Genomic DNA, 276,156 nt, shown 5'->3' with positions numbered 1-276,156 from the left:
AGATGAAGCCAATTAGAGCTTTGGGGGCACATGTAGATATTATTTATAATGACCGTGCCGGAGACATATATAAGCTTCTATCTCTCCAAAGAAACTGAGTTGAGGTTAGCATAATCCACTTGGGAGGCGTTAACATTATTATTTTGGCCAGGACTGGAAGTGGCAGACGACATAGGAACTGTCACCAGCTTTCAAAAACAAACTCTGTGAGCTTTCAAATACTGTCCGCTTTGGAGCCTTCTTCGGCTCTCACAGATGATGCTTCTGATGAAGTTGCTAAAATGCTTCTCCCAACTGTTCCTTTTATTAAATGAACGACAGGGAATCATAACAAGCTAAGGCTCTCAGCCCAAACATTAGCCTACATGCCAAGAAAAGGAAGAGAAAGACAGCATTTACTATTAATCTCTGAGTCAATATATTAAGTTGAGGCAGAGCCAATCCATGCATGATTATGGATTTCAAAAGCATTTGCTGGGTACTTCCCTGATTGCTTTGTAACTGGCCTGTCACTCCTTTAATAAAACGGCAAGCTCCTTAAATGGCAGCTAGACGCTTAGACTATGAAAGACATGATTATGTTTTTTTTCTTACATTGTTCGTTATTCTTAAGTGAAAACACTTGTCAGACATGCCATAAATGTTTTGACAGTTATCTCAGAACTATGGTTCTATGCTAAGACTAGAGACAGAGAAGAAAAGCAGAGAAATAAGAACAATTCCCAGGATTCTAGAGGAATGTGTGCTCTCCACAGCAATACTTTAAGTATGGACTAGCTCAAGAGAAAAAGGTAATGAACATTCCAATGAATGTTGTCGGGATACAATGTGGTGGTTCCCGCCTGTAATCTTAGCCCTTAATAGTGCAGGCAAGAGGATCATGCTTTCAAGGCCAGCCTTGGCTACCTGCAAGTATGAGGCTAGCCAGATCTCGGTAAGACCTTGCCTTTTAAAAAAAAGTGCTTATCCAGTATACGTTGTTACAGATTATATTTTCAGTTTGAAGAAAGGACCCAAGAGAGTTGACCAACATAAAGGAAATGTGCTCAGGGGTGAGGACAATGTTCATTGTGACTTCGTGTCATGAAAATTTTAAGAACTGATTCGGAACTTTTAAAGTATCATGGATTATATGGAGAGCTGGATAAATCGTAGAATTTCAATGGCAGGTTTCCCAAAGTCACAAATTGACAAATTTAATGTAGAACATTCCTGACAACTTGGAAGGGTTTTAAAAGGACATCTAATATCTACAGTGAAAGGCAAAAAGATCCACACACCAAAGACTTTATTCACAAGCGCCTCTGGGCCATATTTAAGTTTCTCCTCCAACCTCAGTGTGTCTATGCGGGGTGCTTTTCTGGGGCTCAGTGTATGAGAAGAACAAGGCCAAACGAAACATGATTCTATTCAGAAGGGAGAAACTGAGGCAGCCTAGAAGCAAGAGGATGGTGAAACAGCGGGTGTAAAGACAAAAACATTAGCACCACCCTCCTTAAAATAAAAATCCCCCAGCAGTCTAAGGCCTGTTAGCACAGACACAAAGCACTACACAGTTATGAGGAGATCACTCTATAAAAACCCAGTGCAAAACCTAATGACAGAAGGAGATTCAGGACCAGATGGGACCCTGGGCCCAACTCTCACCCTATCAGGAGCCCTGTTTTCACTGTAAAATCTCTGCCTATTGGCCACACGGTTTTTCTTCTAAGCATCCCAATAAATGAATCAAAAGCATCCTTCTATTGCAGCACTGGTTTCATTTAACTGTGACATTTATCTTCTTTATAGGCATTTGCAACTACACAGAGTATATATGAGTTCTCTCTTTTAATGTGTGTGTGTGTGTGTGTGTGTGTGTGTGAGAGAGAGAGAGAGAGAGAGAGAGAGAGAGAGAGAGAGAGAGAGAAAGTGAGTGTGTACGCAAGTGGGCGTGCACAAGCATTGAGACAAAGTCTCATTAAATAGCCCAGGTTGGCCTGGCCTGGAACCTGATGTATCCCAGGCTGACCCCAAACTCTTAGTGTTCTTGCCTTAGTCTTCCGAATGCTGGGATGAAAGCAGGGATTGCCTGTTAGGTATCTGAGACTTTGAAACCAGGTTTGATTGCTCCACTGAAACACCTTCTCCAAGTGTTCTTCATCCCTTTTCAGATAGATATACTCCAATTATAATACACCTACATGTCAACTCTAAGTGTGATCAATTAGAATAAAACAAAACTTTCAGTATCCTTTGAGTCTAGGGCTTCTACTTATGTAGCCTAAGAATACACCTGCAGCTTTGTAACACTGACTAATAAAGCTTGGCGTTGAGGCAAACTTTTGTTTTGTTTTGTTTTGTTTTGTTTTGTTTTGTTTTGTTTTGTTTTGTTGAGACAGGGTTTCTCTGTGTCTTCCTGGCTGTCCTGGAACTCACTCTGTAGACCAGGCTAGCCTCGAACTCAGCAATCCACCTGCCTCTGCCTCCCAAGTGCTGGGATTAAAGGCATGCGCCACCACTGCCTGGCCTGAGGCAAAATTTTTGTATGTATTGATTTCTTACAGGTCATTAATATGTAGTGCGTGAATAGATATAGTAAAAATTCAAACAGTATTAATTTTTTTTAAAAAAAGATTCTCAAAGTCACATTTCTAAGTTAAAAAATAATTGGGAGAGATGATTCTGTCAAAAAAAGTGCTAGCTTTGGAAGCGATGCGGTCCTGGGCTTCACCCCAGAACCCATGTTTTAAAAAGAAAATGCTAAGCACAGAGCCCATGCTTGTCACCCCAACACTGAAGAGATGGAGAGGATGATCTGGGGTTCCCTGGGCAGTTCCAGATCACTGAGACAATCTGTCTTTTTAAAAAAGGGGATGGGAGGTTGTGCCTGAAACTGCACCCAAGATTGTCTTGTGATCTGCACAGGCAAATCATACATGTGTACACCACATACACACACCACACACCACACAAACACACACAAAAGATAACAGCTAAAAAATTGTCAGATATTTAAAACAAACTTCTTCTCCTAAATAGAATATATATATATGCTTCCTGAATAAGGGTAGTATATTTATGTGACTTATTCTACATCGCCAACAGAAGGGGTGACTTTGGAAGGAGTCCTATTGTGATACCTGGTATTCTTTCTTCAAGGAACAAGAAATGTCATCATCTCTCTTGCCCTCCTCAAATGAATGTGTGCGTGTTGTACAAAGAGACCATGTCGGGGGTGAGGTGTCATCACCAAACTTAGACATAAATATATGTACACCTAGTACAACCTCACGTGAAGAAGATCAGATGACGTGTTCCCATTCCGTTTTCTACCTGGCCTCTGCCATCTGGCTGCCCCTTAGGAGCATCAGGAACATCACCTTGGGAAGGAATTTCCTCAAGCTTTACTCTAAGCCTCTTTCCAATGGTGCTGTTTCTTATTTCAAGGGCTTCCTGACTACAGCTGCTCAATCCCTGGGGGTGCGGGTGGGGGGCGGAGGGAGGCCTTTGAAAGCACACTAGCTCTTCCAGTACTCCAGGCAGAATAGGTGGGAAGGGGGTTCAGAATAGAGGGGAGGGTTGTCCTAACCCAGACTGGGACTTGGGACTCACAGAAAAAGGTGCTGTGGAGTATGGCACCTTTCCTTTCTCTTTTCTTTTCTTTCCTTTTCTTTCTAAGATTATGAGTACACTATAGCTGCCTTCAGACATACCAGAAGAGGGCAAGAAGGCATCAGATCCCATTACAGATGGTTGTGAGCCACCATGTGGTTGCTGGGAACTGAACTCAGGACCTTTGGAAGAGCAGTCAGTGCTCTTAACCGCTGAGCCATTTCTCCAGCCCCCCACCCCTCCCCACTTTGTACCTTTCTTTACAAAGGATGCTCAGACTCACTTGTGTTCTAATTGATGAGATGGAGCTGAGAAAATGTCTACCAGCAGGATCTGTGTTGTCACTGCAGATACAGCTACCGCCAACTGTGAACTATTTTCCTCTCAGACTGTTAGCTCCAATCACGTGTTAGGCAGGGGATCTGCCACTGAGATACATCCTTATCACCCAACACCTTCCACCTTCCACCTTCCTTCCTTCCTTCCTTCCTTCCTTCCTTCCTTCCTTCCTTCCTTTTTTACTTCCTTTTTTCCCCATTTTGAGACAAGAGTTCACTATGTTATCCAGGATGGTCCTGAGTCCAACATTTCAACAGTAATCCTCCTTCCTCGGGGTCTCTGAGTAACTTGGAGTTACAGGTGTGTGCTATCAGCTACTGCTTTATATTTTAATGTAGGGAAAGAAAGAGAAAAAAAACAACCACCAAAGGTCTCATAAGGATGACAGACTAATGAATATGGGGGAATTCTTTTTGCTTCTATCTTTGATATAGCAGTGTAGCAGTAACGAGTGTGGAATATGGAGTCCGAGGCCCTAAAATCTGCAGCTTACTGTTTGACAATGGGGAAGTTAAGTGATCTTTCTGTGCATCCTTCCTACGTTTCTATATGGGGATGATAACAGTGTCTAATCCATGAGGAGGTTATGAATGTCGTGTGAATTAATATTTATGGAGCACGTAGAAAAGCAAGGACACTAAATATCAAGTATAGTAAAAAATACAAGTTCACCGAGTACTCTTGACCCAGCTTGAAACTTCATTGTTGAGCTATACAGATATTCCACAGGAGGAGGTCAAGTGTGGCCATGGCTGAATTTTAAAAACTGCCTTCTTTCTGTGAGAAGCTCTCCCACAGATGATGAAAGCCGGAAGAAGCCAACCCCCAGCTGGAAGGCTGAAGGAATTGGCATTAAGTGATCATCACGATAATAAGGACCATCTGTGTGACTGTTGGATTAGTGCTAGCCACTGGATCCTGGTGGGGTTACCAGTAGATACACCCGAGGTAATGACTCCTTCTTTCCCTGAATCCATTCTTAGGAAATAGTTCAGTTGTGACGAGTCCTTCTCTAGCCTTGCCTTGTTGATGTCCTGTTGTCTCGCAGACCCGGTAAGGTTTTTAATAATTGCTGAGAATTGGTGATTTTAGTGACTATGGTTTTCCCAGAAGGTGACATTTTATAACCCTTATCTTCTGGTGTTCATGATCTCGCCACCCCTTCCTCCACAGTGTTGTCTGAGTATTGGAGAGGATGATAGAAATGTCTCATTTGGGGCAGAACCTCAAGCATCCTATATTCTCAGCCCGTTGTTAGCAGAATTACTTTTTAAGGTCAGCTGCCACTGCCATGGTGAGGACATTTAGAAGCGCTGAGTAACTGAGCCAAGTTCAGACAGTTGAGGAAACAAACAAGTCGGGATTTTTGTGTATGGGTATATAGGTGTATGTTCATGTGTGTGCATGGACACATGTATGCTTTGTGCATGGGTGTGTGTGCACATGCAGAGGCCGGAGATCAAACTTAGATGTCATTCCTCAGCAGTCATTCATGGTTTTTTTTTTTTTTTTTTTTTTTTTTTTTTTTTTTTTTTTTTAAGGCAGGGTCTCTAATTTGGACCTGGGGCTTGCTGATTAGGGTAGGCTGTCAGGCCGGCAAGCTCTAACGTGCTTCCCTCTCTGTGTCCCCAGCCTGAGAATTTAAATGTACAGCACCATGGTACTTTTTATGTGGGTACTGGACACTGAAGTTGGCCCTTATGTTTAGTCACAGTGGGCATTTCACGAAATCTTCCCAGTTGGAAGTCGGGGTTTGAACTCTTGTGTATGTGGCCAAGCTTTTCTTTCTTTCTTTTCTTTTCTTTTCTTTTTTTTTTTTTTTTTTTTTTTTTTGTTTTTTAGAGACAGGGTTTCTCTGTGTAGTCCTGGCTGTCCTGGAACTCACTCTGTAGACCAGGCTGGCCTGCCTCTGCCTCTGCCTGCCTCTGCCTGCCTCTGCCTCCCAAGTGCTGGGATTAAAGGCGTGCGCCACCACTGCCCAGCCAAGCTTTTCTTATATGGTGGTTAAGGGGCTTGGTCTGTCTCCAGATGCCAGTTTCCCCATTGGTAAGCACATTCAGAGAAGGTTTTATACCTTAACAATTACAGCCCATGGGTTTAACCACCATCTTGCTCACCCCCAAATCTGACTTCAGCTTCGAGGCTGTATTACCAGATGTTTAGGGGCAAGTCTCCCTAGACACCTCAAGTTCAACAGTGGACTAAGTTCACTTTGAGTTCAAAACGAAGCATGCCCTCTTTCCCCCACAATGTGTCTGTCCTTCAGGGTTAGTAGACTGTTCTGTTAAGCTTCATGTGTCTACAGTCTCATCTGTTATCTCCCAGAGAAGCGAATGCTAATTAACAGTTACCATTATTATTATCACTTTATGAAATTAATAATGTCATGATGAAGTACCAGCATTGAGGCTGGGGAGATGGTTCAGCAGGTGAAGTGCCTTCATGTGCATATGTGCACCATGCATGTGTTGCCTTCATGTATGTGTGTGCACCATGCATATACCTGGTCCCCTCAGAGGCCAGAAGATATTGGATCTCCTGGAATTGGAGTTAGAGATGGTTGTGAGCCACCATGGGGGTGCTGGGAATCAAATCCAGGTCCTCTACAAAAGCAGCTCGTGCTCTTAACCTCTAGGGCAGTGGTTCTTTTTTCAAACTGTGACTCCCTTGGGGTCACATATAGGATATCCTGAATATGAGATATTTACATTACAATTCATAACAGTAGCAAAAAAAAAAGCACAGTTATGAAGTAGCAATAAAAACAATTGTATGGTGGGGGTCACCACAACATGAGGAACTGTATTAAAGGGTGGCGGCACTAGGAAGGTTAAAAACCACTGCCCAATGGCAGTCTCTACAGTCTCAATCTGTTTTCTAAATATAGTTGTACTTACTTACATGTGTTTGCTCATGGAGGTTAGAGCACAACTCTTGGTAGTTGGTTCTCTCCTTCTGTTGTTTCCTTCCATTCAGTGGGATTAGAGTATCAAACCCACGCCATCAGGCTTGGTAGCAAGTCCCTTTGCTCCCTGAACCATCTCTCAGGCCTAACTGACTTTTAAAAAAATTTCCTCCCAGCCTTGTCCACTTGCTTATCTCTTCCTATCCAGACCTGGGTCAATCAACTTCTCCAGACCAAAAGAAAGTTTGGAAAACTAAGAGGCACTAAAACTTCATCTGGGTACACCGGGACCCTTAACCAAGTCAGGATTCCATTAAAAAAGATGTATGGGGGGGTGGGAGATGCATGTCAGGGGAACATGGGTCTGTGCATGTCATCCACAGTTAGCAGTTTCTCCCATGTATTTTGCCCAAATTGGCATATTCCATGGCTCCCTGCCCCTCGGCAGATGGATTCATGCTGCCTGGCTTGGCACTCAAGCTTTTCTGTGCTGAGTCCGTTTGTGATGCGGGCTCCTTGCCACCCCTAGTGAGCTTCCTGCAGTCTCGAAGATGAGCAGTCTCCTCTCCTTCTGGCTGACTCTGGCAGGTGCCTGGAAATCCAGTCTTGACAATAACTGTGGTGACACCTTCCTTTCAGAAGGGCTGTCTGCCCCTCTGCTCGCTGGTGGCACACATTATGTCAGTATTCTCAGACATGCTTTCCCTGTCTATATTGAATAAAAACAGGGAGCAAAATTGAATATTTGCTTTGATTATAGTGATGGGAAGCACTCCTAGGAACTAGGCAAAGGACTGAAATGTATGATAGAGTCTCGTCTAGCATGTGTGAAGCCCTAGGCTTAACCTCTAATACTGAAAAGAAAGGAAGAAAGAAAGAGAGAAACTAAAAGCAATGAAATAAAGATAGCAATATAATGCATATTCTGCTTGAAATTACACTTCATTTAAGACTCAGAAGTTTAAGGCAGGCTTAAATTTCAAAAAGCATAAGGTGGGGGCTAGAGAGATGGCTCTGTGGTTAGGAGCTTTAGATGTATTTGTGGAGAAACAGGGTTCAGTTCCAAGCAACAGTGTGGTGGCTCACAACCATCTAATCCTCAGGTTCTCCCTCCCCACACACAGTGGTACCTAAAGAGTGTCATAATGGTGGGATAATAGCATCAAGCGGAACTCTGTGGCCTTGGGCGAAGAGAAGAGGTCCATGAGAGTAAAAACTTCAGCTGGACCCAACAGTTGGGTGTGTATGGGGATGGTTATGTAGAGGGTGTGGGTGAACATTTGCTGGGATAAATCGTAAAAATCAGGGCTCACATAAAGTCAGAGCTGCAGGGGCTCATACTTGTAATTTCAGTACTCAGGAGGCTGAGGCAGAAGAATTACCTTGAGTTCAAGGCTAGCCTGGGCTACAGAGTGAGACCCTGTCTCAAAAGGAAAAAAGATAAAGTAGACTGGCTGCCGGAGTTACTGGTAAGTTACATTGTCCTACATGTTGTTGCTTAGAAACCGTGGGTATTATAATAGAAAAGAGAGGATCTGGAAGAAGAGTTACAGGAAGAAGAATTTCAGGTAGATGATATAACACTATATCCAAACTTTTGGCCAAGCTAGATTTACTCCCAGATGGCTTTTACCTTTAGATCTCAATAACCCTAAATATGCCAGGCATGGTGGTACACACCTTTAGTCCCAGCATTCAGGAGGCAGATCTATGTGAATTCAAGGTCAGTCTGGTCTACAGAGTGAGACAAATGTCTCAAAACAAACAAATCTAGCTATTCTCCAACTTAACTTGTACTAAAATTTTAAATAAACATCTACCTGAAAATTTCAAATGTGAAATTTCAAAATACTACAATACAATTTCGAAGGCAAATTATTACACAGTATGGTAGTTTGAATAAAAAGGTACTGTAGGCCCTTAGGGAGTGGCCTTGTTAGGGGAAGCATGTCACTAGGGGCAGGCTTCGAGGTCTCAGATGCACAAGCCAGGCCCAGTGTGGCATTCTTTTCCTGCTGTCTGCTGATCCAGATGTAGATACTCTGAGCTACTTCTCCAGCACCATGTCTGCCTGCACACCTTCATGCTTCTCACCATGATGATAAGGGACTAAACCTCTGAAACTACAAGCCAGCCCCAATTAAATGTTTTCTTTCATAAGAGCTGCCGTGGTTATGGTGTCTCTTCCTAGCAATAAAACGGTAACTGAAGCACGCAGTTTTCTTTAACCCCAAGTTTTCCACAACAGACCTAACGTAGAGAGAAATTCAGTTCCCAGAAACATCTAAAGAATCTCACTAAATAATGTCAAACCCTAACGCTATCTTCAAAGTTCACTGGAATGGCTGCTAATGCTGTTATACTTTGAAAAGTCTGTGTATAAGGTGTAAGAGAAACTGAGACCATAGTCTCTCCAGATTGTATAACAATCTGTTCTCATCTATTTCTCCCTGCTTCCAATGATACCTCACATGGTCTGCTGTGATCACTCCTCACAAATTCTGCTTAGCCACACAGGAAATTTCTCATTGGATTTGTGGAACTGAACCCCTAAATCCAAAGTTAACATAATGTTTACTGCTCTCGAACACCACACATTCTCCTGTATGTGGTTGGTCCCTCTAATGTAAAAGTTTTCATCTTAAAGGAAAAACTTGTCACTTATTTACTTCCTATTGTTCTTCAGGGATGTTTGAATGAATCCTGGTTTTTACTGCAAATGGGGGGAAAGTAATCTTATTCTCTTCCTCCTCCTCTTCCTCTTCTGTTTCTCCTTCTCTTCTTCCTCTTCCTCCTCCTCCTCCCCTCCTCGTGTTTTTCTCCTCCTCCTTCCTCCTTCTCTTCTTCTTGTTTTGAGTCTTGCTCCTCCTCATCCTTCTAGTCCTTCTCATCCTCCCCTCCTCTTCTTCTTCCATTTATTATTATTTTATGCATATGGGTATTTTGACAACATGTCATGTACCTGTAAAGGCCAGAAGAGGATGTTGGATTCTTTGGAGTAGTAGATGGTTGTGAGTTACTGTGTGGTGCTGGGAACCAAACCCAGGTTATCTGGAAGAGAAGCCAATGCTCTTAATTGTTGAGCCATCCCTCCAGTCCCAGAAATCTTCTTTAAAAATAATTACAGTGAGCATACATGGCATACTTATGAGTGGCAGAGTCTGGTTTGGGTCACAAAATTATATGGAGGTACTTTTAACACTTTTTAAATGATATTAAATTCAGTTTTATATTGATAAAAGTTCTGATTCACTGGGGGATTTCCTAGTCTACTAATGACCTTGTAAAGCGTTTATTCTATAGAAAGCTGTGTTTTATGGTCTCTCACCCACCCACAGGATAAAGAAGACACCCACTGTTATCTTTTACTCTGAAAAAAAAAAAATCAGGACCTGCAGTCTTGAGGTAATAAGTAGCCACAGTCAGTAGCTTCGAGTTCCCCCGGTGTCCCTGGGGTTTGGGGCACAGCACTTTTAAGTACACAAAGAGAGTCAAAGATACTTATGTTTTTCCAGTGTGTACTTTATATGCATATAAAAGTTAATTGCCCCTTTATGGACCCAAAACACCCTGCAATCACTATTTAAAGCCTTGCCTTTGCAAATCAGTTAGAGGAGCTCTGGGGAGAACCAAGCCTATGCAAATCTGGATGAACATATCGTCAGGTGCCTACTGTGGATGGAACTTTCTCCTTCATTCTAACCAATAATAATAACTAGCATCTAGTGTTCTTTGTGCCCTGCAGGCCCTGTGCTGAAAGTAACCTGCAGGCATAACCTTCAGACCTGACAGTCACCAGGGAAGAACAGACATACAAAGCATGTCCATACAAAGAGAGAGAAGCCTCCTCCATATGCCAGAGATCATAAGCGAACCTACTGTGCTCACCATGAGTTTTCAGGAAAATACAGAAACACAGTAAGAAGGGAAACCCCATTAAACACAGAAACGAACTCTTCAGTTGGTATATCCCCGCAGTGGTTAAATTACTGTCTTAGTTAGGGTTTTACTGCTGTGAGCAGACACCATGGCCAAGGCAACTCTTGTAAGGACAAGATTTAACTGGGGCTGGCTTACAAGTTCAGAGGTTCAGTCCATAGTCATCAAGGCAGGAACATGGCAGCATCCAGGCAGGCATGGTGCAGGCCGAGCCAAGAGTTCTACACCTTCATCTGAAGGCTGCTAGCAGAATACTGACTTCCAGGCAGCTAGGATGAAGGTCTTATAGCCCATACCCACAGTGACACACCTACTCCAACAAGGCCACACCTACTCCAACAGAGCCACACCTTCTAATAGTGCCACTCTCTGGGCCAAGCATATACAAACCATCACAGTTGATAGTAATACTCTTAAGACAGTGGTTCTCAACCTTCCTAATGCTGTGACCCTTTAATACAGTTCCTCATGTCACAGGGACCCCTCCAACCATAAAATGATTTCATTGCAACTTCAACTGTAATTTTGCTACTGTTATGAATTATAATGTAAATATCTGCTCTGCAGGATACTTGATATGTGCCCTTTGTGAAAGGGTCATTTTACCCCCACAGGGGTCACGGCCCACAGCTTGAGAACCACTGTCCTAAGACATCAGTTTTCATGACTATCTACTATTTCAACATGTTCCTAGATCTCGTTCTCCTTAACACTGGAAATTATTTGGACCGGGCCTATTTTCAGTTTATTAATAGTACTTTCATATCTTGGTCTGTGAATTAAATATTTCTCAGTGTGGGATTGTTTTCTGATGATCCATTAAATTTGGAAATAAAAGGAAAATTACATTTAGGCTGCATTCCAAAGTTTCTAAGGTTATATATTCCTCTTATAACTTTGTAAATTTACAGTTACCATTACAGTTTCACAATTATCAAAATGTATTTGTACAGTCACCACTGGTGTATGGTGTCTGTTTCCACCTTACGCACACCAGCATAATTATTATACTTTAAAATATGTTTCCTAACTCAATGACATTTTTATGCACACATGATTTAATTATGCTTGAAAGCAGATTTTTTTTTTCCTGTGCTTTCTAACTGGTTAGTCTTATTCCGTCCTTTCATTAGCCTCTGAAGGCAGAATTTCCTGACTTGCTGGGGAGGCTGGGTGCTTATAGTCTAAATCAGGGATTCTCACTCTGTGAGTCACGACTCTCCTGGGGGGGTCACATATAAGATATCCTGCATATTAGATATTTATATTATGATTCATAACAGTAGCAAAATTACAGTTATGAAGTAGCAACAAAGTAATTTTATGGTTGGGGTCACCACAACATGATGAACTGTATTAAATGGTTGAAGTGTTAGGAAGGTTGAGAACCACTGCTCTAATGTTTCTCAACAGGAGGGTGAGCAAGTGAGGGGTGTGAGCATGTGAGGGGTTGTGAGCATGTGAGGGGGTGTGAGCATGTGAGGGAGTGTGAGCATGTGAGGGGTGTGAGCATGTGAGGGAGTGTGAGCATGTGAGGGGGTGTGAGCATGTGAGGGGGTGTGAGCATGTGAGGGGGTGTGAGCATGTGAGTGGGTATGAGCATGTGAGGGGGTGTGAGCATGTGAGGGAGTGTGATCATGTGAGGGAGTGTGATCATGGAAGGGGGTGAGAGCATGTGAGGGGGTATGAGCATGTGAGGGGTGTGAGCATGTGAGGGGGTGTGAGCATGTGAGGGGTGTGAGCATGTGAGGGGGTGTGAGCATGTGAGGGGGTGTGAGAATTGAGGGGTGTGAGCATGTGAGGGATGTGAGCATGTGAGGGGGTGTGAGCATGTGAGGGGGTGTGAGCATGTGAGGGGGTGTGAGCATGTGAGGGGGTGTGAGCATGTGAGGGGGTGTGAGCATTGAGGGGTGTGAGCATGTGAGGGGTGTGAGCATGTGAGGGGGTGTGAGCATGTGAGGGGTGTGAGCATGTGAGGGGGTGTGAGCATGTGAGGGGGTGTGAGCATTGAGGGGTGTGAGCATGTGAGGGATGTGAGCATGTGAGGGGGTGTGAGCATGTGAGGGGGTGTGAGCATGTGAGGGGGTGTGAGCATGTGAGGGGGTGTGAGCATGTGAGGGGGTGTGAGCATTGAGGGGTGTGAGCATGTGAGGGGTGTGAGCATGTGAGGGGGTGTGAGCATGTGAGGGGTGTGAGCATGTGAGGGGGTGTGAGCATGTGAGGGGTGTGAGCATGTGAGGGGGTGTGAGCATGTGAGGGGTGTGAGCATGTGAGGGGTGTGAGCATGTGAGGGAGTGTGAGCAACCAACACTCCCAGTTTCCTTATGATTGCTACGTTTCTTACAGTCCACAAACTTTAAGTTATACTTGTATTTGCATTTAACTTAAAGAATTTATTGTTGAGGCAGGATCTCATTCTGTTTCCCAGGCTGGCCCAGAACTCACAGAGATCTTGCTTCACCTCCTGAGGACTGGCATTACAGGTATGAACCATTATGTCCAGCTATCTCAAAATATTTTTAATGTTCTTGAGACTTTTACCCAAGGGCTACTCAGTACCATGCTGTGTTTCATGTAAGTTTCCAGATATTTGGGGATTCTCTAGCTATTTTTACATTTTATTTCTGGTTTAATTCTACTTAATCTCAGAAGAGATTCTGTTCGTTCCCGTTCCCTGTCCTTTCAAACGGTCTGTATATTCCGTGTGAGTTTGAGAAACATCGGCATTACTACACTGTCGTGGGATGGGGTGTTCTAGAAGGCTCAAGTGGGCCAAACTGATCGAACTGCTCAGGTCACGTACAGCTTTATTGTGGTCACTATTTTCTAACAAATACTTTTAGTAGCCAGTGAACAAAGCACGAGAAAGCAAATAAAACTGACTTTGCCCTGAAAACACAAAGCGGATTGCCAAACACATTATACATCGAATTTTCAGTTTGCGTCTGGCATCTCTTTCCAACCACAAGGACATGGACGTGCGCGAGGAAGAGCGGGTAAAAGGGCAGGTCTCTGCACCAGTTGGGGTTTTTCCATATTCTACACCACGCTTTTACGACAACCTCAGGAGCCGAAGATTTTTATCTGTGTTCTTGATAACGCATAATAGGAAACCAGTAATGAGGCTCTTAGGAAGAGCATTCGTAGCCTTTGATTTTGGATCCTTTTGGGGCTCGAAAATCCCAGAACCTCAGGGTTGTTGGCGCTACAGAAGTTTGTCTGCATGTACAGTGTTACGGTTTCTAGAGCGGCTTCAAAAGCAATCAGACTGTTTGGGAAACCTTTTTCATAGCAAATGAGTTCTTCCATCAAAATGTAAACAGTGGTCTGATCTCGGGAGCAAACACGGACTGCACACTCCCATGGAGTCCGTTGCCACAAGCCCTTCAGCTATAACAATGCAGGAACGTGAAGCTTGAGTTTACTCTTTAACTCCGATCGTGTTCAAAGATCACTTATTGGCCTCTGAGGGGACAGGTGGCATGCCTGTTACACTTTAACAAGGAGCCTTTGGGCGAGGTTCTGTCAGTCAAATACCCCTGGATGCTTTCATGTGTGGCAGAGTGAACCCCTACAGCACTCTCCTCTAGACCTGGAAGCTGAAGGTTCAAATCCATACTGGGTATTGGGCAGGGATTTCAGACATTTCCTTTTGAGTCATGGTTGGAAAGTGCCGTCTTATACCTGAGAGAATGATTGCTTTGCCAAGAAATCACATTAATTTCCCAATGTTGGTATAAATATTCCAAAATATATATCTTGATAAATAAGATATATTTATATCATATCATAAGATATATTTATATCATATATATACATATATGATATATATATATATTTCAGATGTTAATCCACACAATTGCTTGAGCCAGTTCTTTCTTAAATATATATGTGATATATATATATATATGCATTTCATTTTACAAAGTCCTTTGCATCCCTTTTGCCTTCGTCTGCTTTGTAATGGAATTTACAGGGAATAACTTTCTACAAGAGCTGCCATAAATTCTACTAGACTCTCCAAAGAAGTAAAGATTCACTTCCCGTATCAGCAGCGGTTGAGTTGGAATTGTTCTGGTATTTTCCTTAGCACATAAAGGAATGAATTTATATGCTAAGAGAAATGAATGTACACGTTTATGAGTGTGCAATTCGCTCCTCTCTAAAACATCTCAATGCTGTTATATAATTTTCTTCATAAAAGTAGAACCAACTGTTGTGTGTCGCTTTCGCTACTCTACCTGAGCTCAGGGAATGGACCACGCTATCAGGCCCCGCCCAGAGAATATTGAATCCATGGATGAAAACCACAGACACACATCGTTCTTCTATTTCAATGTGCCTTTTTGTCACAATTGCTGGGTGCTACTTACCTCCGGCCTGGAGAAGCTTGCCCTTATCAACCCTCTTAGCTCCACCCCTCTCTACCTGTCCTCAACTTTGATTGCTCAGTTACATTTAGCCTCCCAACTGCCCACCTGTGGGAGCAGCCTATGGCCACTCTGTCCAAGATCCTACGTGGCTGGTCATCTTTTCTCCCTCAGAAGCATGGGATCTTTCTCTCTCTTTCTCTTCCCTTTGTGTCTGTCTCTCTTGCCGGAGGAACCCGGAAGTCCTGACTATTCCTTCCACCCAGTAATTGGCCCATGGCTTCCTTACTGATAGATCAAGAACCAATTAGAGAACAGGACCTTAGCATTAGACCCACCCCTATACCAATGACTTATTAGATTGATTCTAGATCTTTGAGTTGTTTTCATAGATGATATATGTTTAATTTTATAGTTGTTTATTTTGTGTTGGGGAGGGGTATGCCACAATGGACCCGTGGAGGTTACAGGAGTCCGTCTTCTCCTTCCACCGTGTGGGTTCCAGGGATCAAACTTAGCTTGCCAGGCTTGGCTGCAAGCACCTTTACCCACTGAGCATCTCACCAGCCCTGAATAGCGTCTTTTTAAAAACAGTATTGTTTAACTCTTCGTTCTTGGTGCGTGGAAATAATCAGATTTTGTACATTCATCTTACATCTAGCAAGTGTCTACATTTTTAGTTGTAATCATCTGCACTTTTTTGATATATTTTCTGTACAAACAATACACAGTGTAATTAAGTAGTTTGCTTTTTCCAGTCTGTAACAACTTAAAAAAAAAAAAAAATGAAAGTCTTAAAACGCGTTTGTTTTTCTTTCCTAATTACATTGGTTAGAACATTTAATGTGTTTTGAAAAGTCACAGCATTGGGGGACTCACGGGTTCTCATATTGTCTTGTGAGGTAAACAGAGTGAGTAAGGTCATGTTGTTTCTACCTAGCTGAGTATTTTGTGCTGACAGAATTCAGGTGTCAGTCCACACAATTGCTTGAGTGGGTTCTTTCTCACATATCCTGCATCTTCCGTGCTGTTAGAGTCCATGTCTTTCCTCACGTCCAGAGGTGTGTCTTGGAGGAAAGGAATACTCCCCAGGTTTCTCTGTCGTGCAACATGAGGAAGACTGTTGTGTTTATGCCTCTGTGAGTGGGTGTGACCTGGAATGTTACAGGACACAGTCCATGGATTTGAAAGCTGGACCTTGCCTGTACAGCTCACATCTCTAGTTAAGATTGTGGTGCCACTTGCAAGCAAGTGATGACAATCCATTAAGGCCTGACCCCAAAAGCATCCCTAAATGTGTGCCAAGAAGGTTTATATTGCCAGCTGCGAGAGGGAACTATCTGGAACATATTATGTAATTAAGAGAATTGCCACTTCTGTTTATAGAAGCACAATCAGGTTGGGGGAAAAAGTAAAAATATTCTTTGGAGAAAAAAAGTATAAAACAATACAATTAACAATTTTTTAATGGTGTGGAAAATATTTTTGATGAAGTGATGGCAAATGGAGATGAAGGTGATGATGATGATGACAGTGGTGATGGTGGTGGTTATGATGGTGATGATTATGATGATGGTGATGATGGTTATGATGATGGTGATAATAATATAACCACCAATACTAATTGTTTGGCCTAGTTCCAAGTTTAAATAAGCCTAGCGGTGGCTTCTTTTTCCTTTTTTCTAGAAATACATTATAGGAATTACATAGTGACACTACTGCTTTCTTGATAAGAAATGTCACTCTTAATGACACAGTGTCACTCTATATACAGAATAATCACTGCAGTTATAACACGTATCATATATATAACACGTAGAGCTTTTCTTCTGTGCTGCTAAAATGACTCACTGGGTAAATCTGCTTGCTGCTAAGCCCAAAGGTCTGAGGTCAATACCCAGGACCCGTGTAGTGATTACATAGAATACTGCCTCTCTGTTCTCTCTCATGATGACCTCTGCCCCTCCCTCCTCAGGAGCTCAAACAAGGCTGGGGTGTTTCCCTAGCCACTCAAAGACATTATCTTTGGATGTCCAAACCAACTCCCCCAAATTGACCTCTAACCTCCATGTGTGCAACCCCCAAATAAATGAATGTAAAATAAATAAAACTTTCATTCTATGCCCACTTCGTGTCAAAATTAACTTCTTATTTTTGTTTCAAACTAAAACCATTAGTCTCTCTTCGGGAAGGTATTCCATAAGTCATAACTGAGATTGGCAAAGAGACCAGCAATCTAATCTTGTCTTTGTAGTCACACATCTAAAACTTCACACACAGAGACATTTAAATCTCACACACACACACACACACACACACACACACACACACACACACACACACACTCACACACACTCTGACAGATACGTATGGTGCTTCATTCACTCATTAATTCAGAACTGGGTAGCACAGACCTAGTCCTCACAGAGGATAACACCACAAAGGGACTACTGGTATGGTGCTCAAAGTGCAACTGTGTTATTGAATGGAGTCAGAGTACAACTCATGGCTGGTCTGGGTAGAGAGGGATGGAGTTTGGATGCTCTGAAATACTTGCAAGTGATAACATTAGCACATGAGCCAAACAGAGGTCAAGGGTCATAGAACAAAGAAAGGCTTGGAAGGATGTTTTAAAACACTCTTCCCAAGCACAAGGCTTTACTGCTACTATGACCAAGGATACCTCTGGAATTAGTTCATCTTTCTATTCCGGGTACCAGGCACCAGTAAAGAAGTTATTGAGGAGAATTCTCAGTAAATATCTGTTGAAAATAGAGGAAGAATGATCAAACAGATAGCTATGTGACCTAGTTAAAAATATCGACATCCACCAATGCCATCCGTGGTTAAGGGAAAAATCTGTCTGTGAGTTGTTTTTGTGGGTGTGGCTCACAGACGGCTTTGGTGACGCATCAGGAAAGATGGCAAACAGACCCAGAGCGAGGGCTACAAGTGATCTCACCATAACAGCTTGGGTGGGCCCGGAGGTCAGTTCTCATGCAAGCACATCAGTTCTAGAATGTTCCCATGTGCTTGGGAAGAAGCCGACAAAAGTCTGTTTTCACCACTATAGAAATAGAAACATTAAATAGGTAATGGGGACATAAGAATACTGCCTCTCTATTCCCTCTCACGATGACCTCCACCCCTCCCTCCTCGGGAGCACAAACAAGGCTGGGGTGTTTCCCTACCCACTCAAAGACATTATCTTTGGATGTGAATCTGTACAAGAGCACCCCAGAAGAAACCATTATTATTATAGGGGGTGTCTGGGTTTCTCAAAAGCTCATGGCTGAAACCTAATGCCCAGGGCCATATAACCACGAGGCAAGCCTTCGTATGAAATCACCTTCTGAATGGCATTCGTGCCCTTACAGACGGACCCGGGGAAAGCCTGTTTTCGTCTTTTGTCCCCTCCCTGAAAAGGTGCCATCTTTGAAGCCAAGAGCAAGCCCTTCACTGGACAGTGACTCAACGGGCGCCTGCATCGTTGACTCCCCAAAGCTCCGGCAACTAGATTCCTGATGTGTATAAATCACCTAGTCTGAGGTTTGGTTGGTTCTTTTGTTTTGGTGTTTGTTTGTTTGTTTGTTTGTTTTTTGGTTTTTTTTTTTTGTTTTGTTTTTTGGGGTTTTTTGGTTTGGTTTGGTTTGGTTCTTTTGGTCACCGCAGTACTAACCGGTTAAGCCCGAGGAGGAGCGAAGGTGAGGAGATAGAGCCGGCCTTAGCCTTCCATTGAACTCTACTGTGTGCTAGCTAGCAGTGACTGGCACAAACGCCTCAGCCTTCAGAGCTTCGTTTTGTTTCTTATTCTGTTTTGAAGAAGTATCGGCTTTCAAACGGGGTCTAAGTCAAAGACCTCAACCTTCTTTACAAAAAAAAAAAAAAGTCAAGTTGAAGTTCCTAAATCACTCACCAATCTAAAGCAAGAAATAGTAATGGTTGGGAAATGACCATGGATAAAAAAAAATACAGGGAAATGGGAGATGGGGGGGGGGGGCTGGGAGGGTGGGGGATGGGGAACGAGGAGGGGAAAGGGGGGAGGGGGAGGGGCATGAATATGTTACCTACCATTTAACCTCACTCATAAAATGAGGATAATAATACATGTTGTTATCAGATTGTGGTAAGATTAAATAATATTAATTAAAGAATTGAGAATAATACTTGGCACCTAGCAAGTATTTAATAAAAGTTAATGACTATTTACTTTTTTCTACCAAGTACAGTGCTCTCTCTCTCTCTCTCTCTCTCTCTCTCCTCCCCTTTCTCTCTTCAGTTTTAAAATTTTATTAGGTCCTTAGTTCTTGTACTGAGGATATAATAACTTCAGGTATTAACCTTATTTGGTATATTCTCTAGAAAATGCATTTGTATGCTGTAGTAGAATACCAACCTACCATAACTTGCCGTTCTGACCAGACATTCTAATTGCTGAAAGAAAAACGAAAGGTTATTGATCATGTCTCGGAACAGGATGGAGAAAACCCACACACTCTGACTTTCTATTATAATCTGTGTTAGTCAGCTTGCCTCCGCTGTGAAATACTATTGGAGAAAATCAACTCAGCAGGAATGGTTTCTGTGGACACAAGTTTTCAGAGACTTTGCTCCAGGGACACTTAGCTTCAAGCTTTGGGCCTGTGGAGAGACAGAACATGACAGCAGGGAACATGTGGTGGAACAAAGCAGCTCCTGTCATGATGGCCAGGAAGGAGAGAGAGGGAGGGAGGAGGGAGGGAAGGAGAGAAGGAGAAAGAAGGAGAGAGAGAGAGAGAGAGAGAGAGAGAGAGAGAGAGAGAGAGAGAGAGAGACTTAGTTGCTGGGGACAAAGTACACCCTTCATTACTGTCTTACTTAGGGTTTTACTACTATGAACAGATACCATGACCAAAGCAACTCTTATAAGGACAACATTTAATCGGGGCTGGCTACAGGTTCAGAGGTTCAGTCCATTATCATCAAGGTGGGAGCACAACAGCATCCAGGCAGGCATGGTGCAGGAGGAGCTATGAGTTCTACATCTTCATCTGAAGGCAGCTAGCAGAATACTGGCTTCCAGGCAGCTAGGATCAGGGTATTAAAGCCCACACCCAGTGACACACATACTCCAACAGGGCCACACCTTCTAATAGTGCCACTCCCTGGGCACATATACAAATCATCACAATAACCATTTCCTCAATGAGCCACTTTCTCCTAAGACCCACCTCCTGAAGTTTTCAGCATTTTCAAATACCCATTAAGTTATGAATTTATAGTGGATTAGTCTATTCATAAGGTCAGTGACCTCATGACATAATCTCAACATTCCATGTCAAAACGCTGCACTGGGAACTGAATATTCAGCAGATGAGCTCTGCAAGGCATCTCAGGTCCAAACCATCTACTCACTACCACAGTGACTTTGGGAAGACCCATGGACCTTCTGTATGCCTGAGTTTCCTCATCTTCAAAGGCTCTTGTGAGGTTATGTGTAGCAAACATGTACAAGAGTCCCCAGAGTCCAGAAGAGAGCAGTGGATTCCCTGGAACAGTAGTTACAGGTGTTTGTGAACCATAATGTGGGTGCTGGGAACTGAACCTGGTCCTCTGCAAGAGCAGTGAGTGCTCTTAACCACAGAACCATCTCCAAAGTCCCGACAGATTGTATTCTTCAACTCTGTTTTAATCCTCATTTATTTAGGATCATCCCCTCTCATTGTTCCCGTCTATTACCTTTCTCAAAATCCAGACATGGGCTTCAATGTCAATGTTTGTACAATTTAGAAGCAAAAATCCCTGAGTGACACAAAGCCAACTGTTAGACTATAGCAAAGTGGTATACATTTAGAATAGCTTTATCTTCTTCTACAGACATGGCTGAACATCATAAATCATAGGGCTTACGTATCTTAAAGAGTACATGTATGTGTTTTTAGTCTCGCTATGTAACTACTGTTTATGAAGTCCCAGAATTAACAACGGGCTGAAACTAAGTTGTGAAGGCCGCTCATGATTCACCACATTCTAATGCTGCTTAATTTGTAGGCTTCCTGTGTGAATTAGCTAAGAGATACAGCATTTTTTTTTTTTTTTTTTAAAAAAGGGGACTAAAAGCTTCTCTATTTCCTGCCCAAATGTCTTTTTAAATGTCCTTCTAAGGAAAGATGCTTCGACAGGGCGCACATACAGAAGAGCAGGGAGTCAGAATTACCTTAATACACATATCTTTTAGAGTTCAGATGACAAATAAAGAAAGGAGGCCAGCAGAAAACCACTTTTATAAGTTCAGAATGAGTGGCATGGCTTCCTTTTAGCTCGAAATACCACCACCTTGCTGTAATTAACCAGAACAACATATACAATGGGAAAAAGGAGAGGTACCCACTGGATGTCCCAGAAGTCTGTAAGAAAAACGTGATGTCATGCACTAATCCACAGGAAGTGATACTGTGATGTAATGTTGAGGGATTGCTGTTATTTGAAAAGGGAACACCACCAATGTCATGATGGCAAGGTCAGAAGTTCGAGTGTTACCCAGAATGCTGTTGGCTCTGTCATAAAGAAACAAGGACAAGAGTCTCACCTACAGAATTAGACATGGTTTGAGCAGAGTAAGCAGAAATAGCTTCCTAAAAAAAATACACGAAGGAAAGTGATTAGAGAAAGAAGGAAAGCCAAAGAGAAAGGTAAGTGAGTAGTGAGTTCCTGTAAGGGATCGGAGCGCTCTCTCTGCCCAGGAAATCATGGCTTGTGGGAACCAGTGGAGGGGAGCTGGAGCTGACAGCTGACATACAGACTCACTTGGAGTTCAGAGCATAACAGGTAGACATGACTAATTAAAATGTCATTGGACTGCAACACATTTATAGGTATTAAAACCTCAACAGGAAAGAACACCCGTGTGTGTTGGCATACAGCTGTAATCCCAGCACTGAGGAGACTGAGGACAGAAGGATCACAAGTCCAAGGCCAGCCTGGGCTACATAACAAGACTTAGTCTCAAAACAAAAAGAAAAGGATAGGTCTACATAGGAAGAAAAAAAATCAAGTATCACCTTTGTTGAACTATAACAGTAATAGCTTGCTGGATCCAATATCTAATGTCACCTGTAGGCCTGGGATGCCAGGTGTAGGTGGCCTCAGGACCACATACCAATGATAACAGCCCCTTAGAAAATACAATGAAGAACATTTGCCATTTGGTTCACTTCCTGGAAAATTTCAGACGGATAATAGAAAAACAGGATAGCAACTGTAAAAGTATTCTTTTAAAAGAATTAAAACTTAGAAGCAGAAATACCCAGCATTAGGGGGGTGAGATGGGGGTGGGATGGGGATGGGGAGAACTCCTGTAACCCCAGGACCTGGAAGGCTGAGGCAGGAAGAGGGTGAGTTGTAAGGACAGCTGAGGCTTCACAGTAAGACCCTTGCTCATAAAACAAAAAGGTCCACAAAAAGCGAGGTCAGCATCCCTGTTTATAATTATGGAAAACATCAAGCTTAGATCGCCAAGGATGCCATTTTTAAATCCCAACTCTGTTCTCTCAGCAGACTGAATGTTTTCTTTTTTCTTTTTTTCTTTTTTTTTTTTTTTTTTTTTTTTTTTGCCAAATTTTAAAGCCCCACTCATTGAGAACTCAAGCTACTATCCAAAAATGTGTCTTGCCCTGCTTCCCCGCTGTGATTCATAAGGAATTAGCTCCACACTGTTGGTGAGAACATCGGTTGGGAGAGGCAATTGACTCTCTGCCTCCCAGTGATTTTTAAACCACATCAGTTCTTTTTCACGTGCAGCTGTTTTATTTTTTAAATCTACAAATGATTGCTTGGGACTCTTTGCTTTACCACACGTTTCAGAAGAGAAGGAATGAAGGGGAACCAGGTAATCTACAAACAGTTTGCCTACAGTAGTAGATTAGACCAACAGTGGCGGGGGTCAGGGGTAGAACCCTCGAGCTGCTTAGTAACAGTGTGGATGTCAAATATATTTCTAATTAACTTGCATTCAAGTACTAAAGAATGACTTTCATTTTAGTTTCACCGTTTGTTTGTTTGTTTGTTTGTTTGGTTTGGTTTTGGTTTTGGTTTTTCGAGACAGGGTTTCTCTGTGTAGCCCTGGCTGTCCTGGACTCACTCTGTAGACCAGGCTGGCCTTGAACTCAGAAATCTGCTTGCCTCTGCCTCCCAAGTGCTGGGATTAAAGGCGTGCGCCACCACTGCCCAGCAATTTCTCCTGTTTTCAGTCAGTGAGAATTTACCCACATGCTGGGAAGTATGCAGGAAGCATAGGAAAGTTCCTTAGAGGCCTGTGTGACTCGGTGTATAATACTTTGTGTATAATAAGCCTGGCATGGTGACACAGGCCTGTCTAACACTGCACTCTAGGAGACTGAAGTAGGAAAATTGTCCGTTTGAGGCCAGTCTAGACTCTAGAATAAGACGTCATCTCTACAAAACAAAATACAACCACCTCTCAAACGAAGGCAGATAAACCTTGCACATTAAACCAAACAGGCCAAAGACTGGGGTGCCTAGGAGAAGGGGGTGTAAATAAGATGGTGACTTTTGAGTAGGCTAAAAAGTGGCAAGGAAGACCTTTCACGAAGGTATGTGTGAAGGTGGGAACGTTTGGGGGACATTTGGTAGTTCTGTCTTGTAGAATTCAGTAGAATGATAAAAATTTGGTGATATAAGCCTAAAGGCCTCTTAGGTTAATATTTCTGAGCTTGCAAACATATTTATAGCTAGAAAATAGTCATTTACTATCTACTGTCAAATGCCATCTTCCAGGTACTGAGGTAAAGACTAACTGGGTAAGGAGGGTCAGTTCCATGACAACCTATGACAGAAATACTGTCATTTTTCCCACATTATAGACAAAGAGCCCTGAGGTTGCCGTGAGCTGCCTCAGGCCATGGAGTTCCTACATGGCAGACTCTGGGTCTCTCAGAGATGCTCTTTGTGGCCCACAGTGCTCTCTGTGGCCCACAATGCTCTTCCTTACCCACAATGCTCTTCGAGGCCCACAATGCTCTTGTGGCTCCCAGTGTGTCCAGGTACTCAACATTTCACAGCGTCGATGGCTCATCTACTGTTAGCCAGCTAGACACTAGATAGAAGTTGAAAAGCTGTCCTGGCTTCTCCTGCTCTTCAGTCGTGTGTTATATATCTGTGTTGTGAAAATTGGTTTCAAGCAAATACTGCTGTATAACCTGAAGAAGTTGGATCTCAGTGAGTTAAACCTGTCACAACGTACTGTCACCTGGTTCTTGATTAATACTAAAAACAGTGGTGTCCAGACCTTAAAAAATTCTCTTACAGTCATGTGTGGTGGTGGCTACACAGTGAAACCTCGACTTAAACAAAAGAAACAAGTGAAAATAGAAACAGAATTTATATGTTTAAAATTCTCTTTCAACATATAAAGTGAATCTAAGTTATCAAATTTAGTAATCCAGTATGTAAACGCAAATATGTTTCTTCTGTTTATTTGTTTGTTTGTTTTCTTTTGTTTTTCTTTTTGTTGTTTTGTTGTTGTTGTTGTTTTTCGAGACAGGGTTTCTCTGTGTAGCCCTGGCTGTCCTGGAACTCACTCTGTAGACCAGGCTGGCCTCGAACTCAGAAATCCACCTGCCTCTGCCTCCCAAGTGCTGGGATTAAAGGCGTGTGCCACCACCGCCTGGCTCACTTCTGTTTATTTGTAAAAGTTCTTGACACTCCAGTGTCTCAGATTATTGTAAAATACTTGCAGACCAATGGGTCACTTTTGAGACAGAATTTTTCTGCACAAATGTTAAAATGTTTGCATTAAGAATTCCTCTTGGTATTTAAAAACTACAAAGCAAACAACAACAGCAACAAAACCCCACAGTGCTTCTTGGCAAGTGAAAACTAACACGGTGCAATAAGTTTCTTATCCCAAAGCCAAAATGGTATATTCCTAAATATTGGGTTTTCTAATTCATCCATCCATTCATTCACTCACTCATTCATTCATTCACTCACTCACTTGGTACTGCCTGCTCAAGGCCCCTCTAAGACACTGTTTCAGACACGGATGATTTCCCACAGAATGGAGCCACCTAGGTGCCTGCTAACTCAACACTGACGCTCTTTGAGGATCGGGGTGGAATAGGAGTGGAACTGAATTATGACTATCAGATATTTTATGTTTTTGCTAAAAATTATACTATACTGAACCCGGTTGTTTTTTATTGTGTTTCTAAGGAGAAAGTAACTGGCATGGTGAAGTCATGGCATCCCAGAATTTAGGACACTGCAGCAGGAGGATTGCGGTGACTTTGAGGCCACTCTGGGCTATGTAAGGGATTTTGAGATAGCTTGGACAATAAAAAAGACTCTTTTTTTTTTTTTTAAGGGTTAGTAAAGAGCCACATAATCTCCATATATTTATAATCAGTACTGAAAAGATAAAAGAAAGAAAATCCATCGATTCAGGGAGTGGCTTCAAGAGAGGCTTCAGGAGGGCGCCTTCAGTGTTCCTGAATTAACTTCAGCCTGGCAGGCTGCACCGAACTCCTCCCTGAGACAGTAATTATAAATGGCAACGGTTTTCAAACTGTCAGGAGTAATGGCAAGATGAACTGTTAAATACAGCGTCTGGAATTAAGATACACAGATAAAACATTCTATCACAGAAGCAGAAAAAAAAAAAAAAAAAGAACAGTGATTCGGTGTGAGACTATGGCCACATAGGTAGACAGAGAAACACAAGCGTGCTTCCTGAGCCTGTGTGACCTGTTTGTGTGAGTGGCTTCTTTCAGAGAGAGAATCATTTCCAATCAGGCTCCAGAGAAAGGAATCACCTTTCAATCCAGACCCAGAGCCAGAGAGAAGACTCAACTTTCAAGCAAGCTCTTGCCGATTTGGTTTCCGTATAGAGAAACTGGAGAGGCCAGAGAGACCTGGATAAGCTGGAGCATTTAAGATGGGCTTGCCTAATTATCAAGTACTTCATTGTGAAAATATAACTGTCCCCATGGGTTAAACATTCATACTGATAATTTTCCTTAATATGCTTTCCTTAAAATGCTCTACAGAAGTTGCCGGTTGCAATGTGGGGTTTCAGTGTTCAGACTCTTGTTTCTGTTTTTCAAGACGGAGGGGTGGGGGGTGGGGGGACACTATGTAGGTTCTGGTACCCACACTTTTCCTTGAGGAAGGCAACTGACTTTTCTTTCAATTGGCTAAAGAAAATGGTGACACAAAGCCCTTTGTGCCTCTGACATGGGCCTTAAAGGCTTGTGTTTCTGTTAGAAAGGGCAACGGTTGAATACCTAGAAACCAAGTTGGAGTCTCCTATTTTAGAGCAACACCCATTCTCCACACATCATGTCATTTCACAGTGGTGCAGTATATACTAAGTAGGACAATACTTACTATAACAATTGGGACCTGGGCGTGGCCACACAGGTCTTTCCCAGTACTCATGAGACTAAGGCAGAGAGTATCAAGATAGGGGCCAAGCTGGGCTACCAAGTAAGTAGTGTCAAAACATAAAACAAGATGTCCAGCCTATCTATCTGTTGTAACTATGTCCTTAACAACATAAATAAAGAGAATGAACAGGAATGGGATAACCCAGCCAGTAAAAGTGACACACTCTCTCTTTCTATTAAAGAACCAGGAACAAAGACACCGAGTAAGCTGTAAGCCTCCTAGTGATGCCTAGTGTCTTTACTACCTAGTGAAACTTGAAAATTCATTTTCTGCACCAATCGCAGAAACTGATTTAAAAAAAAAAAAAAACAAACATTTCAACCAGAGAGGGTCACACTAAATTCAGTGCACGAAGTAGATCGCCATCTAGTGTTGATTAGGTGTCAGTGACCTCCCTTGGCACAGTGAGCAATTGGAATTGTTGTTGTTGTTGTTGTTGTTGTGGCTGTTGTTTTTAAAATAATTATTGTTTGGCTTTGTTACATGGGCAGTTCTTAAAAACATAATTGTTGTTGTTTTGTTTTATCTTGTATGTTTGAAGTGATTTTTGAAGTAACCTGAATTTAAACGTTAATGACACTGTTTTGAATATTTTTACCCAAGTGAAATACCCAAAGCACATTGATAACATGGAAGATGTAATAATAAAATATTGCTGTGTATCTATCCCCTATGTTATGTATCTGACTCTCTATTTACCTGTTTCCCATGTACCTGTCCCTCATATACCATCTCCCTGTCTAACTGTCCCCCTATGTAACAGTCCTCCCTATGTAACTGTCTCCCTTTGTATCTGTCACCTGTGTACCTGTCTCCCTGTGCACCTGTCCCTCTGTGTCTGTCTCCATGTGTATCTGTCTCCATGTGTAACTGTCCCCCTGTGTATCTGTCCCTGTGTATGATGGCCAAGAGGCTCCTGGAATCCTCCTGTCTCTACCCCTCAACACTGGGGTTACAGGCATGTTTGACGGAGCTCAGCTTTTAAGTGGGTGCTAGAGATTTGAACTCAGGTCCTCGTGCTTGCACAGAAAACACTCCTACCCAGTGAACCATCTCTCCAGCCTCTTCTGTTGAACAGTTACAGCTCTTTGGGGAGGGGAGATGTTTATTTAATTGGCTAGAGCTGTGAAATTGCTGATACAAAAGAATTAAAACCACGCCTCTTGACCACACTCTTTGAGCATTTCTACTGAGGTGAAGATTACTGTTATTGCATATACAGAACTTACACTCTGAACTAACTGAGCTTCTAGCAGAGACCATTATGTCTGGCCTCTCACTGACCTTCAAACAGTTTTTAGGTTGATATGATGTATGGTTCTCTGGTGGTTTGATAGGTATGGCCCCCATAGACTCATGTGTTTAAATGCTTGGCCCATAGGGAGTGGCACTCTTAGTAGGTGTGGCCTTGTTGGAGGAAGTGCGTCACTGGGGGCGGGCTTTGAGGTCTCAGATGCTCAAGCTCCGCCCAGTGTGGATCACAGTCTCCTGCTGCTGCCAGCAGATCCAGTCTCAGCTCCTTTTCCAGTACCATGTCTGCCTGTGTGCCGCCATGTTTCTGCTACGACAATAATGGACTAAAACTCTGAACTGTAAGCCAGCCCCAAATGAATGTTTTTCTTTATTAAGAGTTGCCGTGGTCAGGGCGTCTCTTCACAGCAGTAGAAGCCTTAACTAAGACAGGGACATACGACAGGCATGCTGTGGAGTTTGTGTTATAAAGCTTGGGTCGCAGTTCCATTTGTTTGTAACAGTGTGAGCTATCGAATGTCTCATTTGAACAAGACCTAGGTGAGACAAATTAGAACATGCAGCCTGGCTGAACGCTCCACATCTGGCGGCACCAGCTAGAAGCTTGTAGCTGACTGCAGCCCATGTAGAATTCTGCCACACCGCAGGGTGGGTGGATTTTCATCTCCGTCCGATTAAGCCTTTCTTTAGCTTTGTAAAGAAATCCTCAGTTTTCTCTTATTTTTGCTGTGTTTCCAAGTGTTATTTGTAGGTGATGGGCATAGAATATTCTTTGTTGGATGAGAGTTTCACAAATATGGACAGAAATTAAATGAGGCGCAGGAGAGTGAACATGTCAGTCTGGGGCATAAATTAGACTTTCTCAGTTTCCATCTGATCCATTAACATCCTTTGACTACCATGCGGTTTCCTAGACTGTGATCGTCTCATGCGCACAATATCCTCTAGAGGGCAGCAGACTCCCTTGGCTTGAGTCCAAGCACGTGTCCCATTGATGGAGAGTGCTCGGAACGCGGTCTATTAAGTTAGAGAGATAACGTTTCTTGTTCTTATAGAAGAAATAGGCATTAAAAATTAGTTCAATAATGACAATGAAATAACTCTGTGGTGACGAAATACAATACTAAAAACAAGCCAATCAATGTTCTGACTACAATTGCAGGAGACTATCTATCTATCTATCTATCTATCTATCTATCTATGTATGTATCTATCTCTGTTACTGACAGGCCTTCATCATAGGCTAGGCACTTCTTTAAATCTTTATTTAAATAAACTAAGATGTTGGCAGCCAAGCGAGATGGCCAATAAGTCAAGGCAGGATTAGAAGGTGAGACTGATGAGACTTCCAGTTGGGAAAGAGTCAGGTGAGAGAGAGGGTTCCCCCGCCCCCCACCAGGATGACATGAGAAGCTGAGGAGAGGAAACCACATAGCTGAACTCAGTTTAGAATTAATGAGTTATTAAGTTAAGAGTTAAACGGAGAACCAGCCTAGCAGATGGCCGAGGCATTTATTAATAATATTAAAGCTCTGAGTTGTTACTGGGGGACAGGGGCACAGGTGGAAAAACCCGCGGTTTTAGGGCCCACTGAAGTTTTTTCTATAATGGTCTCATTTTTTTTTTTTTTTCTTTTTAAAATGGGGTCTCACTCTGTAGCCCAGGTTGGCCAGCAATTTACTAAGTAGCTCAGGGTAGTTTTAGACTAAGCGATTCTGCTACCTCACTTCCCCAAGTGCTGGGATTACTGGCCCGAGCCCTCACATGCGGCTAGGTTTTCCCCCTTTGGTGAGCTTTATTATTAGATAAGGCTGAGCCCGTGGCACCCAGAGGGAAGTGTGGAGGCAAATCCTAGTGTGACTGGGGGAAGACAGCGTGGTAGCATGGAAGTGGCGACCTGTAGGCGACGGGGCGGGGCGCCGAGGAACTCCGGAGCTGAGCAGCAGGTAGAGACTGAAGGCAACTGCTTGTTCTGTAGAGTTCTAGAGCTTTGAGCCGGCAGCAGCCGCTGAGGATGGAGTCAATATAGAAGTGGCAAGAGAGAACAGAGAGTCGAGAATGAAGGATGATAGAGCCATGAAAAGCCAGAGATGAGAAACTTTGAGCAGCATCTCTGGAAGAATTCGGGTGAACTGCCGAAACCTAGGGACAAGGATCTTGGCACCTAGCCCCGAGAACTGTACACTAGCTGATGTAGGAGCAGAGAGGGTCCCCGCCTCCGACGCCTAAGACCTGCCTAGGAGCAGTAACACCCTCAGGGGCTCCTGCTCCTAGAAGCCCAATATTACTATCATTGCCAAGAGTGAGGGCGCCTCTGGGAGTAAAGCACTAAGTACCTACAGCTGTAAGTCTCTGGATTTGAAAGCCTGGAGCATCAGGCCAAAAGGTGTCAGGGCTTGACAGACACTTAAAACACCTACGTCTATTGTCAGTAATCTCCTAGGTCCAGGCTCTCCAAGACCTGGGACAGCCAGCGTTAAAAGGACCATTGTCCTTTCCTATTCATGATATCTACCCAGACAGAAGAAAAGGACCCAGTCAGGGGACTGGAGAGACAGCCCCGTGGTTAAGAGCACTGGCTGCTCTTCCATGGGACATGAATCCAGTTCCTAGCACCCACATGGCCCCTCACAACCAGCTGCAACTCCAGTTCTAGGGGAGCCGACACACTCTTCTGGCTTTTGAAGAAACCAGGCATGTACGTGGTACACAGACATACATGAAAGCAGAACTCCAATGCACATACATTAAAATATAATAAATAAATAAATAAATAAATAAAAAGCTGACTGCTAACAACTACATGTACTGTATCAGGAAGTCTTGGTCACATCTGCTGGTTTTTCTTCTTAGTCTCACACACAAATATTGATTAGATGCTTCATTAGAGATCAAACGAAATGTCAGCACAAGATTTTCCCCCAAAGAGCTAAGAAAGTCTTCAACAATTGATTTTGTTGACTCCAGGCTACAAATTAAAATGGTGTAGGTTTGTGTCCGAATCCTAGCAATGTTCAGGTCTCACTGCAGAACATGAAATTTGATATTTTTGTGTTTGGCTCCAAGCATGACATTTTTTTAAAAAAAAAAATGTATGTTTTTTTTAATAATTTATTTATTTTTTAATGTGCATTGATGTTTTGCCTGTGTCTGTGTGAGGGTATCAGATCCCCTGGAATTGGAGTTTCAGACAGTTGTGAGCTGCCATGTGGGTGCTGGGAATTAAACCTGGGTCCTCTGGGAAAACAGACAGTTGTTGTTCTTAACCACCGAGCCACCTCCCCAAGCCCCAGGCATGACTTTTTTTTTTTTTTAAGTTGTTTTCTTCAGTGATTGCTGTGAGACCTTAGATCACTGAGTGAAGCCAGCAAAATAATACGTTCAGTAAGTGACCTCCAACCTTCTTTTTGGAAAGGGGGACTTTTAAACTTCCCTTCCCAGGAGAAATGTTTCCAGTGAAGGAGAACACAGAGCAGAAGACAACCCCTCTTCAGCACTTTGTCCAAACGTAACCTCTGTCAGCATCTTTGTTCTCTCTTAACCTTTAGAGTTGCCTGCAACAGAGCCAAACAAAAAACGAAGCCCACATCATCCTACAATGAAAGAAGCCTTTTTATTTTCCTTCAAGAACGTACTGCAGGGTTACTTCAGTGGACTGTTAGTTTTATCCGGTTCCAGACAGGTATTCTGGGATGTGGGTCACCTCCAACAAAGAGAGAATTCTGTTTATTTGCTGTGTGAGTAGAACTGAGCCACGTATTTGCATAAAGGCTGGTGGCTTAGAAGCATGGGCAAGAAAATACTAACACTGTTTGTTGTTTGCCTTCCCGTTGCAAAGGCACGAGAGGCAAATACCAGCTGGGAGGTTTACATGAGACCTGCAGGCTACAGCTACAAACTGGAGCTTTCCTAATGCAGGCTTAACTGGCTTCTGGCAGGAGTGACAGCATGAAACTGGCTTCCTGAAGCCATGCCCCAGTTAGCAGCTAGGTTACTGTCTATAGCTCTGGCAAGATGGCAGCTTTTAGGATAGTCTGTGAATAGAGACTCCCTGAAGACAGTTTAAAACCCTTTAACTAAAAGGCAGTCTTTGAAGAGTTGGGGAAATAGTGAAGTTGTTCTAGACTGCACATAGCCCTGGGTTCAAGCCTCTTCACTGCAGAAACTGGGCATGAGGTTTTACACACCTGTAATTCTAGCATCTGGGATGTGGTGGCCAAGGATCAGGGGCTCAAGGTCACCTTTTTCTGCCTAACAAGTTTGAGGCCCACCTGGGATACGTTAGACTTTCTCAGACAAAACAAAATAAACAGTCTATGGAAACAAGGTGTAAACAGAAATTCATGTTACCATTTCTAATTTGTTCTTCTGTTGCTTAGGTGCCCTTTGATGGCTGATTACATTCTCTCTCTCTCTCTCTCTCTCTCTCTCTCTCTCTCTCTCTCTCTCTGTGTGTGTGTGTGTGTGTGTGTGTGTGTGTGTGTGTGTGTGTGTGTGTGTGTTTCTCTCAGTGCTAGGGAATCAAAACCAAGCCCTTTCACATCTAGGCAATCACCCTACCACTGAGCTGAACTATATCTGCAACTGATAGATGTTTTAAACAATTTATCTGGTCCGTCTTTTGCAATAGGATCTGGAAATTGAATTAGAATATATAGCTAGGTCTCATGAGTAGTATATCTTGATTGGTTCTGATAAATATGTTACTACTGTTCCCATTTTGTAGATGAGATATCTAAAATTGAAGTAATTAATTTCCCCAGTGCTACTTGGTATCAGAGAAAACTAGTTCTCTAGTCTGTGTTTAACCACTACAATAGACTCAGAACTTGTAGAAAAAAATAAATACTGCCATGTGGAAAATCTGCATATTCTCACTTACACACACACACATACACACATATATTCTAAAGCACATATTTTATTATCTCTAAAATTTGGGATTTTGCAATTGGCAGTGTCTGCAACTAAAATCAATACATAGTTGAGACATAAAACAATGGTTCACCTTTGAAATAGAATAAAATAAATCTCATAGGCACTGTGGTAGTTAGTCCCTCTCTTAGGAAGGCACTTAGAGATGCAGACATCTTCTTTCCCCAGAATACTGATAAATAAATAAAATTTCTGAACCTGAAATTTCATCCATTTATTCAACCATCAAGAAAATTATTTTCAGTTTCAAGATCAATTAGAGACCCAACTCTGGCTTCTGATAACTGGATCGTAAATTTCATAATATCTGTTGGCCTCAATAAGGTGGAGATGGTAGCAATCTGTAGGATCACATGAGGATTAAATACAATAGTGCATCTAAGGGACATCACAACATTTGCCACGCTGTTATTGTCACCATGTATGTATTTAGTTTGTGTTTGCCTGCATACATGTATGTGCACCATATGGATGTAGTACCAACAGATGCCACAAGGGGGTACCACATACTCCTTGAACTGGAGTTAACAGATGAGAGCCGTTGTGTGGGTTCTGAGAAGCAAGCTCATGTCTTTTGCTAGAGCAGCAAGCACTCTTAACGGCAGAGCCATCTTCTCTCCGGCTCCTATGATCATAATGTAAAAGTTTGATAAACACGTTTATGTGTTTCACACAGTGCCCTTAGTCAAAAATAAATTAAGACATGCATAATTTGTGGGTAAAAACAGTGTTGGCACCCAGGGAAAGGAGCGATTCCATGGGAGACAGGCTTTTTGTTAACTGTCCCTTCAGGGTTGGTTTTGGTAAGGTAGGGAGAGGAGATAGGGAAGGTGCTCAATGCCAAGAAAACACACATGTAAAAGACTGATGGTCTATATAATGAGCCTTCACTTGCTCACTCTGGAGAACAGTGCAACAGACATTAGACTATTTTGGACCAAATGCTACAGTTAGCAGGATCCTTTCCTTGATCTAACAGGACAAAACTGCCCTTGGGCTACATTAAAAAACGGCAGGGATGCTTTACAGAAGCCCAAGGGCACCCTTCCTTAATGAGTCAGAGGTTCGGCCCTGCTGTTTGTCTTGTGAGCACGTTTTTTTTTTTTTTTTTTTTTTTTTTTTTTTTTTGTGTGTGTGTGTGTGTGTGTGTGTGTGTGTGTGTGTGTCAGCAAAGAACCAGGTTGGGGATACAGTCAGCAGGAGGCCTAGAATCTGCATTCAGAATCAGCAGGGGGCTTTGGGAATAAGTCTATTCTTCAAGCATCCACTGACATTCAAAAGAGGGAGGGGGTGGGCTTGTCCGAAGCTCAGAGAGTCTTACTCCAATTTAAGCTCCAGAAGCTTTGGCAGGGGCCTGTGTGCTTGCAGTGAGAGGAAGCCTGGCAGACTCAATTTCAATGATCTTAATCTTGAGCTCGCACGGGAGATGTGAAGACACCCCTGATCCTGTAGAGAAGGTCACTGTGTCCAGGCGATGATGCCTGCTGCCACAAAGTTCAAAATAATGTGAAGCTGGGATCTCCCATAGGGGTCCCGTCATTTTAGGGAGGCTATTTAATTATCTGTGAAATTTAGAATTAAAGGTTTAGAGTGGGGTTGGTTTTTCTGTCTCTACCCACGAACTTCTTATAGTTTGTGTTAAAAGGCTACGGAATAGCATTCAGGGGACAGACAGACCCAGGTCTGTAGCTTGTTCCCTCTGGACCTTTGAGTAAGTTACTTAGAGATTGTAGATGGTGGTGTCACCGACTTCACAGACTGGCTGGTGAAGACTCAATGAGGGAATGCATGGGAAGTGTCAGCACAGACCACTCCAGAGATACTTATGTGAATGTCTTACTGTGCCCTTCCGAGGGCAGCCTGGCCTTCCACCAGCCGTGTGCCTATATGGAGAGGAAACCTTTCATTAAATTCAAATCATGGATCAAGGGATTACAAATAAAATTTTATACAACATTGTCTTTTGTAATGACAATAGTAATCTAGACTGCTGGCTATGATTGTGTGTGTGTGTGTGTGTGTGTGTGTGTGTGTGTGTGTGTGTGTGATAATGCAACATGATCAGATATTTGTTGACATCAGTTGTTGATCAGTTCTTGTTGACATCCTTACCACACTGCATTTCCAGCTATTCAACTAGATGAACCGCATGCAAGTCTGACAGGGTTGCAACCCCTGCTGCATCACTTACCGGTGAGAGGAAAACAGCACCTACCCTCCTTACCATAGGCAGATGTAGAAAAAGTATTATCTGTAAACAAAACAAAACCAAACCCAAAAGCATCTCCTTGCTTTAACCAAAATATTAGCTTACTTTAGGACCCTTGTATAAGCTATTTATATAATTAAAAGCGTGGCTAAAAAATTCATGGAAGTTTTGCATTTTAATCTTTTTTTCAGTTATTAATTTAGATAATCTGGAATATTATTATATTAAAGCTGGAGAGATCTCTAGGATTGTATGTGTCGTCCTTTCACTTGACTAATACGAAGGTCCTGGGGAGGGGAAGGACTTAATAAAGATGCAACAGTGAGAGTTTAAGTGTCCCCAGAGTTGCTGTAATTGTAAGTAAGAAGGAGAACAGGAAGATAGTGGAATGTGTGTAACGAGAGGGAAGTGGGGACTAGAAACAAAGTATATGGGAAGATGGCCCAGTGGTTAGCTAAGAGCGCTGGCTGCTACCTGGGTTTGGTACCTGGGTGGGTTCGCCCACATCAGGTGACTCACAACAGCCTGGAACTACAACTCCAGGGGATCCGACTCCCTCTTCTGGCTTCCACGGGAACCTGAACATTCACGGCATACACAGGGCACACAGAAATTTACACATAAAAAAAAAACTAAAAAAGAAAACCCCACCAAAGTATTTATGAACATGTCAGAGGGAAGCCCAGCGCTTTGTATGCTGCCTTCAAAGCTAATAAAGAAAATAACACTGCCTGGAAACGAGTAGACAGTCATATCAGAGCTAACATTTGCCGTGGAGTAATGGGTGCTTTTTCTATCCTAACTGGTTCTCTGCACCCAAGGACAAATACCAGTTAGGATGCAGTTCCTGTACTAACCCAGGAGATCTCTACAGCACATGCGAAACATTCTCTGGTGTCTTGGACATTAAACACCGTTCAAGCTCCCTCAGTTTAGCCATCTTGGAGAATTACACTCAGGGTAATATTTGGCTCTAGGAAATTCCACAAGCTTCCTGTCGTGTGGTGACGATATCCCTCAAGTGGGTGTCTATAATGTCTTGTTCATTATAACTGCACTATATATGGGTTATGATGGTATTAACAATTTTTTTTTTTTTTGGTGTTTTGATTTTTTTGAGACAAGATCTCAATCTCTATGTAGCTCAGGCTGTCCTGGAACACACTATAGAGCCCAGGTTAACCTCAAACTCTTCTGTCTCAGCTCCAGTGCTAGGAAATCATCATTCTTTAATATAGATTTTAGTTATATTTTTATTTATCATTTTATGGCATGTGTTTATGTCTATCCTTCCATCACGTGGGGCCTGGGATCAAATTCAGGTTGTCATGTTTGAGGCCTGCCTCTGGAGGGATTCATGCCTGGTACTATAAATGTGCTGAAGGACTCATCACAGCCAGGGAAGTCACAGGTCCTCAGTGGGAAATCTACTACTAACAGGTTTGCTAACTGGGCATGTTACCCACTTACACACACACACCACACACATACACACACACACACACACACACACACACACACACACGACATTGAAGACAGCACTAGTATATATGTAATGTTGGCCAGTAAAGTTCCTCTCTGCATTGCTCAGGAGTTAACGCAGATACACATGACTGGTCAAAGATGCTGAGAATCAGCAAGTGGTGTGTGCTCAGCTCTGACCAGAGCGTCTGCATCACCTGCCTACCACAAGGCTCTGCAGTCATTGCAGAAGAGGGAGGGCTTTGTGTGAACACTGTAAGAGCTGGGGTGGGGGGAGCATCGATGTGAGGGGCTGTGTTTTGGAGATGGCCTGGCCACTGTGCTGACAATCTTACTGTTGCTGCAGGTACCCATGCAAAGTCAGTCAGCATCCCAACAGGAAGCAACAATTGACTCTGTGTACGTGTGTGTGTGTGTGTGTGTGTGTGTGTGTGTGTGTGTGTGTGTGTGTGTGTTTAAGGAGAGGACATGAATTGGGAGGGAACCTGCTGAGGGTCCCTGGAAGAAGGGAGGGGAACTTGGTTTGGATTTGATCAAGATCCTCTTTTACATGAATGAAGTTGTCAGAAGATAAAGGCAGCCTACTTAAAACAACAACAACAAAAACCCAGAAACCAAAACAAACCCTCACATTATGCTTTACACACGAAATAAAGGAACTTGGCTTATCTTAGCATTGCTCCAGGAATAGAAGAATGAGGTACCAATTTGTTTGTCTGCTGACCTTACTGGAAGCCATGAACTTGTGCTTGTACCTTTTTGATGGTATCTGGGATGCCTCTTAGAAGTCAGAAGGTCCCTTTGCTAGGGAGTCATTTGACATTGTTTTTATGCGGTAATTTTCTTAAGAAGTTTTTCTTTTCAGAGAACAATGGCTAAGTTCAGCTCCAATGGAATTCCCATAAATATCAAATTAGTCATGTTTGCAATTAATGTGGTTTTAATCACAGTCCAGGATAAGCGCATAAAGAACAGAGCACTCTCATTCATCACAACGCCCTGCAAGCATGGGAAATCATCTTGGGAAGAAATCCTTTGAACTCATATTAATTCCCAGTATGTGCCAATACTAGTCCGTATGTTACTGAAGCAAAACAAGTGTGTAGCTGTGTGGGCTTGTAGATCATGTGTAGTCACGTATTTGCATCACAGTGTGTATGTGGGGTCAAAGGACAAGTTTCAGGAATGTGTTCTCTCCTTTCCCCACGTAGGTTCCAGGGATCTGACTCAGGGTATCAGGCTCGGCAGCAGGCACCTATACTCACTGAGCTATCTGCTTGACGGTTTTGATGATAAGAAAAACGACTCATGTTAATTGCATATAAAACCCTAGGTCAATTTGAACTAATTGTTATTATATTATTACTAGTGATAACTTCTTTCTTTTGACACAGGGCCCCACTATGTAGTCCTGCCTGGCTTAGGGCTTTCTATATAGACCAGGGCTGCCCTCAAACACGTGATCCTCCTGTCTCTGCTTCCCTAGAGCTGGGATTACAGGCGTGCTACTGACATGCTAGATTTAACTTGGAGAATGAATGTGTGTCTGCCACCTATGGGGAAAAGATTCACTGGTTAACCCCTTAGCCCTTTCTGTGGATTCAGTCTTCAGTGAGAAGTTTCACGTCTAAGCGAGGATGTGCAGGTGAACTTAGGAATGATATTCCACAGTAAAACCTTGTACGGAACATAACTTTGGGGAAGGAATTATGGGCACAAATATTAATACAATTAATTAATTAATATTAATTAAGTACAAACACCATAGAGTAAGTATCCTCGTGCAATCCTATACTGCACCTGCTCCATCCTGAGATTACCAAGCTGAAACCTGTATGACATGTTCTTGGGCCAGAGACTATGGACAGCTAGCATGCAGTCTAAACACAGGAGAGGGGCCTGTGAATATCCTAGGCAATAGGAATACTTCTCTATTGTATTTTCACAGGATCCCTGCCATAACTGTGACCCACGGTTAACCAAAATGTCATTAAGCATATATGGCTGAACTGATAAGATTCCTCTAAACACAGTAATGCTTCACCAAAACCTTACAGGATGTATTTGCCTTCCCTCAGTTTTAGGTTCTTCTAGTCTAAGACTATAGACAAATACAACATTGATCGTAATAGTAGATTGGCTAAGGAACATCTCTATTAAATAACACTTTTATATGATGTCTTAGTTAGGGTTTTGCTGCTGTGAACAGACACCATGACCAAGGCAAGTCTTATAAAGGACAGCATTTAATTGGGGCTGGTTTACAGGTTCAGAGGTTCAGTCCAGTATCATCAAGGCAAGAGCATGGCAACATCCAGGCAGGCATGGTGCAGGAGGAGCTGAGAGTTCTACATCTTCATCTGAAGGCTGCTAGTGGAAGACTGACTTCCAGGCAGCTAGGATGAGGATCTTAAAGGCCACAACCACAGTGACACACCTACTCCAACAAGGCCACACCTTCAAATATTACCACTCCCTGGGCCAAGCATATCATATAGAACCCATCATATATGATAAAATATAAACCATTTTGACATACTTGCAAATAAGTTTAATTCCATGAAAAAATATGACACCAAAATACACAACAGGATTCTACTGATATTAAGTAAAATATGAGTACTTTGGCTGGAAAGATGACTCTGTGGTGAAGAACACTGACAGCTCTTCCAGAGGACCTGGGTCTGATTCCTAGGCCCCACATGTTAGTTCACAACTTTGAGTTGTGAACTAACTCTACAACTAACTACAAGTTGTAGTTGTACAACTACAACTCACAACTACAAGTATAAGGGGTTCTGACACCCTCTTCTGGCCTCCACAGACACAAGGCTTGTATGAGAAGACTTGAGTTTGAAGCCTACATGAAATCCTGTCCTGAGAGAGAGAGTGAAAAAGAGGGAGAAGGGAAGGGGAGAAAGAGTTAGCCCCACCCCTTCTGGCTTATCAAGCCAGTTTTCTTTATAGTGTATTGCCATCTGAAATTATCTTAATTTATACATCAGTACTCCTTTGCAAATATTTTCAACTCCTTTTTAATTTGTTTCTTTCTCTGCTTCTCCCTATGTTTCTCTTAAGCCACATTGATTAATTAAGCTTTCAGTATCAACACTTCACTTGAATGCTCTTCGGAAAATGACCAATGGCCCCAACATTGCCTAACCTAATGAACAGAGTGAGTCACCAACCACATCCTCATCTGTCTTGATTTAGCAGCAACCTCTGAAAGGGCAGCCCATGTTCTGTTCTTTGCTTGCTGTGAGTCCATGTAGGAACTGGGACTCGAACCTGGGTCCTCTGGAAGGATGGCCATTGCTCATAACATTTCAACCACCTCTCTATCCCCACACATACTGCTCTTTTAGAAGGCATGGTTTAGTGCCCACTACCTACACCAGGCTGCTCACAACTCCTTGTAACTCTAGTCCCAGGGGACCTGATGCTCTCTCTTCTGGCCCCTGTGATCGCTGTATGCGTAAGTAGGCACACATACACAAAAACAAATTTAAAAAATTAAGAGGCATTTTTTTTTAAATTTTAAAAATCCCTTGTGGCATTATAATCCACCAAATAAAATATGACCTGTAAATCCACACCAATATAAACAAGTATAAACACATGGGGAAATAAGGGAGTTCTTGCAGTTGACTGACAACAGGAAGCGTGGACAGAATTAAGAGTCAGAAAATCACCATTTGGTGATTACCATAGTACCTGAAGTCAAGGAACTTACAGGGTGCTAATCTATAAGGGGTTAAAGTTTGATGAGGAATAGAAACATGTCACCTCAAGGAATCCATATACTGTCAGAGAACCTTCACAGAGTACTAACAACAGGGAAACCTGTAATTGGAAAGCTGACAGGAGAGTTTCCTAGCCAAGAGGTCTAGGCTGGTATCAACAGTAGATAAAAATGCTTGTCACCCCTAAGTGTGGTTCATACACCCAGTGAGATTGGAGAAAACTATTTTTTTCCTTTGCAAGCAGTTATCAGTTGGATATGTCCAGCAGCAGATGGCCAGCACAAAATGAGTTCAATTGTAATTCTGTAGAGGGTTTTTGGTTTTTGTTTTTTTTTTTTTTTGCCTCATATTAATTTATTTGGGCTTTTATTTTTAATCTTGCTGGTCTTTTGCTTGAATATTTTGATTTCTGATTTTGTATTTAATGGGTTTTATGTTTTTGTGTATATGTGTTTTCTGTGCTTTTTTCTTTTTTTTTAAATTTTAATTAATTTTTGCCTATTTGTTTTCTAAACAGAGGTGGGGGGAAGAGAAGGCTTGGATGTGGATAAGTGGGAGGCAGGGAGATTCTGGGAGAATATCGGGGAGGGCAACCATGATCAGAACACATTGTACAAAAAAAAAATCTTTTCAATAAAAAACAATGTATGCCACTTGATTGAATGCAAGAGGAAACACTTGCTTCTGAGATGTTCCAGCTAAGAATGGGTATTTGAAATCCAATCTTAAGGAAATATCAAGTAAAGCCAAGCTGAGGGAGGTTCAGCAACACAGCAAAGTAAGGAAAACCATGGCCTCACCAAGGAACTCTTGCTGGTTGAAAGATACTCAGGAGACAAAGGAGTCACGTGGGAGAGTGATCCTGGATTGGATACTTGTGCTGTGAAAGGCATTCCTGGAATAGCATCTTGATAAGGTATCGTTAACTGAGTAACACAGATCCACATAGCAAACGGTAACGACAGGATGCAGACACAGGAGAGAGGATGTTCTGCTAAAGCAAGCACATGAAAGGATACATGATGGATTCTTTGCTGCCAACACATGTATTGGTCTGCCTTATATTGCATAGCTGAGCTGCATTTGTTGGGACTCCATAGAGAGAAAGGCACCAGAAAAACTTCTGGTGCTATGCTGCGACTTCTTGCCACTTCCGAGGACTTGGGCTGATGGGCAGAGTGATGTCAGCTGAGGCAAGACCCATGTAGAACAAGTGATGTTTGGAGGGTATAAACAGGACTCACGGTGATGGGGGCTGAGCTAGGCTTGCTTATGGGGCTAACTCCATATGCTCGTGGGTCTTGGGGTCTTTGCTGATTTTTCAATTAGCTGAGAGAGGCACAGCCAAGAATAACTCCTGGTATCCCTCTGGGTCCCTCCTGCTGATTTATGCAGAGGCTGAGGTCTGGCCATCTCTGCTAGGTCATGCCACTGCTGTTGCTAACCTGACTCTACTGAACTGGATTGCTGGTGTATTCGTGAAGTGTTTGTAAGGGGATCGAGCTGCCGCTGCTGACCTGTGAACTGAACTGCCGATTTCCAGATGGGAGTTGCTCCAAAAAACCTTTCTAAACAGGTCCATTTCCCTTTCTTTTCCACTACCTCTGGTGGATGGTGGACTACAAAGTGTTTAAGAGCCATCATGAAAAATATGCATTTGAAAAAATTAAAGTGACAGCAGAGCATCCCATTGGCATCTTACTCTCAAATGATTCAGAACAATAGAGGTTTTACATACTACATCTGCAACACTATTATACATTTGAAATGATTTTAAAATAAAAACAATGGCACCTCTATGAATGTTACTTCATTCGTTTTCCAAGGAATGGGTGTTTAGTTTATTGTAGGTAAAGGCAAAAAGAAGGTCACCTTGCCCTGAAAGCATCGTGGAAATCTAAATCAGGATGACAGCTACACAGCAAATGGCTACAGTGTCCAGAAAATGGCAGCACCTGTTCTTAAGCCCCTGGATTGCAAAAAGAGATGTGCTAGGTGTTGGGCTTCAGTCCTGGGACAAGCAGCTGAGGTGGCTATTTAATATATCAAAGTGGACCTGGCCTCCAGGTTCTCCCAGCATCCCTCAGGCCTTACCTGTTACAGGACATGGCTGCCACAGCCCACTCTCTACCCTGAACTTTCCAGTCCAAGACTTGCCTTCCCCTTTCCCAGAGGCTCTTCCCTAGATAATTTAGACATTCATTCTCCTCCCCTGACCCTGTGTGTGTGTGTGTGTGTGTGTGTGTGTGTGTGTGTGTGTGTGATGTGTATGCATCCCCCCCACTTTTTGTGCATGCCCCTCCCATGGAAATTTCCCTAGTCCTGTTCCTTGGAACCAATGAGCCCACCCAAGAGCTACCCCCAGTAAGCCTGCCTTTATACTTTTAATTCAGCTTGAATGGGCTTATTTTGTTGTAGGATAAAAACCTATTATAAAGATGGAAGTGTTTTGCTTTTCTACTTATATATTCTACTCTTTAGCATGTCTGTAGAATATTCTAGATCAGAGCTGAGCCTAGTTGTGGGGCAGTGGGCTGTGAGAAGCAGCTGTGTGCTTGGTTGAGCACTAGCTTGGAACCCCTGACCATTATTGGACAGCAGGAGTTCGGCTCTGCTCCCAGGCCCTGGTTCTTTTCATTTAGCTTCAGCCCTCCACAAGCACTCCCACAGAGAGGTCTATGGCCCTCAGTCATGAGGAACAGGCCTTGGGCCTAGAGAGATTTACATACTAATGAGCTACCTGAAGGCCAGAAGGTGGAGCCAATTAAGCATTCTTCCCCAGCCGCTCCCCCCTTTCTCCCTTTCTATTTAACTCAGGTCTGCCCTGGGTTTCAGGGGGTGCATCCAGATCCATCCACCATCTGCCATGACATTAAAGCTTGTAAAAACCCATGGACTTTCTCGTGTCATTGGGACTGCGCCGTGAGAAGCCGTGGAGGAGGCCTTTAATGAGCTGCAGCAGCGGTGCCTAACTTCCAGCCTGGAGAGTCCCTGCATTCCCAGCCTCAACTACCTACACCTAGTTCTTCTTACTTTTTACATGTTCACTCCATATACTGGTAAGGTGTAACATTACCTTGGCTAGCCCCCAACTGAGCAGAAGGCCACACAAACCTAGCAGGAATCTATAGGCAGACAAGTCCTCCACAGGCCTGGCACCTCCATGACACATTTGCCTGGGGGTAGCACAAACTTCAAAGACTCTGCTCTAGAAGCAGCCTTGCCTGCTTCTGCCGCCTGGGAAGAGTTTTGTGAATGGAGGAGGCTCAGTCTGCACATGGGTGATCAGTTACTGATCGAGGTCACATTCCAGTGCAGGGAACATCAGCTGTCCAGAACTGCAAGTCCTTGGAGAAGGACAAGAAGAAGCCACCAGGCCCAGCCAGCTCATTGCCAGACACCCACAGGGATCTAACAGGGTCATCCAGCAGGCATCCCTGTTTGTCTCGCCACGTTCAGTCAACATGCATCAGGAAACAGTTCATGTATCATTCTTTCCTCTAGGAACTTTTATGAATAGTCTTTATGTTGACTGGGATATGGCAGGCAGCACTGGGGGAATAATATTTGTTGAATAACTAAAGAATTTAAGAAGAAAAACAGCTTCTTTTGGTGTTTTAAAATATGAATGCTTATACATCTTTAATCCTAGCACTTGGGAGGCAGAGGCAGGTGGATCTCTGTGAGTTTCAAGGCCAGCCTGATCTACAGAGCGAGTTTACATACAGCCAAGGCTATACAGAGAAACCCTGTCTTGAAACAATCAAAAAACCAAGCAAACAAACACTACACAGAGAAACTCTGGTTTGAAAAAACAAATAAATTTCCACTGATTAGATCTGTCTAGACCAGTGGTTTGAAACCTGTGAATTACCAATCCACAGGTTCATATATCAGATATCCTGCACATCAGATCTTTACATTATGATTCATAACAGTAGCAAAATTACAGTTATGAAGTAGCAACAAAAATAATTTCATGGCTGGGGGTCACCTCAACATGAGGAACTGCATTAAAGGGTTGCAGCATTAGGAAGGTTGAGAAGCACTGATCTAGACTTTGGGAGGGAGAAAGTATTGCTAGCCTATGCTTGAAGAGCCCCATACTCGGGAGACCCTTCCTCAAGCCTCCGGAATGGCGACCACCCAAAAATCACAAGAAACCATACCTGGATGCAATCAGCAGAGGTTTATTAGGGGAGGAGCCGGCGGTCAAAAACGACAAGCTCTTTAGCTCCAAGAGCAGGGTTTTTGGCCACGTGTGGTGGGTTAAAGGGTCTTTTATAGCATGGGGTGGGGGGAGGAAGGCATTTTCGCGCGCTTACACATGATTGGTTGTTTTGAACATAGCACTGGGAAGACCAAGGGAGGGGTAACCAAGAACAGTGGAACATTTCAGAGAATCTAGCCCAAATGATCTAGAGTCATGTGAGATCACTCTGCACACTCATTCTTCTCAAAAATGTGGTTTTCACCATGCTATTGTGTCCTATTCTGCCATTTCCTCCGGCTATAGGGCTATGGCCCCACCTAGGTGATAGCATCTTTATCTGTAGTCAGGAATGCCTTCCTGCCTTGGGTGAGGCTTGGGGAATGTAATCCAGCAAGTGTCCTTCACCTGGAATGTGAAGGTCTGAAATCTTATTTTCAGTTCCGAGTTCTAAAACTCGGAAAAATCTACACATATTTCATAAAATGGCCTTTATAATTTTTCACTCTACATGCTTATGCATGAGGAGTTCAGTCAGAAAGCCCAGAGCCATGGATCTGGGATCCTACACTTAACCATGGCATTCATGCACCTTTAATAAAACAAGAGGCATGCATGCTTCTAAAAGACTCGCAACAGATATGGGTGGATGACTAAGAAACAAATATGCACATATTTAATCTTTCCAGACTGGTATTGAAAGAGGTAAACCAAGACACAACTTGAATGTTCCAACAAGTAAGGTATAATCCTAATAACAAATATTATTCATCCATTAAAATATCCCTATACCACAGGAGGGAGTGTAATCTAGCACCTGGAAGGCCAAGGCAAGAATTTGATGCCATCCCAGGTTATGTACTGAGAGAGAGGGAAGCTGGAATGGGGATGGGGAGAATATTCTGCTATGTGTTGGGGAATGTCTAGCACTAGGCACAAATGAGTTCACGAACAAAATCCTCTCCCGAGTGGAGCTCAGTGTCATTTTATTTCAAACTCAGCACCACCACCCTGTGGATACAAGGCAAATAACCCAACTGACTTTAAGACTTTTAAGACTTTAATAACCCAACTGACTTTATCAGCTAAGTGGCTCAGGATCTCTTTACCACTAGCATCTACTAGACAGAGGTTGGGGACACCGCTAAACAGTGCCCAATAAGAAACACTCACAATAAGAATCATTAAGGGGAGACTAGGATGGCTCACAAGAACTCTTCAGCATCCATGTAAAAAGCTAGGTATGGCTGTACATGCCTGTAACCCTCAGGGCTGTGGAGACTGGAGGACCACTGGACCTTGCTGGTGCCCTAAGCTAGCTCCCAGCTCAGTGAGGGACTCTGTCTCAAAGAAATAGGTGGAGAGTCACAGAACAGGATTCCCATATGACATTTTCCTTGTCTCCATATGTGTGTCCTAGTACCCACACATGCACCCCTAAACCCATAACACATACACACACATGCCTAAACACATACACACACCTAAACCCATAACACAGACATGTCCACACACCTAAACCCAGAACACACATGTCACACACGTGTACACACCCATGAACATGCACACATGAGCACACACACATGAGCATACGTGTACACACATGTGTGCACATACATAAATAACTAATTGGCTCAAAATAATGCAAATAGGTTGAAAACCATGATCTTGACTAACCCTTCCACTTTGTGAATGAAGCAAATGAGACCACAGGGAGTGAGATAACTTCTTAGTTTTTAGTTTACTGACCAGTATCTTTTCTTTAAGGGTTCCAGAGACACAACATACAAAATTGCATGCAAGACTTGAGTGGGTATTTCTTCAAAGAACTATTGTACCAATGGCCAGCAAACATGAGAAGGGATGCAGAACAGTGTTAGTGATGAAGTGAGCCCCAGTCAAAACCACAATGAGCTACCACCTCAGACTGGAAGGTGGCTCAGATTGGTGCTAATACACTTACATCTAGCTGGTGGTGCTCATCTTACACTGGTGAGTTCACAGATGAATGGGCTCTCCAGAGATAGCCCAGTCCAGTGTGGGATTCCAGTGCTTGAGCAGGATAGGCTGGGTATGCACACAGGAGATGGCCCAATGTGGGAAGCTACTACTTGAGGTAGCATTGCTGATCATGCCGGTGAAGGGCCCCAGGTGCAGGAAATAGATCCTTGAGGTCATGCCTTGGAACAGTGTATTTTGTCCCTAGCATCTTCTATATCTCTGGACTTCATGGCTGGCACAAGGTGAGCCATGTCTTTCACCCGTATACTCTTGCTGCCATAAAGTTCTGCCTTACTGCAGAGGCCTAAAGGGATGGAACAAGCTGACTGTGGACTGAAATCCTGAAAGCTGTGAGCCAAAATAAACCTTTGCTGTGAGCTTTAAAAGTTTATTGTTGCCATGGTAACAGTCACAGCGTCCCAGTAAATACCTTACAACCGTGTTCTTTCATTATCATCTTCTGCTTCCTCGTGCACTGCTTTTTCTATGACCTTTGCATAGAAGCACAGTTTATGCATCAACTCAGGTCTTCTCTGTCTCCTAGATCTTGACTACAGCTGCATCCTCAGCAGTGACTGGCTACTCAGTGTGGTCTCAATTTCTTCTACCTGAACCTGACACCCAGGCTCCTTCTGCCACATCCGTGCACTCCTGCTAAACTGTAAATCTGGGATCTGATTTTCGAGTTGCCACCTTAGTAAGGAGGTGGGAACTCTTCACAGGGCATTAGAAGGCAGGAGGGGACTGATGTGCAGGCAAATAAATCCTGCAATCCCCCACCCCCACCCCAGACGTTCTCCACTGCCTATTTCCACAAAGCCTGTGCAGATATTGTCCCATACCACACATAACTAGTTTTGTCTCTTTGAGGAAGCACCAACAGGCTCAAAACCCTATAGCATGTGTCTCCTTCCTCTCACTCAGAACCATAAACCCTATAGCATATGAGTCTCTTTCCTCTCCCTTGTTTTTATGCCTCATTTACCACCCAGAGATTCTGTCTGCCAATAAAGTGTTCTCATTTAAATCTTTCTTTAGAGCAGTGGTTCTCAACCTTCCAATTGCTGCGACCCTTTAAGACAGTTCCTCATGTTGTGGTGACACACACACACACACACATCATAAAATTATTTTTGTTGCTGCTTCATAACTGTAATTTTTCCAGTAATTATTTTTCCATTACCATGGAAAAATCGGAGCTAAGATTGTACTCTGATCAAAATGTATCTGAGACTAGCAGCATGCTTTTTCTTATTTTTTTAGATTTTTCTTTATCATGTTTTGTCTTTACATGTGCATGTGCACCGTGGGAGGACATGGTGCCTGCAGAAGTCAAAAGAGAGAGAGATGGATCCCCTGCACATGAAGTTTTGGATGGTTGTGAATCACCATATGGGGATGGGATTCGAACCCAGGTGTTTGCAAGAGCAAGAAGTGCTCTCCTCTGCTGAGCCAACACCCTAGAATATGTCAGCATACTTTAATAATATAAATGTCAGTCTTAAGACCTAGGCCAATCTCAAATCTTGAGTTACTTGGGGAATTCATGACCTCTCCCCCCCCCCCCACCCGCCCCTCAAAATGTCCAGGTTTAGATCTCCCAAAAAAGGAAAAAGTACTCTTTTTACACAGGTTTCATATCACAAATAAACCGATATCTGAAATGTTCAGATTATGGGGAAATTAAATGGGATTCTGATCGATATCTTTCCATCAGAGAGATTAATCCGTAACAGCGTCAATAATTCCCCACATCCTTATTTACAAACACTTGTAAAAGGCTGGCCTCTGGTTCTGGGAACGCTTAGACACAGAACAAGAGGCCAGCCACCCCAGTATCCCAGACTCAACTTGACCTGGTTTCAATTTTTGTAAAGACCCACTGGGTGCTTTTCATTAGCACTCACGTAGTCCAGCTTTCCGAGCTTCCTTTAAAAACCGGTAAGTGGACATTCTAGAAGAAAGAACAGTCCCGCAAAAGGGAGCTGTGCCAGAGGTGCTTCCCAAGTGCTGTATCTGCGAGGATGAGCAGGGACCTCCAGAATCCGATCTCTCAGCTGAAGGACAGACTAAACCTTCATTAGCTAAGGAAACCACGTCCACTCTCCAGGGTACTTAGCTTCTTGTCCGGAAGCGAAGAAATGGGGTCGCTCAATCGCTCCCACTTCGAACTTGCGCAGTGGACACAAACAGACGCCTTACTTCTGGTTGCTAGGAGATAGTACCGCCATCTCCTCCAATCACCAAGAGCGTCTTTGGTGACCAATCACAGAAGCCGAGACAACGAGGCGAGAGGTGAAAGGTCACGCCGCCTTTTGGCGGCCATTTCTCTTAGCGCCGGTCGTTTCGGTGTAGCGGTAGCTGCTTCAGTCAGGAGGGGCGGGCAGCGGCGGGGTCGGCGGCTAGTGGGGTGCAGCGCTCGCGGGTGTTCGCGATGGTAAGGAGAATGAGCACCGCGGGGCTAGAGGACGGGCGGGCTCTGCCGCCCGCCGCGCCTTCCATTCATCCACATGAGGCGCCGCGCGGATGGCCGCCCGCTCCTTCTCCCCGTTTCAGAGGCCTTGGCGGCGCGCGCATTGGAGGCCTTCCCCTCCCCAAGATCCTCAGCCGCCTTTCCCCGTTTTGTTTGTCCCAGAGCCTGGGGTGTAGCTTAGTTTGGGGCCACCGGGTAGGGGTAAACTGAAGCGAGTTTTCGTTTCCTATTTAGCACGCTCCACAGCGCGCCTTCATTCCTTGATGTTGACAATCTGCCTCTGGAACAGAAAGCCTGGGCTTCCGTTCATTGAATACTGTTCTTTAGGCGCCAGGAAGGCGGGGTGCTAATGCAGACCCTGCATTTTCTCAGGTGCGGTAGGTAGGCAACAGTCAAATAATAACAAAAACAAGCATTTTACAAGTAGCGGTGGCTGCTAAAGGAGGAAGCTTTGATAAGTTGTAAGTGTGCCGCAGCGCTCTTCTCCAGAAGGTGGCATTTAACCAGAAATCTAAGTGACAGAGCCGGTGGAAGAGTATTTCACACACGAGCTCTTAACTGGAAAGTAGGTTTGACTAGTTGGACTTGGCAGGAATTAACCGCTACTTACAAGAATACTGGTTTTGAAATAAGTCTGGGACCTCAACGCCTCTTAGGAAGTATGAGGCTATGTCGAGGGCAGTTAGAGACCATTGGAGCATTCTTGTAAGCCAAGATACTCCATGACTTGATAAGTGCTTTAAAAAAATAACAGTTCCTTTGTGGATGATACATTATAGCCAGTGTAAATTGGCTACTCATTTAGACCCTGTGGCCTCCAAAATTCTTTGGGATGATGTGCGAGTAGATTGGGGTGTGGGGGAGGTTGTAAATTTAAAGGAAATACTTCTTGTAGAATAAACTTGATCGGATTGCATTAAGAGGCCCTCTCCAACGATACTGAATTGTTTCTTATGTCTGCAGAGATCACCTTGTACCTTTACCTGTGTTCCTTTAGAGCTTGGCTAGTGAGCATGATGTAGGTATTTGGGACTTTTGTTCTTTCACAGTCCTTGGAATCAACCAATGACTTAAGCATCCTAGGCCAGTGCTCTGCCATTGTGCTACACACTTGCCCCACCCCCACCTGTCACTCAGTATTTAATTGCATAATTCATATTTTTGTTTCTGTCAGAGGACTATGAAGTTGACTAAATGGGCATTTAAATTTCCCTAAGACATTCTCCGACAAGTTATAAAGTGACAATGAATCAGAGTTTACTATGTCAATATCATAGTCTTGATTGGTCTTTCAGTAGAGAGTGGGTGGTAGAAGCTGAGCTAAGCAAAAATTATTAAATGCTGTTTTTGGTTTTTATACAGAGTTTACCCCTCAATCCCAAGCCTTTTCTCAATGGACTGACAGGAAAGCCAGTGATGGTGAAACTTAAGTGGGGCATGGAGTACAAGGGCTACCTGGTCTCCGTGGATGGCTACATGAACATGCAGGTAAGCTGAGGAGGAGCGTAGGTAAGAAGCCGGAAAGCCGGGTTTCTACTGTGTCACCTTACTCCTCAGAGCTTTACTGTGACTGAGAACACACACAGTTAAACTGACAACAGAAAGCAGAGTCAGGATTAAAGTATGAACCAGGGCAGATGTTGAAACATGATATTCTTAGGAGTACTTACACCAGAACACAGTCTTTGACTTTATGATGGCAGCCAAAGAGAGAAGAGCTTTGTCATTTGGTCTCTAATACCAGAAGAGAAAAGTAGTTTATTACAGAAAGCAAAACTTCCAGCACTTCTTTCTTCAAAGATTTTTTTTCAAGGGGAAATTTTATAAAGTGCTTTAATGAATTGTAAAGACACATCATGAGAGTTATTCACTAAAAGCATTTTTCTGTAGAACAAACAGATCAAACGAAGGAACTGATAATTGACTATGCCTCTTAGTTTCTTTAAATGATTCAGCCAGGTTTTTTTTTTTTTGGTTTGGGTTTTTTTTTTTTTTTTTTTTTTTTTTTTTTTGGTTTTTTGAGACAGGGTTTCTTTGTGTAGCCCTGGCTGTCCTGGAACTCACTCTGTAGACCAGGCTGGCCTCAGAAATCCGCCTGCCTCTGCCTCCCGAGTGCTGGGATTAAAGGCGTGCGACACCACTGCCCGGCTGAGGTTTCTCTTTTTAATGTATAAAATAATTATCCTTCTGGCTCTCAGGTAGTGTCTCCTTCTGGTTTGCATTTTTATTAACTATGTGTTTATCATCATTGGAGAAATGTGTTACTCACATCCTTCCCTATTTATTTATTTGTATTTTTTAAGACAAGGTCTCATTATGTAGCCTGTCTGGCCTGGAACATGCTATGTAGACCAGGCTGGCCTAACTCAGATCTGCCTGCCTCTGCCTCCTAGGTGTTGGGATTAAAGGCATGTGCCACTTTGCCTGTTTTTAAATTTTTTGTGTTTAGTTGTAGTTTCTGTACAGGTTTTAAAGGTGACTTAGGTAGATAGGTCAACCAGAGATCCAGCTAACAAGAATACTGAGAGATTTGGTCTGGAAAATTTTTGAAACGAGTTATTTGCAAAAGCTATAGAAAAGTCTGGAGAATATGCCTGTGGTGGTGAAAATATTGTGGAATTATCGATGAGAGTTCAATTTTATGAATACATTGAAAACCACATGATGTGTGGTTAAAGTTTTGTTCCATCCCTGTCACTTGGGGTGGTGAAGAAAGCCTGTAATTCTGTCATTCTGGTAATAGAGGTAGGAGGAAAATTAAAACATTATCCTCCTTTTACAGGGAGTTGTTGCAAGCCAGCCAGAAATACATGAAACCCTGTTGAAAAAAAAAGCAAACCACCTAACCTAATAGTTGATCTTGCAGTTAATGTAGCATCCCTGAGGTACAAAATGTATCTCTAAGCCAGCCCACTTTCTGAGTTGCTTCAGTCAGCCAAAATGTATTGATTGTCTGTTTGGTACCATGAATATAACAGTGAGCAAACAAAGTCCACATCCTTGAGTTTGTTCCAGTGGTAGGAGATGGTTATGGACCACAGATCGTTAGGGATGACGCACAGTACAATGATCAAGCAAAACTACTGTTACAAGTGTACAGTACTGAACAGCCTAGCCTCCAAAGAGACTTCGGCATCTGGGACAAAAATGCAAAGCTTCTGTCCACGGGGCTATGCTTGGTTGTTTGAGCTACAGCAAGAAGGCCAGAATAGGAGGTTTGGGATGGCAATCACTGAGAGCCTTTCAGCAGTAGTGAGGGCTTTCCAAAGCGCTAAGCTTTGGGGCATTAGTGTAGATAAAACTTAAGTGTTAGGGACATGTCAAAAATAATTACTTATGCTCGGTGATGGTTATGCACACCATTAATCCCAGCAATCAGGAGCAGAGCCAGGTGAATCTCTGAGTTCAAGGCCAGCCTGGTCTACAGAGTGAGTTCTAGGGACAGCCAGGGCTACACAGGGAGACCCTTTCTCAAAAACATACATACATACATATTTACATATGTACATACATACATACATACATACAAATTACATTAATTCTGATAGGAATTATATACAAAATAATCTCACAAACATAGTGACAACATGTTTTCTGATTGCTTTGCTTTCCTCCAGAGAAATGTCTTAATGTTTAAGCAGCTCAAATGTCTTAAGTGCTTTATGCCAGCCACATCTACCTATTTCTTTTTCTTGTCCACTGCCTGCTTGTGAAAGAAGCTTCCTTCCCTTCTCTTGTTCTGCCTTTGGTGTCCCCATATGGCACTGACGGAGGTTTTGTTGTTTTTTTTTTTTAATTATAAGAATGATAGCTAAAGATTTTTAATTTAAAATTAGAATAGATTTCGCCAAAGTAATCCTAAAGATCATTCTTGATTTCCCCCTTACCCTTGTTGAGTACATGAGATTTTAAAAAATTCTTACTTTCTTGGTTTGGTTGTTGGCTAATATATTTTAGCCATTGCTTTTGTATACCCATTTGAACAAGTTAATATGATTCATAATGTTTTGCTCTAAGAAAAGTTAATGTCTGGTTCTTTGGAGCTGAATTTTCAGAAAATTTAAGAATTATAACTAACTCAAATAGGCTTTCTTCTTCAAGACACTTTGATGTCAGACAGAAATAACATCTAGAAGGCTTAACAACTTTGAAACAAGCTTTATTATACATTAGTTCTATACCCATGCATGTCTTAATGAATATATGGAATCCAAAGATACAAGAGCGATAGGAAGCTAACCTTGTAATTACTGTTAGGGATACAGCTCGAGTTGTTGGTGTGGAGTAGTCTCAGTTACTGGACTCACCAGGAGTGGGGATGTTGTACTGTTTCCTCCTGTGCACTTATACTAATATCTTTCTTTTTGTCTAAAGCTTGCAAATACAGAAGAATACATAGATGGGGCGTTGTCTGGACATCTGGGCGAAGTTCTAATAAGGTAACAGACTCATTTGTGTGTGTGAAAGGAGTTACTAACGCACCTCAGAAATCTCTGCTGAAGTAAATTGGTTTTTTAGTCTGGGGGATTACTTAAAAAAATCATTTAGCAGTATTCTACAACTAGACTTCAGAAGCCTTTGAAACATGTTGGAAGATCTCAGTTTATGTTCGAGGTTTTCCTACTGTTGATCTCAGCTGTAACCTATTTTAGTGTCCTGTGTTACAGGAACTTAGATTTGATTTTAGTTGAGTCCAGCTGCTAAAGATTTCTGTTGTACACACTGTCTGGTACCAGCAACCACCTACACTCTTAAGTTGTAGAGATGAAATTGTGGTGATGGTGGTAACAGTTATGTGCGGTGTGCTTTTCAAACATCTGTATAGGACCAACAGGAAGAGCAGCGAACTGTGAGTTCAGGTCCAGTCTGACAGTGGAGCAGTGATGATTTGATCGTGTGCGGGCTCTGAGCGCAGCTCAGAATGACTGTGTTTTCTGTTACAGGTGTAATAATGTCCTCTACATCCGAGGCGTTGAAGAGGAGGAGGAAGATGGGGAAATGAGAGAATAGCATCTTGGGGGATTTTTTTTTTTTATATATATATATGTATTTCTATACAATAAAGTTTTGGGTTTTTTTTTCAGCTGGACTTGTGGACTATTTAAATGCAGACATGCAAAGCGTAAATGTTGAAATAATGTATGGATAATTCTTAGAACTAATGTTTTAAAAGCCACTCAGTTTCATTCAAGGGGACTCTGTTTTGTAATCCCACCGCTGGTTTATTTATTTTTTTCTAAAAAGGATGATTCTGTGCTTTACAATTTTTCCTAAGGTGAGTTTAGTTTCAGCCCTTGTAATTCTATTAACTGAGACCTCTTAAAAGTAGCTGTGTGTTTAAGGTTTCAAAACCACTTTAACATCCATAAAGTTAAACATTTTCTTAATATTAATATGTATTAATAAATTACATTATTTCTATATTGATATAGGCTAAATAATGTATATATTGTAGCTAAGTCAAAACATGAAAATTGAAATAATTATGGAGATAGAGCATAATACAAATTGATTTTAGGCTGAAGGTATATAGTTTTGTTCACTTAAGAGTTTTCTGATAAGGTTCTTAGAGCTTAATGTGAAATAGAACCAGCCTCATGATTGTTCTGAGACTGTAGTCCATTAGTTTTTAAGTTTTAAATGTGTCCAGTTGTTTTAAGAATAATACATTTTAAAAATGTATATTCAAAGCTGTGAACTTCCTTACTGCTTTAGAAAATATGATTAAAATTCTCATGCTTTGAGGGAGGCCATTCTACTTTAAGTCCTACTTCATGTTATAACAATAAATTAACTTTGGATATATGTCTCTGACAGGGACAACCTACAGTACAGTGTTGCCTAGCTCATGGGATGGACTAATGAGTAGTAAAGACTTTCAGCAGAAAACAGTTGCCATTCCTACTCCTGTAAGCCTCGAGAAAGGTCTACTGCATCCTGGCATCTGTTAGGACAGTAATGCATCACTGAAAGCCACCATCCACACAAAACATTTGCTAATAAAGTATCTTCATGATCCTGTTCAACTAAAAAAATACTCTTCCTCCTGTGACTTAGATCTTGTATCACTGACTAAAAGCAGGTCGTGTTTGCTAGCAGATTGAGGCTTCGAACGGTAGATAAGTCGTCTTCCCAACTGAAACAAGAAAAACAAAATAATTGTCTTTTGTATAACTTTTCTTTCACAGTATGTATAATGTTCATATTTACTTGAGTTTTCACATGAACCAAATGTTTTAAACTAGTAAATACAGTTACAGGGGATTGGTATAACTTAGTAGATGTCCAACATGCTTGGCAAGTTGCCCATAGTCTACAGGAGGCAGCAGCTAGCTTTTATGGTCAGTAGAGAGGTTTACAGAAAGTCACTAAGTAGCTTGTGGCTCAAATATGGCTGTCCCAGAAAGCAGTGATAGATGCTAACATTGCATTCCTCAGTGCTGTACCTGGGTTTTCTTCCATGGTTGCAAGAGGGTGCTTTGTTGAGCCAATTTTGAGAAGACCATTTTAAACATCAGTGTTCTTAGATATTGGAAGTGTTTGCATCAGAAGGGTTAAGAAACCTGTAATTCATACTTGTCCCTTCTCTGGAGAGGATTCTCCCTTTGCTTTCTGTTTGGCAGTTACAGGTAAAGTTTTTGTAACTTAGGCATGTGGATAAGGGAAGTACTGTATTCTGTTGTCATGAGAGCCTCAGAAGGGAAAGGACCTTTCTGGGAGGACAGTTCTCACATGGGACCTGAACAGGGACCTATTATAGTAGAAGACAAACCTTCTTCTTGGGTTGTGCCACGGCTCTTTCCAGAGCAGCTTTGAGCCGTTCCTCCTGGTGTCGCTGCTTTTCTTTCATCTTCTCTTCACGCAGCCTGTCAGAGGTGAAGAGGAAAGTTATTAGAAATTCTATAATCATAAAGAGTGAAACATCTACATTGATACTGTTTGGAAATGAACTATCCAAATATAAGATTTACATGATGATGGCTTTTGAATATTCAGGCAGTGGTAAGACATTTAATCCCAACATTTTGGAGAAATACCTCTTCCCTCAGTTTCCACTGAGACACGTTCTATACCATAGCCACTTCAGCTCCTAGCCACCTCCTGACCTGCCTTTAGTTTCTTTAAGGGAAGTGTGCACATCACCTTAGTGGATTGCCACAAACTAGTCAGATCATTTTGAATGATGCCTTGGATTTAAGACCAATATAAGCCTTTTCTACCTTTCAGTGTAAGCGTTGGCAGTGAGTGGCTCTTACGGACCTGTGTAGCTGCACCCCAGTGTTGTCAGGGAATGGTAGTGTCTTGGAACGCTTTTTGTGCAGAACTGGGTGCTTTGTTAGGTATCATTAAACAAAGCGGCTCTCAACCCATGGGTCAACCCTTTCACAGTTGATTGACCTTTTCTCACATATCAGATGTCCTGCATCATATCAGATACTTACATTATTCTTCATAACTAGCAAAATTACAGTTATAAAGTAGCAATGAAAATAATTTTATGGTTGGGGTCACCACAATGTGAAGATATATAAAGTCTTGGATCATTAGGAAGGTTTAGAACCACTGCTCTAAACCTTGGAGAAAAAGTTCCTTTGAAAACGAACTGAATGCATTATAACTGTTAAATGTAATCGCACTCCCTGGTACTGTGAGAAACCTTAGCTCATTTGGAAGGAGTTGTCCTCGGCTTAGATAAGTCTGCTCAAAGTCCTGTAAGAGCTGTCTGAGTCACCTTCATTTTTACATATTCTCCAGGCGTCAGTAATGTAACTATTAATGACTAGCATCTTTCAAACATGTTCAATGATTTCACATTGTTAATTTGATACATCATCCCTATGAAGTAATTATCATATCTTGTGACTTTTTTTTTAACACAGTGAAATAGACGAGACAGGTGATCCCTCCCTTAGGTCACAGCAGCTGTAGCTAAAAGGGCAAGCAGTCAAGCTCATGCCCACGCCTGGAGCCACAGAGGTCAGCTACCTCTACAGTTCCTTTGCTAGAACATGAGCAGCACTTAGCAGCTCTGCCTACATGTCACGTGATAGTAGCAGCCACGTTACAGTGATACAGAACGTCTGTAAAGATCTTCATTTGTAGAAATCTGCAGGGGAGAGGTTTCAGGGATGACAGTCATGTAAGGTCTGTGGAAATAAGTGAGTGGGGGTGTGAGTGCCAGCTAAACATCACATAGTGTCTCCTAAGAGTCGCCATTCCTTTATAAACCGGGTCACCCGTGGTCATCTAAGGACAGATCCTTCGCCACATGACAGCCCCTAAGAAATGTTCTGTGACTTGAGACCCCCTCCTTCCCCTACAGCCATCCTAACTGGGTCACTTGTTTCTGGTAAACTTTGTATTAGCCCAGTTCCTTTGGGTCACAGTGCCCATTACAATAACACTTATTTCCTAAGAACGTTCTCTGTGGGAGGGCAGGGCTGAGTCGAATAGGGAAATTGCTGCCAGTGGAGTGGGGTTTATGCAGACTAGCCACTTTAGCCATTCCCTATGCTGAGGGGCTGTCACAGTACTTTTGCCGTCGCTCCTTCTGCTTGATCCTTTCAATCGCTTCCACACTTTCTTTGGGAATAGTTTCAATGAGGTCGCTGAGCTCCACCAGGCGAGACTCTACTTTGACCAGTTTTTGAACTGCATTCAAGCTGCCAACCTCAGCATCTCCGATGCAGACTCTGTATACTTGATTAATTTTTCTACTAAGTGAGTCAATCAGCTTTTCCTGAGCGAAAGAAAAAAGCAAAAAATGTTCCATCACTATATGGTGGCTCACTGTCAGTAAATGCAAAATTCCATCCTACTGTTACAAGAGGAAAGCTCTTTAAGCACCATCACCACCACCACCATCATCATTTAGTGCTGGGGACAGAACCCAGGACCTGATGCATGGTAAGCAAATGTTCTACCACTGGGCTACATCCCACCTGCTCCCTAAATGCTTCAAAAGACAAATCAGTGAGAACAGGTAGCAGGGGGTATTTGTGTTGTAATTTATAGTCAGATCATTATTACAGTGACACCTTGGATTGTATTCAGATATATACAGTATATATGTGAATAAAAGTAATTATAGTATCTTTTGGCTTGAATGTTGACCAGATTCCCTAATTGTTCCAAGTACAGGCAACATACACATTTCAAACCAGTTTGCACCACCAATGGCATAATGTGTGCCCCACCCCACCCCATTTGTATTGTTGAAAAGCCTATAACGCTGCATGACAGGTACTTGCATATGTGCCCAGTCCCCTTCTTGAGAGGGGACTGGAGGGCAGGGACTACTGCTTATGTTACTGTGCACACCTAAAACAGTGCCTTGCACATAGCTACACACTTAATAAATGTTTGCTGAATAAATGAGTGCTTTCTTTCAGAGAAATGTGTGTACAAGCAGATTCCTAGGCTAACCAAACAGCCTTCAAGGAGTTTACTTTTTGAGATCTCCACAGGGAAGCCATTGTTGTAAGTCTAATCTAAAGAAAATGTAGGCCGAAGCCTGCCAATCCCTGTACCTCGACACTTCGATGTTTTATTTGATTTTGCAGTCTCTTGAGCTGGTAGATAATGTATTTCGGGAGATGAAAGGTGTCATCCTTTTTCGCCACTGGCTGTCTGATATTCGCCAAGAGGAACTCAATAAACTTCTCAGCAAAGTAAATGGATTTCCATGTAGGTTCATGCCTGATGGTTAGCCGCTTCTGCTCAAGAAGATGAGAATCACCATAAAGTCAAGAAAAACACACCCAAGGCCTATGTGACTCCCGCCACTGGGGAGACCCATCCTGGAACCATAAAGGCCTCACGGCCGCCATCACTTAAAGCCAAGGTCTGCGACTTCCAGCAGCTTGCTGCTCCCACCTCTTGCTTTAACAGATGTGCCAAAGATCCTGCTCATTACAAAGCTCCTAGTTTCTCACTTCCTAAATACTCTCTTTATTTTTATTTTAATTAAAAAAAAAGTCCTTTTTTAAAAAAAAAAAAAAAAACTTAGAGAAATATAAAATAACACAAAACCATAAGCTCGCCACGAAGTCGCTATCACAGCACTTACTTTGTTTCCTATTTACAGACCTCCACATTCCTTCTTAGAGACAGCTAAAGGGCAGATGGATATAAAAATGAAAGAAAGTGGAAGCACCCTGCCAAGGGGGCAACACACTACATATTAAAGAGAAGAAGAATCAGAATCTTGGTAGAAGATGGGGCTCATGTCTAATTCTAGCACATGGGCTGGGACAGTGATTGTCACAAGTCTGGGGCAACTTGAGCTAGGCCAGCTGGGCTGTATTTTTTTTCTTGAAAGAAGAAAAAATTATCTTGCCCTATATACATGGAAATTTCAAGTACTTAATGCTTGTTTTAAGAAAAACTGGTAGGAACATGTCCTTTTTGATGGAAAGAGACTTGAACACAGAGTTAGGGATGGACAGATGGAAACTTTAGATGGTGGGTTTTTTTTTTTTTTTTCTTTTTTTGTCTTTTAAGAACCCTCACCAAACAGGAGAGGGAACTACAAGTCAAAAATAAATTAAGAACTAAGAGAAGGAAATGAAAGATGGCATATGAAAATGAGATTGAGCTCCTGGTCTAAGACAAAAGGGCAAAGACAAAAGCATTCCAGAATAAGGCCAACTAGAGACGAGAGATGTGCAAGTGGGTCCTTTAAAGTGCCACTAGAGGGCAGGCTCAGACCAGAGCTACTCAAATCGGAGGCCCTGGCAGCAGGCTGAGTTCACCAGTGGGCAGGAAGATGGATCCAAGACTGGGTGCCAGGGTAACTCAGGTGTCTGTCAACAATGAATGGGACCAGAGCAGTGTTTCAAACTGGAGAGTTGTCTGGATGTATGTGCCATCACGTGTTGATCTTTCTGTTACGATTCAAAACAGTAGCAAAATTACAATTATGAAGTAGCAACGGAAATAACTTTATGGTTGGAGATCACACACCATGAGGTATTGCATTAAAGGGTCGCAGTACTAGGAAGGTTGAGAACCACTGCTTTAGTGCTAGCCTAGCACATGTGTGAGGCAGCCCAGAACTGCATGAAACTGGATGTAGTGGTATGTGCTTGTAATCCCAGCCTCAGAAGGGAGGTGCAGGAAGAGAACATCAAGGTCATCCTCAGCCATAGAGTGAGCTTGAAGCCAGCTTTGGAGAAAGAGAATCTGCCTAACAACCACCTCAAAACAAAACACTTCTAATTTTTCCGTCTTTTTTTTTCCCTCCATACCGCACATTTCACATTCTTGCAAGACCATAAGTTATTAACCTCATGTTCCAGAGTATGCCTGTAAATTGTACAAATTTATACTTGGGATTGTTACTTTATGTACATCTTGAGGAACTTTTAAATCAAGTCTGGGTTCTCTGGGCATTGAGCCCTGGTCCTTTCACAAACTAGATTGTCCCTTCTCTTGGGTGATTCAATGTTTGAAAGTATTGAAGATGCCTCCCCCCTCCATAGTTGCCCTAAAACTGAGATTAAAGTGACTTGGTTGTGGTGTAGAGACCATTAGATAGCAAAGAGAATCAATCTTCTATTTGACACGGTGGTCAGCTTCAGAGTTATTTAAGAATTGGATAGAAACAATACAAGTGTTCATCAGATGAATGTCGATCAGTACAGTAAATAAAGTATGGTGCATAGAATGGGGCATCATTCAACAAGATACACGCCACGGCGTGGAGGAACCCAGAGAATGTTGTACTTTGTGGCACGAGCTAGATGTTAAAAGACACATACTGCTCAAATCCACTTATATGAGTTATGGAGAGGAGTAGAATTCAGAGACAAAGAATCAGGTGCTGAGCAGTGAAGAGACCAGGAACTTGTGTTGCATGAGTATGCACCTCCTTGTACAAGATGAAAGGCATTCTAGAGAGTGATGGCAAAACAATGTGAACCTACTTAACACCATCAAACAGTACATTCGGAAAAACGGTTAAGATGTTCAACTCTGTGCTTAAGTTGTGATGGGAAAGTTCTGGAAACAGACCATGCTGACGGTTATGCCACATGAAGGGACTTAATGCCATTGACTTGCACACTTGGGATGGTGAGATGGCAGATTTCTTGTATAGTGTACCATGGTTTAAAAAAAAAAAAAAGGTTGATTAAAAACAAAAATGAAGAACTGATGAACTGTGACAATCAACACATTTCCTGCCACAGCTTTTGCTTTTAGTAACCCTGCCTGTCTGTAGGTCGGGGAGAAGGCTCATCTGTTTCCTAACGCAGCCCATTCCTCAAATCTACCTCCGTCTAAAAGTCAAGTTCACAGCTGCAAGTGTGATGTTGACCCCAATGGCGGCTTTGGACTCGTATTCCGTTTGAGGTTTTTCTAAGAAACCAGTGGTTGAGTTTCTTGTGGATCTGAAAACTAACCTGATCATTCATTCAACAAACATTTATTGAGCACTGACACTCTTGGGAGCACTGAACTGAGCTCACTAACAGTAAGTTAGGATGGTCCCTGGTGGAGGGCTTTGCATGCAGCTGGGAGAGATGAACCTGTCAATAAAATGAGGGTATCAGGATGTGTCACAGGTGCTGGGAGACAAGCCAGAGGCCCAGAGAAATTGACACGCATCCTAGGCTCAATGCTTGGGCCAATTTCCCATCCAGTGTTAAGTGTATAGGTTCATTACATGTTCTGTTACTGACTGGTCACATGAAACGATTTGCTCACCAAAACGATTAAAGGTGGTGAACTACATCACACAAGCACACACCAACAAAGACGGTCCGTTTGAAATAACTAGAACAATATTTCACGTGAAGCCCAAGGTCAACCTAAAAGGTTGCTCTCTAGGAAATTGACTCTTTCATATTGACAAAATAATTCCACACTGGTTTTCCACACCCTGTTAACAACAATGTATGGATTGCCCTAACTCTCCCCCATGTCAAGTGCTCCACGCCCAGGGAGGCCAGATCTTTACCAGGAGACAAAACAAAAAAACAAAAAAAACAAAGTTACCACAGGCCAAGAATGTACCTGAGCATCGGAATTGAATTCTCCAAAGCTGAAGAGCCTGGACCTCAGCTCCAGCTCGGCAGCCTTCTCCTCCTCTCGTTCACAGCTCACCTTAAGCATGTGCTTGTGCTCCAGCAGGAACGAGATGCTGTTGTTTCTGTTGCAAAGGAAGGAGGGGACCCTAGTCTGTAACTCAAGGTGGAGGGACTCAGCCCTCTTGCTGGGCATGTGTCATCACATGGCACCCAGCGACCACACAGGGAGTCAGCGTGTGACGACAGGGACAAAGTGCCTGCAACTCGATTGTGCGTGCATGCATTTGTCATGTGTGAGAGAAGTGGGGAGGAGAGCTGGGGGAGAGAGAGGAAGAGGGAGAAGGAGGGAGGGAGGAAGGAAGAGGAGGGAGAGAGGGAAGGGGGCGTGAGGGGAGGAGGGAGGGGGAGATGGAGAGAGAAAGAGAGAGAAGAGGGGACAAGGAGAGATAAATGTGAGCGGGGCCTGTGGTCACCATGTGCGTGCACAGATCAAGAGAACCACCTCAGGTATCTAGTCCCATTTTTCACCTTGATTGAGAAAGGCCTTCCTGTTCTTCCTTCTCCCAAAATATATGTGTGTGTCTGTGTGGTGTGTGTATGTGGTGTGGGGGCGGTGGATGCTATGGCCTATGTGGAAGTCACAGACAGCTTGGAGGACTTGGTTCTCTCCTGCTGTGGAATCCTCCATGTGGATTCCAGGGATTGAACTCGACCTTGGCAGCCTTTACCCATGGAAGCATCTCAGTGGCTTGGGGTTCTATTATGGCAAATCCCAGACTGGTTGGCCCATGGCCTTCTGGACAGTCTCTCTTCTCTGCCTCCCATTAGAAGCACTGGGCTCACAGGTGTGCCCTACTGTGTCTGCTTTTATGCAGGCTCCAGGATTCAAACTCAAGTGGTTCCCCTCAAGACTCCAAACAGAAAGTAGCAATTTGTAGCCCATCAGGTCCCCAAGCTGTATGGCTCTAGCACATGTGTCCTCAGATCTGGCCGATCACCTTGGGTTCAGGGAAAATGGATGTGCCTGCCTTGCTTGCCTTCAGATTCTCGTTAAAAAAAAAATCCTCCAGAGAAAGATTTGGACATAGATTCCTTTCCCTTCTAACATGCCCATCCTGTCTGGAGGATCATGGCTAGGCCACCACACACTCAGGCTGGGTGAAGAAACTAGGAAGCACTGATTGTGTTTCAGGTCCTTGTCTTCTGGGCAACTTAATTTGGCTCTGAAGTTTAAATGTAGTTTAACCTAATTGCTTAAAAAGGTTGCCATCTTCTGACCCAGACAACTGTTCCAAACAAGCCTACACATTTTGTAAACAGATGGATACAAAGCTTCATTCTTTATCATCAGAAGCTCTTCTCAAAACTGTAATCTCAGGGCAGAGGTAGCCTGTGACTCTGGTCTCCTCTGCACTATGCCTGCTATGCTGATAGATACATCATAGAACAATACAGTATTTTAAATTGCAGAGAGTCACTTTGCTGAGATTCACCCACGGAAATTGCCTTCATGACCCCTTCAATCTAGGTAGTGACAGGTAGCCCCGGCAACAGCTGTCCTAGAACCAATGAAGGCAAAGGAAGCCATGTCAATCAACCCTTCCAGCTAGGGAAATGCTTCAAGAGCAAGAGGAAGCAGGAGGAAAGTTAAACTCAAGCCAGTCTAGTCTGTCCAGATGTCAATTCTTCCTTTGTGCCCATCATGTAAATTGTTATTAATTAAAACTCCGGCCTACACCAGGAGAGGAGCCGTCACTAGTGGTTGGATACCGTCTCTGGTTAGTAACCATTGAATAGGTGGAACCCACTCACATCTTATCCTGTATCAATCTTTCTCTTTTGTTGACATCTTCGAGATTCTCGTCCACATCCTGGGAATACTGGACCAAGGTGAGATTTTGCTCTTCCAGCTCCGTGAGGACCTGCAGTAACTCCTCTGGCTCCTTGAAGTAAATCTCTGGCATCTAGTCAATCAACAGGGAAAAGAAGTGTCTCACAGATACACTCATGTGATTTGTCTAGACAGTATAGGGAGGGAGCTGTCACTCATCAGCTCTTTATCCATGTGATAAACTACTTGAGAAAAATCAACTTTTTGGGAGTGACTATTTTTTTGCCCTGGGACTATAGTAGATGCATACTGGCTGAGTACCCGGTGTCAGGATCACATGGTGGAGGCCACTTCACTGTAACCAAGAGGTAAAGAGAGAAGAAGACACCAGGGGTCCCCCTCTTTTCCAAGAGCACACCCCCAGTGACCTAACTTCCTGCTAGGCCCCATCCTCAAAGACGTCACGATGTCATGATGTCTGCAGCAGTGACCCCACCCTCCCAGCTTACTTGGAACACAAATGGTTTTGGAAATGTCCTGAATCCACACAAGAGTTTGGAGTATGAGGGAGGCAGAGAGAATTGTGAAGGAACCTTGTTCCCAGGGAGAGATGGCAAATGGGAAGATATGATCTGGGGTATGGGGAAGGATCGGGGAATATTGAAGAGGAAAAGAGGGAGGGGGAAAAAGGAGAAAGGCTTTATTAGAAGAGAAGTGGGGGGCAGGAAGGGAGGAAGGAAAGATGAGAGGGAAAGATAGGAGACTGATGGGGGGGGAGTCATTTCCTCTCGAGGTAATTATTTGATACATCCTGGCTTTTAAAGAATATATATTACCTTAAGTAAGCATTTTCAAAGATGACATATATTAATATATGTGTTCATTATTATTATTTATAGCAGCCATGACACAGACACAACAGAAATATTAGTCATAGATAGGGTAATAGAGGGAATACTGTACACATGCACACAATGAAATATTATCCAGTCAGAGACAAGAGACATTCTCTTCTGCAGTACATTTGTGTGGTTTTGCATGTGTGTGTGTAGGTATGTGTGCACATGCCACAGTGTTGAGGGCTGTAGGAGAACCTCAGGTGTGGTTTCTCAGATACTGTGCATTTCTCTCTCTCTCTCTCTCTCTCTCTCTCTCTCTCTCTCTCTCTCTCTCCCTCCCTTTCTTTTTGAGACAGACTCTTTGGCAGGCCTGGCACTCACCAAGCAGGACAGGCTGGCTGACTGGCCAACCTTCTCCAGAGACCTGCCCGTCTCTGCTTCCTGGGAGTTAGGATTATAAGCATTGCAGCACCATGCTTGACTGGTTTTTCTTTTTTCTCTTTCTTTCTTTCTTTCTTTTTTTTTTAAATGGGTTCTGGGGCTGGAAATTGGGTCCTCATACTCGCAAGGTGTCTTAGGGTTTTATTGCTGTGAAGAGACACCATGATCCTGGAAAACATCTAACTGGGGCTGGCTTACAGTTCCAGAGGTTCAGTCCGTTATCATCACGGAGGGAAACATGGCAGCATCCAGGTAGACATGGTGATCCACAGGCAGCAGGAAGGGACTGAGGCACACTGGCCAGCTTCTAAGACCTCAGAGCCCACCCACAACAAGACCTCTAACAAGACCACTCCCACTCCAACAAGGCCACACCTCCTAATAGAGTCACTCCTTATAGGCCAAGCATTCACACACATGAGTCTATGGGGGCCAATTCTATTCAAACCACCACACAAGGCAAGTATTGTACCTATTGGCTCACTTCCTATCCCCATTATGGTATAATTTAAATGAGCTTTAAGGACCATTATGCTAAGTGAACGAACCCAGTCACCAACAAACAAACAAACAAATAAAAATAGTGCGTAAGATGCTTATACAAACATTTAAATATATATTTAAATAACCAGTCTCTTAGAAACAGAAAGTAGAAAGATGGTTGCCAGGAGCTGGAGGAGGGGTATTAGATGGGTACAGTGCTTCAGGTTTGCAAGATGAAGATGTAGAATCCACTATACAACAGGGTGTGCATGGTCACAGTGCTGTCCTGCACACCGTAAATGTAAAGCTGGATAGCCATGTGTTTGAGGACAGGTTTAAAAGCAGGATGACCTGGGTAAGGTATGTCCCGTGTAACAATGGGTGGAGTTTGGTGGGGTTGTTTCTTTTTAACAATCACTTCCAAGCCTCTGTGGTTGCATTTAGATGGGGAGACCACGTGTTGCATCTGTAATGGGGTGTCTGTCGGGGAGGAATGTTTGCGGTTCTGCTACCCAGTAAAGTGACAATAAATCCTGGGCTGCCTCAGTGGCTAAGGCACTTGCTGTGCAAGGCTGAGGATCAGAGTGTGAAGGACATACGGGAAAGTCTGGGTGGGTGTGGTGGCTGACCCCCAAGCCTCATCACCCCAGTGGTTAGGAGACAGAGATAGGAAATTCCCAGGGCAAGCTGGCTAGGTAGCCAAAATCAGTGTGCTCCAGATTCAGCAGAGGAGCCTTGTTTCTGCAAATAAAGTGGAATGCAGTTACCGGTTACACCCAGTGTCAACTCTGCCCTCGACATGTACAGGCACACATGTGTTCACACACACACAAACTTGAATACACACACACAGAGTAATCTAAGAGTAACAATTTTTATAGACTGGTTATAGACTATGTATCTTCTCCAAATCCTTTCCTTTTGTTTTATGTTCTGTTTTGCTGTTTTATTTTTGTTTTTGTTTGGTTGGTTGGTTGGTTTGAGACAGGCTCAGTAGGTACCTCAGGCTGGCTTAGAACTCACTGTGTAGCCGAAGCTGGCCTTGAGTTTTCTTTTTGCTGTTTTGGTTTGGTTTCGTTTTCTTGAGTCCGGAGTCTCTTGTAGGCTAGGCTGGCCTCCCACTTGCTAAATATTTGAAGATGACCTGGGCCCTCAGGCCTCCTGCCTCTGCCTCCCAAGAGCTAGGATTACGGGCCTACTTTGCATATCTAGCTTCCTGGCCTGAAATCTGTGGATCTCCTGCCTCGCCCTTAAAAGGACTGACATATTATCTTCTTATATGTTTGGTTATATATATATATATAGATAGATAGATAGATAGATAGATAGATAGATGGTTTGATGAAAAGTATTGGTAATCGACAGGATTTAAGAACAGTATCAAATCGTATTTCCTTCTGGAAAGTGTGTGATGTGTTTGGAATAGGATATTGCAGAAGAAATGAATGAATGCCTGCACCACATACAGCCAGAGTCGAGAAACAGTCTGGTTACCAGATCAAACTCCACGATCTCGTCCTCTAGGAAGTACTCCAAACTGTCCTCTGACGCCATGCTTTCAGGCCGACTGTAAAAGAAAAAAAAAAAAAAGCGAAAGAAAATCATTTCTGAGTAATCTTCCGTTAACACGTTTGTCTTTCTTCCTAAATTGAGCCCCATAACCAAGATCTTTTTTTAATTTAATTTTTATTTATGAGATGAGTGTTTTGTCTGCATTATGCCAAGATACCATGTGCGTGCCTGATATTCATGGAAGCCAGAGGAGGAAGTCAGATCCCCTGAGTTGTGGGCCAATATATGGATGCGGGGAATCGAACCCACGACCTCTGCAAGGGCAGCCAGTGCGTTAACCACTGAGCAATGTCACCAGCCCCTATACAGAGTTCACCATGCACGCAGTCCAAACACCCAGATACATAAAACATTTTTCAAGTTGACCAAATATACTTACAGTGGCTTTTTTCATTATAGCCCCAAACTAGAAACCAAGGGGACAGTAGCAGGTGAGCAGTTCGAGGACACAACGTTCAGACCACAGAGTACTGCTCGACAAGAGAGCCAACTGCTCACGGTCTAACATGGTTGGATCTTTTGGGAATTATTCTTAATACCCAAAGATGACATACTGCATGACTCTACTTATATTGCATTCTTGAAATGACAAAACCAGAGAAATGAACAGAGTAGGGGCTGCCAGAAAAAGAGAAAAGTGGACATGACCATAAAGGGACATGAAGAACCCAGTGGTGACATTTTGCACTTGATTGGGTCAGGGTTGATATCCTGGCTGAGGCATTGCATTATGATTTGGCACGGGATCCCTGTTGTAGGATACGACAGTATTAGCTTAGAACCCTTCCTTCAGGCAGGCTTTCCTGCCCCGCCCAGACAACCACATATCTTCCCAAAGCACCTCTGGGTAGCTAGGATTGAAGACAAGTAGTTTATAAAATAATGAATTCATAATCAAGTTAGGGAAGACGCAAAGAAAGTAAATAAAAATGCTTTGTGGCCCTAATGCAATAGGTAAATGAGGGAGTGAATCTTCGGGTGCACGGGCTAAGGAACAGCTAGGAGGGGAGACCCAAGAGTCTGGGGTTCCTGTGACTGGGGGCAGTGGGTCCTTATAAAGAGAGAATTCTGGGGCATTTCAGGAGTGCATACTCTTGGGCCACCACGAACTCCACTGTGTGTGACAACAGGCATGAAGATGAGGTTGACCAAAAGCTAAGACTTATTTTCTAAAAAGCCATTCACAGTTGTCATCAGAATTCATTAATTTGTATCATACGCGAAAACAGATGACTTCCTAGAGTCTTGGCCCGAAACAGATTTCCTCTGTCTTCCTCCTGTTCAGAATGTCCAGGTGAGGTCCACGCCATGTGTGATGGGAGAGGAAGAGGAGAACACAGTTAGAGGTGAGTCCTTATCACTCAATGTCAGCAACTATGTGCTTGTTCTTTTTTTTTTTTTTTTTTTTAACAGTTTTATTATCAAAATAGCGATCGTATGGAAAGCGGGACTCTGAATTCCACTGAAATTGAATGCCACGTCTAAGTATCCAGCTGAAATCACAGCTATGGAGTGGGACGTGACTCCTGAGACTCACGCGTTATGGGCAAAGACGAGGTGCAAGCCATGGTTCTGATTTTCTCATACCAGCAATATCTATTTCTAATCACATGGCTTAAAAGAATTAAAGAAGAAAGCCAAGGTAATGGTCACTTCTGTCCTTAACACGGAGAGCCATGCCTTCCAGCTTGGAGGCTTTGTCCTTAACTCCCTGCATCTGTGTGCTCATCAAGATTGGGTCCAACCCTCACCTGAAACTAACCATCGGACCAATGCTGACCCCGAGAGTCTTTATCCACCCGCCTAGGTCATACACACCAACACCTTCATGGCTTCCTGGTATTCGTTCTATTCTACTTTGAATACACACCCTTGCCACCTTCTACCTAGCAGTCTCCTACGCATTCTTCAGAAACCCTGCCTCGTTGTGGCCTGGCCTACAGAGATTCCTGTAAATGCATCAGGTAGAGGTCACGTACTGGGCCTTTTCCAAAGAGCCCTCCCTGCCTGTTCCTAATCTGACTTCACTGTCTTGTATAATGCTGGGGTGTAGAACTGTCTTCCAGTTGTCTCTATGTACCCCAAGTTTTTAAAGGTGCCTGAAACACATTGCATGTCTTTGATAAATATGAATTGAGTGAAGGAAAGAAGAGGGAAGGGGAGAGAAAGAATGGAGCTCCTCTTACAATACTGTCTTTGCTTTTAGGATGAGCCCATATTACTGAAACCATTTATAAGAGGTGCTATTTAAATTGAGTAACGCTTATACTCAACATTTCAGAAAATACTACTGATACCTGCCTCTTCTTCCTTCCATCTCTACTTCCTACTACAGATGTCCCAATGGCCAAAGTAATATGTGCTGTGTAGGCTCCAACTGATTGACTCTCTAAGTGTGAAAAATAAAAACCATCCGCTTTTAATTAGCTGGCTGAATGGCCAGACCTGAGGCTCATATATCACGGTCATTTCTGGACAAATTGTGATACGTTTTCCCCAGCTCCAATATATACCTACTGCTTAGTGGCAAGAGGAAGTGAGGAAAGGGGGTCCCAAGAATCAGCCTGTATTGGGAGAATCAGAAACTTGAATGACCACTGGATGGTGCCAGGCACAGGAGGGAAGGTGACCTGATGGGAACTAGGATCACCTAAAGGGGAAAAGACTGTCCCACAGGAAACATCCTTAAAGCCAGGACTTCCGGTGCAGTGGTTTTTCAAGAGAAGATGGATTCAGATATTTTCATGACATCTGATGGTTTTTAAATGTTGATTTCCAACTCAATGTTAAAACACTGGGGCCAAATCCCTGGTCTGCCGTGGTGATGGAGAATCCAATGGTTGACTTTGGTAGAGTGTCCACACTTGCTCGTGTGTCTCAGGCTAGGTAGGGGACTGTCATTACAGAAGGCAGACTTGAACCAAAGAACAAGGGGGCCCATCTAGGTGAACATTTAGGATGAGATTCTTGTCCACTTGGACACTGTGATAATATGAGAGAGAGAGAGAGAGAGGGAGAGGGAGAGGGAGAGGGAGGGGGAGGGGGAGGGGGGAGGGGGGGGGGGGAGGGGGAGGGGGAGGGGAGGGGGAGGGGGAGGGGGAGGGGGAGGGGGAGGGAGAGGGAGAGGGAGAGGGAGAGGGAGAGGGAGAGGGAGAGGGAGAGGGAGAGGGAGAGGGAGAGGGAGAGGGAGAGGGAGAGGGAGAGGGAGAGGGAGAGGGAGAGGGAGAGGGAGAGGGAGAGGGAGAGGGAGAGGGAGAGGGAGAGGGAGAGGGAGAGGGAGAGGGAGAGGGAGGAGAGGGAGAGGGAGAGGGAGGAGAGGGAGAGGGAGAGGGAGGAGAGGGAGAGGGAGAGGGAGGAGAGGGAGAGGGAGAGGGAGAGGGAGAGGGAGAGGGAGAGGGAGAGGGAGAGGGAGAGGGAGAGGGAGAGGGAGAGGGAGAGGGAGAGGGAGAGGGGAGAGAGAGACTGCCTTATAAGCACATCTTCCCTTTGGAGGCTCTGGTCGGTGCAGTCATTGGCTCAGCCCTCACCTTGGCTTCCTCTCTTTGAGCTGCGCTCTTCTGAAAACGATAACCTGTCCGAGTCGGTGCTGTTATCTCTTTTACCCGCACTTATCGAGAATTCTAAACATGGGAAATGAAGAGGAGGAAAAAGAGTGAGAATTTGTGGGAGAAAGTGGGGGGGATACATATCTGAGACTGAGAGCTTTGCCTCAGTGTGAAGGCAGAATTACTGTCAATGCTTCCCAGGATGGAGATGTGAGACGGAGACCCCAGAACCTGCAATGTTAACTCAGCAATGGTGAAGACTGCTCTTGGATACAGGGAGAAGCGATGAGAACAGACCATTTATGGCCAAGGAGATCTCCATTTCCAACATCATCAGCCCATCCTAGTTCCTGAAACCCCGCTGTAGCAATTGATACTTGTCATCTGAGAGCCTACCAGGCCCTGAGTATCCTTGTTTAGAGGAGGAGTCTTGGGAAAGCTAAATCTGAAGCTCTCTTATGAAAACACGTCTCGGCTTTACTTCCGTTTTCCCTCTTGCTCAACATCATTTAAAGAGCTTTGATCAAGTGCCATCACTGATGTCCCTGACAACCAGCTCCCTGCAAGACAAGTTCTCCTTGATTTTAGTTCGCCAGTTTCTGTAGTGTAAATGCTTAGATCAGCTGGGCTCCCTCTGGACTCCCTGTCCTTGTCTGGAATCCTGGAAGTGCTTCAGGCAGTAGCCGAGAATCTTAGCTCTCACCTAATTGCTTTGCCTGCTCCCAGAGGTTAACTCTCTTATGTGCTTGGAGACCAATGTCCATCTGTCCAGTATTCCAGAATTTTCTTCAAGGAGGAAGTGAGCCTAGGCCTAGCTACTCCAGTGTTGCTGGAAATAAAATCTTCTGTTTTGACGTGGCTCCACTTGGATCATGTATAAAATGTTTGTGTAATAGGCTCTCTCTCTGCACTATAACTGACACATGAACGCCAGCACAGTGCTGTTCGTGTTCTAATTATTGAGACTATGTGGTTAAATATTTAACCATATAATTGCATATACAATTGTATTTAAATATATAATACTTAAAGTACTACTAGTGACCCACCTAACCTCATTACCTTTTTAAGCTAAAAGCATTTGCTTTTCCATATGGGCCTCAGGATCATGGTACAAAGTCCTCTCCACTCTGATACTCAACTCCCTGAAAATCCCTTGATAACAGGATTTCTATTATAATTTTATCAAATCCCCACTTATTTCAAGAAAATTGTTAACTTTACAATATCAATTCTTCTGATATGTTCTGCAAACATATTTTTCTATTTGTCAAACCCCCAGGTCATGCACACTGAAGTTGTTGTTTTCCCACTTCAAAGTATTTGTACAGTTCCCAATGAATAAATTTAATTTATTAAGTTAGTATATTAGGTTAACAAAATATAATTGATTTTGTATCTATTTATCAAACTATAGAGGCCTTTAATAATAGTTTTGAGATGCTATTATGTCATCTATAAATGATGTATTTTTGATCTGTCGATGTGTTCATTTTTATTGTTTATATCTGAAACTAACCTGACTTTCCAAATGAATAATATATGATAACAAAGATAGGAAGAGGACTGGCGAGATGGCTCAGTGGTTAAGAGCACTGGCTGTTGGTTCTTCCAGAGGACCTGGGGTTCAATTCCCAGCACCTACATGGCAGCTCACAACTGTCTGTGACTCCAGTTCCAGGGGATCCGACACCGTCACACAGACATACATGCAGGCAAAACACCAATGCACATACAACTAAAAACATTCTGACTATTGAAATAGGTAGCAGAACATTCTAGATAATCAGGGGTATTGACTTATGACCCAGGACTTACTTTCCAAGATTTTTGGAAGAATGTGGTTACTTTTGGTTGACTGGGCTCTTTTTTGCGACTGCTGTATTTGCCATTGTTTCGGAGACAACTTCAGCAGGAAAAATCCATATTTCATGTACTCCTTGAGGAGGAACTCTGTTTTTGCTATTTCACTTCAAAAGAAACAAGGATGTAATTACACCGCCGTGAACGCCTTCTCTCCGTCATTTGCTCGCACAGTGGTACATCGAACCAAACTTGCAAACACAACTGCAGACTACTTCCGGAAGATAGGAGAATACACCCAGAGGCTGGCATTTGAATAAGCAGACCCAGTGGCATGCTCCTATACCATGGGCTGCTGACAGACTTACTCAGCTGGTTTATTTCTGTCAGAAACCTTATATTCTATTAAGCTTTGGGCGTATGAAGAACTCAGAACGTGAAAAGGATGGTGGGAATGTGAGGGGAAGCGACATGGTGTGAGCCTGACATGTGTGAGCAGTGTGCAGAAACCCAGGACGCATGGCTGCACACTCAGCACAGCATTTGAAAATAGGTCTCCTTGGGGCCGGAGAGATGGATCAGAGCGTGAGAATGCATACCGCTCTTGCAGAGGACCTGAGTTTAACTCCCAGTGCCTATGTCAGGTGACTCCCAACCACCAGGGAGATGCGATGCCTCTAACCTCAGGAGGTGCTTGCACCAGTGCACATATCCAGACACACATAATTACATATAAATCTCAAAACAACAGACTCTCTTATTCCCCTCTTTTGGAAGAAACAAGATGACTTGCATCCGTCCATCCAGTAGCCACAGACCTTAGACAACGCCTGGGTTTTCACCATCAATACTTAGGGACTTGAGCTGAATGCTTTCCCCTGCTTCACGTTGGTTTATCCCAATCACGTTTCAATCAGACCCATCAGCAAAGCTGAAAACAGAACAGGAAGGCCCAAGCCTGTCTTCCTCAGTCAGAACCTCATCAGTAGCCTTGCCACTGCTGTGTCACCTCAAACGCTCAGCCTCAACCCCTTACATCAGGGCCTTCCCTCAGCCCAGTATGAGTGGTCTCCAGGGGGTCAGTACGCAGTTTCTTGTGTTCAGTGGTTGGGAGATGGCGAAAGCCCCTCATTCTGCCTCCCAGATGCGTCACGGAGACCACAAGGTGAAAGGATTGCATGACTTCCTTGGAAAGGTTTCCAGAGAAAGTCATTTCTCCTTTTTAAATACTTCCCATTCTTGGGCTGCCTTACCACAAAGGGGCTGCCCCTTCACTGGCTCTACACAAATGAGTGCTCCTTTGTCTCGCTCACCCTTCTAGAATGGTGAGGTATATAAGCAATGAGGTCTCTATTATTATAATAAGGTCTCTGGCAAGGGCATATAGAGGTGTCACTAAATGAACACTAGGCAGAGTATAGTCATTAATGCAAGCACCATGTGCACTGCTCTGCTCACAATGGAGCCAGACGGATAGGAGCAGCTACAGCAATGGTTCTCAACCCTTGGGTCGAGACCCCTTTGAGGGTCACATCTCAGATAGCCTGGATATCCAATATTTACGTTACGATTCATAATAGTAGCAAAATTGCAAAAGTGGCAACAAAATAATGTTATGGTTGGGGAGGGGGGGGTCGCCACAACATGAGGAACTGTATTAAAGGGTCTCAGCGTAATGAAGGTTGAGAACCAGAGGCTCTGGACATACCTGGTAGTGCAAACCTGTAACCTTCCCAGTTAGTTGGGAAACTGAGGCAAGATGCTTAAGGTTTGCCTGAGCTACAGAGTGAGTTCAAACTCAGCCTAGGTAATACAGCAAAGCACTATCTATAAATTAAAAGTAAGGGCTGGAGAGATGGCTCAGTGGTTTAGCACCCTGGCTGTTCTTCCAGAGGTCCTGAGTTCAATTCCCAGCACCCACATTAGCTCACAACCAACTGTAGTGGAATAGTGGAATCTGATTCTCTCTTCTTTTGTGCATGAGAACAGAGCATTTGTATACATAAAATAAATAGATATTTTAAAAATTTTAAAGTAAACCATGCTGAAGATGTACCCAAAGATTTCATTATAGTAGGAAGTGAAGCATCTTCAACCTTAGACTTTTAAATAGAAGAAGCTACTGTGGCCAGAATCTGTTTGAAACTCGTATTTTGGATTACGAACTTAGTGTCTCACAGTGGTCTCAAGTGCCTTTGTTTTTGTTGTTGTTGTTGTTGTTGTTGTTTTGTTTTGTTTTGTTTTGTTTTTGTTTTTCAAGACAAAATTTCTCTGTGTAACAGCCCTGGCTGTCTTAGAACTCACTCTGTAGACCATGCTGGCCTCGAACTCAGAAATCCACCTGCCTCTGCCTCCCAAGTGCTGGGATTAAAGGTGTGCACCACCACTGCCCGGCGCAAGTGCCTTTTTATACATTGAAAATCATTCAACTGAGTTAGTTCCCTTGAATACAGAAGGAGCATACAGGTTTGGAAGAGGGGTGACTGATGATGTCATAATATGAACCCATCCCCGATCCTGTGTTTTTTCTCAGTATAGATCTTAATTTTAACAGAGACGTGAGATTGTGCTAAGGGGTTTGAATACAAAAACTACCAAAGATGAATGTAAGTTGATCATCAAATGCATCCCAGTTGAGATGCGTAAATGTGGGATGACAGGAGTCATACAATGAATAAAAAGGAGGGACATAGGGCATGGCTTTGCTGCTTTTCAGTCATGCCCTCTGCTTCTACATCAACAAGTCAGAGAGCCTTCCCAGAGAGAGGCTTATGTTCTGATACCTAGGCAGACACAGTCGGTAGACTGGCTACTCGTTTAAAGCCTTTCACACTAAGGCACCAGGCTGCTAAATCTATTCCCACCTGGCTTTGCTGGGCATAAGAGTCATAGTGGAATATGGGAATTGGCAGAGGAAAGACAGCACCCCTCACCTCTTTATTGCTTGAACTTCCATGCTTGCTTTCTTGAGCTCTGACGTCATTTGGAGTTTGTTTATTGTTTCTTGTGCTGCCCTAAAAAGGAACACAGATCAGTTAGTTAGTTCATTTGTTTGTTTTTCCGAGAAACTAAAACCAGCAAGCAAAGACTTGGGGAGGGGAGGTATGGCCAGAATAGAAACAGAGAAAGGTGGGGAGAGAGAGAGAGAGAGAGAGAGAGACAGAGAGAGACAGAGACAGAGAGGAGAGGAGTATAGGTGGCCATGAACAGGTAGAGAGTGGGAGAGGAGAATGGGGAGAGAAGGGTCAGAGAGGGAAGAGGATAAGAGGTAAGAGCGACACTTACATTTTGAGAGCATCTACAGATCTCTGGTCATTTTCTCGTAGGAACTCTTCAAAGGACAATGCGTCATCTTGGAGCTTTTTCTCGGCTTTTCTGAGCTGACTTTCTTTCGTGGCTATGAGTCTTTCAAACCTTTTGATGGTGTTCTTCTTGGTCAACACTGCATACTAGGAGCATGGAGAACAAGAATGGGTCAGGTGCACTCCATGGCACATTACCAGAAGGTTCCATGGCGTGGTACACCAGTAGGTTTCAATGGAATCTCCCCAGAGGCGACTGCAGCAAGGGATCACTTGGGTCAGGAGTAATAATAACACCCATAGTGCTGGGCCTGTATCTCATGAGGTTGCTTTGGGGACACTCAGCAGGGAAGTTAAGCCTTCTCCCACTAGCTTTCATTAAAAGACTTAATGTTCTTCTAAAATGGCTGCTACCAATCAAAAAAAAAAAAAAAAAAAAAAAATTATGCCCGTTACCCATGATGCACTCTGGTTTTCTGAACACAAGACAACCAGGCTGTCTGTAGCTACCAAGCTTCCTATCTTCTCTACTAGAAATCAGTTTCAACTCTGGGTGCAGTAATGGATTTCTCCAGGCTGGCCTAAGGGTGTGGGTTATTTAACCAAACCCAGAGATCTGTTTAGATCCTCAAATGTGATTTTGACAACTATCTATTTTTTTTTTTAGTAAGAATATGAGATATGAGACCATATGGATTTCTCTGCCTCTCTCTCTCTCTCTCTCTCTCTCTCTCTCTCTCTCTCTCTCTCTCTCTCTGTGTGTGTGTGTGTGTGTAGGGTAGCTTCTACAGTGGCAGTTTTCTGTCCGACTTCCTTTAAAGGGTCCAACTAGACATCCCATGCTAGAAAATAAAAGCCCAGTGCCAGGAATGCACTACTCTTTTTGAGTTGCTGATCAGTAGAGTTTCATTGACCTCCAAACATTATTGGCTATTGACATCGCTCTTGGTTACCCTCCAAAACTTGACCGTCAGACCTTGTGTCGCCTAGGTTTGTTTGTTTGTCAACTTGGAAAAAAGCTAGAGTCATCAGAGAGGTAGTAGGCGTCTCAATTGGAAAAAAAAAAAAAAAAAAAAAAAAGCATCCATAATATTGGCTTGTGGGCAAGCCTTTGAGATGCTTTCTTGATTAATAATTGATGTGGGTGGAGACAGCTGACTTTGGGCGGGGCCCAGCTGACTTGTGGGTGGTGCCAGCTGACTGTGGGTGGTGCCAGCTGGCTGTGGGCAGTGCCCAGCTGACTGTGAGTGGGGACCGGCTGACTGTGGGCAGAGCTAGCTGGCTGTGGGTGGTGTCAGCTGACTGTGGGCGGGCCCACTAACTGTGGGCAGGCCCAACTGACTGGCTAGTGCTTCCCTTGGGGTAAGTGGTCCTGGAGGGTGTAAGAAAACATGCTGAGCAAACTAAGGGGAAGCAAGGCAGGAAGCAGCACCTCTACGTGACTTCTGCTTCAGTTCTTGTTTCCAGGTTCCTGCCTTGCTTGAGTTGCCAACCTAATTTCCCTCGGTACTCAAGTGATGGACCGATACCTGGAAGCGTAAGGTGAAATAAACCCCCTTCCTTTCTTTTGGTCATGGAATTTTATCACAGCACTAGAAACCTAACTGAGACAATGTACTGCTGAAGAAAGTACATATTGAGTCATAGGTCATGGAGAAAGCAAGGTGACACTGACCCAGAAGCTTCATCCCCACCGGATAGCTTTCATGGTGCTTCGAAGTGTTGTTCATACTACTGGCAGAGACGTAATCATCATTTTCACCCAACTGGAAACTCTATGACCTACAATAATGACTGGCCTGGCAAGATATGCTCACTGGTGCAATAACAGCAACCACTGACTGATCTAAGACCTGCTCTCCACAGGGTAGAACCCAAACCTAGGCCTGTTATCAGGGTCAACAATTTGTGGTTAGATAGGCCCTGGTCCCTCGTGGAGAATCTCTGACTATTATTCTACTAAGTGGACACAGTACTACAACAGCTCTTGTCTCAGGGTTACTGTTGCTGTGATGAAGTATCACGACCCAAAGCAACTCGAGGAGGAAAGGGTTTATTCCACTCACAGTTCCGTATAACATTTCATCACCAAAAGCAGTGAAGGCAGGGACTCAAGCAGGGCAGGAACCTGAAGTCAGATGCTAATGCAGACCCAAGGCAGTGGGGGGAAAGCTGCTTAGAGACTTACTCACTCAGCCTGCTTTCTTATAAAACACAGAACTTCCAGCTCAACGGTAGTCCCGCCCACAACAGGCTGGACCCTCCCACATCAATCACTAATAAAGAAAATGCCCCCACAGACTTGCCTACAGCTAGACCTTGTGGAAGCCCTTTTCTCTCTGATGATTCTAGCTTGTGTCAGGGTGACTTAAAGGCGGACAGAACAACATCTAATGACGTGTTGCTGCAGCCGCTGACAGCTCCTGCCAGTAGAACGTGATAAACACAGAAGTCACGATTGGCCAACAAACTGAGAATAAGACACAGAAATGGAACAGTGTGTATCACATCGATCTCCCCAAGGCTCGGGGATAATTGTGGAAAAGCATATAGAAACGTCGTAAGAGCCAGAGCTCTGAACGATGTTAAGAAAACCATGTTTTCCCAAGGAAAATCCCACATATGAACTCACAGCAATTGGGACACTTCACAAACTCCAACAAATCAAAGCCCCCGCATGAAGGATTGAAGGTGGGCGTAACATCGCTCCTCTAGCCACGGAGCGATTGGTGCTTGATAACTGCTGGGATAGGGACAGTCAGTTTTCTTTAGTGGTGTGGAAAGGTGGGAGAGAAAGAACATTATGAAGACAGGCAGAACTGGAGACGTCAGGGTGGAGAGGAACAGCCTGCCCTGTCACCTGAGGCCACGGTCAAATCTCAGCCCAGTGCTACTACTGAGGGCCATGTCTGGGTCCATGGCCATGCAGCAGCAGGGGTCTGTGTAGAGTCTGTGGCTCGTATTACCACCAAAGGTCATGTGGACCGATGTCCCTGATCAGGGCTGCCTCCTGAGACCATGTTGATGTTCAAAGGCGATGCAGAGTTGGCCCCGCCCCTCACTGGCCGTGATACTCTCCTCCCACCCCCAGTCCGCCAGTAGGGGGAGAGCCGGCCCTGAGGTCCTGAGATTGGATTAGACGGCCCCGCCCCTCACCGGATGCAGCACTCAGGAGAGTGGCTCCTGCATCTCTCCTGGGCAGCACAGTAGAACTAGCTCTGGTGGTGGGGGCATTGGTGAGCTGGCTCCAGAGGCATGAGAGAGAAGCGGGGGTGGGGGGTGAGGGTGGGGGTTGGGGGGGGAGGAAGCTGGCCCTAACACTTGTCGGCTGCAGCATTGGATGAGGTACCAGATGAGGTAGTGCTGGAGAGCTCCTTAGTGGTGAAGGTGTAGAAGGGCTGGTGGACTGACTGACTCAGGCCCAGATCCCCGGCTTTGAGTTGGCCCACCCCAACATCTCCATCTATGAGCTGCTGGAGCATGTGAATGGACTGATCCTGCAGAATCAAAGCTGCGGGATCTCCATGACACACAGGATATCAGAGAGAAGAACCAGTGAGGATTCAGTACTGATGATGTAGCAGAAGCCAGAGGTCTCCAGCCAGACCCACGACTCACTGCAATAGACATTTGCAAGTAAAGATGTGTACACAAGAGTATATACTGTGGGACACACTGACGTTTCCATGATGAGATTTTCATTTGGTTTTGTGATATTTATATTTTTGTTTCCTGGGGTGGGGGGTTTGCAAGGGCAGAGGGTGGATACCAAGGGATGAGGGGATGCGTGGGTTTGGGGTGCCTGATGTTAAATTCACAAAGAATAAGTGAAAAGTTTTAAAAATGTATTTAAATAATACATTGCTAGTAAAGAAAGGACAGTGGGCAGGTGAGAAGATGAGGGTTGATCTGGAATGAGTTGGCGCGTGTGTGAAGTTATCAAAGGATAAGAATGGTATTATTAAGAAGAACAAATTTTTGGATATAGTCGAATGCTCTTTCTGTATTGGTTGAGACGGTTAAGCGGCTTCCCGCTTCTAATCTGTTGACATGTGTTGTGCTTAGCCGTTTTCAAATGCTAAGCTGCTCTCGCCTGCTCAGAATAAGCCCCAATTAACCATAATGGGTTTTCCTTTTTGTGAATTATCATATTTGATTTGTTGAAATTTGTTTGGAATGCTTGCCTCTCACACTCTTATTCTTTTTTTTGGTTTTTCGAGACAGGATTTCTCTGTGTAGCCCTGGCTGTCCTGGAACTCACTCTGTAGACCAGGCTGGCCTCAAACTCAGAAATTCACCTGCCTCTGCCTCCCAAGTGCTGGGATTAAAGGCGTGTGCCAGCACCACCCGGCTCTTATTATTCGTTAAAAGATTTATTATTGTTAGTTACTTACTTACTTAGTTAGTATAGTGTATCTCTCAGCTATCATCAGTTGGGCAGAGACACGAGGTCAGAGGACAACTTAGAGAAGTCAGTTCTATCCTTCCACCATGTTGGTCCCAGATATTGAGCCCGTATATTAAGGTTTCGAACCATGTGCTTTTACCCACTAAGCCATCTCATAGGATCTGTGTTTTCTTTTCTTCTAAAGTCTGTATGTTATTAAGAGATCAGGACAATATTCTTGGTATTAACGGGTTATGTAAAATTAAAATGGTTTTCTCTTAAAATGTCTGCTACAATTAACCAATTGTCTATTAATTAATGTGGATTTTTTTCCTTTGACCTACAAGTTCAATTCGTACAGCAATATAAAGCTATTATGTGCTTTTTTTTTTTCTTGGATAAGCTTTGAAGTTTGTAACTTTCCAGAAATCTGTTCCATCCATGTCAAATTACTGGCATAAAAAAAATCATTCATAGTATTAAACTCACAGTACATTAACATTTACATTTTAGGTGAGAATTTCACATCCCACAAATAATGGAGGGTTGAGGGAGCAGAGAAAAAATGGGGTGAAAGAAACAAGGCGGGATGCTATGAGACCAAGTCAATTTAAAAAATTATCAAGTTACTCAAGTTGCCAAATTTGAGGGATGTATCCCAAGTCTTACCACTGACACTACTGGCAAATTTGATGAGTCCCCCAAACAGCTTCAGGTTTCTGGGTCTCACAAAACTCCAGGGTACAGATTATTACACGGAAAGGAAACGTTAAAGTCAGCCAGAAGAAGAGCCCCATGAGGCAGGGTTTTAGAGCAAGGGTTCTCAACCTTCCTAAGGCTTCAACCCGGCAATCCAGTTCCTAACACTGTGGTGACCCCAACCATAAAATTATTTTGTTGCTACTTTATAACTGTAATTTTGCTACTGCTATGAATCATAATGCAAATATCCTGATATACAGGCTACGTGATAGGCAACCTTCCCAAAGGGGTCGAGACCCACAGGTTGAGAACCACTGGTTTACAGGCTTTCTAGATGCAAAACTTCTAGGACTTTCTCCCATTGGAGTTAGCCCATGGTTCCATTCCTGCATCTGTAGCAATAAACACACCATCCAGCCAACCATGGAATCAACTGAGATTCCCTGGCCTGAATTTCTAAAGAAGCTTCATTCTGTAGACATGATTAATTGGCATCTCTTCAGTCCCCTGACCCTCTCGGTATGACCCCCAAACTGCCACACTGTTGGTTTTTCTGACATGGCCATCCTAAGACTGGCATGTATGGTCAGCCTTACCTTGAAGACATCCTTATAAGCTGTGACATAGGTCACCTTCTAGAAGACAAGGCCAGAGCCAGGCATTGTTTGGGCCAGGTCAACTTTTCTCCAGCTATAGTTTTAGTGATAAACTGACTCCATTATATCACTTGGGATTTGTTATCAACCTGCTTGCGGGACTGGAAAAATACCAGAGCAGAGGACGAGGCACACTTACTCCAAATGCGTTCAAATCCCAGAGAATCTGCCAAGAACCGCCTTCTCCTAGCCAAGACATTAGTTAACAGCAGCAAGGTTTCGCAGTGAAGGAACTAATAATATTAGCAAGCAAAGGCATGGGGTTCTATTCACAACAGTATGGTGTTGTTTATCTGAGTTCTTTCTTGTTGGTTGCAACTGGCCTCAAGGGCAAGCATTAACTTTGGCCTGTATTCCAAAATGTGTGCTATGAGATTAGGAAAGAACAAATACATTTTCATTTGACTTGCTAGCATTCAAGACCCCAACAGATACAGACTATCTGTAAATGATTACAACTTGACAACGCGTATAAACAACAGCCGATTGTCTCTCTTTGTAATTACTCTCCCAGGGTTGCATGCACAGTGTCTCTACTATCTATGGTAAATTAATATGTACACAAGGATAATAAGTAATGTATTGTCATATGGCCTGGAAACAAGATAAAACCTATTAGTTTATAAGATATGTTAAGATCTTCCCTGGTTGGCTGTACTGTGTGTCCATTTAGACACAGTGTCACAGTGTCACAGTCTGACTACATGGGAAGGGAGTCCCAGAACCTTTGCTTTGGAGTGCTTCTAAACTCTGCCCCCTAGGGCTCTTCTGGCTGATTTTAAGATTTTCTTTCCTTGTAACAACACCTGGAAATTTCTCTCTGGTCTGAGTGGTTAGAGAGTGGGAAGATTCCAGAATGTTCTGACTCCCACCATAGTCAACCAGAATACCAACAAAAATCTAAATCAAGTTAGGCTTATCAAGGGCTACTGAGGCTGTTGCAGACATAATTGGAAAAAATATGGATCTTGGGGCCCAATGAGGTCATCCTCTATAAAACTCAAACCACTTCCTGGTATAGAGTATGTGAATGTTAAGTTCTCCAAAGGGAGGGAACTTCGTAATGCCTTGGCACATAATAAGTACTCAATAAATATTGTTCAAGTGAATAAACGCGGGAATGAGCCACTCTGATCAGGCAACAGACTTGAGGGGAAAATCTAATGCCAAGGCAAGTACCTAGCAGTACTATACAAGAAGTCTCCTCGCCAACAAGAGAAAGAAATTGCTTTTAATACCTCAAGTAGAAATCTGTCTCTTTGGTCATTAATAAACTCGTGGACCGTCCTCTTTCTGTCCGCACCTGGAGAAAACATTGAAATAGACGTATGTTTAATTTGCTAGCTTTCAAACCGTGTGCATTATCACAGACACTGTGAATCCAGACTTAGCAAAGGAGCCTTGCCCTCCAGTAAAGTAACTAGTTAGGGAAGGATGACAATCAGTTTTGCCCTGCAGGGAACTGACTAGGAATTCCAAAAATCATTCACGTTTTCTTCACTTTAGAAAATGCTATATATTCCCACTTTCATTCTGCATGAAACCGACAGAGTGCAGCGGTGCAGAGTAACAGTCTCTCGATAAACTCGGAAAAAGAAATCCTACTTCCTAAACAAGCAGAGGACCTGTGCTGCGCTGGGAGGTTCATGTCTCCCCGCAGATGCACAGGGTTTCTTCATCTAACTAGCTGGGAGAGAGATCCTCATTTTCTCTGTGCCTCAGTTTCCTCATCTGTGTGAAGACTCTTCCCCCACCCACAGCTCATGGCTGACAATGTGTGGATGTCATGGAACAGATGTGGAGCTATGTGACTTCAAAGAAGCTTCAAGAGCTCTTAGCTGCAGCCCCTGTGATGTCCTGGACAGGAATTGCTCCTTTAGCAGAGACCCAGACGGGAAGGCAACAAAACTGATAAGTGACTGAGAATTTAAACCCCTGGGATGGGAAGCCACTGCCATCACAATGTGGCTTATTATGAAAGCATAAGGTAGCCCACATAGGAACAGCCCTCTACTTCACAATGATGCTAGAAGAAGGAAATGAGGCCATGGAACATAAAAACACACAGTTTCTCAATCACTACTAGCTGCTATTGTTCAAGCAATACACTTGGGATGAGTCATTTCATTTTACAATCAATCATGGAAGCCACAGTAATTGTTATAATCATTAACAAAATATTTATTGTGAGGGAACCACGGAGTCAGGCAGGCTTTGACCTGAATTCTGCATCTGCTTAGAGATGTGAGATGACTCCACCTCCCGAGCCGTTTTCTTCTGCGAAGAGGAGTTAAAGGTATCTAACCCCATTTTGTTGCAGGTCAAATATAACACACCCAGGTGATTATCGCTTAGAAATAGCTATATTTTTAATACTTTAAAAACTGCACAAACTGGAAACCACCAACAGTCATAACAGTGCATCCCGAAGTTCAGCTACTTCAACATATTTTAAGTCTTGCCTGTTGATACCTCTCCTTAACTTACCCCCACTAGAATATTCTGAAAAACAATAAAACATCTTGGACTAGTTGATCTCTGAGCATTAGTGTGTAACTTTATCAGAGAGTTTAAAGGATAATGTTCTCACCATCCTCAACCCTGACAAACCAACAATTCCTTAACACCATCTTCCGTCTGGCCTGAGATTTCACAATTGTCTTCCCAAACACCTCCATCCCATCATGCACTGGTGCTTTGAAGCACAGTGAAACATATCTGGACAGACAGAGCCTGCAACACAGCCTATTCAGAGTTGTTGATGTGTTTGTATTTGTCTTTGTTTATCCACGCAGGGTTTCTTTGTGTAGCCCTGGCTGTCCTGGAACTCACTCTGTAGACCAAGCTGGCCTCAAACTCAGAGATTCACCTGTCTCTGCCTCCCAAGTGCTGGGATTAAAGGCATGTGCAGCAGTACCACTGCTGGCTCTTTTTGGTTTTGTTTTGTGTGTTTTGATAGGATCTCCTGTAACCCCTGCTGACCTCAAACTTGCTCTAGAGCAGAGGGTGCTCTTGAACTCTGATTCTTCCACCTCTGCTTCCTGAGTGCTGGCACTGCAGGAGTGCCCCTCAACATCTGGTTTGGAGGTGTTTCCTCTAAAAGCAAAGCCAAAGTCTCGATGTTACTGGATAGCGAATCAGCAGGTGGTGTAAGTAACCAACCTGCCACTGGCATTGAAGTATTTGTAAATTTCCTTTGATGGTGGCCTAGCCATTCACCACAAGTGCAAAAACAGAAATACAAGAATCAAGACTCCCCAAGTGGGACCACTGCCTTATTTTACACAGACACACACACATGTGTGTGTACATGTGTTATATATCTATTAATATATGTAATATATGAATATATGTAATAGAATATATTATACTATAATTTTAATATAAATATATAAATATATAAAGTATATTTTTTAAGATCAGAATTCATATAGAGACTGTAAGGTTGAGAAAAAGTGATTTCACTCAGATCAGTCCTTGATTTGAGATGCAATTCAAGGGAGATGCCTTTAAGTGAAAATTCCATATTGCTTGTCTGTGCCACATTGTTGACAGAGCCTCAGATAATGCATAAAAGGTGGATTCTTTTCCTCTGGAGGATCCTGTCCTATGGCAGTCAGTCTTAAGAGACCAGAACTGTTCCATTCCACAGCAGTGACAAGAGGAGGGCTGGATCACCTGCAAAGCCCTGATTTCTAGTTATCTGAGGACTCTGGGGATTGTCACCTCTTTTGCAAGGAACTGTAGACATATTACTTGTGGCTTTACAAGTTCTTCATGGCCCAAGAGTCAACATGGAGGCACAAGTTGGACCCCAGAGGTCTCCCAGACCTGGCGCTATAGCTGGACCCAACTACGGCCTGCCATTTATTGCTCTTCAGTCAAATATACATCTACAAGACCGTCTAAATGGATTAATGTTGCTTGCTTCTTCTTTTTAAGGATTTCTGGGGGTCTGGAAAGTTGGCTCAGCAATTAAGAGCCCTTGTTACTTTTTCAGGCGACCCAGGTGCAATTCCCAACACCCATCTAGAAGCTCAAAACTGACTGTTAACCTCAGTTCCCAGGGGCTCTGACACAGTTATATACATGGGGACAAAACACTCATATGCACAAAATAATAAACAAATAAGACCAAGGGTTTTAAGAAAGATTTATTTATTTTCTATTTTATGTATAAAGTATTTTTGTCCCCTTACATGTATGTCTGAGCATCACATATGGGCTTTATTCCAGAAGGGGACAGAAGAGAGTTCCTGACCTTTAGAACAGGATTTACAGGTTGTGAGCCTCCATGTGGGTGCTGGGAACAGACCCCAAGTCCTCTGGAAGAGCAGCAATCGCTTTTGCTTGCTGAGCTATCTAGCCAGCCTGTCTTTTCCTTAAGATTGATTCATTCATTTTTCTGCATATGAATATTTTGCCTGCATTGATGTACATGCACTCCATATGTGCCTGGTGCCCGAGGAAGACAGAAGAAGGCATTACCTCCCTTCAGACTGGGGTTACAACCGGTGGCAAGCCACTGTGAGGATGCTGGGAACCAAACCCCAGTCCTCTGCAAGAGTAGCAAAGGGCTCTTGACTAAGCCGTCTTTCCAGCCTCATGGCTTGCTTTCTCTATGGGAGCTGGTGAACTCAAAGTCCCTTTTCTCATGAGCCAATCTGGCTTTATTTGGCTGCAAAGTATTTTCATGTGTGGGTGCTTCTTGACCTGTGACATACAGGAAATGCTTATGACACTTCTGATGACCAGGTCACTAAACCAGGCCCATTTTTTTTTTTTTTTTTTTGCATGATAGACATTTGTTCACTCCATCAGCTTCCTAATGTTGTATGTCTGAGTCTCATTTTGAACCACCAAAGCTCCTCCAACCTTAGAAAGTATCTACACTTCCATACCTCAAATAGTACAGCTAGCTAGGGCTACTGAGTTCATATTATTCGGCTTTGACAACATCAACACTATTCTTTGGCGTTGACTTCCTTCCTTCCCAAAAGCAGGAGAAGAGTAAGGATCTTCTTGAGAAAGTGTCTTCTTACCTAAGCTGCTTTCTTTTTGTTCTCAGGCCTATGGTAAAGATCTTACCTGCCATATTGTAACAGGCCTCAGAACCTAACATGAACAACACCATGTTAAAGGTACCAGCACATGGGCCAAAATGGGAACAAAGACCTAGTCCATAGTTCTAGAAAAGTCCACAAACAAGTCCTTAAATATACTAACCTACTAACCTTGCTGTTTTCTGTTTTCGCTTCTGTACTTCTGTGTCTTGCTGTGTGTGTGTGTGTGTGTGTGTGTGTGTGTGTGTGTGTGTGTGTGTGTTATTTTGTTTTTTACATAAAAAACAAATGGTTTGGGCAAGTTTCTCATGTAGCCACTGACCAGCAATCAAGACTTCCCTTTAGACTCTAAGAATGTCTGTGTTGGCCTGACAGTGGTGACACATGCCTTAAATCTCAACAGAGGCAGAGGCAAGTAGATCTCTGAGTTCCGGGCCAACCTGGTCTGTAGCAATTGTTCCAGGACAGCCATGGGCTACACAGGAAAAAAAAAGGGAGGGGGGGTTCTCATGTGGTGGTCTTTGGTAAGTTTATCTTACAACAGTAGAGCACCATTGATTTTTGTCTCAGCAACAGAAAATCTCCCAAACCTACAATGAATAGCAAATATCCAAAAGAATATCTTAAGACTAAGAATAGAGAATGGAAAGACGGCTCACTGGTTAAGAGCACTGGCTGCTTTTCCAGAGGACCCAGGTTCAATTCCCAGCACCCACATGGCAGCTCTCAGTTGCCTGTAACTCCAGTTCTAGGTTATCTGAATGTACATAAAATAAAAAAATAAATAAGTTATATATACATATATGTGTATATACATATGTATATATGTATATGAAATACCAATGTACATCAAATAAATAAGTTATATATACATATATGTGTATATACATGTATTTACATATGGATATATGTATATATATATATACGTATATAAAATACCAATGTACATCAAATAAATAAGTTATATATACATATGTGTATGTACATGTATATACATATGGATAGATTATATATGTGCATATGAAATACCAATGTACATCAAATAAATAAGTTATATATACATATATGTATATACATATGGATAGATTATATATATGTATATGAAATACCAATGTACATCAAATAAATAAGTTATAATATATACATACACACACATATACACATACATATACATGAGTGACTAAGAGTAACGATGACTTACTAGCTTAGGATTTCAATTGCTGTGGAGAGACACCATGACCACAGCAACTCTTATAAGCGCTAACATTGAATTGGGCCCAGCTTATAGTTTCCATTATCATCATGGCAGGAAGCATGGCAGTGTGCAGGCAGACATGAGGCTGGGGGAACCGAGAGTTCTACATCTTGATTAGCAGGAAACCAAGAGGAGGGTACATTTCTTTCACACTTGGCACAGTTTAAACATTTAAGATGACAAAACCCGCCCCTGCGGTGACAAACTTCCTCTAATAAGACCATACCTGCTCATAGTACCGCTACCTATGAGGCAAGCATTCAAACGTGTGAGTCTGTAGAGGCTAAACTTCTTCGAACCACCGCGCTTACCTTCTGTCAGTCTGAGAATAAGAGTAGGATCTAGCCCCAGACGTTCATAGGAAGCACCACCTGCCTCGGCAAAAAAAGCCAGCTGGCCAAGGTGCGAGCGGCTCTTCATTCGGGAGGAAAACGTAGTCTTTTGGTAGATTTTCATGCTGTGGTTCTTCATTCTTTCCTGCCCAGGGTGCAAAAGCGTGAAAGGAATTTTAATGCACCAAAGTATTATATTGTTATAATGGTGCTCACATGTAAAGAGCAAACACCTTTGGCCTTAAGCAGGCCCTGAGCTCACCTGGGAAAGAATGTGCCCAGCATCCTTTGCTTTCTTATATGGAGACAAGAATTAGGTTCCAAAGGCGGGCCTTATATAAACTGTCTCAGAAACGGAGACAGGAAAATGTCTCTCCAGATTAAATACAGGGAAAATATGGAAATTTCAAAGATTTTTAACCTGCTGGAGCTGAAATTAAAGGGAGGCAGACTTCCACAGAAAGTAGTGAAAAGCCACTCTTTGGATTTTCTTTCGACTTCTCTCAGTTTAATCTTGAGTGAAGCTCACCAAGGCACACAATGCCCAGAGAAAAGCCACCCCTGGATGAACACACCTCATGTTTCTAGCTATTTTATTCATCCTACCAAAGGCCAGAAGAGTTCTTTAATCCATTACCTTTGGGAAGAAAGGTTGAATTTCAGGCCCACTGCTGATTTTTTTTTTTATTCCAAATTATTCTAAAAACAATCCCCTTGCCTTTCTTTTCCTCTCTCCCCAAAGCACGTATAAACGTGTTTATCCATAACAGCTTTGACACACTTTGGATTATTCTTAAGGACTCGGCCCCTGTCACCACAGTGACTGCTCCGTCTCTCCTTCCCACTCTTTCTTCTCTGTCCACAGAGCAGACTTCTGCTGTGTCCTTCACACAGCTCTGACTGTAGGACCCATTGGTCCCAAGGTGCTACCCATGCTAAGATGTACTTTTATTTTGTGCTCGGCCAGTGAGGTGCAGCATGCCATCTGTGCAAGCTAGACTCAATTTCAGAAATGTAGCAATATGAACCCCCCCCCCGGGGGGGGGAGAGTCAGACAGAGGAGGAAAGTGAACCATGCCTGTGGAGCTAGTTGGTAATGGCGTGGCGGCCTTCTCCCACTAGGTGGCGATCTCTGAAGGTCCCTGTGTACTCCCTTCTCATGAACATTGTCTTCCCAGAATAGTGCCAAACACAGGACAAGGTGTATCAGTATCTGACACTGTGTCTTAACCCGTAAAACTAGTGAGATCTGTGGCTGAAAGTACACCGTTCTAACTTACGTAGGGATCCTGACCTTAAGAAAACCTTACCCTTTTCCTTGCAGCAATTTCATTTTCTTTAAAAAGGAAGAGATCTTTGAAAAAGATCTTGTAGGGTTTTTCCTTTTTGAGTGCAGCATCTTTTCCTTCATCTAAAAGGAAAGAAGGAAGGAAGGAAAGAAGGGAGGAAGGAAGGAAGGAAGGAAGGAAGGAAAGAAGGAAGGAAGGAAGGAAGGGAGGGAGGGAGGGAGGGAGGGAGGAAGGAAGGAAAAAGGGAAGAGGAAGAAAGGGAAGGAAGGAGAGAGGGGAAGGGGAGAAGGAGGGAGTTGTTAGTTTCTTTATTGTTCAGAACTATGAAGCCCCTGCCAGCAGGAGTAGAGAAATGGGATTCAGGAGTCTCTGAGAAGGTGGGCTTCAGATGGATCTTGCCCTCCAGTTGAACCTGGCAACACAGCTCCTGGATCTCCTGGATAAGAGCCACATCTCTGCCCACTCTCAAGGGCTCAACTTCAGGGCTCAGCAGAAAGAGCAGCTGTGGTGTTAACTTGACTGGGACTGTGGTTTGCCCAGATTAGATGTTATTTGGGGTGTGTCTGTGAGGGGTTCTCCAGGGGACTTTAGCATTCAAATTGGTTACGTTGGTAAAGAAGACTTCCCCTCCCAATATGCGCGGGCATCAACCAATCCTAGGAGGGCATCAACCAATCCTAGGACAATAGGCTGAGCAGGGAGAAGTATTCACCTCTCTCTCTCTCTCTCTCTCTCTCTCTCTCTCTCTCTCTCTCTCTCTCTCTCTCTCATGAGTGCCTTCCTGTTTGAGCTGGGTCATTTCCTCTCAGATTGCCACCCATGCTCAACAGACTGGGGCTGACCTGTCAGCTCCCCTGGGCTCAGGCCTTTGCACAGGGCTGGACTCTAGCAACAGCTTTTCTGAGTCTCCAGCTTGAGGGCTCTCTCTGTAATCCCATGAGCCCCTTTCTCGAAGTGCATTGCCTCTCTACTGGTTCTGTTTTCTGGTCCTAAGACCGTGACTTTGCCTGAATCCTTCCTGTGTCCCTTACCATAGAACAAGAGTGGAGCCCAGATATCCAATGAGGCCACTGATAGTCTCAGAGGGATGTATCCTTCCTGCCCTCGCTTCGTCTCTAGTCTCCTATAACTAGCTGCACTTAATACATTTAAGCACTTGTTGCATTTAATGCCTTTAAACACTAGTTGCATTTAATGGGGTATTGTTTTGATTTGAGGGACAGGGTCTTACTATGTAACCCTTGGACGTCCTGGAACTAACCATGTAGACCAACCTAGCCTTTCACCCAGAGATGTGCCTGCCTCTGCAGGGATCGAAGGAGCTTATCCCCACACATGGCCACTAGTTGTATTCCAGATGGACCATAAACCCATGATCCTTTACTTAGTTCTGTGAAGACCCTTCTTGAAAATATGTTCCTATTTTCAGGTTCTGAGTAGACTGGTCTTTAGGGGGTGCAATAATAACACTTCATACCCACAGTGTACGTGAGAATCTACCCTGACCTCCTGCCTGATCCTTCTGCAGGCTACAGGGCAAGGCGAACCTTGGGCCTGAGATCTACACTTTGCCAATTTGGCACAAGTCATTGGCTGAAGCCAGGTTACTCCAAGCTCAGCCATATTTCCTTCTGGTCTCTGAAAGCATTTTTTCAGTGTGTCCCCATTAGTGTTCTGTGGAAGCTGTAACAGCACCATAAACCCCTGGCTTGAAGTTCTAGGGGTCAGGAGCCTGAAAACGCGTCTTCTGACAGTGGCTGGAAAATGGTGTGTTTCTCTGGAGGCTCTAGGTAGAAACTGCTTACAACTTCTGCCGTTACAGCATACCTACGTGCCCTGGCTTGCAGTCTCTTCATCGATATTCAGAACAAATCTGTCCTCTGTTTCCACGGTCACACTGGCTTCCCTGTCTAAGACACACCTACCTCCATCTTGTGCAGACTTTTAGGTTACCCCAGGCCTGTCAGATAATCCAGAATATTCTTCCCATGTCAAGCTCCTTAACTTAATCACACTTTAAAAGTCCATTTTATGTCATGTAGCATATTCGCAGGTCCCAAGGAATATAATGTATATATTTGGAGACTATTACTCTACCTGTGACACACAGACTTACTCCTTTCTTAGCTTTGCCCCCTTTCTGTTTGCCTGGTTCTAATTTATTCACTCAATAAACACCCAGAAAGGGCCTCTTATATACCAGGCAGTACACACTAGTAAACAGAACAGAGACTCTCTGCCCTTACATTGCACTCAAGTGACAGGGGTGGAGGAGGGGTGACAGATAATAAAAACAAGCACAACAAGTGAACATTTTTATAATACAAGTGGCAAGGTCCGGGATGAGCACACTTGAGTGGACAGATGGATCCATGGATGAAGTGACAGATCTGTGGAAGAGCAGTTCTGACTGTAGTAACAGTAAGTGCATAGGCCCTGAGGCAGGAAAGAGAGAAGCAGCCATGGGGTCCAGGGATGGGCCGTGGGAGGAGCAGTAGCGAGACAGGTCAGTCAGTGTCTGGCATAGCTTGACTCTGTAAGATGGATTGCTAAGTGGGCTTCCTTGCAGGTGAATAAGACACAAGTAGGAGCAGGAGGGCTAGGGTTGAAACCAAAGTGGTTCAGCCCATGAGAACAGAGCTCAAGGAAGTGGCTAGGCTCTGCGAATACTTTGAAGGGAAAGCCAGTGGAATTTCCAAAGGGCTTGCTTATCTGACATTTCCCAGAAGCACCCGCGCTCCTCTCCTCCCCGCCCCGCCCCCTCCTTTCCTTCTCCCTCTTCTCTATCTCCGAGAGAACAGAACCTTTATCACATTGAAGCTGATTGTTTTCTACATCTGCCACTTGCATTCAGGTTTGCTAATTCTAATCCGTTCCAAGGAAGAGCGCGCTGAGAGCGCCCATGACCCATGTTAGGTGTGAAAGCTTTGTCGGATTTGGAGCTGAAAACCAAACGATTCCCATGAAGCAGGAGGATGAGGGGAGAAAATGGAGGAGAAAAGTTGGCCGATTCCCACAGAGCTCAGCTCCTCCTGTTCTTCATCACGCCAGTAACTGGGTTACCTGTTTTAGCCATGAGAAGCTGACACAGTCTAGTGAACAGTAGCAAGTTGATGCACTCCAGCTTTTTTTTTTTTTAATGCAGCTTTTTCCGTTACCCGTAAAGCCACCACAGGCCCTAATCATACCAGGCACATGGCAAGAATACATCGACTGGTTGCTTTTTACCTGCAGAACTCCTTGAGGTGTGCAATTGGGATGTCATTTTGTCGCTTGGTCCTGTCCAGAGAAAAGGAAATACACTTTTCAAAAGTCCTGTAGACAAACGTGAGTATGCGCATAGTAAACTATTTGCCTAAAATAAAACGTAAATAAACTGTATACAGGGGCTGGAGACTTGACTCATCCACTGAGAGCTTGCTTGCTCCTTAAGAGGGTCTGAGTTGGGGTCCCAGAAGCTATGTTGGGCAACTTACAACTGCCTGTAACTCCAGGTCTGGGGGTTCCAGCACCCTCTTCTGGACTCTGCAGGCACCTTCACTCACAGGCACACACATATACACACACATGTATACATACCTATACATACACAGACACATATATACATCTACACACATCCACACGTACAGATACATACATATATGCACATACAGACACACACATACACACACATATACACACATACACACATGAAGACAAACACAAACACACATACACACACATATACATACATATATACACATACGCACATATACACACAAACACACACATACATACACATACATATACACATCCACACACATACACGTGTGCATATACACACATAATACACACATATGTACACATATACACAGATACATACAGACAAACACAGACACAGACACACACACACACACGCAAACACAGAGACACACACATACACACACATACAGACACACATAAACACATAATTAAAACAAAAGAAATCTTTTGACATTTTGGTTGTGAGCCTCGCCTTTAATGGCTGAGTCATCTCTTCAGCCTGAAAAATAAGATAAATTCTTTTTTAAAAAATTAAAAAAAGAAACCAAACTTGTATATATTGCACAAACATGGTTAAATTCAACAGTCGGTGACTTCCCAACAACTGTTCTGGCTTTAAAAATCATGAGCACACAAACTCCTGTACCCAGCAGTTTTTCTAATTCTAGGAATGTGCACCCCAGAAAATAATCAATCCTGAGAGCAATAATGTAGGTGCAATAGTGTTTGTTCCATGCCATTTAATAACCTGGGAGCTGACTGGGAGCTGCCGCACACCATAAACAAAACTGCCAGTGTGCTCTGTAGTGTGATGCTGGGGTCACTCTTTTCCTAATGTCCACTTATTCTAAGTTAAAAAAAAAAAAAAAGCAAAACAACAACATCAACATCAACAAAACCCCCAAACCCAGGACTGATAAGATGATCCAGAAGCCTCTGACCTCCACATGTATACACAGGCAAGATCAATCTACCACCAACCAACCAATCAATTAACATATTTCCTAAGCGTAGGGACAGTGTGGGTAGAGAAAACTGCATGTGAAGCCTGGGTTTCCAAAAGCTGGTGAGCAAGCAGACACCTGGAGCCATGCATTTACCACACACTGTTCCTCTGGCCAGGCTGGGGGGTGAGTGAGGCTGGGGGGTGGGGTACTCACTTCAGCTGTTAAACTCAAAGAATTGCCAAAATAAACAATCAAATAAATAAGTGTAGATAAATACATAAATAAATAAAAGTAGATACATCAAGTGAAAACAAGAAGTTTGAGAACACAACTCAGCTGGGAAGGTAAATAACAGGTTAGTGAAATCTTTAAGAAGTCCACACTAGGGGGTTGGGGATTTAGCTCAGTGGTAGAGCGCTTGCCTAGCAAGCACAAGGCCCTGGGTTCGGTACTCAGCTCTGAAAAAAAAAAAAAAAAAAAGACAAAATAACAAAGAAGTCCATACTAGTACAGGAAAATGGATGACAAAGTCTTTGGAAGTCCTGAGATGCCTGTCTTTCCTTTCATATTTATTTCCCTTAGGGGGTCTGTGGAAGAAGGAATGGAGGTAGAAGAGAGTCAGTTAGCTCCATCCAGAAGAAGGCAGCTAGGCAATGCCCTCTGTAGATGAAAACACCACCACGTGCTGGTGTTTGAACAAAAGTTAGGTTTTTCAGTTCATAGCCAGTGTCTAGTGCAGATGTTCTCAACCTGTGGGTCTCGACCCCTTGTGTGTGTGTTGGGGGGGGAACGAATGACTCTTTCACCGGGGTTGCCTAAGACCATTGGAAAACACAGATATTTACATTACAATTTATAACGATAGCAACGTTACAGTTAGGAAGTAGCAATAGAAGTCATTTTATGTTTGGAGGTCGCCGCAGCATGCATAAAGGGTCTCAGCGTTAGGAAGGTTGAGAACCACTGTCCTAGGGTCAGTTCTCGCTGACCTCAAGGCCCTTCCCGTGTTTTCTCCCCACCTCCACCCACCTCGGACAAATACTAAGAGGAAAAGCTGTGAACTGTGGCCTTCAACGGTGTGGATCTATCTGAGCTAGCAGTTCGTTGTTTACCCACAAGGCCCTGGGTCCTTGACCTACTCTATGGCCCGCTTCTTTCATCAGGTCAGAAGCAGATCAGAAGGGTGAGAAAACACCTGTCCGCTTGACCCCTTTTCGCCCTGCTGGCGTCAGGCTTGCTGCTTTGTGTGGACTTTTCTGCTGATGTTTCTGATGGCCTCTTTAGTAAACCGAAGGGGGGGGGGAGAGAAAAACGTAACCGAGGGTCAAGGGTCAAGGGTCAAGAAAAAAAGGGAGACTAACAGGAGAAGGGTCAAGAAGAAAAGGGAGGCTAACAGGAGAAGGGTCAAGAAGAAAAGGGAGGCTAGCGGGAGGGGTCCTGATGTGAGTCTGGTGATACGAGCATGTAAAGCCAGTGCTAGAAGGATGCTGGAGAGGACCAAGAATTTTGGTGCTTTAAAATGGTGTGTGTGTGTGTGTGTGTGTTTGTGTGTGTGTGTGTGTGTGTGTGTATACGAGTGAAGTGTCTGTAGAGGGTGTTCAATTCCCTGGAGCTGGGGTTATAGGCACTTATGAGTGGCCTAATGTGGGTGCAGGGATCTGACCTTGGCTCCTTAGAAGAGCAGTAAGGACTCTTAACAACTAAACCTCACTAACGTGGTAAGTCTTTGGTCCTAATGCTTCCTGCATCTACAAACCTTCTGTTGGCAAGCGGATCTCCTTAGTTAATCAGATGCATTCAGGCCACCCACTGACATAACTACCCATGAAAAAGAAGTGTGATTTCTTTTTGGGCTTCCTGGGAATATATAAACCATAAGCACGGTGTGTGGCACATTCTACGAAGCCAGGAGAGGAACTGGTACTTTAGCGTGACGTCTGATCTCTAACCTAACTTGACAATCAAGGAAAATAACATTAAAGTAACCTAACAGCAGCGGCCATGCTCACTGTTCCTTTACAGGAAAGTATTGGTCCAAGAGAGTCATGTTCTATCCGAAGGTCAAACAAATCCACAAAGCTATATAAAGTGAAGAAAACTGTGCCTCGGGGAAATTTTAAATAGATTTCCCGAGGACAGGTCAGTGGAGGAGTAACAGCAGTAGGGGCAAGAGGCATTTGTCGAAACCCAATTTGAACCCATCCTTTATGCCTGCCATTACCTTTGCCTGCCGAAAGTAACAGGTTAGCCGAAACTTTATAGTATAAAAATTCAATAACTCTCTATCCATAAGTGACTGTGTTTCTACCCTCTGTCATTTCTACTCCCTTGTCCTCTTTTCTTCCCTTAATTTTTTTTTTAGACAGCAAGTCACTGCATAGACCAGGCTAGCCTCAAACTCACAGAGATCTACCACCACCCCTGGCTAATGTCTACTTTTGTTTTGTTTTGTTTCAGCATGTGGACATTTGTGGTTGCCTTTCTACTTTGTGAGCAGCTGTCGGGTTTTTCCATTCACATTATTTTGTAACTTCTTTTGTTTTTGTCTTTTTTTTTTCTACCCCATCTCTATTTTATTACAGGACACCGTGTAAACCTAAAGAACATTTGTTTCTAACTGTCTAAAGATATTTTTGCTGTCTGTTTTATAATGGCGGTAAGGTGACCCAAAATTATCTCTGTGATTTGCAGAGTAAGCCTGCTTTCATGGTATCGTTTTCTGTCATTTTTCCCTCCCTATCTCTTGTATTATTTGCTGGGCAGGGAAAGTAACTCTCTCATCTTTTTATGAAACATTCCATAGAAACCGAATAACTTAAGGATGGCGTGATAATAAATGTCTTTAGTCCCAGCACTGATATGCAGTGTGTGTGTGTGTGTGTGTGTGTGTGTGTAAGAGAGAGAGAGACAGAGACAGAGAGACAGAGACAGAGAAAGAGACACAAAGAGAGAAATAGAGACAGACACAGGTGGCCAGAGTCAGGTAGATCTCTGAATTAAAAGGCTATCCTGGTCTACACAAAGAGCGCCAGAACAGCCAGGGCTACATAGTGAGACTCTTCTCAACAAGAGAAAAAAAGACCAAGGGGGGAAGCCCTAAAACCATATACATACAAGTAACATTACACAGACTGAGCAGGTTGTATTTGTGTATTTAGGGACACACACATACCATGTGTGTGTAACAACAAGGTAGAAAAGGTCTTGAATTTGAAAGAGAACAAGAGAAACCTTGGAAAATGGGAAGGAAATAGGAGGAAAATGGGAAATGACGTCATTGTAATCTCAATTTTAAAAAAATATTAAAAAAAAAAAAAAAAAAGAATCTGAACAAATCCTGCCTGCTAGACTTCTCTAAACAATCTGGATGCTGTCTACAATGTTGAATGCAGCGGAGTGTGTGGAAGCCACCACACTCGGGAGGAGTGGGGGTGTGTGTGTCGGACACCCAGGTCAAATCTGGTTTTACCTCAAAGAGTTTGGATCACAGTTGAGACCTATCCTTCACGAAGGCGGTAGGGACAAAGCAGACAGAGGCACCAAACCGATACTCTGGGTCTCAGCTTCATCCTTCCCTGACCCAGGTCCCCTTCATCCTGGGAACCGCGTGGGATTAGACCCAAGAGCCGATCTGGCCAACCGAACAGTGCGTGCCACCCGCAGCCCTGCTGGAGGGGTCACGCGGACACCGGACACCCCGTGAGCTCTCTGCCCTGAGCAACACTTGTCTGCTAGGTTCAGGTTCTAGCGTCGGGGCACAGTGTGTATTTGTCTCCGTTTCTGTCACTGTTACACACACACACACACACGCACACGCACACACACCACTGTGTCCGTCTCTGTTTCTGTCATTGACACACACACACACACACACACACACACAGAGAGAGAGAGAGAGAGAGAGAGAGAGAGAGAGAGAGAGAGAGAGAGAGAGAGGCGTCCTTGTGCAAGCCCTTCCCAACAAAATACTTCAATTGGCCACCGCGCCTACCTCGTCCTACTTGATCACTCCCTATGGCTAAATTTCAGTTTAGTTTTGTTTTTAATCCAAAAGTTACGGGCTGGGGAGGGGGTGATGTAATCCTCACCTCCTTTACTCAAAACCTTTTGAAAAGGAGACCTGAAAAGACTGGCGTCCACAATAAAATTTATTCCAATTTTATCCCAGCCGTTCTGGTTGGCACTGCTCCAGTCTTGGTCACCCGCTGCTAGCCAGCTGCCCAGCCCCGCCCCTCCCGGGAGCCCCAGCTCCCAGGCTCTCCAGTTCTCCAGAGCTGCCAGCGGCTAGGACAACCATGACGAGCAGCTCCCGAAGCAGCCATCGCCTCCTGCTGGAGAACGCACAGCAAGTGGTTCTGGTGTGCGCTCACGGCGAGCGCTTCCTGACCGGGTCTGCGCTGCGCAGCCTGGCGGTGCTGGAGGGCGCCAGCCTGGTGGTGGGCACGTGAGTAGCCAGTAACTGGGGACAGGCTGGATGGGGTTCCGGAGCTAGAAGCCATTTCTCCAACAACCTTTAGAACCCGTTATAGCTTCTAAAGTACTACTGACTGGTGGGTTTGCTTTACTGCTTCTGGAAGTTTCTGTAGACTCCTTTTCTCCCTAAAATCCCGGATATTGATCCAGGTCTAATGGTCCCAATACTCAAAAGGCAGAAGGTGAGGTCTAAGGCCATCCTTGACTGTATGTAGAGTTTGCATGTGAGCTCCTGTCTCAAAACAAAACAAGAACAACAACAACAAAAAAAACCCCAATAAAACCAAAGCAAAACAAACAAACAAACAAAAACCCCCAAAGACTAAAAAGAAAATATTTTTAAAGACAGGGTTTCTCTGTGTGGCCCTGGCTGTCCTGGACTCAGACCAAGCTGGCCTCCTGTGAAAGGTTAAAGACATGTGCTGCTATGCCCCACTTAAAAACTTCTTTTAAATAACACTAACATCACATCTTTCCTCTCACCCCCAAAGTACCTGCAGTGTACACTATGTAGCCGTGCAGAGTGGCCATGTCTTTGATAGCAGCACTCTGGAGGCAGGGATAAGCTGTTCAAAGCTAGCTTGATCTACATAATTCCAGGGCAGCCAAGTGAGACCATGTCTTAAACCCCCAGCTGACCCACAAAATCACTCAAACCCTGCATCAGGGAACTGATGTCAACACGCAGGTGCTTTGCTTATGGGTTGTTTTCTGAAGTAAATAAAAATGTGCCTCCACCACAGCTTTTAAAGAGAAGGAACAAATGTGCATTATTTTATAAATTATTCTTTTTCCCACTTAGTGAAACCCCGTCATTCCATAAAGAATGGTTAATGGCTACTAAAGGACCAAGCACCTAACACCTTTGGAAGATGGTTTCTAGTTTCCTTGAGTAATTATGTTATTGGATGTGTGCTTTGTTCAAACCTGACTCTAAAGCCCACCACTGAATGACAGCCCACATTCTTAGGTGAACAGCTGTGTGGTTAATGGGGTTCAGAAGGGCACATTCATGCTCTCAGAGTCATCCTACACAGGCAGAGGCAGTCGGAGATCTCTGTCTTAGGCCTCAACTCATTTAAAGTCCAAAAGCACCCATGAAGTAGTGTGCTTCAACTGTCGGTTCCCTGCAGAACCCTTTGCCCTGTGGCTCCTGGTTAATTCAGCTCCATGCCAGCCGGGACACACCTCTGATAGAAGAGGAAAAGATTCCAAAGCAGGGAATCCTTTAGCGAGGGCTTTGTGTTTGATCTGCATTCACAGATCAGCTTCTAACCTGGCTGGTCCTTCCCACCACGGGATTGACTGCAAAGTGGGCATTTTATTGAACTCAGCCAGATAAAAGCTATTGGGAGCCAAAAATCAGAATACAATTTTTTTTTAAAAAAAATTAAAATTTAGTTTATTGTTCTCTCCCTGAATTTGCAGTCCTCTAAATGTCCCCACCCCCAAGTCATGTGAGCTTTCCATTACTGTGACAAAATGCCTGAGACACGGACAAAGGAAAGATCTAGTGGGTTTCACTGTGCCAGCTCCATTGCTCTGAGGTTTGTGTTGGGGCCAAATGTTCTGGTGGTGGGATGGGGCACAGGAGATGGAAGACACTTATCCCATGGTGACCAGGAAGCAGAGACACAGAGAAAGAAAGGAACCAGGGAGAAGGTAGAGTTTCGCTCCCTTCAGCCAGGTCCCATGTCCTAAATTCCACCATCTCCCAAATACCCCAGCAACTTATGAAGCCATCAGTAGAGTAATTCACGGGTGAGGCCAGAGCCTTCTGCTCCGTTTGCTTTTCCAGAGCCCTGCTTCAGAACACTGCTACATTGGAGATCACACTTTCAACACAGGAATGACCTCTCTGGAGGGCATTTCAGAGTCAAGTCCCAAGTGATGGGCAGCAGTGACTAACCGGAGTCTGGGAAATGTAGTCTTTCCTCTGAATGGTCCTGTGTTTGAGGCATAATCTCAGGAGCTAGGACTGTGGGAAAGTTAAACTCTGATCTTAGAGGAAAAGTAGCAATCAATCTCTTCTACACATGATTTCGCTTTTTGTGGCCACTATCTCTTTCCTAAAAGCCCAGGCAGAGAGGAGGGGCAGGGAGGGAGGGAAGGAGGGAGGGAGGGAGGGAAGGAAGGAGGGAGGATATGAACAAATGTTGGCTAACACCAGGGCATCCAAACCATATTTAAATCATTTATCAGATTAAAAAAAGAAGAAGAAAGAAAAAGAAAAATCTCCCCAAACGTAGTCACTATTTCTTATTTCCCTCAGCGATGGGCTTATAAAAGCTGTCGGCCCCGCTGACGTCATCCAGAGACAGTTTTTCGGAGAAACTTTTGAAGAAAGGATTGATTGCTCTGGGAAATGCGTCTTGCCAGGTACTGATGTTCTTTCTCATAAAACTCTGAAAACAGTTTTAACCGTGGCTCTGGGATAGTAAAGAGGAGGACAACAGTCGGTTTGTTTTCAAAAGAATCTTAACCACTGTGTTCAAAAATACATGTGGCTCCATCCGTGGAAACTCTGCTTTGCCAGTGTGATTTTATGTTGAATCCTTGTAACACGATTGTACCTTCCTTAGGATTCCTTCTCAAAGTAGCAGTGTGTTTTCTATTCCTTGGTGATATTATCCTCAGTTTCCCTCACTCAGTAGTCTTGCCACTCTGGCTTCACGGTTTTTTTGAGTTAGCATAGTTACTGAACATGGGAGCTGGATATCTCTAAGGGACATTTGTCTTGTGTTGGGTTACTCTCCTCTATTAGAACTTTCTAGATCGGCCAAATAGAGGGAACCTCACGGAGTCTTGCCCTCTTGCCCTCCTCCAAGCTGGGAGGCTACCACCCTGCGTTCAGAGCTGTGTGATACCGAACGAACGGTCAGGCACGGTCTAAGCACCTTTTCTGTTTCTTACCTTTGGTTGCAGGTTTGGTGGACGCACATACACATCCAGTGTGGGCAGGTGAAAGAGTCCATGAGTTCGCAATGAAGGTAACTGGAACAGAGGGCAGCAAGTAAATAAAGCACAAACAGGATGTCTCTTCTAGTGACTGTATAAGCGGTCAGCCTACGCTGCACACCTTTTTAACTGTTATCTTTACTTGCCTTAATAAAGAACACAACTGACCGTCAAACTTAGTAGAAACTGCGCCCAAATCTTTATATGATGTATGTATAGAGCAAGCGACCAGTTTAAGAAAAGATGTATTTCCAGGCGGTGGTGGCACACGCCTTTAATCCCAGCACTTGGGAGGCAGAGGCAGGCGAATTTCTGAGTTCGAGGCCAGCCTGGTCTACAGAGTGAGTTCCAGGACTATACAGAGAAACCCTGTCTCGAAAAACCAAAATTAAAAAAAAGAAAAAAGAAAAGATGTATTGAAGATTTTCAACGATAGAATTTCCCTTTTTTTCAGAACAGAGTTCACAACCGGCTGGCAGATTTCTGCTCCCTTTCTGTATTCTAAATCCTTATTGGTGATTTCGAACAAGTAGCTTTTGAATGAGTTTCAAGAAATAGTTTGAGAATCACTGTTCACTGCAGATGAATTTTGAAAAATAGATTGTTCCATTATTTTTGGTTTAGCAATCTATTTTTCAAAATTCATCCGCAAAAAAAATGGAAGTGTCTTACATTAGTCTCCTTAGAAATATAAGACTTGAGAATAACATAAAATGTATCAGTGACAGGAGCTGTAACCAGCTCCTAAGTGAAGCCGTTGTCACGTTGTTAAGAAGTGACATTATATTATTTTGGAAAACAGGGTGAGAATCCCATTTTTCAGCTATCATGTGTCTTCTTCTGCAAGTCAGAAGTGCTTTTAAAGACAATTTTATTATTACAATGAATTTCAGAGCTAAAAGGCACCTCAGAGACTGTGGTCTAAATGCTGTTAGCATACAGGTGATGGAGTGGGTAGGCGAGCCAAGGGTGGCAGGGCCAGGCCAAAGCTAGCCCAAAGGCTTGCATGTTTTGTCTGGGTCACACTTCCTTACTGTCCAGGTGACTAGTCATTACAGGGGTTGTAGAAAGAAACTATTTGCCTGAGTGACAGAAATTAGGCTCCAAACTCTGTGCCCAAATGACATGGAGTCTGCCCTTGGTCAGTAGACAGCTGAGTACTTGCTTTTGGGTTCTGGAAACCCTCTAAAGCTTGGTTTTCTCAAACAGGCCAAGGGACATAGAAGGAGCTGAGGCTCGGCTGGTTATGCACTGGGCCTGCCTTCACTGTTAAAACATTGAAATGCTCCTATATCTGAGTGTTACTTGTTACTGCTTTCAGATGCCCGTTTGCCCACCCACCACATGGCCCCATCTCTGCCTCTCAAGTACCTTTGGGGATTCCCTTCTGCACATCTGGGGGGGGGGCTGTCTTTAAGGGACTGTGTGTCTTCTTTTCTGATCTGGCTATTGGTGCCTGTGCCCTATTGCTTACTAAACTAATTTCATTGATTAATTGAAACAGGGTCTCATGTAGCCCAGGCTGGCCTGTAATTCCCTACATAACTGAAGTCGGCCTTGACCTGATGCTCCTGCCTCCACTTCCTGAATGCTGGCATGACAGGCTTGCACAATGCTTAGCTGCTTCTTAACCATCTTGTAACATTGATTTTACTTTTATTTCTTAATATTTCTTAATATTTCATTTAATATTAATATTAACATTTATATTCATATTAATATATTTAATAATTTAATCAATCTAATATTAATATATTTAATAATTAATATTAATATATTCAACAATATATTTAATAATGTCAAATATGAATATTTATTAATATTTATTAATAAATATTTATTAATATTAATATTAATATTTTAATATTACTAAATATCGATCTATTTCTTAATATTTCTCCTGCCCCCCCATCTCTGAGAGAGAGATATTGATTCCCCTGCAGCTGGAGTTACAGGTGGTTGTGAGCTGCCATGTGTACCCTGGGAACCGAACCCCAGTCCTCTGCAACAGCCGCACCTGCTCTTAACTGCCGAACCCCTTCATCATCTTCTACTGTCACCCCTGGGGGTAGGTTCCATAGACCTGCCTGTAACCTCCCTGAGTGAGCCATGCATTCAGTTGGCAGGGGCCTCGTACATGGACATTCACCAGGCTGGAGGAGGGATCAACTTCACGGTGGAGCACACTCGCCAAGCCTCGGAGGAGGACCTGTTCTGCTCCTTCCAGCAGCGGCTGCAGTGCATGATGCGGACCGGCACCACGCTGGTGGAGTGCAAGAGCGGATACGGCCTCAACCTGGAGACAGAGCTCAAGATGCTGCGTGTAATCGAGCGCGCCCGGCGGGAGCTGCACCTCACCCTCTCTGCCACTTACTGTGGGGCTCACTCAGTACCCAAGTAATCCTCCTGCTGGGGTCCAGCTGTCACTCGGGCATTGGGAACAACCAGGGCTGTGTCCTCTGGATGGTGGAGGCTCTCTAGCACTTCCGCTCTTGCCCGGAAGACCATCGAGAGAAGTTTCCGGAAGGATGCTCTGTTTCTAAAGACCGGGCCTGATGCCCAGGTGGTTTTAGGAAAGGGTTCCAACAGCCTCATCAGTTCTCCTAGTCTTTTAAGAATGAAAAGGGAGGAAATATCCCCGAGCTTCTATTTATTACTATAAAGAATGACCCCTTGTGAGTCCGTACAAATTACAGCTACCAGTTCAAATAATTTCCCGTTCAAATAAATTCCCCAAATAATTAGTATAAACTATTGTAAAAATTACAAGTTATTTCCTCTGAGATCAAATTGTGTGGTCTCCAGAAGGGTTTTCGTTAATCTGTTTACTCAAGAGCAAATATTTTCATTTTATTAGCACAATTTTTTTCTTAAACTTCTTCCTCCTCCTTCTCCCCTTCCCTCCCTCTCTCCCTTCCTCCCTCTGTCTCTCTCTCCCTCTCTTTCTCCCTCTCTCCCTTCTTTCTGTCTCTGCCTTTGTCTTTGCCTTTTCACTTACCTAAAGAATTTGTGATACTTTATGAAGACAACTCTGTTTTCTCATGCACTTACAGCCTAGCTGTGCAGTTCCTTTCTGTCCTGGAACTTCTGGACTGGAAAGACCACGGGTCCAGACCTGAAACGTCCCGAGAGCAGGTGTCTCCAAACTCTTTGCTCAGTCTTCAGCCTGATGAATGGAAGGAGCATAGAGCTGACATAGACTTATGTTAAAAACAATACCTGAACTTAAATCATTTCCATCATTCACATTTTTTACTTTATGAACTTTTAAATATGCTTTATTTATTTGTTAATTTTAAATTGTGTATATTTACTATATGTAAGATGTTTAGAAAGGTGTACACATTGTGAATGGCTGAACCACACTGACACACACACATGCATGACTCCACTTACTGCTTCCTGTGGGGAAAAGTCTTCAAAACTGCTTTGGAGCCATTTAAAAGAATACACTGTGATGTTAATCACTACGTTGCCTCTGTGTTGTATAGGAACATAAGGGTTAATGTTGATATTCACTTACTTCTCTCTGATCTGCTCCCAGGAAAACTTTCAAATAGAGAAGAAGCAAAGGACAATGTGACAGCTGAGGTCAGGGTGTCCTCTAAGTGTCCTTGATACAGAGATGCAGCCTTGTTGGCATCCCAAAGGCCACACAGCTTAGTTTGAACCTGAGCAGTTTGCATCTCTGTTGTGTCTAAGAAGATCCTGGAACGGAAGTCTCCTGCTGTGTGGGCTCCGCACAGCTGCCAAATGCTCCGACTTCTTTTCTAGACTCTTTCTCTCTCTTTCTGAAGCCGAAGCTCATTCACTTATACCATTTATTATCCTTCCTTTATTAAACTATATATATATATATATATATACTTAAATGTATATACAGTGTGCATAATAAGTATATTATTAAGTAATGCATTACATATCACACACATAAAAGAATATACCCATTAAAATATGTCAGTATCACATCTATAAGGAATCTGTCCATGGTAATCTCATCTTCTTCCATTAGAGGGAAAACTGCCCTGGAAGCTGCTGAGGACATCATCAGTCACCACCTGCCAAGGCTGAAGGAACTCATCAAGAAGGGGGAACTACATGTCGACAACATAGATGTGTTCTGTGAGAAGGGTGTCTTTGACCTGGATACTACTAGAAAGATTCTGGAAAGTGGAAAAAAGTTGGGATTACAGATCAACTTCCATGGGGATGAACTCCACCCAATGAAGGCTGCCGAGGTATGGCTGACCGTGGGCTCTTTCCTGCACACTTTGTGCTGCAGGAAGGTGATTCGTTTGTTCAGAGTTAGGAGTACCCTTCTGAAAAGGCAGACAGCGAGAAGTTTCTGGTCTGGCTGGGCCTAGAAACTTTCTTAAGGAACTGGGGGATGACTCACTATAACATGGCATTGGAAGTACAAAGACCCAAGTGTGATTCCCCAGGACCCATGTAAAGCAGTGTAGGCTTGGTTGTGTGTGATTATAATCCTGGCCCTGGATGGATAGAGATTAGCGGATCTCTTGAGGCTCTAGGCTAGTACTTGGTGGGTTTTAAACCTGTGAAAAAGACCCTGTGAAAAGAAAAAAAGGAGGAAAGAAAGGGAAGGAAAGGAAGGGAAAAAAGAGAGAGGGAGAGAAGAAGGGAGGGATAGATAGAGGGAGGAAGAAAGGAAGAGAATGAGGAAGGAAGGACAGATAGATACTTGAGACTGTCTTCTTACCTACACACACACAGAGAGAGAGAGAGAGAGAAACGAGAGAGAGAGAGAGAGAGAGAGAGAGACAGAGAGACAGAGACAGAGAGACAGAGAGAAAGACAGAGAGACAGAGAGACAGACAGAGACTGAGAGATAGATAGACTGAGACAGACAAACATATTTACACACATTCACAACAGACACACACAGAGAGAAACTTACACACATACAGAGAGACAGACATGCATATAAGACATACACATAGTCACAGATATATACAAACACCCATAGACCTACTCATAGAGTTACAAACACAGAAGGGACACATGTATACACACCAAAGGATCCGCACAGACACGTATACATTCATGCCTATACACAGGCTTGGACACAAACATTCATACACACGACCTATTTCTGTTTGTCATTGTGTTCTAAGGTGGCTGTTGCCCTGCACATGCTATGCAGGCATAATTATTATAATTATTCCCCAGCCTAATTATTTCTTTTATTTCCTTTCCCGGTGATAGCCATAGAGAAGAAAGAATCCATGTGATCTAATTTTTTTTTGCCAATTTGATACAAACTAGAGTCATCCAGGAGAAAGGAACCTCATGTGACAAAGGCCTCCATAACACTGACATGGAGGCAAGTCTATAGGGCATTTCCTTGATTACTGATTGCTGTGGGAGGTTCCCGTATACAGGGGACAATTCGACCCCTGGGCAGATGGTACTGGATGGTACAGAAAAACAGGCTGAGCAAGCAACAGGAGCAAGCCAATGAGAAGCACTCCTCCACGGCCTCTGCTTCACTTTGCACCTCCAGGTTCCTGCTTTGAGTTCCTGCCCTGATTTCCCTTGATGATGGACTGTGACCATCTAAGATGATAAACCCTTTCCTTCCCCAGTTGCTTTTGGTCATGGTCTTCATGACAACAGTAAAAAGCAAAGAACTGAGGACCAACTGTCACACTCCCCAGAGCCAGCCACACTAGCACAGTGCTGCCAGCTCACTTGCAGCTTTTAGGACCGTCTATGGCAGCAACCAGGTCAATGGTGTGCTGTACATGGAACCCCGGGATGGCTTGCGTGATTGTGCAGGCTGCCCAGATTCATTTATTCAACTTTCAACAGTGGGCCAGGCTGAGAATCCAACAGTGACAAAGGTAATGAAGAATCGACCTGGCTGGCCTGGAACTCCCTCTGTAGACCAGGCTGGCCTCAAACTCCTAGAGATCCACCTGCTTCTGCCTCCCAAGTGCCAGGATTAAAGATGTACCATCATGCCCAGCTGAGTCTAGGTATCTTTCCTGTAAGCCTAGATCTGAATAGAACAACCACCCTTGAGACTCAAACATTTGCAAATGTTCCACCTGCGTCTCAAATTTCAGGCTTGCTGTCTTACTGCCACTTTCAAACCTTGACCTGTGTTTCACACCTCAGTGAACACCATCATCTGTTGTCTGTTAGCCAAGTCAAAGACTCGGGCATCAGTTTGAATCACCCCTTCCTTTCAACCACTATGCCAGCCAATCACTATGCCTGCTCAGTTCCATTCCCAAGTACCCCTGCATCCCTGTCACTCATACCACCTTGTGGCTCAAACCATCCCCTGCTCTCTTTCCTTCAGTCTTGCCTCCTTGTTAATATCTCCTGTAGCCACCAGCAGCCTGGGAATGAACAGGAATGGAGGGCAAGAGAAACGTGGGGACAAGACAAAATATTCTGATCAAGGCCTGAAGTTTAATATTTTGCTTTCACATATAAAGGGGTAAGCCCCACCCCCCCAGAATCTCTTTTCAGTTCAGCCCAGGGGCTGGGTAAGAAGACAACAGCCCGAAGGTGTCAAGGCAAGCTCAGCAGGCGGTCCATTCTTCTTAGCTCTTGTAACAGACTGTAGGGCGTCAAGGCCTATATATCTCATGCAATATATCTCATGTCCTATTGTTTGGTCTCTTGTGGTAAACAGCTTTCTGGCCTGCTCAGGTTGGCAGGCTGGCAGGCTGGGGGAAAGGCACAATCTCCAACCCATTCCCCGAGGCAGTCCGTTCCTCCCCTCTTACAGGCTTTAAAGGTTTGAATCTTTAAAAGACTGTGGGACTTTTAAAAATTAGAACGTTTATATTGAAATGCTTAGACTAATGTGTGATCTTAACAGTCGTATGTGTGTCAAATTGACTAGGGGTCATATGTGATGGCTGCTTTTATGCCATCATGACACAGGCTAGAGTCATCTAAAAGGGGGGAGCCTCAGTTGAGAAAGTGCCTCCATAAGATTTGGTCATAATGCATGTTCTTAATTAGTAATCAGTGAGGCAGGGCCCAGCCCATTGTGGGTGGAGCCACTCCTGGCAGGTGGTCCAGCGGTCTAAAAGAAAGCAGGCCGAGCAAGCTATGGAGAGAAAGCCTGTAAGCAACACCTCTCCATGGTCTCTGCATCAGTTCTTGCCTTTCTTGAGTTCCTGTCCTGGCTTCCTTTGATGATGAACAGTGAGTGATACAGAAGTGAAAACCAAAAACCCTCCCACCCCCAGCTTGCTTTTAAGTTGTAGTGTTTCATGGCAGCAACAGTAACCCTAACTGAGACAAGGCTTAGAATTTTGTTCTTAGGATAGTAGATTCTGGCCTCTGTACATGGGTGCCCGGATCTGGGCCTGCCTTATTTCTCTCCTTCTCTCTCTGTATCTTCTCATCTCCTTGGCCTCTCTATCACAAACCAAGCACAGCAGTCTACCTTTAACACCCTGTTCTCCCGAACCTGCTGTTTTCCTGGCTCATACTCTCATCCATGGCTCACAGTAGCTGCTCCTCCTCTAAGACCCCAACCCAAGTCTCTTTAAGATTGTATTGTGACTTCGCCCTGGCTTTTCCCTACTGGATAAACTTGCACCCAGCACTCAGAACTCCCTATCCCTGGAGGTCAGTACAGTGCCTGGGGTATAGATAGATTTCCGCAAGCAAAGATTTGCAGACTGTTGCATGAATGTGATCTGTATGGCCAGTGAATGATTATTGATCAGAGAAAGCAACTAGAAAATAAAACTGAGAGAACCCAATACCCCTAATAAGCAAATCAGATTTGGAAAGCAGGCTGATTCCAAAGTCAGAGAGAAATGTACCCTAAGGAGATTCCGGGTGGACCAGCAGACCTCCCAGATCCTCCATTCCAGATATCTTGAGTACTAACAACAGGGGGTTAGCACTTCCTCTGGTTAGGACTTGCCAGCCTCTCAGCAAATGACAGTCTGTATTCTTTCTCTTGGGTTGTTTAACATGCTAGTCTTCAGCTTGGGAATTGTGTGTGCATGTGTAAAATGCATTCAGAGAGGACTGAAATATGAGACAGAGAAAGCTGAGAAGAAGCCCACTGTAAAGCTTCCGCGGTCACTATGAAATGTTTCTACAAGCTGTCTGCTGACAATCAAGTCCCGATGTTTCTGCTGGAGAAAAGCCACTTTTAAGTTGACGCCTCAAATCATTTTACGTTCTTTTTAACTGATTATTTTTTTAAAACCCAGAGTGGATGGCATTCTGAGACACCCATCTTTGTTGTGTTTCTATGACTTCTAGAGTAACTTGATTGTATTACTGATATTAGTCCCATATTTTTATTCTGATCCCTGAGAGTCACAAAATTGTTTCAGAAAATATCAATTGTGCTTAAGATTCATTTATTGTTCACTTGTTTTGAAAAAAGGTCTCTATATAGTTCTCTGGATGGCCTGGAATTCACTATGTAGCCAGCCTGTGCTGCCAATTATCCCGCCTCAGTCTTCCAAGCGCTTGGATTACAGATGTGATCCACCACACTCCACTTAAAGACTAACTTTTACCTCCTACATGTTAATCTTCAAATGGTTTGTCTGTGAAAAACCCTATATCTCTTTGAGAGCTCAGGGCAGGGGAAGCAGTGTCATAGTATTTTATTGAATTGTTATATGTCAAACCTTTCCCTCTCTGCCCATCCTGCTAGCTTGGGGCTGAGCTAGGGGCACAGGCCATCAGCCACCTGGAGGAAGTCAGCGATGAAGGCATCGCTGCCATGGCTGCGGCTCGGTGTTCTGCTGTCCTTCTGCCCACCACGGCCTACATGCTGAGGTAAGAACCTTACCCTGACACAATGCCTTCGAGTACAGGTTGTGAGGACACAGACTTCGGAGGTGCATTGTTCCAAAAAACTCCTGAGAATGCTGATGGCAGAAACTTAGATGCCAAGAGATGTGGCAAGAGTGGCCTAAACGTGCAACCAACAAACCCATCACATGTCGGGTGATGCTAATGCCCTCCTCCACTCCACCACTAACCCTGGAGCTTTCTCTCCTCTTCTAGAACATGAATGTTCCCTTCTTCCCTGCATCCATTCTGTAAAAGTCCCACCTGGAGACTGACACCTTTCTTCCCCACCCTTTAGGCTGAGGCAGCCTCGCGCCAGGAAGATGTTAGATGAGGGAGTCATAGTTGCTCTGGGCAGCGATTTCAACCCCAATGCATACTGCTTTTCCATGGTAATTACTTTTCAGATATTTTTCTGAACAGAGTGGAAACTATGGATCATATAAATGTTTGAATTTTTTAACAGCTGTGAAAATGTATTTAAAAATATAAAAATATTTCCTTGAGAAGAAAGAGGAAAAGGGTTTAGTCAGTGGTATAATTGAATTTTTCTGCACACACAAATCATCTAGTTCTGAAGAGATAAATCTTGATTTGAATTATCTTCTGATACACCTTCGAGACCTAAGGGTTTGTAATAAGCCATTTTCCTTTTCTGGGGCATAACAGAAATTCAGTGAGACTTTAGTGAATAAGGGTGGAGACAAGCTTCTCACACAGCACAAGGTCTTAAAAAACTAATATTAAACTCACAGTATTATTAAATAATAAAGGAATTTCCCCCAAAGTTTAAGAAACTTATGTGTAAATTGCATCTTCTAATAGCAATTTATATATATATATATATATATATATATATATTACCTATATGTGTACAGTATATAATGTAATTAAATATAATGTAGTATATTATATATGTATAAGTAATACATTACAAATATCTATATATACCCATACAGAATATAATATGTAATATAATCAATATATTATATAGCATATAATATATTACATATGATATACACATTATTATATATGCATTATATATGTATTATATATTATACCTTTTTTTTGGATGGGAAGTAGAGTAAAATCTGGGACCTTTTGCATCTGCACACAAACTATTCCTGAGCTATCCCTTCCAAACACACTTAATTGTCTTTGCTTGTGCTGTGTGGAGAGGCTCCCTAATTAGTAGTTGCTACTCTGTCATTCTTCAATGCTTTCTCTCCTTGCCTTAGCCGATGGTCATGCACTTGGCCTGTGTGAACATGAGACTGTCCATGCCCGAGGCCTTGGCCGCTGCCACCATCAACGCGGCTTATGCACTGGGAAAATCTCACACCCATGGATCTTTGGAAGCTGGCAAGCAGGGGGATGCCATCATCATCAACGCATCCAGGTGTGTGTCCTCCCAAGCTACTGGTAACCATAGCAACTCTTAGCTGTCTTATTTAATGCCATGTAGACAGGTTTTAGATCCCTTCTTGTAATTAGTAAGTACCAGGCGCTGTGTAGACTCCACACCACTCGGCCCCCCTATCTTTACCCCTTTCCAACCAGAAAGTCTCCCTTGAGATCTACACTGTCTTTGCATCCCTTTATCTGCCCTGCCTTTTTCATGAGCCTCCAATTCCTGCTGTTTTCCTGGACTTGGGACTCGTCCCTGGGCCTGTGTGTTTGATTTTATGCTTGCCTCCTGACCTCTTGCCTGTTTACAGCTCTATTTATCACCTGGCTCTGGTTTATTCATTCTCTCACTCATGGACTCAAAGGACTCTCAAAGCACCTACTCAGCCCTTCTATTCCTGAGTTCTTAATACTCACTGGTGGTCTGCTATGACCTGGGCCTCCAATGCCTCAAGCTTGGTCCTAGGGTCTAAATCTAAATGTGCTGTACGTTTGACCCCCATGAGCCCGTAATAGCCCCTGGACTCCAGGTTCAACGGCCGGAGAGCGACTCCATTATCTCAGTCTTTATAGAAGCTGCACGTCCTCTCATGAATGATAATGCACATGCGCTACTCATGGATCCGGTTTTAAAGGTTCAGGGGATGGAGAACTGGCTCAGCTCATAGAATGCTTGCTGCACAAACACAGGGACCTGAAGTTGAGCACCAATGCCCATGTAAAAACCAGGCTTGGCAAGATGGATCCGTGCTCTGAGCACTGGGGAAACAGAGACGGGGGAATCCCTAGGGTTTGCTGACCTGCCAGTCTAGTCAAATAGAGGGACACCAGGTTCAGTTACAGAGCTACCTTAAGAAAAATGAGGTGGGTAGTGATCAGGAAAACACCGATGTGGAGGACTGACCTCCGCATGCACCTACACAGGTGAGCAGGCATACCCCACACATGTACTCATAATCATGGATGTACACACACACACACACACACACACACACACACACACAGAGAGAGAGAGAGAGAGAGAGACAGAGCCAGAGAGAGAGAGAGAGAGAGAATTCAAGTTAATATTAACTGACACGGTGATGCTACTGATTTACGTGCACTGAAACAACTATTTGATTTCTTTCTAGATGGGAGCATTTGATTTACCAGTTTGGAGCGCATCATGAATTAATTGATTATGTTATAGTTAAAGGAAAAGTCATCTATAAAAAGTGATAGATCTGGACCAATGATACGTCTCAGTGCGACAAGTCTGTCACCAAACCCAATGGCCTGAGTTCGATCCTGGGGCTCACGTGGTAAAAGGAAAGAATGCCGAAGAGTTACCCTCTGACCTCCACATACTCACCTGCTGTTTGCCAGACCCCTCCTTGCCTTCGCATAAATAAATGTAATAAGATAAAAATATATTTTAAAAAATGATCTGCAAGGAAAGATTCGATACTTTGTATCAAATAACTCCATGTAAGTTAAAGCCCTCCGGTGACATGCCAGAACTGTCACTTAAGCCTAATCCTGTGTCAGTGCTTCACTATTCACCCGAAACCCCAAGGGATCGACCTGTTTGACTTGAACATGTATGCGTACCTGGATGTGTAAACAGGCAAACCTCCCGTGATGAAATGTAGAGTTGTTTTTCAAAGATTGGCTGCAGATATTCTGAGATGAATATGCAGAGATACCTCAGAAATTCCTTTGTGGGAGCAACAAACTTGGCCTGAGAGGTCTGTTTTGTTTCTGCAAATGCTATGCCCTAATAAGGCCAATGGTACCGTTACCTAAGAAGCAGACAGAGTCTTCTCATCCCACCATGGTTTGTCTCTTGAGATGCATTCTAGCCAGTCAGGGCCTTCTAGGGTTGAGATCTCTTTCCATTTTTAACATCTTGTCAGCCCTTGATATAAAGCTTTACCACAGAGTTCAAGACTTGATATCTTGCACAGATATGGAAACTCTCCTCTACGGACATGTTTTAGTGTATGTCAATGAGGTTGCATTAAAAAGGAAATCTTTGCCGGGCAGTGGTGGCACATGCCTTTAATCCCAGCACTTGGGAGGCAGAGGCAGGCGGATTTCTGAGTTCGAGGCCAGCCTGGTTTACAGAGTGAGTTCCAGGACAGCCAGGGCTATACAGAGAAACCCTGTCTCAAAAAACCAAAAAAAAAAAAAAAAAAAAAAAAAAAAAAAATGAAATCTTTATATTAAATTTTTATTTTTTTTGTATCACAACCCCGGAAGTGGTTCAGCGGGTGTGTCTACGGAATTTTTGAAATGTTCAAAGAACAGGTCACAAAATTATTTGCAGAGTGAGTGACTATTTATATAAACTGGTATTTCTAAAGCCACATCCACTTGAAAACTTATATTTCATTGATCTTTGCCATCATAATACCAATTAGCGACTTCACAGATAAATGTTAGCTGCCAAACAGTCATCAAATTCAGGCTGGCAGGGCCAGAAGTATGAGGTGTTGTTGGATTCAGTATAAAGTCAAGAGTCTGCACTAATTGGGTTTTGCTGCTGCAATACCAGAGGCAATGCTACTTGTGGAGTGAAGAAGTTTATTTAACTCACAGTTGTGTCTGGTCAAGTTCCAAACAGCATGGCTCGAGCTCTAGGAAGCCATTGCTCCAATCCCTGGTGTTGTGTCAACTCAAGACAGATTGCAATGGAGGGAGTGGTGGGTAAGAGAGCAACCACATCCCCACACAGAAGACAGATAGTGTAAGTGGAGTCAAATCCAGGCCTTTGAAGGACTATTCCCAGTCCCAAGAGAAATGCCTTCTGTCTCTGTCTCTCTGTCTTTCTCTCTATCTGTCTCTCTGTCTCTGTCTCTCTCTGTGTCTCTCTCTGTCTCTCTGTGTGTCTCTGTCTCTCTCTGTCTTTCTCTGTCTCTCTCTCGTTTGTTTTGTTTTGGCTTTTTGAGATAGGATTTCTCTGTCCTGACACTTGCTCTGTAGACAAGGCTAGCCTCAAACTCATAGAGACCCACCTGCCTCTGCCTCCTAAGTGCTGAGATCAAAGGTGTGCGTCACCACTGCCAAGTGCCTTAGTCCCTTTCAAAGACAACCCTCTACCACATATAAACCGGGCTGGTGATAGACACCTGAAATTCGAGCACTGGGGAGGTGGAGGTAGAAGGAGTCCCAGGCTGGTAGCTTGGGCCACTTGTTGAGACCCTGTATCAAACATAGACAAATAAAATAAAAAAATCAGAAAGGAGAGGGAAAAGGAACTCAGGTCTATGGGCCATCTTAGTTCAACTCAGTTTCATCTCTTTGGCTGCCAAAAAGTTGCCTGTCAAGAAGTTTTGCCCTTTGGGAGGCAGTGTCATCCTTCTGAGATGAGAATGTGTGGACCAGGTACCAGGATGGGCAAGCTAATATGTTCAGGAGGTGGGGGAGGGCGGAAGACACACATGACAGCTCTCATCACTGTGATTGTTTTTTTAACTGCAGAAGTAGCACTCTTTCTGTCTGAAGTTCTAATTCTAAGCTGGGCATTGCCTTTGGAGAATTTATGATCCTATTAAGGCCAAAATGGCCATTAGAAAGTAAAGGCAATGCCAGACAACCTTAAAGTCTTCCTTCCTCAAAAGAACAACTCACTGATAAACACACTAATTTCGTATTTGGATTAGTTTTTATCAGAAACTGAAATGTCCAACTCTTGGTCTAAGAAGAAGCAGTTGAATTATGAGGCAATGTCAGCCTCTGTTGTGGGGTTAAAAACCCAGAGACCACTCTACACAGTCAAAGTCTGAACTGAACATCTGTATTCAGCCAGCAAACCTCTGCCTAGTGAGGAACATGTCCCACAGGGCCGCTTCTAATGTATTACCAGTATATTAAGGGGAGGTTTTTGGTTGGCAGTGGCAGGGGGAAGCAAGCAAGCAGTTATACAGAAGCCAAGACCATGAAGTTAGCTGAGCATTTCAACCTCAAGTTTCTAGAACAGGGTTGGGTGCTTTACTGTGGTGCTTTTCAGGGAAGCAGATAGAAACTAATGATAGCTTCAGGTGAGACAAGATGGAGAAAACTTTATCATGTTAGACATCTTAACAAGAGCTCTTTTTTTACTGATGGGAAATTACTCTAAATTTTAGAGTCTTAAAATATGAAGCTGTATGTTTTTTGGTTGGTTTTATAGAAGCTACCACGGGCAGGAGTAACCTAAGAATCCTTGTGGTAGAAACTACCCTGTGCAAGTCTGGCCTTACTTAGACACTCTCAGGGGCTCAGAGACCCCTCCCCTACCCCCACCTCAACCCAAAGCCCACCCTCCCCCAGCTGTGCAGTTAGCATGAATTATGCTCTCCATGACCTGCTTTCTGATTGGTTCTTCGCATTACTACCCCATGGTGTTTCTACACATGTCGATCATTTGTTTTCTAACCTGGCTACTTGCCTGGGCTGTAAGTTGTCAAGGGCAAAGACTCAGGTTGATCTTGGTTATCACTTGTTTAGAAATTCATCCACCAAGTCTTAACTGCTGAGTTCCAACTCATGCCAAATAACATTTTTTTTTTTTAAAGAAATTGCCAGATAGGAAACCACAGGAATGATTTCCTGACATGAATATCTTTCTAATTTCCTTGAATTTCTTCTTTTTCTCCCTTCTCTGACTCCCACCAGCAAAGGCCGATCCACCCACCTCCCTCAGGCCTTCCTGATGGCCTAGTAATATTGTACTTGTTTGGTACAGTAGTTATCACAGTATGTCCTCAACTAGAGTGAAAGTCCTTGAATACCAGATTGTAGTGGCCAGTTGATACCATGGGTCATCCCACACACTGTGTTAGGTGTCATGATACTCATGACAGGCATCAAAAACACGATTGAATATAACTTTACAAGGTGTGTGTGTGTGTGTGTGTGTGTGTTGCAGAGATGGCTCCATGGTTAAGAGTGCTGGCTGTTCTTCCAAGGACAACCATCAGTAAGGGGATCTGATATACTCTTCTGGCCATTACAAGCACCAGGCATGGTACATGGTGGACAGACGTACATGTAGACAAAACACTCAACGTGTAAAATTAAAAAAAAAAAAAGTATGTAAAATTTAAAAGTAAGGAGAAGTCAGGCCTGGTGGTACAAGCTTGTTATCCAGTTACTTGGGAAATTGAGACAGGAGGATCATGAGTTCAAGGCTTGCTTAGCCTACAGAGTATGTTCAAGACCAATCTGGTCCCTGTCCTGATCAGATCATGGATACTGCCCCTGTAGAAGGATCCTATCCTGGACTTGTCTGAGATACTAGACTCTGAGACTTCTCCCCGATTAAGTCTATACGAGTGAAGCGTTCCCTTTGTTCTGTGGTTTTATTTCCTACCCCAGCTTCTCCTGCTGTGCATGGTGTTATCAAAGGACATAATTGCCTGATTATTGCATAATGTCTTAATGCCTGTCTGTACCAAACCAGTGCCCTAGCTCATCCCTCCCTAGGTAAAAATCTCAAAATGAAAAACTAAGAAGACAATTGGGGATATATAGTTCAGTGGTAGAGCACTTGCCTGAATGTATGAGATCCTAAATTCAATCCCAAAGGAGGGAGGGAGGGAGGGAGGGAGGGAGGGAGGGAGGGAGGGAGGGAGGGAGGCAGAGAGGGAAGGAGGGAGGGAGGGAGGGAGGGAGGGAGGGAGGGAAGAGAGGGAGAAAAGAAAAAGGAATGACAAAGCAGCTTTTTCAGCTCACCATTAGAAATTCAGAAGCAGGGCAAGTCCCCTTTGGTATCAACAACTCTGCCTTGTAATGACCCAGATCCCTTCCTGCCTCTGCTCCACCATCCAGCCCTGGGTCTGGCTGTCAGTCAACAGGCCCAGATCTGTATGTCCTCACTCAGGTCAAGCAGGAGAGAAAGATGACTTCCCTAGCTCTCCGGAGATAAAGTGCTTTCTTGAAAGTTGTTGATACATTCCTTTGTGTCTTTTAGCTCTGTTCCATACTAGGCCTTTGGTGAACTAAGCAGCAGCAGAAAGGACAGAGCCATCCATGCGAACGTCTATACTAAGCATGTCTACCTCCAAGCCCAGTGAACGCTCTCTGCTTTTGTTTGTTTTCAGTGTTCATGTCTAATACAATAGTAGCTTTAACAAAGCTAATCAAAAAGGGCAAAATGATCAATTGCTTATTTTTGTTGGTTTTTTTTTTTTTTTTTTTGATCAGTTGTTTATGACAGCGGTTCCCAACCTTCCTAACGCCATGCAAATTCTTTAATCCAGTTCCTCATGTTGTGGTGACCCCCCAACCATAAAATTATTCTTGTTGCTACTTCATTACTGTAATGTTGCTACTATTTAGACTTGTGAATATGTGTTTCTCAATGGTCTTATGCAGCCCCTGTGGAAAAGGGATCATGACCCACAGATTGAGGACCACCATTTACACTCCCATAATGTCTAATAAAAATATTATAATGACAGACCCAAAAGTAAACACACGTATGATATAATGTGGAAAGTATCTCTTTTTAACTGTTTATTGGGTTTTATAAATTGGGTAGATTATTTGATAACGGCAACAGGTCTCAGTCTCCGGCTTGCCGAGAGGCTTGTGTTGGTCACCAGGGAATCAGCAAATGTACCAACAGAAGTTTTGGAGGTCCTCATGTTTGCCTGAGGACTCACCTTCTCCTGACGCCCTAAGAAGCCTAAGCCAGCGCCCTGGAGAAGGGAACCTTGATATGTCAGCTCGTTCTCTACCACTCCATGGCAAGGAACAGCACTGGACTTAGCCAATGGTCTAAGACCTGTTAACCTTTTCTGACTGGATCTTTCGGACACTTGGAAAAGGCTTTCTCTAAAGAGAAAGAGGTGTGTCTTAATAGCTTCCCTTGACAACCTCACTCAACCCCAAGTCAACTGGGACACTTCAATTGTAGGACTTACCAGATCAGATTGGCCTGTGGCCATGTTTGCCGAAAGATTATCTTGATTGCTAATTGGTGTGGGAAGGCCCAACCCACTATGGGTGGCATCGGACTCTAGAAAGATGGGCCTGGGCTGTATATGAAAATTAGCCGGTGACCCAGTCAACAGCCAGGAGACAATGTTTCTACAGATTGCTGCCCTGACTGCCCGCTGTGGTGGATGGCCCATGGGAGTGTAAGCCAAAGAAGCCTTTCCTCCATTCCTGCTTTTGCTGGAATGTCTTCTCAGGGCAGCAGAAAAGCAAATATGAGGTGTTAAACTTTGATCAGAATAAATACAAACAGGAGGCAGGAGTGGAGCTCAGTGTCGGAGAGCAGGCGTGAGCTCAACACACACAAGACCCTAGGTTCCATTTCTCCTCAAATCAAAGAACACAACGTAGCAAGCCATTGACACAGTTTGCTCCCCGCCCCCCCCCCCCCCCCCATGATCATATACTCTTGAACTACCAGAGCTGTGTACAAACCTGAGGGATAGAATCTGTCAAAGGAAGGCAGGGCTGGACAGGGGCTAGCACTTCCAAAGCAGAAGTGGGAGCCAGCATGTGCTGGAGTCATTGCCCATTTAGGTACAAGAATACATAAGGATGTGTGTGTGTGTGTGTGTGTGTGTGTGTGTGTGTTTACATTCAGCAAAAGTAAACACTAAGAATAACCTGCAGTTAAGCTTGTCCCTGGGGCATGCATCTTGGGTCCCTGTAGTCTGTGGCCAGCTCCAGGTACTGGCTAGTGTGCTGTTAACCAGCTGCAGTGTTTCTATCCACACTTTTGGACTCGTGCACATGCAGTGCTTTGTACATGTTTACAGTGATGGGTGCAAAGTCACCAATCTTAGCCTCGGGATGCCAAAGAGGTCATAGGACCCTTCTGACCAATTACACAAAGCCTCCCCAGGAAGTCCTTTATCTGCTTGCGGGAAGAAACAGAGATTGGGCAACACATCCTAGGGCCCGGTCTAACCTGTGTCAACAAAGCTCATTTTAATGATTACCTGCTGCAGGCAGTGGGTTGGCCCCCACCCCCAACTTCAAATGCCCCATCTGTGCAATGGGAGGCTGCTTAGTAAAGTTGCTACAAATACGTGAGCCCAGTACTAAGCTGTGGAAAATGACAGGACTAACTTCAGGCTTCAACTTGAGCACATCACCAAGTGTTTGGGAGATATGTATAGTGATCTGAGAAATATGAGAGGCATGCCTGAGACAGGGCAATCATTATATTCATCCCCGAATGCCTTTTCATTCTCAGAGGGGTGGCTCCCCTGTAGTTACTAGGACACAAATAACCTCCGTAGATAATGGCTTCAGGTCTGCTCAATATTCTCTCCCACATCTTTCTCTGTCTCTGTCTCTGTCTCTCTCTCTCTCTTTCTCTTTGTGTGTGTGTGAGAGAGAGATTGATTGATACTGTGTGTGTGACAGATAAATAGTAGGTAGAGCCAGATAAATAAATAGATAATAGATAGATGATAGATGGATGGATGGATGGATGATAGATAGATAGATAGATAGATAGATGATAGATAGATAGATAGATAAATAGACAGACAGATGGTTGGATGGATGATAGATAGATGATAGATAGGTAGATAGATAGACAGACAGATGGTTGGATGGATGATAGATAGATGATAGATAGATAAATAAATAGATAATAGATAGATGATAGATGGATGGATGGATGGATGATAGATAGATAGATAGATAGATAGATAGATAGATAGATAGATAGATAGATGATAGATAGATGATAGATAGATAGACAGACAGATGGTTGGATGGATGATAGATAGATGATAGATAGGTAGATAGATAGACAGACAGATGGTTGGATGGATGATAGATAGATGATAGATAGATAGATAGATAGATAGATAGACAGACAGACAGACAGACAATGTGTATGTGTGCAGGTGCACTTGCTCACATGGGCACGTGTAGAGTCAGAGGTAGATGTTAAAATGTCTTCTATCAATGCCCACATCATTTTTTTCTGTTTGTTTGTTTGCACCTGAATCTGGAATTCATCATTTTGCTAGACTGGCTGAGCTGGGAGCCCCCAAGAGCCCCCCAGGAGCCTTCTGTCTCTGTCTCCCAGCTCTGGATCTTAGGTGTCCAGCACCACACCTGGCTTTTCTACCATGATGCTGGAGATCTGAACTCAGTTTGGATCCTCATGTTTATGCAGCCCCTGAACCAGCTCCTCTTGCTCAAGACTCTTTCCTGTGACTCAGAAGGAGAGATTTAAGAACAAATTCCGACTTGAAACATATTTGTCAGATTATGGTATAGCACAATCGGCCAAGTAGAGAATTTCCCAAGACAATTTTTTTCTTTGAAAAGTTCACAAAAATCTAATGTTTCTTTTTTTAAAAGAAGAATGCTCTGAATTGATTTTCCTCTGAGTAAAGATAAACCTATGGAACTGTGGCTGTTTTTAAAAGTAGCCTGTTTATATTATCAAGAAAGAAAACTCCACGACCAGAAGGCACCCTCAAACCACAGCAACAAGAAAACAAGAACAGGGCTCTTGGTTCGGCGACTGCTTTGCTGCTTGGCCTAACCAGAGTATGGTTGAAAAGAGATGAGTTCTCCACACCACAGGCATTTCCTGGGACTCTCCTTCACCAGTGCTGTGCTCAGCTCAGGCATGTCTGTCCTCAAAGAAGCTGAGGAAGCCGGTTAAAGATCGTCAGACTCTGGGATTGTGGCTGAATTCTTTCGGAGAGATTCTAGTGAAAACGCTGTTGGGGAAAGTGGTCTGGATTCTGGAATGTGCTCCATTCTGTATTTCTCGATGTATGGTGCAGCAACCTCCCAAACCTGAGTGGCAAAAGCAAGGGACAAAGTTGAAATATGAACATGATGTTTTCTACATGCTATGATGAAACATGACCTTTGCCCCCAATCAAAGCACCCTCTGTATCTGTATCTGGTCAAACACATAACTGCAGTTTTCTTGTTTGTTTTTTTTCCATTTGACACAGAATTTGTGTCAATTAGCTGCCAGATACATTAAAGGGTTTAAGATACAAAGTCTAAAACCGTGCTCAGGTTTTTTGTTTGTTTTGTTTTGTTTTGTTGTTTTTTTTTTAACCTGTTTAAGCTGCTTCCTCCTCCAGAGCAAAACAAGCAAATACAAGTACAGGCGCACAGGCACACACACACACACACACACACACACACACACCCCACCAGAGCCTTGGCAGCTCAGATGCTCGCTCAAGGGAAGGTATGGTAGATACCACAGTGTAAAACTTGGAAGCTGAAAGGTGGGACAGTGAATTCTTCCAAGACTGTGTTTCTATGGCCACAAGTATGCAAATATGCAAGTATGCAAATATGGTCCGTGTCTTGGCCTATCAGAGTCGGGTTCCACCCTTCAGCTGAGAACCATGGGATAGAAGCTGAGTTTGCGTTGATGATGGATAGCCAAGTTTTCCTTTTCATCTGCCAACCTATTTTCTTAAGACTCCATTTTTTTGGTTTGGGGAGCATCCTCCGCTTCCCCCCCCCCCCTCCACCAGTGCCCCCTGACAGCCAAGGAATCTTTCCTGCTCTATGACCTTACAAAATAGATTCTCAGCGAGTGGCTCCTGCTTGAATCCTAACACCCTTGCTTCTGGAATACACTGAAGGAAGATTGCTGTGAACTTGAAGCCAGCCTGGGCTGCTCAGGGAGTTCTGAGTCAGCCTGAGCTACATAGCATGAGATACTGTCTTTAAAAAAGAAATCCAGGGCAATGGTGGTGAACGCCTTTAATCCCAGCACTTGGGAGGCAGAGGCAGGCGGATTTCTGAGTTCGAGGCCAGCCTGGTCTACAGAGTGAGTTCCAGGACAGCCAGGGCTACACAGAGAAACCCTGTCTTGAAAAAAAAAAAAAAAAAGAAAGAAATCCAAAAAAGACCATTTATTCTTTTCAATCTAGCCCCTCACATGCCTTTGTACTAGTGACAGAGAAGTGTCCCCTCGAAAGATATGGGGCTTACTTCAAAATAAGAGATGTGAAGCTTACGAAGAAAGTTGTTTCCCCAGAGCGAAGTCACAGTTTTAAGGAAAATCAAGTAATTCTAAGGACTGGGACACTAGTGATTCATAGGGGTGGGTTTAAAACATTAAAAAATGTACGGGTGTGTGTAAAAGGTATATGTATTAAATACATGTCATGCATACACTTTATATAGTAAACATATATAAGTACATATATAATACATACATATGGATTAATATATATAGGATGTGTGTGTGTGTGTGCATGTATGTATATGTGTGTGTCTGTGTATTTTTAAAGATGGCTCAGCCTTTTAGGCATTTGTTCCAATTGCCTAAGTCTATAGTCAATATAATCAAAGGAGATAAGCAATAAAGAAGGCAGGTACAGGTGGCACAGTGGAGCCCTGGACTTCACAGTGCCTTCTTCCCCAGCGGTGTCAGCTGTGCTAAATACTGTCAGCAGTATTTTAGCTTCGCGGAGGACATCTTAAAGAAAGTTAATGAACCACCGCCCTCATACTCTCTACACACTCCATTTAAAACCCGCTTCCACTTGGAATCCTTCCACTGTTGGCATTTGGGTCCTATCTGGGCCTTTGGGGAGACTATCAGATGTCTTTTAGTCACCTTACAAATCAGATTTCTCTTCCTAGGAAAAGCCGGGAGAGAATGGCTTAGACAGAGTCTCTCCATACCCAGCTCCCTCCCCCCCCCCCCGCCCCAATTCCTCCCCTCACCCCGACCCAGTCCTTCCCCCCACCCTCCACCCCCCACCCCCCACCCCCCACCCCCCACCATAAAGCTGTCAGCTTGCCTTTTGGTCAAGAAGCAACCTGTGTGCTGCCTCGATGTCCGGAGCCATGAAGCGATCTTTTATCCAGGGCCTACAGAGAGAGCAGATCTAGGCATCAGCCACAATCCTGAGTCTGCAGACACCCAGTGTTCGGAAGTGGGGCAGGTCCCAGAGACCTGTTGACTTTACCTTACTACGGAGCGCACCAGGTCGTACACCTTCTCCAGCGGAGTGGTTGTTTTCAGGGGGCGCAGAAACTCTATGCCCTGGCAGGCCGCGAGAAGCTCAATGGCCAGCACTAAAACAAATAGGGAGAAATAACTGGTTAAAGTCTGGCTTCATCCTTACGGGGCTGAAGTTGGGTTTCTGTGCATTGATATAATGAGATAGCCTTATTACTGTGCTTTTAGCTTTTTATTGTTGTTTTTATTTTGAGACAGGATCTCAAGTACCTCAGGTTAGTCTCTCACTTATTTTGTAGCCAAGGATGATCTTTAATTCATGACCCTCCTGCCTTCATCTCCTAGTGCTGGCGTTACACGCATGCGCTGTTGCAACCAGTTTATGCAGTGCTGGGCTCGAATCCAGGGCCAGTACATGCTAGGAGGCAAACACTATACTAACTGCGCTACTTATGTCTCCAGTCCTAAGTTAGTTTTAAACCTCTTTTTATAACCTCCTGGTTGTATCTTTATTGATGAGCTGGAAAATCGAAGCATTTAGCAGGATAGATTACCAGCCTCCCTAATCAGCCAATTCCCCTACTCATCAAGGTTTGTCGGCCGGGTTTGTGTCATGTGGATAGGGAGGGAAGTCTGCATGAGTACCCTGATCCCTGCTTGGACCCCGAGTTTCACTAAATAAAGATGTGACTTTTCTTCTAGGTCCACAGTGGGTTATTGGTCCTTTCTCCCTTGTGACCTTTCTGTACTCACCCGAATTTGTAACGTCCTTCATAAGCCCAAAGTAAAGAAGTCAAATAAGTTTAACAGACTATCTGGGCTAACCACTGTGAAGTTCTCAGTCAGGGGGTGGGAGGACGGGGGTGGGGGTGGGGGTGGGGGTGGAGGGAAGCCATACTTAGGCTAAAGATTCTACAAAGCTATTGAACTGATTAGAACGTTGTTATTATTAAGGGTTGAAATGTTGCAAACCAAAATCCAAACCATCTTGGGCTGGCATTAATCCCACTTAATACCTCCCCATCAATGGCTATTAGTAGCTAATCAATCTCTGTGTCTGATCTATCATCCTCATGACTATCGTGTCAAACCTTCCGGGACATAGTAACTTAGCATATCCCCATCTCCCTCAAACCCCAAAACGAAGAATGGCACCAAATAGCATCTGAGACTGTGGCAGAGAATTCTCTGCTCTGCGGTAACCCAACTACCGGATGCTCCCACTGGATGCTTGGAGAAATGCCTGGATTTAGGACACTTTTTTGTTCCAGCACTATAAAAAGCCCACCCTCGGTTACTATGTTAGAAACATGGAACTTGGACTAACCTAAATCTGTCCTCCTAGTCACTCAAAGAATCCATTCCAAAAGAAACCATCTCTTAGCCCCTCTGCGTTGAGAGCCGTGTTTCTTATGTTGAGTACTGAAGATAATGAACTTGAACCTGGGTTTAGATCCCATCCCTGACATTAAGACTGTATAGCTTCGGGTACATTGACCTCTGCTTTGGTTGCCATATTTGCCAAATGGGACTAATGCCTCTCTAGGGTGACTATCCTATATTGTCATATTGTAAGTTAAGTGGGTTACAAGATTTGGTGGAGTAGAGAATTGCATTACTTCCAAAGAGGAGTGGATTTACAATGTGTCTCCCCAAGGACCGAAAGCAACAGGAAACACACATTTGAAAAATAACCATAAAACAGCTTTGAAAAACTCTAGAGTTGCTACTTGTGACACATTTCGCTCTGTAACCAGAGAGCCTCCCTAAATCCATCAACTGGGCCAGGGCTACAGTGTATCTTCATCCAGATGGATGCTTTTTAGACAGCGGTTCTTTTGAAAGCGAGCTCAAGGGCGACCCTAACTAAGCAAGCTGTCATTCAAGCACATTGGCAATACCTGGTGGATCATGGAAATGTCCTCTAGTTTTAGGATTGATTTCTTCATTTAAGTAAAATTCACATGGATTAAAATGATCCAAAGCATGTCAGCTTTTAAGCCTTCACTAGGGGTGCTACTATCTGTGTAACCACAGAGCTGGTTATAGAATAAGGGACTGGAGGAAGAGGCGGTTCTAAGGTAGGGGAAATAGAATGCATGGCTATCGAGAGGCAGTCTGGGAGGACTGCGATGGGAAGATTAAATGGAGAAAGGGAAGGGAGGGAGGAAATACAGGGTCAGTAAATCCAAAGGGCCATTTAAGAGGTCCTATGAAAACCTAGTACAATAGAACAGTCTTAAAAATATATACAATAAATGAAATAAATTAGTGAAATACATGTAAATGGAATCACCAAATAACAGGGGAGACAATGCCACAACTAAATATCTTATACTACAAAGCGAAGAGTTACATCTAATCGAGTTGTTGGCCAAAAGGAGTTCCATAGGATGCCCCAAACAATTCGGGCTATTTCCAAGTCTACTGGCAGCTTTCCACAAACAGACAACACCTATAAACCTCACTGAACACATAGGAGTTGAGCTGGTGCCTAGTGGGAGCTCTCACCCTGGTGGACTAGAAGTCATGGGACTACTAGCTGCGTGCTAGTAGAGGAGAAAGTTAAACACCCAACTCAGGAACAAATCTCTCTGTCTACAATGGCGGCCTGCCTGCAGGATATACTGGTGCACAGTGACACAACAGTTGTGGGAGCAACCAGATACTATCTGGTTGGATTGAAGGCCTGCTCTACGAGATAAAACCCAGGCCAGATACTGCTCAGGAGACTAAATACCTGAGACTAGATAGGCAGGCCTAGAGAAAAACCAAACACTACTATTCTAATAAAAGAATCTAGCCGTAAAATGACTCCTAATGACATTCTGCTGTACCCATAGGTCAGTGTCTTGCTTGGGCATCATCAGAGAAGATTTCTCCTGACATAGGTGGAAATTAATATAGTTCCACCTACAGCTGGATAACACATGAGAGGAAGAGATCTTTGAACACTCAGTCTTAAACGAGATGTCTTCGTGGATCTCCCCTACATCCTAGTCCTCGGGGATCTATGCAGAAGAGAAGATAAAAAGATTGTAAGAGCCACTGGGAGTGGAAAACACCAAGAAAATAGTGCCTTCCAAATACAACAGGACACACACACACACAGTCACACAGACTGTGGCAGTATGCCTAGGGCCTGCACCGGTTCAAGCCAGATGGGATCTCAGAATGGGGACAGGAAGTGGACACAAGCCTCCATCCCTAACCTAGGAGTTATCTCCAAATGACTGCTTGCAAAGGAAAAATTAGTTTTCTTCAAAGGAAACTCATTGAGTATTCAAACTACACTTAAGGGAGGCCCGTGCCCAGCAGTAGACAGCCAGACACAAGGTAAACGCAATAGTATTGGCGAAGCCAACTTTACAGTTTTATGGGTTTTGTGTACGTGCCTATCTGCGTGTGTATGTGGGTTCTGTGCTTTTTCTTTTTCCTTTTTTCTTCTATGTCTGTTTGCTTTGTTTTCTTCTGTGTTGTTTGTTTGTTTGTTTGTTTTATTGGCCTTTCTGCTTTCTAGGGGGAGAAAAAGAAGGTGTTCATTGTTGGATGGGTGAGGGAGTATCTGGTAGGCGATAGAGGAGGGAAAACCATGATCAGAAGGGAAATCATAATCAGAATATACTGTGTAAAAAATTTACTCAGAATTAAAAAGAAATAAAGGTATCCCAAGCAAATAAATTTCAGCACTATTTAGCTACAAATGACTGTGTTACTCAGATGCATTGAAAACATGTCTAGAGCTTTTAATCTACCATGGTTAAATGCTAACCTAAATGCATGACCCTGTTTCTAGAAAAGGCTTCTCATGACTTCACACTTCTCCCCTCCCTTCCCAGCTCTGCTGCCCTGTGCTCTCAAAGGCGTTCCCTTTGACCCAGTTTCCTTCCTTCTTCCATTAAGCTATTGTACAAGTCCTCTGCCATCCCCAGTTCCATCCAGGCCACACTCCTGCACCTCATACCCTTAGTCACCTCCAGTGACCTCTATGCATGGCACACTGACCATCACTCAGCAGATTTTCCCCAGGCTTTGACATCTGTTCTTGGATGTCCCATGTCTTCATTACACCACATCCTAAAACAACTTACTTTTTGCACACCTCTTCCCTTTCCCTCATAATAGTAATTCATTACACACACACAAACACACACACACACACAGAGAGAGAGAGAGAGAGAGAGAGAGAGAGAGAGAGAGAGAGAGAGAGAGAGACTCAGAGTTGGTCATATGTTATTCTTGTCTTAATCTTGGGTTCTCCTTTAAGGATGCCGTTTCCAGTCCCTTCAGATTTGATCAGGTTCTGCCTTTTCCTCCCATAACTTTGCCCTTCAGCATTTTGCTAATGACTGCAAAGAGTTGTCAAGTTGGCCAGTGTCTGCTTCTCTGATAGGGGTTGGTTTCCATAAGGGCTAAAGATGAGTTCACCACACTCACACGCTTGCCTACAATGCTCAAGTGGCGCGTGTCTTTCTACACTTTCCACGCTCCTACGGCGCTTACTTGAGCAAGGATTCTGAGCGGGCTCGGTGATAAGCAGATTCATGTGTCACACTTAGACCCAGCACTACTGGATTCCCCCAAATCTGGAGGTATTTGCTGACCATTTGTGATCAAATGGTCATGTTTGTAATAGAGCTGGTGCGCGCTCATTGGTTTGGGACTGAATCCCCTTCCATTTTACAGAGAACAACATCGATGCACTAGGCAACCATCTGGACAGATGATGCCGACTTTACTGCCCTGCAAATATCAGAGCAATCAATCTGAACCAGGCCCATCTAGTGAGCCGGTCCAGGCGGATGAGATTCTTGCCATTGTAGAAAGATAAACAAGGCTAGCTGTGTAGGAGGCACTGAGTGCTCCCAGAACAGAACAAAACAAAAAGAAGAAGGAAACAAAGAAGCCAGGTGCTGCCCTAGCTGAGGCCAAGGAAGATGTGTGAGAACTCTGGGAAGCTACATGGATGGAGTGAGGAAGGAAACAGAAACGCCTGGAGTCGGGGCTTCAGGCAATGTGTTTCCTGGCCTTACAGGACATTTTTGTGGTTCTGGGATAGCGAGGGCATGGGAGAAGGGAAGTGAAAGGCTGATGTCAGATTGTGCCAGGCTTGCAGGCCTAAGGAACGGGGTCGATGTGGTTTTGAGTGCTGGAAAATAGTTGGCAAGTTCTCAGATGGGGCATGGTGTGGTCCAAATGACATCAGCAGATGCTCACCCAGTTCTGTAACACTTGGCAACTGCACAGATTAATCAGAAGTAGGGGATGGGCTTGATTTCGTGTGTCTTGGAAGATGGGGTTGGTGTCTTGATGAACCAGATAGAAGATGTAAGGATTGGTAAGAGGAACTCTTTAAGGTTTTTCAAGGCAATGGTTTCGGTGGAGAACCAACTAATGTGTGGACATTCAGATAAACACTCTGCTACACAGATAGCAAGTCCTGCCAGGGTATGGAGAAATGAGTATCTTTAAATTCTGCCAGTAGACGTGCAGTGTTGAGCATCCACTGCAGAGAGCCATCTCCAGCTCCCCATAAAGGTGGGTGGGGAGCTACTGTATGAACCAACAATTCCAGTCCAGACAAACAAAAACACTCACCCCCATAAAAAACTATTGCCTAGCAGACAAAATGCAGGAGCAAACCAGTCCTTCCACTAGGAGTGCATAAAGTAAATGTGACTGTTGCTCAGGACAAGCAGAGCAGAACAAACCCAGTGGTAACACAGGCTAACACACCTGTTAACGAACACTGAAAGCAGTGTGCTAGGTAAAAGAAACCAGACGAAAGGAACACGCATCACGTGAAAGGCCCTCAACAGACAAATCTATAGGGACCTAAAATGGTGGTTGCCTAAGACAGGAAAATGGGGCTGATTGGGTGTCATAAACTGAAGGCTTCCAGGTTTGTAAGGCTCAGATTGATGAAAATGGTCTAGAATTTATGGTTGCTCAACTCAGTGAATATACCGAAACCATTGAATTGTGCGTTTTAGAGGAGTGGGGGTGAATTATAAATGAAAATGGCTCTCTATAGAAAAAAAATCCTCAACACATGTTATCTTTTGCCTGTGCTATCCTTTCCTCATGGGGCAGGACCTGGGCAATTCTGCAACAGCTCAGAGACTCGGGGAGGCTATATCTAATGGAGGGCTATTGCACTGTCACCAAAGATAAACAGCAGTTGGGAAGGCAGAGAGGGGGTGGCCTTGGGCAACCCTCCTGGTGATTTATCTCTGACAGCAGGGAGAATTTACAGCTGTTACATCTTTTGAATCACTTTTCAAGTCGAGGTTACTATATCAGAAATGCTTAGGGCAAAGGGAAACCACCAAAGTGGGATCACAAAGAGGCTACCAGAAAACCAGAGCCCCAGTCTTCCTACAGGAGAACTTGGCTTGATATAGGGGAAAGCCCACATGGAAAACTACGGGCAACTAAGGAAGCTGAGAACTGGACAAATAAGTCTTCCCCCAGGGAAGAGCCCACCAACTGACTGTGCAACACCAAAGAGCCCGAAAACATAGATATAACTGACATTATTACAGACCTGGAGGGTTATACTTAGGAATACATATGTATGTATATACATGTGCAGGTAATGACAATACAAAGGGAGGGGGCATAAGCTTGAAAGAGAAATGAGGGGTAATAAGAGGGTTTGGAAGGTGGAAAGGGAATTATAATCTCAAGAAAATATTTGTTTTTACTATTATTTACTTTTAACAGTGTGTGCGTCTGTGAGTGCCTACTCACATGTACACATGAGCATGGGTGAGTGCCGGGAGCCGTGGAGGCCAGAGGTGGTAGATGCCTCTGGAGTGAGAGCAACAGGCAGTTACCCGACATGGATTCTAGTAACTGGACTTAGCTTTTCTACAAGAGTGTTATATGCTCGTAGTCACAGAACCATCCCGAAACCACTGACAATGAAGTGACGAACTATGTATGGACAACATGGAGATTTGCTAGGAAGTAATTTGGGGGGGGGGGTAAGGAGGCAAAACTTTGAGCTTTTAAATCAAGGTAAGACTTGTGAGGGGGTTCGTGACTCAATTCTCGCCCCTCCTCCCTAGCATTTATGGGAGGGGCCAGAGGACCTGCATTCCAAATGAGTCTCCAGAGAATACTGGTTCTGCAGGTAGTGATTCAATTTTCCGTGAAGACCCAGGAAACTAGTTTTCGAATGAGGCCCACCTCCCGCTGCTGGCTTTACCTTGTTCCACATGCTCGACGACCCTGAGGGCTTTCCTGGCTGCCCATCCTCCCATGGAGACGTGGTCCTCCGTGGCTGCACTGGTAGAGAGTGAGTCCACAGATGAAGGGTGGCACAGAGCCTTGCTCTCAGACACTGGAAGAGACAAGTTCCAGTAACTCAGCATCCCCAAAGGGAAACCCTGCCAAAATAGCACAGGGCTCCCCCAAAGTCTCCACAGCATGGAAAGCCCTCTCCAGGGGTTCATGACCACAGTCCAAGCACTAGCTGGTGCTGAGCCACAGAGGAAAAACACACGGTTCAATATTCTCCCAAAGTGGGATCTTAAAATCCTGATGAGTTCTGAGATAAGATGAACAGGAAAATGTGGGAATGTTATTATTATAAAACCGTGCCAAAAATAGTAGATGCATTTAGCATGCTGGGAAGACGGGTGGGGGAAGGGTGGGGTGGAGTTTGAGTGATAAGACCAGTTACTCGAGATGGTTTGCTTACTCTGAGGGAAGAGCCAATTTAGGGACAACATTTGAGAGCCAAGGCTGAGCCTGTAGCTCTTGGACAATACTGGGTAGCTGAGGAGGTTGGCTCCAACACCGTGTAAGTAGATGTTCTTGGTATGAACAATAGCTTGTTGATAACCAGAGATGTCTGGAAAGTGGGGGGCATCCATACTGGGGTCCCTCAAGCCTGAGTTCCCATAATCTTGCTACAGTGCAGATACTGTTTGGGATGGGCTCTGAGTTCCCACTGCTTTAATAAACTCCCATGTGATGCTATATTGTTGACCTAAGGCTCTACACCTTAGGGAAGAAGACTAAAATCCCCAAGTTCCTTGTCCCCAGCTCTAGATGCTAGGAGGGGTCAAACTTGAAGTCTTTTCTCCTCTTCCGCTGACCTAGAAAATAATTCCTCTTCTTTTCTATGATCTAAGGCACCAGCAGTTCTCAACCTTTTCAAAAGGGTCGCTTAAGACCATTGGAAAGCCCTGATTTACATTATGATTCATAACAGTAGCAAAATTACAGTTTTGAAGTAGCAATGAAAATAATTTTATGGTTGGAGGGGCTCACCATCACATGAGGAACTGTATTAAAGGGTCCCAGCATCAGGGAGGCTGAGAACCACTGGAGTAAGGTAGCCCACCCTGCCAGGATCCAGCTTTAAACTAGGGGGATCAGCTTGTCCTGGGTTGTACACGATCTCTCAGGTTCAGCCACTAAAGATTGTATCCGGAGGGTTGTGCTTAGCCAGAACCTTTATAGAAAACACAAACTTAAGAGTACCAAAAAGGTAAAGGACTGGTTCAATAAGGGAAGGAACATTTTCAATAAGAACACCATCATTGGTGGGTAGCTAACGAGGCTGAAGTCACCCAAGCCAGTCTTCCCAAGGGACATCATTCCTTCTAGATCAACTACTGTTGCTCCACCGTAAGGCAAGAAGTCTCTGTGTTAGGGATATAGTTTAGAGACACGGAGGGAGCAAACAGAGGACACTGGGCCAGAGAGGAAGGTGAACTCGTTGGTTCTTTCTTGGTTGATTGTATTGAGTGTTAGTGAGAAACTCAATTGAGGAAGGGCTTGAGAATATATTATTGCTAGGCATGGTGTTGCATACAGTCCAACACTAGGAAGTCAGAGGCAGGGGAATTCTACTAGCTCTCCACCAGCTAGGGCTACACAGTGAGAACCTGTCTCCCAAAGAGATAATATTATTAAATAGAAATTACTGTTTACTTAGCGCTCATGTTGCTGCCAGAGCGCCAAGACTTTATATGTATAGTTAGTTCATTTACCCCACAAGACAACCCTATTAGGAACCGATGCCGTTGTGTGCTGAATGCAGCCAGGAGCTGTGCCAGTAACAGGATAAGGAGGCTTGCCAGCAAGCACACAGTTACAAATGGCAGATCCGGGTTTTAAAGACAGGATTTCTCTGTCTTGGAGCTCTGTAGACCAGGCTGACCTCGAGCTCACAGAGATCCACCTGCCTCTGCCTCCCCAGTGCTGGAATAAGGGAAGTGTGCCACCATCGCCCGGCCCCACCGGATGCTTTTAATTAACCATCACGTTACCTGGTCCTTTGAGTCAGATTGTTAAAGAAAATACACTGTGCTCAGCTAAATTGGGATTTTTGGATAAAAACCACAATGTTTGGTAGGGATTTTGGTGGTGGTGGTGGTTTCGTTTTGTTTTTAGCACAAGTAGGTCCTAAGTAATTTAAATAGAACTGGACACCCTACATTTTTGCTTGTTGAATGTGCCCACTCTATTTTAGGATGAACATAAGATTCTTGATATCGATCCGTAGCAGGAGCAGAGAGTGAACCCCAGAGAACCCCGAGCAGCCCCACTACCCCCAGCAGCCTAGTGACCATCACACCTGGGAGGAGCTACAACAGCGGCAGTGTGCCCCGGCCACTGTCATGGCAACCAACAGGATTTAGGCTGGGACCCTGGGCAGCCTTACATGCGCAGCACCCGCCTGGGATGGACAGTTTTCAGAACAGTAAAGTGTTTCATTGTAAGAAACGGATATGGTTTTCATCGAGAGGAAGGACATCAAGAAAGATGTGCATAGGTAGGAAATGCTACAGGCCCTGGTGGAGTTTGAACCCAAGCCAGTAAATACATATTAGAACCATTGTAGACCCTCTTCATGTAGTAGAGGCCCTCCAACAAGTTACCAGCAAGATCACCAGAGTAATGAGAGTTGGGGAGAGACCGAGGGCCTAGGAGTACCCAGCCTATCTAGAAAGAGGTTTCCCCTTTCCACATGCTGGTCCACCCTATTCTAACTCTCCTGTGAAGGAAGGCTAGATGGAGCATGCTGGCTGCTGAAGTACAAGACAGCAAGGTAGGCCAGAGAAAGAGAGAGAGCAGGGAGGGAGTGAGGGACAGGAGGGGAAGGGGAGGGAGAGGGAGATAGAGAGAGACACTGTATTTGAGGTTACAGGCCATGATTCTGTGGCAGCCCGACTCCCCAGAGACAGCCGAGAGGGGACAGCATCGGTGAGAATAAGAAGACTCAAGGAGATGAGCTCCAAGATCAGCAGCCATCTCAAAATGTTGCAACTTCACTTACAGCCCGAATACCCAGAGACTCTTAAACCACAGGATGGCAAAGAGATACGAGCAGGCTGTTCACCAGCAGAGGATTCATCGTTCATGCAAAGCAGGGCGGGCTGGAATGAAGGCCAGCTTATCAGTGATTATACATTATACCCCATCAATCAGTGTAGTCAATCAACAAAGGGAAAAATGAACACGATAAGCAAGTCCAACACCAGGAAGTATAAAAATGGGAGCTGAAGACCTTAAGGGCCTGTTTTGTTTGTTTGTTTGTTTGTTTGTTTGTTTGTTTTACCAGTTGACCAAATGTGGTAAGAACTACCTGCCTTGTCTACGAAGCATGCTGGGTTTTTGTTTTTTGGTTTTCTTTGTTTTGTTGTTTTGGGTTGGTTGTTGTTTTTTTGTTTGTTTGTTTGTTTGTTTGTTTTGTTTTGTTTTGTTTTTTTACTTTTACCTGAAGACATCTCCTTTTGGTAATGACAAATACAGGCTTTGTTGCTGTTGTTGTTGCTTAGTTTATTTGTGTTTTGTTTCAATGCCTCGTTTTTTTTTCTCAAATCACCATTAAATATATATATATATTGTTTCATATCTGGTTCAGATTTTTAAATTTGTAACCAGTTTACTGCTTGATTTTCTTTTAAGTCAACAAACGGAAAGTACCTACTAATAAAGTTCTTAAATGATGATGATGATGGTGGTGGTGGTGAATGAGAAAAGAGTTCACTGGCGTGAATGCACAAAGTTGAGTATCAACATCTGCCCTACATCCAACTACTGTGCAGTGTTGGGAAAGCCACTTAGCCTCTTGGGTCTCTGAGTAGTCATCTGGCCAGTGGAGATTAACGGTGCCCCACCACCCCCTACTGTTGTTATGAAGAAATGAAGAGAAATAAGCAAGGCCATAGGCACTAACTTTGTGGCGGGCATCCCTCCGATGAAGCCCCCCTGAAATCTCCAATCAGAAATCAGCTCCACTGAAGCTCAGTGTCCAGGAGGCCTATGGCTTCTTGGAAGTGTTTTTATATGTTTCGACAACATCTTAATCTTCTAGTGGATAGTAGATCTAATAGAATGTCTCCAAATTTAATCACTCAGTCTGCCATCAACTATATCGTCTCTGTCTCCACCCCCTTCCCTCCCCTTTTGGAAGAAAAGCTACATCAGCGAAGGTCAAATGCAATGCTAGACTCCTCTCTCTGGGGCAATTGTCCATCTATGCCTGACTGTCCCACTGTTATCTTCCAGTATTACATCGTTTCGGTTTTCTTTTCTCTAGAAGATGTTCAGAGTCAACCTGCTTGCTACATTAGGCATCAGAGATAGGATACACATCAAAGGAGATAAACACCAGGGCTCCTTCCAAGGCAAAGGCTGATACATTTGGGAAAACTGGGAAGGCCCTAGGTGGGCAGGCTTGTGTTCTGACTAAGGGTGGTGTCCTTACCCAGGGCTGCCGCAGTGCAGTGGGCTATCATGAATCCAGAATTGAGACCTCCTTCAGCCACCAGGAAAGCAGGCAGCTCACTGAGGGAAGGATTACACAGCCTTTCGATTCTTCTTTCACTAATTGCCGCAAGTTCATGGACGCCAATGGCCAAATAGTCCAGGGCCTAGAAGAACACCTCAGTTTAGCTGGCCTACACCAGACGGAATGCACTTTCAGGGTTACGAGCACGTTTATAATGCTTACTTTGGCTGGGTATTCACCATGGAAGTTTCCTCCCGAAATTGTCTCCCCTCGACTGGCAAAAACCATCTTTCAAAACAGGTTAAGGCTCAAACGTAACATCATTAGCCACTTCAAAGGTAGGTCCTGTCCCCATCTGCTTATTTTTAGTATTGAGGTGACTGTCATTGTACATCTCTAGGGGAAAGGACAAGTCTTCCCATAAGCAGATATAAAGCAGTGGTTCTCAACCTGTGGGCCACAACCACCTAAAGACCATTGGAAAACACGGATGTTTACATTACAATTTGTAACAGTAGCAACATCACAATTATGAAGTAGCAATAAAAATAATTTTATGATCGGGAGTCACCACAGCATGAGAAACTGTATTAAAGGGTCACAGCACTAGGAAGGTTGAGAACTATTGCCATAAAGAAACACACACACACACACACACACACACACACACACACTGAAGGTAAAATATGTCCATATCATTGGGACCAAAAAGATAGGGCACAAAATGTTTTCTCTTAAAATCAGAGATGTCAATCCTTGTAACTTTTATAATCTGCCAACTTAACACTTAGAGTCAAAAGCTAAGTTTAAAATCAAATTCTATTTCCTCCATGGAGATATAAATCCATGCTCTATAGAAGAAGCTGTTAAAGAAAAGACTTGGTTGAGGGGTATCTTTCAAAATGTCTAAGATAACCAATGCTGGGAGTGTTTTCCCACCCTGTCCTTTGAGTCCCTGCCCCAGCCTTCAACAACAGATGGTTGCCAACAAACAGGTCCTACTGACCCACTCCAGCTGGAGGGAACTTTGGACTCAGAGTGTGATTGTCCTCAAAGATAGTTCCAATCTATCACACACATGGCTTGAGCCAGCAGGCACCAGGACAAAGACAGTAACAGTTCCTCCTTCCTGGTTCTAAAAGCTCTCTCTCTCTCTCTCTCTCTCTCTCTCTCTCTCTCTCTCTCTCTCTCTCTCAGCTTTATCAACAATACATTTAGTTATTCATCCAGAGATTGCATCTCTGGTATCAGCCAACCTCTGAATGACAGTATTCAGACAAAACATTGTGTCTATAGTATGTGCTGACTTTTTCTTGTCACTATTCCCTAAATAACACAACAACTACTTACATAGTGTTTACACTGCATTAGGTAAACTAGGGAGGGGTTAACATATACAGGAAGCATGTAGGTTGTCCTCAAGTGTCTAAGGGATTTGAACAGACAAAGGAAGATTTTGCTATGGGAAGAGTGTCCTGCACTCAATCCCTGACACACAGTCTTCTCTCTGTCCTCCTAATCCCTGCATGGACTCCTTTCTGCTCTAATTTGGAAACTCAACATGTCCCAAGACTGTTGGTTGTCAGATTTCAGCAACTTCCAACTTCCCTAACACTGGGTGCAGTGGAACATTGAGAACCTGTTTCCTCGGGCAGCATCAGTACTAGAGACAGTCACTCTCAACTACCTGCAAATCAAGAGGCTTTTAATTAAGAAAGTAGAGGACTTGGGGCTGAGATTATTGCTGAGGAAAAAAAATTAAAGAGAAAACTGTCATCCCCATACAGGAAGTTTCTGTTAATCCGTTCCCTTTTAATCTTTCAGTTACCCTTTAAAGTCTAACGGGGCCATTAAAGAATAAACCGTCCTTTCAAGAACAAACCCATGAGCTGAGACTACACAGCATGCACAAACCCACTGCTCCTTCTGGGGAGTGCGGTGGTGTTGGGATGTGTGGGGCATTCTTAATTCCAAGGATTATCATGGACTTTTAGAGAGCATAAAACGAAATCCTGAAATAGGCTTACAGGATAAGCACACTCAAACCTCGGGTGAGAAGCCCAGCACAGCTGTTGAGTGACCAGCCTTCAGATCACCCCTGGCCAAGAGTTGCTCTCTCAGCCACTGCCTCAGCCATTTCTCCAGTGTTCAGAATGAAGGCAGCTGTAGAATGGGAAGAAAGGGCTCCTAAGGGGGTTGCCTATTTTCAAAGGCAGCAATGCCTCTGTGAAGACTGTACCCTGACCAATCACCTCAACTTCAAAGAAAAAAAAAAAAAAACAGACTCTCTGGAGAGGGGGAGTGATCCTGTGAAGAGCCCCCTTCCTCTACAGAGAATGAAAACATTCTTACTGTGTTCACAGAAACATACACTATGGTCCGAGTTGAGCCCTCGTCAGAAAGGAACCAGAAGCCTTAACCTCATCGGCAACACTTCGTTTGATGTGTTAGCATTTGAGATTTCTCTTTAAGGCATCCTGCATCACCAGAACCAGACTGCAGAAGTGAAGGCCAGCCTATGAGACGCTAATCACATAACAACCTCAGCAGTGGGTTTTCCGCCAGTGGCTTTGTGGAACCATATCCATAGATGCTGAAAGCGGTGCTCTCATCTTTTATGGGCCGGTGTTGAAAGCACAGCATGTTAGGTTCAGAATCTAAGAAGAGGGTCACAGGTCCAACTCTGACCTAGAAGAAGTCACCTAAGTGCTCAGCCTCAGGGACTAACTCATATAACTACAAAATAGAATAACTCGACATGGATGCTTTAAGAAGGATTGCATAAGCCGATCCTATCTCAACCACCCAGAGAACACTGCAGATGCGTAGAACATTGAAAAGATACAGGATTGTCTGTGGCACTGTTCAGTTCTGTAGTAATGATGTCCTTCACAAAGGCTATTGTATCGTTCACCACACCGTGCACCTAAAATCGCAATCAAAATCAGACATATGATTAATACCCTGTAAAAATGCTAGCATTCTTGTTAAGAGACTGTCTTCAGGCTTTCCCTTGTGACTGCCTTGCAGTTCCCATCATAGAATGTACAACTGGCTTAGGACATGAAGACAACTGATAAAAGTTCTCGGTTAAAACAAACTAGAATAAATTCATTAAAATAAATACAAAAATATATTAGACTAATATGCTAAGCATTGTGATATAGGAAAAAAACAGGCCAGCTCTAGGCACAAAGAATCTCACTTCCATACCAGGGATAGCATGTGGGCAAGTTAGGCTTCTGGTTGAAACAGAAACAGATCTGGAAAGCAGACAATGAAAGATACCTTACTGTTCATAGGAGGTAAAGAAGATGCCATAGCAATCTCTTGGATGTGAGTCCCAGGGATCACACAGATGGTAGCTATCAAGGGGACAAAGGTCATGATAATGGAGCCGGGGTGGCTCTTAGAGTAGCGGGGGCTCGTAAGCCAGGACTTATGCTCATGGCTCAGTTCATTTGGCAATTCTTTCCCATAGATGTTTTTGAACTATTGTTTTAATAAGGTACTTAAGTAGGACTTACTGAGTCAACAAAGTTTACCTTAGGGGAAAACACCCTTCTATTCTCTCTACCAGAACTTGACTGACAAATCATGTCTTGAGACGGCTGTTATCTCTCATCAGTCAGAGTATGCAAAAAAAAGCTGCACCCATTTCTTACTTAAAGTTGTCTCAGAGACTCTTGTATGACTGTTTCTACTCGATCATAAAACACAGATAAGGTATTCCTCACGGACACTTGAATTCTGAAAGACAGAATGGAACTTTTTTCCCGTAAACATCCTATGCTGACTAATTGTTATCTTTCCCTCCTGGAAGAGCCAGTAAGACTCTTCAATGCCACTTAACTGTTGTAGTCCATCAACACAAGAGGACAAGATCCAGTGTGTTTAGCCTACCCAGGAAGAAGCTGACAATAACTGGAGAAATGGAAGGATAAAACATACTATTTTTAACAGTAGCAGTAGGATGGCTTAGATTGCATTTGGTCATGACATGATCTGATTTTCCCCCTATGAGTTATTGGGAAGGAGCCTTTGTTGGTCTCCTTGTTTCTTGATTTTACCTGTGGACAGCAGCGTAAGGTGTATGCATCCTGAACACGATCACAGAACCTGTGGCTTTCTGTGCAAGGAGGGGCAGGGGGAAGAAAACAGGCAACACATTACCCATCTCTCAAGGGCACACAGCACCAATGAGCCCACTCAAACAAACTTGTCCAGACCTGCAATTTCTGATGGGTGGTGATCTGAGTCCAGGAGTGACCGGAATCGAAAAGCAACTTCAATTTGCCCACGGTGAGGGCGGACAGCGTGGATGTCTGGAACGGAAGGAAGCAAACGAGTCAGAGCAATTCGGACATTAAAGTGAACCATGAAGGGCAGAGACCATCCCTGGTGCTGGCCGAACCCTCTGAAATCCTGGGGGTTCTCACCTATCATGCAGAATATTAGATACTTCAACCCAAAGGCAAAATTTCCCTTATCTACTTGATTGTCTCCACTGAACATGCTGCAGTGCTGACTGTCCACAGAGTACCCTAGAGACTTCAGTCAAGACTCCAGGCCCACTCTTAAAGAAACTGTACCGATGAGAACAGGGAGGGTGCATAGTGGCTTAATTTATCTGAGTCATTCTTGGACATTTTCTGATCTGCTTATCATTATCATTATCATTAATTAACTCATTAATTGTATCTAGATAAGATATGAATACTTATAACATTTTTGCCTTCCCAATTTTCTTATCAGAGCAATCCTAATCTGTGTGTGCATATTTGTGTGTGTGTGTGTGTGTGTGTGTGTGTGTGTCTGCCTGTGCATGTGTAAGTACATGAATGGGTACCTGGGTGTATATGAATGTATATATGGAAGCCAGAAAAAGTGTGGATGTCATTCCCTAGGTATTCTCCACCTTTCTCCCCCTTATTTTTTCATTTTGAGGCAGCGCCTCCCATTGGCCCAAAACTCATCAACTTTCCTAGGCTGGCCAGTGAGCCCCAAGGATCTTTTTGTCTCTATCCCCTGAGCTCTGGGCATACAAGCACGCACTGCCAAGTCTGATTTTTAAAAAGTCAGTTCTGGGGTTGAACTTGAGTCTTTATATGCAAACAAAATCTCCCCCTAACTGATCTCTCCTCAACCCCTTCCACCTGAATGCCAAGTCTTACAAAGTGACTCCTAAAACAATACCTAGCTTAGCATGCCAAAACACTGGGTTGACCTGGAGCCAACTGGGTCAACACTCAGGTGAGCCTGTGGAAGTCCCCGGGTCTACTAGGGTTACCTGGGTCTTTTCACTCTTCCCTGCTGCCCACGCCCTCCAACTCCGTGCCTAAAAATGTCAATCGACTTGCCCCAGTTGAATGAGTAACCAAAGAGAACCTGCTGACCAGTATCGAAGGCTTTGGTGGTGCCCTTGAGCACCTCGAGGGTCAAGGCAGCCACTATATCAGCTTGCCGGGCAATGGCGCTGGCTCGCTCCAGGGCTTCACAGCCCAGGGAAGTGATCATCTGTGTCCCGTTGATGAGTGCCAGGCCCTGTGGGGGAAGGGAGCAAAGTTTCCTACTCACTGCAATGAGCCCACAGATAAACACTTTTGCCGAGAGAGAAACTAGCCTAGCTGAGCCGCGTGTCTGTATGTTTTAGAAAGTGTGGAGCGATCCTGTGCGTTCACGAGCCTGATAAACATCGTATCTGGAATCTTTAGCCCGAATCCAGCCAAAGGCTACCTGCCTATTGTTCCCCTGCCAAGGCAGCCATGTGGCCCTGTGGAACAGAGTGTGTGTAGTAGCATCTTCAGTCTATGTTTACTGACCTCTCACCCTCATAGACAAGGTATCCTAAGAATACCCTGGTCCAAACTTGTAGCTGAGAGCATCTTAAAGGGTCTTGACTGAGTGTATCTCATCAAGCACTCTAGAAAACTATATTTGAAGTTTTTGTTCTTAGAGAACCCTCAGAAACTTACAGCATGACTAATCTTAAGTGCTCACAGAGGAGCCCTTTCTTCGGTGAGTAGCTGTCAATCAACACATAAACTGTGTTTAGTTTAAGGAATCAGAGAGGCTGGTATTAAGGATGAAAACAGCTCATATGTAAAGATTTGTTAACACAAACAAGTTTTTCTTGACTTACTTCTTTTGGTTTCAGGACAATTGGTTTCAATCCGTGGGCTTCTAGGACCTGTTGAGTGATTAAAAGCATGTACATTGTTATTACTGGACACACCAGCTTACTTTTTAGCTTCATAGGGAGCCCAGTTCCAAAGTTTAAAAAGACTAAGCCTATACAAACTTGTTCTAACTGGGTTCTCGGGGGCCAGCATCTGCCCCTGTTTAGTTTGAAAAGCAGACTTAGCAACGTTTAGACTCTTGAACCAAGGACTTGATTACCTACAGAACAAATTTTGCTTTCAAGTTCCTCTGTGTTGGGCCTCAAGCTTTGAGACTCACCCAGATATGACTTCTCTCCGATCAGGCTGGGCTTGGGCTGGCTGTCTATATGTTTCCAAATCTAAAGCATGACCCCCAAATAGTCCTCTGGCCTTATTCCTGCATCTGCTGTCACTGGGGGGCAGGGCTGGGAGGGGCAAATGTATGGACCCCAATGAGGAGGAGATCATGGGTCCCCTCAACTAGGTAGAGCCAGCATCCCAAGAAGAAAGGGGCAGAATGTTCTTTCTCTTACATAACGGAAGCAAAAGGTATTGCTAAATTGAGGTTTTCCTGGTGAGGGGAAGCAACGTGGAGCTAAGTAGGAGAAAGACAGACAGGTAGGTGGCCTCCACTCTGTCTATCTCTCCAGGTCTGGCTACCTCTCACTGCAGGGCATTGAGCTGGGCGTGAGGGTAGGAAGAGTAGAGACCCACACGCTCAGGACGACCAGGGTATTAATAGACTGCATGTTTGAGAGCAGATATAGAAAACAACTAAAAAATAACCACATGTGTGGGTGGCCTGAAAGGATTGGAGGAGCAGAGGAGCAGAGGGGTAGATTCCTAGAGCAGTTTTCAGAAGGGGAAAAAAATGGAAACAATACATTGAGCCATCTGCTTAGCCCAGAGCACACTCAGCAGTGGGCTAACTCAAGTTTCTACCATGGAGAACCTGGGGAAGGAAGGACTGTGGGAAACCACATTTTTTTTCTCTTCCTGCCTGGGTTTCTCCAGCCTTGACTGTCCTGGAACTCACTTTATAGACCAGGCTGGCCTTGAACTTAAAGACTCTCCTGCCTCTGCCTCCTCCATGCTGGGATTAAAGGCATGCGCCACCACAGCCCAGCTGGGATACAACACTCTTGAAGCCACATTATGTCTGAACTTTATCCTATAGGTGAGAGAGAAGCTAGAAGGTCAAGCAGAAGGTGTTGGGATTTGCTGTTAACCAAGGTCAGGCTGGCTGCTGCATAAAGGTGGTTGCAGAATCATTGTCTACAGGGACAGAACCAAGATGGGCTGCATGGAAGAAGGATTCCCCAAAGGATAAGCTAGTCTCTTCTTCCTCTTCCTTGGTCCTCTGTCCCTTTCCCCCACAGTAAGGGTACCTCTCATCAACTTCTCAGAAAGGATACTTTAAATGATGCTGTGGGCTGCCCAGTTGGGATCGGTACATGAGGAAAACATTAAAAGCTTTGTATAAAACATGCCCTTTCTGAAGAGCTCATCAAGGAAAACACTGTGCCTTCTAGAGGCCACGGAGCAAGTGATGCCTCTCACAACTCTGTACCTGTAACATAAGCTCCCAAACACAGTTGTGACCCAGTGTGACGTCCCCAGTGGGGCGCCAGCAGTCTTGTGAGTGCAAAATACATTCCTGAAACTATAACTAGCAACGATACTTCCACAAGTATATTCCCCGCTACCTCCACAAGTCTGGGATGCTGGTGGGTGAGTGTGGAAGCCAGTAAATATCCTTTCCTAGTCTGACTCCCAGGCTTGAGTTGACTCATCTATAACTGGGCTGCTGGAAAAATGAGGAGACAAAGCAATCCACCGAGCAAGTGAGTCTCCTGGCTCCTGCAGAGGAGATAGCTATGGTTGGGGCTCTTATGTGAGACTTACGTATTTAGCATCAGCCCAGCCACTCTTTGGGGACCACATCTTTCCCTCTCCAATGAGCCCTAACGCAAGATGAGAGAGCGGGGCAAGGTCTCCACTGGCACCGACAGTTCCTTTCTCTGGTACATAGGACAGGCAGGAGGCTGCAAGAGAAGTAGACACCAGTTACCTCAAGAATGTGCACACCATTTTGGTTATCTTTGCATTGCCTGTGGAGTCAGCCCTCACTTCCAACAGAGTGTAGAGTTGTTTTGTAGCACAAATACCTAAGAATGATAATATCTTGGACACAAGTAATACACTAGAGAACAAGCTAAGCCAGGCAGGGGTGGTGCACTCCTTAAATCCCAGCACTTGAGGAAGCAGAGGCAGGTAGATCTGGGTGAATTCGAGGTCAACCTGGTCTACAGAGTGACTTCCAGGCTAGCCAGAACTACACGGTGAAACCCTGTCTCAAAAAATACCACCCTCTACCCGCAAAGAAGCAGCTGAGCTCTTTCTGAAAGAGAAGGGTGAAGGTGGAGAGAAGAAAAGAAGAAGGAAGGCAGGAAGGGAGGAAATGAGGAAGAGAAAAGAAGAAAATGGGGGGGCATATGGGTGGGGGACAGGCATCCTGAGGGAAGGCATGGTGCATGGGCTGCCATGACTCCACTCTCAGAATTCTAACCACATCTCAGAAACACAATTATAAACTAGCCGCTGATCATCACATCCTGGTTTATAAGACCAAAACGTTAGAAATCATCCATGTACAGAGTTAAGGGACATTCAGGTGATCAGATTATCAAGAGTCATTAAAAGCTGTTGGAGCGTGCTTAGAAACATGTAAATGATTACCTCAAAAAAAAATACATGGACTGTTCTAGAAATGTGGCCCACCAGAGTATTATTAGCAAAGGTTTTTTTAGGGCAATAAATTCATAGGCAAAGCATACATTCTCTGTCTCTCTCTGTCTCTCTCTGCCTCTCTCTCCCTCTCCAGTCATTCAATTACTACTCCATATACTATCACTATTTATACATGAGCATGTGTGGGTTTTTTTTTTTTTTTTTTTAAGAAATTCCCCCCCAAAATGTTATCCCAAAACAGAGGCTTCTGTTTCCTAAAATAAAAGCCCTAATGACGGTGTTCATATTCCTTCAGCTGTTGCTAAATAACATTAGACACATCATTGCCAACCATGGACCAGCTTCCTGACTATAGCTGACCTGGAAAATTCTCAGAGCATCAGGGTCCCAGAGATGCCTCAACCCATCTATCATAGCAGTGGTGAACTGGAGCTACTGTCTTGGGTTTGAGGCTTGTGGTGGCATGAAGCTGGCAGATCACTATGTACTGTAATGGGATCACTATGGATCTGCATAGATCACCCTAGTCTAGCCTGTAGGTTGTGCCTATCCCCGGCCAGCACGTCACAGTTATGAGTCCTTTGTGCACTCAGTGTAGTAACTCAAGCATATATATGATCTTCTCTGGATGACTGCAAGACACTTTGTTTCCTTTCCCCCAAAGAGCCCTGGGATTCCCACATCGACCTGATGTTTTGTCCTCAGCTGTGTGAAGGGACAGCTTCCTGAGCCTTGCAAATCTGGTCTCTCCCTTTAAGGTTTGAGTTTAGTTGCATCATGTCTTCTTCCACAGTGACTTCATGACTAGGTCAATTATTAACCTTGTCACATTTCTGACCCTACCTTTTTACAGAGTTAGATTTCTGTGTGCTACTGCAACTTGTCCATCATCTGGGGAATGTTAAGACTTCAGGTTCCTGGGTGCAACTGGACCATTGTCTTAGGGATGGACAGCATCCAGGAAATTATATTCATGAATGACTTAGTGCATCCTTGATCGTATGTGGGCACCATTGAATAGAAAGCTCTGTGTAGACCTGAACTTAAAGACATAATGGCAGGGCGAATGCTTATCTTAAATGTTAGATCAAAGCTACAAGATGGCCTGTTCCCTTTATGGGAACAATTAGAGCTCCCAATTCTTGCTACCCGATTGCCAATTCCTTCTTGCCAAACTGGTTTTACACTCATCATGATTGTTTTCTTTTTAATCTCAGCATCCAGCCAGCCAAATCTACCTTAGTCTACCAGACTAAGGATACATTGCCTTACCATTAAATACTTCAATAACTTGTTTCAGGGTCTCCAAGGAAATCCCACTGTATCCTTTGGCTAAGACGTTGATCCTCAAAGCCAGGAGCATCCGACACCTCTCAGGACTGAGAGGTTTCCCAACACCTACAAAGCAGAATTGTCATTTTCTTCAAGAAAAAAAATCCCTCTCTACCTCCTGCCTGCCCCCCTGCCCCGACCTTTCACATCTTTTCCCAGTTCAACAGTCTTCCCTGGTTTTCTAAAGCTAGGCAGATGGTGCTCTCTGTTGGCTGTCTTGCTTCTCAAAGCCTTGTCTGGATCAAGCTAGAGGCCCAGGTTCTCCTGAGCTCCTTCCTTAGAGTCCTTCAGGGAACCTCGCCTGCCCAAACAGCTTCAGAATACTGCAGCGAGGCCTTGGCACAAGCTCCTTCAGAGTGATGGACCCAGGGCTCATCCTATCCAGCTCATGCCCCCCCAAAGCTAGTCTTCATTTTCTCCCCTAAATGGACCAGTCTCTTAATGGCTGGGACCCCATCCTTCCACTGGGCTCATTCTGTTTTCTAAGCTACAGCAGAAGAATGGTCTGGTCTGATGCTTTGCTCATACTCCTGGGTCCTGAGCATCCAGCCCTTGCAATGCATTTGGACCATGCCAGCTGATGTGACTGGTAGCATGGGACTCCCACGATGCTAGTCAATCACATGAGCCAACATGGTTTTGGAGGCACCGACACTAGGAACAGTTTACCTGAAGAATGGGAACGGACTAAGTTGACCTGAAGCTCCCTGGAAGAGAAAGATGAGAACCCTGTTAGACCCCCAGGGTGCACATGCACTCTCAGCTGGGAATATAAAGGGAACAACAGGGAAGACTTTGGATGAGCAGCTGCTGCATGCAGGGAAAGGACACACAGTAGGTCTTCCTCTCTCATGATGAACTGGGTACAAGTCAACCCAAGCCCCACCCTGTCCATCAACAAACATGAAAAGCTTGCCTGTCTTCCAGGGTTGTGTGAGAATTTGCTGCCCATGGTTTGATCAAAAGCAGGGATTCCCAACCTGTGGGTCATGACCCCTTGGGGGGCGGGGCTCACATATCAGGATATCCCGAGTTTCATATATTTGCTATGTTTTGTAACTGTAGCAAAATTACCATTATGAAATTGCAATAAAAATGATGTTACTGGGGGAGGGGAGTGTCACCACAGCATGAGGAACTGTATTAAAGAGTTGTAGCATTGGGAAGGTTGAGAACCATGGGTCTGAAGTGAGCACTCAACAAATGTCAATGTGGCTTTAAAAAAAAATGTGAATGCTCTTCATGGGAGTTGGGGCAGGTGTGGTTGTGAGCCTTCATGTGAGACTTACTGTAGCTTATTGGTAGGGATTACCGTCCTGGCAAATTTTCCAAAACCCGTGGTGATGCCGTAAACAACTGGAGGGGGTGGGGGAGAAAGAAACAGACACCCTCATGATTAGATGCCACAGGGGTTTTACTCCCATGTTTGTCCACAAAGGCGATGTTAGGACAACATCCCGAGAGAGAAAAGGATACCTGTTCTTTCTTTTATGATGCTGTCAATGACTTCCCTGGACTGCTGCACTCTCTTCTCAGCAATCGAAGTGAGCTAGGAGAGCATTGGCCAGAGTGAGCACACGAACGCCTTCCATGTCCAGTGGGAACGGACAGGCACCGTCCTCCCCGTCCTCCCCTCGTACCTTTATCTTGTAACGTCCCTTGCCCAGGTTGACCAGATCCTCTGTGCTCAGACTGTCCCCATCTAAGGCAATGTACTGCACAGAGGGATGAATTTCAGTGAGTGGGAGGGGCTTTGAAGGAGTAGCCTTGGATGCCACTGGACCCCAAAGACAGTTTACTACCCTTCTGAGGCATTGATGTGCTAATTAAGAATATGGCTGGCTTATGGGAACACCCGAGCAAGAAAAGTCAGAAAAGCAAAGACCTGGCTCCCATAGTACCACTCTGAGCTGGATGAAACTTGTCTTTACTGTAGTGTTCACTCAGATATACCCTCCTCCCCCTCCTTAAAGAGGAGGGGTGTGGTAGGTGGGAGGGGGCATACACCAGACATGACAGGGCTTCACTTTCCCCACAAAAGTAGAAAAGCTTGCAGCGTACCTTTTCAGGCTCCCGGTACTTGCTGTATCTGAAACCAGGTAAAGGAATATACTAGCAGTGTGGGAAAGCCCCAGTCCCACCGTGTCAGGACCATCCCCGCAGCGCTGATTAAAGAGGATGCAGAAAGGATACAGGAAAACTCCTTCCGGTTGTGACGGAATGAAATCAGGAGACATTACATCACCTTCGATGACTGAAACAAGAAGGGGAGAGAGGGGTCTTATAGGTCACAGGGTGTTACATTAGGGCAGGTGTCAGACCCAGGAATGCCCCCCACCCCCCATGCACTGAGCTTGCGTTTCATAGCAACGGCTGCTGGACCGTGACTTCCTACCTTTTCACACGGTCTTAGCATCTTTACACAGGAAAGCAAAAAGCAGAAAGGGATGTAAGTGGAAGATTGGGTCTAGCCTGCTTCCATGATGTAAGTGGAAGATTGGGTCTAGCCTCCTTCCATTTCCACTCTGGCAGTCACAGAAGGATTCTGCAATTACGAGGGACTCTAATCTGCAGCCTTGGGTTCAAGTCCAGACTGTCACCGTGACCTGCCTCTCTCCATCTTTTGAATGCTGGGGAAAAGCCGGATGATAAAGCTTAGCTTGAGGCTCCACCAGGGCAAGTACCCAAGCCTATTTTTCTCATCCTGTTCCCTGACACGAGGGTGACTTCCTTCAGGACATGCCAAGACAGCTCACTCTATTCCCCCGAAGGCCACTCACCCACTTCTACGAACTCATTGTCCTCCAAGGCCACCTCCAGCTGGTCCTCATTGTCCAACAGGCCCAGGCCCTTGCACCGGCGCACGAGGAATTGCACTTCATCCACTGAGGTGAAGCCACCATTGTCCGGTTTGTTCTTCATGTAGCGCCGCACAGCCTCTCGGCCCAGCCAACCAACAGTGAGGGTCCCATCCTGGCAGGGCACTGCCAGCCATTCCCCACGCACGTGCACAGTGTACCTAGGCATGGCTCAGATACTACAAGCCTTCTGAGCTACAGGCTGGCTCCTTTCCTGCAGTCCTCGATGGGGAGAGCCTTTATCCTTTACCAGGGAGGGGAGTGTCTGCTGGGGTGTGGTTGGCAGGGAGACTGAGAATGGACTTTCAGAACACACCCCCCTCCCTTGCCTTCAGCCATTCACACTTTGAACAAATATTGATTGCTGTCTCTGGTGTTCCTTTGGCCTTTCTGGATGCTGAACTAGGCACAGAAGAGAGGGATATGGGTAGCTTTCAATGTAGCCTTGTAGGTAGGTAGAAAAACCAAGGATCTCTTGACCCTGAAGTTCGACATCCTGCTGGTACTCCTTCTGACCAGGGTTCTCAGTTCTTTCCTTTTCTGAGTCTGCCGTGAAAGCTGCTTGTGAACACCATGTTCCCCTCTTTAGGGAATTACTCAATTGGTAAAACGCATCCCCTCGGTCAATTGTGACACCCGGAGTGTGGCAATCCTCATTCATTTATTTATTCCACAAACACGCATTGAGCAACGGCTCCCTGCCAATGCTTCCTGCTTCTGAACTCATCACTCCACAAAAGAAAGCAGAGATGGATTTTTCACAACTAAAAGTTGGGTCTAGACACATGAATCACCGTAGCTTGGAGGCCCTCAGTTTACTGCCCTGGGGTGAGTGAATGGTCTTCCTGTTTCCTAATCCAATGACAAATTCTCCACTGCTGCGATTTTCCGCACCTACCTGGTATAAATCACGGCTCTGTGACTCGAAGTTGTTTGAGTCCTCTGGGGTTCAGCTTTTCTCATCTATAGAACGGACATCCCCATGGGCGGCTGGAAGGACAAAGTCACTTTGTGTGTGTCAACCCTGAGGTTGGTACCTGGTACCTGCCGGATGGGAAGGCTAGAGAAGTGTTTGGGATTACTCTCACTGGGACTTGAACTTTTAACACTCCACATGCCCTCAGGGGTGTGTGTGTGTGTGTGTGTGTGTGTGTGTGTGTGTGTGTGTGAATATTCCTTATCTTTGCCCCTGGATATCCCTAATTTAACTAAGCATCTTCCCTGCCCAATAGCTGTTTCCCCTTGAACTCCTCTCCCACCTAATTCTTCCCCACCTATGTTAAGGAACACTGACAGCAAAAAAAAAAAAAAAAAAAAAAAAAAAAAAAGGAATGTAAAGAAATGTGTGTGCTTTAGTAGGATGCCAGTTCTGAGAAATTTGATTACTCCAACCGAAACCATAGCCTGCTTCCACTTCATTAGTACAGTTACTCTGCAGACGCCTGCGTCTACATCCAGTGTCTCATCATCGGAGTCTACTGAAATCTATTCAACAGACACCCACACCTCCACTGTGCCCTGCGATTTGGCAACATCTCGATTTGATAGATAGACGTTACCTTCAGCTCAGCATTCTACCTCCAGGACACAGCCTTCTACCTTACTTAGCTCGAATCTCTTCATCTCTGCCCATGAACCTGACCTCTGGTTAGTCCTTCCTTCTCCTCCTGAACCCCACCACTTAGGAAGCTATCCTAACTGCTCATGTGGTTCTGCTTAAACAGCTTCAAGGTCCTTGGGAAGTCGGAATTTATGTCTGTAATTTGGGATGAAACCCATACCCAGAGTCCTTATGCTGGACTGAAACCTGCTTACCCCAGCAGACTGATGTAACAAGTCCTGTGATCATGGTGGCGATGGCACCGCCTTTTGACTCATGCCTCCCAAAAGGAAACGTTTCACATCTTCCCGCTCTCCTCAACTTGCAGCTAATTACTGAATACTGGCCTTATCTTTTACATCTCTGGGAAAGCTGTGACCCTCAGATGTGAACCACCTTTGTTCTGCCCTCCATTCATTCATTCACTCACTCACTCACTCACTCACTCATTCACCAAGTCCTGTCTGAACACCTGTTAAGTGTCAAGCTCTGTGCCCGGTGCTGCAGACTAAATGATATTGACTCATACTCAGGCAAATTCATGGGCTTGATGTCTGGAGATAAACAGACTCATAAGGCTGATACCCCTCAGGGTACCCCTCAGGATGATAGGTCACCCAAACTATCAGGTACTCTTGCTGACATTCGAATGATCCCAAGATGATACCAGCACCTGGCAATCTGTCTCTCTCAGCCATGTGAAAATTCTACACACAGACCTCAAACGTCGTGTGGCATGGCCGACTTCTCATTCTTTCTCCTCACACTCTTCCAGTCCCCTTTGCTTGTCAGATAACTCCAGAGCTGTTGTCTCTGTTCAGCCTTTGTGTAACCCATCTTTAGGCTGAGTTGGGTGGACCCCCCCCCCCCCCAACTCTTTTCCAGGGAAAAGAGTCAGCATAATCATCTTTTTCATCATTTATATACTTCGGTTCTTTTAGTTCCTTGGGTGATCCTGTGCACTTGATCTGACACCGGACAACGCAGTACACATACTTACTAGCTGCACTTCAACCAGTGGGAATGCATCCTTGGTCCTCGGTAAACCAGGAGCAGGGTGTGTCTCTGGCGCCCTCTGCCGTTTCCAGGGAAGAAATACAAGTGAGAGCCGAGTGCTGGAAAACAGGACGATGGCGTAGCTACATACATAGATGAGTCCACCGGAAGAGGACAACTGTAAGGCAGAATGGGAGCAAATCGGTCTCGGGATTCAAGGATTAGACAGGAACCATCTCCAGGGTGTTCTTAATCTTTACATTTTTAGGGGGTACCCAGTGATGACACACGACCGAGCTTATACCAGGTGTGGGCTCAACTGGAGGATTTAGAATTGTAATGGTCCTTCCGTGTGGGATCCAGGGTGAGCAGGTTTCAGAGTGCACAGCAGTGGTAAGAGAAACACACGAGATAGAAGCACCGATGGCTCTGTGTTGCCGACTCTTAAATAATATCCTTCTGCTCTTACTGACTTGGGTTTGGTATCTGGCAATGGAGGAGTCATACATAAACAATGCCCCCGAGGTTCCCAAACTGCATGTAGAAATGCCCCGAGCGTTACAGGGTGCTCTCTTAGGCCTGTCTTTTATTTGGTTCAAATTCAATTATTTCCAATGAGTCTCCACATGCCATGTGCTCTGGGGAGGTGGTGAGGCAGGCTGAATGGAGTGAGGGAATACGGGGAAGTTCCGGGTGACCACCTGATCTGTGAAGAACAGAAGACTGGGGTAAGTGCACTGGAGCAGCAGCATGGATCCAGGGCTGGGGAACTGTGATGGTTTGTATATGCTCAGCCCAGGGAGTGGCACTACTAGAAGGTGTGGCCCTGTTGGAGTAGGTGTGTCACCGTGGGTTGGGCTTTTAGACCCTCATCCTAGCTGCTGGGAAGCCAGTCTTCTGCTAGCAGCCTTCAGATGAAGATGTAGAACTCTCAGCTCCTCCTGCACAATGCCTGCCTGGATGCAGCCATGTTCCTTCCTTGATGATAATGGACTGAACCTCTGAACCTGTAAGCCAGCCCCAATTAAATGTTGTCTTTATAAGAGTTGCCTTGGTCATGTAAGTGCTTGCCTCACAAGGACTTAAGTTTGATTCCAGAACCCACATTTAAAAAGCCAGGATGTCATATGCTTATAATCTAGAGCTACTAAGGTGAAAATACATGGGTTTCTGGGACTTACTGGCCAACTAGCCTAGCCTACATGTCCAGTTATCAGTGAGACCCCATCTTAAAGCAACATGGTCAGTGCCCAAAGAGCTGTCCTGTGGTCTCTGTGCACACATGTATAGCTGCATGCAGACACATGCACTCACACATATACATAAAAGAAGTAAAATTAAAAAAAACATAGATCATGCTGACATTAAACGCTACAAACAAGAAAATGCTAAGTAAGTAATGTTTTCTAATATTTTGTAATTGCACAGAAAAAAAAAACAATATAAAAAAATTGAAACCTGCATTGCGGATGATGGCATACACTTTTACTCCTAGCACATGGGCAGCTGAGAGGAGGATGGTGAGTTCAAAGCCAGCCTGGTCTATGTAGTGAGGTCCTGCCTCTAAATAAATATTAAAACTTATAAATTAAAAAGAGTAAAGCTCAATAAAGTTTACAAAAATATATTACATTATATTTTTTTCTGTGAAAGTTATAAAATGTAATAAAGTTTTAAAAACTTTTTATTCTTTGAGTTTCAAATCATGTACCCCAGTCCTGCTCATCCCCCCACTCCAGTCTCCTTCATATCCACCCATCCATCACCCTTGCAGCTTCCTCCCCAAAATAATACACACACACACACACACACACACACACACACACACACACACACACACACCCCAAAAAAGAAAAAAGCAAAGAAAGCATGTAATCATGGAAGCTGTAATATGTCACAATGTGTCCCGTGTACTGGCCACACATCTTCACTTTCTAATGTTCATTGCAATGAGTTGGCTTCAGGAGCTTTGTCTTCTGTGATATCAATATTGGAGCCTCATCAGGACCTTTCCTGGTTACCCTCTTGTAGCCCTGTGCCATGGAGATCCTGCAGTTTTGGAACAGCAGGGCTCACCCTTTCATGCATCCCAACTATTGGCAAATGGGACAGATTTTGGGGTGGGACAACTCAGAGCCCAGGATCTGGGATTGGATGGCTGCTGAACTGGTCAGCCCGACCGCTCTCCCTTAACTGCACCACCAGGGTGAGCTCTCCAGCACTGCTCCAGGTTGGCCACCCAGTGCTACCATCGACAAGAGGCAGGGGCAGCTCACCAGTAGCCCCTCAATCATGCTAGCCACACTCTGCTACCCAGGTGAGCTGCAGGGCCTGCTCTCATGAGTGCCGAAACCATGGAGGGGCAGGTCCAGCTTACCCATTCTCACGACCCCAGAGTCAGCTCTCCTGACTGCCTCAGGTGGCAAGGGGCAAGGGGGCAGAACATCCCCCCCCCCCAGGCCAGCTCTGCCATGCTCTTGCCCTTGGGGTGGCTTACCTGTGCTCCCACCACCAGAGCCAGCTCTATTGTGTGGCCCAGGCTAGGTGCGGGGGGTGGGGGTGGGGGGCGGCCCTGCTCTCCCGAGTGCAGCCTGTGAGGGGCTGGGCCAGATCTCCTGCTCTCATGCCCTCGGGATTAGCTCACCCATGCCTTTGCCATCAGAGCCAGATCCACTTATTGCTTAGGCCAGATGCAGGGCCTGTTTTCACGGAGTGCTGTAACTATGCAGGGGCGGGGCCAGCTCATCAGTTCTCATGACCCCAGGGACAGTTATCCCGATTGGATGTGAGGGAGGGTTGGGGAGGGCATCACCCTCGCACCCACCCCACGACATCTTATGGCAGACGAGTATATCACATTGGGCTTTTTTGTTTTTGTTTTTTCGAGACAGGGCTTCTCTGCATAGCCCTGGCTGTCCTGGAACTCACTCTGTAGATCAGGCTGGCCTTGAACTCAGAAATCCCCCTGTCTCTGCCTCCCAAGTGCTGGGATTAAAGGCGTGCGCCACCACAGTCCGGCTAGATTGTTTTTTTTTAAGAGGCAGAAAATGTTAGTGAAATCATGAGAAAATAATTAAAAAAAAAAAAAAAAAAAGCCCACAAATGACACTTTAAAATACAATGAGAGTTAAAATTTTGTATTTAATAGGTTCAATTTCTTTTTTTTAAAAAAAGGACTTTTCTGAAATCAGCAACAATGAGTTCCTTAATCTACTTTCAGATCTCTGCCGACCAGCATTGCCGTCACGGGATGCATGCTGGCTTTATGCTCTTGGTAGGTGCGGACAGCTTGATCGTGGGATCTGTCGAAGGCAGCGAGATCCCTGCAGAGCGAAGGGAAGAAGGAGAGAGACATCGGGGAGAGAAATGGAGAGAGGGGCAGAAACGTCACGTCAGAGCAAGGGTTAAGTTAAAGACCACAACAGAGTGGCTAAGTGTCACTCATGTGAAACCAGATGGTCCTGTACAATCTCCGTATCAAACACTGGTCCGTGGAGAGCAGGTCACAGGGCTCTGGAGGGAGCTACACAGAGGAAGCACACGGAAGGGCCGGCAGCTGTTACCAAAGAGTGTGGAGGGATGACTGCTAAATCCTGGCCTTGTATGAGAGGGCATACCTCAATTATTTTGTTTAAAAAAAAAAATCTTTTCAAGCTTATGTTAATCAATTATTTAAGAGTATAAACATTCTAAATCACAAAAAGAACTTCTGAAAGCTTCATACAGTGAGAATAAAAAAAAAAAACACTGTAGTGAAACAATGTTGGTAAATAAACTGGGATAAATATATAAGTCGTGAATTAGTCATTTTAAGTATAGCTATTAGTTTTATGATACAAGACAGAACATTTATTTTTCCCATAAAAGGTATGTTCTTAAGTTTATTTCTTTAGGGGTGTGTGTGTGTGCTTCTGAAGCAGCTACTGATGTTATTTTAAGATTTAAATGGCCACAAGTATTAATTCTTTATTTATGATAACTAATTTGAATGCACTTAGAACTATGCTATGGATGGTATTTTATGAAGTTATTTTTCCCACCGGGCCGACTGGGTACTGAACCTTTGGCCTCAGGCATGCTAAGTGCTCTGCTGTGAAGCCACAATGGCGGCCCCTTTCGAAGCCTTTACAAGGAACGTCTTTGGACTCTGCGTCCCGTCCCTCCCTTCGCACAGCCGGGTGTAGCCTTACTTGAACAGAGGTCGTGTGAATTTCATCCTTCCCTGCTCAGTTGCCATCTTTAGGGCCAAAGGAATTGCTTCCTCCCATTTCGATTGAATGCAGAGCCGTAACCATCTGAAAGAAGGATGAAGGAGAAGTGGGTGGGAAGGTGGGGACCGGTAAAACAGTGGTCCTCCTCAACACTCACTCCGTGAAGACGAACAGTCCAGCTACAGCCACACGGAGCGCCTTCACCTCACCAGCTCACATCTGCACGCACACATGCAATTAACAACTGGAGGAGAGAAGGAAGAGGAGCTGGGTCTTGGGAAAGGCCCTAAGTATTAGGTTTGGACTGTGGAAGTGCTTGTGTGTGTAATAAAATCAGTTTCTGAAAGAAGCAGCTCTGACTTAAACCTAACACTACAAACCTGAACTAAGGGCTGTTAGCGTGTCACAGAATCAAAGGTGGCTACCCGTGCCCACTCAGGGCTGATTTGACTACTTGGGAAAGGAAGACTACTTGCTATTAAATTCTTCATTCTAATTTTTTTTTTAATGTTGAGGGAAGCCTAGCAGAGAAGATTACCATCACCACGTTACAGCCATCACCACTATCCCTTCATACTACTGTGTTATCTACGTAGAAGACGAGGCAGGGGTTCTCAGGACTCCTGCGCTCCCACACTCGGCTTCCCCTTTCTCCACTGGTTAAGCTACCACTCAGCTTTCTTCCACAGAGACAAGTTAAAATGATGTACCTGAATCGTATTTCAGAATTGTTAATGGCATTGAAGTTGTACACCTCTTGCATTCGCTTTATGTGCCCCAAGGGAAGAGGTGCCTAAGAGCAAAATGAAGAAGTATGAGGGATCATTTCAACAGGGTTCCCTGGAAGAAAGGAGCTGGAGAGAAATTCTTAGCCAGATTAAAGTCCTACATACCTTATAATACGGAAATACGCTGGACAAGGGTAAAAGAGACAGATGCAAGCTGAAGCAAATACCTAGCAACTAGTTCCTGAGACGGCTGCTCTGGGAGAGCAGGGGGAGCTACATTGTGGGGAAATTAGAGAAATAAAGGGGGATTATGCTCTCCTCAGCCTGGACCATTCCAGAAGCCTTTAGGTTCTTCCCCGCATCTTACATAAACTTAGCCCACTCTTTAGATAAGTCACACTGCCTTACGTTTTCCTGATTGGCTTAATCTGTGTCTATTTCTTCTGACGTCTTTTAGATTATCGATATCCTTTTAAAATGGCAGCCCTTAACCTTTCACATCACAGACCCCTTTGGGATGAGTATATGGACTCTGTCCTTGGCGGGGTGGGGTGGGAGTGCATTTACCATATAAATACAAACTCCTGATACAATTTCAAGGGATGTCTGCCCCTCCTGCACTCATGTTAACCCACACTAGAAGGGGAAAGCAGTTTGGAAGAAAGAAAGGAGACAGGTTCAATTAGGACAGACGGAACTTATGATGCCTATGGAGAACAGGCTGCAGTCCCTGGGGAGGGGCTCCCTGGGAAGGGGTTCCTTTCCTGCCCACCCTGCTGTGGCCTCCTTACCTGACGGGATGGCCTATGAGCCAGCTGCTTCCATTCTCACTAACTGCTAGGCCTGTTCCAAGTTAGCACATTAGCTCACACACGGACATATTTCAATTCCAAATCCACCTGCTAGGCCAGCCAGGGAGGGCTACCTCCTGATCTCCTGACCCTCTCTGCTTTGCCACACTCCCCTCCCTCCATGTCACCCTATCAGGCCTTCCTCTTTCTTCTCCATCCTGGGTCACACCAGCAGTACCACAGAAAGCTATCAAGCTAATGACTGGTACACTAAAACCAAACCCTCTCTTATTATGACAGGGCCTCCGTTACCTCACCTAGCCCTACAACGCAGGCCACGTTCCATCAGCTGAGCCTCCCTCAACCTAACTTCGACCATTCTGCTGAACCAAGGCTCAGTGCTCCAGGAGTCCTTCCTTGCTGATGGTGCCTGTGAGGACAGAGTCGTTCCTCACTGATCCATTCCAAGTGGTGTCTAAAACACAGCGCCCGCCACTGCCAACGCCACGTGTCTTCCCCTTCTAGTGGATCATGAGCTTTCTAGAACAAAGATTCTCCTTTCTTACACGTGTTTTGATTTGGAAAGTACTAATCATATCATAAATAACCGCTATTTAAAAAAAAATTAAGAAGTGGACTGTGTAATTTCTTTTCCCAGAGCTTTTTTTCATTAGCGTTGTTTTTTTTTTTTTTTTTTTTTTTTTTTTCCTGCATTAGGCTTGGTGCACACACTGTGACCCTGAGTCCACTTGAATCTCCAGGGCTGGGAGCTGGTGCTCACCTTCTGAAGCACCTGCGCCAGGAACTCATTCAGCTGATGGGATGAGAGATCCTTCAGGTCTGCGATGCTGAATGAATCTAAGTCTTCCTCTTTGGCCTGAAATAAACATTACTGGGTTATGTCTTTCAGGTGCAGTTTCATAATATTATTAGTCTGACATACAGGTAAAAAATGAAGACAAGCAAATGAATTTGCATTTGAGCTTACACAATCCAACATTAAGTTACCACAGCCTAAGAGGCAGATGATTCCTAAAATCTGGGTTAAGAAAAGGTACACTATTCCTAGTAAGAACGCAGGGACAGTCGCCTTTCTTTGCTTTTCTGACATTGTTTGAACCATTAGAAGTACAGTGATTTCCAAAGCAAAAAAATAAATAAATAAAAAATAATGCCACGTAAAGCATGTCAACTCATCTATAAACTAATTCAATGCAGAAGAGACATTTTATACAAGAAAGGAGAGGGGTATTCTGCAGACCCTAAGATGGTCTGCTTCTTGTATGTGTGATATGTGTCTGCTGCTTTACAGTAAGTTCTTTTCCACTGTTTCCTATGTGTATATTCCTTTTTATTTGTATGTGTACATGTGTGTATATGTGTATGTTCTGTGTATGTGTGTTGTGTATGTGTTGCATATATGTATGTGTGTGTTGTATGTGTGTGTGTGTGTGTGTACATGCACACACTGACTATGAACCTGTGTACAGAGTATGTGGAGGCCAGAGGTTGGCTCTGAGCATCGTCCTCGCTAGCTCGCTCTCTCTCTCCACTTTTCCGGGCCTGTTCTCTCACTGAACTTGCAGTTCCCAACTCAGTAGTCCAGGTAACCAGCTTATCCCGGGGGTCCCCCATCTCTGCCTGCCTAGCACTAAGGTTACAGGAGCAGGCCACCATGCCCGCCTGCCTGACACACATACATATATATGCACATACACCTTTAATATCTGGGAAAAAGAACCAAGATGACAGCTAAAGAGAGCACGCTCCTGGCGAGCACCCTCCAGCTGTCCCTTCTGATAGCAGAAATGTTTATAACCGTCTGCCTCTCACTGCTGGGCCCAAAGGAATATCAGAGCGGAGATCAGCAGTTCTCCAGAACCAGGCGAGCTGCACACAATTCTCAAATTTAATAAGAGGGTTCCGGGAGACTGCTGTTACAGATCCTGTCTCCCTTAGATGGCTCTCGCTCTCTCTCTGGCACAGCTGTGAGCTCAGAAAGATGGGGCTAAAAGATGGAAGCTCACATGCCATGGTTTCTCTCCTTGCATGCAAATAATTAAGCCTTTGGAAATGTTAAAGGAACCCCATTAAACTACTCGTCCCACTGAATCTAACACCACTCCAGGTAAAAATATCCACAGACAAGGATGCATGTGTATACAACCTATTCTCTGAAAGGCAGCTACTTACAAGACTTCAGTCCCGTAACTTCCCTTAGAGGAGCAGGAGTCAGAGAGCCCTGAACACACCAAATCCCAAACGCTCAATGTTGGGTCTAAACTCAAATTCTACTTATGACTTGAGTTTCCACAAAGCTTACAGTTTACAGTGTTTTAAATGAGACCTCATTTCTTCCTTTTTCCTTCCCTTCCTCTTCTTCCCTTCCTTTCCTTCTTTCTTGACAAGGTTTCCTGATGTAGCTGGCCCTGAACTCACAACCCTCCTGTCTCCATCTCCTGTGAGCAGGAGTCACAGGTGTGTCATGAAGCTGGGCTGAGTTAGAGAATCTTCCACTGGTTTCTTGCTTCTATTTCCTGCCTTACCGCACTTGCTTCGATTTCTTCTTTATCTCTTAAGTGTGTTCTCCCAGGGCCTGAAATGCCCTACATGCCCTGGGTTTGGTCACCAGTATCCCCACCCCAGTAAAATAATTACCCAACATAAAAGTAATGTGTGTCTAAATCTAATTTCTTTCATTAAACTACCCCAAATTTCTTTCATTACCCCAAAGGCAAGTTCATCTCTGTTTCTTTCATACTCGGAAGCTCAACATTCTGTACGTGGAAGAGTGCCAAGAAATGCTGACCATGTAAACTTGGAAGATAAATTTCAGAGAGCAATTGCTTGGTTGCAATGGTCAAGGTGAAGCAACTGTTAAGTTCTCTCTTATGTTCTGTTCCAGACTCCTCCGGGGCAGATGTGCAGTCTGGTTTCCCCAGGTGTATGTTGTAGCACATAGATGAGGAATCTCCCTGTTAAGTTTTATAGAAATGAACGGAGCGAGCAGCCAGCAAAATATCGGTTCCTCCTGTTCCACTGTTGGCCTTAAACATCCACCCAGCATCATTTAGATTTATCTACCGGCATTTGAAGGACATCTTGTGAGCTATGGGGGAGGGGTGAAGACAGTATCACCCCAGGGAAAGAATTTACAAACAACAGCTCACAGTTGAAACCACCCTCATAACCAAGAGGCATCTTTGTACAATTCAGAAACCAGCCGGAAACCTTCCATCGCTACTTACAGTGACCCATCTTTGACTTAAGGCGATGCAAGCATTTGTCAGAGTGACATCGTAACTGTGGAAATGAAAGATATTCAAGGTTACGTTGTATAAACATATCCTTCATGGAAATGAATTTTTATGCTATAGAATATACTTAAAAACTTAAATTTCTTCAAAGATAAAGAGCTCCTGGAGTGTTAGAAAAAGGAAGTTTATTTGACTAATCTAAGAACCAAATCCAAATGGGTACACACTGGATGTCACATCAACAAAGCTTTTAGCCATCCTTCATAGAGAACCCAAGGATCCCAGCACATCTGTCACACACCAGAGGAGGACTTGGGACGTGGGTCAGGACCAGTGAGGCACACTCAGTGTCTCTGCCAGGCATCGACGGCTCCAGGCACTCTGGAGAGCATGAAGAACATCAAACCCCCATTCTCAGGGATTTCACTTTGAGCTGCTCCAAACTTCTCACCATCTAGCAAGTCTACATGCAGGCCAGGGAACAGGCACTGTTCCAGACAGCAGGCTGGAGTCCGAAGTCACTGTGTGATAACCTCATTCCCTTCTTTACGGGTGGTGGGATTAACCATTAGGCAGAATGAACTGCATCACTATGTGTGTGCTCCCAACCTGAATGTGTCGTGTAAACAGAACTCTTGCAAAACAGCCCTCTTTATCTAAACATCAAACCTATGTGCTGTGAAATGCTCACCAGTGACAAGAGGCCTACCTACTGCTGCTAGGGATCTAATACTTTTCTATGATTCTTCTATTCTTTTTCTAAGGAACAACAGGGAGCCCGGTCACCAATCTCTTCCAGGCAGGTTCAGCAGTATGTAACAATAACTCGCAGCACTGGGACCCTGGCAGTAAGCACACCCTAGGTGTCTGAATCTGAAACTTCTTCCAAAGCCCATGTGTTCGGGCTTTGTCTTCATCTGGCTTGCTATTTAGAGGTGACTGGATCATAAGGATAATAACTTCATCCAATGAATGGGTTGTTAAGAGGAGAGGACTAATTGGAAGTAGGACTCTGTCTCTCTTTGTCTGTGTCTGTCTGTCTGTCTGTCTGTCTGTCTCTCTGTCTGCCTGCCAGCCTGCCTGCCCCTGCACCACCTTCTCTATGTTCTACGTCATCACAGGCTCAGAGTAATGTGACCACAGACAGAAACAGAGCCAAACTAGGCCTCCCCGAATTACGATGGGGATTTTGTCCAGGGAAGGCAGCTGAGTAACGCCAGGCCCAAGCAGCCACTTTATCTCCACACAGCACCTGGGCTGCTCAGCACTGAGTTCTTAAATAGCAAGCTGGTGGGAAAGGTTTGGCTGGTGTTTTTCTTAGGGTTCTGAAACTTCCTTCTCAGTACCATCGAATGGACTAAGTAGGCTAAGTGAAGGGTTAGCTCAGGGAGAGGAAGTAATTCCTACTCACAAAAAAGCCCTAGGAAAAGTCATGTGCAAACCAGACTTGAGCCTGCTCTTCCTTGGGTGCAGTGACGAAGAGGAGAAACACTCAGTCACATGAGGAAACAAGAAGCTGCCCAACACAGCAACAAGAAACTCTCAAACACAAGGTCTGACCTGGACAGAGAGGTTAAGAGATGCCGCCATGAGGAAGTGGCTCCCAAGCTGAGGTTGGAATTATCTATGTAGACAGAGGTGTGTATCTGGGTAATAGGCCTGAGTGAGGACAGAGAGTCTGAGGGACCCTGGACTACCAGCCTGACCGAGGCAAAGGGGGTGGGATGTCAGGAGCTATATGGTCCCCATGAAAGAAAGGATTTGGCTTCAGTCCAAGACCAGGTGAGCACTAGAGAGGATGACGAGCAAGATGGCAGATTGGCACAGTTGTAGGTGTTTGTTATTGCTTGTCTATCTGTCTGTCTGTCTGTCTGCGTATCTATCTATTTATCTATCTATCTATCTATCTATCTATCATCTATTTTTGAGACAGGGCCTCTTTATAATGTGGCCTTGGCTATCCTGGAACCCATCATATAGACCAAGCTGGCCTCCAACTCACAGATATCTGCTTGCCTCTGCCCCCTGAGTCATACTGTTTTTAAATGTCTACTTTGGCTCTCTATACAGACTGGTACAGAAGGAGGCCAGAAAGCATCTAGGTGCACACACAATCCAGAGGCCACAGCAGTCTTCCCGAGTGCTAAGGTGGCAGTGAGCATGAGTGGAGGGGCAGGAAACGGAGAGGAGACATGTGAATGCACACAGATGTGCGGAGTGCTGTAAGGTCGCGGGGCCCACCACATCTGGGCACTCCCTTCTCAGCCTGGACTCTCGTGTCAAACACACATGAGCATGACATCTTTATTCCCTCCTCAATTAAACCAGGCTGTTTACTGGGAGAGTAGCTGGTAAGGACTTTCTGTGATCTGAAGGAAGGGCAACCGAGAGCTGGGACTCGTGGCAGTCAGCATCCTTACACGACAGCTGAAGTCCAGGGTGCAGCTAGCTCCCTGAATCCAGGGAGGTGTTTAACTTAAAAGACAGGAGTTAAGAAGGCTCCAGGGTGTTAAGGCAAGAAGACACTTTGGTCAGCTAACCCTAAATTACTACTTCTAGAAATAGAAACAATAACTTATTATACTAGCTTAAGGATGTATATAACATTAGTATTTATTACATAACAGTAAAATGCTATTTCTTTTCTTACTGAAAATGTGTATGTGTATTTTAGAACAGGTCTTGCTACATAAACCCTGAGCTCATAATCCGCCTGCCTCCTCCCAAGAGCTGGGGTGAGAGGCAGCCATCATACTTAGCCTTCACAACACTTTTAACAGAAGAAAATATCTTACTCTTCCCTGAGTCTCTCACCATCCTCAGGTAGAAACAAAGCGCACGGTAGTAATTGCAATCAGTTCAACAGAGCTGTTTGGAAACCACAGAAATCTAAGAAATCTAAGCCCCTTTGCTCTCTTTGCTGACTGGTAACAGTTTGAGAAAGGGATATGATCTTTCCAGATACTCTCAAAGGGCTAAGGTTGGGTGTGTCCAACCTGCAGCCCTCCGCTGTCCTGAGGTAGCAGCTATACATGCAGCCCACCGCATTTGTAGGTTAGTATGCCATGTAGCAATAATGGTGGTAAAACACTCCTTTAATCCCAATATTCGGGAGGCAGAGGCAGAGCTCTGTGAGTTTGAGGCTAGCCTGGTCTAAACAGTGAGTTCTGGACAGTCAGGGCTACACAGAGAAATCCTGTCTTGGGAAAACAAAAGCCAAACAAACAGAACGGACAGGAGGAAGGAAAGGGAGCAGGTTAGCAAGTGAGTACGCACTTGGGTTTGACAGGAGGCAGGCCAGGAGCATAGAGCCAGGCATTCCAATCAACTTGATTGAGAAGATCCACCTGTGAGCAGGAAGCACAGCCAGTTGTGATACGTAGAAAGACTTTTCCTGAGGTGGTAACAAACCCGTGAGTGACCAGATACTACTCTACTCTGCCGCACCGAGATAATTTCTAAATCTCATTACTTTTGAAAGTTTGTATTAAGCAACAGATCATCATCATGTCTGTTTCTGGACGACAACATGACATTCTGACATACGTAAATAACATGGACCGATTAAATCTAGCTAATTAGCATACAAACTTGCAGGCACCCCTAGTGTTCTGAAAGGGAATCAGAATACATAAATGGAGTCTTATGGCAAATTCTGTTATGATTATGACATGCACATAGCCTGATAAGCAGTTATAGAGCTACATGGAGCATGAAAAGTAGAAGGAATTTAAAGCTGACCTTATCTTTGAAGTGGGAATATAGGAAACTCTTCCAGTCGTCAGTGGTTACGCTCTGGTAGGAAAATTTCTCAACATAAGCCTTTAAGAATCCTAGAAACACCTCTAGGGGGGGAAAAAAATGAAAAGAAAGAAACAGAAACCAATTCACAGGAAGGCAATCCTTTGACCTGTTTTTGCAGTTACATTGTTCTGGTAACCACAGGCAACAGAGAATACTCAAAGGTCCAAGGAGAGCTTTGCACAATGAAAGAATGTTCAGGACAGGAGGCAGGTCTCAAGTTCTCAAGTTGGGCCTTGAAGTCTACGTTGACACAGGGGAGAAGAAAAATCCTCCTTCCAGCCAGGACGACATAACAAAGACACAGAGCAAGAATAATCTAACTTCTAAAGCAATACCCCTCATCGATGGGAAACAGGGGGAGTAAGATCTGACGACCAGAATGGAAGGGCAGGCACCTTCAAAGCCAATTGAAACAGAGATCCCTCCCAGGCCATCCGTATAACGTCACATAAACCCAGCACATCTGTGTGAGAGATAGAGTCATGTGTACTAACTATGAGGATGCAAAACAAATACATAAGACAGTCAAACTCCCTTGCCTGAGGGACACACAGTACCAAACCCTACTGTCTTCCATATGGACAGACCTATGGGACTTTAATTCATACATGTGGCATGGGAAGAGGTTAGCAACGATAACTAGGTGTGATGGTTTGTATATGCTTGGCCCAGGGAGTGGCACTATTAGAAGGTGTGGCCTTGTTGGAGTAGGTGTGTCACTGTGGGTGTGGGCTTTAAGACCCTCATCCTAGCTGCCTGGAAGCCAGTATTCGGCTAGCTGCCTTCAGATGAAGATGTAGAACTCTCAGCTCCTCCTGCACCATGCCTGCCTGGATGCTGCCTGGATGTTCCTTCCTTGATGATAATGGACTGAACCTCTAAATCTGTAATCCAGCCCCAATTAAATGTTGTCCTTATAAGAGCTGCCTTGGTCATGGTGTCTGCTCACAGCAGTAAAACCCTAACTAAGACACTCATAATGAAGCAGAAATCATTAGAACACACTGTGATAAAAGTAACATGATTGCCCTCTCTCCAAATACTCTACTAAGCTGCTCAGGTTCTCAGGGGGCCCACTGAGATACACAACACTGTGTTCCACAAGTATTTGTTTTATTTCCTAAAGGCCACAGGGTGCAAGCCAAGCATGGCACTGCCAATTTAAATATTCCAAAATGAAGCCACAAGGTGAAAAAGCGAGGGGGGAAACCCTATGCTGAGGTGGCTAAGACTCACAGTAAGGAGAAAGCTTACTATAGGTGACTTCACATCCATGAAAACTTGAAGAAAAGCGAAAATTACAGCAACCACTGGGAACTTCAGTGGAGGAAGTGAACCATCGGTAAGGGAGTCTACAGGATCTCTGGTTTTGTTATTAGAATCATTCCGTGTGTGTGAGACTGGTCATCTACTCCTAGAATATGATCCAGAGCCACTCAAATCAAAGTGCTAATGAGGTGACCCCGGGGCTGGCGAGGGGTGGGAGAGCTCTTGTTTGCTCTCATAAACTTCTGGATTATAGGAAGTTTGCCTATGGATATATGCTATTACCCTAATTCCTTAAGTATAGTGGGATTTAAAAAAAAAAAAAAGAAAAAGAAAAAGTCAAGCCACATTATCTAGATTGAGGGGTTGTGTAGTTCTGTGGATGAAGGCAGCATCACATAGCAGTGCAGATGTCCCTATGCTTCATATCGCCCTCCAAGAGACAAAAACAAACAGCAAACAAGCAAACAAATGAAAACCAACCACTGGACAATGGCAGCTACTTACCTGGTCCCCCAAGAAGCTGTTCAAGGTAGAAGAGTAATGCGAAGCCCTTCTCGTAGGGAATCGAGGAATAGGCTACATCGGGGTCCACGTCCTTCAGATCAACCACCAGCTTGGTGAAGGGATGGGACTCCCCAAACGTTTTTATCTGCAACCCGATGGAGTGAGATGAGTGTTCTCACAGGAAGAGGACTGTTACTGCACCAGAGAGCTGTTGGGGAGGTTCTGTTTCACTCAGGGACTTAATAGTCCTCAGCGTACAGACAGGAAACAGTATGTTGCTATCACTCCTGGGGTCTAGCTATAGGAATGGCAAGATATGTCTCGGATACGCCTTGCTAACAACAGGCTTTACTTTGACAAAAGGACTAGAAAGATGATTTGATGTCTGAGAGACACATGTAGAGTTGGGGAGAGTGCATTTAAAAATTCACAAGTATCAGGGCTAGACAGTGGTGGTGCACACCTTCGATTGCAGCACTCAGGAGGCAGAGGCAGGCAGGTCTCTGTGAGTTCGAGACCTGCCTGGTCTACAGAGTGAGTTCCAGGATAGCTAGGGCTGTCTCACGGAGAACCTTGTCTCAAACAAACAAACAAACAAGCAAGCAAGCAAAAACCACAAGTATTCACATAAAATTCAATGCAATAATAAGCTATGTTAGCAGCAGAGAACTTACGTGGTTTCTGGTTCCCAGTTTGGAACAGGGTCATGCATGGCATGTGTCAAGAGATAATTATATAGTACCTGTTACATTCTCTACACCTGTAAATATGACTACCCTGTTGCTAGAAAGATACTTTACTAACCCAGTTTGGTAATGACTGTACAAGGCTGGATGACTCTTCTAGAAGCCCACCCCACTTACCGTATTCTGTAGCTCTCCCCATCCTCCCAAAGCATGGAAATGTCTGAACTTTTCCCCAAACAAACGTCCACAAATGTGGCGCTCTAAATAGACAGTATGACCTTCATTTAACCTGAAAGGAAACAAAAAAAAAAAAAAGAAAAAAAGAAAAAATGGGTACTGTCCCAGCAGACAGGACACAGCATTTTAGCCAAGCGGATCTTTTTTTGTCTTGCCAGGGAGGAGAGCCCTTATATATTATAGCATGGCCTCTACACACCAGGCCCTGCTGCCTAGAGAGGCCCAGGCAGTCAACTAAGTCGATAGCAAGCCCAGCCCAGCAGGTGGCAGCAGAGAAAAGGAAGCAGCAATTTTGCTTTTGCCAAGTCTGTGTTAAAACAAGGCAATGTCAGAAAGTTTGCAGCAGGAATGAACTGCACATTGCATCGACCGCTGTGACAGGTGCTGCAGGGTCTTTTGAAACTCCGTGTATCATAGTGACCGTAGGAGAGAGAAATGATGTACAGAGGAATAGCAGTGGCAGTGGGTGGGAGGCAGGAGAAGGCTCAGCAAGAGCAACCAATAAAACAAAACCAGCATACCAAAAGTGATCCCACGTCTTGTTAGTCACTAGGTTTCCTGTCCAGCTGTGAGATATTTCATGTGCAATAACCTGAGGGGACAGTGTTAAGGGATTAGTGGTCAGACTGAGTACCTCATCCTAAAGCAAGTCCTTATTTAAATACTTTCTTTTAACTTCACATGACTCAATGTTTTTAAAAATGTATTCAAAAATGACTTACTTCGGGAGGAAAATGCAATTTAATCAAAGACCAAAATTGAATAGAACATGCTAACGGACTTGAAACAACTACCACCAAGAAATAGAAACATAGAAAATATTAAATTAAATGAATATGTAATTACATACATGAACATGTATGTAGTTAAAATGTTTCAAACACAGAAAATAACAATTCTTGTTTTTGTGATTATGTATCATATATATTTAGCTAAATTTTTCTTTACTCTATTAAATCTAATTGGTGAAGTAATAAGAGGATAACCCCAGTTTTCTTTTACAATAATATATTCTTAACAATACAGTGGGTATTTTAACAACTTCTTGAGGGTTAAGATTGTAACAAAGAATTTTCACTTACGTTGGAGAGTGACTTGTCACCTGCCTACAAAAAAGAAAACATCTTAGAATTTCCATCTTCAGATGACGGCTGCAACTGACGACACCAACCTTACCTCTCAGACCTGGCCTAATGGGTCACTGTATGTCTCTGGTACCTCAACAGGTTCAACAGACACGGAGTAGAAAGCAAAAACATAGTTCTTCCCTTTCCTAATCACAGAAACCTTTTTAACACCAGTAGGATTACTTATGCTTCTTCCCCACTCCCATGCAGTGTACCCATCACTCTCTTTCCCTTCTTACTGTGTATTTGTGTGTGTGTGTGTGTGTGTGTGTGTGTGTGTGCACATGTCTTTGGGTACATGTGCATGTGGAGGTTTGTTCATCTTGAGGCAGCTTGCTCTGGGCAATCTCATCTCTGCTTTCAGAGGCTGGGATTACAGGCAGGCAGCACTGAGGTGGGTTTCACCAGGTCTGAGCTCTGGTCTACATGAGGACTTTAAGCACAACCTCCCACTCCCTTCTTTCTTAAAATTCACAATATATTAAAGGAAAGTTTATACTGTCCAATGTGGCCTATGGAGTATTCCGGTCTATTTAGTTGCTAATTAAGTCCTTGCCGGATTCTTAGTAGAACTCAAAGCAGCTCACTAGGTCTATAAAACTGCAATGTGGGGTAGGCCAATCTTCTTAGATGCTGGGCACTAAGGTTTTGTTTGCTTAGTACCTGACTGCCAAGTATGAATGATGTAGATCCTTTGTCTAGATACATAATTTGTCCAAAGCTTGTTGCATGGCAGGGATACTCTCAATTCAAAATACTCTGAATATTATGTTTCCTTTCCCCAATAACCAAATCATTCTCCTTTGAAAAAGTGGAATATCGATAACCACAACTAATAATAAAATTAGAAACAAAGGCTATACAAACAAAAATATATTTAAAATATTACTAGGCATTTAAAGTTCTTCCCATCTGTGTGTGTACGTGTGTTTCCATGTGTGAACATGTGGAAGCCAGAGGACAACCAACCTTAGCCAACCTTAGCTTCTATTATTCACATACTGGCCTCCTTGGGTTTTGAGACAGTTATCTCTCACTGGCCTGGGCCTAAGAAGAAGGCTATGGTCCAGGCCCTGCTGTCTCCACCTCCTGGCCCAGGATTGGTGTATACAACCACGCCCAGCCTTTTCACGTGGGATCTGGGAAGTCAAACTCAAGTCCTCATTAACTATGCAGCAAGCACTCCATCCACTGAGCTACGCCCAGCCCTTCGTCCAGACTTATTTTTTTTTTAAATTATCAAATCATAATTTTTACTTTTTAACACAGGGGTTATAAACACAAAAATGCAGGATTTGGGGAAGGGGATGACACAGGAGCATAGGTGTTCAGGGGGAGTACAGATATCTTTCAGAACAGGATATCAGCTGGGTAAAGGTTCAGGGATCAGGTCACTATGACTCTGCCTATGATTCACTTGTCCTTATCTAAGTTGGTACTATCTGCCAAGGCTGCCTATTTACAAGGTCTATGACTACTCAGGCTGGTAAATTTCCACAAAAGCTGCCTGTTTACAATAGCTTATAGCCATCTGTTTCAGTGTTCAGATTTATTTTTGAGCCCTTTATTTCAAATGAAGAAATCTTTCTTACCAATAGAGTTGGAGTTACAAATGTGAGACAAGGGTTCTCCATGCCACCGTATGGGAAGGATGGGGGCAGAACCAACAGGTCGTACTGCCCCCAAACATAGGGTCCCCCCAGATCTTCTGCAATTTTAAGCATGGATTCAGTCTGGAAAAAAAAATGAATGTATACATATCTCCTCTTAATAGTCATAACAGTCATTTCTTAAAAGTGCAAACGACTTTCTGTGAAGGTTGCAAATTAAAAATCTTTATTGAAATGATAAGCAAAAAGTAGCAACTGCAGATGCACACAAGTGCTCACAGCTGTCGCATTACCCACCAACCTAAAATATACCATCTCATAATTATTAGGAAGGGAATGTATGACCAACCTCAGAAAATTCATAAGCAGATTTCTCCACCTGCTCTTTCTCAGACCACACCAGAGTTCTTGGGCCAATTTGCCTGCAAAATCAAAAGGCTTCATAAGAAAGAAGTTCAAGTCAAATTGCTCACCTGAGTCTAAGAAGAACCTAGACGTCTTGTAATAACAAACCCTTGTAAGGTAAGACAGGATTGGCCATGCACTGACGGGGAGAGAGGAGGCCAAATCGCTTGAGGTAGCTAACGTGCTGTTAAACACACAGCAGTATCTCTCCGCAGAGGCACAGTCAGGTTAAAGGAAAACAGGCATGAAGTGCCCCCAAAGGGTTAGCTCCTGGCTGTGTGCTAAGACCTCTGGGAATACAGGGTCCAATCTCAGCTTCACAATGCAGATACCCAGGCAGAGATCGAACAAGGTAATTCCAGAATAAGGTCAGACACACACTTGGGTACGCTGGACATGCATGTCATAAATCAATGGAAGAAGCAAGAAGTCTTGTCACACAAGGTAACACAGCTAAGCCTCCTGGATACTATGCCCAAGGAAATAAAGTGGCCTTCAAGAGGCACATGCTGCATGACTCTATTTCTGTGAAGTAACCAACACAGGTGTAGGCATGTAAGCAGAAAGTGGTTACCAAGTGTGCATCTGTACTACGCCCAACACACGTAAGTGCACCTGCCACATACACGTACACACATGGATTAAAAATCTGAAATAAGAAACTGGGTGTGGTGGAACAAACCTTTCATCACAGCACGTGGGAGGCAGAGGCAGGTAGATCTCAAGTTCAAAGCCAGCCTGGTCTACAGAGTGGATTCCAGGCCAGCCAGAGCTATGAGACTCTGGTTACAAAACAAAATAACCAACCAAACGAAAGAGCACTTTAGCTATTGGTAAAACTTTAATCAAGATACCCTATTTCTGAATTATCTCTAGGATTCCAAGGGCTTTACATATCTTATCTCCCAGGCTAACAATGAGGCTGGAGTGGCAGATTATAGTTTCTAGAAGGAAATGGAGAATGTAAGACATGACTTGTTCAAGCTCACATCTGAGTCTTGCTCTCAGCCTGAACGTAAGAGCAGGCTCACTTTACATCCGGAAAACTTAAGACTTTCTAACCAAAATTCATTTGCTGTCTGCAATTTGAATTTCTCTAAAGCTGTCAGCCCAACATCTTGGGCAATAATACACGATGCTCTCTATTCATCAACCCTGCCTGCAGTTCAACTTGCCTGTGGTCTCGTCTTTTTATAAACCTCAAATTTTGTGCAGAACTCACCTGCTTTCTAAAGCCCCAACAACTAACGCGATCAGGTAACATGGTATGGGAACCTGGAGGAGACAAACACACACAGTACGTGCTGCGTCAGTGCACAGAAATGGGGTAAGCTAGACAGTTCAGATTTAAAATTATGCGATTCTTCTTTAAATCTCCAAGCATTGCTATGAACCAGCCTTTAGTATCAAACGTATGATACAGACACACTTCAAAACATTCATTTCCCTCTTAGTCTACAAAAAGGAATGCCACTGACAGGCAAAAACCAGGACTGAACAAATTTAAATGGTACATTAAGCATTTCTCAAAAAGTAAGAGCTAAGTACACAGATGTTTCCCCCTTATATTTTTGGACTTTTTTTTTTCCTCTTTTAACTTTTAAAACATTTTCCCCTTAAATTCCTTTATATCTTAAATCAGCAATAAGTGGATGCCAAAGCTATGATATCATAGGTCTGAAAAGGAAGCACCATTGTCCGCCATGAAGACAATTGAGAAAACATATCTCACAGGTAGGTATGCACAGACAGGTCCATTCTGTCCGCTGAAGGTCAAAGATACAAGTTCAGTTAAGTCCCAGATGTGTCTTACTCACTGGGCAGTAACACTGTCCCTTTCTGGTAACCCTCCCATTTACAGCCACTCTGGCCAGCCACAGCGCACACTGATGTGAGGAGCAATGAGAGAATAAGTACTTAAAAGGAAACAGGAAGCTGGGCTGGGCATTGGTGGTACAGTCCTTTAATCCCAGCACTCAGCCCAAGCACTCGGGAGTCAGAGGCAGGCGGATCTCTGAGTTCGAGGCCAGCCTGGTCTACAGAGTGAGTTCCAGGACAGCCAGGGCTACACAGAGAAAACCTGTCTCAAAACAACTAATAAAACAAACAAAAAAACAAACAAAATCAAAACCAGGATGCCGACTAGGACTGGATCCCGGAGTGTAGTCAGGCATCCCCAGCCGTGCCTATCCAGCAACCTCTTCCTCTAAGTGTAACAAATAGGAGAGAATAGGTGAGAAAGGCTGCGTTTTGAAGTCTACCGTGTTCCCAGACTCCCTGAATAGGTACATTTTCTTTCAAGTTCACTACTGAGACAAAATCTAGACACTGATCTGCTCTTACCCTCTGGTTGAATCTGTATATCTTCCTGCTGGGGTCTTCTGGGTCAGGGGCTTCTCCATCCCGGATGGCGCTCATGAGAGCCACCAGTTCTTTTGGGACAGATACCTAGACAAAAGAAAACTAATCCCTTTAGTTTAAGATGCATAGCAGGTGTCTAAGCGTCTTAAAATAAAAATCTTGACTACATGCTAGACTACTGACTTAAAATGCACATACATGTGAGTTCTGTAAATAGCATCAGTAACATGGAAAACATCTACATCATGAATGCGGCAGATCTTTCCGTTCATCCAGGAATATTAAGAGCAGGATTTGGGGAGAAACTACATTAGAACACTAACTTAGTGGGTGCATGTATAACCTCTCCGAGCCTCAGTTCCTCTACCAAATATGGGTAAAATGTCACAGTCTTTCTTCAAGGAATAATAAAAATGAAGAGACAGCAGCACCATAAGTAAAACTGGCAGCCACCAACTGTCCCCTCCATGCCCCCAAACAAACTCAAAAGATGATATACTTGCAGCAGGCTGGAGAATATAGCTTTGGCCATCTTATACTTAGAACTTGGAAGTACAAACAGTATTTTCTGAGGGAGAGTAACTACAACTTTGGCTGAAAACCATGAAATCATTTCTTCTGGAAACCATAAAACACACAGGGAGGGTCATGGATGTGTCCCTTAGCTCTGAAATTCGGAGAACTGTGTTTGTGATGTAGTAAGTCCACACAGGTTTGCCCTCCTGTTCTTTCATGGATCTGGCCTCCTAGCTATAATGGAGACAGGCACAGAACAGAGAGCTCTAGAGCGAGGGACAGCCAGCAGGGGTTAGCGTCATCCTCTCATCGTCATCCTCTCATCGTTTAGATAATGATGTGTTCACGGGACAACAGTGAGATGGCTCGTGACCATCCCAGCTGTGAAGTCATTCAGACTTGCTTCGGTCACACAGTTCAGTGGTAGATAATAGTCCTGAACTCAGAGGTCCCGTGCCTGCAAGCATAATTTTCTATAGCACTAATAAAGTGTGTCTGGGCTACATAGAAACTGGGAAGAAAGCAACTTCCGTGAATAAACACTGGTCTTTCTTTTATTTGCTTGGTCTAAGGAGACCCAGCCTCTGGAAGGGTGTTCATTAATTATAATCCAACCTTCACCAAAGGGATCAGAAGTACCAGTGACAGAGGAACTGGACACATATATAGACAAGTCCAATAGCTGCTGCCTGGGACATCTGCACACAGGTGTCATGGCTGCAGAATGTACTTTTAGGGGGAAAATGGTCTTAAATTCTTAAATCTTTAGATCGAGAATTTTAATTTCTTTTTTGAAATGAGAATAGGATGATTTCCCCTTTTCATAACTGTAATGTTTAAAACTACCTTTAAGTTAGAGATCCAAAGTGAGGCAGAATGAGATCTGCAGACGCAGTGAAGACGTGTTAAGTGCAATATTTCTACCTTTGAAACTTGAATCGTCTCCCCTTATCATTTACACACTTATTTAATTTGTCTATGATTTGTAATGCTTACCTCTGCGGTATAGGTTAATTTCACAGAAGGAGTGTCTTGGCAAGGGAGGATTGCCCTGCAGTGGATGGCCTAAAAGGGAGAAAGATAAAGAAACAACTACTCCCTTTTCTCACAAATCAAGTTACACAGAAATAACTAAAGTCACAGAACTGACTTTTCCTATCTTCTGCCTAAAGAGTAATATAGTTTTCAAATCTCACGGGATCTTTTAGAGCAGCAAAAAAAAAAAAAAAAGGTCTGTGGGTTTAAGATTATCAGAGTTCAGCTCTAAGAAGTTGCTCACTAAATACATTGTTTGTTAGGCAAGGGTGAGAACCTGAGTTTGGCCCCTGAGGCCACAGTTTCCTTGTTCAACACTATTGACAGTCACATCCACAGAGGAACTCCTAGGAGCCCTGAGGGAAAAGGGCGCTATTATGACACAAACTTGGACACTTATCTCACTGTCTTGCATCAGTTCTTCAGAAACATGACTCCAACAAAGACTGGACACAGACTCTGCAATTCTATGAGCTGCCTGTGTCTGATCTATTGTTACTAAGCAAAGAAGCCAGGCTTCATTAGGACACTGTACTATGCTTAAGAGAGTATTCACACTAACACCATCTCTGAAGCTGTTAAAAATCCTGGACTTCCTTAAAAATCCCTAGGCTCTCCTAGATACATTTCATTTTTAAAAATGTCATAATGATATCTACCATAATACATTATGTACTAATTTTAACAATAACATAAAAACTTGAAAAACTCAGACTCTACTAAAACACACTGAAATTGTCATAGCTATCTGGGCATGGTGACACATGCCTTTAATCCCACACTCAAGAAGAAGAGGCAAGAGGATCTCTAAGTTCTAGGATAGCTAGTCTACAGAGCAGGGAGGGGTACACAGAGAAATCCTGTTTAGAAACCACCATTACCACTGCCTGCCTGGCCACACCTCCACCCCCACCCCCCACCAAAACTACTGCCCTTGTTGCTCTCCCAGAGGACGCGGGTTCAGCTGTCAACACCTCCATGTCCTCTAACAGCTGTCTGTAACTACAGTTCCAGGGGATCCAACAGTCTCTCTCTTCTGGCTTTCTTGGGCACTGCACGTATGTGGTGCACAGACATACATGCAGGCAAAACAGCCGTAAACATACAATAAAAATGGATGCGTCTTTTAATATATATATAGTACTGGGATAAAGGACAACCAAAAGAGCTAACTAGTTCTTTCTCCTGAGGCAGGTTCCCAGAATGCACTGCTTTCTCCCCCGGCTGTGGACAGGTGGCCTGGCGAGGCAACAGCATTTCTAGATGACTTTCATTGGGCAAATCAAACTTGGGTAAAGAAACATCTGAGGTCAGCAGCTGAAGGCATCCATCAAAGTCACGTCTGCATGTTCCCAGACAACCGCAACGGAGTCTTAAGCCGTTTCCTGTACTCTAAACGCCACTGCCAGTAAAAACCGGGAACGATTTATTTAAAATTGGCATTCTTGGGATTTACACACATTCCATCTCTTGTTAACGGAAACTTATTGTCAATTCTACGAGAAATACTCATTCAAAAGCAGCTCTTATGAAGCGATATAGCACATATGACTTGTATGTTCTTGTCTCCATTTTCAAGTCATTTTCTGTGTGTCTTGTTGTTTTGGAGGTGTCAGGGTGTTGTTTTTGTTTTTTGGTTGTTTTTTTTTTTTTTTTTTTTTTTTTTTTTTTTTTTTTTGCAACAGGGTCTCATGTAGCCTATCCTGGCCTCCAGTTAGCTATGTAACCAAGGATACCTTGTACTTTGGGGAGGGGAGAGTGTTGAGACAGGGTTTCTCTATGTAACCCTGGCTGTCTTGGAAGTCACCCTGTAGACCAGGCTGGCCTCAAACTCACAGAAATCAGTTCGTCTCTGCCTCCCATGTGCCAGCACTACCTGGCAACCTTGTACTTCTGGTCCCTCTGTTTCTGCACTCTTATCTAGTGCTGGGAACACAAGCATACTCTGCCACAGCCAGCTCACGGGTTGATGGGGACCCCGTCCAAGGCTTCAGGTTAGCTACAGCCCTAGACCTCTTCCAAGCAATTTTGTTAGATTAAAAGGACTATCTCAAGCATCGTCAGACAAAGTAAATAAGTTTAAATCGTGCTTTGCTGCTTTACATATTTAAAACTGCATTTGAGTTTACAGCTAGCACACAGGGGTGTAAGATGACTACGCATGCAGAATGTTTGACCCGATGCCTGTAAACAGAGTCAATATTTAACAAGGGGCTTTCTTTACTCATAAGTGATTGGATTATTAAGACAATTAGGACTTTTTTCTTTAGAAAAGTTTTGTATTTATCCTTGTAACAGACTAACTATCTCTAACCGCAGCGTATTTCATCTCTCGCTTTAAAATGGAGCGTAGAAGAGTCTGAAATCATGTCATTTTAAAAGTATACTTGATCTATTTCGAAATCAGGAACTCGGGTCTTTCAGGGTCCTCTTTCCACAGGTAGCCTTTCTGCAACCAACATGACTTTTGTTTACTGAATTCTCCTTGCATTTATTTCAGAGCCATTCACTGAGTCCCCACTCAAGGGCAGGTTGTACTCTAGATGTTTGGGAGGCTAAGTACAAATCAGCCCTAAATATTTCCATTTACACAAGGTTGTTTCAAAATTAAAGAAATCTGACTTTTAAAAAAGCAGTATTAATAGCAAGATATCAATAAGAATACATGTCGTCTTATGAACTATGACACTTGTTTGCCCACAAAGCCTTGCATTGCTGGGTACTTCCCAGCCATCTTTGGGCATCCTTTTACCTGGCACTGACTGAAGAGGTAAGGGTGCTGCTTTCCTGACGTCTGTTCGGGAGTGAGCCACTGAAGAGCCGAGGATTTGGGAGACGTCTCAAAGGAAATTTCTATAACAACCTCTTGGTTTCTGCATGAAACAAACAGACATTAGTAGAGTACGGATACTCGCACGATTTGAATTCAGAACACAGAGAGGGACCAGCATGAGTGATCCCCTGCGGTCTCACTGGTTTAGCGTGAGTTCTAGACACAGCAGCTTACATAAATCTGACTCTTTGCTACCTGAGTGTCAGCCCGTGGTTCCTTCTCACTATCATACTGATGAACACATGACAGGGTGATAATCTGTCAAGAGGCCCACAGTGTGTCACATCCTTTTGCATCTGTGATCGTGTTTTCTGTGACAGTGGGGATGTGCGAGAATCAATGTCAGCGCCCTACCTCAGTGGTGGGTGGCAGCACATGACCCAGCCCAGCGCTGCTGGGTGACATGGTAAGTCACATCAAGGGAAAGAAGCGTATAGTGATTTTGGTAGCTGTAGAATCTAATTTTGAAAAACTCTTCCTCGAAGTAATTCATACACAGAGGTTTACTAAGTATCCTTCCGTGACAGACTACAGGAAAACAAAAACTGGTTCTTCATCCTGGAGTTTCAGAAACACTGACAAGGGAGGAGCAAGAGCTTCAGAGCCAGGCAGCCCAACCTGGCCTGAAACCCACTCCACCACTGCATGCTACGGCAATGACTTGACCAGTTTCTTTGCCTGTAGTACAGAGGAAATGATTCTGTCGCCCAGGCTATGCTTGGGTTTCCTTTCTCTTTCTTAAAGGGGAGAAGGCATAAAGATATTGGAAGATGGCAGTAGATCATCCTTGTTTCAGGATAATGGTTTCTACTCTTTCTCCTTTCACCAGGTATCAAGGGGTGAGACACACACTCCCTGTGTGTTTACTGCTTTCTTAAGTGAGCGGCTTTCTCTGTGAGTTCTTTCCTGGTCTGGAAGTGCAGCTCCTAGGCAGAGGGTGGCTTAAATAACTATGGAGATGTTTAAGCACTGACACTGGGAGTGGCAGGAAGTCAGTCTCCATACATTCGGAACTCTCACTCCAGCAGTGACAGCAGCTAGCCTCTGGGGCAGAGGCAGAGAGTGCATGGCTTCATGTATTCCCCAGGCCATCCAGAAACGGCATGCTCCCCAGCACTCCAGACACCAGTGAAATGATGGGCTGCTCCAGAAGCATTACCCAGTGTCCTTCTCACCAGTGTTTCATGCACTTCATTTCTTCAGTATCTGAAGAACTTACCGTTTTTTTCACTGTCAACACCAATGTGCATGGATTACAGAAGTGATCGCCAATTGCTACATATAAACAGACATTAGAAACACGGGAAAGATGTCTGAATTCTTTTAAAATATATCTTGCCATTACTCAGTCATAAAAAAAGGAGAGCCTCCATACTTGCTCAAGGCGATGGGAAGAGAGATTTCCATCGGCGACCCTTTGTAACCTTGACTTTCTCCAAGGGTGTATTTGACTTCTTGTCCATTGATCACCACTTTTTCTATTGTAAGGTCTTTTGTGTCCAAAGTCTAAAATCAAATTAAATAACATGGTTTCGTGCATCAGAAGAAACAAATTCGAGACATAGGTTTACCACAGTGAGTATAAAACTAGCTACTTATAGAAAGTAAAACACAGATTGAAACTAAGAATTAAAGGCAGATGTATGATAGTTTTAATTGTCAATTTGACACAGTCTATCTAGAATCAGCTAGGTAGAGAATCTCAATAAGAGACTGTCTGGATTAGGTTGGCCTATGGGCATGTCTGTGGAGCATTGTCTTGATTGTGTTAACTGTGGTGGGAAGAGACCCCCACCGTGGGTGGTGTCATTCCCTAGGTTTGGATGCAGAACTGAATAAATGTAGAGATGAGGCTGAGCACAAGTAAGCACTCATTCATTCTCTGTTTTTCCGCTGTGGATGTAATAGACACTCTTCAAATTCCTACCTTTGCGTCTCAGTAATGATGAACTACAACCTCATACTATAAGCCCAAAGAAACACTTTTTCCCTGATAGTTGCTTTTGTCAAAGTTTTTTATCACACAATAGAAACAAAACTAAAATAAGCAGTCAACAGCAGTTAAGGAGTCTTACTTTTCAACACTCTAAGCAACCTGAAAATTTTGGAATTTGGGGACTTGTATATATAACGAATTCTGGGATGCTCACATACACTTTGGACTAATTCTTTAATTCACTGCTATAAAAAATCTTCACCTGTGATTCAGTTTAACACATTAACATTTCACTACATATCCTTTGAAAGAAAACACAGAGTCCAACTCCTACCACATACTTTTGTAAACCCCCTGATTGAAACAAATGCTGGCACTCACTAGGCACTATTATTATACAGCTAAACAATGGTCAACCTTGGAAGGCAAAGCTGGCCAGCTGAGTCTGCAGAAGGCTGACAACCACGCCTACTTACTGTGGCCAATTCAGGGCCGCAGGCTTGGGCAGCAGAAAGTCTGAGTCCCCATCCCAGTAATCTCCCTAGAAAACAGATACTTTCACCATGTCCAATTACGCTCTTCTTTTGGAGTTTTCAACCTCCCTATACCACCAAGCTGTCTCCCAACAGCCTAACAGAGCCTCTCACAGTACTATACAGACTCTGCTCTGTCCTTCCAGTTACTAACGGGTCTATTTTCCTTCCTTCATGTTTTTTAAAACCGAGATGAATTTAAGATGGCCGCCTCCGCTGTCCCATCATTTCCTCTCCCATTTTCCAGCACCTGGGCTATTGGAAATCTCCTTGGCCCACAACATCTTTTCTGGTAACTTGACCTCTGACTATTCTTGCTCTTGTGGGCTTGACCACTTGGTCCCCACACTGCATTCTGACTCTGTGGAAATGGTTCTCTGACTACTATTACACTCCTGCCTCTTTTCTCTTTAATTCCTGAATATAGGAACATTCCAATGTGAATCATGACCCTCCTGCTCTTACTCACACACATATTTGGCCAGACTGTGCCAGAAGCTTCTGTTTGCTTCTCAAGATAGGGTCCCCGTCTTGTAGGCTGCACTAGCCTTGAACTTGAAATCTTCCTTTCTTAGCATTCCTACTGTGTGCACTGAGAATACAGAAACATGCCACCCCACCCTGCTATGCCGGCTGTATCCTTTCACCCCAGACAGTACCACCTCACACTTAATAGGCTTCTAAAACTGACACCATCACTGTAACCCCCCACCCCCAGTCAGCTTCCTCCTCTGACACCTAGAATCTTTTACTAGAACTCCTCAGGGTACCAAATGTTTGGTACAATCCATGAACTGGTCTCAAATCCTTCCCAAATCCCAGAGTCATTTCTTTATACTCTCTTCATTTCTCTACACTCTCTTCTCTTTCCTTCCACCACCATCACTGGTCCTAACCCTGCAGAATTCTATTATGTCTCATCTCCCTCCCTTCCAAAGCTTTAATCCTGTCCCTGATAAGCCTGGGAAAGGACTGGAAGTTAGAAGCTTAGAGATAGCCACTCCCTAGACTCCCCTTAGGCTAATGGATGACAAGCTCAGGAAGTCACAGGGAGGTTGGGAATGTAGCTCAGTTAGTCGAGTGCTTTCCTATCATGATGAAAATCCTGGGTTCCAGCCCCAGCACCAACACATACCATCAGGGTCACTAAAAAACTGTAGTAGAAAAAATAAAGGAAACTGGATAGTGGAAGAGTCAGACACTCAACCGAGCACCGACTAGCCACAATGCCTGCTACCTACATCATCATAAGAAACGGTCACAGTGTCCCTTTAGACAACACACACAAAAAAGCTCTTTACTCCTGAACAGATGACATGCAACATACAGAAGTCATTTTGCCTTTTGCATAGGCTGCTGGGACATTCCATGCCAACTTTAGAGCACACAATTTTTTGTGTGACTCAGCTCTATGCCGTCTTGATTCCCTTACATTTACTCTTTTCTTCTAGACTCCTTTTAAAAATATTCTACCATATATATTATTTTAATTTTATTTTTTTCCACGTCCTAAGGATGAGACCCAAGAGGTCACACATGCTAGACTAGGAAAACCCTGAATCATAAAATTATATGGCCAATTTTGGCACACGATTTTTTCAAGACAGGCTTTCTTTGTATATAGCCTTGACTGTCCTAGAATCAGCTTTGTAGACCAGGCTGGCCTTGAACTCAGAGATCTGCCTCCCTCCACCTCCTGAGTGCTGGTGTGCACCACCACTGACCAGCTCAAGTTCTTTCTAAATAAAAGCAGGTTTAAATAGAGAAAGGCTTATGCCTCTATACTATATTTTTAATTTTTAACTTATCCACAGATTGCTTTGAGAAAACAAACAAACAGGGGTATATGGAATGAAATCAAAATCAAAACTCCAAACCATCTGGATGTGATATTCAGCTGAGCCACTGTATTCAGTGGCACCCACAGCCTGAGCAGCAAGAAGACTCAATACCTGGCTCCCAACATTTCCTAGTGGCTGACTGGGACTCAAAACCCTCTGGGCTACTAACAGAAGAACATCTAAACAAAACTGGAAAATTCAAGATAAGAAACAAATGCCTGGTAGTTATGAATTCTGAGTACCAAGATTCGGTGTAAGTAACCTAGAACTAGAAAAGGCTTCTAGAAAGGTGGGAGTTAGTCCTCTTCAAGGGACCATCAGCCCCACGGTCAAAGACTCCAAGAATGGCCTAGAAAAGAAGACCTGCCCTCTTTTCAGGGCCAGCAGTAGAAGGGCATGATGTCATGACACTTTTGGGATGCAGACAGCACTGTTGGCCACGTAGCCTATATTAGGTTTAGGCTCTGCTTTCTAATTCAATTTGTTCCATTAATCCAATTCCCCAGTGTCCTCTGCATGCCAAGTGCTACACAAGGAATTTGAATTGTAGAGAAAAAAAAGACAGTTTCTTTCTACCATAAATCTGTCAGGAGTTGTGGCTCGTGCCTACAATCCCAGAACTCAGGAACTTACGATAGGAAAATCACAAGTTTGAGTCCAGCCTGGGTTATATATTGGGTTCAAGGCCAATTAAGCTATAGAGAGACCTTGTCTCAAGAAAGGGACCCATACTAAGGGAAAGAAACAAGTCAACTTCAAATTAAGTATAAGTAGTACCAAGCATTTGGTCTCAGGCTGTTGCCATCAACAAGCAAAACAATTACAAACAGATGTTACTTTGTACTATAATAACCTCTTCTGAACATTATAATTCCAGCCACATTACTAAACAGATATGCCAACCAGAAGTTAGAATGTCCAAGTCTTACATTTCTGTAGCTGAGGGGATTGTGAAGATAACAGATAACTTTTAAGATCGGGACACCGTTAAAAACTTAAGCCTCCCAATTCGGCTTCCTCGCTGAGCAGAGATAGAGCTTTCTATCTACAGAACAAAGGGCAGCGTACAGTCTCAGGAGGCACTGATAAGCCAGCAAAATTCTCTTTAATAAAACTGAGTCCAAAGACTAAACTTCTGTCCTGCTGAGGCAAAGCTGCCTCTGCAATAAAAGACAGCAAGTACCATACTTCCAGACCAAAGTGCAGTTGACTTACAAGGAAATAGCCACCTTCTTTGCCTGTAAGGCTTCATTTTTCTTTCGTACAGTATTTTCAGTAGTTATAAGTCAAAACAACAACAAAAGATTTTAAGGGGTAAAACCACTGTTCTTATCTACACTTCTAATTCGATCAAACATTGACCTCAGTAATTTATTCCTAAATTCCACCCCTGGTTGTTTAGCAGACCTGCTTCGGCAGAGATAACCATACAACGTTGCAAAACATACTGTCTGGTTAGCAGGCTGAATACAGCTGGTCTTTTCATGTTCCTCTAATTTCTAAAATGGTCCTCTATGACTTTTTTCCTCTACGAAAAGGTTCCATCCTAAAACCCTCAGACAACATAAGAACACTGACTATCGACTATATGAAACAGATCAAACCATTATTTCATGATTCTAAACAAATCTTTATTCGAATGGTTAGAATTTATAGAAGTACATATTCTATAAGAAATGCAATAATGACTTGTCCCAATAATGACTTGCTCCTTGAAACCACTTATTAAAAATTGTATTGGGTCATCCTTAGAAAGCTGGACTATTCCACCTGTCCTTAAACTAACAGAAGATAATAGCAATAAGAAGCAATGGCAGGAAGGGTCCCTGAAGAGCAAGGGTTGCACCTGCTCTTAGAGAGCTGAGACTGGAAACCTTAAAACAGGGTAGAAAGGGCAGGGAACTCTAAGGGGCTGAAACACAGGGTGTGGGATCTAAGAGTTGGGTGAGCCTGCGGAGTTAAGGACGGTGCACTGGGGCTGGCAAAATCTGGGGCCTGGAGGGGATTCTGGGAAGTGGGCCAAGGAAAAAGAGGCCACAAGGTTGGAGGTGGTAAGCGAGGGGACTGGGAATGGGGGTAGGATGAAGTATCCCAGGAGTGGGTGAGGGGCGCTAGGACGCTAAGATGTATCCAGGAAAAGAGGAGGGAGCGGGAAGAGACCATAATACGTGGAGGGCTAAGGAAAGAGTGCTGATGTAAACGTGGGGCTGAGGAAGGGATGATTGTGGGAGCTGAGAAAGAGGTACAGAGCCCGAGGAGGGGCCACGCAGGGAGAGCCAGCGATCTCAGGGCTCGCAGGGAGCAGGGGCGAGGAGCGGGAGGACAGCAGCCCCGGAGAAGCGGCGCTGCACAGGCGACCCGTACCAGGCTGCGCAGATTATCCTCCTGTGACTGGACCCTGAGCGCGGCGGTCCCGGTAAGCGCCCGGCGAGCGAAATCGACGCTGCAGCGAAGATGGAGGTGCTGGGTCCGGCAGATCGAGGCTGGAGAAGCCAAGGAGCAAGTATCCGCGACCTCGGGCATGGTTGTGGGAGATCCGTCGCACGTCAGTCAGCACCCAGACACTCTACCGCCAGACTTTCACCGCGAACCGGAGAACGGAGGGAAGCACTGAGGGTAGAGAGCGCGGTGCACTCCGGGAAAGGGAGGCTCCGAGCCTCCGAGGGGCTTCGTGAAGGGCAGGACGGAACTACCAATCCCATGATGCAGCGCGATCAGGCTAGCGCTAGACAGCATGGGATTGGGAGGCGGTGCGAAGACGAACCGAGGGGTGTCTGCGGCAGGGATAGGGTGGGTTAAGGGAAACGCTGAGTGGAGTACAGACATGTCTAATGGAACGCTTTCATTTTAGTTCTGTTCAGTTACAATGGGAGTCATGATGGCATCACGAAAAGCAAAGACTATTGGTGTACGTTTGCTGAGGGCGGGGCTGTCTTGAATAGATAAAAGGCCTATCAGAAGAGCTGTCACTGTGCGGTTCCTCGTTAGTATAGTGGTGAGTATCCCCGCCTGTCACGCGGGAGACCGGGGTTCGATTCCCCGACGGGGAGGCACATCAGTTTTAATTTTGATGAGCTTTGTGTAATTATAATGACCTCACTGTTGTCTGTTTTTCGGGTATCCCCAGCTATAAGTACCCAAACTAAAATAAAACAACATTAACATCTGAGAAACGAATTATGAAATGCGCGCTGACCACAATGGAGATAATACGACAGCTGCACTTCTAGCTCAGCTCCGCCTACTGTGAAAGTCAAAGGAGTGTTGAAAGGTGCCTGGCAATTTAATTGTAAACAACTTTTAAGAAGACCTGAGAAAGGAGAATCAGCCTGTGTTATTCAGCAAAACAGATCACATCAGATTAAGTTCCTGAAAAGGGCTTTGTAACATTGCAAACACAGGAAAACTCACCACTTCCCTAAAAGATTGCAAAGATTTCTCATTTCCCCCTCTTGCTTCACGAAGACTTTCTGCGAGTGCTCAATGTAATTTGCAGATATTAAATGCACTCTGCCTCACTAGAGGCCTTGAAAAGAGCTGAGGGGACGAGGGATCTGTATCCAAACTAGTGATTAATGTTCACTCGGCTGCCAGACCCATGATGACCTAATCCAACCTGGTGCTTGGCTCCAAGACAGGGCGCAGGGAGCACAATACATGACTTTCTGGAGGGGCAAGTAGTATCTCTTTAGGAATGGTCAGGAGTAACAAAATAGACGGTAAAACGTCTGAGGTGGGCTTTGAAAGCCATGGGGAGAGCGGAGGAGTCAGGGAAACAGCAGGAAACCACAAGGGAGGCATGGGCTGAAACAGCATGGGGGCGGGGGGGGGGGGAGAACAATTCTAGGTATTCAAAATCCGACTGTTTAACTGAAATCCCTTAACCACACATTAAAGTTTCTCTGTGTAGTCCTGTCTGTTTGTCCTGGAATGCTCTCTGTAGATGAAGCTGGCCTCAACTCAGAGATCCGCCTGTCTCTGCCTCCCGCCGGAGTGCTGGGCTTAAGGACATGGACCACAAAAGTTCGGTGGTGGTGATATACTTTCTTCTTTCCTCTGTGGGCTGTGTCTGGTTTCATATAAATATTAGTTGCCTCTAAAATCTATCTCTTCTCATCCTTAGTAGTAGGCATTTAGCTGGGCATACGACTGCCCAGAAAGAAGGTCCTTCTTGTTCCTTCTCTGCGTTTAGACCTTGCAATTAGATTCTGACCAGTAAGTAGAATGTCAGCAGATTGTCCAGTAAGGTTTTTATGACGTGTCTTCACAAAAAAAAAAAAAAAAAAAAAAAAACCATCAACAACAAAACCCAATATTTTGTCCTCTAGAACATAGACGTAAGGTCTACAGCTCTGACAGCACATCATAGCATGAGGTTGAGCTGTGTGCTGAGAAAGACAGAGAAGCCTCGAACTAGAAATGGCCCATGTCTTAGGACCATAGAACCCCTCTGTGCACTGCTTCAGATTTCTTTTGAGAGAGAAATAAATGCATTTGTTTAAGACAAAGTTATTTTGGGACAGTCTGTCACTCAGGGGGATGCCAGTCTTTGGTAAGAACTGGTCCTAGTTGGAAGTCCATCGCTTCCATGGCTTGCCGTGTCTGTCAGTTTGCCATTATTTAGGAGTGGGGCATACTGATTTTTTTTTATTGAAAAATATTTTTCATACACTAGGTTTTGATCACATTCTCCCTTCTCCCATTTCCTCTGACATCCTGCCTACCTCTTTACTGACCCAACTTCCTGTTCTCTCTCTCTCTCTCTCTCTCTCTCTCTCTCTCTCTGTCTCAGTAAAACAACAAAGAAACAAAAATAAAACACAAGAAAAACCACAAAAATGAAAATCAAATCAAACAAGCAAAAGACCAGTTAGACAAAAAAAAAAAAAAAAAAGTCAAAAAGTCTACAAAAATACCACTGAGTTTGCTTTGTGATGGCTGACTACTCCTGGGTATGGGGCCTATCTCGAAGTGTGGTTGATATGGTTGCTAAACCCTGAGAGATGCTATCGGAGAAAACCGATTTTGTATTTGCCAGCCAGCATCTGAGAGTCTGCTGTCATTTTATCAGGAGCTAGTGGGTCAGTCTGAAAAATGTTGTTTATCAAATCGTCTTGCTTCTTTTTTGCGTTATCTGCCTGAGCATTCTCTGAGATTCGACAGTCTCACTTCCTCGATTAAATCTTTCAAGCTCTCAGGGAGAGAAAGCTAGTTTTCTTCAAGCATGCCCCAGCGCTGCAGGAAACAGCTCTGTTCCCACTTGCAAACAGGCTGACACTAGTTGGACTCGGTGGGGTTATTACGAAGAATATAAAGTTGGGAGGGGAGGAGGAAGGAGAGACTTTGGAAGAGCTGGAGGTGAACTGAGGGATAGATTTGATGGAATAACATGCAAACAATAGCAACGATAAAGATAATAATAAACTTAAGGTCTCACCAGTGTAGACATGCTGTAATGTTTGGGCATGCAATGTATCTTAGTTTCTCTTCATCACCATGACTGTAAAACCTGAGACCAACTTAAAGAAGGAGACATTTATTTTGGCTCATGGTCTTAGAGGGTTCAGTCCCTGGGGGCATGACCCTGTGACAGTTACACAAAACATCGAGACATCAAACACTGTGTTGAGGAGGAGGCTGTGTATCTCCTGGCCAGCAGGAAAGAGAGAAAAAGACAAGAAAGGACAAGATCGTCCGTATGCCCACCACCAGTGACCTAATTCCTCCCTATGTCCCATCTTCTAAAGTTTCCAGAGCTCCCCTAAAGAGTGCCTCCCCCCAGAGAACAAGCTTCCAACACAGAAGCCTTTGCAGTGACACTTCTTATTCATATCATAACATAATCCAAATGATTTAGCAGATGAAAGTAATATTTATTTTTAAAGAAAGCTTTGGCGTTAAAAAAATGACTTATCACTCACAGACTACAATATAGAGCTAAAATGTTGTGTACTTTTCATGGTTTTTTTTTTTTTTTTTTAATGAAAAGAACATTAAAGGAATAAAAGTTGAGTCTTGTTTCATGTCTAAGGCCATTGTTCTGTGGTGGTAAGGTTGCTGGTTTTGCATTTGATTTTTTTTTTCAGAGTTGAGAACCCTGGTTTGCATTTGACATGGAAACCTCTACCGGTACATCTGAATTTGTCAGTTGGACATTCTTCAAAATTGGGTCAGCATCTGAACAGTGGCTTTCTGCCTTATATAGTCTGGTTGTCCTCTGAGGAAATCCCGCTGAGACGCCTCCTGCCTCTTTCTTGGAGAAATGCACACCCTGCTTTATCCCATGTGTCTTGGAGTTTCTTTTGCTATAAGGAGACACCATGACCAAGGCAACTCTTATAAGAACATTTAGTTGGGGCTGGCTTACAGGTTCTGAGGTTCACGCCATAATCATCATGGCAGGAAGCATGGCAGCATCCAGGCAGGCACAGTGATGGAGAAGGAACTGAGAGCTCTACATCTTGTTCCAAAGACCAACAGGATAAGACTGTCTCCCACATGGCTAGGAGGAGGGTCTTAAAGTTCACTCCTCACAATGACATACTTCCTCCAACAAGGCCACACCCTCTCCTACAAGGCTCCTCCTCCTAATAGTTGCCACTCCTTGGGCCAAGCACATTCAAACCACCACAGCATGTCACTCAGTTGCATACTCTATATGACAGAGATTGACCAAACAGTAAAAACAGGCAGGTTGATACCCAACCTAATTATTCTATTTGTTTTTCAATAGAAATGTTTCTGGTTGTTGATTGACAGAAACACCAGTCAGAGGCCTTTGGATCTAGTTCCTGTTTGCCTTTCCAATTTCTCCTTCTCCTATACCTCCAAAGCACTCTGTCATCTGACTGTACCTGCTTGTTCCCTCCTTCATGCCAGCCTAGAGCACAAATGTATTTCTCCTCCTGCTTTATCTTTCCAAGAACATTTTCCCCTTTTTCCTGTCTCCAAATCCCTCCTGGAAATCTCCTGGCTAGCAACTCTGGGTAGTTAATGATATAAGACTATGTAAGGCAGACCAGTCTGGGAGATGAACTGAAGAAAAGATGCAGGAGCCTGAGGGAGCCCCATACACCATGAGAAAGAAGGCTGTTAAGATGATGCTAAGGGACTCGGCTAATATGCTTGGTAAGCAACTCCTGTTGTTAAGTCCAGAATCACTGAGGCATCTCTGAAATGAAAGAGGTGAGTGATCAGTAGCTGCTAGCAAGAGCTACTGAGACAACTTCACAACTTCAAGAAGCAAGGGTGGAGAGTGGCTGGAAATATATTCAAATGGATACAAGAGATGAGAGCATTTTAATAAGGAAATTGTGCACTTATGCTTAACTTATATCAGCTGTAGTAGACCAGAGAGACAGTGTATTGTGAGACTGCCTGGGGATAAGACCTGAGGGATAGCAGCTTAGGTCGCAGTTATCCACAAGTTGAAAGGCTCAGGCTTCTGAACTAGCCTCGGTTAATGTTAGGACAAGTTTCCCCGGAGACAAGAGACAGATATTTGAGCCAATGCTTTAACGTTCACTCAGGAATGTGGAGTAGTCGTTTCTTCTTCCAGGGTGAGCTGTGTTAACTGGTTGTCCTACTGGTCTCTCCACACCCCCCTTACCATCAGCCTTTGCTGTTAAATTTAGGACCATTCAGAACTTTTTCTTCTACTGTGGTTTAGTAAATACTTTTCTCTGGCAGAATATAAGGCTGAGGGGGATAGGCACTGAGAGATACAGGCAAGAAAAAAGAAAAACAGAACATGAAATTTCAAGTCCCCCTTCCTATTGCTTCCTCCTTCCTTCCTTCCTTCCTTCCTTCCTTCCTTTCTCCTTCCTTCCTCCTTCCTTCCTTCCTTCCTTTTTTCTTTCCTTCTTCCTTCCTTCCTCCTTCCTTTCTTCCTTCCTCCTTCCTTCCTTTCTTTTTTCTTCCTTCCTTCTTTCTTTCTCCTTCCTTCCTTCCTTCCTTCCTTCCTTCCTTCCTTCCTTCTTCCTTTCCCTCCTTGTTTATTTCTCTCTTTTTTTGGCATACATGTCTCTTATTCCCATTTTTGTAGTATTTAACTGATTATTATCGAAAAACAGAGCAGAGGGGAACAGTTCTGAGGTGGGAAACCACAGTTCCGAATAGCATTGCAAGAGTGGAGTCAAATCCAGCGTGGGTTCTGAAAGCAGAGCTGATAGGATTTCTGGTCAGATTAGAGATGGACTGGAAGGGAAAAAGGGAGGAGTCGAGGCCGATGTCAAGACTCTTGGCATAAGAAACCGGGAGACTGCAATTTGATTAGCCAAGATTGGGGGAGGGGTGCTGTGGGAAAAGTGGGCTTGAGCAGGGCTCCATCTTTCACATGGTAAATTTGAAGTGTCAACTCCTCATCTGAGGGGAGATGCTGAGTATGTAGGACCTGTGAGAACTGGGATCATCTGGAGCAGCTGCACTCTGTTCAGGAGTTCACAGACGACTCTTCATCAGTTGGAACATGATGACGGAAGTGAGATGGAATGTAACAATGTAACACACCAAGTAGTCTGTTATCTTGGCCTTTCTTTAGCCCGTTTCAGCGACTGCTCACTGTCAAACTCTGTGCCTGGGGTAGCACTTTTGTGACTACCAGATAAAGGTTCTCACAATATATACGAAGATTGCTGGACCTCTGGCTTGGATAACATCTGAGTCCAAAGAAGATTTTTTTATGCTTGCTAAGCTTGGTGACGCACGTCTGTAAACACCACTTTCAGGAAAGCAGAGACAAGAGGATTGTGAGTTGACAGACACTCGGTGAGAAAATGTCTGTCTCGAAAATCAGTAAATGGGACTGGAGAGCTGGCTCAGCAGTTAAGAGCACTGGCTGCTCTTCCAGAGGACCCAGGTTTGATCCTCAGCACCCACATGGCAGCTCACAAAGCACAAAGCTCAGAAAGTCCAGTTCCAGACAATCCTACATCCTCCTGTGGCCTCTGAGGGCACCTGGTACAAGTGAGGCGCGGGCATATATGCACCCATACACATTAAATAAACAAACAAAAATAAACAAACACACACACACACACACACACACAAGGAAACCAACAAAAAGGATTCTCACACTCTATTAAAGACATCTGAATCCTACACAAGACAGTCCCCTGCCTCAACAGTCACACTATATAATGATTTTACCCACTTGCTTTTGTGACCACAGCTTCCACAAACTTCTTTCATGGAAGAAACGTTTTGCATAACCCGAGTTTGCATTCTAGAGAGTGGTCACTCAGACTGGCTGAGAATAAACTTTTTTCTTTTATTTTTATTTTAGTGGAGTTATTTCACACAGACTGTGTGGAGTCCTGAGGAAAAGCTGGGGTGGGCTAAATGTGATTTGGGGAGCTCACCAAGGAGATGGCATGAGAGAGAAAAGCTAGCCACAGAGACTTGGGGACAATAGCTGCTCATATCGACAGACAGGCAATAGAGTAGAGTAAGTGTCTCAGAGGAGAAAGGGTGAGAGCATTTCTAGAAAAGAGCCGTCAGCTGTGTGGAATGCTGCTGCTCACTCAGTGAGATAAGGGTGGATGTCACTGAAGCTGCCTTACAATAGTGTCAGGTCAGGCCTCAACAGTGGCAGGCCCATGAAAACCTAACTGAAGCCGGTTCAGGAAGACTGGGAAGCAACAGAAACAGATTTGTGTGTGTGTTGAAGAATGTTATGAAGATCAGAAAAAGGAGAGGGATTATAGCTGAAGAGAAAAGTGAGCGAAGAGAAGGATTTCTGAGGTAGAAGAAATAAAAGTATATTTGTTGGGTGTTAGGAATATTCAGCAGAGACAAGGTTACTGGAAATAAAGGCAAGAGGGATGGGGAAAGGCTGGGATAAAGGCTCACCTTGGCCACCCGAGGCTGAGGTCCAGACTACAAGTGAAGAAGCTGGTTTTAGCCAGAAGATGGGTTGTAAATTTACCCTTAACCACAGATGGTAGGCACAGCGTGGTGCAGATGCAGGGGAAGGCTCAAGTGAACAGAAAGAGGATTTGGGGACCTTGTCTAAAGTAGGAAACAAAATCAACGGTCAAGAGTGAGGTGAGAGACGAACAAGGCTGAGGAGATTACAAGGGAGATGAAAGAGATAAGTCTGTGGCAAGAGAGACTGGGTAGATAGCTTGTGTTCTGGGTGCTTTTAAGGGACTGGGAGGGCCTTCCTTAGTCATAGATGTTAGCATTCCTTCTAGGCTCCGCCCACAGTTACCTGGCAATAGCCAGGTTCAAGGACACACTATAAAAGGGGCTGTTTGTCCCTCCTCACTCTCTTATGCTCTTACTCACGCTCTGCCCCTTCTCTCCCTGCCCCTTCTCTCTCCCCCCCTTCCTCTCCTCCTCTTTCTCCAAGTGTTCCTAGCCTCCTTTCCCTCCCCCTCTCCCCCTCCCCCCTCTCCCCCTCCCCCTCTCCTTCCCCCTCTGCTTCTCTGCCTTTCTCTGTCTCTATTCCCTCCTCAACTCACTTTTCCATGTCCCAAATAAACTATTTCTACACTATATCCGCGTGGCTGGTCCCTCAGGGGGAAGGGATGCCTCAGTGTGGGCCCGCAGAGTCACCCCTTCCACCTCACCATACCAAACATATCCCTCCTCCTCCTCTCCTTCCTCCTCCTCCTCTCCTTCTTCTTCTTCTTCTTCCTCCTCCTCCTCCTCCTCCTCTTCTTCTTCTTCCTCTTCTTCCTCTTCCTCTTCCTCTACCTCTTCCTCCTCCTCCTCTTCTTCTTCTTCTTCTTCTTCTTCTTCTTCTTCTTCTTCTTCTTCTTCTTCTTCTTCTTCTTCTTCTTCTTCTTCTTCTTCTTCTTCTTCTTCTTCTTCTAATAAAACACAACAATGGGTTTCAAGTGAGCCAGTCCAGCACCATGTGAATATTCTATAGGCAGTTAGAGTTGCCTGGAATCTGTTCGTCAAGGCAGTGTGGATGTGGGGGTGGGGATGGGGGGGGGCAGGGATGGTAAGAGTATGAAAGACAGTGAAGAGAGTGAGTCTATAAATGAGGTCAAAAGATAGAGTCAGACTTTGTAATCTGGAAAGAACGAGGCAAAAAAATAATTATGGATGGCTTGCTCTTCTGTGTGCACGGCAAGAGGAAATACATCTGACGTGTGTCCATACCCACAAAGCATATTTCTAGAAGAGGCTCAAGAAATTCAAAGCGGCACTTGCCTGTGAGAGACAGAAGTCTTTCTCTGGCCAAAATAACAGAGGCAAGGAATGGCAGAACATCCAAAGCTTTTTTTTTTTTTTTTTTTTTTTTTTTGGTTTTTTTTTTGGTTTTTCGAGACAGAGTTTCTCTCCTGGCTGTCCTGGAACTCACTCTGTAGACCAGGCTGTCCTTGAACTCAGAAATCTGCCTGCCTCTGCCTCCCAAGTGCTGGGATTAAAGGCGTGCACACCACCGCTGGGGGCTTTTTGAATTTTGATGTGAATTAATATATTTACCTTTTCTGTTAAAAAAAAATTGACGTGGAGGAAAAAAATTAGGACCAGTAGACCCAAAACCACAAAGGGAATCAGAAGCAGATTCCTGTCTATCTGCCTATCTCTGTGGCCTCCTCTTACTACCACTGACCTGGCTACCTTAAAGTTGCCTGAGTTGCCTGAGGCCCTTGCCTTGTTCTTCTGTCAGCATAGATGTCTCTGTGTTCTTGACCTGACAGCCTTTCCTCCCAATCTTAGCAAGGTTCTCCTCCTCCCTCCCCACTAGGCCTCAAATTCCTCCAGTTTGGGCTACAGCCATAATTCTCAACCTGTGGGTCGTGACCCGTCACCATCCAAACTACCTTTCCACAGGGCTCGCCTGAGACCATCGAGAAAACGGAGATATTTACCTTGTGATTCATAACTAACAAAAATACAGTTATGAAGTAGCAACAAAAGTAGTTTTATGGCTAGGGGGACACCCCACCATGAGGAACTAACTGTATTAAAGGGTCGAAGCGTTAGAAAGGTTGATAACCACTGGGCTAGCGAGGGAGCTTCAGTTCCTCCCTGGGATGTGTGAGGACAGTGGAAGAAATATTTCAACTGCCATTTTTGGGTTTAACTTACACAATAGTTAAAGCAATACTGAGCCGTTGGCCCCACCATTTGCTTTTTTTTTTTTTTTTTAAATCCTTGTGTGACCTTGTGCAGAGATTCGTACTTACAAGCACATCTCCAGTCTCAAGAGACCGCTTGGGGAATTGGGGAAGCCCAAAACGTGAGGCACAGAAGACAACATTCTGCCAACTTTGTAAAACGGTCTAAATTGGCCTCCTCCCAGCTCCCAGCTGCTCCCCACAGCACTGCTCACATTGGGCAGAGTGTCTCCCACATAGGCTTGCCTCTTGTCTCTCTGCCTGTGTTCTCCCGAGGAGCTGACCTGAACAAAATAGGCTGTCAGGCAGTCCTTGGAGCCAGAGTATCTCAGCTGGTCAGATGACTCTCCCCACACACAGTGTAAGGAAGGACCAACCATACTTTCATCGAGAAGCTTCATTAGAAACAAAGAACTCAGAAAACTGGAATCTGCATCTTTCGAGAGATCCCCTGGTGATTGTTTATAGGAAGTTAGAGACTCGGAGGTTGCCTCTGGAACCGGAAAAGTTTAGTTCAAGGGTACATCAGCTATGTCAGGACTCACTCTTTGGAGATTGCACTGGATACTTATTTCAGTATTCCCTTGTTGCACTAATGTGCACTCTGCAACCGAGCAGTAAAGCAGTCGCCCACATTAGAGACTCAAATCACCCACTTTCCCTCTTTGAGCATGGTTGTTCAGTGATTGAACAAATTGGTAAATAGATGGATAAGTGAGATTTCATATGAGAATCTAGCCATTCTTCACTTTTATCTATCTATCTATCTATCTATCTATCATCTATCTATCTATCTATCTATCTATCATCTATATATGTATCTATATATGTATCTATGTATGTATCTATGTATGTATGTATCTATCTACCTATGAAGATAGAGTCTGTCTATCTATCTATCTACTTATCTATTTATCATATATCTCTGTATCTATATATGTATCTATGTATGTATCTATGTATGTATCTATCTATCTATGAAGATGAAGTCTATCTATCTATCTATCTATCTATCTATTAATCATCTATCATATATCATCTATTTATCATATATCTCTGTATCTATATATGTATGCATGTATGTATCTATCTATCTATGAAGATGGAGTCGGTCTATCTATCTATCTATCTATCTAATATCTATTTTTATATCCATTGGTGCTTTGCTTGCATCTATATCTGTGTAAGGGTGGCAGGTCCTTTGAAACTGGGGTTCTAGACAGCTGAGAGCCACCATGTGGGGCTGAGAATTGAACCCAGGTCCTCTGGAAGAGCACCCAGTGCTCCCTGCCACTGAGCCGTCTCTCCAGCCCCAAGGATCTAGCCATTCTTATATTCACTGCGTTACTCAGGGTTGCCCCCTAAACTTAAAGTTGGGCATAATGGTGCCATTAGTACTCATTAAAAAAAAAAAAAAAAAAGCCCACCACCTAGTAGCTCCTTCCCTAAGTTCCTTTCTGGATGCTTTCAATCTTGCTCCCTGAGGCTAACTACTGCCTGTGATTTTCATTCTTTTATAGAAGTAGAAGTGCACACCTATCCTTTCCACACTTTAGCCCCTTAGGCTTAGCCGGATGTTTGTGGGATTCTTCCATATTGCTGTATATACGTGTAGATTGCGTCTTCTTGCTGCTGTGTAGCCTTGTGAGGACACACAACACTTCAGACCCTGGCTTATTACGGTTGATCTTTCCATGGGCATCCTACTGTATGCCTGGTGGCGAACAGACTGTGTAGCCAGATATTGATGAGCTGTTTTGGAGACTGGAGGGCTAGCTGAACCTGAAGGGACTCTAGTCAGCCCAGGCCTGGCGAGCATGGCTCTGGTAGGCCTTTCCCTTTTCTCCTATTGCCTCTACCTTGAGAAACTATTAGATTGTACACTCCTAGAGCTAGCCACTAAGGTCTAGCCCATTATTTGGTCACTCCCTCCTCCTGAGGCTGACTACCAAGGTCCAGCTATCAAAGCATTGAATCAAAGGAGCTATCAAAAGCTCCTTTTGGCTCACCTAAGTAACATCCTACTCAGCCTAACATGAGGTTTCCCCCTTTTCCTATGGGCTATGTCTGTCTCCTCTCTATCCAGGGGCAGACCTTTGCCCCATTTCAGAACAAATGCCCCTTCCCCCTCTCCCTTGTTCCCCTCCCCTTCTCCCTCATCCTCTAGCTCCTGTCTTTGTTTTTTATTCTGGGCTCCTGTCCCTCTGGGCCAAGTTGATCTCCTTTGTTCTGAGAACTTGGTCTTGGGGATCCTGAGCTGATACCAAACTTTACAAAACCAGCTTCTGGGAATTTTTTTCCCCTGGGGCCTACTTCGTCAAATAAGAGCATCCACAAGACCCTCTAGCTTTTGGAGTTTTTCCACAAAGGCAGAAACTGCCTGACTCCGGTAGAGGCCATCATAAAGGAAGCAGCTGTGGTCAGGTCATAGGGACAGGGTGGTTGCAGCTGCAGGTCTACATTTGTTCCCCCTGCTGCTTCCGTTTCTTATCTAGGTGTGCCTGCCTGCAGGCTCAGCTCTGCCGGTATTGATCTGACTCAGGGATTTCAGCTCTGTTTATATCTCCCCACTATTCAGGGCTATTGCATGATGGTGGGAACTTACACTTTTGTCCTAAGCACATGAAGTGTGAGGAGGGTTTGACAAGCACCTGTAGGATTGCTGTGGGGTGTTGGCTGGCTTTAAGCCCAGCTTCTCTTGTCTACAGGTAGTTGCTTCCTACTGGCTCATGATGTGTTTGTATGGATGAAGACAATAGACACCATAAAAGCTTCTCCCTTATGTGTTCTTCTCATCTACAAGACCGAACCTGAGGAAGTATGGTTTTGTCATCTTTCACTAACGGCCTCTCTTACTGATTCAGAGTTGAACAAACCCATATAAGGAACCCATGAGCCTGAGCCTCTCTCTCTCTCTCTCTCTCTCTCTCTCTCTCTCTCTGTGTGTGTGTGTGTGTGTGTATGTGTGCAATATGAAGGTCAGGGGTCAACCTCTGATTTAATTCCTCCAGTGCTATTCATCTGGTTTACGAGCCTATAACTTGCCAGATAAGCAAGGCCTTCTGGCCAGTGAATCCCAGGAATTTGCTTATCTGGCTGTGTCTGACTGGCGCAGGAATGACAAGTATGTGTCACAGAGCCTTGCCTTTTGATGTGAGTTCTGGGATTGAGATCTGGGTCCTCGTGCATGCACTTTGACAAGCACATAACTGACTGAACACTACCTCCCCAGCCCTTCCTTTATTGTCTGACCTTTCTCTTTCTCACACAGATATGTCTCCATCTCTCTTTTACACATTGACTAAATATAGCTGTACACAGTTATACGGTGCAAATGGAGGATCCGAGTTTTTAAATATAACTTGGAATGATCAAACAGAGATAAGCAACCTTTCCAGCACTTTACCTCAGACATGTGACATCTTCTGGGATGAGTTCCACCCTTCCAGTGGCATTCCAATGCACCACACTTAGCTCCGAGCACGAATCACTGTATAGTGCAAGAGTCATCAAAAAAAGAGAGAAAGAGGTTTTCGACTCTAGCAAGCCTGAACTCTAGGACGAACAATGGGCATTCATGACAGGCATAAGCATATCTCTCCGGTATTAACAGACATCCTTAGTGGTTAGTAAACAGTCTGAATGTCCACTTGTTCTTAGAAAATTCATAAGCTTACTGGAAAATGAGGACCATAATATAAAACCAGTAATGACAGTATGGGAGACAGAGTGCATTTGAGGTAGGGCTATCCAGAGATAACCTCATCACCAGTTTAAAAAAAAATGTAGAAGCTGGGTGTAGTGGCACATACCTACAATCCCAGCACTTGAGAGGCAGAGGCAAGCGAATCTCTGTGTGTTTGAGGCCAGCCTGGTCTACAAATTGAGTTCCAGAACAGTCAAGGATGTCTCAACCTCCCCCCCCCCCAAAAAAAAGAAGCAAAACAAAACATGGGTACACAGTAAGCTGACAAACACCCAGCCTTACAACCCAGTGTGCTGGAGGCTAGCAGTTATTTACTTAACCTTGTGTTTACATGTATTTTAAAGACTCTCAAACTCACAACGTTTCAGTGAGAGGAGCTGGTTTGTTGATATTGCTGTTTGCTGATATTGGTTTGTTCTGCTGACCTTGCCTTAGAATTATTGGTCCTAGCATTTACGTGTTGCTTCTTGTTTCTTCCGGTTGCCTGTGTTGACAGAAATGGACACCAGGAGTAGGTCTACTCTAACAAACGAGTAAGTATGGGGATGCAGGTTTGGTCTTGGGTAGAAGCGATTATGTGAGGTAGAGATGAGCAACAGCTGAGGTTGCTATCAGTGGATGGGTAAAGATGATAACGGGCCTGAAAGAGGAAGCAAGGAAAGCTGGGAAGAGAGACTCCCCATCTTTCTAGAGGACACATGACAACTATGAGCAGAATTCAAGAGAAGCATGTGGAGAGAAAGCCATCCTGATGAGGCTTTGGGTGGGAATGAGGGGCACATCACTGGGTGATGGATAAAATCCATGTTGTAAGTTGGGGGAAAGGCTTGCTGCTTACTAAGTTGTGTCTCTAGGCCCTACTATTTTGTGGAAGATAAGACTTGTCGGCTGTGAAATTGAAAGGTGAACTGTGGCAATGTTTAAACAGTGTTGAAAGAGCATTTTGGTTTCCCCTGACAATAGAATAGGAAAAAAACCAAACCAAACCAAAACAAAACAACAAACAAAACAAAAACTCAAGCCAGTTAAAGAAGAAATTATGAAACAAAAAGGAACCAGAACTTATAGGTATAAAACAAAAACAAAACAAACAAAACAAAAATCTCAACTTTATATAATGCAAAATAAGAAGGTACATCTTGAAGAAAAGTGTTGTTGGGTGTGGCTTGATAAAAAGGTAAAAACAAAGTCTTCCCACTCAGGCACCTCAATGGAAGCCAGGGATGGATTGGAGATGGGACAATTGTAGCACAGACAGTATCAGCTGGAACTAAAGGGAACCGAGAAACCAAGACAGGATGACATAAGTTTGTGAAAACAGGAAACTTCAAGGCAAAGGAGGAAGGACTCTGGAAGCCACTGTGACATCCCCAGGTTGCCACCCCCACATCAGACCAGAATTTATGCTCATGCTCCCTCTCCTTTACCCCACCTCCAACCCAACAAGGTTGCTACCCCAGCTTCAAATGACTCTGCAGTCTTGTGGGAGGAGTCCATGCTGAGAGAAGAGCATTGCATTGTGTGTGGTGCTTCCCAAAGCTGAGGGGACAGGGACCCCAAAGAATGCCATCACTCCGATTCATCCCCAAGCTGGACCACTGTCGTAGAGCATCTATGAAGCAGAGAGAGTTTGAGTATGGTGCTTTACTGGAGTTTGCCTTCCTAGTTTGGGGCTTCCTTGGGACTCATTATCCCCCACCCTTCACCCTTCCCTACCATTTTATTTAGGGAGCACAGAAATAAACTTGTCTGGGTGCACAGCTGGCAGAGTGCAGAGAGCTTTGTGCACAGCTGGAAAGGCTGTTGTTCCTGGATGGTTGTCCAGTCTCACACATGTTTGTTTTAGATCGCCTTTTGATGAGACCTGAGAGCTAGATTTTGAGATTGTTACAGTAGAAAGAAATAGTTTTGCATACAAGAAACACACAGATCTGAGAAGGCCGTGGGCAGAATGATACGGACTAAGTGAGCTCCCTAACCCAAGTTTGAATGTCGGACGGAGCTCTAAGATGATGATTTACTGATGTGAGAATGCTAATTCTGTTTCTGTGAGGTCAGAAAGGTGGTGCCCTGTACCAGTTCCCTTCTGAAAAAAGGAAAAGAGACGCGAGCTTCCTCTCCACCTCAAGAAAATACAACCAGAAAAGCAGAGCCAGGAAGAGGCCCTCAGCAGACTCCACATCTGTCTTTGGATCTTTGACCTCCCAGCCCTCAGAACACCGAAAATAACGGTTTTTCTATATTGTTGTATCGTGGTAGCCTGTGTGGACTAAGATACTCACTTATGACTAAGAGATTCACTTTCTGCACGTGTTCTCAGCCCTAAATTGGGTCTGCAGTTTGTGAAACGTGATCATAGTATTTCAAGTTTCCCAAAAGCATCCGTAAATGATAATGAATCTACACATGGTTTTTTCCAGGGCTGGCGGGAAAACTGGCCCCTTGAGAAAAGGCAAAAAAAAAAAAAAAAAAAAAAAAAAAAAAAAAGATGAGAAGATGCAGTTGTACGGACACCTCATAAACAGTGACTGTGAAACAGGCTGGGTACACCATTAAGACCACAGATTGGCGTATTGAGCCAGCAACACTTGTGTTTCTATCCCCTTCCTGTACAAATGTATCAAGCATGATAGTGTGAGTGACTGACAGAAAAGAACACGTCCAATGCAGTTGATGACAGGTTGACAAGCTTAGAAACAAAAGGCAAGCTCCGAGAAAGAACTCACACTCTGTTTGGGTCTCGATGTTTGCATCCCTCCCAAAGCTACCTTCTGCACTCCCAACCGCAAGGTTAGGTATTGAGAGGTAGTTCCTTTGGGAAATCATTAAGTCAGCAGGGTGAGACCCTCATCATTGAGGTTAACATCTTCATGAAGGAGCCTGAGAGCTGTCCTACCCTCCTTCCTTTGAGGATACAGTGAGAAGGCTCTCACTGTGAGCAAGGAAATGAATGGGCCATCCGCTCAGGACTAACTGTGCTGGCACCTGGAGCTTGCCTCCAGAATGATAAGAAACACATTTCTGTTGTTTACAAAGCAGGTAGCTTATGCGTTTGGCTTTTGAAACCCAGATGGATGACGGCACACTTTAATCTCTCAGGCGTATTTCTAAAAAAGGATGAATCCATCACAGTTTCCATGAGACGACTGTCCACGCTGAGGTGACTATCCACCTTAGCTGACAATAGGTACCGGAGGCACTGGGGTTTCCTAACCCCAGAAGCAGAAGAAACAGAAGCCACTGGAAATCAGTCTTTCTACCCTTTGGATAAAATTGTGGACCTTGGAAAGTGGCACACAGACCAGTCCTGATTTGATAGGTGGGGATTGCACAATGACACAGGAGGGCTGAGAAGTGGCTGTCGTCAGAAAACGTTCGGAGGCTTATACCGTGAAATAGTATTATCCACCCTATTTTAGAGAGGAAGAAATGGAAGCTCTAGTAAATGAATAATTATCTCAGATCACTCATGCTGAACTATTAGAGCTGGGGGTGGGAGGTGCCATTAAAAGCCAAAGAGACCCCAGGCCACATTCTTTTATTGCATATCTCTGGATCTTGGCCTGGCCTCAACTATAGACATTTTTTTTCTCCTAACTTCCTTTTCCCCCACCGCATGAAAAATTGCAAAAGAGATGTATTTCCTTTCACTTAGACCGTTTCAAAAGCCATTGTTACTTAAGCGAGGAGGTTGGAAGGCTTCCAAAGACTGAAATATACAGAAAACATCTGGCCATGATCTCTGACACATACACACTTACAGCACACCACAGGCAGACCAGGAAGAGCCAGACCACCGATGCCATCTCAAAGCTTGACTTTGAATACAAGGCCGAGTAGGTCCTGTGTGAGCAGTCTGTTAAACGCTCTCTGTGCGGGATTGTTTGGGTCACTGTTGTCCCACGACAAGTGGGCCAATTTAACCCAATAATTTGCTCAACTACGTCTGTAAGATTAGGTCCTTAGGAAACTGGGGCCAGAAAGAGAAATGACATTTTCATAAGATATGTTACTATGAGATAAAAGCATGGCTGTGCACACACACACACACACCACCACACACACACACAAACACACACATACACACACAAACACACACACAGGAACACACAGGCACACATACAAACACACACATACACACACAAACACACACACAGGAACACACAGGCACACATACAAACACACAAACATACACACAGAAACACACACATACAAATATACACAGAAATACATAGATAGTAACATGGCTGTACACACAGGCACACACACAAACACACACACATACACAAATACATACAGAAATAAACACATAGATAGCATGGCTGTACACACAAAAACACACACAAATACACACAAACATACATTCACACACACAAATACACACATAAGAACACACAGGTATACACACAAACACACACACAAATATAAACACAGAAACACACACATACACAAATACATACAGAAACACACACATAGATAGTAACATGGCTGTACATATAGAAGTCTACACACAAACACACACAAATACACACAAACATACACACTCACACACACAAAGATGCACAAACACACACACAAACACACACTCATACACAAACATGCACAAACACACACTCACACACAAATACATACCCACATTCACACACACACAAAATACATACCCACAAACACACACAAACACATATACCAAACACACACACACCCCCCAATGAAGGAACTGGAATATAAACTCCATATGATATCACCTGTGTTACAATGTTCACTAGAAAGTAAGACTATGCTATTTGTTTGTTCTGATTCTTGTAGCCAAATTTGTTGTATGTTGCACCAAATTATTGCAGACTAGGTCATAGGAGTGCCACTAACTAACAAGCATACTTATTTTTATTTATTAAACATAGTTAACATTTTTAGTACTTTTATATACCAGGCCTGTCCTAAGTGCTCTGGACACATCAACATATTTCAACTAAGCCTGATAAGGACAAGAGGAATGCTCCTGTAACTTCAACACTGAAGCTGAGACAGGAGGATTAACCATCACGTGCATGCTAGCCAGGAACTCAGTATAAAGCCCAAGCTGACCTAGAACTTGTAGCAATGTTCCTTCCTCAGCTTTCTGGAGTTTGTCCCTTTGATTGCTTGTTTGTTTTAAAACAGAATCTCAATCCGTCGATATTATCAATGAGGAATAGGAAGCCGGATGCTGGGGTGAAAGCCTGCTAGCTCAGAGGCAGAGACAGCACCCAGCTGACCTTCCTCCTCAGCCCACATCCCAGCAGCAATGTCCCTCTCTCACACAAGTTCCAAAAACCTCCTTCAACTGAATGTCCCTCCCTTCTGTTTCCTGTGTCTCTCTCTATCCATCCTCCGGATTCTCTCTTACTCTCTATGTTTATTTTTCTTAATAAGCCTATGTTCACTCCCTGTCAACAGGTTGGTTGCTTTCTCTGCCTCTTGACCTATGGCTGATTTTATTTAATCCTGTTTTCAATCTCGAAGCAGAAAGCTCTTGCATTAAAGTTGCACACTAAGGCCGAGCCACATCGCAACTGAAAACAGGTTTTCCCGGTCAATAGCACCATCTCAAGGTTCAGAGTGTGATCAAATACCCTGCAACAGCTTTCTGAGTACTAGAAATTGTGATAATCCTCCTGCCTCAGCTGCCCAAGTGCTATGGTTACTGATTACTGGAGTGGGAAGCTGGCTTTGTGTGAGGAGGGGGCTGGTGGGGAGTGTGCCTGTGTGTAGGTTGTTACGTGTGCATGGGGAGGCCAGAGGTTGATGGCTGGTGTCCTCTGATTGTTCTCCTCTTCGGTTCTTGAGACAGGGTCTCTCACTAAACCAGGAGCTCACTTATTGGCTAAACTGACTGTCCAGCAAACCCCAGGAAATCCTCTTGCCTCCACTTCCCAAGTGCTGGGGTTAGGCTTTTTCTAAGAGTTCAGGGTTCCAAACTCAGACCCTCATGTTTGAGCATTTACTGTGTGAGCTATCTCCTCAGCCTGGCTCAGAGCCTTGGGCAGGCACAGAAAGGCAAAGAGGCCTCTCTATGATTCTGCCCTGGCTACTCTCACCCTGAGACTCTCTCCCTTCTCACCCTTTCCTCTCATTACAGTGCAAGCTTCTGGTTTTTAAAAAAACATTTTTTTAAAGAGTCAACTCAAATTTCTTCTGTGAGGAAAACGTCTGCGATCCGGGCACAGCCTCAGTCCACGTGTGCTGTATTTTCCACATCGTATTCACACTGTAGAGACGTTTGCTTCTTTTTCCGTATCCGGTATTAAATAAAATAATCAAGACGTCATCGGCCTGAGGCTGTCTCTGTCCTCTGAGTTTCTATTTAATGAACAACAATCTAAGGTACCTAATAAATAAAGGGAAACCTAATTTAGGAATGTATTTTTGTAACAGAGAGTTAGGTAGGCATAAGCCAGTGCCTGGCTGTGAACTCATCAGGACGTGCCCACGTGCCCACGTGCCCAGCTAAGACAGATGGTTTTTCTTTGTTAGTCCCCTGAAGCTGGCTGTTGGCAGCGCCGGGGGCCAGGCTCTCTGAACCATCTCTAGCTCTTACTGCTGCCTGCTTCATGAATCATCCTTTGCTCAAATAAACAGTATTGAATCCAATTTGCCTGACGTTTTCAACAGGAGCTCCCAATCTGGCTTCCAGTCTCCCTTCTCCGGTAATGGTACTGCGACCCACATTCCCATTTGGGAGGCAGCTCATGTGATTCAAGCCAAGCCAAGGGGTAAAACAAACAGCCACAGTTCAGAAGTGACCATGTGACCCACAGCTGTCTGACTGTGGTGACTCCTGGTGGAAGACTGAACAGAGGAGAGCCTGAAGTTGCCAGCAGACCTGTGTGTGTGTGTGTGTGGGGGGGGGGGGTTGGTGGCGGAGGAGTGGCTGAATGCAGAGCCCTGAAAAAAAGAGAGATAGGAGCCTGCTGGTAACAATTCTCCATCCTCTGGATCGTACGCTAACTACATCTAAGATATTGCCTAGTATTTGATTCATTAACAAAAAACCCAGCTTAGGCCGAGGAGATGGCTTGTCAGTGAAGCCCTTCGGTGTGCATGTATGAGGATCTGAGCTCAACCTCCGGTAAAAAACTGGGTGTGGTTAGGCTCAGAATCTGTGCTGGAGAGGCACAGACAGAAGGATCGCTAGCTAAATCGGTGAGCCCCGGGTTCTAGTGTGAATACAAGACACATTGTACCTATGGAGGACTGATACCTAAGGCTGCCTCTGACCTTCACATGCCATGCGCATGCGTGCCTGCGCACATGCGCACGCGTGCCTGCGCACATGCACACATACACACATACACACTCGCAACCTAAAAAAGTATTAGGTACTGATAGATTTTATTATTTCTCTATCTACCATCTATCTCCTGCTACCAATGTGTCTCCCTCCTAAACTAGAAATCTTTATGGGCAGCAGATGGTTGGTACTTTTTTTTGTTTTGGTTTTTTTTTTGGGGGGGGGGGTTGTTGTTGTTGTTTTTTGTGAATTTAACTAGGGTGGTTTTACAGGCATTGAACCGACAGCAGACATCCTTAAGGAGTCTCATAAACTTAATTTGAAACATGACCTGGTCAGGTTGGAAGGTGGGATCGAAGGGAACGGACAGGTGCTGGACAGCAGCCTTTAGTGGGTTGTGATGCAGATGGGTAGGGCAATGGTTAGATCAAAGTGTGGTACCACTCTATTCTGAGTGTGCACATCCCTTCCCTTTGCTAAGTTTCTCTTTGGCGGCCAGCAGAAATCAAACTTTGTATCATAATCAGCTGATTATGACTGATCAAAATCACCTATTTTTGTCTAAATCACCTTTTTTTTTTTTTTTTTTTTTTTTTTTTTTTTTTTTTTTTTTTTTTGTCAGTTTGTTACAAAGGCAAAAATTAATGCTAGTGAATCCAGGCTGGTGCATGAACGAAGAAGCAAGGTAACACCATGACAACACAGAAAGCTTTTATCATGTTTATTGTCAGGCAAGCATGATGACCATGACACTATAGAAAGACGTCATGCTTTGATCACATTGTAAGTTCAGGTCTTCATCACAGGGATATGGGGAACACGAAGGTCAGCTCAAAGTGAAGAGTGGGCTCCTGTGGGGTGGGGGAGACAAGATGGAGCATTAGCCATAGCAAAGGCCCCAGGCAAAAGCGGGTCTGGGAGACAAATCTCTCTGTGCCTTTTCTAAGCATCCGATAAGATGGTACCTCTCAGGTAAGATGGCACCCCTCAGGAGAGCTGTGAGCTCAGCATCCAGTGAGCAGCTCCAGGACTTGGTAACAGGGAGGAGCAAGGACCTTCTTAGTCTCCAGACAGCTGTTCCAAGCCTGTCACCAAGCAGAGTGGGGAACCAGATGCTCCGAGCCTGTCACCACAATGGAGTGGGGCACCAGATGCTCCAAGCCTGTCACCACAGTGGAGTGGGGCACCAGATGCTCCAAGCCTGTCACCACAGTGGAGTGGGGCACCAGATGCTCTGAGCCTGTCACCACGGCAGAGTGGGGCATCAGATTCTCCGTTCTAAGCTTACCTTTCCGGTCTTAGCCACATAGCTAGCCTGCCGGCTTCAGAGACAAAGCCTGTGGAGTGGCTCATTCTCCAAGATGGAGGGTACACAGCGGTGCTGCTGAAGAACTTTCATGACGGCAACATTGTATATCAATGCAGACCACTGAGATAAGCATAAAGCCCGGGTGGCCATTGAGCGCATAAGCTGTGGCTAGCTCAACGGAGGAAGTAGATTTTAGTTTAACTTAACAAGCGACAGTTAACATTCAGGGGATGAAGAGATGGCTCAGTGGGCAAAATACTTGTTGCAATGGGACCTAAGCTTCATCCCAACCTGTGTAAAAGCTAGACGTGACACCACTTGCTTTTAATCCTCTTTCTGAGGAAATGGGAAGAGCCTGAGGGCTTGCTGGCTAGACGGAATAGCCAAATTAGTGAGCTCAGGTTCAGTGAGAGATTCTGACTCAAAAGCTAAGGTGGTGAGTGAGGGAGACACTGGATAAACACACACACATACACACACACACACACACACACACACACACACACGCACACACACTATTTAGTGTCTATTATATTGGATAACATAACTCTATATAGATTTTCTCTTTCTTCCTGTGTCCCTCTCTCTTGCAGAATGTAGACTTTTGTTGTTGTTGTTGTTGTTGTTTTGTTTTTTTTTTTCGAGATAGGGTTTCTCTGTGTAGTCCTGGCTGTCCTGGAACTCACTCTGTAGACCAGGCTGGCCTTGAACTCAGAAATCCACCTGCCTCTGCCTCCCAAGTGCTGGGATTAAAGGCGTGCGCCACCACGCCCAGCCTGAATGTAGACTTTCTATTCAGTCTTGGCTAGGTGCTCCAAACCCAAGGATTTATAGTGTTAGCCAAATGACCCGACCTGCGGGCCCTAGGTTATTCGTGAGGGACGAGGAGGATTGTAACCTGGAAGAACGGGCGAGAGAGAGAATGGACTCAAGGAAGCAGATGCTTGTCAAGAGTCATGTATTTGGGCACCAAGTGCTTATTTATAATACATTTTTCAAAGGGAGGGGTAAGAGGGATCCAGGTGATGGGAAAGTACAGAATCTTCTTGGCCTGTGCCCTGAAACAATGGCGGTCCAGGTGATGGGACAGTACAGAGTCTTCTTGGCCTGTGCCCTGAAACAATGGTGGTCCAACTGTCTACTTCAAAAGATATGGTACACTGCTTTACATCTAAAAATCTATTTGTAACTATCAAGCAGAACCTTGTGGTTGCTAGGGAGATGAAGCTGCAGGAGACATTGTGCAGGTGGGGAGAAGTAGGGGGTGAGGGTAAGAGGCAAGGGTCCTGGCTTCTGACAGCCGAATGTGGCCTCCATTAGCTCTTGATGGTGAATCCAAGCCAGAATCTAAAAGAAGGACATGTTATGTTACGCTGCCACTTTCCATCACTGTTTTGTACATGACTCCTTTAAAGCAGTTAGTTTGCAATAAGAAGAATTTGTAATAGCATCAGTGGCAAAGAGCATGTTTGTAGAGTCCCTAAGCCAGGCTCCCTGGTGAAGGCCGGATCCTGCGGCTGACTGGCTCTGCGTCAATTGGCTTGTCAACGGGCTGGCTTGGTAACGTCTCAGGATCTCCTCTGTGTAATAGAAGTACCAGTACTTATGCCAGAGAGTTGTAATAAAGCTTGAATAATTTCCCTATGCAAAGCATGCTGGGGCCCATGCCTGTAATCCCAGCATTTGAGAAGCTGGCATTGTAAATTCCAAGCCATCCTGGATTTCAGTGCGTTCTTGTCTGAAAGAAAGATGGGGGGAGGGAGAGAGAAAAGGGGAAAGTAGCAATGCTTGACAACAAAGTTAACGGACGTTAATCCATGTTCACCAACATCACTAAACAGAATGCCTTGCCCATTCAAAAGGGTCCATGAATAAATGAATGAATGAATGAATGAATGAGTTAAGTACGTTGCCACTAGATGGCAGTAGAGCCTCATTTGCAAGGACTGAGCTAAACTACAAACAGGGTGTTTGCTCCTGAAACACAGAGCACAGGGTGAAGGGAACTGACCCTCCAGGCCACACCCCTCTCACTCCAGGCCACTCCCCTCTCAATCCGGTCTCTCTGCCTGCTCTTTCCTGTCACAATTCCCCCTTTCCTCCATCTAATACATACTACTCTCCTTGGGCTGCAATGACAGAACAGCAGACCAAGTGACATTTTCTCTCAGTGAAAAAACTTTTCTCTCGGTGCTTGAGATCTGAAGTCCATTGTCCTAATTTGCTTTCTATAGCTGTGATAAAACCTCATGCCCCAAAGCAGCCTGTCAAGAGGAAAAGGCTTATTTCTACTTATAGTCTAATGTCCATCATGAAGGGAAGTCAAGGCAGGAAGCTAGAGGCAGAAACTGAAGCGCAGGCCCTCGCCCTCTTACCCAGAGGTGGCACCACCAGCAGCATACTAGGCTCTCCCACGTCAATCACTAACTGAGAAAAGGCTAGCCCACAGATGTGTCCACAGGCCAATCTGATGGAGGCATTTTCTCAATGGAGATTCTTTTCCCCAGATGACTCTAGTTTGTGTTAAGTACAAAATAATATCCGTGTTCAAAGTGCTAGCTGAAAAGAAAGAAAGAAGGAGAGAGAGAGAGGGAGAGGGAGAGAGAGAGAAGAGGTCATCTCCAGGTTTTCTTTTTCTGTGAGGACACCAGCTCTAGAGGCTTAGGTTATGCCTATGACTTCAGTTAAGCCTCAAGACTTCCCAGAAGTTCCTATTAGACTGAGGGTTAGGACATCCGTATATGGATCATCAGAGTCAGTCCTAGTACCCACCTGTCAACCTAATCCTTGATGTCGCAAACCTCCTGACAATGTACTTTCTCTGAGTTATTCTCTTTGTGTCCCGCCCTGCTAAATTCTTAATCTTTGATTGGTTTTCCCAGGATTACCTGTAATGGCCATCAACCAAGAAATCTGAAGAAAAACATCATGTAACAGTATCATGGATTCGTGTGTTCTGATAATGTCAAGACAAGTGGTAGTACCTGCTCTGTAGACCAGGCTGGCCTCGAACTCACAGAGATCCACCTGCCTCTGCCTCCCTTCGTTCTTTTTTCAGTTTCTCTTCTTCTTGACCTTCTCTCAAGATAAACGTCTTGATGCTGATAAAGTGTCTATTGCATTGAAATCGCCCATTTTTTTTCCAGTTCCTTTGGAGGGTCTGAACTTCTCTGGGTAACAGATAGTTCACCCTATTTTTGCATCTTTAAGACAGCTGAACCTTGACTGTCAACACTCAATGGAAGGACCCTTTGCCATCCTTGGGTCATTCTGGCTCCTGCTTTCCCTAAGTGCAGATGTTAGGTTCCAAGGGAGAAGAGAGGAACATTCTGTAGCAGCATAGAACACCCTCTGTGAAAATACTTCAGTGCTGTACGTGGTTCTGTTCCTTACCGTACATTACATTTAATTATCAAAACAGCCTTGGGAGAAATCTAAGCTGCAAAGAACGTAGTAGAGATTCCCAACTGTCCCCTGATTTTCATCTTCTCTTTTCTCTTTCTTTTATTATTTATTTCATTGGTTTTTTGAAACAGGGTTTCTCTGTGTACAACCCTGGCTGTCCTGGAACCCTCTTTGTAGACCAGGCTGGCTTTGAACTCTCAGAAACCATTAGGGAGACTAGGGAATGTAGGCTGTACTTACTCAGCTACAGGCTCTGTAAAAACAATGGACGTCCATTAGTTGATGAAAAGTCGAGCCAGGTGTGGCCGTGTGCACCTTTAATCCCAGCACTGGGGAGGCAGAGGCAGGTGATTCAGGATGTTCATACAATGTGCACACGTCCCTACATATGCTTCAATCATTTCTAGATGACTTATAACACCTAGCATGGTGTAGATGCTACTCTGTTTATGGAATGAAGCAAAAAGCTCTCTCTCTCGCTCTCTCTTAACTAACTTTTGTTGACTGATTGTGTCAATACTTGACTTAGAGAGGAACTTGTATGTGCCTGCTTGTCTGTATGCTCTGATACAGACAGCAGTTCCCAGCCTCTCTAGTTATAAGACATGGCTTGGTAAATATAGGTTTTACCTGGTGGGAAATTGGAAATACTAAGTCTCATGGCCAGCACCTGATTTCCTCCTCCTCCCCCTCCTCTTCCTCCTCCTCTTCCTCCTCCTCTTCCTCCTCCTCTTCCTCCTCCTCTTCCTCCTCCTCTTCTTCTTCCTCCTCCTCCTCTTCCTCCTCCTCCTCTTCCCCTCCCCCTCCCCTCCCCCTCCCCCTCCCCCTCCCCCTCCCCCCTCCCCCTTCCCCTTCCCCTTCCCCTTCCCCTTCTCCTTCTCCTTCTCCTTCTTCTCTTTCTTCTTCTTCTCCGGTTGTTTACTTTCTCTAAGACCCACTTTTATGAACTGGGAGGTGTCATTGGCACTCCAACTCTAAGCAAGCCCATGACTCCTGACAATGCCAGATGAGCACAGTGGAACCTCACACACAGCAAGGTGGCTTCACATGAAGAAAATAAATGCTTTTTCTTTTTTAAAAAAATAGTTTTGGGGTTTTTTAAATTACTTTAAATTATGTTTTTATATGAAGTACTTTTCTGGGAGAGATTTTTTTAATGTGCTAGTGCATGCACACACACGTGTACACATGCATGGGCACATGCACACAAATGCATGAACACAGACATATGCATGTACATGCACACACTTGTACACTCACACAGACACACATTCAGGGAAGCAGGGAGGAAGGGAGAGAGGGAGAGAGAGAGAGGGAGTGTTTCCCCAAAGGTTTCTCTGTCACTCTAGAACAATGCCATGTCTTGTGCCCATGAAGGGACTATAGCCAGGTCAAAGTTGACCTGTTGAATGAGACCTGAATCTTTGACTTTCAGAGCCATTACATTCACTAGCTTTGCACTGATCTTAGCTTTAAGACCTCTTGTTAACAAAACTGTAAATTTTCATATCATTTCAGGCATTTAGAGAGTCTTTCCAATGGCCTGCTTCTCTCTCTCTAGTAAAGCACAACTCCTTTGTAAACATAATGGAGCTTCCCTCCCTCCTTTTCTCCCTCCTTCCTCCTCTTCTTCCTTCTCCTCCTCTCCTTTTCCTCTCCCTTGCCCCCTCTATGTTCATGGTTGCTTTGCCTGTATGTATGCCTGTGTGAGTGTGTCAGAAGCCCTGGAACTGGAGTTACAAACAGGTGTGAGCCTCCACGTGGGTGCTTAGAATTGAACACAGGTCCTCTGGGAGAGCAGTCAGTACTCTTAACTGCTGAGCCATCTCTCCAGCCTGCCCCCCGACCCCCACCCCCCACTTCTGACACAATCTCCCCAAGCAAATTGGAATCTGAGGTGTCACTCTGCTTTCATTGATGTCGAGGAGTTTTTAGAAGGTGAGGTCTGTTGGGAAAGCCTGCAGCTACTGGCCCCTGTTGAGCTTCCTGCTTCAAGACTAGAACGATCCCACTGAGCTGCTGTGAAGTTGAACAAGAGGCTCAACTTTCAAGAAGTTAGACAGTAGCAAGTTGTGTGGGGTGTCCTCTGCAGCGGGGATAAAGTGGCATGGGCCTAAAAGCACCATTTGTGTGTCGATGGCGCCCTCTAGTGTCCATAAGGCTTCACTTGCATGACTATTTTGAAGTTCTTACAAATAGAAGCAAACCTAAGCCCAGTCATTAACACAATGCTTTCTCCACTGCTTCTCCTATAGCCTCACCCTAGTCCTGCCCTAGTCCTTGGTATATTGCCAAGGAACTCCCCAAAGTTCATGTTAACTGGTTTGTGAGGCCAGAAAGCTCTTTAGATGATCTTGAAATGAAAGCATGTCTACTCCGGGTAGCAAGGGCAAACAACCCCCTTTGCTTTCATCTCCTTTTTTGCTTGTCTACTATGGAAGGACCAGGTAACAGTGAGCCTCTTTTTACTTCCTGCCAGCAGCTACCTCTTACTTCTGTACTCTTCTCAGATCATTCACAATAGCGAGTTTACCTCCTCACTTCCGGAAGCGTCTCCCGGAAGCAGTATTAAAACCAGCAGCCCCTTATCATCCCACTTCTGTGCCCAGTGGTGACTCCAAATGCCCCTTTAACAGTAACTCCTTCACACATGGCTGTTTAGCCCTTCCTGGAAGGATGGATTCCCACATGCTAGCACATATGCCAGCTCACGTGTATACACATGTATACACCTTCTACAACCTGATTGAAAACGGACACAAGGTGAGACGGTGAAGCCTCCACGATTTGGCTTTATTAAGCCAGCAATGATGGCTCGTGCCTGTAGTCCTAGCACTTTGTAGGCTGCATCAGGAGTATTACCACAAATTTGAGTCCACCCTGGGCTATGTAGCGAGTGTGTGGTCAGCCTGGACTTCTGTGTGTAAGCTTATTCTCCCCCACCCCCACCCACCCCCCAAAGTTAAAAATTTACCAACTAAGACGGCAGTAGCATTATATTGGCATTCCAGGGCATGCTCAACCTGCAGCCTGCGGCTTGCATGGTGCCATGGGTAACTATGAATGTGACTCAACGAAAGTACATGTAAGACATTATGAGACCCTTCCCACTCTAATTTTTAAAACCTCAATTGTGCATTTATCAAACACAAACTTTGGGGGTGACATCTTCATATCACAGTGTCAAAGGATTAAATACACACTCACTTTCAAGCTTCCCACCTCCCACCAAGATTCCTCCATCTTTATCCAGAGCACCCCCAACTATGTCTTCATGCATTGGCGTTAGGCTTTGCAGCTGCCTGGTGGAGATACATTTATTCTGAGTCCCTATGTGAGTGCTGTACCTTGGCTGATACCTAAGCAAGATGTCCACAGGCCTCGGCAGAGAAGAGGATAACTTTCACCTCATGGAGCACGGATACGCTAAGAGAGGTTTAAGATAATTGTGTGTGCAATGTGCATAAGAGATAGGTGTGTGTCTCTTCATTCTTTGCTCCTTTTGGAGCTTCTTTGTGTCCCCCCAGAGACTGCGCATGGCAGAAACTAGAAGAGGAAGCTCCATTTCTCTTGTTGTTGGGGTTAGAGGGGTGCAGGTCAAACCCCATCATGGACAATCCCCACCCTGAGCACAAAGCCCATAAATCATAAAATATCAGGGCTGTCACACTTGGGTGATTGACCATGGGTGAAACACCAAGAATAGTGCCTGGCACCTCATACATGACACTTACGGGCCAGATGTTACCTCTTGCGTCTCCCACCATGAGGCCTGCACTTTTATCAGGGGTCTGCTCACTGAAGGATGACAGTTCAGCTCTGAGCAGTCCCGGCAGCTCCAGCTGTCCCCAGCAGGCTGCCCTCTCTGTTTGTTTGTTTTTAGTATATCTCTTGCAAAGTATCTCCACGGTTGAAGTCCAAGTTTTGAACAAAGCAGGGTTAGCCTTGCAAGCTTGCTCCCCACTCAGAAGCTGCTGGCTTTGTGACGATTCCAGTTGGCAGGAAAGACATCGGGAAGCTGAAACCAATGGGATAATAGTTGCTTTAAGCAGGGCCTTTCAGGGAGTGATGGTGGTCTCTGAAAATGTGGTTGTACCAGATTTTACACACACCAAGGAAAGTCGGTTCCTGCTGTTAAAAGAAAGCCAAGGGCTCCTTTAAGAAGAAATTGACTCCATCTGCAAGGCAGGAAACCTCAAGGCACTTGCTGGACAGGGAGAAAGACTGGCACCTCCCCACAGTGACTCATTGGTTTCTTCTGAACCCAGAAACTCAAGGTCAATTAAAAGTGGGTTTTTGACATGTCTCCTCTTACTATATTCCTCAAGAATGTGCCCTGGGAGAAACGTCACACCCTACAGCATACCCTCTCATGCTTGCCAATGTAGTCACAGCCCAGTGGCTACTGTACTGTCCATGACAAGCTCCGATACACAATGTGACCTCCTCTGTAAATTAGGGTCACTCTTGTAATCGTCTTTCTGGAGCTCTTTGGCTGCACAGCCTTCAATATCATGAACCAACGAAAAAAATTTGCATCGATTTCATCCCAGGATTCCGTGTTCCTTTCCCCTCACTTCAGACCCACAGAACCTACACCCGCCATTTGTGAAGACACCGGGCACACATTGTTGGGGGCTGGCTGCTTAGTGGCCGAGGAGTTTTCTTGGGACACAATGGAACATGAGAAAGAGGGCGGTGACAGGAAGTTACGATGAGCTAACTTGTTTACTTAGAGGGTGATTGATTGTATGTGGGTTTCATCTCCGTGAAATTACTTACTCCTTCACCAAATACTGGCCCAGATCACAGACAAACAGGTTCGGGGAAATAAACACTCTACACGGGGGAATGAGGAAATGACAGGTTGCTTGGGGTTGTCTCCTCACAGCCCCGTGTAGAGACAAGGGGGCGGAAGGGCACACAAGCTGAGCTGTTCACCACTGAACTATTCTGCACCCTGTGGGCTGTGGAGACTTCGGCCATGCTTCACCAGTGAGCCACTGGGCTGCCATGGAACTAAAGGGGCTTGGAGGCTTAATTATTACAGCATGACATGACTTCTTTCTGTGAGGGTTCCCTTGGTCGGGTTGGCGACAATTAGCTACTTGGATTGGCAACGTAAAGTGTCTTTGGGGAGGCGCCCATTATCTCCCTGTCCAGTGGGTGCCTTGAGGTTTCCAGCCTTACAGATGGAGTGAACGGCTCGGGGCTAGGACATAGCATAGTGGTGGAGCACGGGAACTGGTACAGCCAATGAGAAAGAAAACAAGGGAAACAGCAGTTTCAACAGTGAGGCCCCCAGAGTTAATTATATATCTCACAGGAAAGGGCATTAGCTTAGGACCCCTCTTACTTCCATCCTCCGTAGAAGTTTCTAGAAGCATCTGTACTCCGACTAGGATTATCAAAGTAAAGACAAGATGTTGTGTTAAAGTCGAATTTCAGATAAGGAGTAAATACATCAAAACTATTTTCTTAATTAGTTTTTTTTGTTCCTGTGCATGGGTATTTTGTCTGCATGTGTGTGTCTGTGCGTCGAGTGCATGCCTGGTGCTGGAGGAGGCCAGAAGGAAGTGTCAGATCCCCTGGGACTGGAGTTATGGATGATTATAAGCAGCTGTGTGGCTGCCCAGGTCTTTTGGAGGAGCAGCCAGTGCTCTTAACCACGTGACCATCTTTCCAGCCCCATGGTTTGTCTTTGAAACTGACAAGATGACATATTTTTATGGCATTTGACAAAATGTTTTTGGAATAAGTATGCATAGTGAATGGGCGAATCCAGCTAGTTAAGAGTTGGGTCAGTCCACCTAGCTGTCTCGGTGGTGAGAATGGTCTCAATCCACTCTGAGTGCTTTGAAGCGCACAGCACACTGGTGAGCTCTGCGATTAGTCACCACGTTGCACAATAGATCTTTAACACACATCCTGCCTGTCCAACCAAAATGTGTTGACCTACAGCACCTCAGATCCAGCCCCATGCCAACACTCTGCCTTAATGAGTTCAATTTATTCTCTCTCTCTCTCTCTCTCTCTCTCTCTCTCTCTCTTAAATTAAATCTATTTCTCTTTCGAGACAGGGTTTCTCTATGTAGCCCTGGCTGTCCTGGCACTCACTCTGTAGACCAGACTGGCCTTGAACTCAGAAACCAGCCTGCCTCTGCCTCCCAAGTGCTGGGATTAAAGGCATGTGCCAGGCCTCTTGTTGTTTATGTGTGGGTGCTTTGCCTTCATGTCTGTGTCAACTATGTGCATGCTATGTGCCTGAGGAGGCCAGAAGAGGGCGCCAGATCTCCTGGAACTGGACTCACAGATTCAAAGTTGTGAGCTGCCATGTGCGTGCTGGGAATTGAACCCTAGTCCTCTGGAAGAGCAGCCAGTGTTCCTAAGCATAGGATCATCTCTCCAGTCCTGGCTTTTTTTTTTAAAAATTATTTATTCTCTCTTCTCTGTTCTGTCTCTGTCTCCTCTGTCTCTCTGTCTCTCTGTCTCTCTCTCTCTCTCTCTCTCTCTCTCTCTCTCTCTCTCTCTCTCTGTGTGTGTTGGTATCGGTGGTGCAGGTCATAGTTCAAATATAGAGGTCAGAGGACAACTTTCCACAACTTTCCAGGAGTGGGTTCTTTCTTTCCACTTTGTTTTTGAGACATGGTCGGTCTCTTGTTTTTGCCACTGTCTAGGAACTTCTGGCCGACTCTCCTGTCTCTATCACCCATCCCTTGAGTTTGAATGGGTGCAGGCAGCCAATGTTTTCCTGACAGACCCGTCTCTTCAGTCCGGAGTAGAATCTTCTTGCTGTAACCCTCCTGGAAGAGGTGAAGAAGTTCTACAGAGAGACATGTGCATCCTTACCTTTGGCTGCCTGGCTCTTGAGATGCTATATACCAAAGAATTGGAATTTCCCTAGGAATCGCACCCTGGGAAGGGGAAAGGCTGAATTCCCCTGACAGCTAGAGGAGAATCTTGTCCACCAGGAAGGGAATTCACACAGATTTGACAACGTGTTGAACCAACTTCAAGATGGAGACAGGCTGAGACAAGTAGGTAGTCATGGGCAGGGTTGACCAGGATTGCTTAGTTATGCATACTTCTTGCCCCCTGTTTAAACCTAAATCTTGTCTGGGCCCCAAAGATAGACTTGGGGGAGGTCATTAGGTTTCATTGGTGTTTCCTCTTAGTGTGGCCATATTGGATCAATCTTTTTTTTTTTTTTTTTTTAAACTTTATACCACTATTTGTGGCTTTAATTGGCATATTGAGAGTGAGTGGGTAAATGTAGGTATTAGGGTTGACAACTCCAGTACCATCACTGTGTCCCTGTGCTGGTGACAAAGGGATGAGTTCTGTGCCTCCCAGTGGCAGGAGAGCAGAAAAGAGCAAACCCCATTGCCTCAAGGACCATTTTTTTTTTTAAAATAAGATCCTTCATCCCATGGTGATGAAGAACTCTTACTACCTAACCGTAGTCCCCCTCACACACCTCCTAATACCACTACAAAGACAAATTGCATTTCAATGGGTATTTTGAAGCAAACGCATTTCATCCGCATTTCATCCGTAACAACGTGATAGCAATCGCTTGAATTTTTTGAGCGAAGTTTTATACGGCTTTTCATAATGACTGTATCAATTTACATCCCCACCAACAGCGCGCAGAGAAGAACAAATATTTTTAAAGCATGAACTGTATCCCATGCAATATTCAGAATGCTAGCTATACTAAGTCTGGCCAACCTCTATTTAGAATTCCAACTTCACGGAGCATTCTGGGTTTTTGATTTGTCAAGGCTGGCATCCCCACAAGGGGTTCTCTGAAGTTCAGGCTGTTGGGTTTTCGGGTTCTGCCAAGGTTGTGAATTAGGAGAATGGTCCCTCCCGACGCCATCCCACCAGCCCCAGGTAGCATCCTCAGCCTCCAAATATCACAACCTCAACTTTGTCACGATGGCCACGAACCGGGTTTCGTTTGCGGGTATCCTGCTGCTGGTGGCAGCAGTAACTTCTTCAATAAGACACACACAGTGGCAAAAAGCTTGCCTCATGCATGGAACCTTCCAGATGACAACAAGCTGCAATCCACTCCCGGTAAGAAAGGTGCTAAGCTCAGCTCAGTTCTGGCAACCTGACTCCTCAAGCTGACTTTGGGGCTGGAGGGCCTGAATCCTGTTAGGAAACAGGCAGCTGATCAAAGGTTGGCCATTCTGATTTTTTACCATTTCCTCCCTCTTTTGTTCTGGGCTTTTTCAGACAAAGGCAAGTTCTGAAAAGGTTTGGTAAATAGCTAGAAACTCTACCCAGCTGGGTTATAGTCCCTTGGCTACAGCTAGACAACCATGGTCTCAGTAAATACCTAATACTCAAGTAGTGCTCTGTAGAAAGGAAGGGCCTGTTGGCATCTCACTCCTGGATAAAGCAGCTGAGAAAGGGGGCTCAAATTGCTTGCTGATTAAGCCCTAGGACCTGAGTTCTATACCCAGAGCAAGTATAAAAAGCCAGGCAAACCCGTGCATGCTGTAATCCCAGCAGAGACATGAGGATCCCTGGGGCTTGCTGAGTGAGATTCTGTCTCCAAAAAAAAAAAAAAAAAAAGTAGATAGTGAACGAGGAAGGCACTTGGCACTCGGCACTCACCTCTTCATGCCTGCTTGGTAGCGCATGCGCACCTCACGAGCAACCAGCGATACATACACACAAAAGAAAGGGTTAAAGAGCACCAGTTTGTCTCATCCAGCCCACATTCAGTACCGCTCCGTTTGCTTAAGGATGTGAAGAGATTGAAAGACTTGACTCTGTGTTGATAACTATCCTGTGCCTATCTACCCTGACAAATGCAAAATCACCCACCCGAGGCTGGGGTGGCCGTCTTGTTCGTGTCTCCCTTGGTGGAGGCAGGCTGCCAGAACCCCAAACACACACAATACATTGGCTTCAGCTCAAAAAAACCCAACATTCATTGCCAACCACGTCCCCACCTACCACCATCCCTGGCCACCCCTTCCTGGAAAAAGTGATGGAGAGAGGGTAAGTCGGCCAACGCCAACACCACCTGGCCTCACAGCAGACCTGGATGCTGGTCCGGAAGCAGCCCTGGCCCAGTGGACAGACAGCGCCTCAGGGATGTGATCTGGGCGGCAAATCCTTCTCACAGTATTGTCTTCCTGAGGGGCTGTGGAGTCACCTTTGTTGGCTTGGGCCTCTCTGACCTGAGGTGACATGGGAAATGGAGGCCAGGGGGTGACAGTGGGAGGCTGAGCTATGAAATGCCACCATCCGGCATAGGGTGGGACACATTGTCCCTGAAAAGGAAGGGCCGCTTCCCACCACACCTAACCACTGCGCAACCTGCCCAGGGCTCTTAAATCACTTTAAAATAGTTTGGAGAATATATATGGCGTAGGTATTTTGCTCGAATGTATATCTACACACCACTTGTGAGCCTGGTGTTCTCAGAGGTCAGAAGAGAACCTGGAACTGGAGTTACAAATAGTTATTAGCTTCCAGGTGGATGCTGGGAACCAAACCTGGGTCTCCTGGGCACTCTTAACTGCTGAGATATCTCTTGAACGTGTAAGAGACTTTCTTTTTCTTCTCTTTTTTTCAGCAATGGGGTAAGTGGATCCAAAAGCATATTCAGAGAAATTCTTAAAATGTGTCACACTGAAAGGTCACAGGGACCCTAGCAGTCATGGACTGAAGGTAGGGTTCTGATGGAGACTCACTTACTCAGATGTACAGGTAAACAGAAGTTCTCAGACATCTGTGTTGTACTTACCTCTTCCACAGGAAGAAGAACACAGATGAGATCTGGCTTCCCCCAACATGCTGCTGCAAAGACTAAACAACCCTCCTCCTCTTCTTCTTCCTCCCCTCCTCTTCCTCCCCCTCTTCTCTTCCTCTTCCTCTTCCTCCTCCTCCTCCTCCCCTTCCTCCCCCTCCTCCTCCTCTTTCCTCTCCTCTTCCTCCTTCCCCTTCTTCCCCCTCCCCCCTCCCCTTCCTTCCCCTCTCCCTCCTCCCCCTCCTCCTCCTTCCCCCTTCCCCCTTGTCCTCCTCCCTCCCCCTCCCCCACATATAACAGTCTGAACAAACAGCTCCTTAAAAAACAAAACTAGAGAATAATCCACAGCTTTCCTTCCTGACAGACCCAGTGCTGTTGTTGAATTTTCCTTCGATCACACTGTTTGGAGACATTGGAATTACTGGTGTGACATCCAGGTGACCCTGTTTCTTCTCTCATTTCCTAAGTTGTTTCTGTGGTGAATCTTCCATGGGTCGCTGACAAACTTCTCCTCAGTCCTTCTGTGTTAGTTTCTTGTCTTCCTTCACCGTCACCCTCAGAGAAACCTCTCTGGACACCTCCGCCTTTAGCTAGCCCTTTGGCTTAGTGTTTTGTTCCCATTTAAATGTTCTTTTAGTTATGTGACAATGCATTTAATACATAACTGCTTCAAGGAAATCCTTTCCATGTGAGTTGAATCCCCCCCTTCCCCCCCCCCACCAAAGGCACAGGAAACTGGGCAGTGGTGGCACACGCCTTTAATCCCAGCACTTGGGAGGCAGAGCCAGGTGAATCTCTGAGTTTGATGCCAGTCTGGTCTACAGAGTGAGTTCCAGGACATCCTGGGCTACACAGAGAAACCCTGTCTCACCACCTCCCTGCCAAACAAAAAGCAAAAAAAAAAAAAAAAAAAAAAAAAAAAAAAAAAAAAAAAAAAAAAAAAAAAAAAAAAAAGATAGCAGTAACCTACTGTCCAGTGGTACTTCCAAATATGACCTTATTTGGACATAGGGTGCTTATAGATTATAGTTAATATTAGATCACTCTAGTCAACAATGGACTTTTAATCCAGTATTACTGGTGGCTTCATAAAGAGACAGCTATGAAAGAAAAAAAAAAAAAAACCATCAAACATTGACATTCAGGGAGAAAATAATGACAAAGCCAGGAGGCATATAGCTTCAAATCAATGCCTCCCATCAGACTGTAGCAGGAAGCAGGGAGGGAATTCCCTGCAGAGTTCTCAGGAAGTGTAGTGCTGACAGCACCTTGATTTGGAATGTTCCAGCCTTTAGAAACGACACATGACACATTTCGATTGTTTGTGTCACTTAATGACGAGAACACATTCTGAGCAAGTGGTGCGTTGGTTAGCTATATGCAAGTTGACACAAGCTAGAGACATTTGGAAAGAGGAAACTTCAAACTGAGAAAACACCTCCATCAGATTGGCCAGTAGATAAGTCTGTAGGGTATTTTCTTAATTAATGATTGATGGGGAGGGGCCAGCTCACTGTGGAGGGTGCCACCTCTAGGCAGGTAGTCTTGGGTGGCATAAGAGAGTAAGCTGAGCAAGCTAGCGGAGCAGGCCAGCACGCACTGTCCCTCCACGGCTGGTGCTTACCTTCCTGCCCACAGGTTCCTGATTTGAGTTTCTGGCTTGTTTTCCTCTTTATTGGACTGTAACCTGTAAGCCAAAGAAACTTTTTTGTCCCCCAAGTGGCTTTTGATCATGGTGTTTAATCATAGCAGTAGAAACCTAATTAAGACACACAGTTGATTCCATGGTGTAAGTATCATTCCCAAAGTGTAAGTGTATTCGCAAAGACCTAGATGGAGATTATGCTTGGCTACACTTGGGGGAGAAAATGCAGAAGTAAACTTCTGTTTTCACGGATTCGTCTCATAGATTTGTGACGTTTGGCTTGGTTTGTTTTCTGACAGTGGATGTTGACCTTGGTCACATGGCTGGGGTCCCCGTTTGTCAAGGTCTCTACTGTAAAAGTCCTCCCATTCCTTCTCCTCCCTTCTTCTTTCTTTCAATACCGTACCCTTCACAAGGTCACTATTTTTAATCCCTCAAGCATATCAAGTTGAAGACGACGTCATTACTTTCTGAGGTGAAGGAACTGTGTTAGCTTGCCTGTGTGCACGGAGGGTTCCGCTTCTGGGCCCACCCATGGCCATCTTCATAGTCTCTCCTTTACTTCTCTCCCAACAACAAGGGAAAGAATTTCTGAGGGTGGTGTCCCTGGTGTCCTAATCACTGGCAAAGTAGTATCACATATGACCTCCATTATTTGTTGAAGAATGGGGATTTTAGTCAAAAAAAAAAAAAAAAAAAAACAGGAAGGACCTAATTTTAAGGGTAGTAAAGATGGGCTCTAACTCACAATACTCTTCCCTGGTATTTTTCACTTTACGATGTGAAAGTGCTAGACACTCCAGAGACTATGGTAAATACTGAATTTTGATCTTTTTCTTGTGATTTTTCAATATTTACTTACTTTTTATCCTTTGACCACTTCATACCCGTTTATCATTACTCTTAGTCCATTCCCCTGTCTCCACCCCCATCTCTTGCAAAAATCCTTCTCCCTCCCAACAATCCATTCTTCTAGCTCCATTTCTTTTGTGTGTGTGTGTGTGTGTGAAGCCTACTGAGTTTACTCAGAGTCACCTGCATGAGCAAGGTTTGGGTTATTTACTGGAACATGATCAGTTTACCATTGGGGAGGTGTGTGTGTGTGTGTGTGTAATGTGTGTGCACATGTGTGAATATATATGCATATGTGTGTGAGAGATGTATGTGTGTGAGATATGTGTGTGTGCATGTGTGGATATATATGCATATATATGTGAGGATGCATATACATATATATCACTGACTATAGTTTCTTCACTATATATATACATATATATATAGTGAATATATATATATATATTCAGTGATGTATATATCACTGAAGATAATGATATTTCCTCTCCAGGCAATGTTAGCTATCAATAGACCCTCAGGGAGTGGTGGGGCTTCTTGGGCCCCTCCACCATCCATGATGACATGTTGGCAGGCCCAATCTTGTGCAGGTCTTACAGAGTTAATTGCAGCTGCAGTGTGGCAGGAGTGCCTCAGCCAGGTCATGTCCAGAAGACATTTTGTTGTGCCTCACTTGAGTTTTGATCTATTCTTGGATTATTGATATTTGGTATCATATTCCTTGATGGTGCTTGTCACACACACAGCAAGTCCAATTATAAAGTGAAATGTAGGGATAATCTCTCGTTACTGTGTGGAAGCATTACCTGTCAGTAGAAATCTGATGGCCAATAAGCTGAGGCAGGATTAGAAGGTGGGACATCCAGCAGAGAGAGAGTAACTCTGGGATATAGTTAGTCACAGGAAAAGATTCCTGCCTGGACTCTGAGAAAGTTAGACACATGAAACTGCGGAAGGGTAACTAGCAATGTGGTAGACATAGAATAGTATAAATGGGCTAATATTGTTAGCATTCTGTCTAAACTCCACCCCCACAGTTATGTGGCAACAGCCAGGTATGCTCCACCCCACAGTTACCTGGCAGGAGCCAGGTAGACCTGGCCCATTATAAAAGGGGCTGCTTGCTCCCTCTTCTCTCTTTCTTTCTTGCTCTCTCTTGATATCTTGATCCTTCTGTCCCCTCACCTCTTCCCCTTTCCCTTCCTCCCTCTCCAAGTGTTCATGGCCGGCCTCTACTTCTCTACTTTCTCTATTTCTCTCTCTCTCTCTCTCTCTCTCTCTCGCTCTCGCTCTCGCTCTCGCTCTCGCTCTCGCTCTCGCTCTCTCTCCCTCTCTGCCTCTATTACCCTCTTAACTCCTCTCCCCATGCCCTGAATAAACTCTATTCTATACTGTACCATCATGTGGCTGGTCCCTCAGGGGGAAGGGATGCCTCGGCAAGGGCCCGCTAAGACATCCCCTTTCCCCTATACCTCACCACACACCCCCATAGAACATATTCCACATCTCTTTATCTTTTTTATAAACACATCCAATATAAGATATGAGCTAGTTGGAGAACAAGCTTAGTTTAAGACCGAGGTATTTCCTCATAAATAAAGAAGACTCGGTCATTATTCAGGAACTGGGGTGCAGGTGGAGAAGCCAGCGGTTACAGCTAAGCAATCAATAGTATAGAGCATTCTGTACTGCCAGCAGTGACATTCAGCGCTTAGGAGTACTGAATGCATTGTCAACCTGCAACTGATGTTCGGACAAAACACCATCACAGGCCAAAAAATATCTATACTGTCTGAATAGTGACTGGATCCAGCATCATAGATAACCAATTCTAGTGTTCTTAATAAAAAAACATTGCTTAACTCTCTCTCTCTCTCTCTCTATATATATAGAGTTAAGCAATGTGAGCTGACTGCTGTCCTCATTTGTTTTGTGAGCAAGTTTCTAAACACCCCCCCTAAGATTTTATTTTGACAGCACAAAAATTAACTGAGGCTTCTTACTGCTTGTGTTCTCCAATGACCTGTTCCAGCTCCAGACAGCACACACCAATGTGCGAGACCTATAGTCATTTTGACTCCAGGAGCAGAAAAGCCTGGAAGGACAGACCACCCTCCAGATGAAGATAATTAGATTATGATGTTGAGGAGCATCTCTTGAGAAGGAGCTTGCCTCCTCAAGAAACAAGGACTTCCTTTGAGCATCTCACAGAACCAACACAGTGAGCGACCGCCCAGACCACATCCTGACCAGCGTGGCATGAACTAGGGTGTGGAGAAACAGGCATCAACATTAGCATAAGAAAGAAAGCAAATGCCTTTATCACACACACACAGACACACACACAGAGACACAGACACACACATAGACACAGGCACACAGACACATACAGAGAGACACACACATAGACACACACAGACACACACAGAGACACACAGACAAACAGAGACACACAGACACATACACAAAGACACACACACATACACACAAATACATATATACATATATACATAGACATACACATATATATGTATACATGTAGAAGATATATACACATATATACACATGTACATATATACACACATATATACATACACATATACATATATACACACATATATACACACACAAATATACATATACATGCACATACACATACACACATACATATATCCCTGGGCCCATTCTTGTTTCAGAACACAAGAATCTGGAAATCTCTGTAGTTGCCTTATGGATTTTAATCTACATTTTATAACACTAAGACTCTTGAATTATAGAAAACTCATCCCCTCCCCCTGACCAAATCCTTTCTGTTTAAGCCTAAAGCCTATGTTTGCACCCTGACGATGAACTTGGGGTGGCTGGACCTCTTTCTTCTTCTGCTTGTCTTCCTAGGGCGTTTGTCTTTCCCTGGTTTTCACTACTGCTTGCTTTCTAATTGACATATTGCCTTGGACGACTAAAACCTGGCTCATCAGGGCTGCCGACGTGGGGCTTTTACCCAGGAAACGCTTTGACTACAAATTCACCCCTTTATATCCAGAGATAACCAGTTAACATTTGAGGAGGAAACTTCCTAAATGTGGATATAAAAAATGCATGCAGGCATGCAAATATAGATCTAACCAGAAACATGCAAAAGTCGGATGCTATGTATCATTATTAATTAATTAATTGGCCATGAACATCTGTTATACTCAGCCTGCTGTAATTAACAACATAAACTAGGCAGCTTAAACAGCAGGCTTTTTGTTTCTGACCATTCTGACGCTAGGCTGTCCAAGTCAAGGTACCTGCTGATTCTATTCTTGGTGAGCATCCTCCTCTTGGTTTGCCATGGCTTCACCTGGTGAAGACAGGCCATCTTTCTCATGTCTCTTCAGGTAAAGGCCCTAGTCCCATTCATTGGACTAGTGAACTAGTGACTGTCCATGTACTAATGACCTTGCAAAGGTTCTGTATGCCAAACCCACTCCACTGGGGATTAGCTTTTTAACATGAATTGGCTGTGTCATAGCCAATTCATGCCATTTACTTATGCAAAATAAATCATTCTGTCTGTATAACCATGAGAACTTTAATCCACCCCATCAACTCTAACGCCTGAAGTCCAAAATTGCTTTCCATGGGTGAATCTACGAAACTAAATAGCTTGTGTGCTTCTAAAATGTGAAGGGCAGAGGTAAGACAGGTGGCCCCATTCTAGGAGGGACAAATAAGACAGAGGATGGCGTGATGGCATCCAGAAACTCAAATGCTAGCAAGGCAAAGTCCATGAGATGTTAAGGTACAGACAGAACTCTCTTTGACGTTCTGCTTTACTTTTTAGCTCCCATTAGCCAGAGCTTTGAAATACAGTGAGGCAGAGATCTTGACTTCCAGACCTTTGAGGGTGCTGGTCCTTTCTCCACAACTCTGCTAAGCAAGCAGGTGTCCTATCCCCAAGGCCAGAGCTGGCTCATTCAAGCTGATGTGACAGTCCCCACTCTCTACCTTTTGAAATCAAAGAGCCAGCTCTGATCACCCGAGTCACCTCTACAGGCATTCTTCCTTTGCTTTAATGGATTGTGAACGTCTTCAGCAGTCTTTATGGTTCCATTTTGTAAAATCCAGGTGGCATACATCCATTTTATCGACATTCCATTTTGATTCCTTAAACGCCAGGAGGCCAAAGCTCGTAACCTAGTTATGAGCTCAGTGAGAAGAGGGAACAGGCTTGGCAAACTCAGGACGGCTTCCTGGATGAACTTATTCAGCCCCAGAACACAGAGTCACATAGTCATAGTAAGATATAGTCTTCATAAGGGTTCTTACACTTCAGTAAGTTCAATACATTTGATTACATCTGGGAGTGAGAGTGGCCCTGGTTTTCAAGTGGTAACATTACATTAAATATCACTGTAATATTTCCTCGAGGAAATTTTCTGAAAGGACAGACAAAAGCCTAGAATAACTCCAAATGTCATCATTGTTCTGCAGATAACCCAAGAATTCTTCCCTCTGGGGTCTCTTGCATCAGTATGTCTATTGTCTGGACACTCATGATGATGGACCATGGGAAGGACGTGCTCAAATAGGATGCTTGTGGGACTTTATCAAACTAACTGATGAGAGAGCTGTTTCATCAGGGGTGTGGAATGATAGTGGGTCCTTCCCAAACCAGGACTTGAGCACTTGGGAGAGCAATTCCAGGATGCACAAGCAGGAAGAAGGGACAAACAAGTTAGCAAACGAACAAAAAATCAGGCTCAGGTTCTAGTTTTTGCCAATAGACTAGATCCCAGTAAAGACTTTCTGGAAAACAAGGTAGAGCATGCCTCAGAATTGCCACCAGAAGAGCCAGTGAGCTTGGAATGTTATCCACCAGCTCCACTCCAGATTGGTTCAAGTTAAGCATGAACAATATTAAGCACCTTCTCTACCACTGCAGGCTTTGTTGTTGTTGTTGTTGCTGTTTTTTGGTTTTTTGAGACAGGGTTTCTCTGTGTAGCCCTGGCTGTCCTGGAACTCACTCTGAAGACCAGGCTGGCCTCGAACTCAGAAATCCGTCTGCCTCTGCCTCCCAAGTGCTGGGATCAAAGGCGTGCGCCACCACTGCCCGGCACAGGCTGTTTTTATGTAGTTTAACAAGCTCTTGTGATGGATACAGGAAGGAGCCACACACAGGTACTTGGGGTGGGAAGCTCAACCTGCTTGTCCAGGAGTGTGTCTATAGCTATAGAATTTGGGTGTAGGGAGAGAACATGGGACACCTTCTACAGATGAGAAGAGGCACAGAGAGAAGTAAGGACCTAGACCTACCACATGCTCTCGAAGTACTCCGCTGACTTCACATGGTGTAACCTTCATGGACGCAAGCTCAGTACTGTCTTCCTTGTGTAGTTGTATGCATTGGTAGGAACAGTCCCAAGGATCGGCCACTCACTGTGTGCCAGGAACTGTACTAAAAGAGATTCATAGAAAAACATCTCATTGATTATTTATCACAAGGTATTGGAGATGAGTAACTAACTGACTTCCAACTCTTAAGCAATCTAAACTCGCTGAAGGTTGTAAGAATTACATGTCACTGTGAAGAACGAGACTTGAAAACATGGGCACAGGTGCTGTCCCCAGAGGGTTTGACAAGCCTATTAGGGGAAGTGTCTTTAGGAGCGTAGCTATGGAGTGTTTGGAGGATAGAGGTCAAGGGACCTCGGTAGAGAGCAGGAAGGGGGACAAAGATCACCGCTAGCCATCTCAGTATTATCATACCTGGAGACGAAATCTAGAATCCAGATGTGAAGTCTAGAAGCAGGGGTAAGGGTGGGGAACCATGTCCAGAGGAAAACAGACATGCTTTGTTAGGAGAAGGGTGTTCCAAGCAAGTCTGAAACACATGTGATCCCTCACATATTCCAGAAGCTCTGATTTATAAGTGTTTTGATTTTCACAGTACTCGTGCAGCCATGACATGTTTCATTTTCAGTTCAGCATTCGGTAAGTTCCAGGGGATGTTCAACACTTATAGCTTATTTTATAACAGGGGATGTTATAAAATGGGCTTTGTGTTCTGAGCATGCTCAGTATAGGCTCCATAGGCCAAGCTGTGAGGCTTAGCAGGTTATGTGGATTGAGTGAAGCTTTGACTTACACAGTATTATCACTGGTGAGAGCTTTACCAGGATAGACCCTACTGAAAGTCATGTAAGGTCATTTGTTAAATCTCCCAACCTATATATCCTCACCCAGTGCTTTCATTCAACCGATAGTCACTGCAGAGCCGTCTTGTGTCAGGTGCCCATTTAGGGATGCAGTACAGGTCAAACAGAAAACATTTGTGACCTCATGGAGCAGATGCAGACAAGATGATATAAATAATATGGGGCTAACACCAGAGAGGTCCAGAGGAAACTAAACAGAGAGCAAGGCAGGGAAGGCTGTCTGCAGAAGCTGGAACACACACACACACACACACACACACACACACAACCGTGTGCATGCACACATCCATGTTAAGGTGACTTTTTGGCTGCACCACTTTGTGTTCCTGGCTGGTCACATGCATGCACCTGCCCAGAAGCTATCTCGGATCCGTGAATGGAAAACACACACACACACACACACACAAGTTAATTTTAAAATGCCTTGGCTACCTCAAAGGCTGGGCACTCTTAAACCTTCCCCTGCTACCCTAGGTCCAGTCGGGGAAATGGCCAGCCAATGTCAGTACACACAGATTCTCAACTAAATCAAAACCTCAGAAACACCCCTCTACGTATACCTATATACACATGCATACATCTATGCATATAAAACACACGCTAGCCATACATATTTATGGGAGGTTGGGATGGATGAGGGTTTAGCAGAGATAGAGGGAGATCTGTTCTTTTAAATAAAGCGATCAAATGATCTCTCAGCCTTGGTGAGAAAGGATCACTGGAGAAAAACCACTGAAGACTTATGGGAGGGGAGAACTTGCAAAGATGCCAAGCAATGCCACACCCATCATAATCTCAAATAGCCCGGAAGTCTATGAGGCAGCAGCAGACAGATTAGGAGACCTTCATGATGTTCTATGTGCATGTCAGAGACAGGAAGGCGGCCCAGATGGGGAAAGTTTTCAGCAGAGAGGTGCCTCATATGGGGGCTGTCTCTGCACTCCATGCTTGCTGGCTAGTGTAGCTGTAACTGGTTTTTATTTATTTGTTGTTTAGTTTTCTTGGTGCTAAAGACAGAACTCAGGGCCTTGCATGTGGTGGGTATGTGCTCTTCCACTGAGCTGCAGCCGTAGGCCCCGAATGTTTACATATTTAAGTATACATTTTGGGGACCGAGAGGTGGCTCAGCAGATAAAGGTGCTCGCCAGGCAAGGCTGACGACCTGATCTTGATCCCTGGAACCCACCTGGTGGAAGGAAAGAATAACCTCAAAGAGTTGCCCTCTGGGGGCATGGAGAGATGGCTCAATGGTTAAGAGCACTGACTCATCTTCCAGAGGTCCTGAGATCAATTCCCAGCAACCCCATGGTGTCTCACAACCATCTGTAATGGGATCAGATGCCTCACATATATAAAATAAATAAGTCGTTCAAAAAAGAAAGAAAGTAAAAGAAAGTTGTCCTCTGACCTCGGCATGCATGTAATGTGTGCATGCCCACTCACCTAGGCAAATTAATAGATGTAATAAAAATTATGTCTTGTTGTGAATTTCTTTTTATTTCTGCTGGTTTCTTTTGTGTGTGTGTGTGTATGTGGGGTAGGTGTATGTGTGTGTTTGTGTGGGTATGTGCACATGTGAATTCTGGTACATATGCGTGTGTGTGTAGGCTAGATGTACAGAAAGGGAATCCTTATCAGTCACTTCGTTCCTGGCTTTTTGGAGACAAAGTCTCTCACTGAGTCTGGGCCTCACTGATTCTGCTAGGTTGGCCAGCACTGAGCTCTGTCCGTCTCCATCCCCCAGGTCTGGTGTTATGGATATGTGCTACTGCTCCTGACTCTTGTATGGCTGCTGGGGGTCCACCTGAGATCTCTGGAGTATGGCCATGGAGGCTGTCGTAAGGAGAATGGCCTTGACTGCAAGAGTAGAGATGAGATATATAACAATTTGGTTACTCTTGGCTTCTCTCTTTCTCTCATACCCTACATTTAAGTCATCCTAGACGTACCATTGTCACGAACCCTGGAAGATATTATGGCTGCTAGGCACTTAGACAATGAAGGCATCAAGAATCATCTTGAACTTTTGATGAGTGGTGAGAGAATGTCGTTACCTTTTCCTTTACTGTCTCATTGGATCGTGTTTGGCATTTCAAATGACTTCAGAAAACTCCTCGTTAGAAGTCAGATGAGCAAAGCACCGCAGTGGACAAAGTGTTTTAGTTTGCAGATCCTGGGGTAGGCTTTGATTTAAACCTGTGCTTCCATTTCGTGTCCCACAGCCATGGTAGCTGGCTCAGGATTGGGCAACTGATCCTATATGTTTAAATCAGAGGCCCAAGGCTTGCTTTCTTTAAGAAAGTTATTTTATTTTTAATTATGTATATGTGTGGGGGTATGTACACACAAGTGCTGGAGCCCTTGAAGGCTAGAGGCATCGGATCCCTCTGGACTGGAGTTACAGGCAGTTGTGAGCTACGTAATATAGATGCTGGGGGTCACACTGCAAGTCCAGTCTTTCTCTTAACTACTAATCTATCTACCCAGCCGGAAAGGTGAGCTGAATTTCCTTCCTTCCTTCCTTCCTTCCTTCCTTCCTTCCTTCCTTCTTTCCTTCCTTCCTTCTTTCCTTCCTTCCATCTTTCCTTCCTTCCTTCCTCTTTTTCCTTCCTTCCTTCCTTCCCTTCTTCCTTCCTTCCTTTTGATTTTGTTTTTTTTTCAAGACAAGGATTTTCTGTGTAGCCTTGGCTGTCTTGGAACACACTCCGTAGACCAGTCTGTACCTGACACAGAGATCACCTGTATCTGCCTCTTGAGTGCTGGGGTTAAAGGCGTGCACAACCACTGTCTGGCTTCCCAAGGACTTTCATTTAATAGCTTAGGGTAGATGCTCTTACTTCTCTTGGGGGTGAAGGATGTGTTCTCCCTGAGACTTTTAGTTCTGATTCTCTGGGACGAACCAGCCTTACAATGAAGCAGAGAAAGGAAAAAGGGGTCTTTAGCGATAGTTTTGTCCCTATGTCCCTCCTCAGCTAAAACCTATCCAGAGAGAATTCAGATGAATGAGTCACATCTTCTCTTTAGCCTGACCCTGCTCAGACTGCATTCCGTTACCTGTGGCCAGGTGTATCCTGGCCATCTGAGAAGCTTTCCTGTAAATGCTGTCCACAATTCCCAGACCAAACGTTCTCACCACCTGCCAGCTTAGAGCACAGGAAACAGTCACCCCAGAAAATCTGTAAACCATTTGGAGCAAGAGTTTGTGGGGTTACATCACACTCTGTGCAAGGAAAGGTCACCTTCAGAGTATGTGCTATCCAAAAATCCTAGACTCTAGGACCTAGGGGAATGGATCCCCAGGAACTGTCAGAGCAGCACACACATTGAGGCCTGGGGCCATCTTTGATGGAAAGCTTTTCCTGATGTGAGGTCCAGAGTTCCTGAAGCTCGGGGATGCTTGCCCCTGGAAACTGGAGTGCTCTGGTTATCCTCCCTAGCTGACAGAGACACTGATTCCGAATACAGTCTGCAGGAATATCAACCTCCAACCTCAGCACGGGTTTCTGAGAACCTTTATCACTTTGTGCTCCCTTTAAGACAGTTTGGCCTCATAGCAGATAGGACACCCTGCGGAAATCAAACCACCTGACCTCCTCCTGGATCCATTAGGTCTGTGAACCGTCAGAGGGTCTTGGGGCTGACGTTAGCTGGCACACATAGGCACTCTGCTCCGGTATCAGGGGTTCATCTGCATAGAGAGTTTGCTGTACAGAGGTGGCATTGCTGGCCTGATCTTATTAATTATTCTGGTGGCTGAAATAATCCACAGCCTGTGGCCAGACCACTGGGATGCGAGTCTTAGACCTATGAGGTATAGGCTACACACAAGTTACTTAACTTCCCTGGGTCTCCATTTTCCCTGTCGAAACCGATAAAATAGCATCTATCTCTTAGACCTGCTTAGAAAGTAACTGAGTTATGAAATATAGTCTGAGGGAAAGGTCCTTAGTTTGGTCTACTAACTAAAAATATACGGTGTGTCTTAAACAGCAGAAAGCTTTCTTTCCTTTCTTTGAATGAGTTATTTCATTCCTTTTTTCTTACTTTTTAAACTAATTTACTCTCTCATGTATTACATCCTGACTGCAGTGTCCCCTTTCTCTCCTCCCAGTCACCCCTCTTCCCCCCTTTCCCATCAAACAAACATAGCATATCAAGTTTCGATAAAACTAGGTACCTCTCCTCACACTTCCTACTCGGTAACCCAGTAAAAAGAGAGGGGTCCCCAAAGCAGGCAAAACATCAAAACAGCCCCTGTGCCCTCTGGTAGGAGTCCCTTAAAAACAGCAACTTACACAACTATCATGTATACACAGGGGGCTTAGGTTAGACCCATGCAGGCTCCCTGAGTGTCAGTTCAGTCTCTGTGCGCCCCTGCGAGTCCAGGATTGTTGATTCTGTGGGTTTTGTTGTGGTGTCCTTGACCCCTCTGTCTCCTACCATCCTTCCTCCCTTTCCAAGGCAGGATTCCCTGAGCCCCACCTGATGTTGGGCTGTGGGTCTCTGTATCTGTTTCCACCGATTGCTGGGTGGAGCCTCTCTGATGATGTTTATGCCATGCTCCTGTCTTTTAAATTTTTTTTGTCTGTTTGTTCGATTTAGCAAGTTATTTCTTACAGCTCTGGGTACCGGGAAGTTCAAAATCAAGACATCAACAGGTAAAGGGTCTGGTGAGGATTAGCTTCCTATTGGAGATACCAACCTTTTCTTGAATGGTAGAAGGCAGACAGCTCTTGGGATGTCTATAAAGACACTGACCGTATTCACAAGGAGTCTACCCTCATGACCTAGTCACTCCCCAAGGGCCCATGTCTAAATATAGCCCCATCGGTGATTAGGTTTCAACTGTGGATTTAGGGGAGATTGCAAGCATCGCATCAAGGGTGGGAGGAGCTGGTGAAGGTGTAATGACTATTAGTTACCAGGCTGCCAATAGTCTACTGAGAAGCAATGTTACAGACATGCTAAAGGCAAAACAAGGCAGGAGAGGGGAAGAAGTGTTGGGGACTTGATTTGATGGATACCCAAACTACATGGGAGTTCCCAGGTTTGGTTGTAAGACACTGTTCCCTGTCCCCCAATTAGTTTTGATTGGGAAATAAAGATGCCAACGGCCAATGGCTGGGCAGGTAAATGGATGCAGGACCTTTAGATTTGCATAGGCTAGGAACTGAGAGAGAGGAAGAAGGAGAAGGCCCGCTGACACGTGAGAATCAGGGTAAGTGACCATGGGCTACTTCCCTGATTGGGCCTGGGGTAGCAGAGATGAAATAAATCTAGATTTTAAAAGATGTTAACTCAGGAGTACCGGAGGGGGGAGGTCTAGGAGTACCTAACCATTAAGCTAATCACGGGCTTATCAAAACTCTCTCGCGCGCGCGCGAGTGCGCGCGCACACGCCTACACACACAGAGGGAGCAGAGCAGTTAACAATTTACCGCTACAGAAAAGTGCATATACAAAGCAGAGTCCATCTGACAGGAAAAGGGACTGCAGGATGCCTGTCAGCAAGGCTCAATCTTCCTTCCCCCAAGCCAGGGAGGAGCCTCTGGGTAGGACCCAGAGCCGGAAGCAGAATTCCAGCCCCCACCCCCACCCCCCACTTCCTGATGCTAACATTCTTTGCCACAGCAGCGGGTTGGCTTTGTTCAGTGTGGTACAGTCCTCCTAATAACAAGACGTCTCCACTTCTAAATATTACTTTAGGCTTTCTGAGGCCTGTCATTGCTCTTGACCCCCTCCACCCCCGCCATCTATGTGAGCCTCACAAGAGAATCAGGCAGAGCCTATCTCCCAGTTTTATAGATGAGAGTGGCGTCTGAGTTTGTGGTTCAGCTTGAGTAACACCCTAAAGCATGCCCAAATTGTAGCCACGGGTTCTTTTTCTTTCCTTCTTTGTGTTTCCTTTTCTACTGCCTGACCTTATTAATTTTTCTTTGACAGTGTTATTACATGGCATGTTCTACGTTCTGACCTCTCTGACCACACCCTTTCCAATCTTTGCATCTTTATCAACCCTTCCCAAAACTAGTTCCTTTCCCAGATTCCTGGCTTTTGGTTTGGTTTTGTGACCAGATTAGTTTTACCCGGGGCCACCTGTGTGAGCAGTGGATTGGAGCGTGGTGTGGTCACCAGTGGATACACACAACTGAAGGCAATGACTCCTTTCTGGATCTATCACTAACATATAGTGAAGTGGTGAAGGTACAGCCCTTTAAGCCCCTCTTTCGTTCATGCCCGATTATTGATGGGCTGTTCTGCTGACTCAGCACAAGCATCCGCAGCTGCTCTGAGTTCATGACGGCAATGGAGCTGTTTTCCCGGAAGATGGCATTTTACAGCCCTCATTCTTGGATTCTGGCTCTTACATACTTTTCATCCCCTCTTCCTCGGTGTTCCCTAAGACCCATAATACACTCATTGGCCCTCAGTTCCCCAGCACTTTGGGTAGCTAAGAGTCAACAACACCATTTGCAGAAAGAGACGTCTTTCTCCACCTTAATCATAATTAAGGCTGAGAGTAGCATTTTTCTACAGATAAAAACATAAACATCTAGAAGTCAGTTTGATGCTATGCTAATTTAGCTAAACCACACTATCCCGGTTTTTTTTTTTTTTTTTTTTGATCCATGACCTCCTCCACCAGGATTTGGCTAGGCTTATGGTACTAGGCATAGATTTTCTCCTGTGGAGTGGGTTTATCCAATGAGAAAGCAGCTGGTTACCTCCATAACAGTCTTGCTGCTACTGCAGTAAGCGAGTATATCTTAACTGCCTATTGGGCTTGTTTGTGAGGTGTATGGCCAGACAAGACTGTTGATGCTTTTCTCTCAAGCAGCCTGCTCAGCATCTTTCAGCACAATGAAGCTAGTCAGCAGGGAGAAAGCTTCCAGCTCAGCTCCTATTGGAGTTCTCTATATCAATGCTACCAAGGCATGCGGAATGTATATGTGTGTATATATGTATATGTGTATATACACATATATATGTATATGATGTACATGTGTATATCGATATGTATATAGGTATATAATGTATATACACATATATGTATATAATGTACATGTGTGCACACATATGTTTATATTATATATAATTATATGTATATGATGCATATATATGTACAGTATATGTGTGTGTATCAGCAATGGAAACTTATCTAGTTCTAATGGGCAATCAAGAGAAATGGTAAGAGCCTGTAATATTTTGGGAGTCTGAAGTCCTCCTGACTAACCACTCCTATGGAGGCATCCTATCCCTGATACTCGGGTCTTGCTTCTTAACCCAGAGCTTCTAGACACAGCTTTTTCCAGCCATGAAGGACATCTCCCTCTAAACTACTTCTTAAGAAAATTATACACATGCATACATTTGTCTGTATTTTATTTTTAGCTATGTCTCTCTCTGTGTGTGTGTATGTTTGTTTGTGTGAATGCATGGCGCTTGTGTACAACTGCACCCAGAAGAGGCTATGCAATCCCGGGAAGCGTGATTTACAGGTTTTTATGAGCCACCCAACATGGATGTCAGAATCTGAACTTGGCTCTTCTGAAAGAACAGGAAGTGCTTTTAACCAATGAGTCATCTCTCCACCTCCACATTATATTTTTTTAATTTGGTTGCAGTTTCCCACGTAGCTTTTTAAAACCCTCTTTGATTTAGCCAACCTTTGCCCACTTCCTCTTCTCCCCTACCCCTGACTCACTCCCTTCTTAAACCTTCCCATCCCCAGCATCCCTCTGCTTTACTTTCTCAGATTACCTACATCCCATGATCCATCTTCCCTTAGGATAGCCCCTCCCAATGGCCTTTTTCTAGTTCCCTGGCTTCTCCAGGAACCTCAAGCAGAACCTTGAAAATTAGCAGTGAGCAGCTCGGATCCACATAGGAGGGAGAACACGCAGCATTTGTTTTTTTGTTCCTCAGTTACCTAATTTCATATAAAATTTTCCACTTCCATCCATACAACTTCAAATTCCGTCACGTCATTTACCTTCACAGTTGTGCGTACCGCATTTATGTTATCCACTCATCAATGGATGGCCGCCTAGGCTGATTCTGTTTCCTGGCTATTGTGAATGGAATGGCAAAGAATATGGATGAGTGAGTCTCTGTGGTGGGCTATAGAATATAGAAGCCTTTGGGTTTATGCCCAGGAGTGGAATAGCTGGGTCACATGGTACTTCTATTCCTGGCTATTTGAGGTATCGCCACGTTGGCTTCCACGGTGGCTGTCACAGTTTACCCTCCTACCAACCATGAGAAAGCCTTCCTCTTTCTCTGCATCCTTGCCAAAATGTATGTTATTTGATTTCTTGATGGTAGCCATTCTGACTGAGGTAAAATGGAATCTCCAAGGAGTTTTGTTTGTATTTTCTTGGTGACTGAGGATGTTGAATAGTTTTAGAGGTGTTTATTAACCATTTCTATTCTTTTCTTTTGAGAAGTTTTGGCTCAGTTCTATAGCTCATTTATCGGAAAGGGGTGGGGGAGTTTTTTTCTTCTCATGTTGCTTTGGGTTTTTGAGCTATTTGCATGTTCTTGATAGCAGTTCTCTGTCAGATATATACCTAGTAAAGATTGTTCTTCCTTTTTCTAGGTCACCTCCTTCATTTGATTGACAGTTTTCTTTGCTACACAGAAGCCTGAACAATTCCACAAGGTCCCATTTGCTAATTGTTGTCTCCAAAGTGGCCAGAGTTCCATTTATATAGTCCTGACCTATGCCCACATATGTTGTAGCATCCCCTACGCTGTCTCTTCTACAGTTCCGGAACACCAGCTTTTATGTTCAAGTTTTGAATCCATTTGAAGTTGATTTTGGTGCAGGATGAGAGACAATGGGCTGGTTTCGTTGTACATGTGGACACTGAGTTTTCCCTAAACTGCTTGTTGAAGATTCTGCCTTTCCTCCAGCATGTGTTTCTGGAATCTTTGTCTGGTGCCTGTAATTGCAGGCGCGTCAGTCCCAGTGAGTGATGGTTGTGCCTAGGAGTTGCTCTGATTCGTTTTTTTAGGCTACCGTGAATGGGATTGCTCACTGATTTCCTTCTGGGTGTGTTTGACATTGGTGTGTGGAAAGGCTGAATTTTTTTCTTCTGTTTTTTTTGTGGCACGTCCACAGTGTTTCCTTGACTATGGCTTGATAACAGTGTTTCTCAACCTGTGGATTGTGACCCCTTTCACAGGGGTCTCTTGGTAAATATTATTTGGGGGTTTCTACCCACTTTAGACCATTTAGTTTCCAAATAAACGACACAGAATCTTTATATTTATAATATATATTTATAATTTATTTATAATAATACAATATATTTATAATAATATATTTATAATAAGCCTTAAAACACTAGAGCTGGGCAGATATCAACCCTCTATGACAATGGTCCCTGTCTTCTTCCCTGTCAGTAACCTGGACATATCACTTGCCATGTTCCACTGGGCTGCTCCTACTCCAACAGCCCGGTTTTCGTGGTCATGTGTTCATGATCTACTCTACCTACCCCAAAGCACCTTCTTTATTCTTTCTGCTCCCTTCCCATGGTCTGTCCCTCAGACCCCAAGCCCCTGACCAAAGCCCTGCCTACCTCTCTGCTGCAGGGCTACAGGCTGTAGGCATCTTTATTCAACCAATAGTTCTAAATTAAGGAGCAAGGTTTGCACAATATAAGGTGGTAGTTGTGAGAGTCACTCTTTTTGAGGCTACTGGACCTTGGGGCACAGAATTTAGCATTACAGTACATAGCAACAGACCAGACTCCAACAGGGGTCAGCTAAGACCATGTGCACACCAGATATTTACATTATGATTCATAACAGTAGCAAAATTACAGTTGTGAGGTAGCAACGAGAACAATATTATGGCTGGGGGGGGGGTCACCACAACATGGGGAAAGTGTATTATGGGGTCGCTGCAGCATTAAGAAGGTTGCAAACCACTGCTCTGTGGCATAATTTGAGACTGACTATGGTAAAGCCTCCAGCATTGTTTTTGTCCAGGACTGTCTTGCTTATCTGGGGGTCTTTTCTGTGTTCCCACGTGAATTTTAAGAGTTTTCTTTTTCTGTGAAGCATGGCATAGGGGGAGTTTAGGTTAGGATGACGTTGAGTTTGTAGGTTGTGTTTCTCAGGGTAGTCATTTTTCACAGCATTTATACCGTTCGCGAGGACAGGAAGGTCCTTTTGTCTCCCAGCATCCTTTCTCAGCTTTTTTTTTTTTTTTTTTTTTAATGTTTTCATCATCTGTGTCCCTCACCTCCTTGGTGAGCTTGGTGTCACTGGTTTTGTTTTACTTCCTTTTGGGACTATTGTGGGTGGGATTGGTCCCCGGATTTCTGTCTCAGTGTGCTTTACAAAGGCTAATTGTTGTTGTTGTTGGCTAATTTTGAATCCTGACACAAATACTGATTCGTTCTAAGGAGTTTTCTGGTGGAGTTTTAGTCTCTTACATGTCGCCTTTCATCACCTGCAAATAAGGATACTTTAATTCTTTTCCTACTTATATCCTTATTGGTGTAGCCAAGACTTTGAGCACCATTGTTCTCCACCTGCCCGATCTTAGTGGTTAGTCCCACCCAGCCCCTTCTAAACATCCTTGGCCACTCGCTGCAGCAGAGACCACAGGCCTTAGCTCTACCCGCACCCCTCCCCCGACCCCTGGACCTTATATGATTGCTGCTTTCTCCTTCATCCAAAGCATGGCAGGGAAACAAACAAACAAACAAACAAACACCCCCTCTCTCCTTCCTTGCCTCTCCTTTTTCTCCTGGGACCTGGAAGGCTCTCCTGTACCTTCTGCCCAGCAATTGCCCAACCCCACCCACTGGCCTTTACTGACAAATCAAGCACCAATCGGAGAACAGGACTTGGATATCAGACCCTCCCCTTACACGCTGTACTTCATGGTAGGGGAGACAGTGGGCGGCCCTCCCTGACTTGCTTTTCATTTGGGATTTCTTTGAGCTTTTCTCCATTTAGTGTGATGTGTTTGTTGTGAAGTTGTTACATATATAATCCATTTTATTTATTTATTTATTTTCTTTTTTTAATTTCATTTTATATTTTATTTACATTTCAGATGCCATCCCCTTTCCCCATTTCCCCTCCCTAGAAAACCCCTATCCCATGCCCCCTTTTCCTTTTTGCTTTTATACAATTTTTAAAAAATGTTAATCAAAGGTTTTGTAAGTTTGGTAATGCTCAATTAGAAGTGTAACCCAATACCCAACCTAGATATATAAACTATCTTTGACTGGTGGAGACACGTGAACATCTGCCTCCATGTCCCCCCCCCCCTTTTTCTCTCTCATCACCTAGCTTCTCCTCTCCTTCATCTTCTCCTCTCCTTACTCCGTCCTTTCCTTTCGGTACTCTTTCCCCCTTACCTCCTCCTACATATCCCCCTTCCTGTTAAAATAAAACTTTTCATATAATTCATTTATTAAATTATTATTATGTTGTTGTTGTTGTTATTTGGACTGCTAACATTGTATCTGAGAGTTTGAGGTATGTTGTACTATTTTGTTTTTTTTGTTTTTTTTTTTTTCATTTTGCTCCAATTGTTCTCCTCGATGTTTCTTCAGTGACCCTGTCGTTACTTAATAGTGTGTTGCTGCATCTCCTCTAATTTTGTTCTTTTCCGGCATTTCCTTTGCCATTGATTTCAAGTTTTAATCCATTGTTGCTAGAGAGAATACATGGAGTTATTTCAATTTTCCTACATTTGTTGAGATTTGCTTTGCGTCCCAAGATGTGGTCTCCTTTAGAAAAACTTCCGTGGGGTGCTGAGAAGAAGGTATAGCCCACACTGTTTGGGTAGAATAGTCTGTAGGTATCTGTTAGGTCTATTTGCTCTGTAGTGTGACTTAGCTCCAATATTTCTGGTAATTTTTTGTCTGGGTGACCTGAGTGAAAGTTGGGTATTGAAGTCATCTACACTGTTGTATAGGGGTTAATCTGTGACGTAATGCCTGCCACTGCTTTCTTTATGAAACCGGGTGCACCCAAGTCTGGTATGTATATTTTTGAATTGCAATGTCTTCTTGAGGATCGTCACCTTCCTCAAAAGGAAGTGACTTTATGTTTCTTATTATTTTTGCCATGAAGTCTGTTTTGTCAGAAAGAATTGTGCACTTGCTTGGTTCCAGGTCCCATTTGTTTGGATATTTTTTTTTCTTTCCATCTTTTCCCTTGAGGGCAGTGTCTGTCCTTGAAGGTGCAGAGTGTAGACAAAGAAGAGATGGATTCTGTTTTCTAATCCAATCAGATAGTTGTAGAAGGCGAAGGTTTTCCTTCCCACCCCAGGCTCCCAGAGTGATGACTCTGAGAGTCAAATAGAGTTACAGATACCTAGCCCATAAGCTTTGGCTGTTCCCTGATTCGATTTTAAAGTAATATCCCATTTATTCTAATCTAAGTTCTGCCGCATGGCTGGTTACCTCTGCTCAGCTCCCATGCTTCTGACCTCCTCCATGTTCCCGGGCCAATCCTCCTGCATTGGCTCTTTCCCAGAATTCAGTGTGCCCACCGGATATCCCACCTTCTATTCTACCCTTTCCCATAGGCCATAGGTTATTATTATTATTATTATTGACAAGTCATGTATCTGCAAGAGACACAAGATAGTCTCTCTGCAGATAGTCTGGTTTGTTTATTTGTTTGTTGGGTTTTTTGAGACAGGAGGGCATTAATATTTAAAATTATCATTGACAGATATATATTAATTCCTGATGTTTTATGACTTTGTGGTGTTTGTTTTCTTTGTCCTACTGGCATAGCTGCTATCCTGCTGCCGTTTGTTTCCCATTAGCCCCTTGGTTGTGCTTGCCCTTCTCCAAGCAAAGTATTCCTTCTAGTATCTTCTCTGGGTCTGGTTTGGTTTGATTTAGCCTGGTTTTATAATGGAAAGTTTTTATTTCTCCTTCAACTAGATGGGTAGTTGTTTTAAGCAAAGTAGTGTAGGTTAGCAATCATGTTCTCTCAAGACTTGAAGCACCTTGCTCTAAGCTCTTTTGGTTTTTAAGCACAAAGAAAGCAGCTCTTATTTTGGTGAACCAGTCTTTATGTGTGTCTTCTTCTCTATTTTGTATGTTTAATTTTTAAAAATTTGCTTATTTTATTTGTATGAGTGAGTACACTGCAGCTGTCTTCAGACACACCAGAAGAGGGCATCGGATCCCATTACAGATGGTTGTGAGCCACCATGTGGTTGCTGGGAATTGAACTCAGGAGGAAGAGCAGTCAGTGCTCTTAACCACTGAGCCATCTCTCCAACCCCATGTGCTTAATGTTTTAACTATGATATGGTGTGTAGAGTTTCTTCACCGGCTCCGTCTGTCTGGTGTTCTGTGTACCTTCTGTATGTAAGTTAGCATCTTTTCCTCTAGATTTGGGAAGCTTTCTTCTGTGCTTTTATTGAAGATATATTCTATGCCTTTGGCCTGGAATTCAACTCCATGTTTTAGGTGGGTAATATGTAGATTTTTGTCTTTTCATGTTATAGCAGAGTTCCTGCATGTACCATTCATGAGTTTTAAATCTTTTATTATTTTCTTTGATGGAATGATTAAATTTTCCCTTGTATCCAAACCCAAATATCCTGTCTTCTACACAACCCGTTCTGCAAGTCAGGCTTTCCATTGAATTTGGTTGTTTTGTTTTCTAGTTTGAATTCTTGAAATTCTCATCTCCAGCTCTGTTTCTCTCTGGGAGTTCTTCAGTGTTTCTATTTTCTTATTGAATTCAATTTCCTAAATTGTCCTCATTATTTCATTAAGCCAGTTGTGTGCTCTTGGACCTCATTCAAGAGTTTATTCCTGTCTTCGTTAAGTTAATTCAAGTGTTGATTCATGTCCTCTTGGAATAAACTCTTTGAACATGATTATAATTGTTTTTTTTTTAATTCTGTCTTGTCTAAGTTATTCTCAAGGAACACAAATACTATGGGGTTGATGTTCTTTGGGGGAGAGGCATATTGTCATTGGGGTTTTTTGTTTGTTTTGTTTTCTTTTGTTTTAATATTGCTTGCATGTTTGTGATGGGACCTGGCCATCTAGAGTTAGAATATTTGCCATGTATTTTAATGTAAAGTTTTAGTCCACCTGGCCAGCGTTCCACAGTAAGGTAGTAGGTTGGGCAGTTTTGGAGGAGTCTCAAGAGGATGGAACTGAGGGGAATGAGTCTCTTACCAAGATTGCATGGGTATCAAGAGGGAGCCCAGAGGGAAGCTAGCAGGCTGGGCATCTTGGGAGAGTCTGGAGTGATCAGCTCTTTTCCTGGGTCCAGCCACATGGGCTGGGTTCCAGGTTGGAGTGGGTGAAGCTGAGGCTGAAGCCATGTTGGTTTCTTACTAGGAGCCTTTAGGGACCTGTACACATTTTTGTGGAGTTCCGGGGAGGACAGGTAAGGTGTTAAAGAGCCTAGAGAGGATAAAGGAGTGGGCCTTGTCTAGCTGAAGTCAGAAGGGAGTTCTGGTCTCCTTTGATTTTTTTTTTTTTCTGAGATAGGTTCCCCCCCACCCCCTGACATGTAAAGAAATATCAGTTTATCCCAGACAGAGGGCACACACATACAAAAAAAAAGGATTGCATTCAAGTTCTGCTTGGTAAACCAGTTCATTTATTGAGGTTTGAAGTGGAAACTCAATGGCTCTTGGGAAAGTCGGTTGGATGGTGTTTTGCTGGGGCAAACACGTGAAGGAACATTTAACCGAAGCAGACACAGGTGAAAGGATGTTCTGGATGCTCTCCTACAGCGAGCGTGTGAAGGGACAGGTGATGAAGGGTGCGTCACTAACGACACACATGTATTGGTCCGCCTTGCATTGCTGAGCTCCTTTCATCAGGACTCTGTAGACAGAAAGGCACCAAAAACCTTCTGGTGCTGTGCTGTAGTTTTTTGTCACTTCCACGGACTCCGGCTGATTGGCAGAGTGATGTCAGCTGAGACAGGCCCAGGTGCTGAGACAAGACCCCGTGAAGGACCCATGATGTTTGGAGGGAGTATAAAAAGGACTCGACAGTGACGGGATTGAGCTTGGCTTGTTTATAGCACTTGTGCAATGCTTGTTGGTCTTGCGTCTTCGTTGATCTCTGCTTCACTGAGAGAGGCACAACCGAGAACTCCTGGTGTCCCTCCGGGTCCTTCCTGCTGACTTGTGCGGAGGCTGAGGCCTGGCTGTCTCTGCTAGGTCATGGCGCCACTGCTGTTTAGTGCTTACTACCCCAACTCCATGGAACTGGACTACTGGTGTATCCTTGAAGTGTTTGTGAGTGGATCGAGCTGCCGCTGCTGACCTGTGAACTGAACTGCTGATTTCCAGACAACACAGATGGCAGTTGCTCCAAAGAACCTTCTAAACAGGTCCATTTCCCTGGTATCCTTTCCTTTTCACTACCTCTGGTGGGTGGTGAACTATAAGGGAGGTTAAAGTGTTTAAGGACCATCATTAAAAGTAGACTTTGAGCCGGGTGGTGGCGCACACCTTTAATTCCAGCACTTGGGTGGCAGAGGCAGGCGGATTTCTGAGTTCGAGGCCAGCCTGGTCTACAGAGTGAGTTCCAGGACAGCCAGGACTACACAGAGAAACCCTCTACACAGAGAAACCCTGTCTCGGAAGAAAAAAAAAGTAGACTTTGAAAAAATTAAAGAAACAGGGGTTAATTACAAGAGCTTGGATGAATCTCACATCTGCATCACGAGCAATAGCCGATCCCAGTGTGAGTGATGACTTACAAAAGTTACAGCAACAGATTCCTATCACAGTGTGGACAACTAAGACGCTGATCCACCGAGGTCTCCTCAATGGATTATGGGAAGCTAGGCTATTGAAGTAATCCTCACCTGCTTCCACTTCCATGTGCAGCATCCTGTGTCTCATGATGGGCTGATGGAGGCAGCCTGGTGAGGGTCCCTGTTCTCTCCAGGGTGTCTTGCAGGTGACCACAGGTGCTCTGACTAATGATATCCTAGCAACCTACAGGGTTTCCTGATATAACTCAGGCTGGCCTTGCACTTCTAATCCTCCTGCCTCAACTTCCTGAGGTCTGGATTATAGGCATGTGCCACCATGCCTGTCTTTGTTTTCTTTTTTTCCCACAGTTTTTATAATTGAAAAAATGTATTCTTTTATGTTTTAGTAATATTGGCCAACTCATATTAAACATCAACATGCACCAGGCACCATTTTATGAATTTTATATTAAGGCACTTATCCATTTATTAAGCAACTATAATTTCTATTCTTCACCTATCACAGCACTGAGGAACGATAGCCTGCCTTGTTCCCAGTAGAATTTTTTTTTTTTTTTTAGAATTTTAATAATATCAGCAAAACAAAAAGATGAACAAAAATTAAAGTAAATGGGGCTGGCGAAATGTCTCAGTAATGACGAGCCCTTGCTCTTTTTGCAGAGGACCTGGGTTCAGTTCCCGGCACCCACATGGCAGCTCACAAACTTCTGTAACTCCAGTTCCAGGGGTTCTGACACCCTGTTCTGGCCTTCACTGCCTGCAAGCGGTGCGCATACACACATTCAGGCAAACGCTCATACACATAAAATAACAATAAGTAAATCTTTTGGAAGACTGTAATCCTAACACTCAACTATAATCACTGTTAACATCTGGTGGGAATGGATGTGTATAAATCAGATACGGATGAAGGAGAGTGAATATCAGAAGTGTTTGGGGGGCTGTTAAGTTGGGTGTATGCTCAATGTTGTTTTAGTTTTGTTTTTGGTTTTTGGTTTTTCGAGACAGGGTTTCTCTGTATATAGCCTTGACCGTCCTGGAACTCACTCTGTAGACCAGGCTGGCCTCAAACTCAGAAATCTGCCTGCCTCTACCTCCCAAGTGCTGGGATTAAAGGCTTGTGGCACCACCACTGCCCGGCGTTGTTTTAGTTTTAATTTTAAAAATTTTAAATTGCATTTTAAAAACTTAATTAAACAAAAATTTTTTAAAAATTAAAATGAACCTCAAATTTGTTTAGTTGTTTTCTCATCACTGACATGAAAAACTTAGGAGAAGGTTTTACTTTTGCTCACAGTTTCATGGGAGACATGGCAGCTGGGCTCCATCCATGCTGCTGGTAACTTGGCCAACCTGAACTCCTTGCTTTCCTGATGCTCTGAGCTGAGCAGGTCACACTGAGAGCTGCCACCAGCTGTAACCGAGGCTTCCATTTCCACTTCCACCCTTTTCCTTCAAGCTCAGGGTCACCTGAGTCACCTAACATCTCCCCTTGTACCACTTTCCTGATCTGGAAACTTCCAAGCACGGACTCCTTGACTTGGCATAGGATGCTGTGGACCGTTGTCTTAAACTCCTGTCCAGTCACCTTCCTGCTTTGATGCCGTCTCTATGATGTACAAACTGTGGAACGTTGTAGTATCACAGCCTGTTTCCCCTCAGGACCCTCCTCTGTCTCATGAAGACAGGGACCACAATGACTTCACTGGATTCCGACTGGGATGTGGTCATCAGAGACCAATGCTCAGAACATTAAAAAAATAAAATAAAAGTTGTCCTACAAGGCCAGATGGAAGATCACTTTGACTGGTTGTGTCACAGCCTCTGTGATGACCAACAGTTGGAACCTGAATGTTTGTGTCTCCCAAAAAATGTTTAGCCCTTATCCTCAAGTATTGAGAGGGGGCAGGGTGTTTGGACACATGGGTGGAACCTTTATAAGGGGGAACCCCAGAAAGCTGTAACCTATTCCACACAGTGAAAAGACACCGTAGGTATGAATCTGAAGCTCTTACCAAACACCTGATACAGGTACTTTGAACACCCCAGATCCCAGAAATATGAGAAATAACTCTATATTGTTTATAAGCAACTCATATCATGGTATCTCATTCCAGTAGCCCCGAGGGACAAGACAGGCAGCCACAGACAACACAAAGAAGAATAAATATAACTGGCCCACCAGTAAGATTTTATTTATGGACACAGAAATTTGCATTTCAAGTCATTTGCATGTGTCATGAAATCCTTTAATCTTTTTTTTTTTTTTTTTGCAAGCATTTAAAAATGTAAAAGCTCTTTCTGGGTTCATGGATAAGTCTGGTACAAAAACAGGTGCTGGACTAGATCTGGTAAACAGGCTGTAGTTTGCCACTCCTGGTTTAGAACACCACCTGGCACACAGGAAGAGCTTCACAAGTCTAAGAGACACAGTAACAAGAAAGGGGAGGGACCAGGACCTGGGATGTGACAAGGAGGTGGGAGTGGGCATGTGTCAAGCAGATGGGCTAAGGACCCAACATCCTCTGAGCATCTCTCCCGGAGGCCGTTGGCTGACCCTATGCTCTTCATTTGTTCATGAGGTTGAGTAGAGCTCAGAGAAGTTAAACAACATACTCAGACAGCACAGCTTATGAATGGCGGAACGGGGAGGTGAACCTGCTCTTTATAGGACACAAAAAGACTGTACTTTTCCCACAGCCTCCATTCATGTATTTCATTGGAAACTTATGTGAAAGATGCTATGCCAGTAGAATATACCATTTGCCTTTGACCTTGTCAAGTGAACAGTCTAGTGGGAAACCAGATACTCGTCTGAGCAGTTATAACTGGGGGCGACACCTCCTACCACCGGAACCCTTACGAGGAGCCCTGAGTTTACAAACCCTATCCCATGTTTGGGAAATCTGGGGAAGTGATGTCTAAACTGAGACTGAAAAACTGACAAGGAAGGGCCCAGGAAAGCAGGAAACAGAATGATCGCACTAACCCACAGTTTTGCCTGTGTAACCAAACCAGGTGGCCAACTTAGCGCCCCAGTATTTCTAAACCTGTGGCCTCTGATGTTCTGAGCCCCCTTCCCAGGATGGCCCTGTGGTGCCCTGGGCCCCTACCTTCTCTCATCCTGAGCTGCTTTTGTAATTCTGTCCCCCGGCTCCCTGGAGACAGAGTTCAGTCTGATCTGTTTTTATCATCACATCCTTGAAGTTGCTCTGTTAGTCGGGGAAAGTTGACTCCGATTTTGGTGGAGGGAGGGTGTCATCCTGGGGAGGGATCCTTTCTGGAGTTGGGTTTCCTGTCCCTCCAGACTCTCTACTTCCTTCCTGGAGCTGCAAACAAATCCTCCCTTTGTCTTGCTGGGCGTGTCCTGCCCACCTCCGTGGAGAAGATGAAACCCTACTTGTCATATTGGACAGTGCTGCCTTTCCAAGTGGAGCTGTGAACATTCTCTCTACACATCAAGCCCCTCTTTGTGTCCTCCAAACAGCCATTGTTGTTCCTCCTTGATGGGTGAGAAAACAGAATAAATAATTCACCCAAGCAGTGTAGTCAGGGAGTGACAGGCAGGTCAGTCTAAATCCCAGCTCCCTTTGCTCAGCTACTGTGCTGTTTTCCACTGAGTTGGGGAGAGGAGATGGAGGAAGGGAGGGAGGGAGGCCCAGGAGGGAGACCCGAAGAAGCAAGACAAAAGTCCCCAGTGGCTGGGTCCATAGATGGATGGTGAACTTCAAAAGAAGTGTTCATTTCTGATTACCTCCCCACCATCTGAGGGTGAATTCGTCTTTTATGTTCTTCCAGAGTGAGAGACATAGACAGGATTGGTGAGAGAATTAAGCAAGATTGACTGTGTTCACACCCAACCCCACCCCCACCACCTTAGACACCACCAAATACACAAGGGTCCTCCATGAGAGAAATGTAGGTGACCCAAAAGACCACAGTTACTGTGCTTAGCTTAGTAAGAGTTGGCACCCCACTAGGGTCACCTAGAGTAGAGAGCCCAGGCATGGGGCTCTGCCCACTGCTTGAACTGAGATAGTTATGGGAGAGAGCACTGAGCAGACTCTTAGGAGAGAAGAAGAGAAGAGTTGGGAAAGAGGGACAAAGGAAAAGACATGTTCTGTATTGGGACAGAAAGCAATGTTTGAGTCAAAGTGAATTTTGTTCACTGAAGCTAGAAGCTAGACACGTTCACATAGGCCCAGGTCTCAGCTTGGCTCTTTGGTGGAGCTCCTGTTTCCAAGTCAGGGACATTAAATGCCAGGGAAGTCAGTGTCTCTTAACTATAAACAAGACCTTGTTTTCAGAGTCCAGAATGCTCTGAAAGAGACATTACCAGAGTCTGTGGTGTTGCAAACTCTGACCCTCCTCCATGGATGAGTGTACAAGCTTCTCTGCTGACCTGCTGACTCGTGCACCCAGAGGAAAGCAAAGAACAGGAGACCCGCCTTCAGGAAGTCCTGAGCCCAGAGCAGCAAAACCAGGCTTCCTCTTCCCCTCACTCTCAGGCCCCAAAGGTCACTGTGGTCTGATGAGCCCTGCCCCCACCCCAGGGGGCCTGGTACACCCTGCCAGCCAGCAGCCCCCCCCACCCCCGTTAAGACACGGCCACCTCTCTAACCCATCTGTCCCCTGGTTGGACTTGATACTCTTAGACTTCAGCCCTTAGAGACAAAGGAAACCAAAACCCAAGGTCACAGTGGCAGATGCTGCCAGGCCTCAGGAAATACGCTTCTGGTCCAGGGGACAGCAGTGGGCAGCCCTGGAAAGAGGAAATCCTCTTTGGCATCCAAAACAAAGATTGTGTAGAACAGTGTTCTCCCTAACGACCGGCCATCTGTAAGCTGTGACTGCTCAGATTAGTCCCAGCTTCTTAGGTGTGCTGGAAAGAATGGATGGAGTGGTTATGGTTGAAAGCCTAAAGGATTACATATTTGGATGACTAAATGGCACCAGTGGTCCAGGAATTCCAGTTAGCTAGGATCCTATGGAAACGGATGGAGCACGATAGATGGATTGGATCTTCAGTGGGAGCAGATCTGTGGGCCCAGGCCAAGATGCTACAGAATTACACGTCTGGGATCATAATGTTTCCCCATCACAGATTCAGACTTGGAACTATAAACTCTAAACCTAGCACCTGGGTTCTGTGCCCTTCCCTTACCATCCCTCCCCTCCACATTATCCAAATTCTAAAACTCTGTGTATCTTGTCTTTCATATAGTCAGTAACTAATCACCATATCCCGGGAATACATCAATTGGTGATAAATTTGGAAATGTGACAAGTCCTTTTTTTTTTTTTTTTTTTTTTTTTTTTTTTCCTAAAGTGGAATCAGCCTGCTAATTGCACAGTCTAATTTCTCAGCTCTAGGGCTGTCAGATCCTGCCCTGCTGTCAGGGTTACCATGGAAGATTCTGTATGCTGCTCTAGTTTGAGTGCCTGTGGGCCCCACTCTTCCTTATCCTAATGGTTCCTGATTAGGGTCAAATTTGCCCCTGCAAAGACATTTGGTGATACATGGAGACAATTCCACTTGCTACCATTTGGGGAGGGGAAGTGCTCCTGATGTCTATCTAGTACAGAGAGACCTAAGCATCTCTATGTAAAGATTCAGCCAGCCTAGATGATGGTAGTGTTGAGACTGGAAACTCTAGACTAGACTGAGAGCAAAACCAAGAAAAGAAAGGCCAGTGAACTGTGAGGAGAGGTCAGGAAGGCCTGTGAGAGGCAGCTGCTCTCGGGGGCCAGTAGTGTCAGGAAGAAACCCAGATTTTCATGAGCAAACAGAGTTTGCCGGATTTAATTAGCTCCTGATGGTGGCATTAACATGGCAGTGTTTTGCTCCTAATGATAAATTAGTCAACTCCAAATGCACCACCAGAAGCTCGGACTTACCTAGTTTCCGACAAAACTCCTATAGTCATCAGTTCAGAAAAGCTCCTGACTTATCACCTAGTACCCCTGACGATCAAAATGAAGCTTTGAGTCTCAGGAACAATAATTATAGTCTTATAAGGGTTACCAAGCATCTTCACAAAATATTTTAACTAGTTATGGGACGTAGAGACTGACACCTCTTACAAAGATACAATGTAAATGTGTGTGCATCTGCATGTTCTTTGTTTTTGAGATAGGGCCTCACTATGTAGCCCAGGCTAGTCTCAAACTCTCTCACAGTACTGGTCTTCATTTTATTAGTTTTACTGGAATGTCTAAAGTTCTCAGCCAATTAATGCAGTGGGTAAGACCCCAAATCAGGGCTCCAGGGCCCAATTTTACAGCTTCAAATTTAGTTCTGATATTATTAGTTGAATGGCCTTTTGAGAATTCTTCTTGATGGCTCAGTTTCCCTGTGTGTGAAACAACAATACAAACCCTGAGCTAGGCCTGTTCTGAGAATTAAATGGCAAATCATGGAAATTGTTAATTGCACATAGTAGGGGCCTTGATAGCTGTCATTGGAAAGCAAACCAAAATTAGCAAATCTCCCAATGCAGGTATTGTACATTATATGAGTAATATCTTATAAAGCTATTATATCAAGAGAAGACAGAGAAGGAGAAGGGGGAGGGGAGGGAGAGAGGAAAGGAGAAGAGAGGGGAAGTGAGGGGCAAGAAATGACTAAAGCACAGGGTTGTTCTGGGTAATGTCATCAGATGCTGAAGCAGCAGCTTGGGTATGGATGACCTTGTAGGCCAGAAGAATGTGACTCTCACATTCCTGGTGGATTCTAAGCAAAGGGGTGATACAGTCTGATTATTAAGGCAACTTTGCCTTACATAGAGACTGGCTAGGGTGTAAGGGACAATTCTCCACTAGAAAACTCAGGTTTTCCGGAAGGTTCTGTTAAGAGGTTGCATGGAGAGCTGTGAAGACTACCTGTCTATGTGCAGCCTCATCCCTCTGCTGTGACCCATCCTCTCCTCAACACTCGACAGCTTCTTAACTAAGAGAAGGTCAGAAAGAGTTAGCCTAGGACACCAGATAGATATTCAGCCCATTTCATTGCTTGATGTGAACCAAATGTGTCAACTTATACTGAGGTGGTCACTTAGCAGGTAAGGCACTTACTTCCTTGTAAGTTCAAGGGCATGAGTTCAAGACCCAGACCCCACTGAAACAAAAGCCAGCCATGATGGTGTGGACTAGTGTAATCCCAGTGCAGAGATGGGTAGTCTATGGGGCTTGCTGGCTAGCCAATCTAGTCTACTTAGTGAACTCCAGGCCTACCTCAAAAAGAAGGTGAATGGTACCTGAAGAATTCTACCTAAAGTTTCTTTGGTCTCCACATGAAAACTAACTCTCTCTCTCTCTCTCTCTCTCTCTCTCTCTCTCTCACACACACACACACACACACACACACACACACACACACACACACCAACTCTACCTTATTCACACCCTCAGTTTTTATGGCACAAGACACTTGGGAAAGATGCTTATGTTACATATATATATCTGAGTGCTTTGGTGGTAGCTGCAGTAGAGAAATCTACACTGTGAAAGAAGCCAGTTGGCAGAAAAAGACTAGAAAGCCTTCCCCAACCTGGGCTACATCCAAAGAATAAAACACAGGTAGAGATACCTGTGATAGTCAAATGTGGGACCGACAAGTAGTAGGTAGATGACCTACCAAGGGGTCCCAAGCCTCAAGGCTTTTGAGTCACTTCTTCAGTTCACAAGTCAACTCCTTTTCTAGCGACCCTTTTCTCTTCCTTAATAACCCGCCTCTATTTCCATTTCTAATCACATGTCTGTGCCTTGTCCAGGTACCCTGGGACTCAGGTACTCTATGACACTTAGGTAGCAATTTAACTTCCCAGACACCGGCTGCTGCTGCTGCTGCTGCTGCTGCTTCTTCTTCTTCTTCTTCTTCTTCTTCTTCTTCTTCTTCTTCTTCTTCTTCTTCTTCTTCTTCTTCTTCTTCTTCTTCTTCTTCTTCTTCTTCTTCTTCTTCTTCTCCTTCTCCTTCTCCTTCTCCTTCTCCTTCTCCTTCTCCTTCTCCTTCTCCTTCTCCTTCTCCTTCTCCTTCTTCTCCTCCTCCTCCTCCTCCTCCTCCTCCTCCTCCTCCTTCTTCTTCTTCTAACACGACCAGAGCCCACCTCCGCCAGCTTTTGAAGCCAGAAAGACCAAAAGTGAAAAATGATGTTCTCTGTGACTTTTTAGTCACAGTTACACAGGAAGTAAGCATGCAGATTTATGAAACTGAGACAGAAAGCTTTGGGAGGGAAGTGCAAGAGGCTCCCTCCCATCTTAAGGATTAGTCACTCTCTGGGTGCTTCTCGATAGGGGCCAAGTCCCTGCCCACAAATGAAGCTGTGGTGACCAATAAGGTCACCCAACATGACCGGTCCATCTTCATTTAAAAGTCCAGCCAAGACGTGTCCTCCTCAATGGTATAGGTATCAACTCTATTCTGGGGAAAGATATCCTGAGTCCTGTAGCCCATCCAATTTTGGAGACTCTTTAAGGGAAAGAGTAACCAACTGCATGTTTGGATAGGAAATAAGTATTCACAGAATGTAAAAAGCTGATGAATACCACAGGCACCACCAAATCCATTAAAATAACACAATATTTTATTTACCAATTAGTTACTTGATCCCACCTCCCAGCCCCCATCCTGGTTAGGCTGTTTCCCCTGCAGCTGTGACGAGATTCTCCTCCTCTGGATGGCATCCATGTGGTCAACTGGTTATTTGGGAATGGGGTTAGGGATGGAAAGATAGTCTGATTTTCCCTTTGTAGGTTTTTTTCTCTGTTAGTGCTGGTTGTTCAGAGGAGTCTCTGTGCTTTAGAACCCTTCCCTGGAAATGTTTCTTTAGTAGCACTCAATACAGCTTCTTGCTTAGTATCTTGACAGCAGCTGGTCCTTTTGGACCAGCTCTTTGTCCCTGACCGTCTTAGGGTGGCTAAAGAACTAGGTTGTCATTGTGTCTGAAAAGAGAGCAGGGCGGCTTCACATTGAAATCCTTCCTTGAAGGATCAAAGGCCACAATGGAATGTTCTAGAAGGCACTAGCCCAAGCAGGCAATAAAAGTAGGGTGTTCAGAAATTTGGTAGGAGCCACCCAGGATTGTTGCCTCCCTGATGTCCCACAAGGAAAGGATCTCTTAGAGTTTTAGAACAAGCTTGAACTAAAGAAGGGGCCAAGATGATTTAACTCCATGTATCAAAATTCCACCTCCTTAAGACCCATCACTGAAAATCCTGCCAGATGAAGCTAATCTATTTAAGGAGAGATATTTTTACCCTCCTTTAGGCTATCAGACGCTTGAGACAATGGAACTCAAGAAATTTGAATTTTCCTAGGACTCTCATGCTAGGAGCAGGAAAAGGTTGAATCTTGATGCACCCTGGGGAGGAGCTTGTCTCCAGGAAGAGATTTGACACAACTCTTCAAAACACCTAGTGGGAAGGAATGATGAGAGACAATGATGGGTGGGACCTTGACCTAGATTGCTTATCTACTTATGCATGACTCTTGTCCTCTATTTAAACCTCCATGACTCTGAAGATTAGACGTAGGGAGAGGGTGAAGGAACAGGATTGGGGGCATGGGGTTGCTCCTCTCTGTTCTTCCTCCCTAGGTAGCCATATGGAATAATTCTTTCTCTGCTTTTCAGTATTGCTTTAATTGGCCGTTGAGGATGAGTGGCTGGGCTTAGCTCATTAAGGCTGCCAGGGGCCCAGGTTCTTGACCCTACCTTCCCCAGGTAGCATTTCCATGAGCTAGGATGGTGATGGCTGTCAGACAGGAGGGGAATCTCAGGCAATCACAACCATGTCCTCCTTTCCCAAAGAGCAGCCAGAGCAGACAGCTCCATTGGGAAAATGAAGTCCATAGCTGCATGGAGAATTTTACTTTTCTTACTCAAACTTCCCCTGGAAGCCAATCACCAGAAATGCAATGGTATATGTGTTGGCTATTATTATTATTTTTTTGTGTGTGTGAACTTGACACATGTTACGGTTTTCTGGGAACACGGAACCTCAACTGAGAAAATGCTGCTATAAGATTGGCCTGTAGGCAAGTCTATAGATATGTAGGGGTGTTTTCTTGGCCTTTGTGAGGGCCCATCCTACTGTGGATGGTGCCAAGCAGGTGGTCCTGGTCTGTATGAAAAAGCAAGCTAAGCAAGCCATGGAAGTGGGCCAGTAATCCAGACTGTGGCTCACTGCTGAGACTCCTGATGACTTAGAAGATGATTTAGATGTCTAGAAATGACTCTAGTATCCCCTGTTCCTCAGCATCACCTCTAACTCCTAAAGGGAAACTACATAATTAGCTAATATATATTCAGTGTCTGTGAGTGCCATGAACTAACGCCCGGTTTTTAGTCCCTTACTTATATGGTCTCTTGGGATCCTCACAACATCTGGTAATGATTCTGGAAGAACTGTTGCTACCTACCTGACCAGATGAGGCATCTGGATGATACCTGGTCATTCTGTGGGTCTGTCTTTCTCCAGAGCTCATGCTGTTTAGCCCCCATGCTAGAGGGTCATTAACATCTGGTTTATAACCTTTAGTTAATGAATGGGAAAAATAATTGAGTTGCATGTACTTCACATTACAGAGTATGAGGTGTTCTCTCTCTCTCTCTCTCTCTCTCTCTCTCTCTCTCTCTCTCTCTCTCATACACACACACACACACACACACACACACACACACACATTTCACTAAATGAGATACACCTAAACCAAAGGTTATAGTGCCCAAATGGTTATCTTCTAAATAAGTGGAAGTCTATTCTTCTGTCCTACATAATCAAAGCATAAACATTCCAAGCTGACATAGCGGCTTCATGACAAGTAAAAGCCAAGTTTTCTGTCATCGTGAGTCTCCTTGCTGTCCTCAGCAAAGCTCTATCTTATGGTTGAAGATTGCTGCTCAGGCCCTGCTCTCCTGCCTGAATCCTAGCCCTGGGGAAGGAAAGAAGAAAGAAGCAGATGTATCCTTTGTCCTTAAGGTCATGGCCTAGATTTGACATATATCACTTGAATCTCTTTGACTAACGTCCCGTCAGTCAAAACTCATTCCCCGATTACCTAAGGGTTAGGAAGGCTTGAAAGTAGAGTTTTGGGGCTGGCTGAGAGTCAAGGTCTAATATTATCAAAGGAAGACAGGGATTCAGGTTTAGGGGACAAGCCCAGGTGAAAGGACTGGGCTCGGATGCAAGTCTCCCCTGATGAGACTTGTTTAGTTCCAATATGTACCATTTCCTATGAACATCTGTGACCTTTTCTTTAACCAACTGTACTTCGAGAAACTCTGAGACATTGGTGACTACTGCTGCTCAGAAAGAACATTGAGACATGATCACTTATTTTCATAAAGAAGCAAAACAGCCAGTCAACGGTGAGGCCAACCTACTTCCGTTCCCTCTTGGGTGATGACTATACAAAGGTTAAAGCACTTGCCCAGGACAGTCCACAACAGTGCAAAAGCTTGATGCTCCTTCAGCCTAGGACATGGCTTCCAATGGATTTAGTCTTTCTCTATCTACGAGTCAATAAATTTGCTTGGACAGAGGACTGACCGACTTCTGTACAAGGCTGGAACTCATAAGATCTCATTTTCTTTTCCAACACCCCACCCCAATGACCTGTTCAAACTCACATGTTTGCCTTCAAATTAAGAGAATGCATGCGTGTGTGAGTGTGTGTGTGTGTGTGTGTGTGTGTGTGTATAAAAGGCTGCCTGAAGCCATTGCCTCTCTCCTTATTTGCTCTGAACTGAATGACAGGTTTGGATGACATGGGATGTATGCTGGTATCAGTCCCCTCATAAAAAGAGCTGTTAAACAGCATGCTCAATACAAGGCCTACTTGGTGGCCCACAGGCATAATATCATTGATAGGCTCATGGCCATGCTCCATGGAGAAAAACAAATGCTATAAAATTATGGGCTACGTCAACACGACCCTGAAGCCACCAGTCAATCTAATAAATGACAAGATGAAAATCTATCAAATGGGTTATTTAGAAAAGTCACTTATGAAGACTACGCTGCAAAGCAATGGATTCCTCCATTTTCAGCTACTAATTAGCTAGGCCATGGGAAGGCATCAGCAGAAGGAACTATAAAATAGGGGTCTGGTGGTGAGAAGTCATCTTCTCCCCTGTCTGTGGCCATGTCAATTCTTGGTGTATGTTTTTTTTTTTTTTTTAAGCAAATCTGTGGCAATCTTGGTCCATTCCCTATAATTTTCTCCTCCATGAAGATGAAAAACAGTTGGCCATTTTTCTTCCTGTGTTAATCTTTCTTGTGTTCAAATACAAGCACACTGTGTCATCTTTTTCCTATGTTAAATGACCCAAAGCCTTCTTTGCCGGTTTTTCAGAATATCTTTTTATTTTTAAGCTATTAGTACGTGGCTTTCCTATGGATTTCATTATATCTTTTTTTTTCCTGCAATGCAAAACTCCCCATTGGGTTATTTAATATGGTTTTGCTCAGCCCGAGGAAAACTAAAAGACCCCATCTTGGTCTTCAGACCTTCTAGTCTTGACCACGGGCTGGGTTTAGATGTTCCCTTTGGTGCTCGTCGGGTGCATCCTTCACCCTTCAGTCTTACAAGTTTTTCTTCTATAAAGATTTCATTCTGACTTTTGGACAACTACTTCTTTGTTGAGTTTTTAGGGCATCACTTCCTCTGTTGCTATGTTAACACATCCTCCAAACCGGGTGACCTCTGTGAACAACAAACACATCCCAGCCTCAGGTGAAGATTGCCGACAGCCCTGAACCAATACCTGAGCTGCTAACCAGCATTTTGCCTCCCTGACTGCTTCAGACTCAGCTTTGGTTCAAGTCAGGATTTCTTAGCCTTGGATCTGGCAAAATGAAATCTGATAACCTGCAGAGGCCAGAAGAGGGCATCAGAGCCCCTGAAACTGGAGGTACCCGTGGTTGTTAGCCATTCTGTGCATGGGTACTGGGGACCAAACTCTGGTCCTTTGCAAGAGCAGCAAGTGCTCTTAACCTCCAAGCTATTCCTCCAACCCCAATCTTACCGTCCTTTGCCCTAGGAGGCTGCTGTCCCATATGCTGTAGGGTGATTGACAGCTGTGGGTTCTGCCCTCTATAGGCTAACCGTATTTCTGTCTTCCACTATGGCAAACAAAAATGTCTCCAGTCTTAAGGGCCTTCCAGCTGTGAACTGCTGTTCTGGATAAGCCTTCCTTTCTGATCTTATTTTTTTCAGACACAAACTGTATTGGTTCAAAATAAAAGTGTTCATGGTACACCCGTCTGCCTTCATTCACTGCCTTGAGTCCAAAGGACTGCTGAGACTGGCCTAGGGATAGGATCTATTTTTGTTCTTTCTGATTGACAGGATCATAGCCATCTTACCGAGGCTATGCAGTGGATTAAGCATCACACCATTACCCAGGAGCCTGTGCAGGCAGCTTCTCCCTCATCATATGCAGCAGGCTCTTCTTTAGAGGGACATGTGACTGGCAATGTCTCATCACCCTTTCCCATTTACAAAGTGGAAATCTTGTCTTATAAGACCTGTCAGTGCTGGGGATTGAAGCCAAGGGCTTGCACAGGCTATACCTCCAGCCCTGTTTTCTTGTTTGTTTACTTGTTTATTGAGGCAGGGTGCCACTCTTGGTCTTGAACTTATCATCTTCCTGTCTCTGCTCTCCTAGTGCTGGGGTCAGAAGGATGCACTACCACACCCAGCTAAGGACTGCATAATCTTTAAGTAAAATCTCACTGTGGGTCCACCAAGGCGGCTGAGAGGAAAGCCCCTGTTGCAGAATCCCCCGGCCAGCATTGACCTTAAAAAAGTCTCCTGCATGCCAAGGGCAGTTCCCTCATGTGTTTTTATAAAGCTGTTCCTCCCGTCTCCTTTCTTCAGAGTTTTACTTCCCCTGATGACATCGCCTCTCATGTCACTCTCTTACCCTTGATATCCTCTTGACTCACCATCTCCATATTGGAGCCACTTGGCCTCATGGAGTCCGGGCAGTGGCTTGCAGAAGTCTCTTCTGGCCTTTGTTCTCACCAGCAGTAACTGCGGTGAGATCAATTCCCAAGCACCTTCTTATGACCCTTCAGGTGTGATTCCTACCATACCTGCCAAGGAGCCTGGGAGGTAGGATTATGAAAAAAAAAAAAAAAAAAGAAAGAAAGAAAGAAAGAAAGAAAGAAAGAAAGAAAGAAAAAGGGACTGTCCGGGGGCTGAAGGCTGCTCACTGATAAATGTCCACCAAAAGCTTGTAAAGTTGCTGGCCTCACCCACTTTGTGTCTCTTTCAAGCAAGACACCTACTCTATTCCTGTGGTTGAGATGTTTCCATGGAAAGGCTGTCCTTTTTTTTTTTTTTTTTTTTTTTTTGCTGCATTGTTCCTGTTAGGGCCACTCCCCTTCTTTATCTGATGGACTGAAGAGTAGTTCCCCCTTTCTTTCTTTGTTGTCATGCAAATGGTTTGCTAATAGCATCATTTTCCATCTTTGAGATGAGTCTGTTTCTATAGACCCTCCTGGATCTAAAAAGATCTACTTTGATGGCATTTTTTTTTTTTTTTTTCAGTGCAAATGCTATCTATCTCCTGCCAGGCAGCTCAGCTCTTGCTTTCTACCTGTCTGCTGCAGTCACTGGCTGGAGACTGTCCCTTCTTAGCTTGGTGTAAACATTTCCTGAAGACCTGAGTCTTCACTTACTGCTCCATCTCATCCCCTGACCATCTCACCAGCCTGATGTGGGAGCTTGAAGCTACACTGCATGTGAGCTAAGTAGCCTTATCCATAGGAAAGGCACCAGAGGAGTTTCCATTGTGGAAAAGGCATCCTTGCCTGTCCAGACCTTTTGTCTATTTGTCCTTCCACTGCTTTCCAATGGGATTTCCCTTGCCAAGGTCATAAGCAATTGAAAATGGACCTCCCTGCAGTTTTCTTTATCTGGTTGACTTCTCTCCTTCCTTCCTTGGCACCCTGAATATTATCACAATTTCACCTCCACCCAAGTCTGCAGGTTCCTTTCTTAAAAGATGGGTGAAATGTGGACCTGCCTAAGGTTTGAGTCATACTCTGGGGAGAGGGAAGAGGTGAAGATACAGAAAGACACAAAGATTGCTGGAAATAGAAAGCCCTGCAGGAGATCCAGAACCATGGCTCCCAAGAGTAGGAATCCTGAGGGTCTGCAGAGGCATGGAGGCCAGGAAGAAGGTTGGTGTGATGTGGACAAGCTGCACACAATGTCAGGAGCATTTTGAGATTCTCATCTGACTCAGTAGTAGGAGGCGGAGTGACCCGGGCTTTGGATCAGGCATTGATCAGTGGTACTTGGTGGCCTGGAGTTGGGTGGAGGTGCTGCTGTTGATGAAGTGAAGTCTGGGGACTTAGAGGTCATGTTTTGGGCCAACAGAGTGAAGTGCAAACTAATGACCAATGGTATCTAGGCTGGGCAGGAGGGCAGGAAAGCAAAAGAGATTAGGAGACACGGATTGAGTGTTTTACAAGAAAACCAAAAGGCTAGACCTTTATGGTCTACATTTGAGGTTGAACTAAGATTCCAAAATTTCACATTGAACGAGTGAAACCTTCCTTTACAAGCCCTGCCCCAAGAATAACTCTTGAGTGACCTGGGCCCTAATTTGCTCCATATCCTGTCTTCAGTAACCCTCCCAAGCCACTGAGTGCCAAGCTTCACTCGGCTTTGCATCCCTCCCTGGATGTCTTGCATGATTTTGCTCCACTGCCAAGTAATGGCTTTGTCTGTTCCCAGCATTGATTCTGCCTTTCCAGCCAGGTATGGCATCCTCAGATGCCTCAGGTAGGCTCTCTCTCCATCACCCTCCTTCCTCAGAGCACACTGTTGATACCCAGATGACTTTGAGTAAGAAATGCAGGAGCTTTGTGGAAATGAAAATTATTTCATGTAGAATAGCCACATGGGAAGATATAGTTCTACATGGTTTTCAAATGCATGCTTATACATGGAGAAGACTTTCTTCCTAATAGACAACAGTTCAAACTTTCCTGTGGGTCAAAACCCTTTGCAGTGGAACTACTCTTTCACAGGGGTTGCATAAGACCATCTATACACCAGATACTTATATTAAGTAGCAAAATTACAGTTGTGAAGTAGCGATGAAAATAACTTAATGGTTGGAGGTCACCACAACAGGATGAACTCTGTTACGGGGTTGCAGCTTTATGAAGGTTGAGAACCATTGGTGCAGAAGGTGCCAGCCATTTGGATGAAGAGGAAAACAGAAAGATGGGTTTGAAATGACTATGTGGACTGTATGGAGTGTCTTCTCCATCTAAAAGATTCTCCTGAAAGCCAGGGAGGAACATAAACATGCCGAGTAGCCAAGACCGTTTACAGCCACTGTTTTAACTATTGTCTACTAGGAAGTAAGTCTTCCCTGTGTGTAAGCATGCATTTGAAAACCCTGTAGAACCCTATCTTTCCATGTGGTAGTTTGGAAGCTGTAACGGGAGAGATTTAGAAAACGGCACTCGGTACAGCTTGTTCCCAGCCAGCTGCCATGTTCCTGCTGCTATGGTTCTGACCGTGGCTCTGGCTAGCTAGAAGCATCGGCCCTGGCATCCACAAGATGCCAGTGTGACGGATGGCTCTGCCAATCCACCATGCTGTCCCCACAAAGCTCTGCTAAGCCCCAGACAATACCTGCCAGCCTCACGGTACCCAGTAGAATGAAGACTCTTGATGCTTAAAGATTATCCGATGGATTTACATATTTAGTAACGCTCAATTAACAAGATGTCCACGCAATTAGAATTATTACCCAATATCTAACCTTTTGATAGAAATTACTACCCAGGACAGCTTTTGACCCATCCGTCTTCCTCCATGGTCGCTAGTTCTCCTTCTTTCCCTCCTTCTTTTCTCCCCTTCTTCTTTTCTTCTCCCAGCTCCACCTCCTTTTCTACTGTCCAATCACCGAGCTCCACTGTGAATACAATGTAGCAGAATAAACATCCTGCTACAGGAAGCTCAAAATCTTATTCCAAAGTCTAATTTAACACAAAGCACGAGGACTGTCAATGGGGATATCTCTGTTCATCTTCTTTCCCATCTGTCCATTCAATATTATTTTTATTATACACACAGTATCACATCTATTAATTACACATGCAGTATTACACCGATTCTCCAGTTTCTACTATTTCTTTCCTCATCTTACCCTTGTTATTTATTTCATTATAAAAATGAATGGATAAAGATGGAATTCCCACCATGCACTGGGCTTTAGGTTAATCCCTGTTCATATCATGTCCATATCTCATTTAATCGTCACAAGCAACTTATCGACTAGTTGCGGTGAATAGCCTAGACATGAAAACTATGAAGCACAGCAAGATTAGGTTGTTTGCTCAATATCATACAGCAAGGAAATGAAGGAGCTGGGAATTGAACCCTAGCGCGTCTGTTTTGTTCTCAGATGTTAAATTCCCATAAATGCTACCTTTTACTACTCACTCTATTTATTGGCAGCCATAGTAAGGAATGAACAGGACTCTTGTCCTGGTCCTCAGAGCAGGCATTGGCATCCTTGAGGCACACAGCTACCTCCTTTCTCTGACTGTTGCTTTTGGCTGAACACCATGGCAACCTGAGGTAACCTAGGACCCTCTGGCCCACATTCTTGCCGTGCTTGCCAGACCACTGTGTCTCCGTTATACAGATTACATCATTATCCTGGGCCTGAGTGGAGAAGTAAGAACACCTTCTCTTTATGTGTAAACCTTTCAGTCTGTCCATCCATCAACACAAGCTTTTCTTTCACTTTCTTGCACCTCTTCTCCATTCAGGCCTACTGTAACTTCCCATGTTTCTTCTGGAGCCTACTTTCCCTTTGAACTTGGAAAACCCAAGGCCGCTTTGGACTTAACAACTATGCTGCCCCAGCTCCATTCACTTGGTGCTCCAGCCCATCCCTGAAGATATCCTTCCCTTTCTTTGGGATACAGGACCCACTTTCTGAGATCACCTGCTTATTGAGAAATAGGAAATATTCTCTAATTATACACAGAGAGATACAATACCTGTCTCTTTTCTTGTCCTTTCTTTTCAAAGATCTAACACTCTTCCTGCTGGGCTTGGTCTAGTGACATCTGATCAGGCTCAGAAGAAGAGCAGTGCACTGGATTAGTCCACTGGATGCATACATGCTCAGGGCAAGAAGTGGGATGCCTTGTGGGTACCACTTTGCTGATCCTCTGAGTGACAGGTGGTTATTTCTTTCTCAGCTCTCCAGTGTTCTGTTCCTCTTCTCTGGTAGGAAAAAGCTTATGTTCTCAAAAAAGTTCCTTTCCATGCCAAAAATCCCTTCTCAGCTGCTCTGTTCCACTTCTGAACTGAGGACACCTGCTGCAGTGGGAAGGGAAGCAACTGGGAGAGCAAGACTGTGGACATGACTCTGCTGTCTAGTTATAAGCATTGTGCAGTCACCCTGAGCCAGAAGTTCCCATGTTAAATGTGGGAGACAACTCAACATTGCAATACAAAGTGACTTAGACAGCAGTGGATCTCTAGTCTCTAGGCCCATGCCACAAAGCCTTCCCAATGGATACCTTGACTTCTAAGGGGAATGCTAAAATGTACAAACAAGTTGGTTTCCAGATAGAAGCAGCTTTAGTGAGAAGGTAGAAGTGGGGGGTGTGGGATGGCCTGGCTGTCCCCTCACTCCCTGGGGATAGTCTGAAGTATCTCAACTTTCAAAGCACAATGCAAATGGCATTTCAACACCTCGCTTTCCTCTTCCCACTCAGGCGCCACTTTTAACTCCCTTCTGCAAAGAAATTCTAAAATCCCTCTAGATTGGGACCTGTTACAGTGTAACTGAGCAGTTTTAAAGTCAAATGATACATTGTTAACAAGTGTATAGGAAACAAGTTAAATGATACATTATTAATAAGTATATTGGAAACATTTACGTAAATAGCTTCCTTTCAGGCATTCCAAACGGCCTCTGTGGTTGTAGGTTTTAAATGTCAACTGGCCCCAAACCAGAATCTTCTCAGAAGGGAATCTCACTGAGGAATGATCTAGAACAGGTTAGCCCGTGAGCATTTCTGGGGGCGGGAGGATTGTTCTTGAATGTTGACAGAGGTGGGAAGACCTAGCCTGAATATGGGAGGGGCAATTTCACAGGCTGGACCTGGGTAAGAGCCAGGAAAGGTAGCTGAGCAGAAGCAGGCAGCCTAGGTGCCTTCATTTCTTACTGCTCTTCTGTGGATGTGATGCGACAACTGCTTGAGGTCCTGACTTAACTTCCCCTCAGTGATGGACCATAACCTGGAATTGTAAACTAAACAAAGCCCTGTCTCCCCTAAGTTGCTCTTGATTGGGTTGTTTTTATCATAGCAACAGAAATGAAACTAAGATAATCTCTTTCCAAGTGTATATGTATGTGTATATATATATGTGTGTGTGTATATATATATATGTGTGTGTGTATATATATATATATATATATATATATATATATATATATATTGCATTTATAATAGTTTTCAGAAGGTTTTTATTCCTCAAGCTTTCTTCACAGTGCAAGAGATGCATTCGAATATGCCAAAGTCAAGGGTTAAGTATGAGTAAGGACGGGATATGAATGAGGGCACTTTTGATTTCAAGAAATGGTAAACCTGGCAGAGTGATCAAGCCATATGGATAGCGCTCATTGATTTCAGAGTCCAGAGTTGATCTGCAGACTGCAAAATATCATCATGGGCCTAAACCTTCCTATTTTCTCATCCAGCCACCATCTTCATACTGGCCTTCTCCTTGTATGTATTTCTTCATGTCTATGATATAATTGCCCCGGCTGTAAAGAACATGCAAAGAACACAGGGAGAAGGAAAATGAAACAAAAAAGACACAAACCCTCTCTTTCCCCATAGGACTTGCTCAACAAGGAGGAAACTCCTTGGGGGAGCTCTTTATAAACCGTGAATTGTTTTTGCTCTTCTAGAACTGGGTGTGTTTTATCTCTGGTCCAATCATAAGCAAAGGAGTCAGAGGCATTGGGGCCCTAGGTGGCTAGTGGGTAGATAACAGTATCAGCCACACCAATGTGATCCCAATTCAGGATTATATAGAAAAAAAGACTGGGTTAAGTGGAAACATATCCTTGGAATGTAGAGTAGAGCTATGTTTTATTCATGAGCTAGGAAATAAAAAACAAATGTATGGAGATGTGCTCAGAAGGCATACGTAGCTCAAGTTAGCAGCCCCTGAGCGTGTTCATGAGCTACTTTGAGCAAGTGAGACTTTGATCATGAAAACAAAGAAATTGACCACTGATGAATAGATCGTGTGGAGAGTCCTCTAGAGAGCAGAATTACCATGATCGCAATGGTGGAATGGTAAGGGCATCTGTTTGGTGCCCATTCTTTGGGAGTCTATCTGCCTCTTCTTTTTGTCCAAATGAAGCTCTGTTTTTGCCAGTCTCATGACTTCAAATGTGTAGCTTGTAGAATGGGCCCGTCATCTTCCTCTGGCCCAACTCATTCTCTGTTCAAAGCATGTGAGCGGAAACAGATGAATGCAATCCAAGTGCATCCTCAGCCACGTTTACACAAGGAATCCTTAGACGTTCCTGCTGTTCAGGCTCAGAGTATTCAGCCATTCCTGGAACTTACATTTTCATATCTTTCTGAGAATACTAGGTAAGCAGGGCACTATTGGAATTTCTGCAAATAGAAAAACAAAGAAGAAGAGGGGGAGGAGAAGGAGGAGGAAGAAGGAGAGGAGGAGGAAGAGGAGGAGAAAGAGGAAAAGGAGGAGAAAGAGGAGAAGGAAGAAGCAGAGAGGAAGAAGAGGAGGAGGAAGAAGAGGAAGAGGATGAGGAGGAAGAGGAGAGGAAGAGTATAGGAAGAGGAGGAGGAAGAGGAAGAGGAGGAGGAAGAGGAAGAGGAAGAGGAAGAGGAAGAGGAGGAAGAGGAAGAGGAGGAGGAAGAAGGAGGAGGAGGAAGAAGAAGAAGGAGGAGGAGGAGGAGGAGGAGGAGGAGGAGGAGGAGGAGGAGGAGGAATGTCCCTGTCTCTGTAGAGAGCACAGTCTCTACAACAAGGATGACTCTGATGATAAAAAAGTCAATAAGCTAATTACAGGCAACGGAACAGGACAATGAGCATGGTGGAAGGATGGAGCCCAGCTGGGCAAGCCCCAAGACAGAACAATTAGGGAGAGCCCTAAGCTAGAGCTCCAGTAACCTTCCTGTCTTAGGGTTTCCATTTCTATGAAAAGATACCATGACTAAGGCAACTCTTATAAGGGGTAACATTTAACTGGGGCTGGCTTACAGGTTCAGAGATGCAGTCTATTATCATCATGACAGGAAGCATAGCAGCATCCAGGTAAGCATAGAATACCTGAAAGTTCTACATCTTGATCTAAAGGCAGACCAGAAAAGACTAGCCTCCAGGCAGCTAGGAGGAGAGTCTCCAAGCCTACCCCTAAAATGACACACTTCCTCCAACAAGGCCACACCTACTCCAACAAGGCCATACCTCCTAACAGTGCCACTCCCTGGACCAAGCATATTCAAACCACTATGCTTCCCTTCTTACTTTTAAAAGCCAGGGCCAGTTTCTTTTGCAGCAACTCAACCCTAATAGTCACACAGGACAAAAGAGAATCATCAGGAAACAATGGCCTCCAAATCACAAGCCTTTCTTATTCCAGACCCATACACCCAACCTCTTGATAACTAATGTGTCTTAGTCAGGGTTTCTATTGCTGTGATGAAAGACCATGACCAAAAAAAGCAAGTTGCCACTCATCATTGCAGGAAGTCAGGACAGGAACTCAAACAGGACAGGAACCTGGAGGCAGGAGCTATTGCAGAGGCCATGGAAGAGTGCTACTTACTGGCTTGCTCATCATGACCTGCTCAGCCTGCTTTCTTATAGAACTCAGGACTGCCAACCCAGGAATGGCCCCACCCACAACAGTCTGGGCCCTCCCCGACTGATCACTAATTGAAAATCTGCCTTACAGCTAGATCTCATGGAGGCATTTCCTCAACTGAGGCTCCTTTCTCTCTGACACAAGACTCTAGCTTGTGTCAAGTCGACACATAAAGCCATCCAGTGCAACCAAGAACCCTGAGAACATATTAATATGCCTGGGCCACTGATCTAAGGGAAAGGTGTATTAGGATAAAGATGGGAGTTGTCTGCCTTGTCTTGGCCAACTAATAACAGAGCTTTCCTGTATAAATCTGACTTGTCTGAGGCAAAGCAGCATGAGTCAGTCCTTCCAGGGTCTGATGTCATCCCAGACAGACACAGCTGACTAGCCAGAGCTTGTGTACAGCAATGTAGCAAGGTACCACCTCCTGGAACAGCTGCTCTGGGGAGTCTGCATATCTTATCCATCATCTTTTAATTCTGGAAGCTAAATATGAAGTCATGTAAACCTCATCATAGTAAGAAGAAAACCTAGACCCAAGGTTTGGCCCACAGGCCTGGCCAGTGGTTACACAACCTTCGCATTTGGTGCCTGCTTAAGACTCAGATGGGCAACTCAGACCCAGGCTGGGTGAAAAGTGTATATTTTCATTTGGGGACCTTGGCAATGAGCCCAGCTACTGTTGTGGGACAAAACACTGTATGATAAAGTGTTTTCTTAATTTAAACCCACGATGGCCAGTACATAGCACTCTGGAATAGATGGGGCTGGAAAGGCGGGTTTGAACTGGATGGTGAAGAGCTTGGTGTCTTGCAGTAGAAAGTGGTCTTGTTCTTGGGAAGTGGGTGCTGTGGAAGATCTCAAAGCAAGGGAAGTTAGGTGATCTGCTCAGCAGCCTAGAGGCCGAATTTGATGGTGGAAAGAAACCGTTAGTGGAATCAAAGAAGAATCAGAAGGTCTAAAATGAACCAGGTAAGAAATAATAAGGGCTCAGACAGTTGAAGATGAGATTATGGTAGATATCCTGGCAGGACAAGGAAGGACTTACTCTTTGGGTGATCAGATAGATGAGAAAAGGGTGAACCAGAGATGCCACAATGTAGGTGATAAGGACTGAGGAATCAGGTGATGGATGCAGGGTTAGCCTATGTTAGTCCCAAGCATCAGTGGGCTGTCTACCTAGATCCATGACTCTGAACTCACTCCACAGACCCAAAAGAGAAGGAGACACTGCTCCCCCAGCTCTCCTGAGAATGAGAAATCCATCATTTTTTCGGGGATGACTGATGGAGCAGAGCAGGAGGAGGCGGGAGGCAGTAAGAACAACAGAAGGGAGCCCGTGAAGGAAAGTGAGAACCAGACACGGGCAAGAGAAGCCACACAAGATAAAGGAAGGTGTGCAACATGGAAGGAGAGAGGGGACATGCGAGACTTAAGTGTGGAAAGTGCATCTGCATGGGACAGCAAGGGACGCCATGTCAACCCTCCCTCCCACCTGTCTCCTAGAACTGCTTGCCTTGGCCCTGTGTGTGCAGAGGGGTTTTTATGACAGGGAGCCTGACTGGATGAAATTGTTGAGGGTCTCACTTAAAAAAAAAAAAGACTGATTCCGTCTTCAAAAGGTCTGTGGGCTAGCACAGAAGGTGCACATAAATCATACCTCCTCCTGGTATGGTACTTTACTGTCCTCCTTTTTACCTTGCTTTCCATTTCCTGGGTCAAAAGGGCAGAACTTTCTGTCAGAACTGTAAAGCCTCTGTCACCTTCGCTTTGTCCCTGGTGTCTGATGGAGATGCAGACAAACAATAGTGCCTTGTGAACAGCCACAGGCATGTTAGAAAACTCTGAATGCGTTTCAAAACTCCTGTCTCAGGAAACAGTCTCAGGAGGGGAGAGCGAGGGGCTCGGCTTCATCCTGGAAGATGGAACCTCATCTGCTCTGAAATTGTATTTTCTAACTAAATTCATAAAAGTAAGGAAAATGTCGAAGCATATGAGATGAGGAGGCAAAGTTGGCTGAGAAGGGAAAAAGAGCACATTACAAAAGACCTAAGCATCGAAACGCTATATTTGAAAAATTATACACATATATGCTTGTCAGCCTCAGGGCTGTCATTTTGCATCTGTGATCACTGGGTTCTTCCAAGCTGACTCTTCAGGGCTTTCTAGGTTAGCTGAGACCCAGGGTTGTTCAGGTATACTCTGCAGGAAAAAAACAAAAAAACAAAACAAAACAAAAAAACCCTAAAAGAACAAAACAAAACCACTTTTATTTCTACTCTCCTGGTGCTTAAATGTCCCTAGAACAGTGCAAGTCAGTTCTGAATCTAGGAAGGGGGCAGCATGCTCAAATTCCATTCTCAGGATACAGTTTGCTTCTCCTAATGTCAGGACTGATGTAAAAAAGACAGTTGGGTTGAAACCAATTCCTGTATGCTTCTTGCTAGCTCTGTAGCCATTATTTTCTACAGTGTTCCCCTCTCCTTTGTTTCTGCCCCAAGCAAACACAAAGTATCGCATGCATGCATCAACAGGTATTTATGGAATACCTGTTGCATGCTACACAATGGCACCAGCCATTGCCATGAACATATTTTCACAAGTCGTTAACCTTTACGAGACCCAGTTTTCTAGTCTCTAAATTGAGAATAAGACACCCTGCATATAAATGCATGTGGATTTTGGTGAGGGACGAAGAGGGAGAACTCGGCTGCCTAAAAGACTGCATCATGGTTGCCTCTGGCAGAAGGTTGTCCATCACGATGCCTCCCAGCCTGGATGGCCCAACCTTGTTTTTGGTGGATCTTCACAAGGGTTGAGAATAACCCTGGCTCTATCAACCTCAGGCTGAACTCCTATGGCCTCCATCCGAGCTGTAATCCAAGACACTAGGAGGCTCAACAGACATATTTATGCTCTAACCAGAATGCCTTTTAGTGCCTTTTAAGAGAAGCTAGATGTGAAGATGCTCAAAATGTAAAATCATGGCAGCCGATCAGTGAGCAGTCATGTTGGTAATCGACAGTTTACACAGTTTATGGTCCTCACTGGGATGGCGAGTTTTTCTGTCCATACTAACAGTATGACGTATACTGGAGATGACAAGAGTATCCCTTGTCACCAATTAATAAGATTTCAAAAGAGAAAGAACTGAATTTTTTTTATTCATGGAATTTACATTACATGGAAAAGCCATGTTTTTATCTTTTTTTTTTTTTTTTTTTTGGCTTGAAAATTACTTTGATGCCAGGAAAAGGCTAAAAAGTCTAGTTGTGAAGGTCGGATGGACTGGGCTTGAATCCTGGTCTCCATTTCAAGTTGTGTGTATCAGGTGTGCTGCATGCTTCTTTGAGTCCCAGCTTCCTCATCTGTGAACTGGGGAAATAATATTTACATTGCAAAGTCACTAGGAGGATCTGAGAAGGGACTTGTAAAAGACACGGAGTGATGACTAACCCTTGCTGAACAAATAATAACCATTTTCAGCTTTGATTCGTCTTCCTCTAAATACCCCTAATTAGGCCTGAGCCGCCTCTGTTGAGTTTCTGTCACCAGTCATTTGTAACCATGTTTTGCAGTATAGCACAGGCTTTTCCTACACTTGAGCGATTCCTTCGGGATGTTTTTAAAGGGAATGAAAGCATTTAAAGGGTAGATTTAAATTGTATGTTGCTCCAAATTCTTTAATCGTAAAATTATAGCTAAACTCTTACACAACCGGAAAACCCTACTCTGAATTTAAAAAACGGAACGAGCTGGAACCCTCTCCATGACCAACACTGCTCTGCATCAGGGCAAGAGCGTGACTTGGTATTGACCGTGACCATAAGGAGGCTAAACTCTGACCTCTTGGTCAGAGTTTAAACTGGCTGCCCTTTTGCATGTGACCATCTGCTTTTCTTGTTATTCTGTGATGTCACTTGGCTTTCATAGGCATCACTTGTGAGTCACCCAGGAACTAAGGCCACCCATATTCCTTCCACATAAGCCTTGGGTAATAGAAGTGACACCATTTTGTCCCAATAGGACCATGACTACAAACCCAGACTTGGCCATAAAAATCTCTTGCTGTCTCTCTGTTCTTGGGATAGGCAATGCCGTTGTTTGCTTTCCATTGCTATGGTTTGTAAGAGCCATGAGCAAAAGTAACTTGGGGGAGGAGACAGTTTACTTGGCTTACGAGTTACAGGCCACCATGAAGAAAACTCAAGGCAAAAATCTGAAAGCAAGAACTGAAGCAGAGGCCATGGAGGAGCATTGCTTACTGGCTTGGTCCCCATGGCTCCCTCACTTAGCTTGCTTTCTTATGCAACCCAGTATCACCTGCCCAGGCATGACGTTTCCCACAGTGGACTGGACCCTCTGCCATCAACTATCAATCAAGAAAATGATCCACAGACTTGGCTACAGGTCAATCTGAGGGAGGCATTTTTTTTTTTTCAGTTGAGGTCCCCCTCACCCAAACCCTAGTTTTCTGTCATTATTGACAAATAGTTCACTGGCACCGATGGGTAAGCGACACAGGCTGGAACAATACCACCTTTTTAACACCATTGCCAGAATGTAAACACAAAACCCCACCACCAAACCTCACAATCATCCTCAGACTTGGAGACTTGCATGGATCTACAAACTCGATTTTGGAAAAGAGGTCTGAGGGTTAGGCCGATGCGTTTTGCCTTTAGGGAGTCTGGGTTCAGATCTATCGCGTGACGCCTGTGTGACTGTTGGAGGAATTCACTGACTCAACAAACACACACGGAACACGTACTTTTCAGTTCTGCAGATATAGCTGGATACAGGGGAGGCAAGGGGATGGTGGTCATAGGAATTCTATCCTAAAGTCCAGTGAGGCAAGACACTTAAACCCCTCCCTAAATCTGTGCTGCTGTACATATTAAAGGATAGGACACTAAACTGGCTGGATGCTTTGCTCTGGTTACATAGACATGGAAAGCCCTCATTGGTCAGGCCCGGCTCATGGACTCAGACCAGCTCACAACAGGCCCATACTAAGAATGGCAGTCCACCACAGAGGATGAAGGGGCAGGGTGGAGATCTGCAGAAGGAGACCTCTCTATCCTTTATCCAATCACAGCATGGGAAGCTGACTAATGTAGATACAGCATGGCCTGGGCTCCTTTACCCATGATCTTGTGCTAAGTTCAGCCATTACATCTCTTCTAGACATCAGCAGATGGGAGAACGGGGCTGGGGTACCTCTTCCTGATGGCCTTGTAAGATGCAATGACCACGCAACCTCCCACCATCGTCTCAGCCACCGTATGACCATCTCCAGCAGCAGCCTCAGTTTCTCCAGGAGCCCTTCGGATGCCAAGGGTCACCTGGCCAGCTGCTCCAGGTTCCAAGTTTCCTCAGGTAGTTATGGAGGCCTCGGACTGTATCATCTCTTGCTGGTTGTTCTGTGTCCCACCCACGTCTTTACAAACAGCATTTGTTCAGAATAATCATTTGCCTGCATCTTAGATTTTCTGCTGGACTCCACTTCAGACCCGCACAGAAAACACAGATCTTTAAATCTGTGAAATCAATGTCACAAATTTAAATGCAAAGGGGAGTTATGAAATTGGTTCTTTCTTTCTGACTTTCTCTCTCTCTCTCTCTCTCTCTCTCTCTCTCTCTCTTTCTCTTTCTTTCTAAAGACAATGTTTTGTAACTACAGGCTTTCCCACCCACATACCAGTTCCCAAATAACAACTCTGACACTTATTTATGAATAAACACCTAGGCCATAAGCTTGGGTGTGTTCCCCAACTAGCTTGTAATGTATACAACCCATTTATTCTATTCTATGCCTGCCTCATGGCTGGTTATCTCTCTTTAGTTTCATATGTCTGTCTCCTCAGAGTCAGGGTAGCAAATCTAATTCCCACTTCTGACTCTCCCAGAATTCCTCTCTCTGCCGGTTGTCCCGCCTTCTAATCCTACCTCAGCTCATTGGCCATCAGATTTTTATTGACAAGTGATGCCGGGAGAGATTGTCTTTACAATGTCTCTTGTATTCCAGGTTGACCCAGAACTCGTTATGACATTGAAGACCTTGAACTTCTGATCTTCTGGCTTCTACTCCTCAAGCACTGGGGTTATAGGTGTGTACCATTACTCTCAGTTTAAGCAGTGCTTGGGGTATAAGTTCATGGGGTAAACCCAAGGGCTTTTTTTTTTTTTTTTACTTGCTAGACAAGTACTCTACCCACTACCCACTAGCCCACCACATGCAGACCTCTCAGCCGAGTCTAAGAACAGTACAGTCCACACGGCTCTATGCATGTTGTATCCAATACACATTTGTGTGCTTGTAATAAAATCAGGTCCTGCCCATCCTTTTCCAGTGGCTTGCTTCTTTTCCTCATGCTCATCATCCCTTGGGAGCTTTATTCCCCAGGCGTCCCGACCTCTAAACACGATGGGGTCTCCTTGTCTTCTTTGGTGGGTTGAATAAAAATGGTCCCTATCAGCTCCTAGGTTTGAATACTTGGCCCCCAGTTAGTGGAACTGCTTGGAAAGGATTAAGAGGTGTGGCCTTGTTGGAGGAGGTATGTCACTGGGCCAGGCCCAGTCTCAGTCTCTCTCTCTCTCTCTCTCTCTCTCTCTCTCTCTCTCTTTCTCTCTCTCTCTCTCTTTCTGTGCCTGCTGTCTACCTATCAGGATGGTAACTGCTCAGCTACTACTCTTGTGCCATGCCTGTCTGCTTCCTACCAGGACCAGCCCTCTAAAACTGTAAGCAAGTCCCAAACTAAATGCTTTCTTTTATAAATGTTGCCTTGGTCATAATGTCTCTTCACAGCAATAAATTACTAAGACACCTTCCAATAACACACGGCCAAAGCATACAGCTCTAGATCAGTGGTTTTCAACCTTCTTAATACTGCAAACCTTTTAATACAGTTCCCACTGTTGTGGTGACCCCCAACCATAAAATTGTTTTATTGCTACGTCACAACTGTGATTTTGCTACTGTTATGAATCATTAGGCAAACATCTGATATGTGACCTCTGTGAAAGGGTCACTCAACCCCTAAAGGGGTCACAACCCACAGGTTGAGAACCATTGGTCTAAATCAATAGGACGTGTGGACATTTGAATGTTGTGCCAGATCTGAGAGAGAGGAGAGAGAGAGAGAGAGAGAGACAGAGAGAGAGAGAGACAGAGAGACAGACAGAGACAGAGAGACAGAGAGACAGACAGAGACAGAGAGACAGAGAGACAGAGAGACAGAGAGACAGAGAGACAGACAGAGACAGAGAGACAGAGAGACAGAGAGACAGAGAGAGACAGAGAGAGAGATATGAATGGGTTAAATGTGTTGGGCTGCCATAACAAAGCAACTCAGACTGCAACAGTTTAATGACAGAAATTTATTTATTTTCTCTTGGCACTAAAAGCTGAGAGCCTAAGATTAAGGCACTAGTATGTAGTATGGTTGGTGTCTTCTGAAGGAAGTGTCTCCTGACTCATAGTTGCTGCCACTGTGCTGGCCACTTATGCAGCTTTCCCTCTATGCATAAGTACCTGTGATGCCCCTCTATGTGTACGTATCGCTATACGTACCCATGATGTCCCTCTGTGCATATGTACCCATGACATCATTCCGTGCAGCCAAGCTTCCTCCTTTGCACAGATATAATTATTTCCTCTCTTTTAGCATGGAGTTACTATGATGGTTAATCTTGGTTGTCAGCTCAACAGGATTTAGAATCACCATGGAAACAAATGCCTGGCTATGTCAGTGAGGGGTTTTTCTGGAGTAGGTGGAAAGACCCGTCCTAACTGTAGGTGACACTGTGCCCGGGGTGGGGTCCCAGGCTACAGAGGGAAGATGAAGGCACCTGAGCAGCAGCGTTGAGAAAGTAATGGTCACAGCTCCTTTTCACTGTGGAGGACCTGCCTCATTCTCTCTTCCTCCAGCCTTTCCCTTCCCCCACCTTTACGTATCTCCAAGAAGACTCCATAACAGTTCCTCTATGAGGTTGGTTTCTGTGCAAAACAACAGACAGATATTTTGCCTTCAGTGAACTTTGGCTTTTGGCTCTGTGGTGCCAGCACATCCTCACACAAGATGGGCATAGAGATGCAATGAGAAAATCAACTTCTTGGTCAATTAAGATACCAAATGGAGACTAGAACAATGCTAGGCAGAGCTGGCATCTGATGACGTGGGACACAATCGGGACAATTCCTTCAGCCATTATTGTCACAAAAATCAAGGTTGGAGCAGCACTTGGAGTCTGCAATCTGAGGAAAAAGCATTCGGGCCTCTTGTGTCAGCTGAGCAGGAAATGCCCTTGCGTCAATCCAATAGGTTAGTCAACTGTCATCTGAAAGGATAGCCAACTGAGCATACATGGCTACTGAACACTTGAAATGTGGCAAGTGCAACTGAGAAGCAGAGATTCTAAGTTTTATTTAACTTTAGCACAAATATATTTAAATACAAATATAGCTACTTTTTGTTGTTGTTGTTTTTTTTCGAGACAGGGTTTCTCTGTGTAGCCCTGGCTGTCCTGGAACTCACCCTGTAGACCAGGCTGGCCTCGAACTCAGAAATCCACCTGCCTCTGCTTCTCAAGCGCTGGGATTAAAGGCGTGCGCCACCACTGCCCGGCCAAATATAGCTACTTAAAAGATCACTGGGCAACATAGACTTAGATTTTTTTTTTTTTTTTTTTTGTAGCAGCAATAGAGACGCTGTGCATTCATTCTAAATAATCTAATAATTCCCACTAATTCCCTAGCCTTGGTCTGAGGCCAGCTGTGCCCATCCAACTTGTATGAAGAGCATCTCTCCAGTTCCTGCATGCAAATCAAGACCCAGCATCTGGGATGCTCAGGTGTGGTTTTACTTTTCCCAGCTTTCTGCACTGGAAAGGCGAGACAAGCTGCAGCCGTTCTCCTGCAGCCTTAGTTGGCAGCACGCTATTGGGCAAATTTTACTTGACATTTTAAATACATACTCACAGATAAGTATATGTATTGAAATATAATGAATTGATTTTTTTTGTTTGGTTTGGTTTTGGTTTTATGTGCACTGGTGCAGATTTCCACACTATCAGCCCATCAAGATGCTGCGAGCCACCTCGCACGCAGTCAGCCCGGGAACTGCGTGCTCCACCTCACCTCAAAGGTGCCAAGCCCTGTGGAAGTCCAACCAGGAAAATTAGGAGTTTTTACTAGCGATGCCTCAATGGTATGCCCACTAGAAATATGTATCTTGGCACAACTGGGCCTCCTGGCCCCTGTCACCTTCTTTCTGTAGCTGGAGTTGGCATGGCAGCCCAGGAAAACCAGCACCGCATGTCTTTACATTCCGTATGAATCGCTGGTTCTGTGCTGGAGCAGGACTTGCCTCAGACGTCTGCAGATGTAGCAGAGGGCACATTTCCCATGTCCGTCTTTCCCCAGGGGCCAGAAGAGGGTTGAAAATAACTCCTGGAGTTGCTGTGAGTTTTCCTCTCCTCCCCCTTCTCTCTGCCCTCTCCAAATATATAACATCTTGGGAGTAGCACACTTTTAAAAGTCTCTCACACAGCTTCCCAAATATTCATAGCAAATACGCATGTGTGTCCTGACGGTGAGTCTGGCCAAGCTGGTGAGTTAATGAAGTCAGATGGCGTGTGTGTGTGTGTGTGTGTGTGTGTGTGTGTGTGTGTGTGTTCTGAATGCTTTTCTGAGTCCCCAGCACTCACAGAGTCTGATACAAGCTTATTCATTCATACTAGAAAACTAGGCCCTTTGTGGTCTGGGTTCTGGCTGCACAGTCTTGTCGTCGCCTCTGCTCCCCCCCACCCCAGTCCTATGCCCCAGCAGTACTGAGTGGGTGATAGCACATGCAGTTTACTCCTTTGCTTTCTGTAGTGTTGCCAGTCCAGAAGGTCTCTTTCTCCTGTCCATTCTGGACCAGTTCCTTCCAAACATCCAGGACAGCAGGTACCTGCAGCAGGTGACTTTCTCTTCCTTCTCTGAGAAGGACTACCTCCTTTAGGTGTTTTTTTTTTTTTTTTTTAAGATTTATTTATTTATTTATTTATTTATTTATTTATTTAATGTATATGTATAGCTGTCTTCAGACACACCAGAAGAGGGCATCAGATTGCATTGCAGATGGTTGTGAGCCACCATGTGGTTGCTGGGAATTGAACTCAGGACCTCTGGAAGAGCAGTCAGTGCTCTTATCCACTGAGCCATCTCTCCAGCCCCCTTACTTTTTTTTTTTTTCCCCACAAGACGCGGGAAACGGGACAAGGCGACAGCGGGACTCGAACCCGCGCACCAAGAGATGGTGCGTGCGCCCTCTGCGGGAGGGAGCCTTAAGGGCCGAGCCACCGGCGGTTCACTTAGGTGTTCTTTAGGTGCCCTTTACCCTATATATTCCAATGCATTCTATGTGTCTTTGTTTATTATATTCTGTTATCCTCCCATCTTCCCTTTGTGCTGCTCTTTGAAATTCTTGAGAGTTAGGGCTGTACCTTTTCTTTTCTTTCTTTCTTTCTTTTTTTTTTTTAAATCTGAACACTCAGAACCCACCATTGTACAGGTCTCATACCCATCGATCAAAACAACTCATGAATTAGTTGAGACAAACAGGAAGAACATCAGATGGGAGAACACTGGGCATTTCCCATACTGCCTGATCTCATCTCAAAGGGTTTTGGGTTTTTTTTTTTTTTTTTTGGAATAGATCTGGATCAGTCTGGCATCAGACAGGATTGGTATCTGTCTATTGAATGAAAAGTATGCCAGGTACTTCAGAGATACCTCATGCCAAGGCTCAGTGAATGGAGGAACCTGTTGCAAGGGATTGAGAACGGGGGTGGGGGGTGGGGGTGGGGGGGGAAGAAAGGCGGTTGACACATGTGTGCATATTTGTTGAGGTCCTGTCTCTGAACTCTGATTCTAAATGACAGCCTTAGCCAGGTCACCTCTTGCTCTCCAGTTATACCCAGCCCCACCCGGACCCCTCTGTCTTGGCAGGAGCTTCAGTCTCCTGCTCACACTTGCCTTGTTGCTGACTAAATTCGTGAGTCCTCTTATAGGTAAGGGAGATCTCTCTATCTCGGTCTCTGTGTCTGTCTCTGTCTCTGTCCCTTCCTCCCTCTCTCCTTCCCTCCCTTTCCTCTCTCCTCTCCCCTCTTTGTCTCCTCTCTCCACTCTCAGTTCATAGACGCAAAAAGAGAGGTCTTGTTGAATACATAGCATTACCACAGGCACACAGTGTGGCCCGCTGACAGCCCAGAGGAGGCCTCTCAGTGCAAGCGGAATCTCCCAGCACCCTGACCAGGGACTTCCCAGCCTCCAGAACTGCAAGACCTCAATACTTGTCCCTCAGCCTATCTAGTCCTAAGTGCTTTGTAGCCTCCTGAGCTGAGACACGCTCCCCTACCCTCCACTCTCCACTAGCCACCAGAGTCGCCTTTTATAAAACCACATTGGGACATTTTGCCTTTACCTCCTTATTGATTTCAACTCAAATTTGAAAACAACCCATGTTTCTTGGCTGCCTATAAAAGCTTGTGCTCTGTCTGCCACCCGATTTCTAGACTCTCCCGCTTGGGACATTCCTCACACCTCAGGCATACCACCCCCTCCACACTGAAACTCTATGTGTCACTGCCCAAATGTGTTTGTATGTGCGGTGCGTGTGTGTGTGTGTGTGTGT

The 276,156-nt window shown here is 44.4% G+C and overlaps 5 protein-coding genes and 1 non-coding gene across 9 annotated transcripts; 3 read left to right on the top strand and 3 right to left on the bottom strand.

The window, feature by feature from the left end:
* Positions 1-48,714: 48,714 nt before the first annotated feature.
* Positions 48,715-53,985, top strand: Snrpf (small nuclear ribonucleoprotein polypeptide F). Its single transcript, XM_076920012.1, has 4 exons — positions 48,715-48,860; positions 50,259-50,384; positions 53,271-53,335; positions 53,840-53,985. Exons 1-4 carry the CDS (start codon positions 48,858-48,860, stop codon positions 53,904-53,906), a joined length of 261 nt encoding a protein of 86 aa, XP_076776127.1. The 5' UTR covers positions 48,715-48,857; the 3' UTR covers positions 53,907-53,985.
* A 159-nt stretch (positions 53,986-54,144) lies between these two features.
* Ccdc38 (coiled-coil domain containing 38) lies at positions 54,145-97,923 on the bottom strand. 2 transcript variants are annotated; one of them, XM_076920007.1, is made up of 17 exons: positions 97,366-97,923; positions 92,656-92,706; positions 89,449-89,549; positions 88,118-88,283; positions 82,727-82,791; positions 75,727-75,890; positions 75,375-75,455; positions 72,457-72,608; positions 70,621-70,713; positions 68,313-68,370; positions 67,016-67,088; positions 63,740-63,891; positions 61,914-62,049; positions 58,427-58,612; positions 57,431-57,636; positions 55,669-55,762; positions 54,145-55,032 (listed from the first exon to the last, which is right to left on the bottom strand). In XM_076920007.1, exons 2-17 carry the CDS (start codon positions 92,690-92,692, stop codon positions 54,919-54,921), a joined length of 1,878 nt encoding a protein of 625 aa, XP_076776122.1. In that variant the 5' UTR covers positions 92,693-92,706; positions 97,366-97,923; the 3' UTR covers positions 54,145-54,918. The 2 variants fall into 2 exon arrangements, with proteins under 2 accessions (XP_076776122.1, XP_076776123.1); XM_076920008.1 differs by lacking the exon at positions 58,427-58,612.
* Positions 97,924-98,064: 141 nt separating this feature from the next.
* Positions 98,065-112,970, top strand: Amdhd1 (amidohydrolase domain containing 1). 2 transcript variants are annotated; one of them, XM_076920011.1, is made up of 10 exons: positions 98,226-98,340; positions 99,798-99,916; positions 100,642-100,748; positions 101,295-101,359; positions 103,447-103,724; positions 105,340-105,565; positions 109,999-110,123; positions 110,437-110,530; positions 111,377-111,537; positions 112,676-112,970. In XM_076920011.1, exons 2-10 carry the CDS (start codon positions 99,852-99,854, stop codon positions 112,761-112,763), a joined length of 1,209 nt encoding a protein of 402 aa, XP_076776126.1. In that variant the 5' UTR covers positions 98,226-98,340; positions 99,798-99,851; the 3' UTR covers positions 112,764-112,970. The 2 variants fall into 2 exon arrangements, with proteins under 2 accessions (XP_076776125.1, XP_076776126.1); XM_076920010.1 differs by lacking the exon at positions 99,798-99,916 and having other exon boundaries at positions 98,065-98,340.
* Positions 112,971-120,858: 7,888 nt separating this feature from the next.
* Hal (histidine ammonia-lyase) lies at positions 120,859-148,544 on the bottom strand. The gene is made up of 20 exons (XM_076920006.1): positions 148,224-148,544; positions 147,637-147,697; positions 147,505-147,532; positions 147,084-147,158; positions 146,920-146,992; positions 146,733-146,799; positions 146,113-146,150; positions 145,384-145,509; positions 143,266-143,405; positions 141,342-141,389; positions 140,596-140,743; positions 139,429-139,524; positions 139,270-139,328; positions 138,045-138,125; positions 135,422-135,487; positions 135,176-135,341; positions 130,658-130,792; positions 123,452-123,560; positions 123,284-123,353; positions 120,859-121,298 (listed from the first exon to the last, which is right to left on the bottom strand). Exons 1-20 carry the CDS (start codon positions 148,468-148,470, stop codon positions 121,158-121,160), a joined length of 1,974 nt encoding a protein of 657 aa, XP_076776121.1. The 5' UTR covers positions 148,471-148,544; the 3' UTR covers positions 120,859-121,157.
* Positions 148,545-154,018: 5,474 nt separating this feature from the next.
* On the bottom strand, positions 154,019-183,232 carry Lta4h (leukotriene A4 hydrolase). Of its 2 annotated transcripts, XM_076920004.1 has the most exons (19): positions 182,946-183,232; positions 177,647-177,777; positions 176,191-176,311; positions 173,400-173,468; positions 171,870-171,974; positions 170,749-170,801; positions 169,471-169,543; positions 169,104-169,244; positions 167,467-167,490; positions 166,906-166,976; positions 166,325-166,436; positions 165,462-165,606; positions 163,626-163,729; positions 163,161-163,231; positions 159,876-159,930; positions 157,409-157,504; positions 155,819-155,901; positions 155,088-155,192; positions 154,019-154,220 (listed from the first exon to the last, which is right to left on the bottom strand). In XM_076920004.1, exons 1-19 carry the CDS (start codon positions 183,102-183,104, stop codon positions 154,103-154,105), a joined length of 1,836 nt encoding a protein of 611 aa, XP_076776119.1. In that variant the 5' UTR covers positions 183,105-183,232; the 3' UTR covers positions 154,019-154,102. The 2 variants fall into 2 exon arrangements, with proteins under 2 accessions (XP_076776119.1, XP_076776120.1); XM_076920005.1 differs by lacking the exon at positions 155,819-155,901.
* Positions 183,233-183,559: 327 nt separating this feature from the next.
* Trnad-guc (transfer RNA aspartic acid (anticodon GUC)) lies at positions 183,560-183,631 on the top strand. Its single transcript has one exon. It is a non-coding gene; the product is annotated as a tRNA-Asp (tRNA).
* Positions 183,632-276,156: the final 92,525 nt, after the last annotated feature.

The sequence above is a fragment of the Arvicanthis niloticus genome, chromosome 22 (assembly GCF_011762505.2).
Source record: "Arvicanthis niloticus isolate mArvNil1 chromosome 22, mArvNil1.pat.X, whole genome shotgun sequence".
NCBI lineage: Eukaryota > Metazoa > Chordata > Mammalia > Rodentia > Muridae > Arvicanthis > Arvicanthis niloticus.
This window is presented reverse-complemented; position numbering and strand designations above follow the sequence as displayed.

What these genes read in the sequence shown, in the direction of transcription:
- Snrpf (XM_076920012.1), top strand. An exon ending in ATGGCTACATGAACATGCAG is followed by an intron (nt 50,385 to 53,270) that starts GTAAGCTGAGGA and finishes TTTTGTCTAAAG; the next exon opens with CTTGCAAATACAGAAGAATA. An exon ending in CTGGGCGAAGTTCTAATAAG is followed by an intron (nt 53,336 to 53,839) that starts GTAACAGACTCA and finishes TTTCTGTTACAG; the next exon opens with GTGTAATAATGTCCTCTACA.
- Lta4h (XM_076920004.1), bottom strand. Translation starts at nt 183,104, where the DNA reads ATGCCCGAGGTCGCGGATACTTGCTCCTTGGCTTCTCCAGCCTCGATC. An exon ending in AAGACGTGGGATCACTTTTG is followed by an intron (nt 166,437 to 166,905) that starts GTATGCTGGTTT and finishes GTTTCCTTTCAG; the next exon opens with GTTAAATGAAGGTCATACTG. An exon ending in TTCACACGACCTCTGTTCAA is followed by an intron (nt 154,221 to 155,087) that starts GTAAGGCTACAC and finishes TTCGCTCTGCAG; the next exon opens with GGATCTCGCTGCCTTCGACA.
- Hal (XM_076920006.1), bottom strand. Translation starts at nt 148,470, where the DNA reads ATGCCTAGGTACACTGTGCACGTGCGTGGGGAATGGCTGGCAGTGCCC. An exon ending in CACCAAAGCCTTCGATACTG is followed by an intron (nt 139,525 to 140,595) that starts GTCAGCAGGTTC and finishes CTTCCGTTCCAG; the next exon opens with ACATCCACGCTGTCCGCCCT. An exon ending in CCACCCATCAGAAATTGCAG is followed by an intron (nt 139,329 to 139,428) that starts GTCTGGACAAGT and finishes CTCCTTGCACAG; the next exon opens with AAAGCCACAGGTTCTGTGAT.
- Amdhd1 (XM_076920010.1), top strand. Translation starts at nt 98,192, where the DNA reads ATGACGAGCAGCTCCCGAAGCAGCCATCGCCTCCTGCTGGAGAACGCA. An exon ending in GCCAGCCTGGTGGTGGGCAC is followed by an intron (nt 98,341 to 100,641) that starts GTGAGTAGCCAG and finishes TATTTCCCTCAG; the next exon opens with CGATGGGCTTATAAAAGCTG. An exon ending in ATGCATACTGCTTTTCCATG is followed by an intron (nt 110,531 to 111,376) that starts GTAATTACTTTT and finishes TCCTTGCCTTAG; the next exon opens with CCGATGGTCATGCACTTGGC.
- Ccdc38 (XM_076920007.1), bottom strand. Translation starts at nt 92,692, where the DNA reads ATGACATCCCAATTGCACACCTCAAGGAGTTCTGCAG. An exon ending in GAAGTTCAAGCAATAAAGAG is followed by an intron (nt 72,609 to 75,374) that starts GTGAGGGGTGCT and finishes TTTCTTTTGAAG; the next exon opens with TGAAATAGCAAAAACAGAGT. An exon ending in CTCAAAGAGAGGAAGCCAAG is followed by an intron (nt 68,371 to 70,620) that starts GTGAGGGCTGAG and finishes CATTCTGAACAG; the next exon opens with GAGGAAGACAGAGGAAATCT.